This window comes from Euleptes europaea, chromosome 9 (assembly GCF_029931775.1).
Source record: "Euleptes europaea isolate rEulEur1 chromosome 9, rEulEur1.hap1, whole genome shotgun sequence".
Taxonomy (NCBI): Eukaryota; Metazoa; Chordata; class Lepidosauria; order Squamata; family Sphaerodactylidae; genus Euleptes; species Euleptes europaea.
The window spans coordinates 55,063,365-55,351,722 of NC_079320.1; the positions used below are offsets into that span (position 1 = coordinate 55,063,365).

Below are 288,358 nucleotides of genomic sequence, written 5' to 3' on the forward strand. Positions count from 1 at the left end.
TAGTTATCCAGATTGCAACAGACCCACTGGAATGTGGTATTCCTGATTCCCCTTCCTACCAACCAGTTCAGAAGGATACCATGATATTCAAAGCCACACTGTCTCCCAGCAAAGATTGTTCATCATGGACAGTCTGATGTGCACTCGCTGAATTGAATGCGTTAATTATGTCATTGCTTTGCATTGATTACAGATAAGAGTGCTTTGCAATGAATTTTGTAACATTATGTCTGTACTTGCACCTTTTAGTTCAATGTAGCACCAAGGTAATTGGAGATTGTACGATATATCAATCAAATAAGTGGTCTTTGAAAGCAAGAGTAAAGTAATCTGGGGTAGAATGAGGCAAGATATGTTATGCAAAATGAGATTTTAAAACAAATATTGTTCTTCTCTTGTTCTTGGATGGTGTACAAAGAAACGTCTTTCATGCCTATTGAATTCCACTCTCATGTACCATCAATGTGTTGCATTATTAGCACTGGGAAGCAAAACAAAAAGTTACTATAGTAATTGTTGAAAATAGTCACAAGTGGAAGGCCTTGTACTTCCAGACAGAAGTGAAAGAAGTGACATGCTGGGAGCATGGGGTGGAGATGGCAGCAGTGGGAAAGTCTAATCATGCAAGAAAACAGTGTAATCATGCAAATGGATAAAACCCGATTCACTCAGATCCAACCAACTCCCTGATCAATCAGCTTCCTGCTCATAATCCCAAGCAAGATGTAAACCATGTAAAGTACATCACATAGTACATGACTAGCTGCACTATGTGATGTACTTTACTGACGTCTGATTGCTCATACTTACCCTGTGTGGGAAGGAATGATGAATATGTAACAGCACTTTTGTATTAAGGACTGAAGAAAGATTTCCACTGCTGTGGATCTGAAACGGCCGTATCCATCGATGATTGTGGCTCTATATGAACTTTACACAAGGATTACAATATTAGCATTCATTTGGTACTCAGTTGAGACCTTTGGAACTTCTTCTATATATTTGTTTTACTCAGTTGAGACCTTTGGAAATTTCTCTACATTTTTTGTGTGAGCTGTACATATTGTATATAATTGTGTTGTATATATGTCACGTATATGGTCTATGTTTCACCTCAGTAGCTTATAAATATTTGCACTTTGTGTATATACAGTTTCAAGCACCACCATGAAGCAGCACTTTCTTCCCTATGAACCTGCCAAACACTGCAGAAATGTGTTTAAATGAAAAATAAATGTGTTTAAATGAAAAATAAATAAACGATTGAAGCTTTATTCAGGTGTAGGCTTTATTTGACTTCTAATATTCAAGTCACTGTGCTGCTAGCATGCTTAGTACTTCTGATTTTTTTCACGGACTACTGTTTTTAATCTTGATTTTATTGAGTGCCACTTAAGTGGAAAAGCAACTTACAAAATGCCTTTAAAAAAAGTGGAAAAGCAGCTTACACAATACTTAAAATAAAATAAACCCCGCCCAGATTAGGACTGTTTCCATGCATTGATTTACACAAGCATCTGCATCATTTGTGTGTTTTATTCAAAGGTTCGTGGTTGAATGTCTGAACTGCTTGTGCAGTGACATACACAGAGAAATCATAGCTGTGCCTGTGATGGTTCATCTGAGATGGATATTTCACGCATGCAAGTCACTGCTGGGTGTTGCAGTCAGCGACGGAGGAATATGCATGTATAAACTCATAATGAAGCTACAAAAAGTCTAGACAGATTTTTCCTTCCAGCCTTTTATTAAGTACTATTTTCCCTGTTCCCCACAATGTAGATAGTGGGCAGCCTTTAGGACCCCCAACAGGAAGAAAGGTGGCATAAAATGTTTTAAATGAAATAAATAAAAATAATGTCTGGTTTAACTTCAGTTTCATAATAGGCTTCACTATCCCCACCAACATCAGTTTGACTTTGACACTGACCAGTTGATGGCAACAGTCTATACCCTGGCTCCCTCCAAACTGACTTCACCATATAAACCAGCTCAAGACATGAAGCCATTCCAGGGAGCCTTCCCCCAGGAACCAGCCTTAGTAGGGGTTTGGCAGTAGGTACCTGAGAAAGAGCTTTTAATCTTTCTTTCTTTCTTTTCTTTTTTACTGTTCCTCTCACAGACTTTGGAACTCTCTCTTGTAGGAGATGAGAGAACTTGCTTCCCTAAAAACCTCATAGATGGGTTTGAAGACCTTCTTCTTCTTCTTTTTTTTTGAAGGTCATTGGGTTAGATTTATATTGGAGGTAACAAAGGCGGCATTATTGAGAAACTGGTTTTTATTAATTTTTAATTATTTTATTGATTGTTACTGTGTATTAACTGCATTTTATAGTGTTTGTCTCCTCTCTCAGACTTGATTACTTGTCTCAGACTTACAAACCCGTGTTGCCTCTTTCTATCTTTATTGCCCCCCTTCAGTTTTCCATCATCATTGTTAAGAGACTAACCATGCGATCCTGAAGAGGAAGGCAAAGCTCCACAAAAGCCAGCATGACCCCGTGCCAGCGTAGATGCCACCTTATCATGGAATAAAGTGGCACCTATGCCAGCGAGGGAGCAAACATGCCACTGGAATTGTGCCAGCCACTGCTGCCAGCACAGCCACACTGGGAGTGAAATCACAGAAGTGGTACCAGCAGTCAGCGTGGGGGGGGGGGGCGTTCCCAGGGCATTCCAGAGGGCGGAGCTGAATAACGTCAGCTTCCAAACTCCTTTTGTCCCAGGAACGCCCCTTCAAGCTTTGGTGTGGCTGCGCCACCTTTTTTGGTGGTACAGCCTCGCTTTTGGCAATGGGGCATCCCCCCCTTTCCATTTTTCTTTTTTATTAAATACCTTTATTTTTTCCACAGTGCCTGGGAAGCCTCTGAGGAGGAGGCATGGCTGCACACTCCCGGCCGCTGCGGATCCGCCCCCCTTCAGGAATGGGCAGAAAGATGCCTAATTCTTAAGTCTAAAAAGGTGCATCAGCCTGACTGGAGGGGCATCATGCCCCTTTTAGCAGACTGGACAGAGAAAGAAGGGGGTGTGAATGGTGGGCCCAGTGATAGAGCACACGCTTTGCATATAGCATTTCCTAGGTCTAATCTCCAGTTCAAGGATCTCAGGTAGCAGATCTGAGAAAGGTGTTTCTCTGATGGGAGTCTAGAGAGCAGTTGTCACAGTAGACAATACTGAGTTAGAAGAACCAATGGTCTTATGTGGGATAAGGCAGTTTTATTGTTCATGTCACAGTCCAAATGTGTTGGGGATATAGTCCATGTTTCTTTTTAAAAAGTGATGAGGCTTTTATTGATTGATTGACACACCTAATGGCTCAATTATTCATTAAAAATAACAGACAAATAAATGTTTGCAGCTGAGTTGCTCATAATGTATATCCCGGGTAGACAGAGATGAGTAATATTCTATTTTGGTCAAGAGAAAACAAATTATAAACTTTGCATCAAATAGGCAATATTATAGCAGTTCGTATATTTTCAGCTCACATTGCCAGTAAAGTGAGACTGAACACTTAGAAGCGGAAAAGTAAAAGACAGAAGTACCATTAAATCACTTGACGAAAATCATATTAATTGAATTACTGTCACCTTTAAATGTCAGCCCTTCTTAATACCTATAATTGGACTTAGTGAGTTCCCTTGAAGATGTCATAATTAAGCAGATTTTCTGATAAAGTACTATCCAATTAAGGTAAACAGTATTCTGCATCACCTTGAAAACTGAAGAAAGTCGCATAATTCAGACACTCATGGAACTTATGGCATGGGAATATACAAAACCTTGCAAGAATGTTCTTCTTTGGGCTTGCATGTAGTACCTTCTATCTGGGGCTTACAGACTTTTTTACCTAGTGGTTTTTATGGAGAATTAATTAGCTAACTTCAGATAGGAATCATTTGGCCTGAGCAAACAAAATGGCAAATCAACACTGTTTTTGAAGGCAGTCCATGAAGCACTACTGCTGTACATCCTCCAGTCGTTTCAATGAATGGACTTTGAGTCCATTAAAACAAAAATGTGATTTATAGTACCATTTTCTACAAGTAATGAAAGTGACATTGTTCTTATATTGCTCACATTTATTTTCCTAGAAAGAAAAAAAATACAGTGTGAGTGGGGGGGCACCATCATTCAGGTACTTGAGTAGCTATTTTGAAATGGAGGCAGTAAAAAGAAGAAATTGCATGCAGTTCTGTGAAAAGAACTGACACATATAACAGTGTCCACATATAACACTGTCCACTGTCCTATGCTAAATGCAAAATACAAGAAGGTAAAGAAAAGCAACCAGAAAATTCTGAGTGAGCCCCTGTCACGAAGTCCATAAAATCTTGCTGGGTGACCCTGGAGAAGTGATAAAATGGAAAAGAGGAGAACAATGATAAAAACTTTTTGAACCTAATGGAGGTGTGGGGCAGTTTTGCCCTTTGTGCCCATTTCCATATAGCTATTTCTGGAAGGATAAAGGTTGCCAGCTCCTGTTCAGGAAATTCCTGGATATTTGAGGAGGGAGGATCTGGGGAGAAGAGGGAGCCCAGTGGGGTGTATTGCCATAGAGTCCAACTTGTGAAGCTGTCATTTTCTCCAGGGGAACAGATCTCTGTAGTCTGGCAATCAGCTGTAATTCTGAGAGCACTCTCGGCCTCACCTGGAGGTTGGCAACTATATATGGAAAGCAGAATGGGAGCTGCGATAAGCAAATGAAGAGAACTTCACTGCAGGAAGGGCTGGAAACAGCAATGGGTTGGCAGGTAGTGTTACCCAGGAACTCTGAAATTTGGGGGTCCACAGTGCCCAGAGGTCCAAGAACCCTCCAAAACCACTTAAAATGGGACAGCTCTTTCCAAAATTTCACAGAACTCTGAGAAAAGCTGGAGTTTTTTCAGAGAATTTGCTAAAAAAAAACAAAAAAACGAGCCTGTTCCAAACTGAAAGGAGGAAAATATACCTATATCTTGTTATTTGGTGTTGAAATAGTATAGTAATTATGTTTTTGAAATAAAATGTCTTGAAATAAATATTTAAAAAATCACCCAGAACGCTTCCTTCAATGCTTAAGTTTTAACAGAATGCTTTACAAGACAGTCAACTGCAACTCTAGGGTGTTATTGATCTCCCCCACCCCCCAAAAAAAAAAATTCTTAATGTGATGTGAAGGAGTTACTTGCTATTTTTTTAACTCTTAGATCCCAAGCAACAAAAAGTACATCTCAATACACTTAACAGATCAGTTAATCCCATTCATAATTAGAACTTCACTGACTGAATACAATGTTAATTTGTAATTTAAGGAATACTGCAGGAATTTTGTTGTGTTCACACCATCTTCAAATAACTCTCATGAGAAGACAAGCTATATTCAGCACAAAGTTTAGAATGAGAAAGAACAAAGCTTTTCTGCACAGTCGACTTACCCTGATTTTCTTAGCAGTTGATCCACAAGCATTGGAATTGTTTGACCACAGTTCTGCACGTCTGCCCTTGATCTGCATTTTCACAATTGTAGTCAGTTTATTTTCTTCTGTGTGTGTCTTCAATAATCAAGATTTTCAAGGGCAGGTGCTGTGGTCATCTGTGGTGTCATTGGTGGTGTCATAGCACTCTCCTTTTTTTATTTGTGCATGCTTATGTTGATATATTGATATCATGACTACAATATTTTAAAAGGCACTAAAATATCGACAAAGATATATACTGCTGTAATTATGGGTGCCGCAGGTTCTCTGAATTCCCAGCTTTCTTTCTTTCTTTCTTTCTTTCTTTCTTTCTTTCTTTCTTTCTTTCTTTCTTTCTTTCTTTCTTTCTTTCTTTCTTTCTTTCTTTCTTTCTTTCTTTCTTTCTTTCTTTCTTGTAAGTCTCTGGCTCCTTTTCTTAGGGTACTTATGAGTAAAAGGCATCTCTCCATAAGAGAGCGGGCTAGGCTATTTTTTAATGGAAACAGGAAATTCAGAGAACCTACTTACCTGTCACTACAACAGGAGATTGAAAGAGCAATATTTTAGTGCCTTTTATACAAAAATGAAACCACCTGTCTTCATGCAGAGGGGAAGAGGGAGATGTTTTCACAACGGGGACAGTTTATTCATCAAAAAAGGTAGGCTAGAGGTGGGTAGGAGTGGGCAGGATAAACCCCACAGAAATATTACAAGGAAAATTGGCCTGTGGAAAAAAATTAGGGTTCTAACAAGGAGCTCACAAAGTTGTTTGTGGGGGTGTCCAAGTAGTAGGAGAAACCTGTCGCACTTTTCACAGACCTGTTGTAGTCCTTTATGAGGAAAAATTCCATAGTTTGGCATGGGATCAGACTTTCCCAGCCTCAGGATTGGCCCAAGAAATAAAGTTTGAATTTGATTGGGTATCTTGAAGGTAATTGCCCCCAAAATTTAGTGGGAAGAGTAGAAAATGACACCTGACATTCCAAGGTGAGGTCATTGATGGGTGTTTTTAGCACATTGACAAAGAACCAGGGGACTGAAATTAAGGTAAATGGTTCTTTTCATGGCCCATTCTGGGTGGATCGGATTGAACATTAGCTAGTTTGGAGGTGATATTTTCCCCATCAAGTAGAAATAGTTAATTCTGATGAAAATCTCCCTTAAAGCATGGGATATGATCATACTATGTATGCCTTGGAGATGGGGGGGTATGAAAATGCCTCGTCCTGCCTCTGTGCTAGAATGTGCTGTGGACATGGCAGGCAAGAAGAGCTCTCTGAAACTTATTCCAAGGATCCCCATTGCATTATATTTATTTATTTATTCAATTTCTAACCCGCCATTTCTTGACCAGGTCAGGCTCAAGGTGGCTAACCATAATAAAATTACATAATCATATTAAATGTCAGACATGATTAAAATACAATAACAGTTAACATCCTAATCTAACAGATGGTGCCAAGATGATGATCCCTTTTATCCTATGGGTGGACAACAGGGGCATGACAACATTAGGGGCACAAACTCCAAGTAGGCCTAGCAAGGGAGAGGCCAACTGTTATGTAAGGCTGTCTATATTGAGTTTACCAAACTGAAAATAAACCCCCAAAAAGGCATTTCGGCTTTATTCGGGCTTATTTTTGGCTGACTATTGAAACAGAGAATCAAGCCTAAGCCAGATAGCCTATTGTCGAAAACGCCAATAGTTATTCAGGTTTTTTGGTTTCAACTTTCCCAAGGCTTTTCTCTATGGGGATTTTCTTTTTAGGAGCTGGGGGGGGGGCATTTTTTGAGGTAAAGTTACCAAATTTTCAGAGTAGCTGCAAGGGACTCTGCTTGCATGGACCCTGAAACTTGGTAAAGTTTGAAACAGGGGGGTCCAACTTTATGGGTCTCCAAAGGGGTCGCCCCTTCCTCCATAGGAAAGCATTGTAAAGTCCTCTCCTCCATTTTATCCTCACAACACCACCACTAGGAGCTAGATCACAATGGATAGTCATGTTAGCCTTTCACTAGCAGTAGAAAAGAGCAAGAGTCCAGTAGCACCTTAAAGACTAGCAAAATTTCTGGCAGGGTATGAGCTTTCGTGAGCCACAGTTCACTTCTTCAGATACTAAGAGATATATTAGACTTACTGTCCCAAGGTCACTTAACAAACTTCCAAAGCAGAGTGAAGATTCAAACTTGAGTGTCCCAAAGCATAGTCTGACACTCTAACCACACCGGCTCCTCTTTTATTTACTTCAAAATGTTGGTTTTTTTCTCCTCCAGTTTATCCTCACAATAACAATAGGCTAAGAATATGCGACTGGCACAATGTCACCCAGTGAGCTTCCAGAGCAGTGAGAGGATTTGAACCTGGGCCTCCCAGATCCTAGTCTAACCACTACATTAAGTCTTTTCTTTCTTAGTTAAAAAACAGAGAAGAGAAGGAAGTCATCTATCGTTCAAAGAAGCTTATCTTTTTTATTGACCGTGCCCTAAATTTGTATTTGCAGTTTTCAATGTCAACAGAGTATTCAGCTTTCAATACAGCTGAGCTGCCATAAATTGTCTCCTTTAACAAATAGATTTCCCCCCCTTAGAGTGCAATAACAAAAATCTTGGGTCTATCAAGACTTGAAAACCTATAGTTTCTACAGTGAACTACTTAATTCCGGAATTTCACCACCACCCACCCACATGTTTTTGGGGTTTTCATGGCAAGAGACTAACAGGGGTGGTTTGCCAGTACCTTCCTCTGCACAGCAACCCTGGTATTCCCTGGTGGTCTGCCATCCAAACACTAACCAGGGCTGACCCTGCTTAGCTTCTGAGATCTGACGAGATCAGACTAGCCTGGGCCATCCAGGTCAGGGCACCCACCCACATACATATGTGTCAAATAGTGCCTTTTGCGTCACTCTCCTTCCAACTTTTACCAGTTTAGACTTCAAATATAGATTAAGTCTGCAGGGTCGCATATCACTTAGCAATCAGCAGAAAGGCTTTTCTGAAATTGAGACAAATCAAAGTATTCCATAGAGTTGCTCAAATCTCCTTCCAAAAAGCAAGGGGGTAGTCTACCCGGGTTCTCTTGTATGCATTCATGTTTCTAAGCATATAGTAGTAGAATATAAAATGAACCAGTCCTTTAGGGTCTGTCTTGCTATATTGTGTTCTGCTCAGCAGTTCACAGTGCCTCCGTTTTTTCCCCAGGATTTTACTGGGATCAAGACAAACCACAGACACCATCACCAGTACTACTACTATGAAGAAGGATGAGGGAGAGGTTTTTATATGCCTACTTTCTCTACCTTAAGGTGAATCAAACCGGCTTACAATCGCCTTCCCTTCCTCTCCCAACAATAAGCACCTTGTGAAGCAGGTGGGAATGAGAGAATTCTGAGAGAACTGTGACGAGCCCAAGGTCACCCAGCTGGCTTCATGTGTAGGAGTGGGGAAACCATCCTGGTTCTCCAGATTAGAGTCCACCACTCCTAAGCACTATACAGCACTGGCTTACAACTTAAATTAGTTTATTAAGCTCATGGATGTTATTTATACTGAGTCAAACCACTAGTTTATCAAGGTCAGTATTGTCAGTTCTGACAAGCAGTGGCTCTCCAGGGTCTCAGGCAGAGATCTTTTCACATCACCTACAACTTTTTAAACTGGAGATGCTGGAGATCGGCCTTGGGATCTTCTGCATGCAAAGGAGATGTCCTTCCATTAAGCCACAGCCCAACAATACTACATTAATTTAGAAATAGCAGCTGATCAAGACATCAGGGGGGGTGAACTGAAAGCTACCAAGTGGCCAGACATTCACTTCTGTGGCAGAGAACACAGGTTGTGTGTTCTCAGGGTTTTCAAAGAACCCTATCTGCCCCCCACCCCTCACAAGATGAGATAAATTGTAGTGCCTACCCAGAGCTCCACAGCTGTAGGGCTGCACAAAACAAAGAAAACAAAGGAAAACAAAGTTGATGTTTTTGATCACGATGCTTAGATAATGAGAATTTTCTGGTTCTGTGTCAGCAAATCTCATGCAAATCTTGAAAACTGGAAATGCTAATGACTAGATCTGAAAGCAGGAGCCCCGTGGCACAGAGTGTTAAGCTGCAGTACTGCAGTCAAAAGCTCCGCTCACGATCTGAATTCGATCCCGACGGAAGTCGGTTTCAGGTAGCCGGCTCAAGGTTGACTCAGCCTTCCATCCTTCCGAGGTCAGTGAAATGAGTACCCAGCTTGCTGGGGGTAAAGGGAAGATGACTGGGGAAGGCCCTGGCTAACCACCCTGCAAACAAAGTCTGCCTTGGAAACGTCGGGATGTGACGTCACCCCATGGGTCAGGAATGACCCAGTGCTTGCACAAGGGACCTTTACCTTTTTAGATCTGAAAGGCTGGCTCCCCATGCCAATCATGAATGCCACAATACTATGTGACCCACAGACAACATAGGGGTCTGTAAATACTCAGTGGACTCCCTAGGTATACAAAAAATATAATTTGGTAAATTAGGCAAAAGAACAAATGCTGAATGAATACTGAATGCTGGAAGCAGTTTAATAAAAAATTAAAGGGTAAGAAAGAAGAGAGGAAAGGAACCTGCTTGGACCACTGGGAGCATATAGAATCCTGAAGCTGGGGTGAGGATGGTAGATTTTGGGGATGAGACAATTTCCAGATTGTCCCCCTCCCCCTGCAATTCCTCTCAAGTCCACAAACTTGGTGGCCACAGACCAGTTGGTAGGACAGTGAAACTAAAGTATTTATAGATAAAGTGCAGGTTTCTGCATACACAAAGATTCGCCACATGTGCTATTTTTATGATAACAGCAGCTGAGAGCCAGTTAAAAGAATAAGGGGGAAAGGAGAAATTAACCTGTTCAAGCCCAGGAGATTTACCGAATCAATCTGAGGGATTTATTTTATTTTATTTTTTGGAAAAGTAAAGGATTTCCTGTAGGCATGAAGTTTAAACATATATAAAATATAAAATACAACATTTAAGTCATATCTACTTGGATGCAGCTGGATGAGGGTATCATTGATTTTTCTTCCCCTTAATTACAGGTGGCCTTGGTGAGAGGCTTACGGATAACACCAGCAGCTAGGAATCCCACACAACCATAAACAAGCTGAGTTTATAAAGCAGCAACTTACAATAAATTAGAGTAGGACTGCCCATTAACTCCTCATCGACAGAAAACTCCACAAAATCACTGCAAGGTGTGTTAGATTTTTTCAGGATACAGCTGAATGTATTAGTATCTGCCTTCCTCCCAGTAATATCTACTTAAGGGTCTACTTGATTTTTAGAGGAAAATGTGAAATTCAATTGAGTTAACTCTAGTCTGCTGATATGCTATCTGATTTTCAGATCCAATGTTTAACCAGTATAAAGATGCTCGCTCTCACACACAAACACACATTTACATGGATCAGGTCTCTTCTGCATATTGAGCTGCCCAGTGCAGAAGTCTTCCTCAGTAGCCTCCTAGAAATGTCATCCCCTTTTTTTGCACATGCTGCCACATAATCTGCTGCCAATCTTCATACAAATGGAAAAATCCAAAGGAGCCAGAATAACAGCTCATTCCTGAGCCTTTTGGCGGCTGGGACAGCATGGCCGCGGCACCTCCAAAGAGGTTCCCCAGCCTCCAAAAGGCTTAAAGCCTTTTTGAAGGTAAAATTTAGAAAATGAGGCATTTTCCTCCACTGAAAACAGCGAGGCAACCTGGCACAGCAACACTGTTGCTGGAGTGGGCGTTCCCGGCCTGAAAGGGGTCAGGAAGCTGCCTACTGGCACGTGGAATGCCCTGGGAACGTCCCCTGAGATGACAGTGCAGGGAATTGCACTATCGGGACACTATTGGGAGGCCAAGCCGGAATCCTAGGGCCATGCTGCCATGCCAGTGCAGGGAAGCTGGCATGAGCGCCCCAACACAGGTGTTCGTGTCTCTCTCAGCAGCGCAAGTGGCCCCAGAGCTGAGGAATGGGCTGCCCAAATCCTTTAGGGAGGCAAAGCCTCTCTTTATCTTGTGCATCATCTGAAGCGATTACTCAACCAGTAATCCCTGCGTAGGGTTGCCAGGTGGGTGGTTTTGGTGAGCGATTGCTTGCCAATCCATTCGGCTGCTTTAGAGCGGCAGCTGTGTGCACGCATGGCTGCGCATATGTGATAACATCACTTCGGGCTTTTCTTCCAGAAGTGCCGCATTGCCACGGTTGCTTTAGCACTCAACCCCCCAACCCCAACCCCCAACCCCCACCCCCACCCCACACACACATTTAAGGTTTAAATATTAAATCGGCCATGGCCATGGGTCACTCCCGGAAGTAAAAGCCCCGTCCCACCCCCTAAAACCTCCTGCCAATTAAGAGGGGGGACATGGCAACCCTATCCCCACACCCCCATTGTTTTCACATTCCTCTTGCAATTTATCAAGGCCTGGTTAGCACATTAACATGAAGGGACTGAACATTATGGAATAAAATGGCATGCTGGCAGAAATGTATTCAAATGAAAAAAATGGACTAATCGTCAATAAACCTTTCTGAAGTGATGGCCTCAGCTTATTAACAGCAGTCCCTTGATATTTATTTAATACAAGAATTGCTAATAAGAATCTGCATTGCTGTCTACAAATCCCTGTTGTATTTGAGTGGGATAAACAGATAATCAGTGTTGTCATCTTGCTGTTACAAGTTAGTCTTCGTGCTTGGCCTAGTTCACAATATGCCACAGACATGGCTCGGTTGTGTGTTGTTGTGGATTTTTTAAAATCCCTTTAAGCACAGCAAAAACTCTTTCCTAGCTGCACATACAAATCTGACATACTTTTCTTGGGCATCGCAGGAGCAATCCATCATGTGACATCATTAGACCTGGATTTATGCAAAAATTAGAGAATTATAGTTTAGGGCCTCCTATTATGAAGGGCCTTTTATTTAGTATAAAAATACTAGAAAATACAAAATTACCATTTTTGGCAATGCTGTGGGGCCACTTAAAGTTGACTTAGTTGAGGGTCTCAGCTGATTTTAATCTGGCCCTGCACATCATAAGGTGCATGCCAATGTCTCACAGATTTTGATAGCAGTGAGTGATCAGAGAGTATATCATCTGAAGTGTGAAGGGTTGATATGTAGGAAGAAAAAGTATTTCCCATCATATTCTTCATGGTTATACATTTGAACTCTAATGAACTTTCTTTCAGCAATCCTGAACATTTGAACCATTTTTCTTTTGCTTGAAATATATCTCCAGTTGTGCAAGGCAGTTCATAACAATTACCAAAACAATAAACAATTCATTAAAATCAATAAGCAAAGCAATTTAAGCAACAGTAACAAAAAATCTGCCATCTTTATTAGGGAAGCTCCAATACACACTGGTTCAGTTGATGTTCTGCTCCCCAGTTATGAGCGAAGAGTCGATATTTTGCTAGCGTGTCTGGCTTCTCACAAGCAGTTCAAATCTGTTCATTGGTTACTTTTCAGTGCAGTACAGTACTGGGCAATAGAAAAAACAAAATCCCATAATTAAGAGACAGACTGAAAAACAGGTCAGTCTGAAAAAATTTTGCCATGTGGTATGGGGAGGGGATGCTGTTTAAGGAACGCAAATGTACACGAATCCTAAATTCATCTAACTAGCTGTACAGTTCTTTCAATCTCAGATAAAAGATTTATAGGACCATTCCTGCAAAACCTTGCAAACTGTACTAAAAATACTAGAACTGTCACGTTGTATCTAAGTTTTTCCAAGTCTTCTAAAATAATCTGGAACACAGAAAAATATAATAGGCATGCAGATAAACCACTGTCCACATGTGAGATCTCATCTCTGCTAGATTAAAGAATATTTCATTAAAACACATTGTTAAATTGTGTCGTGGAATACTTTTCATAGTGCAATAATGAATTATCAATCAATTTGTATAATCCTTTGATGAATTAATCAACAATCTTGTTAGATTAATTGTCGGTAATATAAAAACTCTGATTCAATGTAAGCTTGCTACAGTAAGATCACTGATTATGTAATTTCAGTATTATGGTAAGAAATGAATGATATACCCCTGTTACCTTTCCTGATCTCTTTTTCCTTACATAATATTTTACTCAAAAATACCACTTGCAACATTGCTAATTAACAAAAAATACACTTGACTTAATGAGACTCTCTGTTACTCACTGCATTTTTAAAAACATAACCCACATAATTCATCCATGTAGTTTTTAATGATTGGGTGTTTACCATTAGCAGCAGCAAGTTTTTCATTTATTCTCCAAATTTCCCAGGCAGTGGGGAAGGCAGCTCCTAGCTGACCCATGCCAGGTACAGGGCCCAGCAGAGTTTGGCTGGTTCCTTTCTGCCCTTCTTTGTGGTGGTGGGGCCCTTTTATCCTCAGCAAGTAAAATAGCTGGGGCACCCTGTTTGGTCCAATTTGTTTGAAACCTGGGGGGTCTTCAGTGGACAGGAAGCACTAGCTCCCCAAAAACTCTTGTGTCATTTATTTGAAAAACAGCCACTCCATCCCCAGCCTAATAGGGAATAATGTCTGTGGTTCTGGGTGGCTCCTTCTCCCTCCTTTGTGGGGGAGAAGACTTTTTCGTCTGCAATAGGATGTCTGGTAAAGGAGCTTGTTTGGGGGCCTGTAGAATCATATTCCTTGGTCCTATTTGCTTGACACTTGGGGGTTCTGTAGATTAGATCGTGTTCAGTGCAAATTTGGTGTCATTACCTTTAAAAACAACTGCCATAGACCCTTGCATTGGTTTTCCTTTGAAAATAATGGACCCCAAAATCTGGAACCCCCAAAAAACCCACACATGGATTTGAAATCTGAACTTGTAAAAATTTCAACTCCTATCCCAAGGTTCTCTGTCGTATAGCTGGTGCATCGTCTTATTGTTACTCATAATTCTCTTAGGGTGCTTTCACACATGCTGAATAATGCACTTTCAATCCACTTTCAATGTACATTGCAGCTGAGTTTTACCATGTTAAATGGCAAAATCCACTTGCAAATGTTCGTTAAAGTGCTTTGAAAGTGCACAATTCAGCACGTGTGAAAGAGCCCTTCATGTTTACAACTGATCAAGTTATTTTTTCTCCTAAGGGGTTTGAGAATGTTGGTTTTGTAGTTTAAATTGAAATAAAGATGACTTTATATTCAACCAGACTGTAGTCTCTAGTTTTGATTTACAGCCAATCACGGCACAAGGATCAATCAAGTTCCATCTTTGAGAGAGGCCTGTTTAAAACAGTTTTTTTTTTACAAGGGCATCAATTTTTACAGCACACAGCCTATGGCTGCAATTCTTCTGTGATTGCTCTGTAACTCAGATGTCTGTCACGATAAATCCAGAGGGGCACTAGCACCTCCCTGTAAATAATGGGATAAAGGGAAAATGCTGTGAAAGGTACAAAAAAAGCCAATGCTGATTGAAAATACTCAAGCCCCGACCCATTACTTTAAAATTATACTTTACCTCAGAAATATCAAAGATAGAAGCAATGCTATAAGAATTCTTGATCTTAAATGACACCATTGCCATCTTGCAGAATTCACTCCCCAGATGTGGTGATGACCACTACTGGCTTTTTTAGAAGGGTTGAACAAATTCCAGGTGGTAGCCATGATGGTCTGTAGTAGTAAAACAAAATTTCAGTCCAGTAACACTTTAAAACCAACAAACATTTCCAGGGTCCACTGAGGGGTGAAGCTAGGGCCCTTGCCAGGGCCATTTTGCCTCCCAGTCTGCCCCTTGGTGCATTCAATGACCCAACACTGCTCATGAAGCTACTTTGGTTTGTGAAGTGAGTAGACTGCAAAGATAAGACTAGGTTGCTGGATATGTACTGATGAGAGAATTGTGAGTGGTTCGTAAACCAACATCAACATTAGTTTGATATAACCTCACCCTAGTTAGTAGAGTGGCCTATATTCAGATAGTTCTACTAAACACATGAACACATGAACACATGAAGCTGCCTTCTACTGAATCAGACCCTCGGTCCATCAAAGTCAGTATCGTCTAATCAGACCGGCAGCGGCTCTCCAGGGTCTCAGGCAGAGAGGTCTTTCACATCACCTACTTGCCTCATCCCTTTAACTGGAGATGCCAGGGATTGAACCTGGGACCTTGTGCATGCCAGGCAGATGCTCTTCCACTGAGCCACAGCCCCTCCCCGTTAAATAAACATTGTAAGTTTATTTAAACCATAGTTTCACAAGATGTTTGTATCAAGTCAATATAAATGTTGAGGTAGACACTACACAATGAAACTGTAGGGTATGCAGCCCTTTTTTTCTCTTATAACACTGATGCCAGAATAGGGTGGGGTTTACCAAAGTCTGCATATTCCTGTATAATAAAGAATTGAGATGGAAGCAATAGTTTGCTGTGCTGAAGTGTTTTGCATTGTGTTGTGAGAGGGAGTATTCTAATCAGACTGTCGGGAAACGGAATATCTGAGCATTTCAAAGGCTCATTAGCATTGGGAAGCAATCAATTTTTGTTAATTAACATCTACTCAGAAACTGAAGACTATGCATTTTACTACATTAATACTTCTCAGTAAACTTTTTGCACTGATTATGTGGAGGATGCCATGCATGTATGCATACATACTTGATATTAAGAATATAAGAAGATAACAAAAGCCCAACTGATCAGACCAGTTATCTGATGTTAACTACTGGCAATGGCATTCAGAGGTTTATTGCCTCTGAACATGAAGGTTCCCTTTAGTCACCATGGCTAGTAGCCACTAATAGACCTATACACCTTACATCTGAATAATCTCCTTTTAAAGCTATGCTCTGGCCATCACTACATCCTCTGACAGTGAATTCCACATTTTAATCACACTCTGTGTAAAGACATATTTCCTTTTGTCCATCCTGAATCTACTGCCCATCAGCTTTATTGGATGACCTTGAGTTCTAGCATTTTGTGAGAGGAAGAAAAAGTTCTCTTGGTCACCTCTCTCCACCCCATACATGATTTTATAAACCTCTATCAATAGACTATCAGGTCTTTTGGAGGGCAGTGTTTTAGTTTTGTGGCTTTCATCAAGATTGTAGCCATGACTGCGTATGACTATCATAGCCTTGAAAAGCTACCAAGCTTGAAAACACTTCAGTTGATAGGTAGGTGAAATGGTGGCATATTATTGCATTAAGCAGTTCTCAAGCAATGGAAAAGCTGTCAATGAGAAAATGAAATGATTTCTGATTGTGCATGCCGTAAAATTATGGTTCTGGCAGAAATGAGGAAAGTGTTTTCAGATTGACTGGTGATGTCCTTGCAAATGACAAGGCCATGATTATCAAGGCCAAAAAAATTTTTTAGCTTTAATAATCACATTTCTCTCAAACATCAGAATAAAGAATTGTTCACACATCAGAGTAAACAGTTATCTGGTGGACAAATCAGAAAGTTTAATCTGCTTCAGCATCTATAGAACTTTCGGCAGCCTAAAGCCACAGAGGCTATCCAGATTCATTCATCTTCTATACCATGTCAGGAGAAAACGTCAGTCATAATGATGCTAAAGTTACTAGATATAATTGGATTTGGCTATGTAGCCACCTTGCATTGGCTGGTTTTGGGGTTTAAGGAAACAATCATACTTTCATTCCATTGCTTTTTCTCCCAGGCACAGCTGGGAAGAGTAGATGGGTGGATCCAGGCAGCTTTTTACTCAATCAATCCAGGCTAGCTAGCCAAGCAAAAGCCACAGTGGTTGGCACAGCCAGGGTTAAAAACACCATGAGAAGCAACAGACTCTGCATGGGTAGGAAGCTATCCTCTGGAGGAAAAACAACAACTATTGGCTGAATTTTTTTCCATAGACTACAAAAGGACCTCTCTGTGAAGCAACACTGTGGCTCCTTAAGACCCAGCACATATGTGCTATGAACCAAGGCTGAGGGCCAAACTATACATTACATTTTTTGCCAAGTTGGGTCCAGGTTTCCTGAATCCAACTTGCTTTTCCTGCCATGTCACAGTTACTGCAGGGAAAGGCATTTAAAAAACCATCAGAGCCTGTGTTAGGGTTGCCAACCTCCAGATAATAGATGGAGATCTCCTGCTATTACAACTGATCTCCAGCTGTTAGAGAAAACAGCTCACCTGGAGAAAATGGCCGCTTTGGCAATTGGACTCTATGGCATTGAAGCCCCTCCCCTTCACCAAACCCCACTTTCCTCAGGCTCTTCCCCACAAAATCTCCCACCGGTGGTGAAGAGGGACCTGGCAACCCTAGCCTGTGTGAGTTTGGGATGATAGCACAGAGAAGGAAGGGCTGCTGCCTTCCCACCTGTGCAATTTTCCTGAGCCAAACTATTTAAAAAGGAGTGCTGTGGGAATGGGGGGGGGGCAGTCGAATTCAAATTCAAAAACCTTTATTGGCATATAAGATCGTTCCAGGTATTCCAGAGTTAGTCAAAATAACAAAACATCAATAGCAAAGTCTATCAATAGACATGAATGAAAAGGGGTATGCCGGAATATAGTGGATATATATATATATATATATATATATATATATATATATATATATATATATATATATATATATATATATAACGAGAGTCTACAAGTAACAGAAATAGCAGCTATTATCTTTTTTGTTTAGTTTTTATCATTAAAGTTTGCTTCAGAAACGTGGCTACTATTTCAGTAATTTCTGAATCATACCCATTCATTAAAAGTCTAAACAAGGAGTGGAGGGAAGAATTCCTATCCAGAATTAATGGCATTAAAAAATTAGTGCGTAGGTCCACTAGCATTTCACATTCCAATAAAATGTGATAGGTGGCGTCTATCTGGTTCAAGCCACAGCCACAAATTCTCTTTTCCAAAGGGGTACCACTAAATCTCCCGAATAAAACCGCCGATGGGAAGGCGTTTAGTCTAGCTAACATAAAAACCCTGCAGAGGGAGGGCTCACTTAAAAAATAAAAGTAACCCTGAAGCGATCCAAAATTGGGAGAACGACCCAATTTGGATGGAGAACAAGACAAAGGAGTTGTGGGCAGAATTGTTTGTCTTTCATGGTCAAGTAGTTTTTGCTTGATAACTAGGGGGGGCAGTCAATTGGCAAGTGGCTTTTCCTCCAGTGGTGTGCAAGTGCAGTCAGATTTCCTTGTGGTAAGCAGATGCTGGTTAGCAGGAGACACAAGCACAAGGTAAAGCCTTAGACCAGCAATGCAGGCAAGGACCCCTGGTCCTCTCATTTTTGTAGTTGCTACGAAGGCCAGGTGGTAGCAGTGGTTGAACCAAGAACAGGAGAGAAAAGCCCCTCTGGGTTTTGGGAAAGCCAGGTGGATAGCATGTGCCAGGCGGAGGCCTTGGATGACCATGGGTGCCCAGAAACCTCAGAGGGCAAGACAGAACAAGGCCTGCAGGTCAGAGTAGGGCTGTTCCACCACAAGGATATATATATATATATATATATATATATATATATATATATATATATATATATATATATATATATATATATATATATATATAAGATGCAGTGTGAGGCTTGTTTCAGATGTGCTCAGCAGCAGCTCTGTCTGAGAAAGGTTGTTTGTGAAATAAATAGCCTAAGGAGAAAGCCTTGTCCTGTAATATTAAAATCTTTGACTATTGTGTATAGTTTCCACACAGAATAGTGGAAGCCGCATTCTTCTATGGCAGTAAATTGGGAGACTGCAGCAAGGAGGGAAATCGGTGCAAATCACTTTCCCACCCTTTTGCCTCCTATGGAAAAACCTGATCCAAATGCTCTAGACTAGGGGTGTGCAATATATATATATATATATATATATATATATATATATATATATATATGAATTTTTTCAGGAAACACAGATATTCCTGAACCCCCATATTAAAAAAAAAATGGCTCCATTAGACCCAAATCTGAATTTTACCCCCCCATCTTCCCCTCCCCTCACTTACCTCCAGTCTGGCAGTGGGGTGACTGCCTCCGAGCCCCACGTGGGGCATAGAGGTGAAGGTGGCCAGCACAGAGCCTGGTGTGCAGTGGAGTTCTGTGCTCACCTGGCAGGCTAACAGGTATGTGAGGAAGAGGGGATAGGGAGAGGGAGGAAAAGGGAAGGAGGAGAGGGGATTCCCTCCCCGTGGGGGGGGGGCAAAGTGGCCCAAATCATGTACGCACAAAAAAATTCATCATAATCCAGGATCCACTTTTCAGCTCCCTTTAAACTTCTGCCATTTTTTTCAGGAGGAAAAAAAAAACCAAAATACTGATAACAATATAATAATTTATTATTATTAAATTATTATATTATTGTTATATTATTATAAATTCAATACTGATAACACACCTCCTTAGTCCAGACTAGTCTGATCTGGTCAGATCTTAGAAGGTAAGCAGAGTTGGTCCTGGTTAATATTTGGATGGGAGACCACCAAGAAAGTCCACTGTTGCTACACAGAAGCTGGCAATGGCAAACCACCTGTATTCGTCTCTTGCCTTGAAAACCCTATGGGATCATCATAAATTAGCTGCAGCCTCATGGCAATTTCCAACACCAGGATGGAAAGAGCATTTTGGATGTATGCCTATATTTTCAGGAAAGTTCCTTTATTGAAAAGACAATGTTCAAACAATGAGTGCAGGCAAATAATTAAGAATTTATCTCCACCAACCCACATTATATACTTTTACAATATATATATTCTAACCACCCATGCATTGCAGATGTGCTCCCTGCTTTTCATAACACCATTGGAGTTCAAGAAAGATTAAAACATGATTGCCCTGATCAGATTTTTATGAGGGAGGTCACTTTCCATAACCATTCAGTTAAGGAAAGCGATCTCTATATCACATTTTTTACTCCAGTCTTCCTCCATTGCCCTCATGGCAAACCTGTGAGGTAGATTGCTTTGAGAAAAATGGACTGGCTTAAGATCACCTAATTAGCTTCAAGGCAAATGATGATTGAACCTGCATCTGTCAGCTCCTAGCTCAAGTCTCTAACCACTAAGCACACAGGCTCCCAATGATCTTTACCTGGCAATAGAAAAACATTTTGACATTAGAAACATACTATGGTATGTATGTAGTAAGTTAAACCACCATTCAGTAACTTTTTGTGGGGAAATGTATGTATTTGTATATTTAGCTTCATATATCAGTTTGTTGGAAGCCCTAACACAGAAATATACTGCAGAGCATCTTCCACATTGAACTGATCTATTATCCTGCCAACACATTCCCTGATAATGGCAATTCGTGTGCTTTAAACTGTGATGATCTGAACATTAGCCAGACACATTATAAATATGTATGACAAGAAAGATCTCATGCCATTTGAAATTTTGTTTACATATCTTTCAAAACCAGACACTCAGTTAGCACTACATACTTTATATATGATCTGCATCGGTGCCAAAACAGTGCAGATTACAAAGAAAAGAAGGCATGGATAAGACAGCAGTGAAAAACAATTTTATTTATTTAATATCACCAATTATAACCTTATCTTTTACTCTTTGAAAGAGTAATTGCAAGATAAAATATTAACTTCTAAACAGAGTTATATCCTTCTGAGTCCATTGAAATCCATGGATACATATAGTTGTAACTTTATTGAGGATTGCACTATAACAACACAATTTATTCAGTTACTCCAGTCTAAGCCCAATTGAAAACAATGAGCTGGGGGGGTAATTATTCATAGGATTGTACTGTAAATGGACAAAAATTGCATTTCAAAATAACTGGATCAAAAATGGCAGGTTTGCTGAATTTACAGTCAACAAATAATCTTGCTGGTTTAAAATGACTTGCTTTTCTTTCCACATAAGCCTGAGGTGCTCACAGAACTGTGCACTCGATTTCCAAGTAGATATGAACCTGCTTGAAAACAGAGGTTTTCATTCAAATCACAGGCACAGGGTGCTTGACATTTCCAGTTAACTCACTGAAAACAGGTGTGTTTTTAATAATGTAAAGGATGAAAAAGTGAGAGTAGAGATGATAAAAATAACAGTATGGCCATTAACGCATGGCCAGGTTCTCATTTGTTTGTCCCTGTTCTGTCTCAAGCTTTGTATCCCACGTTCAAAAATTGAATGAATGGGGCGACAGTCCAGAGACAAACAAATGCCACCAAAAATGGCACCTTCCCCACCGGATAGAAGCTACTGCCCGGACCCAGCGGGGGTGGCAGCAGCAGTAGTGGCATCTTTTCCTCCCCCCACCCCATGCCTATTTCTCTCCCCCTCTCCCCCACCCACACCCTCCGCCTCCCCACAGCACCAGCTGGAGTTACCGGCCCTTATAGCCCACCTTCAATCAGCCTGCTGCTTGGAGCCCAACTGGCTCCTCTCTGTGCCCATGTTGCATGCTTCCAGCCTCCATCTGAGGTGGAGCAGTGGCTTCCTGTGCCCACGCCACACACAGCGTACAGAGTGGGCACAGGAAGCCACTGCCACTCTGCCTCAGATGGCGGCTGGAAGCATGCAGCGTAGGCACAGGAAAGAGCCACAGCCACTCCACCTCAGACAGTGAGGCTCCAGGGTGCAGCCTGATTGAAGGTGGGCTGTAAAGGCCTGTAACTCTGGCTGGTGCTGGTGGGAGGTGGGTATGGGGTGGGAGGAAAGGAGGAGAGAGAGAGTCAAGTGGTGGAGGGTGGGGGAAAGGAGCCGCCGCTGTTGCTGTTGGGGCCCGGAAGTCTCCTGGCAGGGAGTCAACCTGGGCGCCAATAACACACGGGTGAACTCCTTCCTCTGTTGCACGCCTTCCATTTAAGTTGCAACAACAGAGGATTAGGAAAACCCGAGATGTAGCAAAAGGGGGAGGGATGAACACATGTGTGTAATATAACAACACTGTGTATGTGTGTGTAAAGTGCCGGCAAGTTGCAACCAACTTACAGCAGCCCCAGCAAGGGGCTTTCAGGGCAAGTGAGAAGCAGAGGTGGTTTGCCATTGCCTTCCTCTGCAGAGACTTCCTTGGTGGACTCCATTCCAAGTAATGAGTCTGCTTAGCTTCCAAGAACTGATGATACTGGGCTATACCATGCGGCCTTCCCTCCTATAACAACACTAGGATTGTGCAAATATGAATGGTTTTATTGAATCACCACAAATTCTTCTGTGTTGTTGCCAATCAAATAGTTCATTCTTGCTGTCTTAACTACCACCATTTTGCTTCACTTCATTGTATTCTGTATCCTGGACAGTTGCTAACCAGTTGGAAAAACCAATTTTTACCTCTCACATAGAACTATTAATATATTTAAAACATTTATATGCCACCTCTTCACAGACCTCCTCAAGGTGACTTGCAACATAAAAGATAAAGTCATAGAACATAAAATCATTAACAACACTAAAAACCAGCCAATAACCCCAAAAGTATAAAAGCACATAAAACATTTAGCTGCCTAAACACTCATTGCAGTCCCCAAGCTACAAAGAGATTGTAAAAGCAATTAAAAATATTAAACCCCCAGTTAAAAGCCTAGCTACAAAAAACATGTTTTACCCAAGCACCTAAAAGAGACAAGGGTAGGCGCCAGGCAATTTTCAAGGGAGAAGGCATTTCACAGGCATTGGGGCCACTGCTGGAAAAGCCCTAGAGAGGCCAATTTTTACCAAAGGATGTTGTGAAACTTAGTTCATTTTCTGCATTCTGAACAGTGATCGAGAAAAGAAAATTGTCAGAAATTTAATGTTGTTGCTTTAAAAATAACTGCTTTCTTTCTTTAGAGTGGCAGGAATATTAAAGGAGAAGCAGAATATTAAAAGTCAACCACTAAGGTGACCTTTTAAAATAAGTGCATGTTGATCACTGTCTGGAGTTGTAATGAGCTGGTATGATTTTTGTCTATGATTTTAAAAATCTGATGATTCCTACATACTTCTTGAGAAATTACATAGCAAATTTTAAAGTTTAATCAACTACCAGGATAAATAAGCACAGGCTGTTAAGTATCTGGTGAAAAATTAAAAACCTATTTACAATAATTTGTATTTTTACTGAGCTTTATTGGCTTGTCTTGCAATGTCATAACAATGCTAATTGCCTCCTATGGGAATGTTAATAGGAAAAAATTATATAGAAGGCATCTCTGACATAAACAGGGATTTATGGGGATATCTTGAATAAACTAGCTTATTAAAATGCAACAAAAGGCCATTTTTGGCAGCCCCATAAAACATTGCATTCTCTATGGCGGATAGAGCACCTTGTCCTGGGAATGACTAAATCCTGCTTATTCAGTCTAGAGGTCATCCCTCTGAAATGATGTTATTGAAACTAAGAATGCACACATTTATAGAAGCAGGTGGAAGCTGTGATGATACAAAGAAAAATCCTGTAATGTTCTTTTTGCTTGTTGGCCAACGTTAGGGTACTTACTCAGGTCTTGCTCTTAGGTTCATACCACAGAGACAGGTGTGCTCAGAACATTATCTATTTATTAACAAGGAGATACAAATCCTGGAAAAGTTGATACATAGCAGTTGTCGTTGTAACACAGCAAGAGTTTAAAGCAGGGGTGTCAATATAAGGCCCGAGGGCCAGATGAGCCCCTTGAGAACTCTTATCCGGCCTGCAAGCCAGGCAAGGCAGCCATCTCCCCCCCACCATTCTTGATCTGGGCTGGCAAGGCCTGGCCTGGCCCAAGCAAGTGACATTTATGTCATATCCGGCCCTTGTAACAATTTAGTTCGACACCCCTGGTTTAAAGGGAAGATTAAGGTGGCAGTGAAGATCTGTGTTCATAACTCTCAACGTTAAAATTTTACAAAAACAGCTTCCGGGTCTGTTGAGGGAGAGAAAGAGAGAGTGAAAGAGATAGTATGAATTGGATCAGAGCCATCTGTTATGGCTATTGCATAGAGTCCATGCCACGTGGAAGTATTTTTAGAAGCGGCTTCACTGCTTCAGTAAAATAAACATAAAATAGCCCTTTCCTGATATATGCTAGCGGTCATTGCAGTTCAATGGCTCCAAAAGATCTAAGTTTTACATGGCAAGATATCTGGTGATTTAAATTTGGCACTGAAGGCTTCTGAGGGTGAGGACAGGTGCTATGTATCCAGTGGTGAAGAAGGTTGGGTAGCACTGTACTGCATTTAATTAGATAGATAGATAGATAGATAGATAGATAGATAGATAGATAGATAGATAGATAGATAGATAGATAGATAGATAGATAGATAGATAGATAGATAGATAGATAGATCGATAATTTATTTGTGGCACTTAGCCAGTCAAAACATGATAAAATGGAAAGCATGGACTAATAGATTCTTACTATCAAAGAATTACAGTCCGAGTCTTAAAACATTTTAAAAACATTTTAAAAAAGAATTACAGCTGGGACACATCTGTCAATTGCGCTGTTCTAAGGCGACAAATTTTCATTGCTGCTAAACAAAATTTCGCAACCTGAGATGCTCCTACACCCTTGTAGGAGCATCTCAAACTTTTCATCTGCCCTGTCAGGTCTCAATCTCAATAAGAGGGGCTCAATAAACTTCGAACAGGGTAATGTATAGAAATTGCAGTTCAAGAAGGCATGCTCAGCAGTTTCTAAGTCCCCTGATTTGCAGGGGCAGAATCTCTCTTCCCAGGGTGTCTTCATATATTTCCCCTCAAGCAAAGCAGATGGTAAGGCTGCACATCTGGCCAGGGTAAAGGCCCTTCTATAATTATTTATCTCTAAATAGTGGAGATAGGCTTCTGGTGCTAGGATGCATTTAGTATGGAGGGGTGCAGTGAATAGAGACGCCCTTGCTAGATCTGTTTCTCTCTCGATGTCTTTGATCCTTTGGGATATGTTACTGCATTTAATTCATACTTGCGTCTCGAGTGAAAAGTTCCAAAGAAACCAGCTGGTTGTGAGTCGCTTTGATTGGCTGGAGCTAGTCACAAACTCTTCCTCTGTCCATCACAATTCCCTTGAGAGGTTTTGAATAAAAGGGTCTACAGATAACAGTGAGGTTTCTCATAGAATTGTACAGAATGTTCTGCAATAGCTATTGAAGGCATTCTTGCCATGCATCTGAGTATACGTTTGACAAACATTTTCTGTATATGAAACATTAAATGACCTGTCAAAGTTTAGAAAAACGAGTGCTTTTGTTGTGAATTGAGGCGATGGATTCTGGTATGAGTTTGCATGAGTCAGATAAAAATTGCACAGAACAAATCAGACTGAGACTTTCTGTTTTAAAAGAGTCAAAAACCTTTACTTCTAATAGGATCGGGTAAACTGGGATACATAAAATAAGAAATCCTTTTCTACATTGTTAGTTACCTACAAACTTGCCAGATTTCTGCTGAAATCCCACCTACTGCCATGGGATTTATTCAGCCTTGATGAAAGTTAAATACCAGCTACATTTTAAAATGGTTAAACATCAACACAAACAAAATAACTCTTAGCTTTTCTGACAGAGACGAAACTTGCTTCCTATACCCAACAGCTTTGGGCATTTGGAGTCTTTTTTAGAACTGCAAACCATTTGCATTACTGCTTACATACAAAGCCAAGTTGCAGCTGAGATTCCACAATGAGGATCTATGCCTCTCTGAATGACACCTTCATATACCATAATAAATATAGCTATGTTATCCTTGAATACTTGGAGTAAACTATGCAGAATAGCTTAGACATGTCCTGAAGGAGCACAACAAAGGCATACTGTATAAAATCCTCCATATTTTCACGTTTGACCAGTAGCCTCTAAAGTACTGAAGGGCAAGTAATAAGGTCTTGATTGGTTTATCCTCAACATACAACTGGTGGTGCTGAACACTTCAACTCCAGCTGGTGCTATGTTGCTGTCAGGGATTGCTGGAATGCTTCCTAGAAAGATGTATGATGAAAATACCAAATGTACAACCTGTATGCTGAGATCAAAATGCCGTTTTACTGGTTTACTAACAAAAAAATGATTTTAACTAGGGAACCGCAGTGAAGTTGCAACTCTAACACTGCAATCCTAAACACAATCCACTGGATACAATCCTAATCAGATTTAAGGAATGAGATTATAAGTAGCCTGCTGAGGGCTACTCAATGGGAAAAGTGTTCTTAGAATTGCACCAGAAGGGGATGGATGCAGAATCCAGTAGGGGACATAAATAATGCAGTCTTCACTCGAGGGGTCCTTTTTCTCTCCTCTTTGCTGGGGCATCTACTAATGTAACTCTTCATCAGCTGTTCTGCTTGAGCAACTTGCTGAGTAGCCCTCTCCTGACTAGGCACCCCTTCAGATTCACAGTTGGGCTCTTGAGTTTAATACTCAGAAGCTGTTTCCTCCCTACATCCAGCATCTGCACAACAACCATATAATATGTCCCACACTTTTTCATTCCTGAAAAAACATACACCATGAAATAGCAAATTCACTTACCATGTCCCAGAAGCAACAGTACTGTTCTGTTAATCTGAACTATAACAAGAAGTAGTGACTAAGTATACCATGTATGTAGTCACCCTGGAAAAAAGGAAGTTTGCTATTAGCTTAATGAGGCCATAAGAGACAAGAGGAATAAACAATGGGAAAAATCCAAATCTGGTTTAATGAATGGGATTCTATGCAAAGGCATATCTTTGTTCTAATGGCAGAAAAGGGCCCATAGCATAAGGTATAAAGTTCCCACCTTTTCTAAGGACCTAAAGAGGACCAATAAACAGGGCTTAGAGAACCATGGCCATCCCCTAATGTTGTCTCCTAGCGCTGTTATTTAGGGCTTTGCTGCCTCTGGATATGGCAGTTCCCTTTAGTCATCTAACTAGAAGCCACTGATGGTTGACCTAACCTCCATAAATCCATGAATCTCCTTTAAAAATCATCTTTCCTTGTGGCATGCACTACATTCTCCGGCAGTAAATCCAACAATTCAATTGCTCATTGCATACAGAAATATTTCCTTTTATCTGTCTTGAATCTATTGCCATGTTCACTTGGTTCCCCTGTTCTGGTATTGTGGGAGAGGGGGGAAAGTTCTTTCTATCCACTTTGTCCACCCCATGCATAATTTCATAAATTTCTATCACATCCCTCCCTGCCTTCACTTTACTTACCACAAGAAGTCATGCAGTGAAAAAGTGCTGGCACTTCAGAATGGAAGATAATTTCTGCTTTAGTACTTGAACTGGCATTGGGTTCCAGTGTTATTATAAGTGGAGAGAGATTGTCCGTTCATGGTAGGAATGATCAGACACTTGATGCTAATAAATGTCTGCAATTCATAGCATCTGCCTTTAGGGATAACACTTGGCTAACTCAAATCCTTTAACCATTTTAAAATGTAGCTGGTATTTAAAATATGGGTTACTTACTGTCATCAAGGCTGAATAAGTCCCATGGCAGTCAGTGGGATTTCAGCAGCCAAACTGTAAAGGATTGCAGTTCTGACCAGTATGCATTGTAACTAGACCCCATGCTGCCATTGTTCACCATCACTTGTGTTTACCTAACCCCCATTTCTCTATTCCAACAGCTATTGTTATGTGAAGAGTAGTTATTCAAGTCTGGGAAAAGGGCATGTACACAGAAAGCAGAGAGAAAGAGACTGACTGACTGCTTCACACCTTCTGGCTTTATTACCTTGTTCACTTTTGGTAACAGGTCTGGAGGTTACAAGATTGCTGTAGATAATGGCAAAGAAGGTTATGTTTGCTTCAGTAACCTGTAAACAGTGAAAATTCTGGAGAAGAGAGTGTATTTTTGCTGGCTTGTTTTAAACAATAAAATGGAACTCTCCATTTGAAATCTTTTTCCCCTCAGGTACTGCAGGCTGCTGTATGAAACTATGCCTTTGTTGTATAGTTCATTAATATAACAAACATATTGCTTTCTGCGACGGAACCCTGTGTTGTTCTCACTAGGGCTATTGAAAATTTTTTTTGGTAAAATTCGGATTCGGCAAAATTCAGCCCGTTTTTATTCGGGAAATGCCGAAGTCCGAACTCCCCCACTTCGGGTCCGTGCAATTCGGCATGAGATCCGGAGTTCGGGGAAAATTCGGCCGAATAAAGCCATTAAAAACATAATAGTGCCTTTCCGTGGCTCCGGGGGGGCATTTTTTTGGGGTAGAGGTCCGAAACTTTCAGCGTAGCTTGAGGGGACCTGTCTTGCAAGAACCCCCAAGTTTTGTGAAGATTGGGTCAGGGGGGCTGAGATATGGGCCCCGAAAGGGGTCCCCCCTCCTTAATGTGCATCTCTGACAATGGGGGTTTGCAATTAGCAGAGCTTGCCACCCACTCCTGAAGCTCCCAGCCTCAACAAACAGCTGAGCTGGGGGGGTAAGGGCGGGGCAGGTGCAAAGAAGTTTGCAAACCATGCAAAGCAACATGTTTGCAACCATGCAAACCATGCAAAGCAACACGTGACGCCTGGGAGTTTGCAAACCATGGAAAGGGACAGAGGCACGCTAAAGGAGCAGGAGGGGGTGGAATTTCTCCTTTTGCATCGGACTCGGGACCAGGCAAATGCATTCTTTAAGTCACCATTTGAAAACCAGTTTTGAGCAAGCATCAAAATAGATCTAACCGATCTTATGAATGAGGGAAAACCTGAGGACACACAACTGAACCCCCCCTCAAACCAGGGAGAGAGAGACTCGAGGGGGAACACACACCCCAGGCAGAAAGGGCGAAAGCCCCCTTTGGCTCTCCCCACCCACAGAAACCGCTCCCTCCCCACACACACAGACTCTGCTTCCCCCCCATGCACACACACAGGAGAAAAATTATAGAGAAAAGCCCCAAAATGGGTCTTACTGTGGATGTCTTCTGTTCCATCTTCTTTGCACCTGCCCCACCCTTGCTCCCTGCAGCTCAGCTGTTTGTCAGGGCTGGGAGCTTTGGGCGTGGGTGGCAAGCTCTGCTAATTGCAAACCCCCATTGTCAGAGATGCACATTAAGAAGGGGAGACCCCTTCCGGGGCCCATATCTCAGCCCCCCCGACCCAATCTTTACAAAACTTGGGGGTTCTTGCAAGAAGGGTCCTCTGAAGCTATACTGAAAGTTTGGGGACTCTACCCCAAAAAATGCACCCCCTGCAGCCACGGAATGGCTCGAATGTGCACACGCACCCCCCCCCAAGGGGGATCTATCTCTCACACAAACAGATACTCTCTTTCTCTCCCGGGCCGCGCAGCAGCTAGGCTCATGCACTCAATTGAGACTGATTGGCCAGAAGAAGACCCAGCTTGGCCACCGATTGGCCGCAGGAGAATGCTGCTTACTGATGGTTATGCTGCTGCGCCGAACCCCAAATTTGCTGAATTTATTTGCCAAACACCCCGAACTCACTGAATTCGGCTCCCCGTTTTCCCGCCTTTTTGAGTTCGGTTCCATCCGAACTAAAAACCACCGAACCAGGGAAAATTTGGCTGTTTTTCGGTTCGGGACAAACCGAATCGACAGCCCTAGTTCTCACAAGTCTAATGTGGCATCAGATGCACACAACATTTTAATTTGTGGTTGTTCAATTACCTAGATTGATTATTTTAAACATAATATTAGTTCCATGCTTTGATGTGTGTTTTGTTCCTGCCTTGGCCCACTTTATTGGAGCAGAAAGCCCAGCATTTTATTTATTCATTTATACCTTACTCTCCACTGGGCACACATCAATATATGTAGATGAGTCTGTTCTATTGCACAGTACATTTTAACCAGCCAGAAACAGGATTCTACTTCCTGGGGATATTGAAAGAAAAACAAGAATAAGAAGCCATGTAGTTTCTTGGAAAGGACTCTATAACTCAGCCTTCCAGTGTAGTGTATTGGTTAAGAGCTGGGTTCGATTCCCCACTCCTCCACATGAGTGACAGATTCTAATCTGGTGAACCGGGTTGGTTTCCCCACTCCTACACATCCCGCTCTTGGGAGTCCCATCCCCCAGAAACAGGATTTGAGGGCACATTTCAGACTGTCATAGGAGGCAGGAGGTGAGAAAGTTGTATTTCATTAGCATATTTCCCTCCATCTGCAGAAATACTCTATGGGATCTAATCCCTAGGGTCCCAAGGCAGTAAAAAGTCAAAAACATTAGAAATTTAAAAATACATTTCATGTACAACAATTAAAAACAATTGCACAAAACACATAAAGGGGAATGAGCATCAGTGAGGGAACACGCAATAGTGTATCTTTAGCCACTGGTAGAAGACAATGATCTAGCAGGATAGACAAATTCCCCTGGAGAGGCAGTTCCTTAATTTTGGTGCCATGCCCAAAGGCACTTTGTCAGGTTGTTACCCATCAAGTATCAGATGTCATGAGCATGAAGCTGGGCCCCTGAAAATGACTTTAGTGGTTGGGAAGGTTCACCTGGCAACTGGCAGTCCTTAAGTTATGCTGGCCCCAAGCACTTTGAATTGAGCCCAGGCACAAACTGGGAACCAGTATAGGTGGAACAAGACTGGAGTGATATGGTCCCTATGATCCACTCCAGTCAGCATGCTTTTCACTAAAATGTGGGGGGAGTGTCAATGTTACACATACTTCTACAATCATAACTTCCCCTCCACTGCCTGATGTGGCACTGTAGTTTCTGTGTTACCTATTGCAGTGTACCTATGCCCCCTGATGTGGTGCACTAGGTTGATAACTGCACACGTCATATAAGGGAGACATATGTAATCCAGTATTACAACTAGAGTCAGTCTTATCAGATGTTTGAGTAATTGGTAATATAGTATACAACTATGGAACATAAGTTGCTGGTTATGCCTTTTATGGGATTACTTCTCCAATCCAGTGTGCTTGCAAAATATTTTATTTTTTGCAAAATATTTTATTTTTTGCATGTTTTTTTAACAATTTTGAAAGTAGATTCAGCTTTGCCATTGAATCAACTGTTGTAAGTGAAGGTTGCAGTATGTTGAAACTTCTAGTCTTTACTTTAGCAGTATAAAATTTGTCCAATTTGCAAAACTATGATCCACCACCTAAAATTATACAGTAAGGAATATGAAGTAGTTAAGTAGTTCATTTCTATTACATTTGCTATTGCAGTGTCTAGCAGTTTATCTGTTTCCCAGAAATATGAATAATAACCTACTATAAGAAAGTTACCATCTTTCTCCATCAAAGAAGTTCATTTCCACTTTTCTTTATGATTGTTTAGCAATGCTATATGTCATCAGTAGTTCCTTCTGTTCCTTCTGTTGTTTGGTCTCTGCACCTGCATCACAATTTCTTATATCATATTTGTATATCATATTTGGCCAGCATACCACATCTTACTCTGGCCTAGATAGCTAGGGTTGCCAACTTCCAGGTACTAGCTGGAGATTTCCTGCTATTACAACTGATCTCCAGCCATAAATTTGGGAATCACTATAATCTGTGTTTATCTGTGGTGAGTCCATTTTATTTGTTTATTTAAAACATTTGCACCCTGTCTATCCACCAAAACTGCCATTATACATCCTGACTTCTAAAAATGCTTCTTTTTAGAACCAGCTATTCTTCACAATAATCCAGTGACTTTTGCATAGCAGTGGCGTAAAACTTATTTTGAAGCGCATAAGATAATAAAATATATTTCTTGTAGTCATTAGATTTGCTGCACTGCAATGGTATTTTGAAACCTATGATAGACATGATGTGACTGTTGATATGGTTCTAATCTGGAATGTGAATAACTTCCAGTAATGAAAGTGAGCAACTGGAAACCAGTGATGTGCAATATGTGAGATGAGAAAATATTTGCTTCAATCATGGGAAGCTTTAGAATTTTTATCCACATTGCTGTGAGGGAAGCAGCGTGATCACAGGTGCATGGCTGAGTCTGAGTCAATCAAATTCAGCTTAAGTCTTTCCATTTTATTCCACGTTTTTTCAGTGCACTGACGCCACTTTTGTGAAATGCAAGAATACAAAAGCACAAAATAAAGGCAGGGAGTATAAAACTAAACAAATAGTGAGCGGCTGCAATATGGTTAAAGATTTATAGAATCCCCCAAAGGGAAATGTAGGAAGCATACAGACACTTGTAAATGGGTATCACACCAAAGCATCAGACTCTGAATTTTAAAAAAATCCCATTTTGAGATTTGTGAGTGATCTATGGTCACCATCTAGAGCTGACCATATCCTCATCATAGGCACCAATCCTAGCATTAAGGCCCTTAATCAGAGAAAAGAGAACATCAGGGGCAGACTGGGAGGGGCCCCATCCCCCAAAGGAAGGAGGGAGAGGCTGCCTTTCTGACCAGCAGGCCACATGCTTCTGCCACTGGGCTTGCTGGGCCAGGTGGGTGGATCATCAGCCCACCGAGGAAAGTCTTGGTGGTCATCATGCCCAGTCAACCCCTGATCAGGGCATAGCTATTCCAGCTGTCACAAAGTTGCTCCAAGCAGCTCAGGTGTTTAGACTCTCTTTCATGGTAGGCTGAGAAGGTAAATAAGTGTTAAATAGTATCAATTTCATATGAGTAGATTTGATTTATAATAGGTCAAATGGCAGGACTGAAATAATCACTGTAACTAGTAAATCCAGAGCTTGCAAGATAAAGCAGTTTAATCCTGCCTTGAGTCTACCTTTTTGTGTGCATGCAGGAACATAATATGAATTATAGTCAGGGAAATTAATTGACTTGGTAGGCCAAGTGTCCTGCAGGAGAATAATTTCATACAATCAGAGATGCAGTAGGATATCATTTCTCATAAACCTGCCAAGCCATATCTACAGGTTTATGAGAAAAGTGGGAATAAGAAATTGAGGATGATAGTCAGAGGAAGGGGGACTTTATCTTTAATGTCATGGTGTTCCAATGTCCACCTTGTGAGGAGCACCTCTCAGCTAAGGATGATCATCATTTGGCTGTTATGGAGAGGAGGTACAAAAAGCAAGCAATGCAATTTTGAGAATGACTATCATTTAAAGGATGCATTTGACTATGTAGGCTCAAAGAGAATGAGTTGCAAACTCTTCCATGCTTCCCACATCATTCATTATAATGACTAAAATAACAATGATATAATGCCTTATCTCTGGTAAATTAGATGATTTACTGAGTACTAAGTTAAACCTTAAGTCCATTGACTTCAATGGACTTAGAATATGGCAATTTTGAACTTGGCAAAAATAGCTGCAAGCTGCAATAACCAAATAGCTACTGGGTTGGTGCAGGAGTAAATCTTGTGCCCAAGTTGAAACCAAACTGTGCCCAAGTTGAAATTCACCAGAGAATGTGGGGGGGAATAATCAGGAACTAACCTTTATCCCTCCCTATGAATGCTTGGAAATTCTCCATATTTAAACTTCTCCCCATAATTTAGAGTTTTGATTACCTCGCCTTGTTTCCATAATGAGACCAATGCATTAGGAAATGCATAATGAGACCAATGCATTAGGAAATTCCCATTGTGTTGTTTTCACTTCTTACTTTTGTCCAGAACACTGCACATGTGCAGCTTGCCACAGGTTTCAGTGCCTTCAGTGTCTTTCCCCCCTCAGCATGTTTGCATTAAACAATCACTTCAAAAAATGTCATGGGACTGTATGTATGATTTATCAAGATTCTTTTTTTGTGTGAGATGTTTTACAAACATGCAAAAGTGTTTGTGTGCATCAGTCAAACACCACATAAAAGACTTAATGCAATCATATATATGATCACATCAAATTTGCACATGTGTAAACTAAGAGCAGAACTCAAGCTATACACCAAATGCAAGCTATTTTAGCCACTGAATGTAATTGGTTTGGAACATTGTAAATATATCTATATGAAACTAATTGTTCAATATAATGAAATATAAAAGCAAAGCAAAACTATAAAATTCTTCAAAACTGACTGTCTTCATTAGGGTTTTTCAAGTAATAGTACCAGAAATAGTAGATCAGTTCCCCCTAACTTTCCCCTCCAACATCTGTATGGATCAGGGACCAATAGTGTTGCCAGGTCTCTCTTCGCAAACAGCGGGAGGTTTTTGAGGTGGAGCCTGAGGAGGACGGGGTTTGGGGAGGGACTTCTATGCCATAGAGTCCAATTGCCAATGTGGCCATTTTCTCCAGGTGAACTGATCTGTATTGGCTGGAGATCAGTTGTAATTTCAGGAGATCTCTAGCTAATACCTGGAGATTCAATAACAAAGAAGTTAGCCTGCTGTAACGTATGATGCAACCAACAAACAGCAGTCTGAACCCCCAAAAAATGTGCTTACGCAATAACAAACAGAAAATATTTCATTGAAAAAGTAGAACAAATATACTAAAGAATAACAGAATTCAAAAGGCTTACAACATGCAAACCACAATAGTCACAATGATATAGGAAGTGTCCAAAGATAGAGTCCAAAAAAAAACTGCTTGAGACCAAGGAACAAGGTAAGTGTAGATCTCCCCAGAGTAAGGACACAATCAGCTGGACTCTCATTCAAGGTGCAATGACCTTCCAATGGACAGCGTGGTTCCTGTGAACCCTTCACTAGACAGGGATCCGGTACTCTCCTGTTTTGATGGAATCTTCATCAAGATTCAACATGGACTGCTACGTAGCTTGTTCACATGCTGAGTGGAACATAAAAGTTCTCTGTTGCTGCCTCTGCACTCTATGGGGGGCTCAGAGGCAGTAGCCTGCACAAAGCAGCAAGCTGGACTTGGCCCACCATGCAGTTCTGGGCCACCACCACATCTGGCCTCCACATGGGACTGGAAGCTCTGCATTGGCCACTGCCACCACCTCTGGGCGGCCACCGCAGCTAATTCACTATAGGTAAATGAGGGTTGGGGTAAGGGGATAAAATTCAGATTAGGGTCTAATGGACCTGTGGTTGTTTTTCAGGAATCTGGATATTCTTGATAAAGGGGTTCAGAAATATCCAGGTTTCCTGAAAAATGTCAGGTCCATTAGACCGAAATCTGAACTTTACCCCCCCAAAATTGTTGGCACCCCAGTTCAGATGTTTTCTGCTTACATTTTGTGCAGAATTCATAGCATCCTTGTCAAACATAATATGGAACTGCATAAGCACGTGCCAGAGCCTCCCCGCTTTCAAAGTTAATGAGGAAGTAGTCAAAGGAAAACCTATATTCCTTTATGCAACTTCTGATAAATGGCATATTGAAATGATCTGGTGATGCCATTATTGATCTGCAAGCTTATCTATCATGTTCACAATTCATTATATCATTAGGGAGAAAATAATACATTTATTCTTCAAATGGAATATAGCTCTTCAAGCAAGTCAAGCTGATGTGCCAAGATTTCACTCATACTCTTACTACAACAGACGTTAACTAGAAATAAAAAAGCTCTTGTCAGACATCATGCCAAGGAAGCTTATATGAGGTTGAGTGCAATGTCTAAATTCATAAACTGGGCCTTGAGATTGGACAACAAACCAAAAAATATGGTTTACAAGGGTTTGCAAACAATAGTTTGGGCTAAATACTGTTTGGAATAAAGTTGAATATGACAACCCAGCCACTATTTTATCTTTAGAGGCCACTGAGCTGAGCAGGTGGGAAATGAAAGTCAGAAAGCAGCTCTAAGCCACTGTTGTCTATACACTGGAAATGCAAATCATGATTTTGGTTCTAACTATGGTTAGTAAAAGCCATGGGTGGAGTGCTGTCTGAACTGAGGTAAGTAGGAAATGCTAAGGAAGGCAAGGCTGCAGCATCACATATCATCTCAGAGCCCTACAGACAGTTGCCATTACATATGTTATATACAAGGGGTCTCAGAAAAGATGCAAAACATTACACTGTAGTATGAATTATCTTGATCTTGGTTTCCAACAATATAGCCTTACACTTAAAGATCTTTTCTAGCTCCCTCATGGCTGCCCTTCCCAGTCTCAATCTCCTTCTAGTATTTGCCTGTCTGGCAACATACATTGGTCCAGCCTTACTCAACCAGTATGTAGGAATGACAACTTAGGTGGCGTAGCACACTGCTCAAGCATACATTTCCCATCTGTGCACGCAAACATACTTGATCTAGATGTTAGAATGAATAGTGAACTTCTGAACTAAAGTCATTTTGCCCAATAATGAGAGAGCTAATATCTATTTGGATTTCTCTCCAGCCAGGTAAATTACACCCACTTTCAGGATATTCATTAGGCAACTTATTATTCCACAATGGGAAGCATTTCCTCTGCATTATTCATGAGAAACAGGAAATCTTCTAGGCAACCACTGAAAGTGCACGATCACAGCTGTACTTAAAATTCTTTGTCTTTCCCCATTTCTGCTAGCTTAATACCCATGTATAATGTAAATATCTCTGGCTAAATCAGGTATTGCTATGCAGATGGGAAAATAAGTGGTTTATCTTACATTTGCTGAAGAGATGATAAAGACATTACTTCCTTGTTTGTATTTTAGTGGAGGTCTGTGTCTTTCTGATGAGCACATTGTTGACATAATGGAATAATCTATTTGATCTGCACTTCTGATTTTGTAAATCCCCAGCTTTCTCCATTGTTGATTTAAATTTACTTATCTTCACTCTTAATCAATTAGTGAGTAAAACTCAAGCAATATCTGCCAGTCATCTCCCCTTGTCTCTCCCTTTCAAGTATAACAGGTTCTTATTTCTTTATGTATTAGTGGCTAATAAAAATATGTATATCACCCAACATGAAAATGCTGTTATGGGAGACGTTCATGCCCAAGCCCCAACTCATAAAAAGCCACATACAGGTTGAGATCCCTCATCCAGAATGCTTGGGACCAGAAGTGTTCTGTATTTCAGATCTTTCTGTATTTTGGAATATTTACATATACATAATGAGATATCTTGGGGATGGGACCCAAGTCTAAACATGAAATTCATTTATGTTTTATATACACTTTATACACATAGCCTGAATGTAATTTTAAACTACATTTTTAATTGTTTTGTGTACACTCAACCATCAGAAAGCAAAGGTGAGAGAGGCTTGGCATGGTGCTGAGGGCCTGTGAGTAATGCCTGCATGTTGGCTCAAAACTACCATTTTTGGGGTCATTCTGATTTTTGGATGTCCAGTTAATGGATACTCAACGTGAATATAAAGAGCAGAAAGTGGCTGCTTTCAGCTGATGGTGTCACATAGGGAAAGCCTTGTCCATGGATTCCTTACAGCACTGATAATCTATTAGGCTGAGGGAGAGATGCTCTGGATTCATTGGTTGAAGGAAAGCAGTGTGCATATTGCACCTAGGTATACACTTCTTGAATGTAAGGATGTGTCACTGGCCACCAAGATCAAGTTAATTCATGCCATCATATTCCCTATTACTATGTATAGGTGTGAAAGCTGGACATTAGGGCTGTTGAATTAAAAAAAATTCGGTATAGTTCGGATTTGGCTGAATTCAGCCCATTTAGATTCGGGATATGACGAAGTCCGAACTCCCCCACTTCGGGTCCGTGCAATTCGGCGGGAATTCAAAGTTTGGGGAAAGAATTCAGCCGAATAAAGCCATTAAAAACACAACTGTGACTTTCCGTGGCTCTGGGGGGGTCATTTTTGGGGGTAGAGGTCCCAAACTTTCAGCGGAGCTTCAAAGGACCCTTCTTGCCAGACCCCCCAACTTTTGTAAAGATTGGGTCAGGGGGGGCTGAGATATGGCTCCCGAAAGGGGTCCCACCCACCCTTAATGTGCATCTCTGAGCAGAGCTTGCGGCCCATGCACAAAGCTCCCAGCCCCGACAAACAGCTGATGAGAGCAAGGGCGGGGCAAGTGCAAAGAAGTTTGCAAAGCAACACAACTGCAAAGCAACACTGCAAAGCAACACAACTGCAAAGCAACACCTTTGCAAACATGCAAAGCAACACCTGACACCTGGGAGTTTGCAAACCATGGAAAGGGACAGAGGGAGCTAGCTATGCATAATGAGCAGGAGGGTGTGGAATTTCCCCTTTTGCATGGGACTCGGGACCAGGCAAATGCATTCTTTAAGTCACCATTTGAAAACCAGTTTTAGCAAGCATCAAAATAGACCTAACCGTCGTATGAATGAGGGAAAACCTGAGGACATACAACTGAAGCCCCCCCTCAAACCAGGGAGAGAGAGACTCGAGGGGGCACACACCCCCAGGCAGAACGGGCGAAAGCCCCCTTTGGCTTCCCCCCACCCTCAGAAACTGCTCCCTCCCCACACACACACAGACTTTGCTTCCCCCCACACACACACACACACGAGAAAAAGTATAGATTAAAGCCCCCAAAGAGGTCTTACTGTGGCTGTCTTCTGTTCCATCAAGAGGGGCTGGGAGGAGGACTGGGTAATCCAAGACGATTCCATTTAAGCACGGGACGTTTTGCTCTGGAGATGCATATAGGATCGGGTGATCCATTCATCCCAATAGGGAAAAGGGAAAAGGGGAAAGCCCATATCTTGGGGGGCCCTGACCCAATGCTTACAAAACTTGGGGGGTCTCTTAAGAAAGCTTTTCTGAAGCTCCGCTGAAAGTTTGGGGTCTGTACCCCCAAAAATGCACCCCCTGCAGCCACAGAAAGAGAAAAGGGGGGAGACGATATTTCTGCCCCCACTGAACCCATCTTTACAAAACTTGGGGGGGTCTCTTAAGAAGGCTCGTCTGAAGATATCCTGAAGGTTTGGGGGCTGCACCCCCAAAAAAGCGCCCCCTGCAGTCACGGAAATGGAAAGGAGGGAGGGAAAAGGGGTGGAGCCCATATCTTGGGACCCCCTGACCCAAAGTCTACAAAACTTGGGGGGTCTCTTTACAAGGCTCGTCTAAAGCTCCGCTGAAAGTTTGGGGTCTGTACCCCCATAAATGCGCCCCCTGCAGCCATGGAAAGAGAAAAGGGGGGAGCCCATATCTCGGGACCTCCTGACCCAATGTTTACAAAACTTCAGGGGTCTCTTAAGAAGGCTTGTCTGAAGCTCCACTGAAAGTTTGGGGTCTGTACCCCCAAAAATGCGCCCCCTGCAGCCACAGAAAGGAGCAAATGTGCACAAGCACCCCCCACACACGAGGATTTCTCTCTCTCTCTCTCCCCGGCCGGGCCGCGCAGCAGCTGATTCCTCCAGTACTCAATCCTGACTGACTGGCCAGAAGGAGACCCAGCTTGGCCACCGATTGGCAGGGGGAGGAGAATGCTGCTTACTGACGCCCCGAATTTGCCAGATTTATTCGTGAACTCACGAACTCGCTGAATTCGGCTCCCCTGGTTTCCCGCCATTTTTGAGTTCGGTTCGTCCCAACTAAAAACTGCTGAATCAGGGAAAATTCGGCGGTTTTTGGGTTCGGGTCGAATTGAATCGACAGCCCTACTGGACATTGAAGAAAGCTGATAGGAAGAGAGTAGATTCCTTTGAAATGTGGTGTTGGAAGAGAGTGTTATGGATACCGTGGATGGCCAAAAAAAAAAACAAATCAGTGGGTTATAGATCAAATCAAGCCCGAACTGACCCTAGAAGCTAAAATGACTAAACTGAGGCTATCGTATTTTGGTCACATTATGAGAAGACAAGAGTCGCTGGAAAAGACAGTCATGCTAGGAAAAGTGGAGGGCAGCAGGAAAAGAGGAAGACCCAACAAGAGATGGATTGACTCAATAAAGGAAGCCACAGCCCTCAATTTGCAAGATCTGAGCAAGGCTGTCAAAGATTGGAGGACATTGGTTCATAGGGTCACCATGAGTTGGAAGCGACTTGACGGCACTTAACACACACACACTACTTCAACAGTTCATATTTGTAATACTCATGAAAAACTATTATCACTGTGGTGATCAAGAGCTGAGCTGAAGGGAGGCATGATCTTCTCTCCCTCCCAGCCCATTAAATTAGCATTGTAGGGCTGCGTAGACACATTGGTATGCTGGATCACACATATGAGCCCCCCAGCCATGTCAGGCTTTGTCTTAATAAACCTGCAAAAGGGGTCTAGCAGGTTCTCACTAGTCTTCTAGGCCATTTAAAAAATAACTTTAAGAGGGAAGATGTTACCTCTTTGGCATGGGTTTATATGGCTTACACAGACAGCTTCCTCAGTTGGACAAATTTGATAGCTTTGATCGATCCTGAGGATTAAAAGGCTGCTTTTAGAATTTTTCACAGTAAAATCTAGTTACCTTAATTTGGAGAAGTTGGATTTATACTGAATTTGATCTATTAATGTCAATGAAAATAGATCCTAGATTCTTGTAGTTCTTTTTAACTGGGATCCAAATCAAATAATTATTCTTGTCCTCTCAGTAACCGGTTCTGGCAGATCCCAATATCTATGCTACGACCATCTTCTCAGGAGCAGTTCAGGACTTTGTGGCCCATACAACTGACAGTTAAGGGGATTTTGAAATATATCAATGGCCTCACTTACTTAGCAGAATATATACTTGACTACATGCAAGAACTGTTATATCTTAGCTAGAGTTTGTAGTGATATTGTATTAGTAGGACAGATTGCCCAGGATTCTTTTCATCTCTCCATGGTTGGATGACCAATTAAAACATCCCACTTTCAGAAACCAGTGGTTCAGTTAATTGACAAAATGTTCTGTAAGATTTGCTTGTTGATATCAGACTTCCTATCACCAGCCTAGTGAATCAATGGAATGCAAATTTTGTTCAGCCTTTTGATACAGCTACACCTAGATGCCTTTTTAAGAGGTGATAGCCTATGAAGCCAACCTGAATTGCTCAGAACTCTGCGATATGAAATCACAAGGGAAATGTCTGAAGTGCAGATGACAGGAATCTGGGGTCACGTATGACTACGCACAGCTTAAAGCATATTTTTAAAATAATTTTTTATCTGCCTCTGTGTGTCTTGGCAGTGTCAGCAGCAGAGCTTCTTCATGTAGTTAAAGCTCTATCACACTTAACCATTCAGCAGAGGGAAGCTTACTCTGCGAGCAATTTGCTAAACATTTTACAGATACAATCATTCCCGTCCACTCACACTCCTGGGTAGATATGAGTCAGAAAGCAGTATCTGACTAAGAAATATTCCCTCTGTCCAACTATAGCAATATGATTCTGCACATGTCTGTAGACTTCTTCATAGTTTTGGATACAAATGACCATGTTAATTCAGTCCCCTTAAACAGCAGGCCTCTATTCCTATGTATTCTTATCACTCTGGCATGTACATGACTATATCAGTAGGAAAACTCTAATGTGTTACTGATATGAATGAAGTGGTTTATTGAAAGTCACTACTGCATAATATACCACAAAAGAAACTTGCAAACTGCTCACAGAATGATGCAGGAATACAAAAGGGAAAAACATGGATACAGAACCATCAGAAAGATGCACATGGCTACAGCAATATAAACAGATAAACAGGCAGGGCTTAAGCACGAGCAAATAAGAGAAAAGTCTAAATCAGTTCTAAACAGGTGGAATATACACTAGGTGATGGAGAAATGAACCATAAACCACTAAGCATTGTAAACATACTTGAAACAAAAGGTTGAAACAAACATGAGAGCAAACTTAATGCATATTAGCCTATCTAAATGTTAAACCATTAATTGCCACCCTACCACCTTTCTGTCCTTCTGTTTGTAGCTCAGTTTCCTATCAAACAAGCTGATTCAGTTTCATAGGTATCTATGCCAAGATCCAGGAAGGCTGAAGAGCAAGAATTCTCTCAGGCTTGGGGGACTCTAAGCCCCCAAACTCCTGAGATGGAGGAGGAAGAGAAGGGAGAGCAAGGTGATGACTGGCCTTTGGAGGCCTCAAAACATTCTCAAAACATTCTCAAAACAAGCAGAAAAGACTGCTTCTGGCCTAAAAAGAAAAGCTGCTACCAAGCTTGCCTTCTGCTTTGAGATTCCTTAAAGGTAGAGAAAAGCAGGGTATAAAAAGAAGAAGAGTTGGTTTTTATATGCCGACTTTCTCTACCACTTAAGGAAGATTCAAACCGGCTTAGAATCACCTTCCCTTCCCCTCCCCAAAACAGGCACCTTGTGAGGTAGGCGGAGCTGAGAGAGTTCAGAGAGAACTGTGACTAGCCTAAGGTCACCCAGCAGGCTTCATCTGTAGGAGTCGGGAAACCAACCCGGTTCTCCAGATTAGCATCTGCCGCTCTTGTGGAGGATTCACGTGAAGAAATCAAACCCGGTTCTCCAGATCAGAGTCCACTGCTCCAAACCACCGCTCTTAACCACTACACCAGCTCATCTTCTTCATTCTTGAGGGCTCAGAGAGTCAGGCAAGGCATCACTGGTATGTGGCTGTAAATTCAGCAGCCCTCTTATTGAGTGGGTGGGGGGCAATGGAGCAGCAGAAAGTCATCCTCTAGGCCAGTCACTCTCAGGATAAAATAGAAGGAACTATGTGCACGGCCATGAATTCCCCAGAGGAAGGATGGGATTTAAATATGAGGGGAAAGTAAAATGGGGAGAACTGTGACATATTTGGCTATCACAGCAAGCTTTTCAGCAGTTTAAGAAGTGACTTTTAAAAAATGCATTTAAAATGCTTTTTTTAAAGGCTTTTAAAAAGTGTTAGTGATCACAGAACTGACTTTTTGTCCTCATTTGCGAGGGAGGGGGTTGTTTTGACCATGCTGGATTTTATATCTGATTTGTTCTGTTATGATCTTACGTCAAGTGTTCAGTTGTATTTATAATTGTTGGTTTTACAGGTTATATTGATCATACACTATTTTGGATAGTATTTCTTCACACAACGCATAGTTAAATTGCGGAACTGCCTGCCCCAGGATGTGGTGATGGCTGCCAGCTTGGAGGGCTTTAAGAGGGGAGTGGACATACTCATGGACGAGAGGGCTATTCATGGCTACTAGTCAAAATGGATGCTAGTCATGATGCATGCCTATTCTCTCCAGGATCAGAGGAGCATGCTGAATATATTAGGTGCTGTGGAACACTGACAGGATGTTGCTGCTGCAGTCGTCTTGTTTGTGGGCTTCCTAAAGGCACCTGGTTGGCCACTGTGTGAACAGACTGATGAACTTGATGGAGCTTAGTCTGATCCAGCATGGCCTTTCTTCTGTTCTTATGGATGCCAAATGAATGTGGAATAGAAATTATTCATATGTAAATACATACATATATAAATCTGCTATCCCAGGAAATTAGACAATTCCAAAATGCCATCATTGGTGCTGTTGATAAATTACTAATACAGAAATTATCCAAGAATTCCTATCATTCCTATCATTAAAATTACTGAAGAAAGCAATAGTCATGTCAGCTTCATGACCGGGATTGATTTATTCCAATGAAGTGTTTTGTGAAATCCAATACCCAGTTCCTCAGGATAAAGAAAATCCATAACTCAAATGATTAAAAATATGATAAAGTCATTATTCTCAACAAACATATTGACTTGTGGCTTGAATAAAATGCATTACTTAAACAAACATCAGCTTTGTCCATTGTTTGCCAAAAAAGAAATATTATCAACAATATGATTGCATTCCTGTTCTTTTCCTTTTGCATTTTTTTCTTTCATTTATGGCATTGTACTCCACTTTACCTTGTATATTAGACATTATACATTAGATATCATTTGTACACTTTGTGAGGTTCCCTGTGCCCTGGGACAGGCTCCCTGCCTTCTGCCACCCTACTGGAGGAGAGTATGGGTCTCAGTTGCTTCAGATTTGGGAAGGGGAGGGGTCCTGACACCCTAATCCACCTCCTTCCCCCAGACTGGCTCTCTACTGCTCTCTCTCTCTTTCTCTGGTCTGCACAAAGCCAATTCTTCCTCCCCAGGTGCAGATTAGTTGTAATAGCTGGAGATCTCCAGCTCGTACCTGGAGGTAGAATCAATATAAAGTTAGCCTGTCGTTATGTAGGTAGTAGATAAAGAACAACAGAATAGCCAAACAACAAGTAATACGCAAGGGTGAGCGTTGTTATAAATATATCAAGAAAGTGCAGCAAGGTGCAAACACATGTAACAAGACAAAGCTTGTATACAAAATACAATTATATACGAAATACAAAAGTACAAAAATACGAAATGTCCAAGAAATATAATCTTTTCAGTTCACAGTGTGAATCTAATGGAGGTGCCTGCAAGGCTGTCCACTTTGTTTGCTATGTAGCATGAATTCTTGGACATAAAGAGCTGCTGCAGAGTTCGCTTGACCTGTATCAAGAGTGTAGGAATACAGGGATCCGGTAATCTTCCTGTTTCGATTATTAATCTTCCTCAGAATAGGACGTGGACTGCTCAGTAGCTAGTTCACACGTCAGAATGAGAGAAATTCTTTCATTCTGTGAACTAGCCACTGAGCAGTCCACGTCCTATTCTGAGGAAGATTAATAATCGAAACAGGAAGATTACCGGATCCCTGTATTCCTACACCCTTGATACAGGTCAAGGGAACTCTACAGCAGCTCTTTATGTCCAAGAACTCATGCTACATAAAACAAAGGTACCTGGAGGTTGGCAACCCTAATTCAGGCAGGTGGGGTCCTCTGGCCAGACTGCAGCTGGTCTCCTTGACCTGGACCTCACCAGGCCTGCCCTCGGCTTCTGAGGCTTTGCAGCAGTCATTGCCCACCCATGATGTCATCAATTGTCAAGGCTGCCATGACTGAGCCTTGCCTGTCATGGCTGTTGTCACCCACTCTGCCTGGCTCTCCCCAGCGTTGGCAGCCGGGCTGTGGCTCCCTGCCTGCAGCCTGGTGATCCTTGGGCCCTGGATCTCCCTGACAGGATGAATTGAGCATCCTTCCACCCTCAGCTCAGCTCAGCCCCAGCTGAGCTGAGTCAGGGGCCGGTCTCCAGCCCACGACAACACTGTTTGCAGGTAACTGAGTCAAAAACAGCAGTCAGTTTTAATAGCAATATTTCTATTGAATGTTGATGATGTGGTCAAAAAAATACAGCCGGTTTCAAAACAAACTTCCGTGGCAGTGGCTAGATTTGTTTCACTCCTTACCTCACCCTTTTGATGGCATTATCATCTCTATATGGATGTTTTAAATTGTTGCTACAGATGCTCATAGATCGTTTGTTTGATTGTTGATGGATATGATTACATTTTTGATATTTTGTAAATTGACCTATGAACTATGTTACTGAAGTGGCACATATTCGGAGAGACCTTAATGTCCCCTCTTTATAGCATAATTTACCATCTGTTTCTTCAAGGATCAGCCAGATATTTTAATTCCTTTCAATTTGAGGATTTTAAACAATCCTTAGGAATTTCTTCAACACCATTTCATCGATGGCAGCCAATAGCAGCTTTTCAATGAAAGGTTTGCCAGGAAATTGACCTCTTTCTGCTTCTAGAACTTCAGGAATTTTAAAAATAGTATTGTTTAATGGGGAGGAGTCTGAGTGAGTATAGGAAACAAAAATAAGACCTTGAAGAAGGCAGGAATCAATTTGAGAAAGGCTTTCCACCCAACTTAGAGAGCCATTGTGGTGTAGTGATTAGACTGTCAGAATAGGATCTGGCAGATCTAGGTTTGAATCCTCAGTGTGCCATGGATTCTTGCTGGCAGACCTTGGGGCAGTCATGCACTCTTAGCCTAAACTACCTCATGGGGTTGTTGTGAGGATAAAATAGGGCAGAGGAGAACTATGCCAGCAAATCTGGGTTCCCATGGGTGAGAAAGGCAATGTATGAATAAAATCAATACACAAGAGAAAGAGAAAGAAAGAGAATGTCCAGTCTATTCCTTTCATTGCATCCCTTCTCTGGGTCAAGCTAGATAAGACAGATATCATTGGTCACTCAGATTTTTTTAAAGGTCAGGGTAAAGAGGGTAGCAGTTTATTCCTTCTGTTCTTCGAGAGTCAGTGTGGTGCAGTGGTTAAGAGCAGCAGACTTTAATCTGGGAGAAGTGGGTTTGATTCCCCATTCCTCCACATGAAGCCTGCTGGGTGACCTTGGGCCAGTTCTCTCAGAACTCTCTCAGCCCATGCAGAGGCAGACAATGGCAAATCACCTCTGAACGTCACTTGCATTGAAAACCCTATGGGGTTGCCACAAGTCAGCTGGGACTTGATGGCACACAAAACATACACACACACATGTGTACATGGTTTAGCCTATCAAAACTGCCCTTTCTGTGCTGTTGTTACCTGTGGAGGGGGAGACATAAAGATCACTTACCTTCCAAAGTTAATTGAAGCATTGGGGGGGGGGGGTCAGCTTCTGTCCATAAAACCATACAGAACGGGAAGGATTACATCCCTTCCCCTTCCTGGTCTGAATTGCAGTTCATGTTCTTAACATTACCTTTTAAAAACCTGGAAAGATCGGATCATTGATCTTCAAGCATTTCATCTCTTTTGACCTTTATTTAGCTCCTCGTTATTTTATTTTTTACATTTTGTTGACATAAATCTTAAAATACAGATCACAATATGAGACAAGGTCAAGAAGATCATGTCTAAAAAGGAACATGTTCATGAATTTCATTCTCTTCACAGCCCTTCTAACTTTACATGATGTTAAAAGGCCATTCATCAAGTTGAGTTCTGTCAACATGCTGTCAGCATGAGAGACCCTCAGTACAACATCCCCGAAGAAGGAAGCAGATTATAGCATTTTTCATAAGTAGGAAATTACATTTATTGCACTACTTTTTGTCTCTGTACCTTGTTTTAAGAGGATGTGTTATGATATTCTCTGTGCAGTCTGTTTCTAGTGTTATTTAGCAAGTGTCTCTCCCCTTGTGGCTTGTAAGATAATCAGGACAGGATCTGCTTAGAGACCATCACCATAATAGATAGAGCCTCTGCTTAGAGAAGGGAGCCCCGTGGCGCCGAGTGGTAAGCCGCAGAACTGCAGTCAAAAGCTCTGCTCACGACCTGAGTTCGATCCCGACAGAAGTCGGTTTCAGGTAGTCAGCTCAAGGTTGGCTCAACCTTCCATCCTTCCAAGGTCGGTAAAATGAGTACCCAACTTTCTGGGGGTAAAGTATAGATGACTGGGAAAGGCAATGGCAAATCATCCCGTAAACATAGTCTGCCTAGTAAATGTCGGGATGTGATGTCACCCCATGGGTCAGGAATGACCCAGTGCTTGCACAGGGGACTACCTTTACCTGCTTAGAGACTCCTCTATATTCTTAGAGGTAATTGTTATTTTTATCTTGGTTCTGATTCAAGGTCATTCATTTTATTGTTTGTATAGATGTTATTTTATGACCAGCTATGATTTTATGATTTTAGTATGCTTATTACATGGAAGAATGATAGGAAAGCTGTTAGGCTTAGTAATAGGCCTGTGTTAGGTCTGTGTGGAGATGCTGTTGCCAATGAAGCAAATAGTGAATCTTTTACATATATTAAAGCTCCACATATATATTGTGGAGCTCCTTGTGGATGTGGAATATATGGACAGGGCTGATTAGATTTTATTGAATTTCTATTTTGATGTGCAATTAAATATGTTGGTATGCTTTCAATTAAATAACTACTGAGAACAGTGCTGGAAAGTAATACCTTGCATGGGATAATTAGAGTAATATTTGCTGAAATATGTAGTTAAAGGTCAATCTTAAAACTCTGTTCAATAAAATTAAAATTATTTTCAGTAAAAAAAGATGTGACTGCACTTGAAAAAATAATGAAATCAATTGGGAAAGTACCACACACTAGTAGGGAGTACGTGCACAGGGTAAAAACCACATGTCTAGAACCCAATACAAGTGGTGATTCTTTTTCTGTCTGGTTAGTATGCTCATACCCTAACCAGTAGGACATCCAGCTTTATTAGTATTAATTGTTTAACTGTGAGAGTCCTTACTGCTTAGGGGATCAGTGTTGTTGAATTGTATGTAAGTGGCTAGTGCTTTTGAATGTTTGTAAGTACACTCCTATTTCCAGATACTCCGATTCCCTTATCAGACAAATACAGCATGAACAATATCCATACCAAACTGAGGCCCAGTGCATTAAAAAAAAAACACATAGTAAAGCAAAGCATTCTGTGATTATGGATAAATGATTCCTAAAAGGACAAAAGCACCCTTGGCATCATCAAAAGCTTCATCAGTATGCACCAACAACCCACTTGTTCTTAGGTGGGAAAGAGTGACTGAACTTCTAGGGGCGTGAAATCAATGTTTGTAGCCTCTTCCCCCTCAGAAAAGGACATTCATGTTGATGAAATGTCAAGGCATTTACATGTTCACTGTGCGGAGTCAAACACATGACAGGGCTGATTTCCAATAAACATTGCATCTAGGCTAATACTCGATAGGAATACTATTGTGGTGAAGGTAACGCCCAACTACACTTTTTAATGCTTAAAGGTAAATGGATGCTAGAAATATAATGGCCTTATTGTTACAAGTTCAAATACAACAATCTGTGGATACTTTCGAAAATTCAAAGTGGTATTCCAATGACTGTAGGTCAATTCTGGACAGTTAACACTTTCGTCTCACGGCCAGCTTTACAGGCTTCCAAGCTGCCTTGTGCAATTACACGATGAATCAAGGTTGTGACCAAACTGATCCTTTGCTCTATTGAAATTCAGTAGCAGTGGAGTAGGTATGCACACACACAAAGACATGTTGCAGCTTAATGACTGAAGAATAAGAAGGGGCCGTGGCTCCGTGGTAGAGCATTTGCTTTGCACGCTTAAGGTCCCAGATTCAGTCCCGGTGAAAAGAATCAGGAAGAGAAACAGGTAATTGTTAATATAAAAGACCTCTAACTGATGGCAGCTGTAGTAGACAATACTGACCTTGATAGACTAGTCATCTGACTTGGAATAAGACAGCTGGATGTATGCAAGGTAAAATAAGAAGCTGCCATAAGAGGCAAAAAGGTGCTCATATTCAAGCCTCATTTGCTGTGTTATTTACTGCAAATTTGCCTATCAATTTTACATAATTTTATGTAATACATGAATTGTGTTACTATGATATTGTGGGTTTGTTATCATAGCAAAGTGGGGCAAGCGTATATATGGCATGATCCAGTCCACCACAGCTATAGCACCACCCACACATTGAGGATTCACCGAAGCTCATAGAGCATGGTTTCCTTCACCTGTGTGTATTGTCCATAACCACATCCAGCCATCCTTCTTACCCTTATACATAATACTTGTACTCCAGAGCAGGTAACTTGTACCAAAGGAAGGGCTTGATACAAATATGGAAATTGTGTTCAGATCTTCCTAACAGCCCGTTGAGCTGTATGTGCAAACAGACAGATGAAAAAAGGGGGAGCATTATGGGAATCCTGTGTACATGGGGGATTGGATCAGCTACATAGAATTTCATCTCTATTAGATGTCTCAGTAACTTCAAGGTCACTTTGAGCTCATTATGTACCTGCTCATAGTGTAATTGGCAGAGATTAAAACTAGCTGGCAATGGTATTATCAGCATGTTATGTCATTACCCAGTGATGATCATGAGGTGTTTAATATTTTATCATAGTCACTTGACATGCCTTATTTCTTCTGATGTTAGATCAAACAGTATGATCCAAAACTATTCCAAACAGTTCTACTAGTATATAACTGTCTACTAGAAGGAAACTAAACAGTTGTGGTAAGCAATAAAGCAATTATATGCAGAAACTTTGGACTGTTCTTCAGAGAATTCCAAACCCTAAACAACCTTTAATGCAGAAAGAATAATCAGAAAATTAAAAAGATAATTACCAGCACTCCTTTGAATAGGTCTTTGCTGGTAACATTTTCAATAAAACCTACTGGTCAGTATTCATATATTTAAGATTTCATATTCAAAATGTACATTTCATATTCATAGATTATGATTTGGGATTAATGTAGTATTTTGGTTAATAATAGGAGCACCGTGGCACAGAGTGGTAAACTGCAGTACTGCAGTCCAAGCTCTGTTCATGACCTGAGTTTGATCCCGATAGCCAGCTCAAGGTTGACTCAACCTTCCATCCTTCCAAGGTCAGTAAAATTAGTACCCTGCTTGCTGGGGGTAAAGTATAGACGACTGGGAAAGGCAATGGCAAACCACCTCATAAACACAGTCAGGCTAGTATACATCGGGATAATATTTCATCACCCATGGGTCAGTAATAACCCAGTCTTTTACTTTTTTTGTTAATAATAGATTATGAGAAATCTGTGTACATGAAGGGATTAGGCATTCAATTAAATAATTCATTTTTGTTTGGAAAAATGCAAAGAAGAATTTCCAAAGCAAACATTTTCCTTTTAATTACGATAAATATCTTTCTCCTCTTTCAAACAGGTGCCTCCTCTACTGCCATTAATGAATTTATTTATTTATTTAGAAAATGTATACCCCTCTGTTACCTGAACTGGACCTAGAGAAGGGGAAATTAGCTTTGAAAGGGTTCCAGAAAGGAATAACATGAACTCTTATAGGGATCTTAGTAGAGATACCCCAAAATAAAATTAGGAAGAAAGAGAACAAGATTGCGAACACACACACTTTATTGTATACAAAATAAAATAAATAAAAATGTAATGAACCTACACTATGCACTGGAGAACTGATTCCCTAAGCCTTCACACACACACTACCAAGATAGGGTAAGGATGAGAGAAGAGACAAGGAGAGGGAAGGGAGGGCGTTCAGATGGGCAGTGTGACTTGATCCAAGGTGAGTGAGAAGTAGCAGATCAGGGGGTCTGTGCCACAGAATCCCAAGGCAGCAGAGTATCAAGGAGAGAAAAGGATCATGCAAAGTCATTGCAGGGGTATCCATGTAGTGGAAAAACCTGACTCACTTTTCACTGACCTGGGCTAGTCCTTTTATGGGGGGAAATTCCCTAGCTCTACATCGGACTCCACTATCCCAGGGTTGGGATTGGTCCAACATATGAAGTTTGAATTTGACTGGACAGTCTGAAGGTAACTGCTGCAAAAATCTAACACGAAGATGAGCCCGAAAATACCTGACATTCCAAGGTAGGCCACTTGTTGGACAGTTTTAGCACATTGATATAGGACCGAGTGTGAATGATGGGTTTAAATGTCCTCTTGATGGCTCATCCTGGGTGGATTGGATGTTAGGCTGCCTTTACCAATGGCCAGATTGGATTAGTGATACTTAAGGGTTGACCATCTATGGTTCACATTGGTTCACATTGCCTTGATGAAGTATCCCATATTAGGCATGTCTTGGAGCTGGGGGAATGTAAATTCCAGTGACACCCTGCCTCAGTGATATAATTTACCTTGGTCATGACAAATGAGGTGTGTTTTTGAGACTCATTTTCGACATCCCCACTGTGCTTAGGCTTTCAAGGGGGTGCCCTGCCAAACAACTAATAAGAACATAAGAAAGGCCCTGCTGGATCAGACCAAGGCCCATCAAGTCCAGCAGTCTGTTCACACAGTGGCAAACCAGGTGCCTCTAGGAAGCCACTAACAACACTAAGAGGAGATTGGGGATCAAATTGGGGTGTCTCAACTGAGGAGAGGACAGGGGACTTACACCTCATTTCTGCCCCTACACGGGCCACCAAGGTGGCTAAAACATTAAAACATACATGAATATGCACCAGTAGATGTACTTGGGTTCCTGCTGCAATTGTTGCAGACCCATGCTTAGGTGTAAGCTTTTACTGTCCAACCTATTCAATGGAACAAACAATGTGGTATAGTGGTTAAGAATGGCAGATTCTGTTTTGAAGAACCAGGTTTAATTCCCCACTACTCCACATGAGTGGCTGATTCTAATTTGGTGAACCAGGTTTGTTTACCAACACCTCCACATGAAGCCTGCTGGGTGACCTTGGACTAGTCATTGTTCTCTCAGTACTCTCTCAGACTCACCTACCTCACAAGGTGTCTGTTGTAGGGAGGGGAAAGGAAGGTGATTGTAAGCTGCTTTGAGACTCCTTAGAGGTAGAGAAAAGCGGGTTATAAAAACCAAATGCTTCTTCTTCTTCAGTTAATGCACTCCATAAACTAAATGCTACAAAATCAGCCAGCACAAGGATAAACAAATCATAACTTCAAGACCAGCAAATGAGTGCTTTGTATAAGTGGCACCAGGACAACAACAGAAAATATCTCATTTCCCTTGCCTTATAGTGTTGCAGGCTGTTCAGCTACTGCAAGTATTTCAGTGAGGATGTGTTTATAATAGTTAATTAGGAACTTATTAAAGATTGGCAAACACTGTTCCTGCCTAGTTTGTGATCTGTTTTGGATATTTTTTGTGATCAGGCTCTTTCCCAAGTTCCATACCCAGAACACTTTTAAAATAATGCATCAATCTCTGGTATGATTATGGAAAAAAATCCAAAATATTACATGCATTGTGGCGTCTATTAAAGTGAACCAGAAAGCAGGACAGCACTTGTCTTTACAGAAATGGACAAAAGCACCTACCAGCAAAACTATAAACAGGGAAGGGGACAGAAAAATAGTCAATAAATGAGTTTATAAAATATAGCTACAGAATGTGATTCTTATAGTGCCGTGTTGGCGAACCCATGGCACGCGTGCCACTTCCGGCACGCGTAGCCCTCTCTGCTGGCACGCACGGTTCCTCCAAGCCGCTGGCCTTTCCGGCTCTGCCTCGCCCCGGGTGATCTCCAACCAATAGAGATCAGTTCCCCTTGAAAAAATTGCCACTTTGGCAATTGGACTCTATGGCACTGAAGTCCTTTCCCAAACCCCGCCCTCCTCAGGCACCACCCCAAAAACCTCCCACTCTTGGCGAAGAGGAACTTGGCAACCCTAGCCTCTCCCTCTGGGCCCCCTCTGGGGGTGGTATTCAGGTTAAATTGCCGCATTGGCACTCGACGATAAATATGTGGGTTTTCGGTTGCAGTTTGGGCACTCGGTCTCTAAAAGGTTTGCCATCACTGTTATAGTGCATTCCTAAGGAGAGTTACTCCAGTCTAAACCCATTTATATCAATGAGCTTAGACTGGAGTAACTATCCTTAGGAATGCACTGTTACTGTTATGAAATTCACAAATAGCAGGATCTGAAAAGTTATCATTTTTAACATGATTTGCAATGTGCTAGTTGAACTCCTTTGTTCACCTTAGTCATTTTAATCTACTTTTTCATGCCACATCAATGCTCATTTTGTATTCTCATAATGGCTTAGATCCACCTGTAATTTCTGTGAATGTAAGATTTTTCCATCCAGGCAGTACAATTTCCCTGTCCTTTTCTTCCTGCGGCAGCCACAAATACCCCTGAAATGCTGCTTCTGGAGGATTGGGGAACAGTATGCTGTGAGAGAGGAAAATCTATGAAAATTGCCCACCTTCCATCTGTGGAAATCCTCCATGGGATCCAAGTCAATGTTTTCTTTAAATCTCATTTATGAAAACTGAAATGTGACTTTAAAATATGCATGCACAAATGCACATGGGAAATGACGAACATTTGGGGAAAATATTGTACATATATTGTGATGTAGGCGTGATTAGTGCTAAATGAAAAAGCCTGAGCCCAGACAATCACCAAGCATGCCTTAGATAGGGATGTGCAACTGGGAAAACGTATTTTTAAGATTCAGATTTTGAGAAAAGCATAAATACCAGTATGTGTCCCCTGGTACTAGGGTTACCAGCCTCCAGGTAGTAGCTGGAGATCTGCTATTACAACTGATCTCCAGCTGATAGAGATCAGTTCACCTGGAGAAAATGGATGCTTTGACAATTGGACTCTATGGCATTGAAGTCCCTCCCCTCCCCAAACCCCCCCCTCCTCAGGCTCCACCCCAAAAACCTCCCGCTGGTGGCAAAGAGAAACCTGGCAACCCTACCTGGTACTATTTCAGGATTTCAGTTTGGGTTCTACTGGGATTCCAGAATTATTATTTAATAAGGTGCCCCAGCCATCCTACTTGCAATGCTGCAGAGTCCAGACTGGGAGGGGAAATGTTCCTGGAAAAAGGCCCTACCCCCACCAAAGCAGGGAGGGAGGGAGGGAGGGAGGGAGAGAGAAGGAACCAGCCAGACCCACAATTTTGCCAGGCCCCAAACTTGGCTTGCGTTAGCCAGGAGCCACCTTCCCTGGGCTGTGAGAGATGCCTCTCTGTCTCCACCCTCCTGTTGCCAGGGAAACCTGTTTAAAGGGGGGGACGACAGGCCTCCAATCCTTAAAATGCCACCTCCAGATATTCTTGAATATTTCCACAAGTGTACAAATCCTGAACACTGGTATTCCCAAGAATCCTGAATGCTCCAGATACCTGAATATACTGGGAAAATACAAATAAGGTATTTTGGGGGTACATATTCAGACAATATATATGTGAGCACATTTCCCTAGTTTTAGATACCAGCAATAGACTTTGCTGGGAAGAATGAAGTAGCCTCATAGGAACATGCAGGCAGAGGTCGACCTTCAAGTATGCGGGCCCTGGGTCATGAAGGGCTTTAAAGGCAAACACCAATGTCTTGAATCAGAAACTAATTGGCAGCTGCAGAATAGGAACAACGTGTTCCCCCTGGCTAACATTTGAGCTGCCACATTTTTCACCGGCTGCAGTTTCTTCATCATCTTCAAGGTCAGCCCAATGTAGCCTGAAAGTCACTGAAGCTTGGACCAGCATGACCAGATAAGGCATCTGCAAATCGAGAACCAGTAACTAACTTAATATAGCAGGGAAAAGGCATTTTTCGCCATAATGGAACCCATTTCTCCAGCAGGAGACTGAGCTGAAGCAACACTCTCAAGCTTTTGACAGTCTTTCAGTGAAAGTAGCACACCATTGATCATAGGAAGAACAATCTTGTGTAAAGCAGTGGCTTTGGAGTCACCGTCATATTAATGACTCTTGTGACTATATAGTGTTAATTCCCAACTCACCTACAACTGGTAAATGTAGAACTGTATGAGCAGCTCTGCTAATAACTCTGGAATAGATTTTCTTTCATTGATTCAGGTTTTGATAAAGTGTTTTCTGTTGCTCAGTTAACTGGAGCACGGAACAGAATACCATGCTGCAGCCATTATAGTCAGAAGTAATGTTCTATAATTTTACAGAACAAGAGTATCCAGAATGTGGCAGGAAGTATATACTTAATTAAGCCAAACTTGACAGATAAGCAAACATAGTGATGTATAAATTATATGCTGTGTGTATCCAGGCATTCATTAGTGTTTCTGAGAACCAGAAAATTTGCAGAACAATATCTTTGATGGAGTTTCCTGCTAGAATGCATTGCTTCCTAGCTATTTTGCAAAGCATCCGCAAATGCTTAACTATGCGCAAACACATATGCAATGTTAAATGCCAAAGAAGTTGTTTCATGTTGTGAATCAGAGAAAATGGACTTAATGATGTAATTTATGGGCTTGCAAAGCAACCCATGAGTATGGGGCTCATCATATATTTCTGTCAATTTGTGACTGATTAATGTATGTGACTAAGGGTAACCAGTATATTGTTACCAGTCTATTGGATCACTCTCATTGTGACATTTGGTCTATCAGCAGGGCCTTTAACAGATGTAGCAAAATATAATTGTGCTAATTTAGTTGAGCAAGTAAAGGCCAATATTATAGTGGGGGGGCGGGGGGTGGGAAGGAGAAAAGGAAGCAGGAAAAGGGGAGAGGCTAGGCGGGCTGCCAGAGAAGTGAAAGAGGAAATAGCGGGGAAGAGGATATGGGGAAAAATTAGATGTCCCCTGCAAGCCCTTGTGGGGCCCCCACTGGTTCAAGCATGTTTTAGGGAGCATGGTTGTGACTGTGCCTCAGTGGAAGAGCCTCTGCTTGGCATGGAGAGGGTCTCGTGTTCAATCTTTGGCACTTTCAGTTAGAAGAACCATGTAGTAGGTGATGCAAAAGGCCTCTCCCTGGATTCCCAGACAGTCACTACCAGTCTCTGTAGACAATGCTGAACTTGATGGACCAATGGTCTGATTCAGCATAAGGCAATGTCATGTATGTTCATGTGTATTTTTCACCACAAATAACTATGCTATGATGTAATAAAGCAAAAAGGCTTTGTGTATGTTAATAAGCAGGTTTCATTAAAGATTTAAATGCCATTGTCTTGCTGGATCAGATCAATCTAGTCTAGTAATCTGTCTGCAATGCTGGAGAGCCACAGGTTGTGAATTATATCTGTTGCTTGTGTTCCCAACATCTGATCTTCACGGTATCTTTGACTTCTGTGAAAGAAGAAGAAGAAGAAGAAGAAGAAGAAGAAGAAGAAGAAGAAGAAGAAGAAGAAGAAGAAGAGTTGGTTTTTATATGCCGACTTTCTCTGCCACTTAAGGGAGAATCAAACCGGCTTACAATCACCTTCCCTTCTCCTCCCCACAACAAACCTACCCTGTGAGGTGGGTGAGGCTGAGAGAGCATGACTTGCCCAAGGTCACCCAGCTGGCTTCGTGTGTAGGAGTGGGGAAACAAATCCAGTTCACCAGATTAGCCTCCACCGCTCATATGGAGGAGTGGGGAATCAAACCCGGTTCTCCAGATCAGACTCCACCACTCCAAACCACTGTTCTTAACCACTACACCACGCTGGCTGGTAAATATTATGCATAGATGACTTCAATATATATAGTAAAACTGGCTCTCAAGTAAAGTAAATAAACCCTGAAGAGATATTTGATTCCCCTTTCTCTGGACAGGTTACCTCAGCAGTTCAAGGTTGCTCTTTTCCCACACAGAGCTCCTTGCCACAAAACCTACACACACCAGTTAAGAATGGTGGGCCTTTAACAGGTTGCTAATTTGTCACACTAGCATAAGCTTTCTTGCCTAAGATGACCCCCAAACCCTAACTAAAAGCCAGATAAAATCCTGGCTAAGCTGAGACTTCTTTCCAGAGCCACGAAATCCCTGTCCAAAAGCGGGGGGAGGTTTTGCTTTACCCTTCTTAAACCGAGGATGGCTCACCCATCCAGTGGAGTTCTATGAGTTCTGATTAGCTGACAATCACTTGGATTTTCATGAAGCCAAAACCGCAATGATTGGTTGAGAGCCCTGGAGGAGAGGCGGGACTTTTAAAGACGATTGCCACAGGGGTAACCTGGTAGATATCATGAAAGGTCAGGTGCACCCCACTTACTTAGTCACCATTCAATATAGAATTCCTGTGTGTCCACATTGCTACCTAATTCTCTGCTGGGGTTTTTTTTTTCTTTCCCTGCCAAAATCCTGGGTTTTCAGGCACTTTAACTTCCTGCTGGGGTTTCCTCCACAAAGCTGTTATTACAGCTAATACTCTGTTAGAAACTACACAGCCCAAGTCTACAGATCAAAGGACAATACAAATGCTTGCACTGCTTGAATCAAAGCCTTAAAGAAAAGATGCCCTGGCAGCTGTCTCCAAATCCTAATACTGGAGCTAGCTGCACAGCACTGCCAATAGCATTTAAGATTATGCTCCTCTTGTGAGGTACTGTGGTTGATAGTTCTTTGTTTTATGGTACTTTGGTTTTTAAAAAAATATTGGCAGCCAGAAACATGACTTGAGTTGCTGTTGCAGACATACATTGCAATATTTTATAATAAATATTAGATAATGTATAATCATTGCCTTGATTTTGCAAAAGGATAAGCATTTCTGGTGAAATAGCTGTGACACCTATTCCCCAAACCTATAGGACAATATGATGGGCTGTGTGTTCATCAGTGAATTAAGCGCAGTTGGTAAAGGTCATGAAGTACAACAGAAACTCTCAGATTATTACACCCGAAATCACTAGCACCAAATCAGTACTCAGATCTGGCACTGCTATGCCACATAAGGAAGGTATTTGTGGGCTGGTGACTCTTTCTGTCAATCCACACCATGGACAGTTCTTCATTTACTGTTGAGACAGCTATTAAAGGCATTCTGTACAAGCATCACGTTAATAGATGCATCAAATGATGGGTATGCTGAGGCTAATTTTAGTTGCTTTAAGAATGTGCAAACATTCGACCCTTTTATATATTTATCAAATAGTGCAGAAAATGTGAAAACACAACAGCATAAACAAGGAATTTTGCAAATTGCCTAATCAATGTGAACAGTCTTCACATTTAATTAAAAATATGTGCAACTTGACAGTGAAAAAAGACATTTCATTCATTGTCTATATGCATTTTCTTCATTTCAGCACTATACCCATTCACAAATCAATGACTGAAATGCATACTCCAGCATCATTGGGTGGCTATGAGTATTTCTGTCCTTATGTTTTACAATTATTAGAGAAAGACAGACTATAAATGAAGTAAATGTTTTTTTTCACAGCACATTAACCAGACAATGTAGGCAGTTCTCTATTGATGTTGCTAATATGTATACAGTTTCCTCAACTTGTAATGAATCTGTACAATAGTTGGTATGAATATTTTCTATTCAAATCATACTATCCATGAAATAAAAGCTTCAAATTACACAAATCTTAAAACATGCAGTTTATCAGAACTTATTTCAAATGGATTCTAAGAGATCAATAGTATAGATGAATTTAATGTCTACTTAAATGAATGGGAGCTTTGATATTAATTGTACTCTATTTCACATCATATCGCATTTTCGAAATACCATGACATTTGCTCTGTGTTCTCAGACACCATTGCTCATTCTCCCAGCATCAGGCTTATGATGACATCTTCTGGCCATGGAGTATTAAAATTAACTGCAACAATAAATTGTATAGTTATACACTTTTTTTAAAACGGGTGATTGTTAAGTGTGTGAATTATAAAATTATTGAGCCAAAAAATACACAAAAATGGCAGTTTCTGGTTGCTACCATGATTTTCCAGAAAAGTAACATAAGCCTTGGATTCCTAGGCATTACAAAAAACACCCTGCTGAAAAATATGTGCTGTTTGTCATGTTCAGGTGATTATTGTCAGGCATCTTATTTTCCTTTCATTCAATGTGGTATAGTGGTTAAGAGTGGTGGTTTGGAGCGGTGGATTCTAATCTGGAGAACCGGGTTTGATTCCCCACTCCTCCACATGAGCAGTGGACGCTAATCTAGTGACCCGGGTTGGTTTCCCCACTCCTACACATATGGCCAGCTGGGTGACCTTGGGCTAGTCAGAGCTCTCTTAGAGCTCTCTCAGCCCCACCTACCCCACAGGGTGTATGTTGTGGGGAGGGGAAGGGAAGGAAATTGTAAGCCTGTTTGATTCTCCCTTAAGTGGTACAGAAAGTCGGCATATAACAACCAACTCTTGTTCTTCTTCTGGATTTCACAGGCAGTGGCTTCTCCCTTCCAATCAGATCCTTGCAAGGGATCAGGAGGTAAGTGCTTCTAGCCAATCACCTTTGGAGACAAACCCCAGAGAACGAATCTCCATGGAGCATTCTGTGATGATCTGTAAGTGCTCAGACTAGGGCTGTTGAATTTAAAAAAATTCGTTTTAATTCGGATTCGGGGCTATGGCCTTTTTTTTCCGGGGAACCCCGAACCCCGAATTCCCCTATATTGGTGTAGGTAGGAATTCAGGTTTAAATTCGGGATTCCCGAAAAATTCGGCCATTTAAAGCTATTTAAACACATTCGCTGCTTTCCGTGTCTCAGGGGGGCATCTTTTGAGCTAGAGGTCCCAGATTTTCAGGGTAGCTTGGAGGGACCCTCCTTGCAAGAACCCCCAGGTTTGGTGAAGATTGGGACAGGGGTTCCAGAGTTATGGGGTCTGGAAGGGGTCCCCCCATCCACCCATTGGAATGAATAGAAGCTGGTTTCACCCCTTACAAGAGGCTTGGATTTTAAAAGGACATTTTCCTGTGTGCTTGAAGCTGACTCAATCTGCATAATCGCAAGGAGATTGCCTAATTTGCATTTGTATATGTCTCCAGCTTACCCTCTGCAACTAGTTGTTGAGAAACTGCCTTCCAACTAGCTGAAGAAAGGCGAGGCAAACAGATCTCCCTGCAGTTTGAACACGCTGCAACTTTTAAATCACGAGAAGAGAGGACATGCCACGCCTAACTCTGGCCTATGCCAACTCCAGGCCACAGCAGGGATTAGAAAGCCAGAAGGCTTCTTCAGAGACCAGTGCCCACTGCCCAGCCCAGCCCACAGAAGTTCAAATCATGAATTGCCCTGGAGGGGAGCTTTTGTTTCAGAAAGCTCCCCTCCAGGGCAATTTATGATTTGAACTTCTGACCTGGCCAGCTGAAAGAACTTAACTCCCTGGTGTCAAAGAAAGCAGGAAGACGTGGGGGATTCCCCCAAACTCGCAGAATTTAATCAGCGTTTCCCCAAAGCTGCTTAGTTTGGCTTCGGGAATCTCTGGTGGTTTTTGCCTTCGGTTCATCCCAAACATGGAAGACACAAATCAAACTGGATTCGGCTGATTTCTAGTTCAGGATCAACCGAATCGACAGGCCTAGCTCAGACTACTCCATGTACTGTTCCAAATGTACATTAATAACTTTCTACTCAGGGCTCTTTGGCACCAGGAAAAAGGCTAGGGGACAAGCAAGAACCCCCACAACAGTGCCATCCCTCATCAGTAATGAGGCTTTTAAAACATGTTCTTAGAGCTGACATGTGACTTTGATCAAAGCAGCGAACTCAGAGATGACTCATAAAAACATCATGCAACTTAGCCCTCAAACTCCCATACCCCCAATCCAGATCCCCCACTAGGGCTATACAAAAAAAAATCTGATAAATTTCGGATTCAGGTTTATTGGACCCAATTTTCTTGGGGGGGGGGGGCGAAAAAAGCCAAATTCCCATACATAGGAATTCGGTTTTTTTTTCAAGTTTCCTGAAAAAATCGGGTCTAATAAAGCCTATGGGGCTTTCTGCAGCTCCTGGGGGGCATTTTTGCAGGTAGAGCCCCAAATTTTGCAGTGTAGCTGCAAGGGACTCTCCTTGCAACAATTCCGAAGTTTGGTGAATATTGGGTCAGGGGGTCCGATTTTATGGGGTCTGGAAGAGATCGCCCCCATACTCCTCCACAGAAAATAGTGAAGTGGCTGTATTTAGATTCTTTAGTGGGAACTTCGCTATGTATCTCAATGGAGGAGCTGGGCTTTAAAGAGATACACTTTATCTCTATGGAGGAGCCAGTGGCCAATACCATATCCCCCAATAGGAATCACAGAGAAGTGCACATGTGCCTAAAGGCTCCTGCTTTGGGGGGGGGTCTGTAAAATCAACCCCCTTTGTCCATTCTACTTGAAACATAGGAAGTCTTTAGGTTAGAGGAAGGACTATATGCTGCAAAGATTTTGTGCCATTATATTTAAAAACAGGTGTCCCAGACTCTCGATTCAATTGGCAAAAGTGTTAGACAAGGATGCATTTTATCAGTCACGTTGCCAAAACTTTGAACTCCCTCCCTGGGGAGATTCATCTGTCTCCCTCTTTCATTTGCTTCTGCTAGCAGGTGAAGACTTTTTCATTTTGTTTGATTGTGTAATGTTTGTGTTTACATGTTTATTGCATTGTTTAATATTTTACATGTATATATTAAATGAAGTTTTAATATTTTAATGCCTTGAAATTTGCTGTTTGGGGACCCCTGTTTGGGTGCAAAGGTGGCATAGAAATGTTTTAAATAAGATAGAACAAAATCTCTATCATTGTCTATGATCATTAATCCAGTCTTCCCCCCACATAATCCAGTCATCTGGTGCCCAACATCTCCCTGTTCTTCCATAGGACCATATTTGGGCATTTCTCACCTAACCCTGATCCACCTATGGGCATTTCTGCCTGACATTCTTGGCCCAATGCCAGCAGAGGTCCCAACCCCTTGCAAAATTTAGCCAATTGATGAAGCTCCCTGTTGGAGCCTGCTCAATTCAAGTATTAAAAAACTCAAAGGCCATTAACGCATTGGCAAGATGTCACCGGTTAATCTTTCTCTCATCTCACACTATTTTAATCTGGGATCATAAAAGTGAACGCACATCCGTCTCCCATCCCACACTATGTGCACCACCCGATGTTCCATGCGTTTGGGATATGGGATAGTGTGGGATATTCGGGGAGTGCTCCGTCACTACCGACGTCATTACACCACAGTCACAAGATTGTGCATGCTTGGCATCTTCCTTTTTTTCCCCTCCCCCCTAGAATGATATGCTGGTATACCAACGCAACTCACTTCAGGACATTAGTTTTTCTCCTGCCCTCCTGCTCTGCAGCAAAAAGCAGAGCTCTCCGGCCCGCAGCTCTGCTGTCTTCGTTTTTGAGGCGGCAGGAGGCTTGGAAGCTCAGGGCAGGCGTGGCTAGAGCGGGGAACGCTGAGTCCGCCGGCCAGTTGAGCGGCGGCTCGGCGGGAGCCACGAGAGGCGAGTGGACGCTTGGGCCGTCTCGTCAGGCTTACCGGCATCGCCCTCTCGCTTTCCTGGCCAGGGAGGGGCGGTTTTTTTTTTATAATAGTTTTTATTTATATATAATTAAGAGGGTACAGGAAGAAAAAAAAGGAAGGGGTAAATGTTATATTTATAAAAACAATACAGTGTTATAAAATGATTTCTAAAAAAAACTTAATTACAGAGTATCTTTAGTTTGTTGTACTTGTGTCAGGCTGATTTCTAATATCTAAAAATTCATATTCTGCTTTAATTTTTGGGTCATTTCTTATATGATTTGAAAGAACCTCCATTGATAAGTCGAATAGAAGTGGAGAGAGTGGACAGCCTTGTCTTGTACCTTTTGTGATACTAAATTCTGTCGGCAGGGAGGGGCGGTTTTGAGCCACTGAGGGGAGTGAGCCTGTGAGGGAGAGGCGTGGCCTTGGCGTGAGGCGTACACAGGGCCTGGTGTCAGCGGGTGGCTGATCTACTGGAGGAGCCCCCCTCCTCTCTTTGGTCCTCTAGTTATCCGGTTGCATCTGGCGGGGAATTTCACACACACACACCCTCTTTAGGGTGGCCAGGCGCTAATAATAAAAAAAAATCATTCCCGGTTGCGTTTGGCCGGGTGATTATCACACACACACACACGCTGGCAAGCACGCACACACACAGTCTTGGGCGGCAAGGACTAATGGAATATCGACCCGGAAGCTCACGCATGATGAAACAACCGGATTTATCTCGATTGTGATCTGTATTTCGGTGATAAGACAGGTCTTACCTACCAGGGGGTAGGTTCTCCTTGCTGCCTCCAGAATATTGTGTCCTCGGGCCATTGCTGGTTGGGGGGCTGCAGTGCTTAATACCCATAACCGCTGCAAGTGACCAGGCTACAAGTCATTTGTAGTGCAATCCTAAACTGAGTTGCACCCTTCTGAGCCCAATGACTTGACTAGAATTAGAAAGGTGTAACTATCCTAAGGAGGGAAGGCAGCATGGTATAGCCTGGTCTTGTCAGAACTCAGAAGCAGAGTCAATATTTGGAAGGGAGGCCACCAAGGAACACTCTGCAGAGGAAGGCAATGGCAAACCACCTCTGATTCTCATTTGCCTTGAAAGCCTCTTGCTGGGGTCGTCATAAATTGGCTGCGACTAGATGGCACTTTACACACACAATAAGGATTCCATTCTTGTCTTGGTAAGACTGTGTCATTTAAGGCTTCACATTCCTAAACTTAGATAATTTAAGGTTACCTGGTTAAGTGATACTTCACGCAATGGAAATTGAGCACTGTTATGTTTAACTTTATTTGACAGATCCTTAAACATGACTGGCAGAATGCAACAGAAAAGCTTTTCCTGCCATGGATATGCCCTGATGGAGAAGCATTCTCTATTAACTTTTTGTGATCCAGAAGTATTAGCTGAGTGATTTGAAGGGGGAGAGAATGGAAAGATTTGCTTTCAACATTTCAGCAAAGGTAGAAAATATAAAAGAACAACAGTGTAAAATATTTAAATCATGGTTTGAAGTCAGCACTGCAATAGCCCCACTGTGTGGAGATCTTTGGCTACTGCTCACTCTCAACAGTTATCAATGTTTAAAAAAAACATTCATACTTTGCACAAACCATCTTTTAACCAATGTACTGAAACTTTTTGCAATCCATGACCTTATGGCCTCAATGTTTACAAATGTGTTTACCTCTAGTTTACTTTGCTTGCTGAGTTGATAGCATCTCTGATGAAGTAGCTGCTCGTTCAACAAACCTTATGCCATGATAAATCTATTCAGGCAGCACAAAGATCTGGGCTGTTTTAAAACATATTGCTAAGATCATGGTTTACAAATAATTCATGCTAAATTAGGTCACTATTTCCTAAAACATTCTTGAAGTTCTTCATGGACTTTGCAGGGGCAAAAAACGGGCTACACAAGGGATGAGTCAAAACCTGAATTAACACTGCAAATGCTAAGCAAAGGCTTAAAGTCAGTGGGCTTAGAAGGGTGTGACTCTGCTTAGGTCCTGATCCAGATCAACCCACTGAATGGTGATGAATGGTTTGGTCAGACCAAGTTGGCTCCGATTACATGACCCCTACCTCAAAAGGGCCTCAACTATGGGACCCTAACAAAACCAGTCAAAGATAGAAAAATGGGAGAAAGCACAGAGCTGTGCACCTGAGCAAAGGTAAATAGCTGAAACCCGAAAAAGCTGTATATTCGGCTTTTTCAGGAATTGCCTATATGCGGTTTTGGTATTTGGTTCACCCAAACCCCGAATATTGCCGAAACGAATAATTTCGGCATTATTTTAAGTTTGGTATATCGATATGTACAACCCTAAAGTCACTTAAAAACTCAAATACATAGCCAACTATTTGATTACTGTGAAATTTCAATTACTAGCCAAAATGTATCCTTCAGCCATTATTCTTTTGGATAAAGCTATAGCATAAATATATACTACATACTACAAGTGGGGACCTACAAGGATCTGCAGGGGGCACCTCATTGTCCCCTAGCATCCCCACCTCACTATTTCCTCTTTCCCTTTCCTGGCAGTCCCACAGCCTCTTGCCTTTTCCTGCTTCCATCCCTCCTTCCCACCCACCAGCTAAAATACCTTTACCTGTTCCTTAGTCTTCAGATTTCCTTCCTTCCCTTTCCTATGAAAAAATCTGGCCAATTTGCACGCTGGCTGCCAGTGCAGGGCTGAGTTGCATGGTTGCTGCCAGCAAGGGGGTGAGTTGTGTGGTGGCTGATGTTGCCAGATCAAGTTGTGTTGTGTCTGCTGGCAATTGGTTGATTTGCACCATCTCTGCTGCCATTGGGCCAGCTGAGTTGGGCAGTGTGTGACACCGCTGCTGGGCTGGGCCAAGTTGCGTGGTTGCTGCTAGTATGGGCCCAGCCCAGTGTGATCATACTGCCATCAGGTCAGACCTGGTTATGCAGTGGCCATTGCTGGGCCCTATTATATAGGCAGTGAGTCTCCAGTGGTCTCCAGTCACTGCCAGGCCTGTCCTAGGGGACATGACAACAAATGTGGACATGGCCTTTTCCAGAGCTCCAAGTTACAGAAATCAAGGCTGAGAAGGAACAGCAATATTGGTGTGGTTACCTAGCAATTTTCCAACATGGCCTCTGATAGTTCAGTAGGCATTCTTTTCTTAAAGCTACAGGCATTGTTTCTATTATCTTGGAAGGTTTTCATCCCCAAATGTGTGTTGTTTGTTTGTTTTTAGATTTAGATTTTTCTGTGGTCCTGGGAATTGCATCACATTTGTGAAGAAATCTCTCTGGTCTGTACCTGGCTCCATTTTGTGGCTCTGTCTATGGTGTAGTTCAGATATAGATATATTGAAGTAAGGAATATTCTTCATGGCTTCCATTGCCCAGGACCCTTTACCTACTCACTGCTGCTTCATTTTTACCCACAGTAGGTTCAGAAATGGTCCTTTCTCCCACACTTCTTTTTAGTCCCCCCCCCCCTCCATTTTGCTAATCCTCACTCCTGGCCCTCATGTTTGACTTCATTCTAATCTTTTCATTTGCTTTAGCCTCTTTCTCAGTTGCTCTGGTGTCCTATACACTGATAGCTCTATAAGTCATTCAATGAAGTGTTACAGTTTAGCCTTCTTTAGCAAAACCTTCCTATGAAATTTCACTAGCTGTTTCTCTTGCCTACTAGGCAGAGTTTCCATAGAAATGCATGTGACTTCAGTAGATTCCTGCCTCTTCCTTTTAATTTTACTACAGTGGACCTAGCTTAATTCCACTTTTAAAAACATTTGAAACTCCCTCAACTTCATTATGGCTGTATACAGAAAAATTATAGGTGAAACAAATGAAGATATAGGATAGGCTCCAACCAGCTCTTTACTGGTTAGAATGGGAGGAAGAACAGTTTGCCCTTAATCATTAAAAAAAGTGTGTGCTGGGAATCATGGAACACACATGGACAAAACCCACATGGGACAGGGGTTATAATAAGGAGATCTGGGCAAGACTGAGTGAAAAAAGCTGGCTGGATCCAACCTATATTCATGAGTTAGCTGCCAAGCATACAGCTGTCTTCCCTCCTGTGCGTGCCTGCCTGCATGACTGTTTTCCTTGCACTTACGCCAGTACTGGAGGTTTCCCATCCTTCCTCCAATCTGCTCCACATTTGTTTGGATGACTGTTGAAGGCACCTGATAAGATGACATCACATTTTAAAATGTCCCCTTTTACACTCACACAACATGTCTAAATAGGCTACTTAAGAGAGATTTTTTCTCTCATTTGAGGTCTCACAAAGTCTGTCAGAAAAAGTTAGTAACCTTTTCATAGAATTATGATTGTCCCTCTGAACAGCAATACTTCCAGCTGATTAAACTATAATTAAAAATAGCCCTCAAAACCTGTTTTGGACTGACCATAGCATCTCTGGTTTTCTAGAAATCAGAGACAGAAGTGCAAGTTGATGGGATGAGGTATCCTGGATCCATTTCCTTTTTGGCCTTTCCTTCCCTCACCATGTTTCTACCACTTATTGTTTTTTCAGGACACATTTTCAGCTGCTTCTCTGCCCCACTTCCTTTAGCTAGCTTAGCCAGCTTTCTTGTCTGACCAGTGTACTTTTCTCTTTCTTCTTCCTACCAAAAATTAATCGCTCTTGGGCTGGTTTTCCACAGGCTCATCTCCCATGAACACAGCACTAGTGCTGTGTGCTCTCAGGGTGCTGCTTTTCCTTTCACTGCCTACTCTGCCACCATGTTGGTTCCATGCTCACTACCCTTTAGACTGGAATTCCACATTGGGAAGGACAGGGAAATCTTTCCTTCTGTGTCAATCTCCCCCTTCAAACTGAAACTCTTCATTTTATAAAGAAAAAAACCCAAAACCTTAAAAAAGGATTAAATTAAATATGTATTTCTGTCATTAGTTTCCCCACCATGTCAGAACACTAATTCTCCAGACAATGAAAATTTTAATTCTCCTCACAGAAATTTGACTCTGTGGATAAGCACTTCATTGTTAGAGCATACTTGTGATGGAAATTTTGGAAAGTTCTCATCAGTTGCTCTCTCAGGGCCAAAGAGATATGACCCAGGGGAAACTAAACAAATCCTCCCAGCATTTAAAGACAGCCAGTGTGATGTAGCGGTTAAAGTGTCAGACTAAGATCTGGTAGACTGAGGTTCATATCCCCACTCTGTTATGGAAACTTGCTGGGTGATCTTGGGCTACTCACACTGTCTCAGCCTAGCCTGTCTCACAAGGTTGTTAGGCTAAAATGGAGGAAAAGGGAATGGTATAAGCTACTTTGGGTCCTCATGGGGGAAAGAGGTAGGGTATAAATGAAAAATAGATGGACGGACAGACAGACAGACAGACAGACAGACAGACAGACAGACAGACAGACAGACAGACAGACAGACAGATAGATAGATAGATAGATAGATAGATAGATAGATAGATAGATAGATAGATAGATAGATAGATAGATAAAAACAATGCCAGTTGGAATCAAGGCAATATTTTACATTTTCTCTGCCCATGCCAGTCAAAACTCGCCCCGCACAGGCCATACCCTGAAAGAGGGAACAAATCTAAGACACCACTCTTTATATTCTTTTTTTCCTTCCAGGGGTAATTACGGCATGGGAAGGTATTGCTTTCAATCAGCACAGCCACTCAGGAAAGAAGGGTTAAATACATCCCCCTGGCCCCAGCCATGAAATGAATTTCTATTACCAGCAATCTCACGCATCTATCTGACAATTTATGAGACAAAGTTTAATAACTTATAAAAAGAAAGAAAATAGCTATTATATTAGGCAAACTGGAGATCAGTTCATAAAGCACACTAGGGGCAGAGTCAGTGCAGTTAGCTCAGCCCAATCAATTACATAATCCAGTATGACATTATTCTCCTAAATCCATACTTGAATGTGTGATCTATCTTGTGGCCACTAGATGTTGGTATTTTACAAGTTTGAACGTATCTCTCTCTCCCCCCCCCACCCCCGCCTCTTCTTTCTCCACTTTGTTCTGCTGTTCAGCCATTTTCCTATCACCGTTAAAATTCAAAAAAACAATCTCGCTCGATGGAGAGAGGAAGAATACCAAGCGCAAATCCATTCTTCAATAGCTTTATAACAGCCTTAGTCTTCACATTTTACACTGATTAAGCCCCCAAAGCAGCTGATATTATATTGAAGCATATGTGCAGTGTTTTAAATCCAGGCGGATACTGAAATACAACGTGGAATTACTCCTACTGCCTTTTTCAGAGAGCAAGCATAGAATTGGTTTGCAGGATAAAACATCGTCTGAATGATAATTAGAGCACAGAAGGACATGAGACTGGAAACAGCCTCACAGTTTATCACATCGATTGCAGAACACAATGCTGCAAAAGAGAGCGTCCATTTTAATTTTCTGTGCTTAGAGAAATAAACATTCTGTACATGGTATCAATAAGCAAGTATATGTTGTAGGTTGGTCATCATTTATTCCAACTACTATAAATACCCAGACTCTAATGAGCATGTTCTGTTGTCATTAACAGCTGCCGTAACAATGGATAGAAATGAAATTCAGGTTCTGAGGTATACATTTAATCCAGAGGCAAAAATGAAGAATGATTCACTAAAATCAATTATATTTTTGGCTCATTAATTTTAAAGGACATATTTAGCATATACTTAAAACACCCTTTCTGAGAGCCATTTTCACCAGGTTGAGGCCTCTGTGTATTAGCTTAGCATTCTTTTCTAGGGTAGAGGAGGTTGCGTAGGAGGGTGGATTTCCAATCTATTCAGACATTTAATTTAAGTTTGTGATTTTAAGGCCAATTTTGGCCAGTTTAGTATAGTGGTCAAAGTGATGGACTAGATCTGGGAGACCCAGGTTCAAATCTCCATTCTGGCTTGGAAGCTTGCTGGGTGACCTTGGGCCAGTCACATGCTCTCAGCCTAACCTACATCACAGATATTGTCGAAGGCTTTCACGGTCAGAGTTCATTGGTTCTTGTAGGTTCATTGGTTCTTGTAGGTTATCTGGGCTGTGTAACCGTGGTCCAAGACCACGGTTACACAGCCTGGATAACCTACAAGAATCTACATCACAGAGTTGTTGTGAGTATAAAATGGCGGGAAGAACAATAATATAAGTCACTTTATATCTCTATTGGGGAGAAAGGTAAGGTATAAATGAAATAAATTGCTTTGATCAAATGGCTTTGATCAAATTTGGAAGAGAGCAGTCTTTATTTTTGAACTGGACACTAAATATACAGAGGCATTAATATAGTGCCACACACAGTGAAAGTCATTTAACATATACATTTCATAGATCACAGTGGGTAACCGTGTTAGTCTGTAGCAGTAGAAAGGAGCAAGAGCCCAGTAGCACCTTAAAGACTAACACAATTTCTGACAGGGTAAGAACTTTCGTGAGTCATAGCTCACTTCTTCAGCTATTCGTTTCATGTTTGTTCTTAAACACAGTTATGTGGAAGCCACTAGAGAATCACAATGTTCAGCCAACTTCAAGAGTATTTTGTATTCAACCAAGCATTTTAATCCATTTGAGACAGGGCTAAGGTGAGGCAATTGATATTAGTACCAGAGAAAGGAAGCGGAAACAGACATTCAGTGGGGTATAGATGCCTGTGAGTTCCTCCTCAGTTGGAATGCAGGAATTAATATTGGTTACCAGCTGAAGTGAAACTGGACCAGAACAGAATACATTTCAGAACCTGGCCCACTCCCCAAATGTTTGTTAGTCTACTATAGCCAGAAGATGGTATAAACACCACCTAGTAGCCTAACATTAATTTTGGAGCAGCTGAGGTAGCCTCCTAGAGTAGATTTTCTACCGATGTTCTGTGACACAGTCTCAGATTCCTGGACTACTCTAGCCTAATCAGTTCCTGGCAGCCCCAGTCATTTGAAAATATGGTTTTGATACACTGTGTTTTTTCCTCAGGTGTTTTTTCGTTGGCTGTGTGCCCACGCCACATCTTTTCCTTCTTTTCTGCATGTGTTTTGCTCCCTCTAGTGGTCACTTCCATCTTTCATAGTTGTTTTCTATTTTTTTTTAATAAGACCTTGTGGTTGGAAAAAAACCCTGGAGAAACAGCTATGAAAGATTGAAGTGACCACTAGAGGAAGCAAAATATGTGCAGAAAGAAAAAAAAACTCTTGACATAGTGCAGGCACATAACTAACATAAATAACGCGTGCAGAAAAACCCTGTCTTTTATTATGCCAGATGCAAATTGCTGTGTGGTGTACTAGAAAAGTTCAGAGATGTTCTGGGACTGCATTAGCTCACATATTCTGAACTTATGGTGCATAAAGACAAGAACTAGGCCTCTTTGCAGATGCTGGAACTGATTCCACAGTCCATTAAAACTCTGTGCAGATGAACCGTTTGCTTCCATTCATCCCCAAAGAGGCATTTAGTTAGCATAGATCTGGCTATTGTTTGCTGGTTTGTCCAAAGAATAGTAAGGCATTTGGTTGTCTGGTTTCCCTCAGGAAAACACTTTTCGGATAAGATAATCAGAAATCAGAAATCAGGCTTTAAGTTTCAAGAAATCATGGCCAGCTTGAGGCCTCTGTATATTAGCTTAGCATTCTTTTCTAGGGTGTAAGAGGTTGTCTAGGAGGGTGGATTTCCAATCTATTCAGACATTTAACTTATGTTTGTGACTTTAAGACCAATTTTGGCCAGTTTAGTATAGCGGTTAAAGTGTTGGACTAGGATCTGGGAAACCCAGGTTCAAATCTCCATTCTGGCTTGGAAGCTTGCTGGGTGACTTTGGGCCAGTCACATGCTCTCAGCCTAACCTACATCACAGAGTTGTTGTGAGTATAAAATGGAGGGAAGAATAACAATACATCAGCCCATTCCTGAGGCGTGCCATGGGTGCGCCCAAAGCCCTTAGGAAGCCAACGAAGGCCTCTGCCGGTGCAGGGGCCCACAACACCGGCGCCCGGAAGGTGCACACCGGCGTGATTGGCCCCAGCTCTGGGGCCCGGATGCTGCCGCAGCCTCCCACCAACCTCCAGCCACTGGCATAGGCGGCAGCGGCGAGCCGGGAGGCGTTCCAGTGCCCCAGGAGGTGTTCCCAGGGCGTAACGGCACCCCAGGAGGCATTCCCGGGGTGTTCCAGTGCTGGCTGGAGGCGGGGCCGACGTTAGTCGGTCTCCTGAGCCGTTTCAGCTCAGGAACGCCCCCCTTTTTTTGCAGAGATACGCCAGCTTTTTGCTCATAGGGTTGCACCGGGCGGAGGTTTTGGCAGTGCTGAAACCTCCTTAGGAGGCAACGCCACTGGGTTGCCTCCTAAGCCCGGCACAGGCATTCCTCTCAGGAATGCACTGCAAGTCACTTTAAATCTCCATTGGGGAGAAAGGCAAGGAATAAATGAAATAAAGAAATATATTTTTAATTTGAGAGCCCAGTCAACAATAGTGATATGCAAATGAACATACGCTAATGTGATACTCTCCTATGCTTCTGTTTCACATAAGAAGAAAGGCAACTGGTCATGTCCCTAATAAGGTTGCCCAGATCCTCTTCATTTTCAGAGAGAACCTATTTGTTTGAAGTACCACAGCCACAATGAATGTTCTGGAACATACAGCACATGGACCTTGCAGTGATAGCACAAAGACTGGCAATCTTCTCTTTCTTCACAGCAGCCATTTCCAGCTCTGGGGAAGTTTTTGCCCAGGGCTGTAGTACCTGTATACAGTAATGATTATGTGGGTCAGGAAGCTGCAGTTGGGAGGAGGAAAGGGGCAACATCGCTCCATTCTTCCTCTTGCATGAACCCAACCTTCCTAGTCTCCACTGCAGCTTCCTGACCCTCATGGCAATTCTTCGCTGCAGGTGCCACAACCTGGTCCAGCCATACACTTCCCCAAGGTCAGAAATGGTTGCTTGGGGAAGGGAATGATGGGATGCCACTCCCTAGTTTTAGAAAACAAAATTGACTCCTCTTATTCTAGGACAGCACACTGTAGGAATGCCTCATTTCTGGGACTTCAGAGCCCTACTTAATTTATTGCATCTACAGTTTCAGAGAACATTGTAAATGTCTCCTGTGTCAGATTCCACATAGCCAAATATCACGAGGAACATTGCATGGCTATTATCAGTCTTACTGATGTCACTATGACCAAAAAAGCAAAAGCAAAAACATTTCTGCAAAGTATGATCCCAAAAAGAATGATGGGAAGTCTTTAGTGTTTACTTAGAAAGGAATATAGAAGGAGCAAGCAAATATATTTCAGAAAGATCTGAATGGGAATGGGAGTGTTTGGAAACATTAACTGATGATTAATTACTTTCCTTTTTGAGAAATGGTACTTGACTTTTCCATCTTGTATAAGCAGAAGCTTCAGGAAGGTGATGTATGATGCTTACATTTATACTAATTTGAAAAGCAACAGTTTATTCATTATAACACATAATATTTAACAGTAAATAGTGGAAGCTGCTGAAGTATGCCTGATGTGTTTTAGTTTTCCCTGTATGTGAAGTATGAAAATATGTTTCTGTGTTGTATCAGCTCAAATTTTTATAAATGTCTCTTTCTGTTTCTGAAATTTGCTCAGAATTGATTGAATTCTGGGAGAAAGATTTTAGTTTAGGTCCTAATAAATCTCAGTATATGTATACCTGTGCAGATCCAATCTCATGCACTAGTAATATTATTAACTTCAGTAAATCTTCCAAACAGTCACTGAGGGCAACCCCAAGGGGTCTACATTATGATATTACTCTCAAGATTATAGAAGTCTGAATGATAGTCAATAGATTATCACGCCGGCTCCAAATCCCTTTCGCCCCTTCCCCCGGTTAGGATTGGGCTGCCTATTGTAGGAGCTTAATACTGAATATTGTTTTCAGAACCACTGACTATTCGAATGTGTTAGACATTCCTAACTGAAGTATTGACTATTCCAGTTGGTAAATACATCCCAATCAAGTTTTTCCAGTTAATCATAATTTAGACAATTCCATTTGAAAATAAATAGCCAAGATTGTTATATCTGTTGTTGACAGTCAATGAGTGTGCTCTATACAGTAAATCCCCATCAACTTGAACTCCTTGCACTGGTAACACTTTCTTGGGTTTAAGTCAATAGCCCCAAGTGGAGCCAAATATGAACAATGCTGTCTACTGTATAGGGATCAACTTTGAAACTACTATCAAATGATATGCTGATCTCCTGGTAGGTATAGGTTGGATATGCCAATTTTACTCAACACCCAGAACACTCAGTTGGATGGCACTTAGACACAATGGCAGTGTCAGATAAATATTTCTTCAGGGCATAATCTACCCCCCCCCCAAAAAAAAAAGTATACCAAAAAATGGTTTTCCGTGTCTACCCTCCTGATTTGTATATCACAACTTCTATGTAAACTCATTAACAATCATATGTAAAACAAGAATGACTAATTGTTAATATACAAGTTATTGTACAAACCAAGGCACACCTCAAATACATATTGGGTTAGATTTCCAACATAATGTGAGAATCTATTCTTAACGATACTACAACAGACAGGATAGGTCTGAACTGGCATAGTTACAGAATTAACTATAATTATAGCTATAAGTGCTAAGACTACCTGCAGGACAGGGTTGGATTTTTTCTATTTCACTAGTTTGTTTTTTGTATGTTATTACATTAAGCATCTACTGTATGTATGTATGTGTGTATATGTGTGTGTGTGTGTGTGTGTGTGTGTGTGTGTATAATCTGATTTTTTTGTTTATTTGTCTGTCTTATTTGAAACTAAATGAAAATATATATTTTTAAAAAACTTCTATGTAAACCAAAGGGCCTTTTAATGACAAAGCGCTAGAGGAGAATTTCTTGGGCTGTAAAATTGAAGCTCAATATGCAATTCTACAGTTCAGCCAGGGCACTGGTAGAATGACACTTAGGATCAGGAAGCATATTGTCCAGATTTCTGGAACCCATCTGGCTCTTTGAGTCTCCAGCAGTCCTAACTGACCTAATCCAGCAATATGGGGAATATGGGATCTATTCTCCCAGAAGCTAGTGCTCCAGCACTGATAATGGTGTCTTCCCAAAACTCTGATCACCCAAGAAGCCAGTGTAAAGTATCAAATCCAACATGGAATGGGTTCCTAATGGTAAAACATCAATGTCAATATATTTAATCCTCTACATGGCCAAATCTGTGATAGGAGCCATGAACACACAAGACAGATCTTTCTACAAAGCTGAAAAAGCTTTGCAGAAAAATGTGTCAAATAATAGAAGCAGCACCTGTAGCTTTAAGAAACTCAGTGGTCACTGTGGCCATCGCTAGCCAACCACAACAGTGTTGTTAGCCTTCAAGCCTTAGATTCTGCTAGCAAATGGCAGGTTGAGAGGAAAGGGCCCTTTCCAGGGCTGTTTTGGCCTTTGAGGGAGAACGTATTTATGCCAGCCCTGTCAGCAACCACTGGGCAACCTGCTACCACCCAACTTGCGTTACTCACCCAGGCCTGGATGTTTGCTACTGTTCAACAGCAGCCACCTCACAGAAGTAGTGGTCAGAGTTTCAGACAAGGATCTGGGAGACCCAGGTCACCAGTCTGCCATGGAAACTCATTGGATGACCTTGGGCCAGTTGCACATTCTCAGCCTAACCTACCTCACAGGGTTGTTGTGAGGATAAAATGGAGGAGAGGAGAATGACGTGAACTGCTTTGGGTCCCCATTTTGGAGACGGGCAGGGTATAAATGAAATAAATAAATATAGCAGAACATGTGAGCAGATAAAAGGTAGATGGGTGGGTGGGAAGGAGAGAAAGATGCAGGGAAAGGTGAGGATATGCAGGTTGCCAGGAGGAGGGAAAGAGAAAATAGTGTGTGGTACATGGGGAAGTGAGGGGCCTTCTAAAAGTCCATGTGGGTTCCCTAACTCTCAACTGGGCCTGGCCCAGTGCTCAGCCCTGTGCAACTGGGCCATAGTTTTCCTTAGGCAGAAGCTACCAGGAGAGAACGAGGGAAAGTGGAAGGAGGGACAGATAAAGTAGGTTGGCTGGTGGGTGGGAAGGAGACAAGGAATCAGGAAAAGGGGACAGGCTACAGGTGCTTTTGAGGAAGGGGCTGGTAAAGGGGAGGAATGAGTCCTAGGGAGACACTAAGTTCTTGAACATTTCAATGGAAGTCCTTTTTTAAAAAATTCCCCTGACATAGGACTTCCAGACTCACAGGAAGCAAAGGATTTAATTTGTAAGCCACATCCAGTAGGTCTCTGGAGAGGTGGCATTTAAATGTTATAAATATAAACATGATTTTAGCACTGCATGTTAAATGTTAAAGGAAACTACTGACAGAAAAGAAAGGCTGTAGCCATAAAATGTTCAATCACAAAAAGAGCCGTGGCAGCTACCAAAAACTGAATAAAATGTGTCTGAGCACAATTTATCCACCCTAACACCTCTTTCTAATCCACTTGGAACTAAACTATTATTCATTTTTGTAAAAAAAAAAAAAAAAATTCAATTAAGAACAAGTGCTTTAACAAGCATATTACGCCACAATGCACCACAAAAGATTTCCAGCACACTGTCTCAGCGCCTCCTGTACATTGTAAGTTACAGCTTAACTATGGTCACTTTCACAAGAAGTGATTAATGAACTTATTTTTCTCCATTAAACAAGACATGTTATATTTCCCATTAAATTATTCAGGCATAAATTACAAATAGGTTGTTTTATTATGGTACTAATACAACTGGTTTTGTTCAGATAAGCCTTTCCCAAGTCAGGAAATTCGTTGCCAGTTTCAGGCAATTTTTACAGCTAGTTTTGTCTAATACGTTAAGGTAGGACATAAGCTATTAATCTTTGAGTAGCTTTGACTACATTTGCTTTAGAACAATATTTCTAAGAGAAAAGCAAAGTCTGAGTGCCCATCTTGTGCATGGGTGCGTGACATAAAATCAGGACAAATGAAGAACAGAAAGTGGCTTTCATAACAGATTTCAGTGTTTGACCAAGCATTTCTAGGACTTCCCAATGAGACAAACTGCCCAGGATGAATCCATGACTCTGTTATTTCTGGTCATTCTGCATCACATGGATCAACAGGGTATTTGATATGCTATAATATCTCCAAAAGGATCATAAAATGAAGTTTTTTTTAATAGAGTAGTATTTCTTATGATATTTTGCTTCCCTTATAAATGGACACATGGGGTTTTGTGGAGAACATAATTTTACATGTCAATTGCAGAGTGATAGATTTCAGAGGCAGTCATATGAACTTGACAATTAGATGCCCATGAATGTAACAGACCCCCCTCCCCAGGGGTGAACGATGGATTCTTGATTATATTAGTGAAAGGTGTGGGTTCAGCTTGCTCTCCTACTAGATGGCCATCTACAAAGCTATTGGGTTGAGGAAATCCAATCTAGAGGATGCTAAATGACAGGAACTAGTGTGCCTTAAGAAACCTGTAAATGTGATGGCCCAAACAGATTAACAGGAATATTGACCCCTGAATACACAATATGCAAAAATAAGTTGAATAAGCTATGAAACAACTATAGTGATTTCTAACTACTTCTGATACATTGCCATCCTTGTAAAATTACAATTAATTTTCTTGTAACTGCATAATCCTATGTAGAAACTGAACAAATTGGATAGACATTAGCAAAACCCAAGGTTGTGGAACACTTCTGTGCCCAATTACTTGTTCACTGTAGCAAATAAGAACATCTTCTCTTCTGAAAAATAGGGTTTATGTATGGTCCCAATAACTGTAACATCAATAATGTGTTATGGAGTCCCTTTGAACTAAGCTCTGTCGTCATATTGTTTGATTTCTGATGTAGACAATAGCTTTCAAAGAATCCATGACCAAGCCACAAAACAGTTTAAATTGCAGCCTGGTGTCTTGTTTTCTTTGATAGAAATAAAAATAATTAAAAGGAATTATATTAATTATCCTATTTTTAAAAAAATTAAATGAGTCTAAAGATGGAAAAACATGCCCGCTGTTTAGCTACTGCATAGAAAACAATTACCCAGTCACTGAGAGATGGAATGATATAACATGAGTATATACTATGTATATAATGGGCGAAAACGCAGCCGCCTTTATTCCCTGTTTCAGCCAGAATTCAGCCAGGATCAAATGCACTTTCGGCGAAGACGCATGCGTTCGATCCTGGCTGAATCCTGGCTGAAACAGGGAATATAGGTGTCTAAAGCGACCATGCGTTTTCGCCCAATGTGAGTTACTTCCAGATCCACATCCTTCCAGTATACCGTTTCTATACTCTGTTTTTGAGCTTACCAGAATGTGACAGTATACAGTGCTAAAGAAAAGTAAAGTTAGTGGAGTCTAATCATCATTGTTAAGTTTTCGAATGAGGTTGCATCCCTTTTAACATGCAGAAAAATAAGCCCACAGAATATCAAAGGGAGAAATAACTGCCAGAGCTCTGGTTTCAGTTTATTGAAATCTGCATGTTTGAATTCTAAGCATGTCCTGCCGCAGCAAGCCAAAAAAGTTTCACAGCTAGAATCTCAGCTGACAGCTGAGACGTCAGTTGGAAGAGACAGCTCTGAGAATAAGGAAGCTGGGTCCTAGCTAGCCCTCAGAAAGAAGGAAATAAAGCAAAGGAAGAAAAGGGACTCAAGATAGTTTCTTAATCAAGTGCACAAGCCCAACAACAAAAGCATGAAAGCATGCAGGCAGAACACAATCCCGAAAGCAGTTCCTGGGAATGCTGAAGATGCTCTGTCCTCTCCAGAGTTATGTAGGGGTGTGCATACTGGGACACTGTCCCAGACATTAAAACAAATGGCTTTGTTTGCTCAAGACAACTGGGTAATAGGGAAGTGGATCTTTTAAAGCTGAAAGGGGTTATGATGGATTCCTGGGAGAACAATTCCTATAAAATACCAGTTCAGAAAATACAAAAATAATAACTGACTGGCTGCAGTGATTCAACAAATCACTGATGTTTTTCATTAATAAGACATCCTTCAAAGAGGAAAAGAATGAAGCAAGGACAACTAATAAGTACACAAAGTACACAAGTGTATTTATTACATTTTTGCAAGCACTTGGGTCTACATTTCAAAAACGCCACCATCAAGCTGTTGGCACATTTATGTACAAAACAGATTAATTGTAATGCCTGCTACAAAGCATTCTTTGTGAAAATACAAACTCTAATACCAGAGAAAAGCCAAAAGCATCAACATCATTACATGAGTTTAGAAGACATTGTTTTAAAAATCATCACAGTTGTAAGACACATAACTGAAACACTACAATATAGAATCAAAAGAGGTTCATAATACCTTCTGCAGAATTGTAAATACTGGTACTGCACATATCAGAATTTGTGACCCCCGTAAGACAGTAAAGTGTAAAAAATAAAAAATAAAATCAAAATAATAAAACCCAAAAGTCCAAATCAACTAATACTACTTGATGCATAAACATGCCACAAGTAACTATAGTATTACCCTCTACTTACTACAAGAATCGTTAAAAATTACTGATGATGCATGACTAGTAATAGTACAAAGAAGAGTTTTACTCAAGAACTTTTATTAGAAATGCACTTACACTGAGAGAGAATTCACAATGGTCCAATAAGTGCACAAAACTAGCTAGGATTTTTTTTTAACACTGACAAAAATGTCTTGTCAGGATACATCACTTAAAAGACACTTTACAGCATTCTTGTAGCATTAGAAAGAGGCCAAAAATAAAAAACACACCAATTTTGGTCCAATAATACTGATTTTTTTCCTTTTTTTTGTAATTTTTTTTTGTTTTATTTGATACAGGTACTTCTTTCAGATTAACATGACCGACTTTTCCCTTAATATTTTCTTACTCAAAATAAAGGTTCAAATATATTACTAACACTTCCAAACAATAGCTCCAGTAGCAGCCATTAACCTCACTTTAACATAATACAGGTAAACCGGTTTGTGTGTAGGAAAGCTACAAAGCCAAGCTATTACATTTATGGAAGCCTCCTTAAATATATCACATACAGTATATGTATAGTTCATACAGGTGCAATCCACTTAAATTTTTTAAAGCAGGTAAAAATACTTCTGACTCTTAAAGATTGCTGTGTTATAGATATATCACTTTTGTAAATGTAGCTAAGCAGCAATTGGTCACATCAGCACAGGAACAGCTCCAGTTCAGCATACCGTTGTGGAATTACATGGCAATCATTCTGCAAGAAACCTACGCATAGCTCTATGGGATGTTTGTCTATACACTGCAACTCTTGAAAGATCACTGCGGTATTATATGTTTGGAAAAAAGACAAATGGCCATGCATTACAAGCATCACAATCTGCATGCTCACAAGATAAAACAGGAATAGCCACCAATGAAACCTTAAAAGAGAGAACACTCCGATAAGTACATCAAGAATCATACAATGTTAACAAAGATAAGAAGCACTTCTTTTTGTGTTTTTACCTACTCTTACAAATTTAGAAATTGCACCTTTGATTGTTGAAAATGTTCTCAGGACCCTCAGTCAAGATGCTCACTGGTCCACCTGGCATGATTTCCAAATCTGAAGGAATGTCAGCAGTGTGCCTCCTCAAGAAATTGTACGTGGTGTACAGTGGTCCCTTTGAAGTATACCTGTAGTTAAAGTACTTACCGAAATTGAAACTAAAAAGTATAAAAAGCTATTTTTCTCGTTTCAAAAACATATAAGAAACAATGCAAAAAGGTGTTATGCATAACACATACAAAGTGATTTAAAAAAATCAAACACATTTCAGTATTTGACAATAGTTAGTAATCTTGATGTAACAGAAAATAATTGGTTTAGGATTCAGGAAAGGCTGTTTCAGGAGCTTTGTAGTAGAGACTGGTCACACAAGCTATTAACTAATTAGGAAACCAAGTGCTGGACAACCAAGAATTGTACAGGGTGGTTTATGTGCCACCCAAACTATCTTTTGTGAGAAGCACTTTTCATTTTGTTTTAAAAATGGACAAATGGGTGGCCTTTAGTTAAACAACAAAGCATTCAATGGTAGAAAGGAAGAGAAGGTTTTTTCTTATGTGTATGCGTTGAGTCGCTCTTTAGAGCGGGTAGAATGAATATCGTGAAGCTCTTGTTCTTCCTTTGACTTAATATCCTCATACTTCTGCATTCTGCAAGCATCTTTCACATAGGCCCAGTTGGCAGATAGAACCATAAGGTAGTGAACCTGCAAGAGGGAGAGAGGCAAAGATGTCATGGTGTATTTATCATATCAGTCTGAAATTCTCTAGTAATCTCTGTCATTTCCAAGCTCTTTCCAGAATTTGTGACATCAATGGTCATCACTAGGCAGGTTGAAGATAGAATCTACTTAGTTCATTTTTATGTAGGTGGTCATGTTGGACTGCAGTAGAAGACCAAAATTCAAGGTCAATGGCACTTTGAAGACCAACAAGATTTCCAGGGTAAAAGCTTTTCAGAGTCAAACAAAATGTAGTTTGACTCTTGAAAGATTGTATCCTGGAAATCTTGTTGGTCTTTAAAGTGCTACTGGACTCAAATCTTGACCTTCCACTTCATTTTGTATTCACTTTTACAAGCATCTATTTTCTATCATTGCTGCATTTGCATGAACTCATGTAACAGTGTTTTTGATGCGATTCTTCTCTGCAATGGGGTCCTTCTTTTCCTTCGCTGGCTTCACTTTGCATATTCTGATATGTAATAATATTGGCTGTGGCAACCACTATTATTTTGTCACTGATAAATGTGCTGACATTTTATTTTTATTTTACTTTTGTCAATTTGTACCCCGCCCTTTCCCAACCCAAACTGGGCTCAGGGGGCTTCCAACACTATTCATCAGACAAAAGTTAAAACATAGGTTAAACCACAAAATTAAAACAACACGCAGAATTAAAAGAAGGCTGCCTAATTTCTACCTACTGTAATAAATATTTCCTAAAGGTGAGGAGAAAAACAAGCCAGTAGCATTTGTGGTCTATTAACTGTTGCTGCCTCAACCATATGCCTGGTGGAACATCTCTGTCTTACAGATCCTGCGGAACTAAGCTAGGTTCTTCAGGGCCAGGGTCTCATTAGATGGCTGGGGGCACCTTGGTCAGGGGCCCATAGAATTGGTCCAATTCACTTGAAACTGGGGGGGGGAATAATGGATGGGCAGCACTAACTCTGCTGTAATTTAGTGTTATTGGCTCAAAAAACAGCTGTCTAACCCCCCAGAAAAAATCCCCACAGGGAATAAAGGACCTGAATAATTTCAGAATCCTGAAAAAAACAGAATCTAGATACCAAACCAGTATTTGGGACCCAAGTAACGCAAAATACTGATAATACCAGAATTCAGATACCAATTTTTATTCTGGTGTACATCTCTATCTAGAATACATCTTATTTCATGAAGTGAAAAGGTTAATCATAAGCCATAAGGAAAAATCATTCTTACATACAGCCTGATTAGCCTTTTCCACAAAACGGCAGACAAGTGTAAGATCATGGAGCCCACTTTACAGAAGAAAGGTCACTCCTTTCCTTTGAAGTCAGTGGTTTGAGGTCTGCAGACTGTCTATTCCAGTTGGTACCAACTCATTGGACACCATCACTAAAGGACTCTTACATAATTGGATTTTACACTTTTGTGAGTAGCTTTGAGTGTTATGCCAAGACTCATTGGGCTTGACAGGGGGGAATCTCCCTTCAGGGAGGTTCTGAACACAGACATTCACAAAGTAGAAACTTCGTTTTATTTTCAGAAACTTCCCAAGTGTCTGAACTTCCCAAGTGTCTGAATTTGTCTCATATGAGAAATCTGACTCTTGTAAAGCTTGCATCACCATCCAGGAGATCTTTCTCCAGAACTGAATGCACACTGGTTATGTACACTATTATTGCTTTTTCCCGCAAGGAATCATTTTCCCCTCCTCAAGGAATCATTTGGATTGTAGGAAAATTGCAATGACCCAACCCATGAGAGACATGGCAGTGTTGCTAGAAAAATGTGATTGTCTTTCAGTCTAATCCTTCCCTTGAGCTCTGAGTGCTGTGTGGATTGGTTATGTGGGTGCCCTGGGATCCACTAGTCAGTGTTTGTGGCAAGCAGCACATCTCCCCATTCCTGTATCTGTACAATGTCTGTACAATGACTCCTGGTTCCTTATCTGTTGGTGATGGAAAGTAGATCTCTGCCCAGCCCATCTCTGGCCTCACCCTTTATAGTGCTGATGATGTAGGCATAGGAGTTTTCCTGCACTATGCCATGCCTTGGAATGCATAGTTACCTGGAGCCATATAAATCAGCTTGGGGGGTCAGATTTTGAGTATTTCTAGTAGCCGATACTTACATAAAAAGTATAGATGTATGTCCAGGGAGGGGGCTCAAAAGAGGAATGAAAATGGAAGAGCTTTCCAAAAATAAAAAAAATAAATAAAAACTTTCTGTTCAGCTCTAACTACGACTGGGTGTATAATGAGGTGAGCTGATGGACTCTGACACTGGATTTTGGGGCAGCAGCATCTGATGTTGCCTCTCCTCATTCTCATCAATGCAGCTGCCATAATCGCCATAATCTCTTCTATTACCTCACATCTCACCCAGGAGCTTCCAACACCCTTTCCCTCTTTGTTTACCAAGATACTTTAAACACAGCATGGCAAGCTGCTCATAACCAATACAGCTTTCTTTCTTTTTTTCTTTTTTAAAGAGTTTTATTGTTAGAAAGTGCAAAAAAACCCAGGAACATCAGAAATTAAGAATGAAAAAACCAATACATAGATTACATATACCAAAACAACAACAACGATAACAAAAATTACATAGACCAACGAAAAAGACCATTCTTGAACTTCATTTGCAAACCCCAATGTGAGCAATTGACCAATACAGCTTTCTGAACTCTCCCAATATACAAGGTGCTTGGGAAATGAGAAGAGCAGGACATCAGTGGTGGGTGGTCTGCATGACCAGCAAGAGACAGTGGCCAAGGGCAGTAGCCTCAGGCAGTGCCTCTTTCCAAGCCTCCACTGTGTGTGTGTGTGTAAAGTGTCGTCAAATTGCAGCCGAGTTATGGCGACCACTTATGAGGTTTTCAAGGCAAGAGACTAACAGAGGTGGTTTCCCAGGGCCTTCCTCTGCATAGCAACCCTGGTATTCCTTGGTGGTCTCCCATCCAAATACTAACCAGGGCTGACCCTGCTTAGCTTCTGAGATCTAATGAGATCAGACTAGCCAGGGCATCCAGGTCAGGGCAAAAAAGCCTCCACTAGCTCTAGCATAAATCATACAAATATAGCATAGCTCTTTATTTAGCTATTGTGCATTAATCCATGTGCCTCTGAAGAACCAGCCTTACTTAAATGCTGTAAAGCAGACATTATTTTTAAAGCCGTGCCTTTCAGTTGATAAACCCTTTATGTTCACTGTTAGCTGAAAGGGTGACTGTTTCTCTGTGCCAGGCTACCATTTCAGATCTGATACAAGAGTATACCTGGATAAATTAAGCAGTGAACATTTTATTTTATATTGCAGATTCTGATTTTGTCTCTGGGAAGGGTGTTTCTTTTTTTTTTTTTTTTCTTTTTTACTGACATAAAAAATTGCTTTTGGAAGAGCCAAGAATAAATTAATTGGTTGCTGACTATACTGAACAAAAACGCGGACACAGCACGTTCACACTTGAGCCACTTCAAGTATTAATTAACCCCTGTACAGGTCAGCAGAGGTAGCCAGATCAAGTGCACAGAACAAGCACAAAAGATTAATGGGTGTTCCAAAGCTCCTAGTTTAGACCAGCCAACCATATTGCTGTTTAAACAATACCTGATACATGTTTTGCAGCTTTGGGACAGCAAGGAAACTGTTTTTGACATGAGAATGCTGTAAAAACTTATTAGCATGGAAACTAACAAAAAAAGGAAGACAAGTTCAGATTTGTGGAAGAAGGCAAGAACTTTGTTGCCATCCTTCTGTAAGTGAAAGATAGTTCTTTCACTGTTGCTACAGGGGTTTAATGATACATTCCTAATTCATCAGTGGAAACCCCTCACAGGAAGTTGGATCCGGCTGTAATGGGTGTGTGCATGTGGATATTAAACTCTGGATACAAGCTGAGAGAATGGAGCATCATGGATTGGGGTTTATACTATGTGCCACCCATATGTGTTCAATTTCCAAATGCCAAAGCAGTACAAACTAAAGAATTCCATAATCTCATAATGGCATATTATAATTAAAAAATGACAGTAAAAACAAGTGGTACTTGGTGCCACTAGCAACACAGCTATTCTGGAGCTTATTTAAAAAAAACCCTGAATAATGTCATAAATACAGGAACAACCTACTTGATTGTTGGAACTACTGGTACCCAGGTTGGGAAAAAAGCTAAGAAACATCTGGTTACTGAATGTTCATCAAACGTTTCCCATATGTTTCAAAACTGTGCTCCATAACTTTTTTTAACCCCCTGCCCCCCAAAAAACTGTTAACTTTTTTGCAATGCTAAATTAATGCTAAATACTGCCTACATATAAAGAGAATAATTGCCCAATAAATTTTGAAGGACAGATGAATGAGAAGGGCCTGAGAGGACAGTAGCTTCCAATGGTCAGGGTTCAAGGAATTATGTGGCAAAGGATATTTTAATGGCATGACTGGAATCAATGATAAGGAATAAAGAATTTGGTCACCAGTCACTCTCTTCCACTGTTGAAATATTCCCTGGGGAGAATCAGGATGTGGCCTCACAGGTGGTAGATCATATAATCAAATTTTCCATTAAGACAGTTTTAGATGGGTAGCCACGTCAGTCTGTAGCAGCATTAAAAAAATCATGTCCAGTATCACCTTAGAGGCCAACTCAGTTTTCCAGAGAGTCACATACAATTTCTGAGTCAGAGCTCACTTCATCAGATACTTTGCCATATGTGATGAAGCGAGCTTTGATTCATGAAAGCTTAAACCCTGGAAATTTTTCTTGGTCTCCAAGGTGCTCCTGAACTCGAATTATAATTAATCATGTTCAAAAATGTATGATGGGTTTCTAGTATTTACAGATCAGGTGTTTCCTTTATTAGCATTTACAGGAATGCTAATAAAGAATTTCACATTGGTTGAATTAATCTAAATAGGACCCCAAAGGGCTTAAAATGAATACTGGGTTTCCTTTGCGGGGGAGGGGTTTTTTACTATCAGAACTAGTTAAGGTTATAGAAAAATGAGAAGTTGTTATAGGCAGGAGGAAAACTGATAACTAATTGTCATATGTGGTACAGAATAATCCAAAATCCAGGACCATGAATATCTCTAATAGTCAACCTGGCCCAATCTGGAGATACTAAAATCTGCTTACTAAAGCCATGCTGAGAGAAGAGAGATTTGTCTCCAAACTTGGGGGGGGGGGACCTCTCAGGTTTGCAGGAAAATCCCAAAGCATAATAAAAGAGGGAGCCAGCCCCCCCCTCCAAGAGTTGTCTGCACAAGTGCATCTGCCTTCAAATCAATCTTCTGGGGGTGGGGGCAGGGGAAGAGTACCAGGAACCTCCTCCACCCACCACAAACACCTTCAAACCCCTACCTCCACTGCTGCCTAGGGGGTGGGCAAGAAGCAGTGGGAGCCTCACACACACACACACACACACACATCCCAACATGGCAGCTACTGCCACTGCCACAGCTTGAGCCAAACAGCTGAGCAGGAAAGAATAGTGATGGGAGGGGACATGCAGGTGGACATCTAGGACAGTGGAGAGGGCAACGGATGGGCAGGCAGGCACAGCAGCAGGGAGGGGGTGACTGAGTGAGCCAAATCCCCTTTGCCACTGTGCCTTGAAGAGTAGACAAGGGGGAACGGGAGCATCTGCCACTCCAATATCCCCACTTTGCTGCTGACAAAGAAGGGGAAAAGGATAAAGAGAGGATGGGAAAGAAAAACAGTGTGTGAGAAAGAGTGACTGTGAGAAGAGGTGGGGGAGAGGGAATGAAGCATCCGCAGGGGGATGGGATGTCACATCCTGCAAGTTCCTTCCAGGTCCCTGTTTGCTATCTCTCATAAGAAAGGCATTTCAATAAAATATTGTGTTGATGGTATCTGACTGCTACTAAAATAAATCATATTTATCAGAAGATGTTAATGTGGGTCTCTAGATACAGGCTTTTCCCATTATTGATGGATATATCAAAAACCTTGAATGAAAGTATTAAACATAATAGCTGAGTTGACAGGATATCTATTTCCTATGGAAGATAACATAATTCTGCTCTGTTTTTTATATGATGTGGTTAGGCAGGCTAGTTGAAATTAGTGAGAAATATCCCAACAATTGCATTACTACAGATCAATGGAAAACTGAAACAGAATTGAAAGCTAAAATAATATGAAAAACTGAGAGATGTTACCCATTTTGATTGTATGTAGTCTTTGGCAAACCATTTTATACAAAATTGAGCTTGTGTGTAAATTATTCCAATGGACTTTATATCTTTTTTTAACATCATATTTATCTTTTAATAGATTATTAGCACTGTGGTTGTGGCTCAGTGGCAGAGGGCATGCTTTGCTTGCAGAAGTTTCTAGGTTCAATCAGCAATCCCAGTTAAAGGGTCTCAGGTAGCAGATGTTGTGAATGACCTTTCATTGCCTGAAAATCCTAGACTGCCACTGCCAGCCAATGCAGGACTAGATGGACTGACTGTCTGACTCAGTGTAAGGCATATTCACATAAACTGTATATTTACTTAATGCTTAAAAACAGATCCAAAAGGGGGGGATTTGATGTATCTATCATTTATTTATTTATATATCGGAACATTTCAACCACTCCTTTGCATACAGTTCAAGGCAGATTACGAAATATGAAACCAAATTTGCAATGGAGTTAAATGTACTGTTCTGTGATTTCCAGTCACTAGTATAGGTTGAGCATCCCGTATCTGAAAATCCGATATCCAAAATGATCCAAAATCCAAAATATTTTGAGTGCCCAGAAAGGGTGATAAAATGGCACGTGTGCAGGCCTGTTGTTCCAACAACAGGTTCCCCAAAATGCCCCAAATGCACAAAATTATTTAAAATATTGTATAAAATTACCTTCAGGCTATGTGTGTAAGGTGTATATAATACATTTATTTTGTGTTTAGACTTGGGTCCTATCCCCAAGATATCTCATTATGTATATGCAAATATTCCAAAATCCAAAAAAAATCAAAATCTGAAACACTTCTTCTCCCAAGCATTTTGGATAAGGGATACTCAACCTGTATAGTGGTGAGATTTTCAGGCTAGGATTGGGGTAGAATGTGATTATAATTCCCACTCTGCCATGAAACTCACTGCATGACCCAGGACAGTCATTTCTGTAGTGCTGTCAGAAGGTTAGGAATGGGAAGGTAAGTCCGACACCCAGAATTTCTTGTATGAAGGGAAAAAAGTGCAGAAGTTCCCATAAAATGGGGCATGCATGCACCACACACACACACACACACACACACACACAGAGAGAGAGAGAGAGAGAGAGAGAGAGAGAGAGAGAGAGAGAGAGAGAGAGAGAGAGAGAGAGAGTTATTCTTCTCCCTTTCTAAAATACACAGAATATGGATGGTACCATAAAACTCTGGAACATTCAGTTTTTATTATTACTTAATATCAGACACAAGCACAATGGTATTTAGAATTATTTGTTATGACTTGTTATGACTGTTTCTAAATCTTACCATAGCAATGACTGCTGCTCCAGCCCCAGCCAGCGACACAATAAACAAATGGAATGTCATGTTCAACTGCAAAAGGAACAAGGAAAGCAAGTTGCAAATTTAAAACACCCTAAAAACACCCTAAAATTTTAAAACACCCTAAAAAAAAGTACTATAAAGACCACAGTGCACAGTTCACCTTGTACAGTAATTCTTGCCTTGATGTTGCTGTTTGGAAGAACTAACCAATGTACTCACTATTGACATGTATAAGCAATTCCTGCCCTTACCTGGATGACTCCAGAACCAACGGGTTGGAATTAAATTAAAAGAGTTTCCGAAGAATTTTCTAATAGAGTGGTTCCTCAGTGGAACAGGCTTCCTCGGGAGGTGGTAAGCTCTCCTTCCATGGAGGTTTTTAAGAAGAGGTTAGATGGCCATCTGTCAGCAATGCTGATTCTGTGACCTTAGGCAGATGATGAGAGGGAAGGCATCTTGGCCACCTTCTGGTCACTAGGGGTGTGGAGTGGGGGAGGCAGTGGTGAATTTCCTGCATTGTGCAGGGGGTTGGACTTGATGACCCTGGTGGTCCCTTCCAACTCTATGATTCTATGATTCTATGACTCTGGCTAGCCTGAGCTTGTCAGATCTCAGAAAAGCAGGGTCAGTCCTGGCTAGTACTGGAGACCACTAAGGAAGACCAGGGTCGTTATGCACAGGAAGGCGATGGCAAACCCCCTCTGTTTAGTCTCTTGTCTTGAAAACCCTTCTAGGTTGCCATATGTTGGCTGCAACTTGATGGCACTTTAGACACACACAAGCAATTCCTAATCACTCTGCATTGAACTTGCAGACCAGTAAAAATTTGTAATGTTGCAATGTAAAACTCCCCATGTGCTTAGGACCATTCTTTTGTAGATTATAACTAAGGATTTCTCAAAGTATGTGATCCTTTCAGATAAGGTCATTTCAGAGGGTAGCCATATTGTGTGTGTAAAGTGCCGTCAAGTCGCAGCCGACTTATGGCGACCCCTTTTTGGGGTTTTCATGGAAAGAGACTAACAGAGGTGGTTTGCCAGTGCCTTCCTCTGCACAGCAACTCTGGTATACCTTGGTGGTCTCCTGTCCAAATACTAACCAGGGCCGACCCTGATTAGCTTCTGAGATCTAACAAGATCAGGCTAGCCTGGGCCATCCAGGTCAGGGCATAGCCATATTAGTCTGAGGTAAAAGGAGCAAGTTTTCTGGCCGCACAAGGCTCAACCTAGAGTCAAAAGGATGGCTAGAAGTGGCAAACTAGAATGAATGATTTTGATTTATGCCAGATTGCCTGCAGCTGGCCTGATCTTGGCCAGTCAGCTGTGTTGCTGTCATGTGACCACATACCTCTGCAGCTGACACGCATTCACAATGAAGCAACTTTCCAATGCCCAGGGGTCTTTGTGTTAATGAGATAGAATGCCAGCTCTGGGTTGGGAAATACCTGGAGATTTTTGGGACGAAGCCTAAAAAGGGTGGGGTTTGAGGAGGGAAGGAACTTCAATGCCATAGAGGCCAATTGCCAAAGGGGCCATTTTCTCCAGGTGAACTGATCTCTATCAGCTGGAGATCAGTGGTAATAGCAGGAGATCTCCAGCTGGTACCTGGAGGTTGGCAACCCATGTTATCCCTTATTTCTCTGCATCTCCCAGAAACAATACTCACAAGGGGGGCAGCCTGGGATGCAATAATGGTCGCACAAACCATGCCTGTCTCATCCTCCTGCAATCCTGACCTCAAATTCTGAAGCCCCAAGCATCTGGTTGGTTCTCTTGTGTGTAGAGCCACCCTGGTCTTCTATCTTTAAAATGTTGTGCCAGCAACACTTCAAACACTTTAATGGTACTTGTTGTAGGAATGCTATCAGCATTAATCAGTTAAATTACTCCCTTCACATGTAGGGTTGCCAACCTCCAGGTAGTAGCTGGAGATCCCCTGCTATTGCAACTGATTTCCAGCTGATAGAGATCAATTCACCTGGAGCAAATGGCCGCTTTGGCAATTGGACTCTATGGCATTGAAGTCCCTCCCCTCCCCAAACCCCCACCCTCCTCAGGCTCTACCCCAAAAATCTCCACGTATTTCCCAACCCAGGGCCGGCAACTCTATTCATGTGTCAATAAAATGAAAGTCCATTTCTTTTTATCTCCAATGGCAACACCTTTAGCACTTTTACTCACCTCAGTAGATTCACACATTCTGATGAAATTTTCAGATGTGGAACAAATCTTCTTATCTTCTCCAACTGTTACAATACCTGTAGCAGATAGAAAACCCAGTGGCCTTTCAAAATACATAGCACAAAATTGTTTAAATGAGTCAGATGGTTACAGCCAAATCAACTGGGATCTTGGGAGAACCATGAACAGATCTGCCCAGCATTTTACAATATAAATTGCAGCCCTGGGGACCCCAGTTTGGATTGGCGTTTAACCCTTTACCCTTGCATGGCTTTACCTTGAGATTATATCTCTCCCCTAGTTGTTATTAGTCCTAAAAGGGGGCAGGGAAAGATATTTTTATTATGCTTGGAAGATGCATTCCCTGACCTCCCAGAATCTTTTCAAATTTGAAAAGTTCCATAATTGTGAGGCAGCCACAAAGAAGTCCTCTTTGTGCGCTAACCAAACTGGCTATACAGTCAAAATTGTGCTATCCAGGCTAGCTTAAAAAATGCAGTGGAGCTACAATGGAAGATACATAGGGCCAAGGAATTAAGAGTTTGGCAAGTGGAAAACTGAATCAAGAAGTATGTTTAAAAGGCAACAGGGACAAAGACTGTGGGATGTGGACCAGTTAAAAATGAGAAGCCCAGATGGGTGTCATCAGCAGTAGCCAACCTACCACCACAGTGAGAACATTCAGCAAACTCCATCTGATACAGTAAAAAACATAGCATGCAATCCTAAACAGAGTTATGTCCTCCTAACACTACTGAAGTCAATGGGATTAGAAAGATGTGACTCTGCTTAGAATTTCACTGTTAGCGACTCCTCTCTTGTGTTTATCAGCTAAAATAGATATATATCTAATCCAGGGGCTGTTACTGTTATGTCCTCAAGCACCATCTTCTGCGCTGGCAGGGTTGATTCAAACACATCAGTTTTTAACTGCATGATAATTTACACTTATCAAAACTAGAAGCTACTCAGTATCTATAACAGTCATTCAAGCTTTTCAGTGACTGTTTTATTGGGGGAATTAAATCAACACATCTTGCAGATCTTTCACTTACCAAACTGACGGAGGTCCAAGCAGAGAGGTGCCCCATCCATTGCAGTGGTGTTTTTGCAAATAGTCCACAGGTTGAAGTACATGTAAACCGGCAGAGAGGTGAAAGCTGTAATTCCCAGCCAGGCGAGCATGAAGATGTACGTCAGCATGATGAACTGCAACAAATATGCCCAAAAACGAGAAACAGAAACCAGAGGAAGGTTTTAAAACTGACATCATTCAGAAAACTGCCATTTGAAAGAAAAAGAAATCAAAGATGTCACATTCTGAAATGTTACAAAGTCTCAGTGGTTTTATAAGTGAATAGTTCCCCATGTTTAACTTCTCAGCCGGTGCTAAGGCTAACCGTTCTTTTCAGGAAACAACAAAAGGATATATCACAATTGACTTAATGGAGTAAACCAGAGTGGATTAAAGTAGCTAGACTTTTGTGAAGGGGAAAAAAAGAAACTTGAAGGCAAATATACCTAAGATATACTCAAGTATCTTCGCTATTTATCCACCTACTGCAGATTTGCTACTTATAAATAAATAAATACAGTTGGAGGACCTGTAAAAACAGAGGGATTATGTGCGAAGTGAGAAAGAAAGGCCTTTGCCCCTCATCTCTCTGACTGCCTCCTATCCCACTAGTCTTTGGTTATGTCCCTTGTTCCTCAATGCCCCCTCTGACCCTCATCTTGACTTTCCTTTCTGTTCTGTTTCTCCACTTACTGTCTTCCCTGCCTTGCCCTGAAACTTGCCTTCATTTTCCTCCTTTCTCCTCACTCTGTCTCATTTCACCTCCTACCTCACACTCATTCCCTTAACCTTCCTTCCAGCCTCCCTCTCATACATCAACCCTGCTTTTCATTCTACCTCCTTAACTGCTTTTCATTCTACTTCTTCTTGCTGCCTGCCATCATGGTGAGCAGGAGAGCCCAGGCACGGCAGAAGCCATGCTCTCAACGCTCAGGATGAGGTGGCTGTCTTGTAGATTCTCCTGTTGCTCGGTAGCTCGCTTCCTTTAGAGAATTATTTGTGAGGGAGAACCAAAGTCAGCAGACGTGCACATTTCTGATGCCACTCTCCTCCTGCAGTGGTCCCTCTTAAACTCAAGGATAAAAGGAAGCAAGCTCCCATTCCTGGCTGATTAAAAACTCATGCTGGCATGCTACTGCAGGATTCATGTGTGTTACAGGGGTAATGTATTGTGAAGATACTTTAAAACGTTTTTAAAGCATATTTAGATCCAACTTAAACATATGAAACTGGTTTATATCAAGTCAGGCTCGTGGTTCATTTCCCTTGATGTCATCTACTCTGACCAGCAGTTCTTTGCTAACTTTAACCCCAAGATTATTTAATCAGCGATATCCAGGATCAAACCAGGGACCTTGGGCATGAAAAGCAGATGCCTTCCCAGTGTGGTGTAGTGGATAAGAGTGGTGGTTTGGAGCAATGGACTCTAATCTGGAGAACTGGGTTTGATTCCCCACTCCTCCACATGAGCGGCAGATGCTAATCCGGTGAACCAGGGTGGTTTTCCCACTTCTACACATGAAGCCAGCTTGGTAACCTTGGGCTAGTCACAGCTCTTTTAGAGCTCTCTCAGTCCCACCTACCTCACAGGGAGTCTGTTGTGGGGAGAGGAAGGGAAGGTGATTGTAAGCTGATTTGATTCTCCCTTAAGTGGTAGAGAAAGTCGGCATATAAAAACCAATTATTCTTCAGTACCACAAACCATTTCTACAGATTCACTCCTGCTCTATCTCTTCATTACTGTCTTTTTCCTGAACTAGCATTTCTGCACACTCAATCATGACTTTTCAAGTGGATGGAATGTATTTTGCTAGTTCTCCTACTCTTAAGCATTGTCTTGGTTAATACAGTGGATGACTTCCATATTAATCTTTCTATGATGTTTGTATTCTGAAGTTCCAAGGAATTCAGTACCATTCCATTGTAATCCTCACAACTTTGTGAGATAGGTTAGATAGAGAAATAGTAACTGGATCCAGAGTCACCTGGAGTTATTCATGGTTGAGCAGGCCTTTAGACCCAGGTGGTCCCTGTCCATATACATCCTCCTTTATTCCACCAACCATCATTTGATTTGTCTTTGCTTTAAACACAGTTCATCATGTATGAATTGAAAACTAATTATATTCATTAATTGTTCAAGACTTGCATGAATAGTATTTGAATTTGTCCTTAGAAGTTACCTTTTTATACAGATTTGGGCATGTATGAAAGCCATAAGGTTTCCTGATGTATACAGATGCACATTGAACATCTGCATATCTATTAAAAATAATGTGACTTGACCCAGTACATGGACTTTATTTATATTTACTCCAATTTTCAAATTCAAAAAAAGAGAGAGAAGGGTCTAGTCAAATAGCTGGAGAGGCATAATCATCTGTAAGCCAATTCAAAGAACTGTTTAATTCCTATGGCCTAGTGTGGTGAAGAAAATATGTTTGGATCCATGTAGAATAGAATTTATCAAACAATCTACCACAAGATGAAACATAGGGATACCAAAATACTGAACAAGGAAGAAGATCCGTGTAGTTTATCAAAATAATGGTGGCACTGAAGTTCATTTCCCCATAGTGAACAACTTCATATATTCATTTGTATGTAGGTTCCAGTATTCTTTGACTTATTACCCTGAATAATTCTTGTGTGTTTTCTTGTGTTGGAGGAGCCTCAAGCAGAGGCTTACCATAAAGACATCCCTTTTAAAGAAACGCCGTACGCTGAATAGGAAAATAGCAGCAGAATCAAACCAATCTGAATTCCTCAACGTTTTCTCAAAGAAGCAATCATGTGACAGAAGACTTTCCATCATCTGGTTTTAAAGATTAAGTAACATATCTTTTGGTGGGATCTTTCCAAAAATAAAAGTAAACAAGCTCTTGGGGGGGGGGGCAGAAGGCTGTTAGATTTAATCTGTGTCATTTTCTCTGGTTTTTGTTTTATGGTTCCCTGCTACCCCAGCATTACTTAAGCAGAAGAGACATCTCAGCCAACCTCAGGCACACACACTGAAATAATTACTTGGCAGCAGAGAGCCATTTAAAAATCTCAAACTGCAGACTAAAAATAAAAGGCTGGTCTTCAATTACTTTTGCAGGCTAAACGGTTGTGTGTGTTCAGCTTCTGAAGATGGTTCTGAGTCCTTGGAGATTCTACAACGAAAAGATTCTAAATGGCATTCAGTCCCAGAAAAATGTTAAGGACCAAAATGATTCCTAAAGTAGTTCTGAGTCCTTGGACATCCTGCAGTGAAAGGATTCTAAAAGACAGTCCATTCTACAAAATGTAAGGAACAAAAATATTTCCATTGTTGCATGTTTTTTAGACTAACTATGGATTCAGATGACATCGGGGGTTACTGCACTTTGTATTCCCAGCGATGTATTAAGAGTTTGAAAATGTTATAAAAAACATCGCTTTAAAAGGGTTTTTGGATACCACGGCTTATAAATGGTTGGAAGACATCTTCACAGCTAAAGGGGCCAAACAAAGTGCGAACAGTATTTTTTATAACTTTTTCAAACTCTTAATACATCTGTGGGAATACATAGAAAGTGTGAACAGTATTTTTTATAATATTTTCAAACTCTTAATACATCGCTGGGAATACAAGTGCGGTAACCCCCTAGGGGTCAGGTGGCTGCCACTGAAAAGCCCATCCATGTGATGTCTATAACCATATGGGGAAGCAGGGCTTATACACATGAGGAATGGCTACTGGCAATTACCTTCTATTACTGGCACCATACAACAAGCTCTTCAACAGCCCCTGCTTAGGTCTGTATCTGAATCATCATCTGACTTCATTCTAATCCTGAAATGAAGAGTCATCAGTTTCCACAGGATTTGAACCTGTGTCTCCTAGATTCTAGTCCAGCCCTCAAACAACTAAATCATGCTGGCTCTCTCTTTTAAAGGATCTGTTGCTGTTCCATTTTTTCAACATCTTTCCTGTAACCCACAGTGAAAGTGCATCTTAAATTTTACTTATTTTTTTAAAAAAAGATCTGTTCAATTGCTGAAGTCATGTGGAATGAAGCAACAGTGGTAGAATAAGGAAGGAAGCAGCGTGCCGCTCCTCTCATTGGACTAAGATTCTCATTATGTAGAACCAACAAGTGACACTTATTGAATCAACTATGACATCTCATACATTTATACTGAGAAAAGTATTAATTCCATTAATCATACTGTGAGCTTCATGCAGACAGAAACATCCAGAAATTCTTTCTATACAAGTAGAGGTACAGAAAACGGTATCAAAAGAGTCAGGTACAAGGCTGCATGGGATATTCTGCAATAATCAGACCATAACCCATAATTTACACTACCCTCCCAGCGTTCACTTTGCTAATCCCTCAATCTGCTGTTTGGATTAGGAGGGATCAGAATAGAAGTAGGCTAAATCCTTGTGTGGCTTTCAGGTAAATTGAACTGCTGTGTATATCATCCATGCCCCTAAGAAATATGGAAATTATACAGCAAGATTGTAGGGAGTTTTTAAAAGAATTAGATGTCTGCTGGGGGAGGAATATAACAAGACCCATGAAAACCGTAGAACTGCCTGGTCACATAAAGAATACTTCAGCAATAGTGTTTGGATGCATCTTGTATACTCCTAGACAGAAAACAAATGGAAGGTGATTCTTCACAGTTAGCATCCAGGTTTGCAGAACTATATTTGAGGGAAGAAATTCTAAGAACTTGATTTAAAATGCAATCCTATACAAGTTTGCTCAAAAGCAAGTTCTGTTCAGCAGAGGGTACTGTCTTGTAAATGAACATAAGGTTTCAGCCAGAATTGCCTTATCTATGGCAAGCCTATCAATAATAATCAGTATGCAGATCAAAGATTTTTATTTGGCTCAAACTAAGGCAAGCACAAAGAACAAACGTTTTGAGCCAAAGAAAACTCTCTCATTTACATTCTAACTGTTATTAGCTTTGTGCTGTGAACAGCAGTTATCATAGGAATTTTTCTTCTATTGAGTTCACTGAGACTTAATTTGTTCAACTCCTTCAAAATAAATTCAAAGAGAAAAAACACTGTGAAAATGCTAAATTAAAACTCATCAAGAAACTTCCTGCATTGTATTTTCCATAATTAGATGCTACCTAAGGGGGACCTGCAAGGACTTGCAGGAGGCATCTCATTCCCCCTCCCCCACTATTTCCTCTTAGTCTATCTCCCCTTTTCCTGCTTCCATCCCTCCTTCTAGGGCTGCCAATTTCCAGACAGAGCCTGGAGATCTCCTGAAATCACAAAGGATCTCCCAGCTGTGGAGATCAGTTCCCCTTAGAGTTGCCAGCTCCAAGTTGAGAAATTCCTGGAGATTTGGGGTGGAGCCTTGGAAGGGCGAGGTTTGGGGGAGGGAAGTGACTGCAGGGGAATTGACCTCTGTCATCGGGAGAAGAGTTGTAATTCTGGGTGAACTCCAGCCCCCGCAGAGGTTGGCATCCCTAGTTCCCCTGGAGAAAATGGCTGCTTTAGAAGGTACAGTCTATGACAGGCAATTATTTTGCTTAGGGGAGATTTACACTCCCAAATGTAATTTTTAAGGATTTCAGATTTTTCTGCAAAGCTGGGGGTTCCCCCAAGTTTGCAAGAAAATCTGTTTAGCATCGGTGTGGCCCCTATCTGCAGATTTAGATATCCGCAGATGGGGGCCACACATCACTATTAGATACGTAATTGATGATGATGCTACTTCTGCCCAGCCTATCTATCAACACTTGGTTCTGGTTCAGAATGGGTTAATTACTCATTTGATTGGCTCTTTCTATTTTACTGGCCTCTTGTTGTAACTTCTTCCCACTCTCCTCCTCTACACATACACCTGCTTGGATGGACACTCTGTGCATCTCACAAAGTGAGATCTGACTCATGAAAACTTATTCTAGGATAAATTTTGTTAGTCTTTGTTTAATTTTGCTACAACAGACTAAAGTGGCTACTCCTCTATAATAAAACTTCTATTCACCTTACCATGGCAAGCAATTGCATGTGATTGGTGGCAAAAAATGTAATTATGAGTGATGCTGTAAACTGTAATTAGGTCACCAATTACAAATGGCATCTAGGAACAATAAAAAAACTTATTATCAAGAATTTAAGCTGACTGGGAGGGGCCTTGTGGGATGAGGAGGAAGGCAGAGTGTTGTAGTCACAACTGTGCAATGTTCCCTTTCTGTGTATGTTATTATTCAACGCAATGTCCAGTCTAGGGTTGCCAACCTCCAAGTGGAGCCTGGAGATCTCCCAGAATTGCAACTGAACTCCAGACTAGAGAGCTCAGTTCCCCTGGAGAAAATGCCTACTTTAGAGGGTGGACATTATGGCATTATATCCCTCCTCTCCACAAACCTCACCCTTCCCAGGCTCCACTCCACTCACCAATCTCTAGGAATTCCCCAAACTGGAGTTGGCCACCCTAGTCGAGTCCTTTGTACCAAATTTACTAGCATACATGGTCCCTTTTCAAGGAGAAGTCAGCACTAGCAGGTTCAGCAGCATTGACAAGTACATTTGCAAAAAAGCTGAAGTCCGTTTCCCCAATCTGGGCAGTTTCATTGAGAATGGAGGTGTTCAAATAACCAGTTTCTGAACATGGGCCAAGAGAAGGTGCTGCCTCAGCTGTTGAGTCTGATGAAATGTTGACTAAGCAGGCCCCAAAGTGGTGCATAAGCTGAAAAGACGTCTCATTTTAAATTGTAAATGCCGTAATGATTTGAGGGCAAGAGGAATCAAAACAATTAAAAAATGAGTACTGCAAGCTAAGGGAATTCACATTATGATGAGCTCATTCCGTTCACACTTTTTGGCATCACTAGTCAAACATGTTTTCCTGTATATGTTCTAGTTCCAATTGAAAACAGACAAGCTGGCAATCTCGACACATATCCAGACACAAATCCGGCACCAACTTTACAAAGCCTTATTTTATGACTTTTTAAGAGGCAGTTTGGAATTTTTCTTTTATGTGAAGGAAGCAGACATTTTTAAGGGGCTAGATACATATCTGATGTGTTCCTGTGTTCATCTGACCCATACCCATTCCCTTCTTCATCTCTCCTGCCCACTCTCCTGCCCAATGGTAAGACCTGCTCAACAGCTGGCACATGCACAAGTGAGATAAATAGTTCGTCCATAGCATATTACTAGTGCTCTCCACTTCTCATTCTAAGGATACCTTTCAATTTATTTCTCATGTTCCTGATTTCTACTGCACAGATGAAGCAACTGTAGCAGGAGGTGCAATACATCCAAAGTCACAGCTTCTAAATTAGTTCATTCCTTCTTCTTGAAATACTCACGTACTTTTTGGTGCATTATTAATTAATGTCAATGTGATTGATTTCCCCTGGTTTGCTTTCCTGCCACTGATTGATTTTCAAGAGTAAGAAAATGAGAACAATGGGTGCAATGTACTATTAACAATGAATCAATACGTCACTGTGCAACCTATTGTATCATAGTATAGCAAAATGTGTACCCACAAACACTCACACAAAAATAACAGAAAGAAAATGATTGCTGAGAGCCAATCCAAAACCTTGCAGTATAATTAATTATTATTGGAGTTTTTTGTTCTTCTGAATCAGCTATCTAAAAGTTGCTATTACTCCAAGCCAAGTATATTTGCCTGTGATTGTTTCAGTGTTTTTGCAGTTTTGCAGGCTTTTGTGGAGAAAACTGTACCGCTATTTTCAATGTGGAACCAATCTGGGGCAGCAGTTTTTAAAGATAACGGCAACACATTCTCACAAAACACAGTCTGCCCTCTAATCTAGATCTGCTAAATTTCAAACAGAATGAACAAAGGGGTCCAGTTTTACCGACCCCCAAACTAGGTGCCTCTCAACGCAGGTGCACTTCTCTCCAATGGTTCTTATGGGGGGGGGAATAGCAGTCAGGCAACAGCCCAGCAGGAGAACACCAGCTGGCCATCAGCATTTAAAAAGAAAAAAACCTGTCCGCATCCATTTTGTTTCCCTACTTTTAAAATAAGTGACTGTCTGACACTTAATTTTCTTTCTTTCTCTGGAACACTCCGCATTTGCCACTCTTCCTCGTTTGGGTCTGTTGTTGGTTTCCTTTTGCAAATGAAGAAGGCTTCCTTTGCAGAAACTCTCCCCCCTGCCCAATCCTTACAATCTTTGAAAATTGTTCAAATTTTTCAAAACAAACAGGACATGTGCGTGTGTGACTGCATGTGATGACTCAATCATCTAAATACTATGAGGCACATATTAACACAGTGTGTCCATAGGGGTACTGTACTACTATATACAGGGCCTCCAGGTGCGTGCAGTTGTCTTATGATAAGGGCCTAGAACTGGGACACTCCATAGGATATGTGCAGGATGACTTAGATCTAGACAACAGAACATTTTTTGCTCTTGGAAGAGGGAACTGGAACAACTTCCCTTTGAAAATAATTATTTACTTTGTTCCAAGATTGTATTATATATTATACAAAGACAAACATATCCATAAACCACATATTGTAGCTTGCAATCAAGTTGACAATCCTTCTTTTTTTTCCAGATCCAAGTAGGGAGCATGAAGAAGTGGTTCATAAAGCCCAAAGGGAGCCACCACAGATGGCTGGTGGATTGCACCTGGCTTTGTAAATCACACTTAGTGCAGTCCTAAAATGTACTAATTCTCACTCTCTTTAGAGGTGCAATCCTAAATTAGAATTGGTCGCCCTGATGGATGACATACGATGGGAGATGGACAGGGGAAGTACGACCCTGTCAATTCTCCTGGATCTCTCAGTGACTTTTGATACCATTGATTATGGTGTCCTTCTGGACCACTTTTCAATACTGCAACTGGGAGGAACAGTTCTGTGGTGGTTCTGGTCTGACCTCAAGGGTAGGTTTCTGAGTGTAGTGCTGGGGGACTGCTGCTCTGCCTGTTGGCCTCTGGGGTTCACCAAGGTTCCTCTTGTCTCCCATGCTTTTCAACATCTCTGTAAAGCTGTGGGACAGGTCATACGGAAATTCAGGCTACGTTTCCACCAATATGCAAATAACATCAGCTCTATCTTGCCCAACCAGCAGACCCCAGTGAGGCTGTGAACAGGTGCCTGGAAGTCGTTTTGAAATGGATGAGGGCTAACAAGCCTAAACTTAATCCAGACAAAATGGAAGTGCTATCCCCTGGGTTATCCTCTTATCCCCTGGGAAATGGGTTGTTCCCTGTTCTGTATGGGGTTGCACTCCCCTTAAAGGAACAGGTTCATAGCTGTGGGGTTGTCCTAGATCCGGCCTTCTGTTGGATAAACAAATGGCAGCAGTGGCTGGGGAACCATTCGCCAGCTTTGGCTGGTTAGCCAGCTGTGGCCCTTCCTGCCCCTGTGGTTCATGTCCTGGTAACATGTAGATTAAATTACTGCAATGTGTTATATGTGGAGCTGCTCTTGAAGGCTGTTTGGAAGCTGCATTTGGTACAGAATGCTGTGGCTAGAGTGTTGACTGGAGTGGGTCATAGGGCCTTTCTCTCTAGTCTTGTTCCATCTTCAGTGGCTTCCAGTTTGCTTCTGGGCTCAATTCAAGGAGCTGGTATTGACCTTTAAAGCCTTATACCAGCCTGGGACCAAATATCTTAAGGACTACCTTCTCCCATATTGAAATAGAGTTGGAAGGATTCATACAGGCCATCTAGTCCAACCCCAAGCTCAATGAAGGATCAGCCTAAAGCATCCCTGACAAGTGTTCGTCCAGCCACTACTTGAAGACTGCCAGAGATGGAGAGCTCACCTCCTCCCTAGACAGCCGATTCCATACTGAACTACTCTTACTGTAAAAATAATTTTCCTAATATCCAGCAGTACCTTTCTGCCCCAAATTTAAACTCATTATTGCCTATCCTCTGCTGCCAACAGGAATAACTTCCTGCCCTCCTCTAAGTGACAGTTTTTCAAATACTTAAAGAAAGCAATCATGTCCCCCCTCAACCTCCTCTTCTCCATACTGAACATTCCCCAGAGCCTTTCCTTGTAGGGCTTGATCTCCAGACCCCTGATCATCCTTGTCTCTTTCTTCTGCACCTGCTCCATTTTGTCCACATCCTTTTTGAAGTGAGGCCTGCACACAGGACTCCAGGTGCTGCTTGACCAATGCAGTGTACAGTGGGACTATGACATCTTGCGATTTAGATGTTATGCCTCTGTTGATACACCCCAAGACGACATTAGCTTTTTTGCCAATGCTTCACACTGACTGCTCATAATTAGCTTACAATCCACCTATACCCCAAGATATTCTTCACACCCAGAAGTGTATCGTCCATCCATCCTTCGCATTTTTGTTACTCAGCCTCTATTAAAGGGACAGAACATTTTTCTCCAGTTACAGTGGATATAACACTAAAAATAGCTACCCTACTCAAGGGGCAATCATTAAAGCATCAAAGAACTGAGTATCCAAGAACTCCCCCCCCCCAAAAAAACCCTGAAATGGCAAGCAGATTGCTTACTCTATAGTTACGATTACTATACGGAGCAGTTGGGCCTACAATAGTGCAGTCTACTTATTATAAAACTAATTATTCATGAGAGCAGCATTACCAACCTAAATAATCAGAGTGATGAGCAGCCCACTGGTAAGACAAAAATAGGTTTGCCAGCTGTGAGCGAATGTTTAGAATTAGACATTCATCCTATGACCAATGGAGATTTCACTCAGATTACTAACTTTAAGAATCAGCAAGGAAATTTCCCTGGAAAGGGGGAAGTTCCAGATGGGCTTATTGGAGTAGTTTGTGTGCCTCCTCACAGCTTTGTTTCATATCCCTTGCTATCCTGGATTTTTCTCATCATTTCCCCAATGTTTCTCAAATCTCCTTTGCACCAACATTTCTTTTTGATATATATCAGAGGTGTGTGGGTGGGTCCCCTTCTGTAAGGCCTGGTCCCATCTTGACATGACTTTGCACAGGCGCCTAGGACAGAGGATTTTTTAAAAAAAACATTGAATAGTGGTGAGTAAACAGCAGTAGGGAGGTGGCCAGCAAAAGCAGCAGGCTGTTTGCTACAGCAAAGGGGGTGGACCTGGGAAGAACTCCGAGTTCCTCAGAGAGAGGGAAGAGGAGCAACTAGGAGAATAAGCAGGGTGGTGCCTCTTCCCAGTGGAGTCCCATTAAGATTTTTCCCAGCAGAGAGAAAGGGGCTTTTCCAGCAGTGGTGTGTGTGGGGGGTTGATGTCCCCCTCCCAGGGTGTAGATGAGGGCACCATCATCCCCTGTCCCAGCTGTGGAAAGGCAGCCTCACCCTTCCGAGTGGGATTCCTTGGGCGGAGCACAAAAGAACAGAGTCCAAATTGACGAAAAGTCTCCACCCCACAGAATGGCTGCCAACTTGGAAGGCTTTAACAAGGGAGTGGACATGTTCATGGAGGAGAGGGCTATTCATGGCTACTAGCAAAAATGGATACCAGTCATGCTGCATACCTATTCTCTCCAGGATCAGAGGAGCATGCCTATTATATTAGGTGCTGTGGAACACAGACAGGATGGTGCTGCTGCAGTCGTCTTGTTTGTGGGCTTCCTAGAAGCACCTGGTTGGCCACTGTGTGAACAGACTGCTGGACCTGATGGCCCTTGGTCTGATCCAGAATGGCTTTTCTTATGTTCTAATGTCTCTGAGGAGGCTAGCCCCTAGCAAAAACCTTTCACGTTCTCTCTCCCTTGCCTGTTCAGCAGTTTTCTTCTTTCCTATTGCTCTGCACAGCCTGGTGGCAGCTCAAAGTTTCTAGAATGGGGGATGGGACAGCAAGAGATCTGAGGCCCTATCCCATTACAGCAGGCTGAAGAGGAGATTGTGTGCCGCCGTTCAATAGTAAAGAAATTGCATTTGTGAATGTATGCAGGCTGACTTCAGAGAAAGCCCACTGCACACACTGGAACTTACATAAGTAATAATACACAGGATCAATACACCAAAGGGGGAGGAATTCCAGAGAGGGTAAGCCTTGCTCTCCCCCGCCCCTGCCAGGCCAAGAGAGTTTTTCATGGGGGAAGGTGAGAGAGGGGTATGGCAAAGGGGCAGACCCTCTCCATGGATGATTGCACATACACATTAAAAACATTTTTTAAAGGAAAATACAGTATCAATTTAGGGTCATGTGTAAAGGGAGCAGAAATGGAGAAACAGGAGAGCACAGGCTAAATCAGATACCTCACTGTTTAAAAAAACAGCACTGCAAGAATTTATCCCAGAACAAAGTTAGTAAGGGCAGTTAGGTCAGAACTATGTGTAAAAAAGAACACAGGGTTGCCACCAAAAATAGTAACCTCATGACCGGTATCTCCTTCCCATCTCTCCTGGATGAGCTCATGGGAAGATGTATGTGTACAGTAGATAAACAGTAGATCCATGGCAATTGTGTTCCCTAGTTACTCTTTGCATTATGCTCTGATCATCGTAAACATACTGTTCATATCCCAACTAGCACTCACAGAATACACACCCACACATATATATACACACTCATCTATTTATCTATCTACACACATATACATACAAACATACACACATTTGTATATTTGTATATTTAATGAGTTTTCAGTCATGGCACATTCACAGCCCAGTTATCAAGAAAAATGGTGGTACATGTTTGGTCTGTTAATGTCCCACATGATGTCAGTGTTCTTAAGTCACATACGATGCCTCTCTGCTCAGGGTTTGAGAGCATGAGATGGCATGGAGGACATACTAACTGGAAGACATTCAAGTATATTCTACATGTATTTGGAGACACCAGCACATACCATTTTATACACACAGCAGTTGCAGCCAAGCACTCATGAAAACTTACAATTTTTTCACAGACATCTGGGACAAATGTACATTCTGCCTGGACAACAGGGGCATATAAAGCACTGTATTTTAAAAAGTGAGTGAAACAGCATTAGAAGTACCATGGAATTCTACATAACTGGGTTCTGCTGCAGTAAGCAGGGCCTCCGAGAGGGTGGGAGGACTAGGGGAACAATATTCCTGGGCGCAAGTCAGCTGAAGGGTCCATGAAGCCAGTGGCATGCTGCATTCACATTACTTTTTTTTTTTTTTACTTCTAATGCAATTCTGCACTGCAGCCAATAGAGGCACAGGGAAGAAAGAGCACAGTAAACCACTGCTGGCCAGGCCTTCCTGTAATGTTTTCTATGAGGCTGAGGGAAACCCTTGCTGATAGGATTTTGCTAAACTCATCAGCCAAGCCAGCATTGGAGCAAGGCAAGACCAGCCAGCACAGCTCATAGCTGCTACAGCCATTGCCAGGATGCAGCTACCAAACAAGTTTATTATCTCCAGCAGTCTGTGGTTTACCTCTTCCTTTACTTCCACTTATCTCCATAGTTTTGTCTATACAGTCAGATCTTGCAAAGGGCCAGCCCTGCTAGCATGTTGTAGCAAAAAAAAAAAAAAATATTTGTTGCCTTTTCCTTGATGACCTGCCTTCATTCTTCTCTCCCCCATTCTTAATCCCCCCTTTGTTTTTCAGTCTTGGTCTCAACTCCTTCTCATCCATTCTGGTTGGCAACTTAGAATGCATTTAATAGTGGTATGCCAGGTAATTTCTGTTAATATAATGAACTGAAAGGCGAAGTTAATATTTCCCCATAATCCATCCAATTAGTAAAAAGGATGCTTCACCCCACACCCCACCCCCACACACACCCTGTACATGCATGATAATGGAATGTTAATCTGCCTTAGTGGTAATAGATGAGGAACAGAAAATAGAATTTAGCTTAGCTTCAATTGCAAATAGCACCAGGGTTGGAGATAACATGGGCCAGGATATTCCAATTCCTTTCATTTTTGCCCCTGGAACTCTCACTATTATCCTGAAGCCAGTGGCCAATTTTGAGATTCCTAGTTTTATTTTCTGATGAGTTATACCTGCCAAGATGGACAGATGGATGAACATGTGGATTCTTTTATTATTATAGATCAGCCAGCCTAATGATTTATTTTGTCATGATATTTTATTTGATTAGGATCATATGGGAGCCTAGATGGAATCTTTGTCTGGGAGCCCATGGTGGCTTCCAGCAGCCCTGGCATTAAATACTCTAGGAGGAATACCAAAATACAGAAACAAATCCAATACAAATGGTTCTGTGATTATCCCTAATAAGATTGTGATAATAAATAAATACATAAATAAATAGTGGACCAGGCCATGTAATTCAATGGGGCTTATTCCCAAAAAGTGCAATTAGGGCTGCAGTTTAATGAAATCTGTAGGAGTGAAAATTAACAGCACAATCTTGAGTGGGGGTGGGGGGTTAGGGAAACCCCATGAAACCGCTCCATGGGGGTTTCACAGGGCTGCACCACCAATTTTTCAGGCACAGTTGGTGCCTGTAAAAGGGGCATCCCTGGGGCAAAGGAACTTGGGGAATGCCTTGGGAATGCCCCCTTTGGTGCCGGCACAAGCCCGTGCACTGGAGAAATGCTGCCGTCTGAGCCTAGTGCTGCCGTGTTGCTCCCAGTAGTGCCAGTTCAGCCAGCAGAAGTGGCACTAATGCCAGCAAAGGGCTCCTATCCCCTTTTGCCCCCCCCTTGTGCATTACTCTGCCTGTATGGCTGTCTCATACCTTACTAATGGTGTCCTTACTAATGCCGAGAAGTAAATCTTTTTCCTTTCTCCCTAATGGAGGCTGCTGTGTAACTTGAAAGATGCACACATATATTCAAAGACATTGGGTAGCTCCAAAGCACTGCCACTGGAGTGAAGTTGGCATAATGGGATTTCCTGCCTTCCCCTCCTGCTGCAGTTGGCTGCACCCCACACAATCTGCTCTGGGTCAGGACAAGGAACATTTACAAACAATGCATGGGCAAAGTGGAGGGAGGGTAGCCTTTGCCAATTATCCTCTCTGCCAGTGGAAGTGCTATTGTGCTGGAAGAACTGTCTTTACTCTAGTGGAATGGCACCTTTGGAGCCAATCCAATGTCCCAAAGGAGAACAATTTCTTCTTTCGGATTTTTTAAAAAACAATAGTGTACAAGTGTTCTTTAAAAAAAAAAAGCTGATAATTTAGATCTTGTGAGAACTATTTCTGCGGGGGAAGGGGGGACGTAATGAATGACAGACACCAAAAAAGAACTTTGATTCTAATTGCAAAAAAAAAAATCTTTAAAAAGGAAATATAATTTAGAGATGACTATGCTCCTATAATTCAAAGCTTTGAATGAAATATAGCCCAAATGAAAAAAAAATCTTATTATACATTGCCTTTGAAAAGAAAGCAAAGCCGAACAATTAAAACATTAGCTATTTGGATCCCTGTTCATCAAGCTGTTGTGTAATATTCTCCAAAGCACCCAGAAAACAGGACTAAAACATATCAACTTATCACATTCAATTGATGTCAATATATCAAAGGAAGATAAATGTGACCTCTTCCAAGGCTATCTTGCACAGAGAGATTGCAATCATTAATCATCAAGAATGTCTGTGAACATATGTGAGTAACATAATAAATAACTCAGCACTAAAAGCAAAACAATTAACTAGGAAAACTAGGATCACACAAATTCACTGTCATTATATATAAAAAAATTAATGACAAGAGGATGGTCAGATACCAGCAGAGCCATCCAGTATTTATTTTGCAAATGGCTTTTGGAACAAACATACTGACATACGTACAGTTAAAAGTATGCTAATGAATGACAGAATCCTTGAAAAAAATAAATATGAAAAAATAATGAAGCATTTGGAAACCTAAAGAAGTAAAATTCATCTGGAACTTATCTGTGCTCCCAGCTAATACCTCGGGAAAGTTAAAGCACAGTTATCCATGAAAACTAAAAACTACAGACTCTGATTTGACTGTAAAAGATTGGCAAATGGCTATATACCAGCGGGAACATTTCGATGCTTGTATAAAAAAATATTTTTGCAGTACTACTTTTCAAAATTATTTCTTTATTTACTACTTCTTTATCCTGCCCATCCTCCAGGGAGCTCAGGGTGGCGTACATGATTCTCGTCACTCCTCTATTTTATTCTCACAACAACCTCGAGAAGTAGGCTAGCCAGATGGATGGATGGATGGATGGATGGATGGATGGATGGATGGATGGATGGATGGATGGATGGATGGATGGACGGATGGACGGATGGACAGACAGACAGACGACAGAAGGACAGATGGTCGGACGGATGGACGGATGGATGACTGGCTGATAGTGACTGGCCCAAGGTCACCTAGTCAGTTTCACGGTAAGTAGGAATTTGACCCTGGGTTTTCTCAGGTCCTAGTCCAACACTCCAACTGTTTCAGTACATTCATACAATTCATTGTCTCCAGTTCTGAAAAAAGGCAGGTTAGGATGTCTATCTGACCAAAAGTCTAGTAGTAATAAGATTTTGGAATTCACAAAGTTTAATATTATATGTCTAAGTACAGAGGTCTTTGTATGGTGTCTTTTAGATCTTTCAACAACATAACTGAGACTTGACAGCTCTAATTATTTTCATCATTACTTCATCTACAGAACAGCCACAAAATTTGGGCTAGACATACAGATGTTATGTTTCATTATATCTATCATCACAATTTGTAACAGTCCATGAACCATGAACAGGACTAATTCCCACTCATAATCCAAGAACAAACTCAGGGTTGGATTTTCTGCAACTACACCTTCATCATGCCTTCTGTTAGCTGGTGTTCTCATAGGTTACTAGTTCCTAAAAACTGCCAGCTAACTGTATTTCCCCAGTTTGTAGAAGTTTAATATTCTAAGATGCAAAAGTAGGTTTATTATACTTCTTTCCCCTTTCTTTCTTTGTTTTTGCCATCAAGTCACATCTGACTTATGGCGATCCCTGGTGGGGTTTTCAAGGCATAAAACATTCAGAGATGATTTGCCATCGCCTGCCTCCACATCATGTTCCCAGAATTCTTTGAAGGTCTCCCATCCAAGTTCTAACCAGGGCTGACCCTGCTTAGCTTCTGAGATCTGACAAGATCAGGCTAGCCTGGGCTATCTAGGTCAGGGATTATTATATATAGCCAAGAAGAAATAAAACAAGAACCCCCCTTTTTTTAAAAGAGCAGGAATGAGGGTGGCTTGTCTGTGCAGCTTGGACATATTTTCTTCTTGCCTTGTGTCCTTGTTCAGATTAAAGTGTCAGTGCCTACAAAAGCAGATGTGATTGTATATCTCTTCCAACACCACAGTAAAACTGCATACATTGCAAAACGTCCAAGGACAATTCCACAGAAAGAGACAAATGCGATACCCACACTTTATTTTTAGCACATATGCTTGAGTCCCTGTGGTCTTGGTACACATTTAAGTAACTGCTTCAAGAAAGCAACATGGTCTTAAGTAACAACTCAACTCACTGGAAAAAAAGAGAGAGAGATCAATGAGGATTTGGCCATTGTCTCGAAGGGACATTGATCACCTTCCTGATGCATACACATATACAAGGGTTTTTTTTGACTCACCTACAAAACCTTGATGGTGTATTTGTGTAATCCATATATTTAAGAAAAGGGCATACATTCCCCAGAGATACACTTTCTGTTTATAAAGACTTTCCAACTTAGTATGAATGCACTGAACGGGCTGAAATTAGCATAAGTAGTCAACACTATCATATTAACATACCCAGGCACTAACACATCTGCCACAGGTGGTGATTTTGAAATCCCCATAGAGATCCTTGATGGCTCCAGTTGTAAAGAACCCCTCTACCATCAGCAAAATGCCGTAGACAAAGAAGGCAGCTGCTACTCCGTAGATCACATACTTGAAGATGTCAATCCTGCATAAAAAGAGTGAAAGGTATTCAAATTAGCAAGGTATTAATGTTGATTCTGGACTCAGGGTTATGAACTATACATCCAATGAAATGCATGCACAAGAAATAAAGATGCCTTTCATGGAAAGTTATCCAAAGCATATCGTTTATCAGATTCAACAGAGTTCTGTACAGCTCATATGCCACACTTCTCCTCCCCACGCACACCACATTGTTATTCATTTAGAAAATGTTATGTTGCCTGTTGGAGGCAAATCACAATAAAACAAAATCAAAGAAACAGTAAAAACAATACAAACAAATTACATCAATAAAAACATATCAAGAAAACAATACAAGTCAATAATTGAAAAAATGCCGATAAAGTCAGCCAATAAAAGCAATGCAGGACATAAAAGCCCACAAAATGGAGCATCTGAAATGATACTGATAAAACAGTCCTCAGCATAGGAGTAGGCTATAAAACATCTAAAAAGATGGAACCCTTAAGTTAAAAGCCTGGGTAAAGAGAAATGTTTTGGCCTGCCCTGAAAGGAAAGGAAAGGAAAGGAAAGGAAAGGAAAGGAAAGGAAAGGAAAGGAAAGGAAAGGAAAGGAAAGGAGGCCCCAGGTGAGCACCAAGGGAGAGGACATTCCAAAGGCAAGGTGTCAGCACTAAAAAAGCCCGGCCTCTGGTCTCCAACCACCGTACTTCTGCAGGCCGGGCCCAGAGAGCAGGGCCTGAAAAACCAGATTTCAACTGGTGATTTGGACAATATGGGAGGAGGTGGTTCTTCAAGCACCCAGGGCTCAAACCATTTAGTGCCATATAGTTAAGAACCAGCACTTTGATTAGTGCCCAGAAAATAATCGACAGCCAATGCAGACCTTTCAGTGCAAGACTAATTTTAGCAAAATATGACACACCTTCAATTGCCAAGATATCTGGATAGATCAGTGGGAAACACACAGAAGACTCTTGCAATGCACTCATCCAGTTGACACGTCCTGTCAACTGTGTGACTATATTCTGTGTGACTATATTTCAGTGTGACTATATTCTTATCTCTCTGCGGAGGTGGGGTGGACAAGGAACTGTATTTTTGAAGTGTGAGAATCCTGTAGGCAACACTCATGTTCCTTATTGTTAACTGATTACTTGGGCCAGCAGAAAGAAAGCACAGGATCCAACCCATATTTTGCAAGGCTGCATTGGTAAATGAAACTTCTTCACATCCCAGAACTTTCCCAGGGATTCCAGGCTGACTTCAGCGTACTTTTTTGGGGAGTGAGTGAATCCTTAATTCAAGATGGCAACATGGCAAAGAGTCTTGGCTGATTGCTCTGTCACTTGCTTAGCTTGCCTGTCAATTTATAATGCAGTAAATGTTTCAGAGTACAAGCCTTTCTGCATGAGCCAAGCACACAAACAAGCACGTACCACACAGAACAAAGTCAACGCCACACTGCATTGCAGCAAGTTCACTATGTGTTTCTTCTGTACCAAATGAATGCTGTAATGCCAGAAGGAAAATGGAATCTGTCAGCGTGCTAGAAGCCCAATGGTGAGGGCACATGTTTACCATGCCTCCACAGGCACAGCTCTCTTTAAGGGTTATGGTGTTCATAACAGTGAGCTGTCATGAGCATACCAGCTGCATATCAATAGATCACACAAACACACTCTCAAGAAGCTGCCTCATACTGAGTCAGAACTGTGGTCTATCAAGGTCAGTATTGCCTAATGGAACGGGAAGCAGCTCTCCAGGGTAGCAGACAGAGGTCTTTCACATTATCTGCTTCCTGATTCAGGTAAGAGGATATGCCAGGGTTTGAACCTGGGACCTTCTAAATGTCAAGCAGACTACTGAGCTACAGCCTTACCCCAAACTGAGAAGGGCTGTTAGGAAGACTGATGTTAACGCTCCTTTGGTTTTTTGGTTTGTTTTTTTTTAGAATGCTATCTGATGGCATTTACATTCCTATCATCAGCTACTCAACTGTACAAAATTACTTATTAGAAGTGTTTGTTTTTGATATTTATTGCTGTTGATATTTTCCCAATAATATCATTGTACTGTTTCTATTGCATTAGGGCAATAGATACACGACTGCAGCCAAATTAACAAGCTATCTGTTTATTTAAAAACTGCTGCTTCTGCCTCTGTTGAGGTGTGTAGAATACATTTAAGGAAGCTGATGAAAGACACAGTTGTTTGATTCAGACATAACTCATAACCATGATTTCACCTATGGTTAGTTTGTGACACCAAGATTCAGCTAACAGGCAATCACTTAAATCTAGGCTTGTCTCAAAAGCTACTGGTTTCATATCCTTCTTTTGTTGTCTGGGATGGTATTGCCAGAGTATACTACAGGATTAAACCAGGATTCAGGTGGACCAAATTAACCACAGTTAGCAGAGTGGCCTAGATTCTATCATATAACCCAAAGTTAAAGCAAACCATGGTTTTGTACAATGTTTAAACTAAGTCAGTCCCCTCCCCGGCCCGGCCTTGGCAATAGTACTGACTGAGCCATTTCTAGTTTTACTATATCCTAAAGGATTAAAGGCTGAAGGAATCCTCAAGCTATTATATGTGATGGCTTAACTGTTGTACTCTCCAGTCAGAGGTATTAAAAATGAGAAATCAGACAGCATGAAATTAGAAAGTTTTCCATGAAAGCTGAATTACGTTGATTGAGAATGTACTATATTCTAAACAACGGATGCTTCATATTTCAAGAATATACGGATATTCTTCCACTTTTATAAAATTCTAGTTGCTAGTACGAAACAGTAACAACAGTGATTTGCCATACGTCTTCGGATTCTATGCAGTGAAATGCAAGAAAGAGATTACCAACGTTGAAACAACAGAACTGCTAAACTACACCCTACTTTTCTCTGAAATGATAAATCCATCTGGGCTGTATCACTTTAGACTACAAGTGATGACTCACATACCTGAATGCCATAGTATCGCCACCAACAAGTGCAGTCATAGAGAAAAGTAGCATGTCAGGAAGAAGTTTAGACTTCTACATCTTATTCTAATTTTCTCCATGCAGACTTTGCTTTTGTTGGGATTGTTTTGTATGAAGGAGCACTCAAGTTGTGCAAGCTAATACCTGCAGCCTGAAGTAGTATGTGATCCACCTGAGGTGGATGTTCCTGTTCCTCTCAATGCTCAAGTGGCTGAAAGCAAGTCAAAGCTTAACCTCAACAAGGAGATGACAGTGGTTGAGATGGCTGAGGCTTTAGGGAGTGCAAACCTCTCAACTTTTGACCAAGACCAATTCGCTTTGTTGCATTCAGTGAGGAATTTGGCAGTATGGTTGGATCCATCTCTTTTGCTCAAGAAGCAAGTCAGTGAAGAAGTCAAGAGTGTATTTTTCCCCTTTGTGCTTGGTTGGAAATTAAAGCTGACCAGGCTGCATTGATGCACTCCAAGGCAACCTTAAGACTACACTACAGCAATACACTTTATGTGGGGCTACCACTGGAGACTACTTGGAAACTTCAGCTGGTGCAAAATGCCATAAGGACCCAGTAAAAATATCCATATTACACCTGTTATGTGAGCATTGCACTGACCTATCTGTTTCTGAGCACAATTCAAGTTGTTCACTTTTACCTTTATAGCGCTTCATGGTCTGGGCCCTCTTAACTAAAATACCACCTCTCCCTATATACTCCCCAATGTTTACATCTAACCCACCCACCCAGCTTGGTTTGGTTTGGTTAATGCCAGCAGATTACTATCAATCTAAATGGTTCAAATTAATCAACCTTAAAGTCAAGAAAATGGGAATCATTGGAGTCTCTCTATATGTCTGATGAACAGCAAGCTTTCACGTTACTGAAACAAAAGATTCTAGACATTGAGTGGCAAAACTTGTCCTCATCAGCGCGCAGGGTCTGCTCCCCATTAAAGCTTGGTATTTATCCAACACTCGGAGCCCTACTTTTCCTATTTAACTTCCCTACAACTCTGATGGGCCTTCATGCTAGCACGCCTAAACATCTTTCCATCTGAAATCCTTTGCGGCAGATTCAAGAACATCCCTGTCTGTAGTCGAACTTGCCCATGTTAACAGAACTGACTGGAGACAACGACTCATGTGTTGCTCCATTATGTCTATTATGAATCTTTATGGGAAGTTCGTATTGAACTGCTGATAAAAGATATTTCATATCTCTCTGCAAAAGACAAAGGGGTTTTCCTTTTGGCTGACCGGTACTCTTGTACCACGGAGAAGGTAGCAAAGTGTCTTCTAGCTACCATGAGCATTCGAGGAACCAAGTGCAACTTACTTGATGGCTACCATGAATTAAATTCTATTTATTTGTTGTAAATTTTATGTATTGGCTATCCTTTTATACGATTGCTGTTGTAACCAATATGCCAATAAAGGTATTGATTGATTGATATCCCCCAATGACAGGTGTACTTAGCTAATCGAGACCTACTATTGGTTTCAGCCTGCAGGCAAGTTTGAAATACAGATGCCAACTCTGGGGCTTTTTTCTGCAGTAGCATCAGCATTGTGGAATGGCCTTCCTGAGGACAAGTAAGGCCCCAGCTTTTATTAATTTCTGTCACTGCTGCAAAGCTGAACTGTTTTAAAAGGGCTTTTAAAAGCATAACTATATCAATCGGTGTGGTCACAAAATTATTTTTAGTTTTCTTTTTTAAATTAATTGTCCTCATTTTAAAAATAATTTTATTGTTACCTGTCATCTTCAGAGCACCAACTTCAGATCTGGCATTTTAAATATAATTTTAAATGTGCATTTTAAAATATAACCGTTCTAAAACATGCAGAACACTGAACTCCTACTCAAAAAAATTTTGTGTCTTCTTACCAAAAAGAAAAAGAAAAAAGAAAGATACATAACTCCCTAAAAATAGGAAGAATCAGCATCAACTAAATTGTAATTGATAAGCTGAACTGAGAAAAAAACATTTATCATTATCTTTGAATTCTTCACATTTTAATTATGTTCCTTGCTTGACATTTCATATATAATTCGGACACAGAAAAGCTGAATAATAACTGTTAATGTCACTATCACCCAAAACAGTGTTCTAAGGTCCATGACCTTAGAAAGCTGTAGATCTGCTTAGGATTATACTCCTTATCACAAACTCATCAAGTTAATATTTACTTATTAGTTTATCTATTGAAATATTTCTGCCCCCTTCTAGGATTGCCAACTGTAGCTTAGGAAATTCCGGGAGATTTAGGGATGGCGTCTGGAGAGGGAGAGCAAAGTTTATGGAGGGAACTTAGCAGGGCAGTGTTGCCATAGAGCCCACCCTCTGAAACTGCCATTTCCTCCAGGGGAAACTTATCTCTGTAGAGGAGGCCAGCAGTAATTCCAGGAGAACTCCATTTCCCACCTGGATGTTGGCAACCCTAACCCCCACCTGTCCTCTTGGCTCATGTGGGATACAGTAAACTGGGATAGCTATCATTCAGAGGCATCATCTTAAATGCAGATATAACCCAATCTTTTAGCATCATCTACATCTGTCTCTTTGTTTAACTGCCTTCCTGAAATTATATCCCAGCCATGATGTCCACCATACCCGGATAAGAATTTTTAGACTTATTGCTGACTTTGTCTTGTTCATGTTCTCAGTGAGACCCAATTCTGCAAAGATCCTAAAGGATTCAAAGTTTCATAGAGGTACTGGATCTTTGTAGGGACAATTATTTCTAAAGGGAGCTCTTAAATTGTTACTTTTCTGGATTTATCCATGTAAAGCATATCTGAGATTAATACTAATTCCTTCGGGTAAAGATAACCTATAACTGTATTTCAGAAAGACAGACATTTCATGGCATCAGTGTATTTTGAATGAAAATCCTTGGGGAAGGTATAGGGCTCAGTGGTATAGCATAGGATTTGCATTCAGAAGGCCCAGGTCCAGTCCCTCGCTTGTCCAAAAGATGTCAGGTAGCAGGTATTGGGAAAGACGGTCTCTGTTTAAGACTTAAGGTTCCTACTCTGGGTTGGCAATTCTGGGGGAGGCAAGGTTTGGAGAAGGGAGGGACCTCAGTGGGGTATAATGCCATAGAGTCCACCCTCCAAAGCAGCCATTTTCTCAAGGGGAACTGACCTCTTTCATCTGGAGATCAGTTGTAATTTCTGGTCTCCTGGAGATCCTGGAGGTTGGCACCCCTACTAAGACCCCAGGCTAAATAGGTACTACTGAACTAATTGGATGAATGACCTGACTATAAAGCAACTTTATATAAAGCATATGTATCCATAAGCCCCATCTAATTTAATAACAAATATAGTTAGATTTATTTTGATTTAAAACTTACAAATAAACTTACAAATAAAGTTTTTAACTAATGAAACAGAACATAAGAATTTATGCAGTGCTGTGTTTATCATCAGCAGTTACACAACACAAAAATAATTTTAAAATATTTTAAGTTACAACTAAATTTTGCACACTGGTAAGTTAAGAACATAACAAAAGACCGACTGGATCAGACCAGTGATCTATCTAGTCCAGCATCCTCTTTCACAAAGAAGCCAACCAGTTGCCCTGGAGGGCCAAACAAACAGGGCATAGATGCTGAGGGCCTCCCTGTTGTGGCCCCCTAGCACTGGGTTTCAGAGATTTACTTCCTCTAAATATGAAGGTCCCTTTACTTACTACGGCCAGTAGCTTTCTATATAAATGCAAAGTTACTAGGGATTTACTAGAAACATTGAACTATTATCTAATGGATTCAGAAGAATTCCAAACAACCCTTTATATTCACTCTGCCAAGATGTATTGGGAGGGAGGAGGGGTTGGTATTTTTAGTTTCTTTTGTAGCAACAGTACAGAAGCGAAGTTGCGAAAGGTGAAGCAGGGACTTACATGGTAAAAACATCAATAGTGTCCCCAGCAGCTCTTGCCATGTCAAAATAGGTCTGAAGAATGTTGACAGTTCCCGAGAGTGCTTCATGACCACAGCCACAGAAGAGTGCGACTCCAGCATACAACAGGATGGTGGCGATCAATGAGGCATAGGGAATGCCCCCCAAGCACTTGATGCAGCACTCAAAGCACCCTGGACAAATGCAGAAAATGAGATCACGTTAACACATTAACATTTTTCCCTGTCCCAAAGCTAATCCGTGTTTTTTGTAGACACGGACACAATACATGCCCTTTTTGTAAACATGAGTCCGCAGGGTCTCTCTTAAGTATGAACAGGGTTCTGAACCTGGGGGGAAAATATTTAAAATATAAAAGATCATTTTGTTCCAGTCCTATGTGAATTATTAACACAGATTGATTCTTCTGATCTATATAATAATATTAAACATTGAGCACGAGCCAGTTCCACACTGTTTATGGTAAGACACTGAGAGTAGAACAAAATCAGAATATTTTTGTAGCCAAGGTAAACTGGACAAGAGTCGCTAGCTATTTGGTGTATACCGTATATACCTGTGTATAAGCCGACCCGCGTATAAGCCGAGGTGCCTAATTTCTCCCCAAAAATGGGGGAAAATTAGGCACCCGCGTATAAGCCGAGGGTCGGCTTATAACCCCTCCCCCCCGCAGGCTTACCTGGGCTCCCGGCGCAGGAGCAAGCAGCGCGGACCTGGCGGCGGCGGCGTCACAACCGGGTGAGGGCCGGGGCAGCCTCCCTGGAGCTGCAGAAGGCCGCCCCAGGCCGCTCTCGGCCGCTAGAAGCGGCGGCGCGGCCGGGCGAGGGCCGGGGCAGCCTCCCTGGAGCTGCAGAAGGCCGCCCCAGGCCGCTCTCGGCCGCTAGAAGCGGCGGCGCGGCCGGGCAAGGGCCGGGGCAGCCGCCCCAGGCCGCCCCAGGCCGCTCTCGGCCGCGAGAAGCGGCGGCGCGGCTGGGCGAGGGCCGGGGCAGCCGCCCAGGCCGCTCTCGGCTGCCAGAAGCGGCGGCGCGGCCGGGCGAGGGCCAGGGCAGCCGCCCCAGGCCGCCCCAGGCCGCTCTCGGCCGCCAGAAGCGGCGGCGTGGCCGGGCGAGGGCCGGGGCAGCCTCCCTGCAGCTGCAGGAGGCCGCCCCAGGCCGCTCTTGGCAGCCGGAAGCGGCGTGGGCCTGGCCGCGGCGGCAGTAAGTTCCCCCCTCCCTCCTCCCTCCTCCCCCACTCCTCCCCCCTCCCCTCCCCTCCCCGCGTATAAGCCGAGTTCGGCTTATACCCGAGTATATACGGTAAGTACAAAGTACGGATAGCCATGACTGCCAGTGGGAAGAGGCAGGTCCAGTTTAGGTGACCGCAATGCATAAGCCTTATCTACCCGAAAGAGCCTAGATGATCTCATCAGACTCTACAGAGGAACAAAACATGCACTACATGACCACTTAATGGCAGCATGTCACAATGTACATGAACCTACTTCTTTACTGGCTATCTATCAGTGGTGGCAGAAAGAAGAAGAAGAAAAAGAGTTGGTTTTTATATGCCGACTTTCTCTACCACTTAAGGCAGAATCAAACCGGCTTACAATCGCCTTCCTTCCCCTCCCCACAACAGACACCCTGTGAGGTGGGTGAGGCTGAGAGAGCATGACTTGCCCAAGGTCACCCAGCTGGCTTTGTGTGTAGGAATGGGGAAACAAATCCAGTTCACCAGATTAGCGTCCACCGCTCATGTGGAGGAATGGGGAATCAAACCCGGTTCTCCAGATCAGACTCCACCACTGCAAACCACCATTCTTAACCACTACACTACGCTGGCTCTCAGGAAGTGCAGTGTGTCACTTGACATATCATGTCGGATTCTTTTTTGCACTGTTTCAAATTTTTGTCGTTTTAGTCCTATTACATTGTTCTTAAATCTCTTATGCCATTTGATTACATTGTTTTACACCATGTAATCAGCCTTGAGTCTCAATCAAAAAGGTGACCTATCAATAAAGTAAGTAAATAAATAAATGCAGCAGAGCATGAAAATGAGGATTGCCCATTCTGTAATGTTCTTGGGTAAAGGAGGATTTAAAGGAGGATTCCTAGCAATCTTGTTTTGCACCTTTATAGACATATAAAAAGGGGGAAATAAGCAATGACAACTATATACTTCCAGATCTCACTGTGTGTTTCTTGCTAATTAAACCATCTACTACAATGTCAAGATCTCAATTCATAAAACCGGGTCTACTCATGTGAACGCTATGTCTAGAAATCACTCACACAGAGAGAGCAATATCTGCCTTAGATCCAATTAAAAGAATTGTACAGGATTGCTTAGTAGACACCAGCCATTCATCAGTCCCTCAATAAAAATGAGTTAGCCTGTACTTTCCATCTGTGAAACAGAACAATTACTATACATCATGAACTCCTGATGTCCATTCCCTGCCCATCCTATTTATGGCTCTCTTCCACACACCCTGCCCTGGCTCCTTACGCCGGCTGTCACATCGGTTCTTCAAGTAAGATTTACTGTAGTATCTGTGAGCTCCTGGAATTGACCCTGGAACACTAGGTCCAGACTACTCCGATGAGGTGGAACTGATGTTGTTTGAACTCTCCTAATGTTTTTAGCTGTGTCACATAATCTAGCTATAATGGACTAAGCATGTATGAGGATGCCATTTTGTTTTGTTTTGTTCATTTCTTATTATTTATTTCCTTTGTTAGTTTCCCCACTTCATTCATTTTGTTTACACTGTGTTATTTCCTCAGCATTTATGTACAAAAACAGGCATCATTTTTTTTCTCAGATTTAATTATTTTGACTGGGGAAAGGTGATGGAAGTTTCATCTTGTGACTTCAGTTTTATCATCTTGATGTTGTTCTCGTCTTCAGTTTCCGATCCTTCACATACTTCACCATGTATTTTAAAAGAACTAACTAACAACTTCACCCATCTCCAACCAACAAGTATAGCCATGCTTCCTTAACTTATTGCAACTACAGTATGTCCAGCGAGATGGTTAATGAGTCCAGGGATTTCTGTATTTGCTGAACTGATTCATATTTCTATCATTTGAACTCAATTTTGGATGAACATCAAAGCCACACTGAAAGCACCAGACTGGTAAGACCAGTGATCCATCTACTGCAGTCACTTGTTTTTGGCATCCACCAAATGGAAACTGCCTTACTCTCAGTACTTGAAAAAGAAAATGTCACACAGACATGATGGCCACAATCCAAAACACAGCAAAGAGCACATAATCCCATTGAAATCAATGAGTCTAAGCACACTATTTATAGCCAGTTACTGTCATTTTAGAACACTCCTAAGAAGGCAAGATGACTCCATGCTTTTAAATGTTATCAAATTCAGATGTCCAACTAATCTAACTTGAGTTTTTATACTTTGCATGCCTGCTTGGGTCACCAAATTACTTCAGAGGAAGTACACCAACTATAACTTAACACTTGGGGTGTTTCTTTCAATGTATAAATTACAGCACAGTGAACACATGAAAGAAGACTCTTTCTTTCTTGATGTTCTCCGAAAACAAAACTTGTGGCAAACTAAATAAAGGACACCTTTACTACTTCTGTGTCTCCCTGAAAACAGTGAAATAACAACCATGCCTGAGCTGGGCTCTCCGTTGCAAAACTCTCATAGGGTTGTAGGTTAATTATCAGAAATGTGATTTCAGTGCTCTGATGACCTGAGTTGAGATGAATTCTGCTAATTAAATGCCCAAAACAAATCAAACACACACATATCAAAACAGAACTTCAGTTGTTTGGAAGACTCCAGGCCAAAAATGAGGCACTTTCTCTTATCTCTGGTATCAGTTGTTAAGTGGCATTCTAATAAATGGAATACATTGCTTCTTAATAGTGTTTGCTTATTTGCAGGCATCTGTCACCATTATGAAGATGTAGGAATAAAATCTGAACTTTGAGTTTTGTCTCATATCCCTTAAAAATAAATGGGAGAGAATTTCGATAGCTTTATGGTATTATTATTCATTTATTGACAAAATGCATACCTGGGTTCAGATCTGCATTACTATTACATTAAGAACACTGAATTGTTCCACTCCCCCAATATTTACATTTAGATGCTCCTAAATGATGCAAATATGTTTCAGCTCATATTCTCTAACAGCTTGTATTTCCATGATACATCTAACTAGGGGCATGCAATCAGATTTATATAAAATGCTGAGTTATTAAAACAAACTATATTAGTAAACTATTCTGGAATTGTTTGTTTAAATCTGAGTTGCATATTTATTTCATTAGTTAGAGTTAGTTGCAACTGTATAAGGTTGTTGGAAACATGGGTTGCAAACTGAATTTAGTACAACATATGGGGTTTGAGAGGGTTGTATCTGGGTGGATTATATGTACAGGTAGAGAATCCCTTATCCAAAAATCCCATATCCGTAATACTCCAAAATCCATAACTTTTTTTGAGCTGACGGAGCCATGCATTACTTACTGTGTTTTTGCCAGTGGCTATGAGTTTTCCCGCCTTCTAAAGGCACGGGCTAGAAGCCCCTTAAAGGTGCAGGGCTTCACTCTCTGCATCAAGCTCCATCCCTTCCAGGCAACAGCAGTCCTTTATGGGACTTGCTCATGAGGAAGCCCATTCAGGCTTGCAGCCTTGGCAGGCCCAGCAATGTCCTTTTGCCCCTGCCCAGTTTCGGAAGCCCTTCTGAGTTGAAGGAGCCGCCTTTCCCCACAGCACTCAGGGTCTGTCCACTGCCATCCCCCCGTCGAGGATTGCTGCACCCCACCTAGCGGGCGATCCAAGCAGGCAGCAGATGATCAGGCTTGGGGGTTCACTGGGGTAGGGCACCCTGCTTCTGGGGCGCCAGCGGATCAAAAGCCACGGCATGTCACAGGCTCTGCTGGTGCTCCCCTAGCACAAGTGCCTTGTACATCCAAAATCGGGAAAAAAAATCCCTTATCAAAGCACTTCTGGTGCCAAGCATTTTGGATAAGGGATATTGTAATACATTAATAGGAGGAATATGGAATGTTCAATGACCCACTACTAAGCAAGGCCCATTTTTATTTAAATACTGATATGAGTACATGTATTAAAGTAATGTATTAAAGTAATACGAAGTTGGTCTCATTGAACAGCTTTCATTATCCACACTCAGGCCAGCCAGTTTACTATTCACTATTATAATCTGAGTTTCTATCTGGAAGTGAGCCTATCTCAGAGGTGCTTTACATGTGAAATCTTGCTCTGCATAGACATAATGAAAGACCTGTAGGACAGAATGTACTTGCAGGCATGAAATGAAAATTATGTATTTCAATTTTTAAAATGTAAATGTGATTGGTGGTATGAGGTTTTCCTGTGATCAGAGAATTATTCTTTTTATGCCATATTCTTATATCAATGAAATTCAATCATCCTTGGTCTTTATAGAGACTAGAAAGGAAGAACCTAGGCTTCTACATGTTCTGAGGTGAACTGCACCAGAGTTAGACTAATTTACACATTAGTGATCCACTGATATTTAGTTGCAAAAAATCATATATCTAGGGAGACATTTCAGATTCCTGGGTGAGGGGAAAAATTTTACTGAGGAAATTTTACTGAGGGGAGATATTCAGCAAGTTTTAAAGGCTGGCTTTTTGATTATTCAAAACTTAATGGCACTAAGCTATATAGTTTAGAGTAACGGTTGTGTGACGTTTATTACTTCCTTGCCTCGTAACCACCACAGTAATGTTATGAAGACAGACAAAACAGTTGCTCTTCTTAACACAAAACGAATCAGACCTCTGGCATGCATGCCTGGTAAGCAGGCCCATTTAAATGCTTATGGCTTAAGTAGGGTCAACAACCTCCAAGTGCAGCTTGGAGATCTCCCAGAATTACAACAGGTGACAGAGATCAGTTCCCCTGGAGAACATGGTTGCTTTGCAGGGTAGACTCTATGGTATTATGCCCCACAAAGGTCTGCCCCCAAACCCTGCCCTCTCTAGGCTTAAAGTTGCCAACCTCCAGGTACTAGCTGGAGATCTCCTGCTATTACAACTGATCTCCAGCCCATAGAGATCAGTTCACCTGGAGAAAATGGCTGCTTTGGCAATTGCACTTTATGGCATTGAAGTCCCTCCCCTCCCCAAAACCTGCCCTCCTCAGGCTCTGCACCTAAAATCTCCTGCCGGTGGCGAAGAGGGACCTGGCAGCCTTACCTAGGCTTCACCCCCAAAATCTCCAGGAATTTCTAAACCCAGAGCTGGCAACCCTAGCTATAAACATCCAATGTGAGGAACCAGTGAATTGACTAGAAATTGACTAGAACCTATGGAGACATCATATGTAAGGTTGCCAGGTCCCTCTTTGCAACCAGCGGGAGGTTTTTGGGGCGCAGCCTGAGGAGGGTGGGGACTTCAATGCCATAGAGTCCAGTTGCCAAAGTGGCCATTTTCTCCAGGTGAACTGATCTCTATCGGCTGGAGATCAGTTGTAATAGCAGGACATCTCCAGCTAGTACCTGGAGGTTGGCAACCCTAATCATATGCCATCTAAAACACCGCTTCCCTTGCCATGCCTTGATGGCACACCTGTCTGTTTGACTGTTGATTGTTTAAAAATATTACTCACCTTGTTAATATTGTTGGGAGCTGGGCAAGATCATTATGAATGGGTGCTTAGAGACTTGACAAAGAACGTAAATGTTTCTTGGTAGATGGGTTCCTGAATGTGCAATTTACTGAGGGGTGGGCTCTGAGGCCTGATTTAAGCAGCATGCTGGCGAGCAACAAGAACTTACCCATGTGATCTTGCCTACCACCCATCGTTTAATTTAAACTGTGCTGCCGTTTGAGCAATGTTGCTATGTATAGATAGAACAATGTCTGATCAGGTTACACACAAAGTAGCTGACAGCCCAGTTTCAACATGCAAGAAACAGTAATTTTGCAACTTGAATTTGGACAGAACAAGGCAGAGTTAGTGGAGTTGACTGAGTTCACCGAGGGGAAATAAGTGGTGGAGGAGGGGGCTCTCTCCAGAATTCACTGCCTCCGAAACAATGTCTGTTTGCTCCCAATATGTTCTACTTGAATATTCATAAATAAGGCAAACATTACAAAGACATCATGAATCTCAGGGCAGCTCATCCAAAGGAAACTTAAGCTGTTAGCATTGCCTCTGGAATTTCCTATCACTCATAGAAGCGGAGCCGATGTGACACTTTAATACTCATTAAATTACAGCTTCACTCCAATGAAACACAACTTTTAAAAAACGTCAACAGAAAAGAAGCAATTTAATTGTAAATATGAATGACCATACGTTTTCCACTAAAATAATTTATGCCCTTACGTTACTGTAGAGTTTTAAAAAATCAATACATTCCTCCCATTACCATAACATAGGAAATGGGTAGGTAGGAAGGATGCGGTCAGAAAGTTTGTGGGTTTCATCTGAAAACTTAAGAAATATGGTTGCGCTTATTTTCTTTTTTAAACTATCCTGCTTGAAATACATAAGCCTTGGTGCATTCTGTACATTACTTCCTGATATGAAAATTAATCTATACTCAAACTGACAAAGTTTGTTTGTAAATTCAGCTTGTTTTTAAAATATAGAATATGCCCAAAGCACACCAAGAGTAGAAATAAATTAATCAATATGCTCAACAATTAATTGCACTGCATATATTTCCTTAAACTGAGATTTCTCATTTATGGGGCATTAACAGTTATGAAAATGCACAGAAAATTGGGTTGTGATTAGCTTTTATATGTTTGCAGTACATTAAGTTTTATTGCAATTTAAATGACACATCATATTCCCACAGCTAATAAACATGCAAGATATGGACATATAGCAGTGTCTGCATGTAAAGTAGATTAGCCAGCCACACTGCAAACATATGCTATAGTCTTAAAAACATGCAAAAATGAGTTATTGGAATTTGGCCATCTGCCTCACTGAACCTATCCTATAGATAAAGGTGCCAAAAGGAAAGACTGAAATTATCTTTCCTTTGTGGAACAGTGATCTTATTGGAAGATCAGATAATAATTCTATCTGTGTTAATCTCAGGGTCACTTACAGTGCATTCCTAAAGAGAGTTGCTTCAGTCTAAACCCATTCATTTCAGTGGAGTAACTCGTTTTAGGAATGCACTGTTCCTCACTCAACATGTCAGAAACGAAGTGGTACAATCCTCAGTTTGGGACTGTACCACCTCAATATTTATGTCAAAAGGTGTTTTAAAAAGCCACACACACATTAAAAAAATATTGCCACATTTTAAAAATGCATCCGAATGCTGCTCTGACTTTTGATCTTAGACATTTTATACTGGCAGGGTGGATTTTCCAACATTTAAAACCAATTTACATGGCCAAACAAAGTAGACAGCAGTCTATTATCATTGTGAAAATGACTCAGCATGGAAAGTAGTGACGCCTCTGCATCTGTAGGACTATTACCTGCACCTCAGGTTGGGCACTGCAGTGCCATCTGGTGAGCAAAAACTCACCACATAGCCTTGTAAGACAGTTAGCCCATCAGCAAGACAACTATTTCTGAATGACTGGAAACAAAGAAATGGAATTTCTATACCCTTTCAACAATTAAAAGCACTATTTAAAAAAACCACCATCAATTCGTGAATAATACAGCAAAGTTCACTGTACACCTGGAAGATATTTCCAGCAAAATTATTCATCTTTCCAAAATAAATTTTACAAAGCATTGAAATATTTATGCATTGATTTTTGCCTTCAAAATAGGGCAGACTGTCTTTGAGTTTGCATTTCTCTGGGCAAACACACAGTAGAAACCAGGTGATTCCTCAGTAAGGGTTAGAAGAGGCTGGAAAAATCCATACTCATGGGAACATTGCTTTTGTGGGGGGGGGGAGAACAGAATGAACCGGTTATGACATTAATGAAAATTAGTATGAGCAATAAACTTTTCCATATCTGACAAGATTATTATTGGAGTTTCATCATTATTCCGGCTGGATAGCCGAACAGTTCATTAGAAAAACTGTTTCTATTGTGTATATGTTCCATGTTTGCAAAATGAGAGAAAATATAAAATGAAAGGGTCACTAAAGAGTCACTAAAGAGGAAGAGACTGTAAAAACAGGCTGCTCACCAGCAATGGATATCCCTCAAATAATTACCTGTGCAGTGAAATATATGTGGTTCTGCACGAGTGTTGAAGCAGCTCCAAAACATTCTGGAGCTCAAGACAAAAACAACACGGTGCCCAGATTCTGTCCCCCAACACACTTTTTTGCCTCTCTGTGCATGGGCCCAGGGGAGAGGTGAATGTTATCCTGCTCATTTCGTTCAAATCTTCTCTCGACTTCCCAATACAGAATTAAAAGACTGATTTTGCTACTACACACTTCTAGCTGATTCCCAGCTATTAGTAGATGTGCTCAGGAGCTTTCAGGGTGGCGTGATTGACAGCTTGCCTAATGAAGGCATAGTCTAAATGAGACAATTAACCATGTTCTCAGTTGTGAGGTGAGGTCTGGCATGAGTACTTTCCATATCTGTGGATTGCTGCTAAGGTTAATTTGTGTTGCAGGGTCTAAAGTTGTTGTTGTGTGTTTTTTTATTTCCTTGGCGCTCCAGAGGTTTTAAGTCATTACAAGGTGCCTAAACAAAGTTACAAATGAAAGGAGAACCATAAACACGCACGGTTAGATAGTCACCATTCTTTCGGATGTTCTGGAATCAGAACTCAATGGTGCAAGATACCAAAAGCCTCGTTTCCACCTCCCAACATCTCCCACAAATTTCCAGGAGGGACCTGGCAACCCTACCCCCACCCCAGGTAGCCTACTTGTTCTCTACAGGTTTTACAGTGTTTGAAGAAAGGCCACTGGGGTGGTACACAGATGAGACACACCTACAGAAAAACAAAAACTAAACGAAGCCCACTACAAACTCAACTCTTTTTTTTAAGGGACGAGAGAGATAAAAGTAATTGGGTTAAATCTTCAGAGAGCAGAATTGAGATGCTGACAGAACAGTGGTCAGAAGAAAACTGGCCATTCAGCCTCATCCTGGGGAAGGGATGCTTTGACTGAAGATCTAGAATGTTCTGGGGCTGTTTCTGCCCTGGCACAGAACCCCACATGTGAAACTGCACAGAGCCCATGAAGAAACTAATAAAGCATCTGTCCTTTTTCAGAGCAGTCGCTTCATGGATGACGATGACCACATGTTCAACTACAGTGAGGGACAATTTAACAGCAGAGGTTTAATCAAGCCCCGAATGGGCTACCACACATACACGGTGGGCTGTGTGGAGGCCGAGTACAGTCTCTCTCTCATCGGGCTTAAAATAAAAGCACAAGACACATGCAGGTTCCCCATCCCATACTGTGTTTTGCTGAAAGTTTCTGCATCTGCTTACATATATAACGTAAAGGGCCCTGTTGTGAAACAAGCAGAAGTTATGCAAAGCAGTTCTTGAGTCTCAGTACAGCAAGCTGTTAGTGCTTAAAACTCCTAAACACACACACACACACACCCTGTCACTTTACCAAACTGGTGAAGATCATTCAAAAAATAAGGGGCAATTAAGCAATGATTTTAGAAGTTACCTTTTCCATAGTTCTTTCAGCAATTTAGTTTGTTTCCTATTTAAGTAACTAGCTTTTTTACATAGCTGCATTCCTGATTCACGAATAGAACTGAAAATCCAGCTTCCATTCCATTATCTGAAAATACGCATCTGGCAATTTATGAGGAGTCCCTTTTTTCTCTTAGCAAAGGGCCTTTTGCACACACCAAATCCTCCTAGCAAAACACTATATGTGGAATGTGCCACCTCCAGCCTCATTTCCCTCATTTCTGCTCTCTACACAGATTTAGAGGGAAACAGTTACAAAGATCAATTCAAAATAATGAAATGCCAGTGAGAAAAATCCCCATCAATTCCATCAGTGCACGATGCTCCAGTAAGATATTGCAGATCCCAGTTATCTGTTTACAAAGCATTGTCCATCCATTCTTTGGAGGGAAACTGCATCTAGTATGATTTGGCAACTACCAATGAAAGTAAGTACAAAATAAAAATGTAAAATATGAAGCTGCCGTATAGAGAGTTGGTGCATGGGTCCGACTTGCTTGGCATCATTGGCTTTGATTGACAATTATTCCCCAGTTTCTCAGCCATAGAAAGGTTCATTTCTAACACTTGTTGCCTGAAATAGTTAAAGGGGAGATGCCAGGGACTGAACCTGAGCCTTTCTTCATGTGAGGCACGGGCTCCATGTTTGAGCCAGAGCCCTTTCCTAAACCACAGACCTACAAATACCACTGTTGTCAGCTCGGAGTACTAGCAGCTCTCCAAGATCACACACACACATACATGAACCTTTATTGGTATAATAACCATATTGGCAGATGCATTTGTACAGGCGTCTTAAAAGAAAAACAATTGTGTTCCATCATGAAATGAGAATCGGTTAAAATCAGTATATAACTAACATTAAAAAGGATCTCCTCATATTTCAAGCTAACAAAACCATCTGGACCCATTAATAACAAATACACGAATACATCTCTATGATCACCATTCTTGTCCTATACCATCATTCTCTCTCTCTCTTTGTCTTTATGACAATTGCAAGAAATTCAGCGACATGCTCGATGACTTCCGGGGATTTATCAAATAACAATTTGATACTCTTGTCTGCTGAATTTTTTGGAACTTGAAGGTGAGGATTAATCAGTTGTAAATGTTGTTGAATGAAAAATGGACAGCACAAGAGGATATGATGGATAGAGTCTGGTTCTTTAAGAAGACAACTACAAAACCTTTTCTCACATGGTACTTTCTTATATCTGCCACTAACCATAGCTGAAGGAAATATATTCAGCCTGGCCAACACGAAGGCCCTACACTGCTGGGGAAGAACTAAATTTGAAAAAGACTGGGCCATGACCTTCTGTGTGTGAGGCCAAAAGCACATGGTGAACAGGTCTTGTTCGCTCCAGCAACTATTGTTCAATATCCCAGATCCTCCATTGAATCACCTGGAGGATGTGGGTTTCTCCAGAGTTGGCCATGGCCTCCAAATCAAAACCTATGGAGTGGATTTTTTGTAAAATCAAATGTGACTCTCAGAGATCTTAGGCAGCGGTTTTTCCCGGCCCTGCTAACCAGAGGTCCTTTGTACATGGAGAGGTGGGGGGGATTTAACCTGAGATGTTCTGCACACACAGTTTGTGCTCTGCTCATCAACTATGTACTCTCTCCTTGAGTAACACACTGAAACAGTGGCAACCCTTGTAGTATTTGTTTTCTTTATGTCATTTTCTTTGCATTAAATGGTTAAACATAATGCTTGGGGGTACCTAAAGCATTACACAACAACTCATGTCATTTAGCCGTACAGAGAGTAAAGGAAGCAGCTAAATAGCTACATGGCATGGTGTCTTTAAACCATTGAAAGTGAACAAAGAAGCCACAGCTACTAGGGCAGCCTGGGAACTACAGCTACATTGGTAATTGCAGCAGCAAATCAGTAGCACTTACATCACATCAAACCATTTTTTTTGCTGGTAGCAGAGGAAATTCCTGCCTCCCAGCTCTTTTAGGATTCTCAGCTGGCACAAATTACCTACATGAAAGCTTAACTGGCTATTGTGAATTCATATAAAGGGACACATTTGTTAGGCTTTTGCATTATTATTTTTTCCAGTAGAAGAACATGGAATGGTATTCTGCTTTCTGATTCCAGAACGCATGAAACACCACTCATGAGTTCTAAAAAGATGGAGGCTAGATCAGAGAGGACGATTCTCAATGCAAATTCATGTTCACGTTAATTAATAACTACCATTTTAGAATCTCCCTCATAATATAAACTTCTCTGTAATGCTAATCTGGCCCTCAGGAATGGCCACCTAGCCCACTCCTCACCATTATCAGCAGGTATGAGTCACACTTGCCACCAAGGTAACTCAATAATTTGCACCGAGACACATCCTTCCCTTGCTGTTTCATCACTGGGATGAAGAGCTGGGATGAAGTCAGAAGAGCTGACTTATCCAATGGCAGCTTGGATTCTGACATTTCCACCAATGGGATCGCAAATCATAAAGGTCACCAATGAGCAGCAGGATCCTGCCCAATGACACTGAGGATCCTAATGCTGCACCAATTCCAGCCAATAGCTCTGCTTCCCTTATCCGAAATTCAGGTGCATAAAAGGAATTGCCAAGCCCTCCATCTTTGCTCGTTATTTCTGCTCCTGATCTACCTTCCACCAGTGTCACTGGAATTCCTTGTTCCACTTCCCTTCCTGAAAGGGAAGTGTCTCTACCCATTCCCAACTCTTAGCTTTGTCCCTCCCTGCTCCTGGCCAGCCAGCCCTGCAGCCTGCTGGTCTTCGACCACAGCATCTCCACCAGGCTTTTCCTTCTTATCCTGAAATAGGGTTGCCAGGTACTCCCTGGCAACTGGCAGGGGGTGGGGGAAACTCACCGGCAGCAAAATTAGGCATAGACCTCTGTCATCAATAATGCCGCAACATCACTTCCAGTGTGCACCAGAAGTTATGTCATCATGTTACCAGCGCCATGAAGACACTCTGGTATTTGGGCAAAATCTCTATGGTAGAAGCTGTTTTTTGCCCAAGCACCAGAGCATCCCCATGGTCATCGGCAACATGACATCACTTCCTGTGTGCGCTGAAAGTAATGTGTTGCTGGTGATGAGCCCTAGGCCTCAGTTTGCTGCTGGTAAGTCCCCCCACTGGCTGGCTGAATGGCACCGGTAGAAGGAGGCCCAAAGCGGGGGATCCCATGCCCCTGGTGGGAGGTCTGAGAAGCCTATCCTGAAAACCCTTCCTGCATCCTCTTTACTGCCTCCTTGCCAAAATTACATTTTCCATGTGGCATTTTCATGTGTCATACCTGAAATAGTCAAAACGCTGCCCAAATTCCAACACTTTCCATTTCCAATGTTTACTAGTAAAGGTGGGGTGTTTTTTTTGTTTTGTTTTGTTTTACCCTTTTTCATTTTTTAAACTAAGTCAGATTTCTGTGCAAACTCTGGGGTACCCGTAGCTTTACAGTACCTTACACAAAGCCTGGGCTAGCTCCATTGTGTGGATTTCGGCTTCCAGTTGTTATGAAAAATACTGACTTACCTGCATACACAAGCAACTGAAATGAAAATGGAATTTTAATGTTCTGAGTATAGTATAGTTTAGATTATGTAACTCCACACACTGCCAAGCAAAGCTGCATCAACTAATGTTTGAAGGAACGTACAGTAATACAAGGAGAGCCAGCGTGGTGTAGTGGTTAAGGTGTCGGACTAGGACCAGGGAAACCCAGGCCCAAATCCCCACTCATGCTGAGGAAGCTTGCTGGGTGACCTTGGGCCAATCACATACTCTCAGCCACGACCTTGGCTAGTATTTGGATAGGAGACCTCCAAAGAATACTAGAATTGTGATGTGGAGGCAGGCAATGGCAAACCACCTCTAAACATCTCTTGCCTTGAAAACCCTATGGGGTCTCTAAAAGTCAGCTGTAATATCCAGAATTTAAATTGAAAGCCTCTACTTAGGGATGCCAACCTCCAGGTGGTAGCTGAAGATCTTCTGGGGTTACAACTGATTTCCAGGCAACAGATATCAGTTCACCTGAAGAAAATGGCCACTTTAGAAGGTGGACTCTATGGCACTGAAGTCCCGCTCATCCCCAAACCCCATCCTCCTCAGGCTCCACCTCCAAAATATCCAGGTGTTTCCCAACCCAGAGCTGGCAACTCTACCTCTACGGAAACCATCTACAGTAGACCTTCCTACTGCTGCCCATCCTTCCAGAAGTTGTTCTGGGCAATGGAGCAGGGACAGAGAACACAGTAGAGCAGGGGGTCCCCAACGTTTTTGACTCTCCAGACACCTTTGGAATTTTGAGGCAGGGTGGTGGGTACCAGTACAAAACGGCTGCCACAGGAGGTAGAGCCAAGCACACATACCTTGTGCCAGAGGAGGCAGAGCCAAGCACACATACACATATTAGAGGAAGGGGGAATGGGGAATATAACCCCATCCCAAAACAGAGAAGAAGCCCAGGCGAGGCTAACACACACAGAGAAGAAGATAACTAGTGGAGGAAAGGGGGGATAAAATACACACACATACACACACACTGGGGAAGGGAGGATGAAACACAAACAATTGTTCTGCCTTCACAATTGCCTTGCCTGAAGCAAATGGCGGACACTTGGGGTGCCACACTGGGGAACCCTGCAGTAGAGAGTGCTGACATGGACTATTATGAGCCAGGCCTCACCTGTTTGGGCTCAGCTCATAATGAGTTATTGTTTTCCAAAACTCATTTCTGAAAAAATGACCATTCCCAGTATCAGTGATGCTAAGGTTTCAAGGTATCAATGACCTCAGTGATTCTTTCTTGTCCCTATGAGACCCTTCCATTTTTTGCTACTAAATTCCGAGGATATGTTTCCTTTATTGCTGTTAGGTCACCAATGAATCACAGCAGCTATCCCTAAAAGCACGATTGTCCTAACTGGAAACAGAGTTTTAAAAAGAGGAGGAGGGAAAAAAAATGGGAGAGGGCCTACAAAATGATGTAAATTAATTCATATGCATGCAAACCCCATTTCTGTAGCACAGAGTATTTCTTACACAGGAGCACAAAGGAGCAGACAACTAGCTGTAATGGTGTTTTAAATTATATAAACAAACATTGCATTTAAAAGCCCATTTTATCGCAGCACAGATATTCCCCAAGGCTGTCCTCTTTTGCCCTACCCACTGCAGAGAAGACCTACTGACGTGGTACAACTAATGTAAGGAAACACTGTCACTTTCAGAGAATGTGTACTCCAACATTTCTAAAAATGTGCCATCAAATCACAAGTCGCACGTACTGAAGACAACGTGATCTATCTTCTTAGTGGATTTGGATGCTCTGAACTAATGCTCTGGCCAGAGCAGTTACAACAGACGAAGGCACTCCAAAACTGGGAAAGACAAACAGGATAAAAGAAGCAGCCAAAGAATGAAAAGCAGCTCAGCTGCAAAGATTAAAGTAGATTGGAATACAGCCATGGTGGTCACCAGAGAGCACAGAGGGGACATTCATCCCCGCCCCCTGCAAACTATGCAATCACAGGTGCAGTTATTATGCTGATTAGGTGTGGCTTTTGTGATTACGTGTCGGATTCTACACACCCTTGAACTTTTTGTTGCGCTAGGATTGTCTTATGTAGGGTTGTCAGCTCTGGGTTGGGAAAGTCTCAGTTATATTGGTCTGGAGTCTGGGGAGGGAGGAGTTTGGGGAGAGACATCAGCAGGGTATAATGCCACAGAATCCATGCTCCAAGGCAGCCTTTCCTCCAGGGGAACTGATCTCTGTGGTCTGGAGAACACTGGTAATTCTGGGAGATATCCAGGTCCCACCTAGAGGATGGCAACTCTAGTCCTAAGATTCACATGCCTATTGCATCCAAAGTAGTCTGTGCCCCATGGTGGCTCCCTGATTGTGCAATGTGTTCCCAAGCACAACCACAGCCAAGGCAAAGTTCACAATAGTTTTCCAACAGGTTTTCCCTTCTCATGGCAAATAAGGCTGATGCTTTCTGTTTATTTACAGTGGTAAAATTTTTAGTTTTCCAGTTAGTGCAGGCATCTTAAGCATGAGTTAGATTTACCAATGCTGGCTTGGGAAATTCCTGGAGATTTTGGGGTGATAACTGCGGGAGGCTGAGTTTGAGAAGTGGAGGGAGCTCAGTGGGGATGGGATTCCATAGAGTCTGCCACCTGAAGCTACCATTTCCTCAATAGGAACTGATATCTGTAGTCTGGAGATCAATTGTAATTCCAGGAGAACTCCAGAACTCTGGTTTGTGGGCTTCCTAGAGGCACCTGGTTGGCCACTGTGTGAACAGACTGCTGGACTTGATGGACCTTGGTCTGATACAGCATGGCCTTTCTTATGTTATGTTAAGGCCCTGCCAAGAGGTTAGCTGCCCTAGCATGAGTGGAAGAGGTAGCAAGAGATTGTTCTGCCAGGGACAGTACAGAGGGAGCTCCCAACTCAGAGATAATGGTGTTGTGGCCAGAAGTGGCAATAGTATCTCCCATAATCTGTGCTAAAGACCAGGCCTAGGCAAGCAAGAAAGACAACAAGCACTGTTTAGGGTTGCCAGGTCCCTCCTGGCAACTGGTTGGTGGGTGCGGGGGGACTTACCAGTGGTGGGGGGAGGCCTAGGCTGGTGGTGCTTCCGGCAACATGGCAACATCACTTTTGGCACACACTGCAAGAGACGTCATCGTGTTGCCAAAGATGTGGGATGCTCTGTAATTTGGGCAAAAACTGTATGGTTGGCTCCTTTTTACCACAGCGTTTTTGCCCAAGTACCAGAGAGTTCTGCATTGCCAGCAACATGATGACATCACCTCCCCTGTGTTCCAGAAGTGACATCGCCATGTTGTCAGCGATGTTGCTGCGTGGCCAGCCTAGGCCTCCCCTGCTGCAGGTAGGCAATGGGGGGGGGGGCACTGGGCTGGGTACAGGGAAGCCCAGGGGGATACCTCACTCCTGTTGGGGCCTGGCAGTCCTAGCACTGTTACATCCTCGCTCTAGTCCAGCCATTGGGCCTAGGAGCTCTGCTAAAATTAGCTTGTTCTATCAAGAGGCTCACTTGCTTCATACGTGTCTGATTTGCATTATATTCATTTGGTAAACTGCCTCAGGCAGATTCTCTCACATAAATATGTTCTAAATAAGTAAATAATTCATTGTCGGTGTGGCAGGATCCCTCAGAGATGAACAGGCTCCAGACACAGGGAATATCACATGCACACGCAAGCACTTACATAAATGCATAAAGTAAGGTTGCGAGCTCTCGTGCACCTGGGAAATCCAGCAAACCCGTTTGTTGCCCTTTGGCACCTGAAAGGCCAGCAAGAGAAATGGGGGGGGGGGGAGGAATAGGAAGCATGCACACAAACTCCTCCCTTTTACTTCTCTGCCTCTTACATTCAATATTATTCCATACTCTTGGCTCTAATGGAAATAGCAGTACTGAGTGCATTTTTTCTAAATATGACTAGCCCAGGCTAGCCTGATCTTGTCAAATTTCGGAAGCTACGTAGGCTTGGCCCTGGTTAGTATTTTGATGGGAGATAGTGTTGCCAGCTTTGAGTTGGGAAATACCTAGAGATTTTTGGAGTGGAGCCTGAGGAGGGCGGGGTTTGGGGAGGGGAGGGACTTCAATGCCATAGAGTCCAATTGCCAAAGTGGCCATTTTCTCGAGGTGAACTGATCTCTATCAGCTGGAGATCAGTTGTAATAGCAGGAGATCTCCAGCTAGTACCTGGAGGTTGGCAACCCTAATGGGAGACCACCAAGAGATACCAGGGTTGCTATGCAGAGGAAGGCAATGGCAAACCACCTCCTAATGTCACTTACCTTGAAAACCGTACAGGGTCACCATAAGTCAGCTGGGACTTGATGGCACTTCACACACACACACACCACACAGTATAAAACTGTCATATTGGAAAAAATATGTTTCATTCATCTTCTCCAACACCTCTTTTAAAAACATTTTCTGTGGTAGGTGAATTGCAAACAGTGCTCCCTCTCTTCAAGAAATCACCTAATGCTTGATTGAGTTTTAGATGCCAAGTGAAGACATTTCTGTTCTCCTGGGCTTTGGGTGATAATTTTTCACTATGGAGGCCAGAACGTTTGGGTACTTTTCAAAATAGAAAATTTTCATTTTTACTTTGTTTTATGCACTGCCACTGATACTCTGATTAATCACTGCTACTGTTTTAGATTGTTACTCCTGCTAGTTATATTTGTGTTTTTCTTTGATGGCTGTACTACTGTTGTTGTTGTTGTTGTTTTTTAGCATTTTACTAGACATTTTATATTTTGATTGTTTATTCCTATACTGAAAATGTGTATATATAAAGCAGGGAGTGACAGACATACCGGCATACAGATGTAAAAGGTGAGGCTGCAAGCCTGGGAGAAGACTGTTACCCATCAGGCCTTGGGCAGGAGAAGCATTCCTAGACTCACTCTGTATAAACCATGGTGTTGCTCAGGTCAGATGCCAAACAGCTGTGTGGGAAGGCAACAGCTGTTCATCAGCTGTTTGGCATGCCCTGTTTTTATGTTATGTTGAGTAGGGTTTTATCCAATTTCCGTTCTCTGCAGCTGATTTGTACTAGGCCTCTGGAAATTCTAGCTACCCCCTTGAGAAAAGCAGAACAAATTATAGCATGACCAATTCAACAGTACCAATATTTGAAGACCTTTCATTCATATTTAACTCACTAAGCTTCTCTCAGCTGGCTTTTTAACTTGGTTAGGCTTCTACAGACCATCTAGAGAACAACCAGACCTATTTCATTTTCTGAAAACAGGTGACAAGATTTGGCAAGGCCCTCATGAGGAAAGAATAATATTGGATGCTAGAAGGCAATATCAAAAGATGTCTAACATTTCCTGACCAGGATGGCCCAGGCTAACCTGATCTCATCAGATCTCAGAAGCTAAACAGGGTCAGCCCTGATTAGTATTTATATGGGAGACCACCATGGAAGTCCAGGATCACTAGATAATAGGGTTGCCAACCTCCAGGTAGTAGCTGGAGATCACCTGCTATTACAACTGATCTCCAGCAGATAGAGATCAGTTCACCTGGAGAAAATGGCCACTTTGGCAATTGGACTCTATGGCATTGAAATCCTCCTCAGGCTCTGCCCTCAGGCTCCGCCCCCAAAACCTTTCTCTGGTGGTGAAGAGGGACCTGACAACCCTACTACACACTTCTGAATGTCCCTTGCCTTAAAAACCCTACGGAGTCACGATAAGTCAGCTGTGAATTGATGGCACTTTCCACCAACAACCATGGGTATTATTTACAAAACTTAATTTGCATAACTTGCTTGGAATTTCACTTTTTATAACATTATGGGGGAAACGAGAAAAGGATGTTTGAACTGATAACATCTCTATTGATCCACAACATAATGAACTTCTTAGAAGCAAGCAGCAAGCCACTTCAATTGATTGACCTAAGCATTCACCACAAACTACTGCTCAATGAATATTGTTGCCTTCTGGGACTCCAAGGATGCTCCAGACTTCATCAATTCCACAGGCAAGCACATTCAGCACTAGAGGTCAGTATGCTATGAGAAACCATCATAATAGACCTTTACTGATTGCTCTTCTAAGATTATTTTCAGGTCATCTTGGGAATATCTGCAATATAACTGCCTTGTAATTGCTGACCTATGGGTTAAGAAGTTGGCACACTATTCCATTGCCACTAACACATTGTATTAATGTATTCTTCATATTAAACACATATACCATAAATGTCCCTCACGTGGGAAAAGACAATCAAGTAAACATTATTTTTAATTAACACATTTTGCCGTATTATTGTACAAAATCTGCACACAATAGTTTTAAAAAGAAACTACAACAATAATTAGGAGTAATCCTATTAATTAAATATAAACCAGCGTGTTGCTGAAGACAATGGTTACTGAAGACGGTCATAACAATACTTCATCTTTCCCCACCTTTATCCTCACTTTACTTCCTTCTCACTTTGGAATATTTTTAGGGTTCTGTAGCATGGAGAGGGTTTTCTTGCAGTGGGCACAGATGTTTTTCTAGGAGGTTAGAAATATTCTGTTGGTGCTGAAAATTTGCCAGAGGTTTTCACAGCCTTGGCCCACTCTTTACCTTCAGTGATCTACCTTTATTCTCATGAGCAAAGTGTGGGGTGGAGAGATAATTTTCATTTGAAAGAAGTGGAGACCATAGTTGCTTGTTTAAGAAGTAACCATTTCACTTTTCGGATATAACGTGTTAGTACAAACATGGAGCTCAGAGTGTTTAGAAGGTCAAAAGCCTTTACAAAAAACACATTTAGAAGCCTGTCACATGCATACACACATTTCTCTGCATATTATGAACTGGCACTAAGGCTGGAATCCTGAAGTGAGGGAGTGAAGCTCCTTAGGAGCCTGCATGACCCTGCGCCGGTGTAACTGTTCCTTTAACCTGGAATAAGGGGCACTTACCCATCCCGGGGCAAACACTCTGGCGTCGGGGACCTGTGGAGCTGCCTGGCCCCCTCCGACAGCGCAGCCATGCCCACAAGGAATTTCCAGAAGGGAAAGTGCTCGCCGGCATGGAAGGGGGCATTCCAAGGGTTGGAGCTGACAGTCAACTTCCAAACCCCGTTTGCCCCGAGAATGCCCCCTTGAGCTGCAATGTTGCTACACCACCTTTTTGGGTGGGACAATGTCTCTTTGCTCTGTGGGGGCATTTTCATTTTTTAATTTTAAAAATGCTTCTTTCTTTCCTTTCAGCAGCAGGGAAGCCTTTGAGGAGGAGGTGCAGCTATGCCACTCATGGCCACTGAAACACTACCCCCCCCTCAGGAATGGGCTGCTCATGACTGCTTGTATGCACTGGTATAAAGAACTGTGCTTGTCCCCATGCAAAAGGCGCCCCACAGCCCTTGAAGCATCTCTTGGCTGTAAAGACCCTATCCCCCTAAGGCAGGAGTGGGGATCGTCAGGCCCGGGGGCCGTATAAGGCCTGCGAAGTCATTTGGTCTGGCCCTTCAAGGGTCCTGGCAGATCTCTAGCTCAGAAGGATCTAAGACTGGCGATCTGCCCCCTCCTGCAGACAGGAATAGCCTTTATTCAAGGCGGATGTGAGTTTGTTTTGCCGAGAAAAGGAACCTTCTTTCCCCCTTGCAGAAGAGTCATTAGCTATGGAGCTGCTAGGACCACCTAGAAACTGTGTTAACCCTTTCCCAACCGGGGCGTGGAGAAACGTGGATGCCTGCCTGCTTGCCCGCACGGGGCTGGGTCATCTGGGCAGCTGCCTGCTTGGGGCTTGGTCGGTACCCCCTCTCAACTTCTGCTTCTTTCCCCTCTAAGTCCTGCAAAAGACGTGTAGGGTGGGAAAGTGCTGGATCGGGGCATTATTGGACCGGGTTCCTTCACCTACAAGCCCCGAGAGGCTTGTCGCTCACTCCGTCTTGTGTTTGCTGCCCTGCCTGAATCTGTTGGGCCCAGCTGGAGACGGCAGAGCTCAAAAGCGAGTCGCTCTATGTGGCAGACACTTGGAGCCATCTCTGGTCATGCCTCTTGGCTAAATGTTTGACCAAATATAGCAGGCTAATTTTTAAGTTGATAATTTTGTATGGCCCGCAAATTATGTTATAAATATCCAAATGGCCCTTGGCGGAAAAAAGGTTCCCCTCCCCTGCCCTAAGGGTTTTAATCCATCATGTTCTGCCTACAATAAGATCCTGAATTTTAATTCCCACACATGCCATATAAATATATCAGACCGGTTTCATCACAAAATAAGGATCAGGAAGTAAGACTGCTTTTATGGTTCAGTTATATAATCCACTGTACAGTGCATTTGTTGCTCCTGGCACCACTTTGTTTAAACCATTCCTACTTCTATAGCTTCTCCTTTGGGCCAAGGAAAATGAAGGCTGCTGAACAACCTTAGTAGAGAAGCAAAGATTAGCATCATTAAAATACATGGAAATGCATTTTATCACACGAGCAAGCAGCTAATAAAATATTTACTACACTCCAGCCTATTACAATAATAATGGCACACTTCAGCCACATCTAAATTATTTGCCTTGCAGTTCTTTGCAAAGAGTGTGTTCAGTTTTCAGATACACCTTTGCTGGTAAGGAATACAACTTTAATAGATGCAATAAACTGCTGAAACTATCATTACTTTTACGTTATAAAATTTATGTAAATAATTCCGAGGCACATGCTTTCCAGAAATACTACCTTTGCAGCCTAAAAAGACAGCATATATATATTAAGCAAATGAATTCAAAGGACAATTGCTTGAATTTTTAAAATCTTTGAATTGCAATTTGACGATTCTTAAAGTATATTATTCCACAAAATTATAAAGGGACACCATCCTAATTTAGAAAGACAAAAAAGATTTAAAAGGTAAAAAGTAGTCCCCTATGCAAGCACCGGGTCATTACTGACCCATGGGGTGACATCACATCACAACGTCTTCTAGACAAGACTGTATTTATGGGGTGGTTTGCCATTGCTTTCCCCAGTCGTCTACACTTTACCCCCAACAAGCTGGGTACTCATTTTATCGACCTTGGAAGGATGGAAGGCTGAGTCAACCTTGAGCCGGCTACCTGAAACTGACTTCCATCATAATCGAACTCAGATCATGAGCAGAGCTCTGACTGCGGTACTGCAACTTACCACTCTGCGCCAAATTATGACAGAAATGGTTTTCCTGTATATTTTGAACATCTAACTTAAGCTACAATGACTACAGCCCTGTTCAGACATTACATTTTCTTGCTTCTCCTGCTTTGTGTACTGATCTTCTTATTATGTGTGGTTTCCATTTTGTGTGAATGGGGTCATGAATGTATTTTCAAATTCAGTATGCACAAATATATACCTGTAAAAAAACTGGGATTCTGTTTAAAAGTACTACAGCTGGAAAATATGCACCTTGCACTAGTCACACGAAATGTTGACTATGTGTATCGAGAGTAGGGTTGCCAACTTCCAGGTACTAGCTGGAGATCTCCTGCTATTACAACTCCAGCCGATAGAGATCAGTTAACCTGGATAAAATGGCAGCTTTGACCATTGGGACTCTATGGCATTGAAGTCCTTCACCTCTCCAAACGCTGCCCTCCTCAGGCTCTGCCCAAAAAACCTCCCACCAAGATAATGCTTAAGAATCAACAGCACTGTGTAGTTGTTTAAGTCTAGTCAAGGTGAAGAAACTGGAGCAAACAAGTAAAATAGTAAGTGTCGGCATTACTATATCTAGCCAGCTGAGCCAGAATACATGTACCACAGGGCTAGGGTGAGAGGCTGCCTGTCAGTGTACATGGACTGAAAAGCCTGCGTAGGAGTTATGAAAGGCAGACAAAACATGTCATTCTGCAGCAACTTATTTCCATGCATTTGCAATGTCATTTTCACAACATATTATGCTTCTTGACAGCTAAATACATTGGGTATGATAGAGCCAATTTAAATGCTTTTTCTTTCCACTGATCTAAAATGAGAATGATGCACATGCTTAAATGTCTCCGTTGACATTAAAGAATCTTAAGGAGCACAAAGCAGCCAAACGTAAGTACTTTTAAGATTGTTTTAATTACCAAAGTTAAACATGTACATAAATCTTTCTAATTTTAAAATTAATGTGATATAAAAATGCTGACTTTGGGCTGGATCATGTCCAGTATTTCTAATATTCTTATGTTCTTATCTAGCCATGGTGACTAAAGGGAACCTCCACATTCAGAGGCAGTAAATGTCTGATTACTAGTGCCAGGAGGTAACAGGGCTTCTGTGCCCAGTTGTCAGACCTCCAGAGGAACTGGCTGGCCATTGTGTGAGACAGGATGCTGGACTAGATGGATCACTGGTCTGATCCACCAGGTCTCTTCTCATGTTCTAAATGCCAATTAACCAGCACAAGTCATTATTGAAACAAATAAAAAAGTTTGCAGTTTTGTAACATTGCCACAAACAATTTTTAACATATATGAAGCCAATGACGTTTTTTATTGCTTTATCTGCCACCAAGGCTCTCTGCTGAACATCAAACATGATTGAACATCTCATTCGCCACTGATAAGTCTTTTACAGTTTGATCCTTGCCCTTGCGATGTACATTCTTTCTGGTATCACAGTGGTCAAGCAAATTCTTCCATGCATTGAAAATAATGATTTCCCCTTGGCCTTTCCTTTCAGAACTGACAGACAGCGCATATGTTCCAAACCTTGAATTTGATGCACTCATTTAATTAGAATGAGAAATCTTTCAATTAAGCCACTTACACACTCACAACAGCATCAAGACTTTATTTTGATCTTGTAAACTACGCTGACTCATGGGACTGCTCCAAAAGGATCTCATCCTAAATGAACTTACACAGAAAATTAAGTTCTAATTAAATGAAAGGGCATTAACAACCAAGAGTGTCTAGATTTTGGATTTCTCAGAGTTAGCTAGCAAGTCCTGAAAAAGAGAAGTCTATAATACATCTGTGCTGTCCTTCTTACAGATGTTGCCTCATGTAGGCAAACCCATGGGGCTCAATGGGGCACCATTTTGGCTTGCATCCTGTGTTTTTGAAGCCATACAACTATTTCTCTGAAATGCCTACCTCTGTTTGATTATTACAGACTGCTCTTAACATAAACTGTTCCTTGTTTACAATTTAATCTTGTATATATCCAGGACCAAGACTTTGAATCTCACTGTGAATCTCCCCTATGAAATCTCTCTGCTCCCAATGAAAGCTGAAATGTCATATCCTTGGATATAAATGTGGCATCTCTAGAACCTCAATCCGCCAAATCTTATACTTCTGACCTATTTTTCAAAGCTTAATTATCATAGCCTGTGGGGTAGTGACAGCTGATGCTTAAGGGTACCAGCTAGGGTTGCCAGGTCCCTCTTCACCACCAGTGGGAGGTTTTGGGGGCAGAGCCTGAGGAGGGGAGGGATTGGGGAGGGCTTTCAATGCCATAGAGTCCAATTGCCAAAGTGGCCATTTTTTCCAACTGACTCTATCAGCTGGAGATCAGTTGTAATAGCAGATCTCCAGCTATTATCTGGAGGCTAGAGACAAAAGCCAGCACGATGGCTCAAACTAATAACAGTGCACACACTTACATCACTATATACATATTTTTACTATGAATTTAAGCACTCCTGAAAGTTAATAACTCCTCAACCCATAGGTGCCTATAATACATGCACAAATTTGAATAAATCCATGAAATCAAACTGAATCAAACGCAAACTTATAGTACTAATGAGTTCATATAACAACCGGGTTTGTGCCTCAATGTGGAATCAAAAGGGGCACAGGTTCCCGGACAGAAGATGGCAAGAAGCTCCCAGACCGGAGATGGCAATTACGCGGAGCCAGTCTGTCACACGTTTCAAGAACCTTCTACAGCTTGTCCATCAATCAGTTCCTCTTGTTTCCAAAGAATTCCATACGATAATCATTATTTTTATTTTTATTATTACTATTATTACTATGAACTGATTATCATATGGAATTCTTTGGAACCAATGAAGATGTTTTCTGGAATATAGAACGAGTGGAAGATTTCTTTATTCAGTATTTGGACTTGGGTATTGTATTGGTTGCATTTTTGTACATTTTTTGTATGTTATTTTCCGGTGAGGTAACCAGTTTCCGTGGTTTCTTCTTTCATCTTAATAAGTCGTATTGAGTCACGACTGAGTACAAGTAAAGTGATTGTTATTACAACCAGTTGGTTATTTGGCATCTTTATTATACTTTTGAGCCTGTGCTGATATTTGTACTAAACCTCCAGGTAGTAGCTGGAGATCTCCTGCTATTACAACTGATCTCCAGCCGATAGAGATCAGTTCACCTGGAGAAAATGGCCGCTTTGGAAATTGGACTCTATGGCATTGCAGTCCCTCCTCCTCAGGCTCAGCCCCAAAACCTCCTGCTGGTGGTGAAGTGGGACCTGGCAACCCTAGTAATCCCACATTACAGGCATCAAAAGCTCACTGTGGATTTTATCATCTGAAAAGAAAAATGCACGCAGAAGGCAGCTCCTCCCTCCTGAAGGACTGATCCAATGTAAACAAGTCACTTTGCTTTTATTATGTAACATCACATTGTCTGGTAAGTGGCACTGAAAGGAAAGCATTTGTAAAATGGTAAAAAGCAGGCCTTAATTTAGCAGTTTCTTTGTCATAAAGATCCCTAAAGCTTTATAGTCTGCAATAATTGTGATGCCCAGCACTGGGGGTTTCCAAAACTGTTATCATTCCTACCAACTTCTACAATTACCCATCTGATGTTCAACCAGACAATCGATTATAGTGATCTGAGCCAATGAATTGCCACAAGGCAGCAACTGCAATTAGGACAAAGAGAAAGATCAATTTGTGGTCCCCGGGTCCTGTTTCTTCTCCTGGGGAAAACTAGCACTCTCCCGGCGGGCAACAAACACTTTGATGTATTTCTCTATTTGTATACCTTCTCTTCCTGTTCTAGTGCATTCCCTTAGAATCTGGAATTCAGTTGTGGGTAACATTTTTAAAAGCCAATAACCTGCAATGCATTCTGTTTGACAAAAAAATATTGTCTGGAACAGAAGACAAAAGGCAAGTTACGATATTAGGGCTGGAAGCCAAAGAGCACTTTCACCATGGCGGAACAGCTATTAAAATGAAAAGGATTTCTGTAATTACTTGAACAATCTTGACATTGTGGCTGCCCGAATTTTACTGAGCCTATTAAAAAAATTGGATTCTTTCCCCTCTGAGTAATTCAATGAAAGAGTTTTAATAGACTATAAATACGTCATTAAAAATTAACCTTTCTGATGTTGGCACATAAAAATAACGTCAAAATACAGCGTTACTGTTTTTTACACCGATGGTGAGGTATAACACACTTTAATAGAACATCAGGACATGGTGCAAACTGAACTGGATGTTAGAAAGGCTAAACTTGAGGTTGATAGAAGTCCTGCGTTATCTGTAACATGCAAGTTCCATCCTGAGTTGTTTCTCCCATCATTAGGTAACTTTTCCAATTCAGGATTGTCTTCAAGGAGTTTTCCTTAGACTACCAGTCATAAAGACTCTGGATGTCCTGAGATCTAAGCAGCTGATCTTGGCTTGGGGTTATCCTACATTATGCATACACGTACCATCATATACTCACACAATCATAACCTGTCTTCAAGCACTTAGACAACCCCCCCCTTTTTAGACACAATCACACACAAACACACAATTACTCTCACACTCCCACAAACTTTCCAGACTTTTAAGCATGGCCATGATAAGTTGTGGGTCAAGACCAGGGTAGCCTCTTGCCATGAGCATGTTTCAAATTCCCAGCAAAGTCGATGGTTGTTACAAACCTGTTCTTTCTCCCATTACTATGGAGAGAAGAGAACTTAATCAGCCTTTGTTCAGGAAAACAGAGGGAGGGAGAATACCTGAATTATTATCAATCTCAAGATTGCCACTTTGAGTCATAGTGAAGCTTGTTCCTCCTGTAATAATACTTACTTTTACAGTTGTTCCCTTGATAGAACTTTGAAAAGCACTTTTCATTTTCATTTGGGGGGGAGAATCATTAATCCATTCTAATCTTCTTCTTCTCTTCTGATTTTACCATTTCTGTTGCCCTGATGATCATCCATTGCCCTATTGCCACACAGCTGATATAAAATGTTAGACAATAAAATCTATGAAATCAGCATTTCAGATTCTCAGACTGGATATATATCATGTAAAAACAGGAACAAAATGCATGTCAAACCTTTTATTAGGACCCAATAAATTGTTTTGTGTCTATTTAGTTGGACCTAATAAAAGGCAGTACACAGATTTTGCTCTTGTTTTTTTTTTTATTTGGTGTGGCCCCATAAGGCCATTCACAATGTTTATCGTATCATGTAACGCCTGTGGAGAAAAGACTTTATGCCCCAATTTACTCTATTTTTTTTGCTGATATACAGAATAAGCAGTTCAGTGTCCAGTCCTTTAAATAATTTAATTTTCCACTATGTTAGTTCAAAAAGGTTCAAACAATTCCCATGCCTTGTAAAAATTTCAGAGAGGTTAACATAATATCAAGGAAGACTAACGTGAAGTGCTGCAGGACTGTCATTTCTCCTGATCTTGCTACCATCCAGATGAAGTGGGAAACAGAAGCCAGAGCAAAGAGATGAATGGAGAAGAACATCTAACACACACACACACACACACACACACAGAGAGAGAGAGAGAGAGAGAGAGAGAGAGAGAGAGAGAGAGAGAGAGAGAGAGAGAGAGAGAGAGAGAGAAAGAAAGAAAGAAAGAATGTGCCTCTGCAACTTCCAAACAGAGCCTGGGCTGCATTTTCATCAGCAATCATGAAAGGAGAGGATAGGGTTGCCAACCTCCAGGTACTCGCTGGAGATCTCCTGCTATTACAACTGATCTCCAGCCGATAGAGATCAATTCACCTGGAGAAAATGGCTGCTTTGCCCATTGGACTCTATGGTATTGAAGTCCCTCCCCTCCCCAAACCCCACCCTCCTCAGGCTCCACCCCAAAAACCTCCCGCTGGTGGCAAAGAAGGGCCTGGCAATCCTAGGAGAGGCAATCCTAGGAAAGATCAACATACCCTGCTACAGTACTCTGTTTTGCTTGGCCTTGACACCAGCCCTGCGAAGAAAGAAACAGCAACAGCTAGTCGTATCCTAAGCACAGGTGCATCGTTCCAAGCCTGTTTACTTCAGTCATCTTAGAAGTGTTGCCAGGTCCCCCCTGTTTAAGGCTGCAGACTTACAGGGCTAGGAAGAAGAGCTGAATTATTACACAAATCCTAGTGCCTCCTCCATCTTCCACCAAAGTGGATTTATCCTATTATTTTTATTGTGCATTGTTTTATTATAAACTGTACTGAAAGCAATTATGGCTGAAAGGCAGTCTATAAATACATCAAATCAAAAAAAAACTGCATACACTTTAGAAGCACATGGCCAGTATTTTTACAAGCACGCACAATGTAATAAAATTTACCAGTCTGCTAATAGGAAAATAGAGGATGAATGCAGATTTGCTTTGGGGCGAAATTATAAAATCCCTTCTCAATTAGCCATGCAGATGGCTTTGGTAGGAAGAAGAATTAACCTTCAATAGTACTAAAAGGTGAAGTTATTTTCAGGTAAAAGAAAAGAAAAAAGAGAAACCAGGGGGAAAAACAGGCAAATATTGATTGTGGTTGTGGATGCCCTTAGGGAAGGTCAGCTGGGGATTCTGTAGTTCCTTTCCCCTCTCCTGTAGCTATGTGGTAATACATGCATGACTGGGTCATTCACTCAACTGTGATCCATTCATAAATGCAGACGTTCATGCCAATCTTCTCCCAGTCCTCATAGGAACAAAGATAACTATCAGCCAACAAATAGATAATGAAACTGCATCCCACCACATATTTCAATGTGGATGTTTTTGCTTGTTGTTTTCTGCTCTCAGGAAGGGGTTAATGAAATGGAACCAAGGGGAGCTTTATCTATAATGAAGAAGCAAAGAAAGAGAAAATGTCAGTGAGTTGCACCTCAACCTTCATACTTCTGGAATAGCTCCTCCGGTAGAAGATATATGAGCTGTTTCCACAGGAGCTGGGCAAATGGAAATGTGCAAATTTCTCCTTCACACAAATTAAGAAAGACTTGTATCTTCTCTTTTGACATTTCTCCATTATATGCAAAGCTAAACTAACATCCGGTAATGGTGGGCCCAAGAACAAGCACTTCTTAGGGATATGTTCCAGTAGTAAAGTGAATGGCATAACATTAATTTCTTGCTTGTGGCTGGAACTAAGGGGAAAGGCTTGATGCCAGCCAGGTTGGCCCACAAAAACAAAGTGGGGATACAGAATTTAAGGTAGAAAAAATGATGCCTTAAATTTACAGAGGCCTCATACCTACTGTAGAACTTGATGGTGTTGGTGTGGACATTGGCAGCATTAAGAGTGAGAGCTAAACATACTACGATAGCACATATATAGCAAATTCCACATGACACTGTGTACAGCATAGTGCCCGTGGGTGCCATAGTGCCCGCCAACACTTTTTTCTGGCCGCCATTCTGTAGCAGCCATTTTGTTGCTGTGTCTACCATGCCGTGTTAGAATTCCAAATGTGCCTCCAGGCTCAAAATGTTTGGGGACCCCTGGTGTACTGTAACACTGATGTATATTGTTAATCATCAGTTATTGACCTTTTCCACCATTTTCAAAGGAAGTGCAATTGGGAAGTTTTTCTGTAATGGATCAATCAGGCCAGACATTAGTTCCTTCATGCCTCTGCATTCACAGTAGTGGATTCTCCAGCATGTGAGCCAGCCCTGTGTATGTCTGTTGTTGAAAATCTCAAACCATCCTAATATAAAGGGATCTTTTACATCCTTTATAAACCATCCTAATATAAAGGGATCCTAACCCCAACCCTAACCCTAATATAAATTTGTTCTGTAAATAGCTTGCTTAAATACTGATTACACTGTTCAGGGTATTGCACTTTTGACACTTCTGAAACATTGACCGAGCTGCTGTGATGGCCAAGGAATGTTCATAAATATTCTGAATGTTCAGGGAATGAAGCTTTCAAAATGTATGCAATCCTGCTCGAGAGAACAGGAAGGGTGAAAATTTAATAGAACGTCACACAGGCCCTAGGGAGTGGCAGAATGAACATTTATGGAACTAGCTTTGGGTTGCCAGTCCCTCTTTGCCACCGGCAGGAGGTTTTTGGGATGGAGCCTGAGGAAAGTGTGGTTTGGGGAGGGAAGGGGCTTCAATGCCATAGAGTCCAATTGTCAAAGCAGCCATTTTCTCCAGGTGAACTGATCTCTATCAGCTGGAGATTTAGTTGTAATAGCAGGCAAACTACAGTTAGTACCTGGAGCTGGAGGTTGACAACCTTAAACTAGCTGAACATGAAAAGGCCTTTGTAGGTATAGAAGCTAAGTGGTATACCTGAAGTAAAGGGGCAGAGATGACAACAGAATGAAAAAAAAGAACCTGAAGGAACTGTATGTGAAGAAATCTTGAGTTGCATTCAGGGGAAATTCTACCAGTTGTAGCTTCTATGGTCACTTCAGCATATCAATGAAGCAATTAGGTATGCTGTATTTTACTTACTGATAAGCCAGATGCAAGAGCTAAGCAATTGGTTGTCTACAGGCAGCTTCTAATAATAGTATTTATATGGTGTTCCTAATTTCTTAAAGTGCTGTGCACACATCTAAGGAATATAGTGATACCAACTCTGCAGGAGTCAGGCATATACAGGACTTTTTGTGGGAGGGCGGGGTTACAGCTATGGTAATATATAGCCTCTGCGTAACTACTTCCCTCAAAAGCATTTTTACATGAGAGTGTCTGTTGGCTTGACCTTCTCAATTCACACCAGTTTTCAATAGTTCTATGCAACTTTTTTTAAAAAATAAGATATATATTTATATATTTCAGGTAAAGGAACTTGAAGGTTATAAGGAAACTACACAGGTATTAAAGGCTAAAGATAATATTTTAGCCAAAGGCTTTCCAAGATATAATTAACATTTCTGGAAAAAAAAATAGATTGCAGTTGCTCTCAGCATGTGACTCAGTATGATGAACAGCATGAATTTTTTATCTCTTTTGATCACTGTGAAATATGACATCTCTTTTTCTTTACCCATTCCACCTTTATTTTCATCTCTCTCATTTAAAAAGTCAACCTGTGCTCTCTGTCTTAAAGGGACTAGAAAATTAATACTGGCCAGTGTCTTGTGTGTGAACAGAGGTTATTATAAAAATATAAATATCCAATTTGGATCTAAAAACTGTGTACTATACATGTTTACAGTTCTAAAATACAGTATTGTAATAGTATTTACAATTTCTGGTGCAGTATTCATTTTTCAAATATTGTTGAGCTTGTGCCAAATTTCTCAATATTTAAAAAGAAATGAAGAGTTATAAACTGTTATTTTAATGGCTCCATTTGTTAAGTCTAAGAAGTCAAAATTTATTGCTTATTTGAGGAACAATGCATACAAGAGCCACATATAACATGTATACTTGACTGGCAAAGCAAACTGCAATGTTCTGAACTTTTCTGGTGGAAAAAAAAACATGAGGAAAGAATTGGTTAATAAAAATCAAAAGCAGCAAACATATTTCAGAATCTTCAAGTCTGGTCCAAATGAGTCATCACCAGAAGGCTAGACTTTGCTCATAGACTATCTTTCTAATAACATCATGTAAGGATAAGAGTCCTCCTCTGCTATATTTGGAATTCTAAGAAAAGGAAGGGACATCCTTTCAGTACACATACAGGATACCACTTATAACGGAGAAAGTCAAGCTCATGAAGAGAGCTTGGACTCTCAAAAGCTTATACCCTGAAACTCTTGTTGGTCTCTTAGGTGGTTGACTTGAATCTGTTAAATAAATAAATATCTATTTCATAACAAACAACTCAACCCTACTTATCACCATCTCAAAATGTTTGTCCATCAGATGACTCACACAACAATAAAAGCACCGTATCACTGTAGTCTTGGCCCATCCACACTGTCTCCCAGTTTGTTTCCAGGCACAATTCAAGATGCTAGTATTGATCTCTAAAGCACTATAGTGTTTGGGTCCAAAATACCTTAAAGATCACGTATTCCTTTATGAACCTACCTGGCTACTATGGTCATCCTTTGGAGGACCAGCCTTGGGTGCCCCCACCTTCTGAGATTAGGCATGTGGCAATCCAGGAAAGGGCCTTCTTGGTCGTGACACCAAAACTCTGAAACTCTCTCTTCAGGAAAGTTTGTCTGTCCCCTTCTGCTGCCATCTTCCACCAGCAGGTGAAGACTTCTTTGTTTTGTTTAGCATTCCTTCAGTGATCCCTCCTTCGTGCCCAATGTTTTAATGTTGTCTTGATATCTTTGTATGTGTTTTAGTTCTGGTTTGGTTTTAAAGATGTGATGTTATTTTTTGGGGAGGGGAGTTTTAATGGTTTTAAAATGTTGTTTTATTTTTTATTTTTTCATCATCATCATTCCTTTATTGGCATAAAAACATAATACATGTTGTTTTATTATGCACGTTTTAATTTGTTAGTGGCTGTGGGTGCCCTTGTGAGAGCAGAAAGGCAGGATATAGATTTTATAAAATAAAATAAGAGAAAGAAAGTCTGGAACTGTAAATTAAAGTACAATAAAGCTATAGCACAAATATGAAATGGATGAGTATTTTAACTAGAAATGATGGGTAACTAAGAGAGAGCTGCGCTTTGCCCACAAAAATCTTTATTCTTAGAACCAATTTTCTGAATTACTTGAACTTGAAAAGATTGGAAATGAGCAGCCATTATATAATTCCCTTCACAAAAGGTTTTGGACAACACTATATAAACACAACTGCTAATCCAACTGCTAATCCATGTTTGAATGAAATGGATAGCCTATTCCTGAAAGGGTGTGTGTGAATCTGCTGTGGTCGGGGGGGGGGGGGGCGGCACAGCCACGCTGACTCCTCCAAGGCTTCCCGGCTGCCGTGGAGGGAAAAAAAGCCCTTTATACAAGTTTCAAAGTAAAAAAAAAGTGGAAAGGCCCCATACCAAACAGTGAGGCTGTGCCACTAAAAAAATGTGGCGCAGCCCCGCTGCTGCTCAAGCTAGCATTCCCAGGGTGAAAGGGCTGTGGAGGCTGCCTAAAGGCAGCTGCACCCCTGAGAACTTCCAGAAAAGCCCTGCCAGCGTGGCTGCGCTGATGGTGGGGGTTGGCGGTGCCTAGATGCCGCCATGTTTTCCCCTGCACTGGCGTAGATGCCACCTTAATCCATGATAAGGTGAAACCTATGCTGGCACGGGGTCACGCCCAGTGGCGTACCTACATTTTTGGGACTCTGAAGCTTGAACTGTTATAGGGGCCCTTTCGCAACCAGCAACGAGGCCTGGGTAACTGCTGTTATCTTCTTCAATGGGGTTGTTCTATGGCAGATGTATTGGTTCATTCTCTAACAGTGAGGTAGAAGGTCATCAGAGGGGGCTCGTTAGGATAAAGAGGTGAAAATCTGATTTTTGGTGTTAAAATGCACAGGCAAGACAAGTGCAGCCTGAATTGAGAATTCAGATGTCTTCTTATGGTTCCGATTGGCTCTAGCCTAAGGGCTAAACTATTAAGCCATGCACCAATGAAGGATTCAAGGATCCAGCTGCCAAAATGTAGGCTATGAATAGATTCGGGCAAGCTCAGCAAGCCCCTGAGAAAATTTTGAAATTTGACCAATAACAGGGACCTTTTGAGGCCATATGAAATGGGTATTAGAGCATATTCTAAGGTCAATATTAAGTGCTTCAGCCCATTGGCTTATGATTCTATCACTAAAATAGCTTTATTTTAATAACAAACACTTTAAAAACTCCACTGATTTTATTGAAAAATTCACTCATAAAAAAAATCTGGGATTAGGGGCCCTGAAGCTTAAGCTTCATTAGATTCATAGTAGATCCACCATTGGTCACGCCAGCTCCTAAGGAGCATCGTCCCTCTTTCAGAAATGTGCTCAAAGAGAATTTGTAAAAAGATAATTCATAAATTGGTATTTTCTGTGGAAACTCTGAAAATTTACTTTTATACATTTTAAAAATTTTTTAAAAGCTCTTGTTCCCTATAGCAATAGTATCACTCTTTTTGAATCTTTGAATCTGATTTAAATGAACTGTCTCTTGTAAAAACAGATTACTCACTCTCAGTTCACATACCCCGTATGTGAGAAGGGAAGTTTTGTAAACCTGATATGTTAAAACTTACAATTTTAGGTGAGTTGTAGAAAATATTTCAATATTACATATAATCTTTTCAGTGACCTTCACCCTTATTAAGTTGAACATTTATTTCCAGGCACTTAACACAATTTACCCAGAGCCATTCTAGTGAATATTATCTCTGAAAGACAACTGTCATTCATTTACAAGAACACCTGTCCAGTAAAAAGGCGGCCTTGTCACAATTATATACCTCTATAAAAATGGTCTTACATTGGTCTAATAAGAAATAAGAAATTTCAAAACAGTCTCCCAGCATACTCATCAACCCTCTAAATCAAACTATGTATTTTTTATTTAAATATATAAGCCACACTGTACCTAAAGCTCATAACAGTTCAATCACTTTAAAAAGATTGTTTTAAAAAATAAGCAACTATTGGAAGCCAGTTCAGAGATATCTTAGATGACTGAAATATTTAATCAAAAGTAAAGCTGAAAGCACCTCATTGGATCAACTACTGTATTTCTATCTTCAGGACAAGATCCCCAATACCTAAAGAAGCTCTGACAGGTGCCTATCAGCAGTTGCCAAGCCAAACCATCACAAGATGTGAAACAATGTCATGTTCCACATCTATCAATAATCTTTAACCAGATGACAAAGGTAAGCTCATGCAGAGTATAACAACCAGACTCTAAGATTAAGAAGGCATAGGTTTAGCTCTGTGCCAAGGCTGCATTCTTTTAGCCTGCAGGTGAGAACTTACAGGTGAGAAGATGCAGAAAAGAGCAACCAAAATGATTATGGGACTAGAGCAAGTGCCCTATGAGGAGCGGTTAAGACACTTGGGGCTGTTTAGCTTGGAAAGAAGGCGGCTGAGGGGAGACATGATAGAGGTCTATAAAATTATGCATGGTTTGGAGAGAGTGGACAGGGAGCAGCTTTTCTCCCTCTCCCATAATACTAGAACACGGGGTCATCTGCTGAAGCTGGAAGGTGAGAGATTCAAAACAGATAAAAGGAAGTATTTCTTCACACAACGCATAGTTAAATTGCGGAACTCCCTGCCCCAAAATGTGGTGATGGCTGCCAACTTGGAAGGCTTTAAGAGGGGAGTGCACATGTTCATGGAGGAAAGGGGTATTCATGGCTACTAGTTAAAATGGATACTAGTCATGATGCATCCCTATTCTCTTTAGGATCAGAAGAACACAGGCAGGATAATGCTGCTGCAGTTGTCTTGTTTGGGGGCTTCCTAGAGGCACCTGGTTGGCCACTGTGTGAACAGACTGCTGGACTTGATGGGCCTTGGTCTGATCCAGCAGGGCTTTTCTTATGTTCTTATGTTCTTACATGAGGGATTGCTCCCTTAGGAAAACAAATCCTTCACAAAGAAAACTACCATATCAGGGCTGTATAGTCCTTCTTCTTGACATTTAGTTGTCCATGTGCAGGAAATTTTTGTACTGAAAACCATACTTCAGGCAAGCACCCACTGACAATCTGAAGTGTACAGACCAAACATGTTTACTATCTCAGAGAGACGTAGGCCAAACTAAGGCATAGATAACAAATCTTGAAAACTCCTTCTATCTCTGATTTCTGCCATGGATTGTGCTAATCTCCAGAAAAAGAAGAAAACAAGGAGCAAATCTCAAGGAAACCTTATCTTAGCTTGTGTGAGTGACACCGTTCCAAAAGGAAAGAAAAACTTTGCTTTCTCTTCTTCTACTGTGGCATCTAAGGAGTGAGTCACAAATTACACCTGCAAATGGAGTCTGTGAGCTCAAGGAAGTGAATAAACCCAGCCTAGAGTACGTGCAGAAAGCCGAAGCCCAGGACTCTCACATCCTTCTGCCTTCCCTGATTTTGCATAATAAACAATCTGGCTCTCAAGAGAAATAATTTGCAAAGTGGCACAAAAAGTTCATTTACTTCAATTATAGTTTACTTTTCTCAAAGAGACTCAGGTTGGTAAGGCAGAGTTGCACACTGGACCAAGAAAACCAAAGTCAGTCCAGTTAGTAACTGTGTCAGCAGAACCTTAGAGGCTTATTATGATAATAGTGGACAGCCAGTCACAGTGTTTTAACTAGTTTAGTAACAAGTGCGGAACCCACAAGGACTTTGTGGGGGCTCTAATTTCCCTCTCCCCCACTATTTCCTTTTACCCTTCCCCAAAAGCCCTATAATTGCTCCTCCTTTCCTACTTTCTTCTCTCCTTCCCAACCACCAGCCAACCTTTTATCTGCTCCCCCTATCTTCAGCTTTCCCTCGTTCCCTTCCCTTGGTAGCCTTTACTTAGAAAAACTATGGCTGTTAACACATGGCCATTTATCCTGCAAAACTCCCTGGCTTGTGGCAAATCTAATGAGCCTACACGCACAGCCTGCGTGATTGACCACCCAATACTGGAACTTCCCTGGGTCTGCAAAGAGCTGGTTTGCAGCGACTTACATGTAAATGTAAAGACTGCTGCAACCGCGAGAGCTTCCCGGAGTGTTTATCATCCGGGTTGACTCCCTTGCCAGAAGAAGCCTGGCAGGCTTGACGGCGGCAACAGCACTCCCAAATCCCGAGGCCCCCTATCTCTCCCTCTCCCCCCTCCACCCAATGCCGGCTTCCTCTCACTGGCCACAGTAACCTCCGCTCCCACCAGCTTCCCCTCACCTCTCCCCGGGGACATCAGGTGGAGGAGATCAGAGTGGCGGCAGCTCCGGCCATTCACTCCGTTTCCCCATGTGTGCAGTTTTTTTGGGAAATTGTGCTATATCCGAGGGGCAAGTTAATCCACACATGCCCATGCGTTAATGGCCTATGGCTCAATACTGTGGTGCCAGCCACCAGGCAGGATCTAGTTGCATGTGGGAAACCAACAAGGACTTGTGGGGGGCACTTCTCTTTCCTCTGGATCCCTCTCTCCACGTATTTCCTTTTTCCAGCCTCTCGTCAACCCCCATAGCCTCACCTTTCCCAGCTTCCTTCTCTCCCCACCAACCTATCTTTTAACTGCCACCCATTGTTAGCCATATTTATTTTTTATTTACTTCATTTCTACCTCACTTTTCTCCCCAGTAGGGTCCCAAAGCAGATTACATCATTTGCCTCTCCTTTATTTTATCCTCACAATTCTATGCAGTAAATTAGGCTGAGAATGTGTAACTGTCCTAAGGTCATCAGTGAGCTTCCATGGCGGCATAATTATTTGAATCTAGGTCCCCCAGATTCTAGTCTGAAATGCTAATCACTACACCACACTGGCTTTCATGGGGTAGCTGCTGTTGAACTGTAGCAAGCAACTGAGCCTTGTTGCATCATGCAAGTTGTGTGGTAGCAGGTTGCCTGGCGGTTACTGCCAGTCCTGGCTCCAATGAATCCTCCCTCAAAGGCTGAAGAAGGCCCCTGAAAAGGGCTCTGCCGCTTCCTCCTGCCTTTTATTGACAAAAACCAAGATTTGAAGGATGTGTGGCTGCTTAGCAACGGCCACTGAGAACATCCGTTGCTGAAAGCAACATGCAATGCTTTTGTTATTTGGGGGGGGGGGGTTCAACCCCCAATGTATTTTTTTTTTTAAGATTTCAGATTTTGCTGGGACATTTTTCAGGTTTTCAGAAAGATCTGTCTTGTCTGTTCATGGCTCCATTTTCTCAATTTAATTTCACAGATTTGGCCATGTTTAGAATTAGACAGGTAGATTAAAACTGAATTGTCAAGCATGCCACTTCATACATATCCTGACCGAGACAGCAATTTTAGTTTTCAAAGGGAGTATGAATACAACAAAGAAAACATTACTGCTGTGCGCTGCATTTTGGTACAATTTACCTTTATAAGTTCCTGTTGGTCTTTGCAACCTCCAGTGCCCCAATTTGTCTCTTCCACTCCAGCAGAAAGAACATATTTTAGAAACCAAAGGCAGGTCTCATGGCTTGAAATTAGTCTGGACACACCATTTTGCCTTCATAAAAACAGGGACCAAAATCTGTCAATAGCAAATGGTCTATTTATAATGGTCAGAAATGTCAAACTATGAACAATCCATAATAATTATTTATGGAGAGAATTACCTCCCGTAAGGATACTTGAAGGGCCCAGCATTCCTTCTTTATTAAGCCAAAACCAACCCTGAAGACCCAGCAAAAGAGAAAAGACAACTTAAATCATTCTATATGAAAAGGGACTATGTTGCATTTGTATGTAATTCAGGTCCATCCAGCCCAGTAAGGTCTACTCTAGCTATCAGCAGCCTTCAAAGAGTCTCAGGCAGACCATTTTTCCCAGTCCTGCTACTTGAGATAGGAGCCCCGTGGTGCAGAGTGGTAAGCTGCAGTACTGCAGTCCCAAGCTCTGCTCATGACCTGAGATCAGTCCCGACGGAAGTTGGTTTCAGGTAGCCGGCTCAAGGTTGACACAGCCTTCCATCCTTCCGAGGTCGGTAAAATGAGCACCCAGCTTGCTGGGGGTGAAGGGAAGATGACTGAGGAAGGCCCTGGCAAACCACCCCGCGAACAAAGTCTGCCTAGTAAACGTCGGGATGTGACGTCACCCCATGGGTCAGGAATGACCCGGTGCTTGCACAGGGGGCCTTTACCTTTACTACTTGAAATCCCTGGAACACAAGACACTGAGGCATCAAAGCATGTGATCTACTGTGACCCCCTCCTTCAGTGTATTTCAGGGAAATCTGTCATTCTGTGGATCATGTGGATTCCTTCTGTTGCCACAGAACAGACATAATCTCTCGCACAGCACACAGCAGAGTTAGTTTTCAAATGAGCTGCAGCAGAGCTAATATAGGTACATGGTTTTATTGTCTAATAATACTACCGTCTGAATTTAGAACAGTGTAAGTTAGAGAAGCTTAGCAGGACATGGTTTCCATGGCAACTGAGCCACAGAGAAAGGTGCGGTTAACTGAGTATACATAAGCAAAAGAAACAGACAGCTTTCATTCACCAAAAATATTCAAAAATCATTTCTCTAATATCATTAAGCTCCAGAACATACATGTTACAATCAGACAAAAGGAGACTTATGTAGGAAAGTAAATTTTGGCTCAAATAGCCATAAAATTAATGAAAATGTAATGTAGGAGGGATGGGTGTAGGTGGGCTTTTAATATCAGTGGCACACATCATTTCTCCCACCATATTATGGGCATGCTGGGTATTAGTACCTCCAGATACTAGCTGGAGATCTCCTGCTATTACAACTGATCTCCAGCTGATATAGATCAGTTCACCTGGAGAAAATGGCCGCTTTGGCCATTGGACTCTAAGGCATTTAAGTCCCTCCCCTCCCCAAACCCCACCCTCCTCAGGTTCCACCCCAAAAACCTCCTACCGGTAGTGAAGAGGGACCTGGCAACCCTACTAGGTATGCAGAAATTTGCTAGGTCACCCAGACAATGTGAATTACTTTCTTTGGGAGCAGGCACCTGTGAACTGTTCTCTTCACATCCCCACAAAGGCTGTTCACTCAAGCAGAAGTAAATTCAGCACATGCAGGGTCTGCTGAGTTGGATTACTTCTTAAAACACAAACTTGTGAAGATGTGATGTCTACCAGCCGTGACAGCTAAAAATTCAAAGGAAGCATAGCTCCGATTACCAGATGCAGGTGACAAACAGTAAGGATTCGCTTCACAGGGGCACCTGGTTGAACCCTTGCATGGTTGTTTGACCTTGTAATGTTCTGCGAGGTTATTCTTATGTTATTGTTTGCTGGGTATAATAGCACACATGCACACATACTCTAGCATGAGCTTTCAATCAAGCAGTAGCAAAAATCCCTCACAGATTTCCATAAGCAGAGACACCTCCTTTTCCCCTTTCTGCCAAATAGGCAAAAGATGCCTAGGGAAGGAACTCTTAGTCCCTTTCCTTTTCAGCACTTCTTCATCATGGGATAAAATAGCAGGGGAAAGTAACAAAGGTGGTTGGCCACTACCGAAAACAGATTGCTTAGATGAGCTGACCCAGCCAAGCAGCTTTTCTTTTCTCTCTAAGCTGACCTCACCACCATCACAGAGTCATACAATATCATGTTACTACACTAACATATTGTCACTGAAAAGCGCAGAGCACAGCTCCATACTACAAGTAAAATATGTAAGAAGTATTCATCACAGACCAGTTATTTGATTCCAAAGACAGATAAAGACTGCAGAGAAGTAGCGGGGAGGGGAGGGAGAGTAATACTTAATCCTTTCTCATCCACTGCTCAAACTAAAAGTTTCTCCCCCTCCACACACACACACACACCACTCAACAAGCTTCAAAGAGTATTGTTGTGGGGAGAAGCTCGAAGGGACTTTCAGTGGCAAAGCACCCTTTTGCCCTAACACTAGCTGGTCCAAATCATCCCCTTCCCATACTTTTTTGAAGCAAGGGGGGAGGTCTAATAAATGTAAAGTGGAGCTCATAATGCTTGCGCAGACTGAAACCATTTATTTCAGCTACTGAAGAGATTTTTATATTTTCTAATCTATCGTCTTGCAGCGTACAACCAAAGAGGTGGGGGGAGGAACTAGCCTTTTTGTTAATGCATATGCAACTAATTGTGGCTAATGGCCCCTCTTTGAGCCATTTCACCATCTCAGCTGAAACTTGAGAAAGCCCTCCTCCTCTCCCCATATGCCTCTCCCAGTTCTCCGAGTCACAATGACCTCTATTAGCAAGATAGATCCTTCTCCCCTTTGTTTTAACGCTGGCCTTCACTCCTGCAAGGGAGCCCCTCAGTCACACGCTTTCTGCAAGCAGATGGCAGCCTCCATTCAGTATGCCCAGCCTGGCCACCTGCTGCTCTGCCCTTAATCACTGCGGCGCCTCCAATGATGCTGCCTTTCCTCTGTGTGTGCAATTACCCAACAAAATCACAGTGTTTTAAGACCAACACAATACTGCGACAGAAATTGGCCGAGGCTTCCTTGTGACTGAAATGCATTGGCTGGAATGAACTCTCATTTTATAGTCTCCTTAACATAAGTGTACTGTTAAGACTGCTGTAAAAAAAAATGTTGTTAAAGACATTACTGTCAGAAAGAGATGGCATATTCATTCACATGGTGTGCCCAACTCAAAGGCCTTTTATGTATGGCTTTTTCATTCGCCGTCACCCATCTGACGACGTCAGGTTTTTGTTTTGATTGCTTTTGATCATGCATGCCACTTCCAACTCTGTGTTTTGCCCGCGTTTTCAGGGACCTGTTTTATCACAAATTTGAACATGCGGGCAAAATGCGGGGAAAGGCAGGGGGCGAGCGAGGCGACCTCTGACGGTCAGAAACAGCATGCATAATCAAATCAAAGACCCGAAGTCATCAGAGGGGTGACCGCAAGGGCAACAGACATGCATAAAAGGCCTAGTGATCACTCTAGTGATGCCTCCTTCTGAAAAGGTACAGAGAGAGAAACATATCGACAGAGATTCTTGGTAGTTCAGAACATGTTTGGTTAGTTCGCATTTAACTGAGAAGGCAATGAACACTTTCCCATATTTGTTACACCACTGTATAAGTCAGTTGGGGGTACAGAAGTCTGCTTTCAGGTTACATATTAAAATTACATGAGTTTAGGGGAAATTATTTATTGGTGAACTCACTCAGTCTCAAATCATAACTGAGTGGCCAACTACCAGCACCCTAGGGAGCCAGCATGGTGTAGTGATTAAGAGCAGTGGTTTGAAGCAGCGGACTGCTTCCCCCCGCTCCTACACATGAAGCCAGCTGGGTGTCCTTGGGCTAGTCACAGCTCTCTTAGAGCTCTCTCAGCCCCACCTACCTGACAGGGTGTCTGTTGTGGAGAGGGAAAGGGAAGGTGATTATAAGTTGGTTTGATTCTTCCTTAAGTGGTAGAGAAAGTCAGCATATAAAAACTACCGTATTTTTCGCTCCATAAGACACACTTTTTTTCCTCCTCAAAAGTGAGGGGAAATGTCTGTGCGTCTTATGGAGTGAATGCCGGCTGGCCGCATGCGTGTCGGGATGGCACGAGCCGGCGTTTCCCGCCCCGACGGCCAGCTGGGAGGCAGGCGGGGCGCCCAGAGCCGGCTGGGCGCATGCGCCGGCTCGCGCCGTCCCGATGCGCACGCGCTCAGCCGGCTCTGTGCGGCCCTGCCCGCCTCCCAGCTGGCCATCCGATCGGGGAACGCCGGCTCGCGCCGTCCCAACGCGCACGCGCGGCTCTGTGCGGCCCCGCCCGCCTCCCAGCTGGCCATCAAGGCGGGGAACGCCGGCTCGCGCCGTCCCGACGCACATGCGCCCAGCCGGCATTCACTCCATAAGACAAGTTTTTAGAGGAGGAAAACAAGATTTTTTCTTGTTTTCCTCCTCTAAAATCTAGGTGCGTCTTATGGTCAGGTGCGTCCTATGGAGCGAAAAATACAGTAACTCTTCTTCTTCTTCCCCCAACGAAGACCCCAAAATGAAAGCTCACTTTTTATCTAGAATTCTAAGTTGTGTTAAGAGAGTCTGGACATATATAGAAAAGGTTTTTTTAAAAAACAAAAACCTGTAGTAAGCCAAGAAAAAGGTTGCTCTCTGTTTGGAAGTAAGCTTTTTTGAGGGGGGGCGGTATGTTGAGACAATCATTGATCCCAAAAGTCTGATTGAAGAATACATTCATTTCATGCTGAGGCTATGACTTTTTTATTTTTGGCTGCTCACTGTAGCTAAACAGAACAACAAAATCAGAACTAACTCTAATAGCGAATACATAGAAAGGAGAGCTTTGTGAAATGTGCAACCAGACATAAAATGTAGAGTTCCAAGGAGGAAAAACTGCAATTCCAAAAAGAATACATGACACTTCAAAACTCTGAGTCATGTAAAAGTTGTATTATGTTAGTTTTAATGTAACCCTCTTCTACTGTCAAACTTGCAAACTGAGGATTTTTTCCCAATTTAATGTATGTTTGAAATGTCACAGAATGTGCCTCCAAACAAAACAAAAAAAAGATGTGTACATACACAAGGAAAATGCACAGGTGTGTTGTAGCTGTGCATGCTATACGCACAATTTGCATACAACATTCCAATACTTTGATTTTTCTTTTAAAAAACAAAACAAAACAAAAAAGCTTGACAAAAAAATTGATATAAGCCACTGGCTTTTCAGTTGAATAGTTTCCCCAGAGTTTGGTTGGACAAGCTCAGGGATAGCACAGCTTTGTCTATTTTTATCCCTAATACTCTGCAAAGTCCCCAGCTTGTCTGCTATTCTACTGAACCTTAAAAATCACTCTAGTACTAGTGTACTTATGCATGGTAAAAAATAATCTCAAGCTAACAGCACATTCTGTGAGACACATTTTACATTGTGAGCCAATTTAGAACTTTTCAAGGAAATGACGTTTGACTCATATGAATGCCCTATGAGTAAGCCACATTTGTTTTTTGAGCCAAGTAATTGCAATTTTTTTAGCATCACCACAGAAAACAGTTAAGAGAAAAATCTCTCCTGAACAATACATCTTCAACCCGTGAAGTGTATATATTCCATAATAACCAAACTATCTTTAAATTAAAATACACAGCAAAAGTTAAGAAATACATTTTCAGTCTTAATTATTAATCATATCAGTAGTAATTTCCCCATTGTGGTTTCTAAAGAAATTTCACAGTTCTCAACCAGTAATCTCGCTGTCAGTAGATTGGGTAATGGTGTTCTGGAAATTAAAACACATAAAGCAAACTCTGATTATAACAGACAATAGACTTTGCATTCTCATTCCAGGTTCCGGCGTCCAGTAAGTGTTTCTGACATGCTAAAAATTTCTGTCAGTCAGAAATTCAGGACCTCAAGTCAGGAGTTCATAGAGCCTGTTAATATGAAATATAATATGATCGAGAACATAGGAAGGGTCCTGCTGGATCCATCTGGTCAAGGGTCCATCTGGTCAATTATCATTTTATCAACAATCAGAGCCAGATGCCTCCAGGAAATCTTCACCAGGGCATAAAGGCAACAGTCTGCCCCTGCTGTGCATCTCCAGCCTCTGGCATTCAGAAACAAGGAGGTTCCATTAAACTATCATGGTTAATAGCAGTTGACAGATCCATCTTCCAAGAAATTGTCTATATTTTAAAACTGTCTAAATTTTAAAGCTTAATTTTTAAATATAAATAAAAATATGTTTTAAATTTATATTTTAAAGCTACTGACCAATACTACTTCATATGGCAGAAAATTCCATAAGGTTTTGTATTTCATTTATTCTGCCCTGAACAAATTCTTTGGATGACAGTGATAGAGTGAGAGAAAAATGTGCCCACGTGCTCCAAATTTCTATGATGTTCTCAATTGGTTGTCTGTTTTTTTTCTGTACACAAAAGCCAAAATGCTTTATTCTTTCCTTGTAGCAAGGCATTCTAAGCCAATGAACATTTTAGTTGCTCCTCTCTGTATGCTTTCCATTGCTGTTATATCCTCTGAGATGGTGTGACTGGAACGATAAGCAGGGGATTGGACTAGATGGCCTGTATGGCCCCTTCCAACTCTATGATTCTAAAATATTCCTAATATAGAAGCATTGTGATAGTAGAGGAATTACTTCGGCGAGCACAGCAAGCCCCAAAAGCAATTTTGAAGAAAACTCCATGGAACTCTCCCTAGAGTTCCATGGGGCTACGCCTCCCTTTGTGCAGATGTAACTCAGCACATACAAAAGGGGGCATTCTCGGGCCAAAAGGGCTTCACCGAGAATCCCCCCTTTGACGCCAGCGCAAGCCCCGGCACCAGGAAAAGGCTGCTGCTGAGGCTGCCCCAGCGCCTGAGTATGACGTTGCTGTGCAGCTCCCCAGAGCCAGCGTAAGTGCCCCTGAGCCAGCCTTTGTGCCACTAGCACAAGTGGCGCTAATGCCAGTGCAGAGTAGGGCTGTCAATTCGGTTCATTCCAAACCAAAAAACAGCCGAATTTCCCCCAATTCGGCGGTTTTCAGTTCAGATGGAACTGATTTAAAAAAAAAAAAAAAAAGGCGGGGAAACAACAAGCCGAATTGGGTGAGTTCGGGGCGCGCCAAATAAATTCGGCAAATTCGGGGGCTCAGAATCAGCAACATAACCAACAGTTAGTAAGCAGCATTCTCCTGTGGCCAGTGGTGGCCAAGCTGGGTTTTTTTTACTATAGATAGTTGATGAGGTCAGAGCTTGCTGTGACCACCCAGGAAAGCACTCTTGGGATCATGCAAGATGTGAATGTTCAGTGGTGGTAAAATTGGTGAATTCAGCTCTTGGAATTAGTAGGAGGGAGACTAACCGCTCAATCCTAATGTGGAGGGGCAAAAAGAGATAGGAGCTGGCATTGATGGTCTCACTGCTCACCCCAATAATATTCCCGATAATATATGAATAAGCTAAGTAAAATCCTAACACAGATTTCTTGTGGACTTCAGTTTTTCCCCCTTCATTGCAGAAACATTCTTACTCTTTGCTTCCTGTTCCTCAACACATACAGATCTGTAAGACTTGTCCTGTTCTGTCACAGCTTCCAAATTTACTTAAGTACCTTTGCAGAGGGAATTTTTCAAAAAAAGGTTTTGGGGAAGTCCAAAGATATAATTCATACTAGATCATCCCTAATTGCTGACACTCTTAAAGAAAGAACTTCCCACAGCTACACTGATCCTCTGATAAGAACACTGATGTTAGTAGCAAGATGAATTTTTTATTTAAAAATTTGGGGATTCCACACACACACACACACACACACACACACACACAATACATAAAATGTGGAATTCTCAATTTTTTAAATAAATATAAATATTTAAACACACACACACACATATTCCTTCTCTTCAAAGACCTACTCAAGATGGCTCACAAAATAAAACAAGATAAAATCATGAAAATCACACATTTATTTTTTATGCTCTTAGCAATTGGTTTATCCCACCTTTCCTTGCTTAGCTTGCCAGACTCCGTGCTTTATTTTTATTTCCCTCAGTTGGGCATACCTATTTAAAGGAAGCCTTGTTGCCTTCTAAGGTTTTCTTGACATTATTTCCTATGGTTTCTGTGACATCACAAGCGAGCATTCTCTTGGACTTGTCTGGATGGCCTACATTTTCTTTGAGTCTGTAATCATAGCATCCAGAAGAGATTTGACCTTCCTTATTTTCCCCTTCAGCATCCTTTTAACTAACCTCCTGATTTTTGAGAAAAGCTACTTTCTCATTACATATAACTGCTGGAATTTCAAGAACAAACATTCTAATCAATGTACATTTTGAACTTGATACTGCTGTACTGTTCCTGAGCAGTTCAGTGATGCTTATATCTCACGTCACATCCAGGGCACCGCTCAAAGGTCACTACGTCTCTCATTGACTTTGTAACTGAGGCACAATCATTAATTACATCTAGAAATGTTGTCTTTGTCTGAACGTACTTTTCTCCAGTCAGGATACAGACAGCTGAATTAACTCTTTATCACACCATTTTCTCTTTTGGCTGATCTTTTTCACCAACATTAGAGCTTTGGTCAGGGCACAACCACATGTCCCCAGTATCACATTACTTTTTGGCATACTTGGTCTGGAGACCAAGTCCTATGAGGAAAGGTTGAAGGAGCTGGGTATGTTTAGCCTGAAAAGGAGAAGACTGAGAGGGGATATGATAACCATCTTCAAGTACTTGAAGGGCTGTCATGTAGAGGATGGTGCCGAGTTGTTTTCTGTTGCCCAAGAAGGTCAGACCAGAACCAACGGGTTGAAATTAAATCAGAAAAGTTTCCATCTCATTAGGAAGAATTTTCTAACAGTTAGAGTGGTTCCTCAGTGGAACAGGCTTCTTCGGGAGGTGGTAAGCTCTCCTTCCCTGGAAGTTTTTAAGCAGAAGCTAGATGGCCATCTTTCAGCAATGCTGATTCTATGAACTTAGGCAGTTCATGAGAGGGAGGGCATCTTCGCCATCTTCTGGGCACTGGGGGTGTGTCGGGAGGTAGTTGTGAATTTCCTGCATTGTGCAGGGGGTTGGACTAGATGACCCTGGTGATACCTTCCAACTCTATGATTCAATGATTCCACTGTAGTCCTGTAAACACTCTTCTGGGAGTAAGCCCCATTAAATAAAGTGATACCACTTCTCACATTACCTTATTAGCATATGCTGTCATCGGAACTTTCTGCTCCAGATATGAAACTGCCTTATACAGGATTAGATCATTGGTCCATAAAGCCCAGTATTGTCTACTCTAACTGACAGCAGCTCTCTGTCATTTCTGGCAGAGAACCTTCGCAATGTGGCAGTGTGAGATTCTGGAAACTGGGACCCTGTACATGGAAAGCTATGAGCTACGGTTGCCAAGTGCCTGGTGGTGGCAGGTAAAATCCCGCCAATCCACCGGGCTGTCCACCGACACCTGAGGGCCGGCAGGCAACGCGTGAATGTGCGCCCACGCAACGCGTCCATGTCCCTTTCGGTTTTACCTGGAAGTGACGTAGACACTCTAGCAGCCTCCGCCAAAACTCTATGGAAACCATAGAGTTTCAGCAGAGAATGATAGAGCGCCCACATCACTTCCGAATAAAACTGGAAGTGATGTTGGTGCGTTGCGCCACGTGCGCACGCACATCATGCCAGGCACATGGGTGCATTGTGCCAGGTGCACGCGTGCATCGCGCTCCAAAGAAAAGCTCCTACTGGTGGGTCTGCAAGACCTGGTAAGCCTACTATGAGCATTACCCATGAACGTAACAAACCGATATACGTTTTGAACCATCCTCCCCAACAAGTAAACTGAAGTTTAGTCATTGAAGAGGCTGTTCAATTAACATCTCTGTAACATTGCATTAAAGAGCTTTTTAGTCAGTGGAAAAATTTCATGCTAAAGGTGGAGTATGTCTTCTGCATAGCTTTTTAATACAATAATATGACATCTTTGCATCCACCGAAGTGAAGCCGAGCTGTACTCTACAGAAGTGAGTTTTCTTTTATTAGAAAAACAGAACTTTTGTTAAAGGGTACAGCCCTCAGGCACGCTTGTCGAATTATGGTAGCTAAGAAAAAAAGAATGACAGTACTAGCCATTTACTATTGTTACTTGACTCAACCTACCAGGAAATACTGCTGGGCTACATGCTGGAATGATCAGGAACTGCCCGAAAGCAGAGATTTGCACAGGTCCTGTTCATTTTACTAGGGCTTGCATAGAACTTTGCTGTGGATTATGTGTCCATTGCTTGCAGCACTTTGATCCTTTACAGGTGATCAGAATGTAGCTCCTCTTCTTCTACTTCAGGGAGCATCATGCAACACATGCAACACACAACACACACACGCGTTTGTTGGCATACCCAAAGGAAGAACATACATTAGGATAAATCCAAGTGCAAATAAATAAAATTGGATAAAACCATCCCAAATCAGCCATTCAGGAAAGCTTCACACCATTCACAATAGCTGGTTGCTAACTATAAGAACCTTGCAACTGATTCAATTACTTTGGAGGTTTTGTGTGGTCATAAGATAGGGTGTCATGCTTTTGCTCTGGATATAACTGCTGCTCTTTTGCAGTTTGGCAGTAATCATCCTAGAGGAATAATGTTGGTTTCCCCTTGTAAAGTACAAAAAACAGCTTTTTAAAAGATATTTCTACCCAACCGGGGGGGGGGGGTTTATAAAACCACAAATAGTAGCATTCTCTGGAAATATATGGAGAAGCTACAAGGAAAGGGCTGAGAAGAGGGAGAAGACAGAGAAAGGGTAGACAGGAGAGGAGACACTCATGAGCTAGGATCTGGGAGACATGAAAAAGGCGAAATTCCACACATTAATTTGAAATTACAGGCCCAGATCACAGGAGCAGTGATTGTAACAGTGTACAACATGATCCACAATATCAGATGGGAATGCAGTGCACAGGACAACGCTGCGAGCTTCAACCATACCCACGGATGGTCCATCATTCAATGCCTAGACAACTATGTACCAAAAATGCTAATGCTGTTCAGCCTGACTTGTTTAATGCTGATGGTGTCCAGGTAGCTCTGGGGATGATTCTTAACTACTAAAAGCATGTGGTTAACATTAAAGGAAGACACAAGTATACACCTATATCATCTTGGACAGAGTTTTCTGTCTTTGCAGGATAGGGAAATTCTGACTAACAGTGGTTGCATCTCACACAACAGAGGCAGGGAGACTGAATTCTGTTAGACTTCTTATACTGATTTCATATTTCTTTCAAAAAAAGGGGGGGTATTGTCGATTCCTGAGGAACGCCACTGTCAGTTGTAATAGGTAGAAAGGGGCTGCACTGATCACAGCTCTGACAGCGTATGAGACAGTTTGTATATCACAATACATGTGACAAGTGGGTGACATGTTCATTCTTGCATTGTCAAGTTAAATCAATTTCCCTCAAAATTAATGGAACATTGTAATATTGAGGGCACATCAAAGTTGCAATGACACGGTTAATTTACCTTTTTGCTAGTACTCTAAAGAAATGTATGCCTGGCCTCCTTGTTCCTTCTACTGATTCATACAAAAGATCATACTAGGCTCATGGTACTTTTATTTTGAAAACAGTCATTTATTGAAGTTTTCCATTACCCTGAAGAATTTTACTTCCTTCAAACTGTGTATTTGTGACCTAACAGGCTTGAGTAAGCAGCAAAACTTGGAAGGGTGTCGCGTTCATGATGGGCGGAAATGATCAGATGGTGTGCTTGGCTCAGCTTGGGACGAACCAAATGTTGGATAGACTTGCCCTAGACAAGTGTCTACATAGGGAGATTCCTGAATGTAAAATGGTTCTGGCTATTTTCAACAACAGCCAAGAGCCCATCAATTTGGAAAGGTAGGGGAGGTCAATTTCCAGCCATTTCTCCAACTCCACTCTCTGCTTCTCTTCCTTGCCACCAAGATTATTACCTTGGGTACAATATGAGGTAGAGGCTGATCTGCTTTTCCAAATTTTGCCTTGCCTCGTCATTTGACCTTTGGTTCTGCTGATTTTTCTTGTTATTTTTGGCTGTTTAATTTTGTTTTAAAATTATGCTTATTCTTTAGTCCATTCCTTCAGTCTAGAGAAAGTCCCCATATTATACAACTTCCCCCAACCCTCTTCCAATTCTGTGTCTCCTTTCTTCTTAACTCTTCGACAGCAAGGACTCCCCTCAGTTTGGTTCTCCCTCTCTTCAAAGTCTATCAGCCCTTAGGGTTGCCAGCTCAGGGTTGGGAAATACCTGGAGATTTTTGGGGTGGAGCCTAAAAAGAGTGGGATTTGGGGAGGGGAGGGATTTCAATGCCATAGAGTCCAATTGTCAAAGCTGCCATTTTCTCCAGGTGAGCTGGTCTCTATTGGCTGGAGATCAGTTGTAATAGCAGGAGATCTCTAGCTAGTACTTGGAGGTTGGCAACCCTAGTCATCCCCCTGTTACTAATCCCTGCACTGACTTTTTCACCCCATCTCTGTCTTTCTCTGTCCTCGTCTCCCTGCCAGTTCCTCCACCTCCTTTGCCTGCTTCTCACTTTGTTCTTCTTTCAGTTCCTAATAGCTTCAGCTCCCAAATCTTACATTAAAAAAATGTCTTTGTAGGGGTGCTGATGCTTGTGTTATAAAATTAAACACTATCACAGCTTTGGCCTGAAAACATTTCCTTTAATTCCATTTGATTGGTGAGGTAAAGCACCATGCATATGCTGTAAGACACTAGAACTCATGTTTCAAAGGCCTGTGACTTGGCATTAAAAACAAGTCTGGGAGCTGAGCCCTAGATGGATTGTATCTTCAGTGATAATCAAATGTCCCTATGTGGTTAGGAAGGCGAGGCCTCCTCTCTCTACATCTAGCACCAAAGCTCGAGTGCTTTGAAAAGTTGTGCCTTTTTGCACTACTTCTGTTGCCTACCCGGTGGCGGACCTACATTTTTGGGACCCTGAAGCCTGAACTGTTATGGGGGCCCCTTCGCAACCTGCAACAACAGGGTAACATCTAACAAGGTCCAAAGGGCCTTGCTGCCCTAGCAAGGACCTCAAGGCCCAACTGGCAGAGAACAGGGTGGTGGGGTGGAGTCCTTGAACATGGGCCATACACTGAGCCTCTTCCCACCAGAAACAAGGTCTGGGTAACTGCTGTTGTCTTCTTCAGTGGGGTTGTTCTACAGCAGATGTACTGGTTCATTCTCTAATAGAGAGGTAGAAGGTCATCAGAGGGGGCTCGTTAGGATAAAGAGGTGGAAATCTGATTTTTGGTGTTAAAATGCACAAGCGAGCGCAGCCTGAATTGAGAATTCAGATGTCTTTTTATGGTTTCGATTGGGTCTAGCCTAAGGACTGAGCTATAGAACTATTAAGCCATGCACCAGCGAAGGATCTGAGGATCCAGCTGCCAAAATGTAGGCTATGAATAGATTCTTGTAAACTCAGCGAGCCCATACAGCTGGGGGTTCGGGTCGCTGCAAGCCCCTGAGAAAATGTTGAAATTTGACCAATTACAGAGACATTTTGAGACCATATGAAATGGGTATTACAGCATATTCTAAGGTCAGTACTAAGCACAACACCTCATTGGTTTATGATTCTATCACTATTGTAGCCTTATTTTAATAACAAACTTTTAAAAACTCCATCAATTTGGTTGAAAAATTCGCTCATTAAAAATAAAAGTTGCTTCAGGGCCCCTCTGGGATTAGGGGCCCTGAAGCTTAAGATTCATTAGTTTCATAGTAGATCCACCGTTCTGCCTACCTGAAGTATGAAATAAGAATGCCACACATTTCACAACAAACTTGTTCAGCAGTTGAACTTGCCCTGTTCAACACTCACAATGAGGCAGTGAGCCAATTAGAGATACGTTCAGCTTGCATGGAGCAACTGGAACAGCTGCCTTTTTTTTTGCAGCTGTTTGTTGGTGAGAAAACAACTCATAGCTCATTGGGGACTCAGCTGGGAACTGGATTTTGATTTCTCCTCCTCCGAAAAATCAATATTCACTGAAGTTAAAGATCAGAAGTGATTGGCTTCTGGTTTTTTTTATTACAAAAGAGAGAGAGAAATAGATAATTTTCTCTAACGGGAAGGGACAGAAGCAACACTTTTGATCTATTACAAATGGGAGAGGAAAAAGAGATCGCTTCTCTCCTTTCGTCTGTAGCCCAAGTGATCCACCCCTTTTCTCTGCAGCCCAAGCTGACAACTTGGGGTGGGGAAAGAGAAACAGTCTGCTTCTTTCTCCCCAGCCTGAACTGTGAGCGTTGACTGCACAGAACAAATCAAACTGAACGTAGTGTGGCTCCTCCTTAGGATCCCAAGTGTTTAAGGGAGCAATCCTAAGTGAATTGTGTCAGAATTAAGTCACATTTTATTCAATAGGGACTACTTCCAGAAAACTGTTCTTAGGATTGCAGCCTAAGGCCATTTATGCATGGAATCCTTTGCCTTGGTTTTGCTGCTCTCTAGATGCACGTTTTCCCCATCTAAATTCTCAAAACTCTTCATGGGGGCTTATTTTTGAGTTTTGAGAATTCAAAAGGGGAAAATGTCCATCTATTGAGCTGTAAATCCAAGGCAAAACTGCCCGTGCATAAATGGCTTAAGACTACAATATGAAGCATACCTGGAAGCTCTAAAATGAATGGGCTAATCCTAAGTAAACTTTGTTAAGACTGGGCTGTACAGATGGAATTCTATGCCTACTTTCTTGGCTGTAAGTCAGGGTTTTGCTCTTAAGGAGGTATATACAGAATTGTGCCTAAATCGGCCATTAGGAGGACAGACCATTTTCATTCCAAAAAAGGTAAAGGTAAAGGTCCCCTGTGCAAGCACCGGGTCATTCCTGACCCATGGGGTCACGTCACATCCCAACGTTTACTAGGCAGACTTTGTTCACGGGGTGGTTTGCCAGTGCCTTCCCCAGTCATCTTCCCTTTACCCCCAGCAAGCTGGGTACTCATTTCACCGACCTCGGAAGGATGGAAGGCTGAGTCAACCTTGAGCCAGCTTCCTGAAACCGACTTCTGTCAGGATTGAACTCAGGTCGTGAGTAGAGCTTTTGACTGCAGTACTGCAGCTTACCACTCTGCTCCACTGGGCTCCTTTCATTCTAAACCGAAGCTAAATTGTGCCAGCTATGAGCTAATGTTGGGAACTACCCTGCTCCCTCCCCCCAATATTTGTAACTTGGAGTTCTCCATTGAAGAGCAGATATAAAGTCAACTACTGGTGGAACAGCAAAAACACAGTCAGTAGAATATAGCCACCTACTGTATCTCTTTTGAACATGCTTTAATGCACTTGCAGAGAAGAAAGGCTGAAAGACCAATAATTTCTTGTTTGTTTGTTTATTAGATTTATACCCTGCCCTTTCCTGACTACAGTCAGGCTCAGGGCAGCTACCAGCAGAAAACAATTCAATATAAATACATTTTATAACACTAAAAACCTTATACATGTTAAAATTCAAAAAGGCACCCTAATAATAATAATCAACAATGAGGGCTAATCAAATGGGGAGGGATGGAGACAAAGTGAACAACCAACAAACCAGCTAATACATAAGGAGGAATAAATAAACATAAAGGTAAGGGTAGGGAGGTCAGCTGTGATGTAACTGTTGCTGCCTCAACCATAGGCCTGGTGGAATAGCTCCTGGCACAGTCAAGGTAGTGTAACAAACTCATTGCATGGTTCCTTCTCAGTTTTACTTGCCAGTAGCGCACAAAAAATGGTAGAATTTATATAATAAGCATATAAATTCGATCTGCACAGTATGCAAATTAGACTGCCTGGATTTAGGGAAGTAGCCTTGGATATTGCAACTGATAAGAGAAAAGAAGGGCATGCTCTGAGTGATGAAGGGGCTACACCTGTCCCTGGTTATCCCAGTGGATTGGATGTAACCAGCTTTTCTACTAGTGAAAGGAAGAAGGGGTTCCCACTTAGTACCCAAAAACATTTCAATCAAACTAAATTGGTTTTCAGTTCACACATCTCTGTGGCTTCACACATTTCTATTATAGTAGGTAGAACCACCAATGTACATGGCGTGCATAGAGAATTGCAAGTTTTTAAAAGCACAATCACAAAGGTCTTCACTCTGAAGAGCTAACAGTCTGATTGTTGAGTGTGCTAAAAATGAAAAAGGTGAGTTAGGAGGGAAGGAACAAGAACAGAAAAGGCTGCATATAAGCAAATGCAGTTATACATACTTGGACTTAATTGCAGTTGGGATGAAGACTCAGGGGTTAAACGCAATGCTTCACAGAAGTGAGCTTTGAATTAAAACACAATTCTTTGATTGCAGTTATATGAGTCATATAATTTAGTTATTACCTAAAGCACAATGGTGATTGCTATGTTTAACTATACCTTTAAATAACTTAAACTACTGATATGTATGATTTTCATGGTGGTCTGATTTAAAAAAAAATATTACAAAACTAAAAAAAACCTTTTATCCTAAAACTAAAATAACTTAACTCACGTTACACTGAAGTTAAGAGGTATACAGGTCAGATACTACCTGCAGAAAGCATAGTTGCTTTTATGAGATCTCACAAAATGAATTTCCTTCTCTAGAAACAGTAATCTATGTAAACAGGAAGCTGCTAAAGAAGAAAACCACACACAGAACACCCAAGGACAAATACAGGGTACAAATAAAAAGCAAAAGACTCTGATCGGTACAGAACATTGTCAATCAACATGCAACGAAATCAATCTAAACATCACATGGTCAGCGTGTCCAACAATTCTCAGCTAACGTAGGCAGATCAAAAATATGGATGGCCAAGTACATCAAAATAAATCAATAAAGTGAATAGGGGGGAATAAATGTGGTGTTTGCTATTTTATTTCTGCTTCTGATTGAAAATGTTTTCAACTATTACTGTAAGCCACCTTGAACCGCAAGGAAAAGTGGGGTATAAATGTTCTAATAAATAGATATATCAAGAAGGTCTGGGGGTATTTTTTGTCAAAGGTTGAGTTTGAAGGCATTTATCCCCATTATGATTGTTAAATGAACTTGTCCTGTTTGTGACTACGCTGTAAACACAGGAATGGTCTGTCCAAGGATAGTAAAATGCTATTTGGATCCCTATTGGAAGAAAAGCAGGATATAATTGTTCAATAAATAAATTAAAGCACATGACTGCTTCAGAGGACGACACAGATACGTTATTCTTAGATTCCACTCAACATATTTTTTCATGTAAGTCCTTCCCAAGCTGTACTTTAGCTACAATAAACTTTCTCTGTGAATTCAAAATATGACTTTGTAAATGTATCTATACTTCTTCAGCTTGTAATGCTGACACCATCATGAGACGACAAGAGTCACTGGAAAAGACAATCATGCTAGGAAAAGTTGAGCAGGAAAAGAGGAAGACCCAACAAGAGATGGGCTGACTCAATAAAGGAAGCCACAGCCTTCAATTTGCAAGATCTGAGCAAGGCTGTCAAAGATAGGACATTTTGGAGGACTTTCATTCATAGGGTCGCCATGAGTCGGAAGCGACTTGATGGCACTTAACACACAATGCTGACACAAAGATTTGTTGTGTTAATCAGGGCCCCAAGGAATCCCAAGGCACTCAACAAGCTATCTGATAGCTCCGTTTGCTCCAAGAAGGAGCTATTTTCTATGCATGTCTCTTGATAAACACAGAAGCTCTGTGTATGCTGAAGTGCACTTAGGGACTGGATCTCGGTGGCAATCTTTAACATGAGACCTGACTGGTGCATTCACGTCTTGAAGATGCATACTAATGAAAATGGATTAGGTTATAACAATCTGGGTAGTACCACTATCGTGAAGTGAAGCAGAAAAGCACCCATATGTGCAACATAGTGAATAATTGTATTGAACAAACCAATGAATAGCTAGCTGTGGTCAGGAACAATTATGGGGCATCAGTATCCTAAAGCTCTGGAGAAGATAAATGGAATCAAAACAGGAACCACAGTGCAGAGGGGAGCAACATACAGATCTTCATTAGTTCCTACCATCAAACAAGTCATGAAGCTGCCTTCAAAGCAACCCTCAGAATGACGCATTGTCCAGTTGAGATGGCTGAGAACATACTACAGGATGAAGAGAATCAAGAAATTCATTCAAAAATAGGCAATACTTTAGATAATTTTTCTTTATAATAGAAATCTGAAGAGCCACTTAAGCATATTGGTGGTTAAATCAATAGTAAATCCAAACCTATAATAAGTCTAAAACCTTTAAGATGAGACAGGAAATGTGATAGCTCAGGAGGCAAGGAAAGGCAAAATCACATAAAACTCATTCTTGCACCTGAACACAACTTTTTTTTAAAAAAAGAGATAAATAAAAGTGTCCCGTTCATATGCCTACTATGAATGATGCTCAATGTGATTACCCAAAAACGGAGACTGGAAATTTACTGAACTGGCCCGCAAACATTGTAGTGATGAACTATTTCTCAGACCAGTACTCATGAAACTCGCCATGCCACAATTGCCCTTTGAGTTACTCACTGGGAGACAATATTCCTCCTAGTGCTCTTCCGTAAATTTTCATTTCATCAGCCTTCACTACAACTTCCCAAACACCACTTAGCGCTTCTTGCCACAACACAGAAATGAAAGGCAACAAACTGCTGTACTAGATAGACCTTGATATGATCTGTCAAAGCAGTTTTATTTTCTTATAAATCAAAGTAATGCCAATTTGTGTGGCTAACGTTTCTTTAAGGGAGGAACTAGGTTTACAATTTCTGGAAGCACAGCCATGGGTAAGGGCCTTCGGGCTTTGGCTTGGAATACTATTTGCCACAGAAGCTAATGGGTACCTCTATCTATTAACATCTGACTCCTATGCTACCCCATGGAGGAAATCAAGGGAGATTAGACTCCAACTGCTGGGTTTTAAAAGTAGTGATTTGGAGATATTGGAAAGATCAGCAGTGTGCTCTGCAGTGAATAAATGTCTGTATAACTTGGACTTTATCATTACCACAAAGAAGAATAAAAGTTGATTTTATACCTCATTTTTTCTCTACCTTTAAGGAGTCTTAAGTGGCTTACAATCGCCTTCCCTTCCCCTCCTCACAACAAACACCTTATGAGGTAGGTGAGGTTGAGAGAGAACTGTGACTAGCCCAAGGTCACCCAGTAGGCTTCATGCATAGGAGTGGGGAAACCAACCTGGTTCACCAGATTAGAGTTTGCTCTCTGCTGCTCATGTGGAGGAGCAGGGAATCAAACCCAGTCTTCCAGATTAGAGTACACTGCTCTTAAGCACTATGCCACACTGGTAGGGTATGCCCCCCTTTATACTTAGGATTGTCTTAACCAAAGGCACCATATTTGAAAATTTTAACTGTTTCTCAATATAGATCTTTTAAACTTGCAAAATTAAACTCTATCCCCTCTCAAGTAATGCAAGATCGAATGTAAAGGACTGCGTATTCTGACAGAACCATTTTTAGCTAATTTCCCCTGCTCTGGGTCCAGTTTGGGTTATTTATTTATTATTTAAACTTACTACCCACTTCTGGACAAATCAAAACTTTGGAGCGTAGCTTAATGGAATGTGCTACCTTTTGCAGTATTCAGGATATATAGATTACTCCTCTTTGGTGCGATTTGTGCGATAACAAGGGGCTGTCAACATCAGATAAGTTTAAGAAACTCTTGGCAAAAACAACAACATTGGCTGTAGCCATTTTTTGTGTTCATGTAATAAAATTCACAGGACCTCATGCATGGTAACTGGTTGGCTATTTAAATTATCTATTTTATTATTATTATTATTGTATCAAGTGTGACACTGCTCAAGGCCATGTAGGCGAAATGAGCAGTATCATTAAATAAAGTAATAAAGGAAAGCAGGAGGGGAAGGGGAAGAGGCAATTCATCAGTTGTTAAATCCTCCTTGGGCTGGATGTCAACTCCTATTCTAGTGTTTTTTTCCTGCTGTTACTATCCTGCCAGCAGGCATAGAACTATTATTTGCAGGAGTCCCCTTCTAAAAGTTGTGTCCTGCTATGGTGGTCCTTTCAGCTGCTGCTGGTGTATTTTCAGTGGTGGCCCCCAGGTAGAAAATTTAGGCACCAAGTGTGGGTTTGGGGGTGGGCAAACAGGCTTTGAACATAAATAAATTAAAAAAGTATACTCTCTAACCATGCTGAAGAGCTTCAAAGAAACACAAAGGTGAACCTTCATTAAGAATCTACAAAGATACTTAGCAGAAAGTTTGTTACATTCCTCAGCACTCTATCCCAATCCACTGAATGGAACTAGGCAGACTTGAACACTTTTTACAGAGGCCAAAACAGTGCTGTAACTCTGCCATCCCACACCAAAAGCTACTGTGGTTTCCTCTCGTTTCTACTTCTTTGGTGGAGGGAAAAACCTTCAGTTAGGCTGATTCTTTCCTGTCTCACTGTCCTACTTTCATATTGTATCACATAAAAGCAATTTTGCATGCACTTAAATGTGGTCACACATAGCGTTTCCATTACCCACGTTATACACTTAAAATTTAAACAGAAGATGGTTTCTATATTTTATCATACCTCTTGAATGATTTATTCATGTCTCATTTATGAATGCTCCATTTAATAGCACAATATAAATAAATCACTATAAGACAATGCATTCCAAAGGGACTTCAAATGAAGAATTTTGGTCTTGTATTTTCAAATTCTCCCACTCTTTTTTCAAAAATAATTTGATGATACAGCCTTTTTTGAACAGATTGTAAGTACCTATTATTCATTCTTCATGGGGGGGATGTCCTCAACCCTGCTCAGAGATTATTTTCATAAGAACTGGTTGGGGGAGAGGTGACTTACCTTCAGGAAGTTAATAGAAAAAAATATCATGATAAAATCTATGTAAAAAATAAAAGAAGGAAATTAATATGAGATCCTGTGTGACTGATCATCAGAGTACAACCACATGAGGGGGCAACTCCAGTTGAATCCAAATGGAACTGGAGAGTGGATCTATCCTATGAGGCAGATTAGTGAATCAGACTCAGTTAGACTAAGGAATCATACTTGTGAATAGGAAGGGTTGAATGACTTGTAGGGGGTGGGGGCTTCATGATGAGCACTGAGGGTAACCCTAAACATCCTGGGCTGAAATTCTGTCAACTGGTAACAATGCTAGTGCTGTAATTGCCTTCCAGAATAAGCAAGTTTCTAAGTGAAACAAAAGACAAGCTAAGCAGTTGTTTAAGAGGTGGGGGCCATGGGCATGGACCTGCAGCTTGATGTTGCAATATGACATCTACCACAACTACTCTGTAAAGACCAGAAGGTATATGGCTAATCCAGGCATAATCTTTTGTGCCTGGGACCTTGATGTGATGCTTCTGGGGACTGGTTCTTCAGTGCAGTGCACAGAGTCAGCTAGGCTAGCATACCTTACTGGAACCAGTCAAGCACTCCTCCTTAGATGCTGTCCTGCAGCAGAGGGTGAAATACTAACAGGTGTGGTCAAGGTCTATGGGGAATAAAAAATATCTTCAGAAGTCAGAGGAAGTCCAGAATACTTGGATGTATATGTCATAAACTAGTAGGTGTACAGCATGTTTAGTATCTGACAATTCCATATCAATAAACCATTCAGAGCAACATAAGTTCATAATGGTTTCTCAAGATCACTGTTTCCATACCATCTCAGGAACAGACTTTATTCTTCAGTGCACTCCAAGAGGGAAACAGCATTCAATCCTTGAGGACTGGATTACATTCTGAGGAAGAACTAAAATAGCAAATGTACAGCTTACCTAAACGATGACAAGTGAGGTGCATGTTAACCAAGCAGATTTCTTCCTCTCTCCCTGTCCTACTGCCCATATCTGAAAGGTGTAAACACCAAGTAGGCAGAAAAAAAATTAAGTATATGACGAATGCAATGAAATTAAATAAACATGGGAAATGTATGGTTTAATATGGGTCAGTTTCCTGAATCTGTGGAATGTTCTCCTTTTCAGAATGGCATGGAAGGGCCATTGCTGGCACAATGAGAAAGTTGCAGTCTATTTTACAAAATTATGAAAAGAAAAAGAAAAAAAACTGGACCAGCAATTTTCAGCCACTGGATTGTATACCAGAATCTAATTTGTGTCCAGTCTCAACCAGCTTCCTTCTTTAAATGCTCTGCCAGGCCCAAACCCTGTTTTTTCTCAGTTCTCCAAAATCACCCTTCTCCAATAGTAGGTAAACAAAATAAGGAAACAAAGTAAAACAAAATAGGGGAGGGGCTGTGGTAGAGCATCTTCTTGGCATGCAGAAGGTCCCAGGTTCCATCCCCAGCATCTCCAGTTAAAGGGACTAGGCAGGTAGGTGATGTGAAGGCCTGAGACCCTGGAGAGCCACTGCCGGTCTGAGTAGACAATACTGACTTTGATGGACTAAGGGTCTGATTCAGTATAAGGCAGCTTCATGTGTTCATGTGTTCAAAACTTCTTCAGGATAGTGGATGATGGCAAAGCCAGATTCATCCTCTCTGGCAACACAAATAGAACAGATGTAGCCTTTATATAAAAAGGGCCTTTCTATAAAACGATTCTTCCCTACCACAGGTTCAGGAATACTTTAAAAACAGCACAAGGCAAATATTTCGAAGTTGTTACACAGGAAATAATCCTATACTTCAGAACATAGATAACTATAGATTTAGGGGCAATTATAAGGGAATATTTCAGAAATGAAAATAATATAGTATTAGCTGGAGAACTGCAGCTAACCTGCAAATTGAAATGGACAGTTTTAATAGAGAGACCAGAGGCAAAACCAAAATTGATGCAACAAGTAGAATATGTGTAGACAATTTATAAATTTAAACCATACAGATCAAAACTCATTAAAATAATAAGGAAAATATAGGGATTCTAGAATTCATTTAACTCATCTTCTCCTACAAAATATAAGACAGTGATGTAATGCTATTTCTGTAGTCAGGGAACATTCTCTGTGCATGTTATTTAACCTAAAAATCAGAGCAGAAATGTCAGTCTTTTTTTTTAAAGCTATTATATGAGCTGTAATTAATGCACACAGCACTGATTAAGAATTGGACAGATTTTTTTTTACACTGGTTAATACCCATGTGTGACCAAATCAAATATTCATGTATTAAAGGATCCCGACCCTCCAACAGTTACACTATTCATAAAGAGGGTGGGGGAGACGACATTGAACAAAGCTGCTAACAAACAAATACTAAAGCCCACACAGACAATCAGTGAGGGAAAGTGGAATGGTTTACAAAGAAACTGTGAAAAACTGTGAAAAATTAAAACTGTGCACATGGTCTCATGCATCAAATCTCGAAAGTAATATATTGCATTGCCCCTATATGTGTGTGCCTGAGATACACACTTCTTATGGCCAGCTTCTTGAGGTTTGTGACTGAACTTTCAATCCAGGAACACCAGTAGTTGATTAATTTAATGTAAAGTGATGCATACCTATTCTCTCCAGGATCAGAGGAGCATGCCTATTATCTTGGGTGCTGTGGAACACAGGCAGGATGGTGCTGCTGCACTCGTCTTATTTGGGGGCTTCCTAGAGGCACCTGGTTGGCCACTGTGTGAACAGACTGCTGAACTTGATGGGCCTTGGTCTGATCCAGCAGGGCTTTTCTTATGTTCTTAAAGTGTGTAGCTATTATGTAAAGTGTTGTCCTTTTCATGATTCTGTCACACAAAAAAGGCAGAACCATATAAAGAACTTGAAAACATACTGAATGTGCAAAATTGTTGGACTCATATACAAACAGTTTGCTCTTTCTTCTTTTCAAGATTACATAACAATCTCTCCACAAAGCAACGTCCTTTGCCATCTCTCTTCCAGCTTTCTTTTTCCTATATTTGCTGCAGGTATGTAAGCTAGTAAGTAAGAAAGCACACACACACAAAAAAAAACATAATGGAAAACCTGTTGTAAAGACATAGTGAATAATTCCATTCTCGTGTCAAAATGCTGCTTTTTTGACAGATACCAGACTGATTCATGAATAGTAATGAATCAGACATCTGTCCACAACAGCAAAGGCTGAAACATCACTATTTTGCATATGGGGATCATAAACATATGGGGAGCTCATTCCTCAATCCCAGACACTGATGCAGTAATAAGTCAGTGCTGATACTAGAGCAAAATCAACAACTGCCCTCTTGGTTGTGGCCCCCACCTTATGGAATGGCCTGCCTGATGAAGTTAGAAGGCTTTCTGCAAACTATGCAAAACAGAGTTGTTCAAGAGGGCACTTTTACACCGATAATAGGGTTATACGGTAATGATATGGTTCAGAAAGATGGTTCAGCAAAGGAACAGGGACTATGGACTGTACTGCTGTGTACATTATGTATCGTCCATTGCTGTAAGTATGCTCCTTCTATGTAATTTCTGCATCATTTAACATGTCATATTGAAATGCTTATGCTTTGTTTCAGATGTTTCAGATTTCTGCAATCCAAACCCTATTGCATTGTTTATCGAATGTCCCATCCTGTTGATCGTATTGACTTATAACGTGTAATTGCCTTGGGAAAGGTGGAGTATCAAATAATGTAAAGAAATAAAGAAATAAACTATAGCTAGCTGGTATCTATCTTTGTCTTTGACAGCCTTGCTCAGGTCTTGCAAATTGAGGGCTGTGGATTCCTTTATTGAGTCAATCCATCTTGTTGGGTCTTCCTCTTTTCCTGCTGCCCTCAATTTTTCCTAGCATGACTGTCTTTTCTAGTGACTCTTGCCTTCTCATAAAGTGACCAAAATACGATAGCCTCAGTTTAGTCATTTTAGCTTCTAGGGACAGTTCAGGCTTGATTTGATCTATAACCCACTGATTTGTTTTGTTTTTTGGCAGTCCATGGTACCCGTAACACTCTCCTCCAACACCACATTTCAAAGGAGTCTACTTTCTTCCTGTCAGCTTTCTTCATTGTCCAGCTTTCACACCCATACATAGTAATAGGGAATACGATGGCATGAATTAACCTGTTTTACCTTGATTCATGCTTCTTACATTCTATGTTCCTATTATATGCAAGGCTGTCAAAGATAGGACTTTTGGGAGGACATTGATTCATAGGGTCGCCATGAGTCGGAAGTGACTTGACGGCACTTAACACACACACACAGCTGGTATCTATACTCTCTCAATAGAGAAAATAAAAGGTAAAAATGCTTCAAGGAGCCTGCCGGAACACATTTCCCTGATGTCACCCTGCTCTCATCCTTATGGAGAAAACAACAAGTAACACAGTATATACATCACTCTGTGCTATATGGAGGACTATGGCATGCTCACTAGGAGCCCTAAAATCTATCACATTCCTTGGATCTCTGCAGATGGGGGGCTGAATCCCCTTCTGAAAATACATTCCCTTTTGACAGGCAAACACGCGGAGAACGAAAGATGGCTTTTCCAACTATATCACTCAGACATCTCCACAGCTCATTTGGCAGAGGGAACCCTCACAGAAATCACCGGACCTCTACCAGACAAGGGTTAAGGCCCCAAAGAAGAGAAGAATGCCCCACAAAGCAGCTATTTGCAAGGCTAGGGTGATACAACATGAGAACACACAATAGAACAATCACTGAAGGCAATAATGTCATCCCTCCAATAGTTCACAAGGGGAAAGTACACGTGAGAAATAGATGTGAGTGGGTTCGAATCCTACCTAAGAAGGAAGATGGGAATAACATAAATCTCACCTTCTGAAGAGCATCTATACAGAAACAAAACAGAAAGAAAAGGCAGCAGTACTACCCACACCACATACACTGCAGGAGCATTCATTTAACCATACTGCCACTTGAGCACATAGAAAATGAAATCCCGTCTGAGCCATGGAAGTTTGGTGGTAGCAAGCCATCTTGTGGTGGCTGCCTCCTTGAACCCAATGAGTCCTCCCTCAAAGTCCAAAAACAACCCTTGAAAGGGCTTTCCCCTTCCTTTTCCTGACAGAACCTAAGATGTGAATACCATTGTGGCTGCCTAGTAACAGCCACTGAGGCCAGATGTTTCTTAAAGTTACTGGTATTCCTTTTATCATTTCGGGGGATTTTTAACCCATTACTACTGCTGTTGCTGCTGCTGCTACTATCATCATCACCATCATCATCGATTTCAGATTTTTTCTGCAAACCTCAAGTTTGCAGTAAGATTGATTTTATCTGTCCTTGGCTACAGTTTCTGGATTTAAATATCCACAGATGGGGCCAGGTTGAGAATGTAGATATATTGAATATGATGCCTCTCCAGAGACCTGATCCAAACAGCGTGAAACTAGAAGACTAAAACAAGATATGCAACTAAAGGCGAATAAACCCTGTTAAAGTCAAGCCAGGGCATAAAACAAACACTGAGCAGCTAAATTGATATTGATAAAACAATGTTTAGCTCCAAGGCAAACAATAAAACAGCTAAATATAATTAAAAACCTTGGTTAAAAGCTGGGGTAAAAAGAAATCTTTGGTGTGGTGGCTAAAGTGAAGTAAGGGAGGTTGAAGTGAGGCTCCAGGGGGAGGGCATTCCTAAGGCAAGGTGCCACCACTAAAAAAGTCCTATATCCAGTTGCCATCCAATTAACCTCTGCAGGCAAGGGCACATAAAGCATGGCTTGAGAAAAGGATCACAACTGCAGAGGTGGTCAATACAAGAGTAGGTAGTCCTTTAAATATCCCAATCCCAAGCTGTTTAGGGCCTTGAAGGTAACCACCAGCCCTTTGAATTGCACCTGGAAATAAATGGGCAGCCTGTGTAGATCATTTCACTACAAGGATGATATAACTGTAAATAGCCCCAGACAATATCTATGCCTTGTGGACAAACTGAAGCTTCCGAACAGTTTTCAAAGGCAGCTCGCTTTACTCCACTCTGGTTAGACCTCAACTAGAGTACTGTGTTCAGTTTTGGGCACCACAATTTAAAAAAGATGTAGACAAACTGGAACATGTCCAGAGGAGGGTAACAAAGATGGTGAGGGGTCTGGAGACCAAGTCCTATGAGGAAAGGTTGAAGGAGCTGGGTATGTTTAGCCTGAAGAGGAGAAGACTGAGAGGGGATATGATAACCATCTTCAAGTACTTGAGGGGCTGTCATATTGAGGATGGTGCCGAGTTGTTTTCTGTTGCCCAAGAAGGCCGGACCAGAACCAACGGGTTGAAATTAAATCAAAAGAGTTTCCGTCTAGACATTAGGAAGAATTTCTAACAGTTAGAGTGGTTCCTCAGTGGAACAGGCTTCCTCGGGAGGTGGTAAGCTCTCCTTCCCTAGAGGTTTTTAAGAAGAGGTTAGATGGCCATCTGTCAGCAATGCTGATTCTGTGACCTTAGGCAGATGATGAGAGGGAGGGCATCTTGGCCATCTTCTGGTCACTACGTGTGGGGGGGGGAGGTAGTTTTGAATTTCCTGCATTGTGCAGGGAATTGGACTTGATGACCCTGGTGGTCCCTTCCAACTCTATGATTCTATGAAGCATTTTACAGTAATCTAATCTGGATGTGACCAGAGCATGGATCATTATGGCCAAACCAGGTTTTTCAAGGAACAGCTGTAGCCAGTTTATCAGTGGAAGCTAAGCAAAAGGCACTACATTCCACAGAGGAAACCTGACTCTCCAACCATAGGTCAAGATTCAGCAGCAATCCTAAGCTATGAACAAACCTTCCTTCACAGGAAGTTTATCTCTCTCCAGGAGAGGCTGACTCCCATCCTGAGTAGCTTCTCCCAGCCACGGGTGCATGTATCTATGTACCAGCCCTCTGTAAATTCTTCATAACGCAACTTGTCTCTAGATTTCTGATTCACTGGTAACTAGCTGTATGTGTAATGAAGCTGATCTCTATTGTGACAAAGCATTTTTGGCATGTTTATTCCATAACTGGGGTTTTGAGTTGCACCAGAAATGGAAACAGAGCCATTTTGTTAGTTGTTTTTTTTCTTTTTACTGAATTTTGACATAATCAATTGATGTAATGTTCACTTTTTGTAATGACTCCCTCGTTATTTTTTTAGTTTCAAGGTTTTTAAAAAACGTACCCAGATATAAATATTTTGAGTTTTTTTCCCCTCTTTGTTTTCGTTAACAAAGTCTTATCATACAAAGAAAAATACAAAACAGAAGGGCAGTCTTGGAATTCTCTGCCTATATTCAACTACTGCAACATTTGTCTTTCTACCCCCTATTTTACTTCATTTGAGAACCACAGGCTACTGACTCCTCTCTGCGCATGTTTAATCGACCACTATGGTTGTCATGCCAACCAGCAAAGAGAATTCTAAGCCTACACTTGGTATTTCAATGCAGTGACCCAATTACTGTCTGTCAACAAACTCACTGGGACAACAGCAAGTGTAACACATTACTGAGAATAAATCCTAGAGACTGAACTATAAAATGTCTGGAACCAAAATCTTAGTTCTACAGGTCAACACTCTATAAACAGAGTTAGTGGTAATGCCGTTTAGTTTGTCAAATGTTCTGGTTGCTTTTACAGAGCATCCCCCACACCCACACATACAAACACACTCATACTAATTCTTGTCCAATGGCTCTCAAAAAAACAAATTGTCCCATAACTCAGATTTTGAAATGTCACACTTGGTAAATCCTTTCCCCCCCTTGAAATCGGGGAACATTTATCGACGTAAATTCTCCTCACAGCATACAAAAGCTAGAAGCAAAGGGTAAATGTTTTAATTTGACACAACATGGTTGTCGGTATTAGCTTTGCAGAAATAAAATCACGGACTCTTCCTAAGGGAGCCTGGGCAGTGTTTTTATTCTTGCTAATAGGGAACATTTGGTTGGAAGAAAAACAAAACTAGCATAATGGTTATACATAGAAACAGTTTGTTAACATTCCGATTCTTAACAAACATGGGTAAACGAGATTTTCCAAGCTGCAAGCAGTCTCTCCTTTCATTTAACAATCTTTTTTCCAGCATTCATGTTCATTCTTATTCTTTCCTTGTTAAAAATCTGCAGTAGATTATTCTGATATAAATAATTCAGGTGGAAAACATTATGCCGGAAAATGAACTCTACTTTGGCTAAATCCAGTCCCACAATCAAAACATACACGCCTCTCTCTCATACACACTTTTGAGGCAGAGCAGTATGAATTAAATGCTCTGACCATGGGCGAAAATGCACGGTCACTTTAGCCTCCTTTCTTCCCTGTCCCAGCCAGGATTCAGCCAGGATTCATTCATGCGTTCGATCCTGGCTGAATCCTGGCTGGAACAGGGAAAAAAGGAAGCTAAAGCGACCGTGCCTTTTAGCCCCATGACACCTGTGTGTGTATGTGTGTGTGTGAGAGAGAGAGAGAGCGACAGAGAGAGAACTAGAAGTGGGAAACAGGAAGCGTAGTGGAAGCTGGAAAGTGCCCAGCTCAAAAATCATCTCAGCCATGAACTCCCTTAATGTCTTTACACAACCCGGCTCTTAGCATCGGTCCTGCCACACACATACTTTTCCATCTGTAAAATGGAAATACTAACACTGACCAAAACTGCACGTTTATGGAGATAGTGTCAAGTTGTTTGACAATTCTAAAGCAATATGTGAAAAGCTTATTATTGTTTGATATTCCTTCCAGTCATGGATTCTCTGATGGCAAAGGCTGATTTGGGGGCGGGGCAGGGGTAGGGGAGAGATGAAGACCACGGCTTTAAACATGCAGCAAGGAAAGAGCCAGTGTTCTTCCCATGTTTATTTTATTGTTCCATCCATCTCCTCAATGAAAGCATTTCTTACCTCGGGATCACTCAGCCAGAAAATCAGCCAATTAACATTCTACAGAACTAGAAGTGGCTGGCTGAATTAAGTAGCCTTCTCTCTGTCTTTTCTTTCTGGCAAGGGAAAAATGGACTTCAAATTGCTTTGATTAAAACCCAGGCAAGAAATGTGTTATACCCCAGAAAACATAAGTTATAAGTCCAAGAACACAGCAATTTGCACAGAAGATAAACTAAAAACGTAGTAATTCAAAATAAATTCCTCTATATATTGTCGAAGGCTTTCACGGTCAGAGTTCAATGGTTCTTGTGGGTTATCCGGGCTGTGTAACCGTGGTCTTGGTATTTTCTTTCCTGACGTTTCGCCAGCAGCTGCGGCATGCGAAACACTTGGTGGGTTTAAACACCAAGAAAATACAACAGATGCTACGATCAGCAAAAGACAAAAGAGACCCCCTCACCTTTGCGGGAGTATATCGTATACCTTGCAGCTGTGGACAAGTTTACATCGGGACAACAAAACGCAGCACACAAACAAGGATAAAAGAACATGAAAGATACTGCAGACTGGGCCAACCTGAGAAATCAGCAGTGGCTGAACATGGGCTGACACAAACAGGACACAGGGTCTTATTCCAAGACACTAAAAGACTGGACAATTCTACCAACTATTTTGTCAGATTGCACAGAGAAGCCATTGAAATTCATAAACATCAGCACAACTTTAACAGAAAAGAAGAGAGTTTAAGAATGAATAAGGCTTGGCTTCCTGTCCTGAAAACCTCCAGACTAACAAAGACTACAGGCCACAATAGCCATGCAGATTAGCTTTGGATTTCACACATTAACAGATCACTTCAGGATACAATGGTTCCATATTAACATACCACACCCTCATTAGCACATTATCTTGATATTTACAGGATAATGATTAGCACATTACCTTTGATACTTTTTGCAGGACAATGGTTCAGCTCAACCCAACCCCTTTCTGACTATATATTACTCTTCCTACACACTTGACACTGAGAGACACTGTCCTTCAGTGTTACTCCTCTGAAGATGCCTGCCAAAGCTGCTGGCAAAATGTCAGGAAAGAAAATACCAAGACCACGGTTACACAACCTGGATAACCCACAAATTCCTCTATCCTCTGGAGTGCAGTTTATTGGTAGCAATGAAGGCAGCTGAACAAATAACAAGATGTAAAACAAAATTGCACAACACTAAAAATGAATGTGAAATTAAAGAATGCAAAGAATTAGAACATGGGGCTGTTGAAACACTATGTTAGAACAGCAACTATCATGAATGCAATGGAAATCCCGACTCAGGGCCTTCAAAGCAGGGGAATTAGGGGAACAAAATTCCAATAAATCCCATCAGACTGGGAGCGGAGAAATGCCCTAAGGGTGTTTCTTGAAGCCTCGTCCCAAATGACATGGGGGACCACTAAGTGGCTCACGTCCAAGTGGTATCCCAGCAGATCCTGAACTACTCCCAGCGGGACCGCTGGGAGGTTTGCCTCATAACAGGCCACATTGGGGCCGGCCTCTTTACCCGGATCCAGCCCTCATGCTACGCCATGCCTTTACATCTGTTTGAAGAAAATAAAGCTGTGGCCGTTGCCATTTTCCAAATTGGGTTTATGAGTATTTATTGTTAGAAATACAAAGGTTAAGTTGCTCACCCTCCAGATACTAACCCTAGGCAAGCAAAAGACAAAATCTGTCTGACGAGCAGATTCAGCCAATGCAGCTTCATCTAGCATGGATGGAGGGGCTGTGGCTCAGTAGTAGAGCACCTGTTTGGCATGCAGAAGGTCCCAGGTTCAATCCCTGTCATCTCCAGTTAAAGGGATTAGGCAGGTAGGTGATGTGAAAGACCTCTGCCTGAGACCCTGGAGAGCTGCTGCCGGTCTGAGTAGACAATACTGACTTTGATGGACCAAGGGTCTGGTTCAGGATGCGGAGTCAGCCACAAAATTATTGCCACAGAGCAGATCCTTGTACTATGGTGGAAGCTGCTGCCAAAGCAACATTCTAAAAAACCTGCACAGCCAATCAAATCTCTGATAGTCGATCAGAAGCTTTGCTGGGCAAAAGCCCTACCTGGCCTTACCCACTTCCTAAAAACTCTTGGCAGGCACCAGAAAAGGTGTTGTCGGGCACCATGGCACCCACGTGACCACGTTGGACACCCATGCTCTATCAGGAACAAAGGTTGTTTGTGCATGGTTATTATGTCCCTGGTTCGTCCCTCTCTTGTCTCACACTTCTATATCCCGAGACTGGAAAATCTTATGCATGGTGTTGCTTGTAGTTAAGAAAGTCCTGGACAGTCTCTTGAGCACAGCATAATCACAAGGAAAATCAGGAAGTACCTGAGTCCCCGCCCCTTTAAACACTGCATTGTCATTGGCAGTAGTGCTTACTCGGACAAAAACGTCACCCTGTCCCCTCCCCTTTTCCCTCTTCTCCCCCCACCGTGAGTGGCCATTTCACAACCCAAAATGAAGTAAATGGATGAAACTGCCCCTTCTTGAGTAGAAGCAAATATGATAATCCTCCATTATACGTTTCCTACTGCACAGAGTTAGTGACTGGATCATGTTTCCTTCAGTTTCCCAGTCTTTAGCTCTGCATTCCAAGGCCTTTCTCTACCATGTGCCCTGAAGCATATATCTGTACTTTCCCTAGGTCTTCTGTGAACTTTTCTTTCAGCTAAACCAACTTCCCTCAAAGCATCTCTGTTGGTTTCCAGCATTTTATGACTGACCTTTTCTCCTCTTACCAATAAGAATGTTCTGTGACATCATAACAGTTTGCCAGTGGCTCCAAGTGGCTCACCAACCAATGACAACTAATGTTTAATCAGTGTGTGTGAATGAGATTAAGCACTTGTAGAATCCAACCTGTAATGATCATTGTTTTTATAGATGAGATAAAGAAACAGAGATGCTGAACTATTTCTATATTATGATGTCCTGAAATAGCATATCTGATGAATAAACATAGAAATAAAAATAGATCATGATGGGTAGCCATGTTAGTTTGTCTGTAGCAGTAGAAAAGAGCAAGAGTCCAGTAGCACTTTAAACACTAACAAAATTTCTGGCAGGATATGAGTCCAGTAGCACCTTAAGGCTCAAACCCTGCCAGAAATTTGTCATGGGGAATATGCCAGAAATTTTGTTAGTCTTTAAGGTGCTACTGGACTCTTGCTCTTTTCTATTGCTATAGAAATAAATGTGATAGCAATTTCAAGTAGGGCTGTTGATTCGGTTCGGCCCGAACTGAAAAACAGCCGAATTTCCCCTGATTCTGTGGTTTTTAGTTCGGGACGAACCGAACTCAAAAATGGCGGGCAACAGGGGAGCCGAATTCAGCGAGTTCGGGAGTTCACGAATAAATCCGGCCAATTCGGGGCTGTCAGTAAGCAGCATAACCGTCAGTAAGCAGCATTCTCCTCCCCCGGCCAATTGGTGGCCAAGCTGGGTCTTCTTCTGGCCAATCAGTCAGGATTGAGTACTGGAGGAATCAGCTGATGTGCGGCCCGGCCGGGGAGAGAGAGAGAGAGGGAAATCTTTGTGTGTGTGTGTGGGGGGGGTGCTTGTGCACATTTGCTCCTTTCTGTGGCTGCAGGGAGCGTATTTTTTGGGGTACAGACACAAAACTTTCAGCAGAGATTCAGACAAGCCTTCTTAAGAGACCACCCAAGTTTTGTAAACATTGGGTCAGGGGGTCCCGAGATATGGGCTCCCCCCTTTTTTTCTTTCCATGGCTGCAGGGAGTGCATTTTTGGGGGTACAGACCCCAAACTTTCAGTGGCGCTTCAGATGAGCCTTCTTAAGATACCCCCCATGTTTTGTAAACAATGGGTCAGGGGGTCTCGAGATATGGGCTCCACCCCTTTTCCCTCCCCCTTTTCCATTTCCGTGGCTGCTGGGGGCGCTTTTTTGGGGATACAGCCCCCAAACTTTCAGCATAACTTCAGACAATCCTTCTTAAGATACCACCCAAGTTTTGTAAAGATGAGTTCAGTGGGGGCAGAAATATGGGCTCCCCCCTTTTCTCTTTCCGTGGCTGCAGGGGGCGCATTTTTGGGGGTGCCGATCCCAAACTTTGAGCGGAGCTTCAGACAAGCCTTCTTAAGAGACCACCCAAGTTTTGTAAACATTGGGTCAGGGGGTCCCGAGATATGGGCTTTCCCCTTTCCCCTTTTCCCTATTGGGATGAATGGTTCAGTATGCATCTCCAGAGCAAAACGTCCCGTGCCTAAATGGAATCGTCTTGGATTACCGAGTCCTCCCCAGCCCCTCCTGATGGAACAGAAGACAGCCACAGTAAGACCCCTTTGGGGGCTTTAATCTATAATTTTTCTCCTGTGTGTGTGTGGGGGGGAAGCAGAGTCTGTGTGTATGTGGGGAGGGAGCAGTTTCTGTGGGTGGGGGGGGAAGCCAAAGGGGGCTTTTGCCGGTTCTGCCTGGGGTGTGTGTTCCCCCTCGAATCTCTCTCTCCCTGGTTTGAGGGGGGGTTTCAGTTGTGTGTCTTCAGGTTTTCCCTCATTCATAAGAGCGGTTAGGTCTATTTGGATGCTTGCTCAAAACTTGTTTTCAAATGGTGACTTAAAGAATGCATTTGGAGTCCCATGCAAAAGGGGAAATTCCACCCCTCCTGCTCATTATGCATAGCTAGCTGCCTCTGTCTCTTTCCATGGTTTGCAAACTCCCAGGTGTCAGGTGTTGCTTTGCACAGTTGCAAAGGTGTTGCTTACAAGGTTGTGTTGCTTTTGCAGTCGTGTTGCTTGCAGTTGTGTTGCAATGCTTTGCAAACTTCTCAGCTGTTTGTCGGGGCTGGGAGCTTTGTGCGTGGGCGGCAAGCTCTGCTCAGAGATGCACATTAAGGGTGGGGGGACCCCTTTCGGGGCCCATATCTCAGCCCCCCCTGACCCAATCTTTACAAAACTTGGGGGGTCTTTCAAGAAGCGTCCTTTGAAGCTCCGCTCAAAGTTTGGGACCTCTACCCCCAAAAATGCCCCCACAGAGCCGCGGAAAGGCACGGTTGTGTTTTTAATGGCTTTATTCGGCCGAATTTTTTCCCCGAACTTTGAATTCCTGCCGAATTGCACGGACCCGAAGTGGGGGAGTTTGGACTTCGGCATATCACAAATCTAAACATGCCGAATTCAGCCGAATCCGAACTATACCGAATTTTTTTTAATTCAACAGCCCTAATTTCAAGTAGTAGGAAGTTATTTCTTTCCAACAGCGAAAGAAAATCTTTGTTGAAGGCAATGGGCTTAGAAGGGTGTAACTCTGCTTAGGACTGCACTGCTTGTGCTCATAGTCCAATAGTATCATCATCATCATTATTAAAGAAATACCATGCTCAGCACTGCCACCAGTGTGGATACAGGGCTAGCTGGTGAAGTTATAAAATTCAACACAAGGGGGGAGGTCAGTGTTCACAGTTCCATTATCCATCTTCTTTCTACAGCTGTTAATTTTTCAGAGATTTTTTTTGTCTCACCTCTCTCCATTGATAAAACGGTGCAGCTGTGTGTATCCCTTATCAAGCTATGTTATTAGTAATCATCTATTCGGCACTCTTAATCTGCAGTGTGCTTTACCATTTTGAGCTTGTCTCCATAGCAACCCTGTAAAACTGGTTACTGCTGAACATGGTTTACAGATGGGGGGGAATGAAGATTAAAAACAGATCACCAAATTAATTCATAGCTGAGACTGATTCCAAATCTAGGTCCAAGTAAAATCCTCTGTCCAATATCCCAAGGCAGTCTTCCTTCTACTACATGTCCAGCCAGCCAGCCAAAGGCATCTTCCCCTGAGCAACAATAGGTACATATTAAGCTGCCTTGTACTGTGTCAGAACACTGATCTGTACACCCCAGCATTGCCTATTCTGACTGGCAACAGCTCCCAAGAGTCTTGCAAAGAGAAGGGTCTACCCCAATACCTGCTACCAGAGATCCCTTTCTATGGAAAATTCAGAGCAGGAATTCAATAGAGATAAACATTCCCCTGCCCAGTGTTTCTATTCCAATCTAACCTGCAGCCCTCAATAGCTGCTTTTAAGCTAAAACGAAAACATAAGAAGATCCAAATGGAAAACTACGACCACCTCTTTGTTTGCAACCTATAATGGGTAGAGTGGAAAGGGGTTTATATGTAAATGGGTCCTGGCTGTAAATAAGGTGTTGAACTAAATGGCAAATAGTTTTATTCAAATTATCGGATCTCCTGTATGTATGTATTTGTGGCTATATGTTCCCAGTCAGTCTAGCATCGCACAGCCAATGGGATATCACAACATCATCATATACCAATCAGATTTTAGTATATGAGGCCATCAAAAAGTCAATTCACCATGAGGGTAATGTCTTGTGCACTGAGTTGGCAAACACTTGTAACCTTGTTCATGTAACCCCCCACCCCCATAAAATCACCAGGAGGGGGGAATATTTTTCTTAACCACTGAAAGCTTAAATCAAGAAGGTTCCTACCTTTCAGCCTAACCTTACGTGTACAAAAACAAATCACAGCATGTTGACAGTAAGTCATGAAGCAATTTAAAAATACAACACATTTATGAAAATCTTCAATAGTGTTGTTCCATTGGTGTATGAAATGACTTTGTTCTGCTAAGTCTTCTTCCAACAGACAAAAACTTCCATCAAAGTTTTTTCACAGAGGAATTCTTCCACCATCAGAAGACAATGGAATAGCTTATCTAACCCCACATAGGGCTTTGATACAGTTGCTAATGGATGGATGATCGATGTGCAATCTTTACAAGTAAAAATTAATGTGGGTGTGGAATATAGATGGCTGTGCAGTTGTTTCCAGCATAATCCACAAATTAGTTTTACTGAAACTAGTTATGGGATTCTAAAGGGACACAATTGGCTCAAATACGGCTACTTTGGCTCAACACGCTTGTGTGGTGGATTGTGCCTCTTCTATGCCCTTTCAAAACAGTACATATTTCCAGTTTGTTTTAACTTCAATCTTACTGAAAGGCTCTCTTATGGTTTGTGTAACTCCAACCCAAGTTCACATGAAGGCTGCAAGAAACCATCTGAAAAGCACTGCCAGGGGCTAGTTGTGTTCACAGAATGAGTTCAGAGGTTGCAGAAGCTTACTGCATCAGGATTAAGATACACAGCATTCCCAGGTCTCTTTTAATATTTATGAAGCCTTCACTGAATAGGCATTCAGACTAATTGCTTAATTCTTAGTGACAAAAGTCATTCAAGCAGCCTGATCAGTTGCAGGTTCAAGCGCTACTAAGATCAGCCGAAAAGATGGTCACAGCTCCGGCAGATGGCTCGGCTATAAACGACTTCTTCCCCTCCCACACATGGGGCTAGGAAAACATTGTCCACATCTAGCATGATCCCTCTCTGATATCAAGAACTGATTCAATGTCAATTAGCTGAAGTTTGAACTTCATCAGTTACAAAAATGTAGAGCATTAGTGTGCTGTTCAAGCAGAGAGGCTGTCCAAAGAAACAGCAGAATTAGGGTCCAAGCTACATGTTACATTTTGGAACCAGTTGGGTCCAGGTCCAGCCACACAGCTGCTACAAGGAGTGGCATTTTAAAAATCTGCCAGGGCCCAATCCAGCTCAGGATTGCAGCATTATTCTTCAAGCTTCTTAACATTCTGAGTTGCAAATAATTGCCTGTGGTTGGTACCCTTCACATTCAAAACTTTTCACTATCGCAGCAATAATGAACTTGCAGAGTAAACATTTTTTTTTAATCAGCAAATACATTTTATAAGGTGCTTTTGCCCAGCAAGGCTTCTGATTAGCCACTGGAGATTTGATTGGCTGTGCAAATTTTAAAAAGCATTTCTTCAGCATCAGCTGCCACCACAAAATACAGATCTTCACTGACTGTACATAAACTGTTTGTATGTAAGAAAATATTTTAAAGAATATGTTCATCCTAAAAGACATCTGATTAAACAGAGCTTCTGTATGAAATGTTAAAGAGTTTCTACTAAAGTTATGCTTGACCTCACCCCTTGACATTTTGTGGTTGGCTCCACCCCCTACAGCAGCCACCACCTGTGATTGCGCCCACCACCTGGGGACCCCTGGTTTAACCCATGGTGTTTTCTCCAGCTCTATTGCATTCTTGGTGTCACTCCTTTGTAAGCACTTTTCAGTCTGAGGTAAAGGGAAAACCCAGTGACTGGTTTTAGATGCATAAAACAGCAAAGTTTTATTCCCGGTCATTTTATTTTATTTATTTACTTCATTTATTCCCCGTCTTTCTCCATATGGGGACCCAACACGGCTTACATCCTTTTCCTCTCCTCCATTTTATCTTCACGACAGGTCGGTTAGGCTGAGAGTATTTATCTGGGCCAAGGTCACTCAGCAAACTTCCATAGCACAGTGGGGATTTATTAAAACCTGATTCTCAAAGATCCTAGTCCAACATTCTAACCACTATGCCACAATGGCTCTCTAAGTTGGATGGAAAACCTTTTTCAAATTGATTCCTACCTTCTTCCAGGTCTTATTTTTAATTCCCAAACTCACTCAGGTTCCCACCTATTAAAGAATACTATTCTTTAAATTCCTGAAATTCTGCAAGCAGAAAGAGACCAATTTCCTGGGGAACCTTGAGTCATAATAAAAACAGCAGCAAACAAACTCCATACTTTTTATGAAATTCCAGAAATATATTAAGAATTTTTCCTATTTGATTATTCCATGAATTCCATATATTTTGATAAAATGGAGTATAATTTCAAAACAAACTTAATTGAGGAAATAAAGTAAACAAATAAATAAATTGGTTCTTGTAGGTTATCCGGGCTGTGTGACCGTGGTCTTGGTATTTTCTTTCCTGACTTTTCGCCAGCAGCTGTGGCAGGCATCCTCTGAAGATGCCTGCCACAGCTGCTGGCGAAATGTCAGGAAAGAAAATACCAAGACCACGGTCACACAGCCCGGATAACCTACAAGAACCAATGAACTCTGACCGTGAAAGCCTTCGACAAAATAAATAAATCTTTATGTTAGACCAAATGATCTGCATCTGAATAAAGTGTTTATGATTCCTGTGTCAATAACATTTTGAATACTCTTTTACTGTAAACCTAGTCTCAGCCCATCAGGGCTTAGATAGAAGTAACTGCATAGGATTGAGTGGTGAGTCAGTCTTAATTTCTTACTCAGGCTGTAATCCTCTGCCTTATACTTCCAAGTAAACAAATCCCTTAGCATCATAAACAGCAGCATCCCAGCACCCTCAGGTGCAAACTGGCACAATTCAAATTGACACTTTCAGCATAGAGAATTATATCCCCTTCCCCTTGAAAATGCCACATATTTGTAAAAAGTCACCATAGATATTTAAAAAAATATTAGGTGTTTTTTTTTGTGGGGGGGACAGAAATTCAGCAATTGATTGGAGGGGAGAGATCTTGGAAGTTTTCTTTTTTATCTTAAAAAATCACCTGAAGTACACTAATGTTCTTACAGTAATGTTCATGTTCAATAGTTCTCAAGAGACCAACAACAGTTTTCTATTCAGAAGAGCGTGTTCCATTATAGTAGCTCTAACCAAGTGTGTCTTCTCCCATTTGTTGGGTTAATTTATTACTGGATTTATGATTCACGCCAATTTCTGGAAGCTTTACTTCACTATTGTCCATGAAACCCCTTTATTAGTTTTCACTCTACTGTAAGGAAAATTTTGGTGTGACAAACTGTATTATCTAAATGTTACTTTTTATCCAGACTAGCTTTATGAGATGTTAAGCATTCCTTCTATCATTCACTTTAATGACTGGATCATTAAATATTTCTAGTAACATCCAGGCCATTGTATAATTCATTGTCCCAGAAGGATGAGAAAACAGGCTTGTAAAATTATCTCTTTAGCAATAAAACCAAGCAATGATCTGCATTCCTTTGCCCTTGCCAAGTCATGAGAAAACTACAAGGACAAAGGTTGGGTGATTCTGAAGCACCAACGCTCACAAATATCTTCAGGAAATAAATACGCCTTCTTCTCAGCTTTATGTATGCCAGCATGAAGAAAAAGTGATACATTATTTACTTATTTAAAACATATTATGCCAAATTTACTTATTTAAAACATATTATGCCATAATCAGGGTCCACCAGGCAGAGAACATAAAAACATTTAAACAATTAACAAAATTTAAAATTATAAAATATTCAGTAAAAACACATAAACAAACAATTCCAGAACCAGGGAAGAAGCCCAATAATGGTTACTGGGGAGATGCCAAATGAAACAAAGTCTTCCCCCACTGGCAGAAGACATCAATAGAGGGAGACAGGCATATTTCCCCGGGTGTGTGTGTGTGTGTAAAGTTTTGAACGCCTTTTTCATGACTAAGAAAGCCCTTTCTTGGGTTCCCACCCATCTATTCTCAAATTGTGGGGGCAATTGAAGCAGTGCCTCCAAAGATGACCAGAGTGGGCAGGTTCATATGGGAGAAGCTGGTCCTTGAGGAATGTTAGTCCCAGCCATACAGGGCTTTAAAGGTCAATATCAGCACCTTGAATTGATCCCAAAGGCAAAATGGAAGCTAGTGCAGGTGGAACAAGACAGGGTGATATGGTCTTTACAACCCACTTCAATCAACACTTTGGCCACAGCATTCTGTACCAACTGTAGCTTCTGGACAGTCTTCAAGGGCAGCACCATGTAGAACACATTGGGGTAACCTCATCTAGATATTACTGGGGCATGCACCACAGTGGCAAAATCTTTTTTGCCTAAGGGGCAAAGCTGGTGAAAGGCATCTCTGGCCACCCCTGCCACATTTATGGAGACAGGCAAGATAGAAAACAATGAAGTTTACAACTGTGAGGGAAGAGATAGTAGCTTATGAGGGAAAAGGCCTTGTCAGTGGATATGTGGGCAGAGGTCATACATTGCCTACCTTAGAATGGATTCCAGTCTGCTGGTAGCATCATACATGTGGTAAGGTTACTTTATTATTTAAAAGGTTTTATATTGGTTAATTGCACAAGATTCAGAAAGCCACTTACCATCTAGCACAATGAGGTAGATAATGGGTACAAAGAGATATTTGCTGAAGAGGGAAGGGTTTGTGGCAATAACAGAAGGTGATAGGTTGGAAGAACAGGCAATACAGATGGTGCAGACAGTGCACAGCTGTTTAATGAAGGGGAAAACCACACTGCATCCAAACAAATAAAAAGGTTTGGACATAATATTCCAAATGCCCACAGCAGCTTTTTTGCTGTCTTCAATTTTTAATGACTGGACCAGATGGGGGCAAGATCTAGTCCCAGTGACCCATAAAAATAACACAGCTGACCTAAAAGCCTTGTTTGCTATTTGACTATAACCATTTTGTGGCCTTGACGAGCAAACAGTTTCATAAACTTATCACAAATTATGAAAGAATCACACATTCTTTCTTAACAAACACTACCACACATCATACCCAAACGCTTCCAGTAAAGTAGCAGAATAATCATTTCACATCCCTCTAAGGGTCAAATCTGATTTCATATGAGAGGCCAATGAACAGTCTCTTGGTTTTAAAAAACAAATAAATAGCTTCCTAAGAGGATGTCATTATGGGTGGAAGAATAGTCGGCGTTACTTAACCCTTTCCTCTCCATGTCTACTCAAAAATGTCCCAGCTGCTTTTCTACCTATGGAGGTTAATATTCCTATATCTTTTCTTTTACCAAGAGAAAAATATCTTGTGGAATGGAAAAAAGATATGTATGTATCAGGTGACTGTTTGGGCGTTACCCTAAATATGCTACTTAAGTAGCAAAATATGCTACTTAAGTAGCAAAAGTATTTCTATGATAATAGCACCTCATCTTTGGATCATTATGTTCCAGTTCTGAAAACCTGACAAAGTATCTTTGGGACAATACATACGTATAGCAGCATACCTGCAAGATTTTGGGAGCATGCCAGGGGTGCCCAAGTCACAACCAAGCAATGTTTCCTTAGTGGTTATGTAGGATTCGCCTGTTCAAAGCCAGCCATAACTTCTGAGTTGAGCCTTGATGGAAGCTGCACCTTAGAGCAGTTAAAGCACAAATGCTGCATGGTGACTGCTATGACTGCTAGTTCTCTGCTATCTGCAGAAGGTGTCTGGCTAAAACGTTGGGCATGCAGTGTAGCTCCTTATACTCTCTGTTCCCTTTACCTCTGCTTGTGTGCTGCTTCACAATGTGACCACAGACCACAACTAACGAGTAACAGATAAACCTTTGAAATAAAATGAAATAGGAAATCTAGTCGCCTAGGGTTGTATCCTATGGGCACTTTCCCACAAGTTTTCCTCCACCAAACTTTTCTTCATCAGAGGAAGCCTTTCCCCATCAGAAAATAGTCATGCGCTATTTGAAAAAGTCTTTTCTCTGTTGAAGGAAGATGAAGTGGGATATGGTCATAAGATTCAGCTAAGCAGAAGGAAGTCCTAGGATCCAACCCATTAATCCTTTTATTTTCAGTAGACGAATTTTTAGTACCACGTTTATCACTCTCGACAGGAACAGAATTAAGAACAAGAGCTAACCAGTCACTATTCCTTCTCAAGGAAGACTATTTGTAATAGTTATACTATTCTTCAGGAGAGTTTTACGATACTAGGTAGTGTTCACAGCAACCTTGCCTTACACGCTGTTACCAGAAGCTCTCAAAATGTTTCACTGGCATAAGCCCCAGCCACCATTCATTCCATTCAGTTGCTTCAGTGGACTCAAAAGATGGCATCCAAGCACATCACGTGCCGTTCTATAAAGGGCTATGAAGCAAAGGTTCCACATTTTCACAGCATTTAAACTATCAGGGTCTCCTTTACCAATGTCTCAACAAAGTACGGAATCTTATGGGACAAGTGATCAATGAAACAATTTGTTTGTTTCTATGAATGTGGCTTTCGAATCATCAAAGCACTCAAAGTGAAAGGATTTCTATACCAGATGACAGTTTATTGAATAAAACCTCTTTTATGTGGCAGCAGGCATCATGATGATCTACTTCCCCAGTGCAAAAAAGGATACTGCTCTTCTCTTCATAGTCTTACTCCACTGAGCAATATGTACACAAATTGAGATTTATTTCTTTTCACTTTGCGTTACAAATTCTAATGCAACAGCTTAAAAGAAGCTCTCTTTTTTTCCATTTACTGAAATGCCATATTAAAGAAAATCCACCAGTCATGCCTGAGGCTCAAGTCAGATTAAATGGGAAATATACTGGCGCGGAACATGCAGAACCAATTTAAGGTGGTTTGCACATGGCCCTAACGCATGTGAAGCAAGAGATGGGAGAAAATGTTGGGCTTGTGTTCCCTCTTCTGACACTCCCAGAACCTTTAATGTGATCCTAATAAGACCAGAAGTGGGCAGTACTGAAGTATCCATTTGCTACGAAAAAGTGACAGACGGGACCTGTGGCTACATAGATATTTAAATGCACAGGCTCCAATTCACATTGACAGCCGTCTGCATGATGGGAGAGGGCACATGAGCCTGAAGGGCACTCCCCTTGCCTAACCACATGTACAACTTGTACTCCAGCAACATTTGTGAATCAGTTCTAAAGCAACATCTAAACTGGGTACACGGCAAAAAAAAAAAAAAACCTGTACTCTGTGGTGTTGCAATTGAGCCAAATTGCTACTATTGTAGCTGGTCCATCACTCAAGCCCAATTTATTTCTATGGTGCTTGCACAAATTCAGTTCTTTTTGGACCATTCGCAGCTTGTCAACTTTATTTTTATAACAATTCAACAAAAAAAAATGTATGGAATGGTTACATGGCTGAATAAAGGACTGCTGCTTGCAACAGGGACAACAATTGTGATAAGACAGATTTAGTATCTAAGAGGGTTGGCTATTGAAGGAAAACAATAGGAATGTCACAGCACATATAGCAGAAACAACAGGGAAAATTGTAAAATGGTTACAGACCAGTGGGAGTATTAGTAATTTAGGTAGTGCTCAAGCATTGTGTAACAGGGGCTGAGGATTCCCGGGGTGCTTGGAGGACCGGAATCCGCAGCAGAACGTGTAAAGGACTGGGTTTCATATTTGTTCATGGGGGATGAACACAGATGCCGAGAGTGGCTTCAAAGTAACTCTTTTACTGGTGTTCAGGGATATACTCATCACCCTGGCACCAGGAGGAGGTGGTTGTCTTCACCACTCCTCACTTCCTCACTCCTTCTAGCTCCACCTTCTCCTGCCCACTCCAGGGTATGGCTGACCACTGTGTTTAAAGCCTGCCCTAGCATGCAGGCCTGCCCCCATGTTTCCAGCCCCCTGTCTTCTCAGGGCGGCCCACTAAGCTCCTCTCAAATTTAAAGATGCTGCCAAGGCCACCAGCCATCTTTGTCCCACACTGTAGGTATTTGACCACACCTTGCCTATGGGTGTGACTGGTGGAGCATCCACATCACAGAGGTTGCTTTGCCTGCTTCTTTCATCATGTCTTCCGCACAGGAGGTCTGGGTTGCTGTCCCCCCAAACCCAGTGCCACACATTGTCATAGACAGAATAGGAAGGACTCCTGTTGGTGGCTTCAGTTCTCTGCCACCTGCTTTCCCACAAACAACTTTGAAGTGGAGATATCTTTTCTCGCAGCTTGTGCAGGAAGGAGTATGTCCCTTGTAGCTTATATACACACATATATGTGAGTCTCAAGTAATGGGAAATGTTAGATTATCAGAACATTCACACAACGGCTGTGTGTGCTGTCAGTCCGGGGCGGGGATACAAGAGGGATTATGCTATCTAGCACCATACCTTAACCTCTGCTCATTTCTTGTGAATGGAGCATGTATGAATGCAGCGTGTGCATACAGGTTTTACAGAGTACACATCACACAAACACCTTACATTCATTGTAAGGTCTACAAGATCTGATGAACATGAATAGGGTGAAGCAAGCAGAATAGGGTTGCCAGGTGCCCGGTGGTGGCGGGTAACCCCCCGGCCATTTGCCCCTTTACCTGCTGACCAGCTGACGGTCGGCGGGCAAACATGCACACGCATACACGCCGCTGCAGGTCACTTCCGGTTTACAACCAGAAGTCCCGCCTCATGAGGGGCCTTATGCTACTCAAACTATGAGTTTGAGTGGCATAAGGCCTCTTGTGAGGCGGGACTTCCGGTTGTAAACAGGAAGTGACATGCACACGGGTCGGCGAATCCACGAGTTGCTGCATGATCCTGAAATGTGCCTTAAAATCTCCTGCCAGAGGAGAGGTAGGGCCTGGCAACCCTAAAGCAGAGCAATTTCACCCTCCCTTTCCACACATTGATTTGTTGTATGGGCAGACCTTATGTCATTTGCAGACAGGCCAAAAAACCTGTTTCGGAACGTCCATCACAGTACCAGCATTAATTTCAATTGAACACAATAACCCATAGAAAGGGATTCCTTGTACTAAGAGGAATGTTTCACCTAAAACTTACTGTTAGATTATCTGAAATATAACCATGTGTTGTTTCACAATGAATCTGTAGGGCTGTTAATAACAGCAGAATTTATCCCATCCCATCACCAAGACAACAGAAGTACTTTTTTTTTTTTTTTGCAGAAACATATGAGCAATGGTGAATATGAAAAAGAAAAATGGAGGCAGGGGGGTGCTAAGAAGACAACTCATGAGCAAACCAAATGGGGAGGAGGGGAAGACTCCTTTATGGATTTTGCCAAACACTGAATGCATAATGCAAAAATTATCGGAAGCATTCACACGGAAAATTGAGACAAATTAGGGGAACTGTGGGTCCCCTATGAAAAATTAATCTGGCCAGAGTACTTATGAAAACATTTGCCCACCTGCCACTGTAATGCATTCACATGTAGATTTAAAAGCATCATTCTCATTCTGTGTCTGTTGACTTGATTGCTTTAAGACTTGGGTCAGAAGACAGAACCAAGAATGGCACTGGAACAACCGGATAAATGTTAAACTATGAACATTCTGGATGCCATGACAACGAACCTGTGAACTGTGGAAGTTGTCCCACTTTAAACAAACCAGACTTTACAGATATTCAGCAGTAGCTTTGCAGCTCCAAGCATTAGCAGTTGCTGCTCTATTAAGTTTCGCAGTTATTGCCCCTCACCTCTAGGTATTTATGGTGTAGCTCAGAGCTGAGCTGCATGTCTACTTCCAAGCATTAGGTCTTATTACCCCTTTGTCAGTAGCACTGAACAGCTTGTAGTTCAACCTGCCAGCAGCTATATCTGGTGACTGAGTCATCTTGCAAAGAATTACTTCATGGGGTGGACTTACAGGCCCAGACGTGGATTCTGCTGAAAATTTCTGCTCACTGAAGAACGGCAGCCCAAAATACTGCTCTTGGGGGATGGGAGACTCCGGGAACAGTATGAGGTAGGAGATGGAGGTCCATAGAAGAACGGAGAATCAGTAAAAATCCCCCCACTTCCACTCATGTAAATACTCCATACCTAGGGTTGCTAGCTCCAGGTTGGGAAATACTTGGAGATTTTTGGGGCGGAACCTGAGAGGGGGCATAGTTTGGGGCAGGGAGGGTCTTCAATGCCATAGAGTCCAATTGCCAGAGTGGTCATTTTCTCCAGGGGAACTGATCTCTATAGGCCGGAGATCAGTTGTAATAGCAGATCTCCAGCTAGTACCTGGAGGTTGGCAACCCTATCCATATCCCCAGGGTTCTCGTCATTGTATAGTGTCTTGCCATCACTATGCACTAGAACAGGGACAGGCAACCCCCAGGACATGTGCCAAACAGCAGCACACCGGACCATTTTACTCAGTACAAAGGGCCAGTTCTCCACCAAAGGGACCAAGGCCCACCCCTGAGGAGCTGGTAGTACCAATAGGTCAGACTAAGTGCAGCCATTTTTTCTCTCCCCTGCCTTTTTGTTTGCCAGCAAATTAACATCTTAACAGGTAGACATCATGGGGTGGGGGGTGGCCTTCAGGCCAAGAAGACTCCCTACTCCTGTGCTCGATCTCTATGGAACTGACTCATCTGAATGCTGGTTCATGCGCCGCCGCCCCACACATACATGTTTGGCACCACTGTGAGCAGTATTAAGTATCACTCATACTATTTTTGTATCAAGTGATGTAAAGGCAAACAACAGGGTTGGATCCCAAGAGACACTTACACAACCAAGAAGGCACTTCCATTTACACAAGTGGAAAGCCCTCCCATTTCCATCACTTCCATCAGCACTGCCTCATATCACATACAATGTCATTCTGGAGGGCATCCAGACCCCCAGGAGAAATTTTTACTGGGGTTCAAGGAACTGCAGGAAGTAGGAGGCAGAATAAAAGCTCCATTGTACAAGCAAAACTCCATTTGTGCTTCTCTGGATCCAAACTAATATCACTCTGATGAAGTCAGTTCGCACACTTGTCACAGTCTGTAACAAACATGCGTGTGTGCATCAGATCTAAAGGACTTCAATGTGCAGTGGTTTTTGATGCTACTGCACTGCAAACATTTCAGTGCAAAAAAACCAGAGTTTCACTTACCTGTAACTGTTGTTCATCTGGTGGATCTTCTATGCAGGTTGGAGAACTGGAGGGAAGAGTGCTCCCTCCTCCTTGGGTCATGTGACCGTGGGCGGGGAGATTGCATGCCCCAAGGGGAGGGGGAGCACTCTCTTTTAGATTTTGCTAGAAGCTGACAAATCTTATCCGTGGCTGCCCTGCGCCTGCGTAGTCCCAATGTGGGACAGCATAGAAGCCACGCAGATGAACCTTGTTTGCTTAAAAGTGTGATGTCATCAGAGTCAAGCATTCACACTGGATTTCTTCCAATGAATGCTACACAGATTGCAGTATATGTTACCTGCAAAGCCTGATAAAGGAAAACACGGCCACACCCATTCCTGCCAATAGTATCAATACATTGTGACAAAAATAACGCCCAATAATTCAAAACTGTGCCTTGCATTCTACTTAAAAGCAGTTCTATATCATGCGTGTGAACACTGAATGTACCATATAGCCACCAACACCAATTTTCCAGCTTAAGTAGGAGATAAAAATAGAGCTATTTTTCTTCTCTCGCCTATGAAACATTTTAAAGAAAAGATACCGCTGACAGAAGGTTTGTGTTTTTTTATTCCTTCTGCTCCAAAAGTCCAGACACAACTGTGCCAATTATCCTCATTCTACAAATACCCAATGTTTTCTCTTTAAATTAATGATTCATTTGTATGAGTAACACAAGTACAACAATGCCTCCTTTACAGCACTATCCCAAAGGTTTTTATCTTTCTAAATCCATTGAAATCAATTGGCTTCGAAGAATATAACTCTGTTTAGGATTGCACTGTTGAAAAAATAATACAGATAGGAAATAATTCCTATACAAAACCAACATATAGATTTACATGCTCTAAATATCTTGTGTAATACAAAGGATCCATACAAAGCCCTCTGTTGGGATGGAGGCCAGGTGAGAGGCCACACCTGGACACCAATGTAACTCAGTACTGTGGATTCTGATTTGCAGGATCTTTACAGAAATTTCTATGACATTTTAAGATCCTTTTAACTGGAGATAGTTGAGAATGAATCAGGGACCTTAGGCACATAAAGTATATGTATTGTAATAGATGGAAGCAAAATTTCATATATTCCACTTACACTGCAGCAAAAATCCAAAGTAGGGGGTGGTATCCAGACAGCTTTTTAATTGAATTCCACCCAATTCCCTCTTTATTACAGCCTTTGCCTCCACATGAGCTTTTGTCCATGTAGGTCCCATAGAGTTGCCAACCTGCAGGTACTAGCTGGAGATCTCCTATTACAACTGATCTCCAGCTGATAGAGATCAGTTCCCCTGGAGAATATGGCCGCTTTGGCAATTGGACTCTATGGCATTGAAGTCCCTCCCCTCCCCAAACCTCGCCCTCCTCAGGCTCCGCCCCAAAAACCTCCCACCGATGGCGAAGAGGGAGCTGGCAACCCTAAGGTTCCATGATCCTCAGCACAGCCTTTTTGGTAGATAAAGGTGACCCCCATCCTTCCTTTTTCAGGAGTGGAAAAAACTGGTTGGATCCAGCTCAGGATTCTAAGCACAATTTGGTACAAGCTTGGGGCAAAAAAAGGATCAGTTTTAATACAATGTGCAGCTTTTTATCTTCCTCTCCAAATTTGGATTTGGAATGGAAAGATGCATCGTATAGTTTCCTGATTGCTTCACCTAGCCTTTTTTATCAGGTAAAGCAAATGTGGATGGCTACTGAGCAGAGAAGGTCTGGTGGGGAGGGAACAGTAACTGTGAACAGATTGAATATACAGTAACCTAAACGTAGTTAGGATGAAGTGGACCGGTGTAAGATAAGATTCCTTACGAACCTTTCCAACCACTACGGTCATCTTCGAAGGCCCTGCTTCAGGTGCCCCCACCCTCTGAGATTAGGCTGAGGCAACCCAGAAGAGGGCCTTCTCATATGGTCACAAAGCTCTGGAACTCTCTTCCCAGAAAATTTGTCTGTCCCCGCGTGCTGCCGTCTTCCACCAGCGGGTGAAGACTTTTTTTTGTTTTGTTTTGGATTCCCTCAAACATCCTTCCCATGTTTTATTATTTTGTATTTTGCATTTTAACTTTGCATTTTAACTCTGTTTTGTACATATTTTAATGATATTTTAATGATATGTGTTTGGAAGGGGAGTTGATTTTAATGGTTTTAAAATGTAATTTTTTCATGTATTTTTTAAAAAATTGTTAGCCTCCTTGGTGGCCCTTGTAAGGGCAGAAAGGCAGGATACATGTTTTGTAAATAAATAACTAATCACATGTTAGTTCCACTGGTGACTATAAGACTGAAGAAAATAATAATCACGTACTTCAGTTTAATAGACTGATGGACTGAGTGAATGAATTATTTGGTACAAAGACCAGCACAAGAATAAATACCTTACTAGAAATGTTACATGAAAAACTGTGGTTACAGATGTCAACCTTAGAATATGCCATTGTGCTATTTTAATATATTCCTTTTACCCAACCTCGGGTACCCAGCTTCTATTTTTAGGCTGGGTCTTATTCCCCTCTTTTTTCTTCCACTACATGAAAAACTAGCTACATAAATTATATTAAGACAAGCAAATATAATCAATTAAATTAATACAGAACTATGACAGATTCTACCAGCTGCACAAAATTTGGCCACTTTATCCATAATCCAAAGGTCATGGACCAAGAGGAAAAAGGAAATAAACGATTCCTCTGACCTACCTGGACATTTTTCAACAGTAGAAGTAATGAAATCATTTCTATCACTGAAATAAAAAGGGAAATGCAATAAAATGTGTCCAGCAGTTTCAACTTCCCCACCTGTACAAGGGCATATATATTCCTGCTATGGTACACAATGATCTCTCCCTTCCAAGAGTGCAGAGGGTAGGACATTAAATCAGACCAAACTAAAAGCTCTCCTAAATTTGGGGTAGGTTTATGGATTGTTATGGGATTGTCCTCTTCCTTTGAAACATCCCATATGGCTTTAGTTAGAAAGGAGTTTCATCGGTGTGACATGCTCTGGGGGTGGTGGTGAGAGTGGCTTAGGTGTGGTTACCCCCTTCCTCTTCCTAGATTTCCTTTACCAATCATATCCTTTGACCTACAGGTATCTGGTACCTTGACATGTTACCGTAGGCACAGCTATGGCTGGGATACAAAAAAACATTTTAGGCATGCTGAAGAGCTTACTCTAACCCAATGCATTTTTAAAAGATTGGCTTATTTGAATACCACATCCCAATAATATATGCTCTCAACCCTCTAATCCATACAGTTCCAAAAGTCATTTCCTGTACTGCTGTTGAAGGAACACTAGTCCTAAATTCACTGGGGCATGCAGAACTAATTATAACATTATTTGAATTTTGGCCTGTCCCCAGAATGGTATGATCTTATTTATGCGACATTCTTCTGCCTGCAAGCACAGGAGGTTAGACGACATTCTGTAGGTCTGGGATATTTTGGTTTTATTGTGACTTGTTTATTACAGATTGTGACACACTTTTCTCATTCACAAAGAGTGCCTACCACTCTCTCTCCCACAGGTTCAGGGTGACAGGTAGGTCAGGCCATTACACATCTACTCAGCCTTCTTCATTAATTGTCCCTCACTCAGACACTGCACAGAGTTATTGGGGTTGGGGACACTGTTCCATTCACATGCTGCCACCATTTATTCATATCCTAAAATATATAGAGACTGAGATCTTTAGTTAGAAAGGAGTTTCATCGGTGTGACATGTGGTATGTATGCAGCCCACAGGGTTAAACAAACAAGAAGTTAACTTTTATTTATGGTTTGAACATAACACTGTGGAAAGACAGGTAGAGGTTACAAAGTTTCTTTTCCATTTAACTTTTGAATTGTTTTCCTGTTCCTGCATTTGGGATCTTCACAATTTGACTTTTTTCAGTCAGCTTTAAACAGCTCTTCTCCGCAGCTTCACTCAGCCAGCTTCTCTCACTCTCAACTCCCTAACTGCTGCCTTCAACTCCCTTCATTGCTGTTTTCTACTGTCCCTCTCACTACCATTCCATCAGCTCCCACTGGCCGCACTTAGGGAGAGATGGAACCTAATCTGTCTTCACCCAGATGTTATTATGCTTGTGGCTTTTATGTATTGTGTTTTCCACCTTGAGTACACACCCACATGCAAACTCAAGAGGGAAAGTATATGTAGAAAGGTGGGAGAAACAGCTATTGTACTGTCTTATGGTCACCAGCTATTGCACTGTCTTACAGTTCTATTAATAGCATGTGCATTACATAGTCTCCTGTGTTTATAGCCTGTGCCAAATTGATATTTCTTTTAATATTTGCAGAAAAATCCCATTTCTATCTACTGTTACGCAATCAAGACCAAACAGGTTGAACAACAAAACAGGAGGGGTTTGAGCTTCTGTCTGCAAGTTAAAATGACAATGAATTGCATCACTGATAGATTTGCAACTCATTCGGACACGGATACTGTAACTCATATCGATTTTCTTACTTTGAAACAAGATGAAATTATGCAGAAAAAATACATTGTGCTTTAACACTATGGTACATACTGCACAGGTCATTTTTAAAGTGACCGTCTGATTCTTTGGTAGAATAGATAGGGGACACGCCATATTAGATCTTGAATCAATCCTTTTCTGTGTTAGATTTTGTATTAATCCATACTTTGATTACACTCTGCGCTACTGGAATGTTATGGGAAAGAATGCTGACAGGCAAGGAAGCTGGTGTAAAGGACAAGATGCATAGATAGAAGGCCTGTAGCGACAACAGAGATCTAAGGCATATTGTTTATGGAACATCACAAGGATGATAGTGGGTATCCAGAGGCTATGCTAGAAGATGACAATCTGACATCTATGCATATGAGTAAAACAACCAATGTATTGCCAGTCCACATTCCAGCACTGATTATACTAACTCAGGTGTCACTAGTACGTTTTTATTAAATGTCACGTACTGCTGTATGTCACGTGCAAGTCATAATGTTGTCTTACCACACACCAGCATAAAGGTATATAAGGGACATTATGCTCGTGTCAAATGCGCACTGTCTTAGCAACCCATTGAGTTGCTGGCAGTGGCCTATTATGCATAATAAATCTTTTTTTTCTTAACCGGTTTGTGTGTCTGGCTATTTGACTTGGGACAAAAGCACCAAGGCCCGAACCTTAACATAACCTACGGGTGGCGCTAACAGAATCCCATAATTAAACTATTTAAATTTAGTTTCACACTGAATGCTGTGATTGCATTCCTCTTTATTAAACTGATCCATCAATGGTATGAGGCAAATAGCTACTCATTGGTTTGTAAGACATAGAATGTTATTTTAATGCTATATTTTCATTTTTCTCAGAAGAAAATATATAAGGACATGTATCTTTAAAAACATGGGAGAAAAAAATGAACCTTAAGTAACTCCACAGGCTAAATCCTTTAAGGAGGACCGATAATCTCCGAGCATCACCTTCTGAAGACTGTTGTCCAAGAAGGAATGAAACCACCACAAAGCAGTATTTTCCAGGGAGAAAGACCAGAAGAGTACTATGATCATACACAAAAGCTGTTGAGACCCCCAGGAAAATTAGCAGGTTCACATTCACTGCACAAACGTCTGGCAAAGATTGCCAAATAGGACAACCAAAGCAGCCCCCAAACTAGATCTGATAACGAGTTTCATTCAAAGATCAAATAAAATTGACCTTCCACACTCTCAAGTAACTTGCCCAAAAAATCCAATCCAAAAATCAGACTACAATTTCTGTAGTTCAGATGGTTTCTTTATATAGAGATTGAGCACCATTTCCTTCAAAGCAGCAGGAACTTCTTCCAGCAACAGTGTTTACCATTATACTGATCAGGCTAGTATCTCATGGGTGATCCTAACCATTCAAGAAGGGTAAGTTTCAAGACAGCGAGTTGTGCCACAGGCCAAGTACCTTAACAGCATTCACTGTTAAATGAACTGAAATTAACCGATGCAACTGCAGCCAGCACTTTCAAAGGGAAGGAGGGATTGAAAATAAAGCAGATGTCCAGGAGCACCTTGAAAGCTAACAACATTTATTCCATCATCAGCTTTTGTGAGTCAAAACTCATTTCTTCAAATGCTATGAAAAGGAAATCATTTTTGAGATATCAGAAAAATCACAGGGAAGGAGGGGGGGAGAGAAAAAGGAGATTCAGACAGAATTCCCAATGAAGCATCCAAGCCCAAATAGGTATGAATGATTTTATTTGCAATGTTGTTGATGGTTCTACCAGGTAAGTTTGAGTCTCTTAAAAACCTGGAACAGTGCAAATGCAATGCTGGCGAAGTGGTAAGATTTCTGTTGCACCAATATACCATATAAAAGCCCTGATTTGGGCCTAAGCCATGTTCAATTATGAATTTCTGCAACCTGCACTGAATCCAGCGGCAGATCACCTCTCAAATACCTCATCAAAGTACCAAAGACCTGCCTTAATTCTCCAAAGGTGAAGAGGGTGTCTAGGAGTAATAGTGTCAATCATACCAATTCTCTATTCTAGAAATAAACCCAGTACTGACAAGAAAGCTCATCAAGTCAGCTGACAACTTGCCAAGATCATCCTGAAAAAGCCTTTGAGAGCAGGTCACTTGAATAAGTTTCTCACCCCAACAGAAGCTGGAGAAACCTGTTATTACAAAGCTCACAACAGACTTGGTGTTGGCATTCCCCCGCCCATAGATTTCCTTTCTCCATACCAGAGCAAAATATTAAGTGAAGTCTATGACCTGCGGCATGTGTAGGTCAGCAAATGCATCCTGATTTCTCTCACAGTGTCCATTAACACCAATCAGCGAGGACTAAGTGTGAATTTTGAATTCCCACAGAACATGAAACTGCCTCTATAAGCCCTGTTAGAAAGTCTTAGACAATGCAGTGAGCAGTAAACTAAGAGAATACCCAGTCTGTCTCTAGAGCCAATTACAGGCACATATATTCAATATAAACAGGTTGCCCATAAGAAAATCCTTATAGATCATGGTAACTCCACCTTTCTTGTTGAGACAGAAGGTGGATTACATTTTAATTGCCTGTGAAAAATTGAAGCAGTTTGCTTTTTCCTCCCCTTCATACTGTGTTGCTTATTGGATGTATTATACTGTCTTTATTGTATTATTCTTTATGTGTCCATTGCTTTATAATTCTGTAATCCACCTTCTGTCTCAACAAGAAAAGTGGAGCTACCATGATCCAGCTGGGTGACCTTGGGCTAGTCACAGCAATCTTAGAGCTCTCTCAACCCCACCTACCTCACAGGGTGCCTGTTTTCGGCAGGGGAAGGTGATTGTAAACTGGTTTGATTCTTCCTTAAGTGGTAGGGAAAGCCAGCATATAAAACCAACTCTTCTTCTCCTCCTCCTCCTCCTCTGCTAAATCTGGACCAAGGACTCATTTATTAAACAATTCAGGAAACTTTTATTTATTTGTTATATATTTATCCTACCTTTAATCCAAGGTCAATGTGGAATATATGGTTCTCCCCTCTTCCAATTTTATCCTCACATCAATGTTGTGAGAGAAGTTAGGCTGGTCCAAGGACCCACCCATGGAATTTCACTGAAATTCACATCTCCCCATGCCTAGACCAGCAACCTAAACACTATGCTGGCTCTCCACTGTACTCATTATCCTCAACAAGACTTCATGTTATAATAATCACTACTACAGTTGCTGAATCTAGTTTGGTAGAATTTACATATTTATCTTATACTCAATGTCGAAAATACAGAGACAGTCAACAAGTAAGAGTGTGTGTCTGGAAGCAACTAATCAAAATCTGAACTGAGCGTACCCTGTTAGTTAACCTCAGAAGGGTAACCAATGAAAACGAAAGCTCCTCTGACTTTCAGCTCCAAGCCGGCTAAACCAATTCTGGTTCTTGTTTGGCAATGTTAGAATATTTGCAGCTGCCTGCAGCTTTCACTTTCTATTTCCCTATGCTACCTTTAAGATTCTGTTTCTCTGGGACAGCAAGAAACGGGGGGGGGGTTAAATTTCCTTATATGGTACATTTCTGACAGGGCCTTATCCAACCACAACAGTTAATCCATGTTTGTGCTGCAAAGTATTTAGCTCTGACTGGTGTCTCTATGCACAATGTTTCCCACAATCACAGCACTGATTAGGGAAATTAGCTTTGGATGATTCTCCAGTTTAAGATGGGAGCCTTCCACGTCACTTGTAAAGCAGTGTTTGTGTTTCCCAAAAATGGAATATGCAGAGGAAGGATAACCCAGCATTTTATCTCCCTTACCTGTTTTTGGAAAGATTTAATTTTCTACAGCAAGTTCACTGACACGTTGACAAATACTGGCAAATAAGTAGTGTGGGCTGGACAAAAACACACTGAATTGAATGAACCTAGCACAATTCATTTGTGTGTGGGGAGGGTGGGGAAAGACGGAGGGATATCTCTATGGCTCCATTTGGCAGAGTTTACTGACCTATGAAATAAGGACTCTCCCTTCTGTCTACAGTTTCGAAGGAATGAACCCTTATGTGAAGGCTACAGCCACTGAGAATTTCTTTCCAATTGTTGAGGAGTGGGAGATTACATGTGAGAATGTGAGCTGCATCTAGGGTTGCCAACTCCAGGTTTGGAAATTCCTGGAGGTTTGGGGCAGTCTGGGAAGGGAGCTCAGCAGGGACGTGATGCCATAGAGTCCACCCTCTGAAGCTGCCATTTTCTCCAGGGTGATCAGTTGCAATTAGGGCTCTCGATTCGGTTCTATCCGAACTGAAAAACAGCCGAATTTCCCCCAATTTGGCGGTTTCTAGTTCAGAGAGAACCGAAATAAAAAAGGCGGGAAAACGACGATTCGTACAAATTCGGCAACCCCGAATCAGCATTCTCCCGCGGCCAATAGGTGGCCAAGCTGGGTCTTCTGGCCAATCAGTCGCGGATGAGTGCGTGAGCCTGGCCGCTGTTCGGCCCAGGGAGAAAAAGAGAGAGTGTCTGTGTGTTTGAGAGAGAGATCCCAGTGTGTGTGTGGGGGGGTGCGTGTGCGTGGTCCTGGGTTGCTGTGCGGCTCGAGGGGGGGAGAGAGAGGCCATTTATGCATGGGAGGTTTTGCTTTGGATTTGCCGCTCTCTAGATGCACATTTTCCCCATCCAAATTCTCAAAACTCAACAATAAGCTCCCATGCAGAGTTTTGAGAATCTGGATGGGGAAAATGTGCATCTAGAGAGCGGCAAATCCAAGGCAAAACCTCCTGTGCATAAATGGCCAGAGAGTGTGTGTGTGTGAGTCTGTATTCCTTCCATTGCTGCTGTTCCTGTGCTGCTCCTGTGCTGATTGTGATAGATCCTGAGCTGAGCTGACCTGCTGCTGCTTGCTGGAATCAGATTGGATTACTCATCCTGACCCCTGCTTCTGCTGGAAGAGAAGACATCCACAGTTTGACCCATTTTGGGGGTTTTCTCTATAACCTTTTCCCTGTGTGTGTGTGGGGGGGGGGAGATTCTGTGGGGGGGAAGCAAAAGAGGGGCTATTCTGCTGGGGGGGTTGATTTCCTTTGTGCTAGTGGTTTTTTTTGCTGTTTTCACTGGTTGCCACCTTTGCCTGGAGGTCAGTGTGGGTCGGTGAGTCTCTCTCTCTGGCTGCCCCGTTGTTCTTCTGGCTGCCCCGTTGTTCTCCTTCGTTTGGAATTTGCGTCTTCTTGTCATGGGGGGGGGTTCTGCTTGGGGGGGGTTGATTGCCTCTGTGTGCCGTGTCTGTGGAATCTGAGCTTTTTCCTTCTTTTGCACGATGGGGGGGGAGGGAACGGTGTGTAGCGGGCGTGCATGTGTGTATGCGCCAGTGGTGTCGTGTGCCGTACAATGCAGCATCCTGCTTATTCCCCCCCTCCCCAGCACCCCGCGGGTGTCCCTGCTCAGGATTTCTCCTTTCCCCTGACAGTGACAGCTCAGCCACATTGTCTCCTCCCTCAACCCCCCCCCCCCGGGTTTTTGTTGTTTTTGGGTGTCCCTGGGGCTGAGGAAGCGGTGACAGGAGGAAGCAAAATGTAGAGGAAAGGGCGGGCAGTCCTGATCCTCCGGCCTGCTTACTCGGATGTAAGAGCCGCAGTGGGGCTTTGCTCCCAAGGTAAAGCGGTGCGAATTGTAAACAACGCCGCCTTTTATCAGTCCACAACAATGGGAGGTTTGGCTTGGATTTACTCTCTCTAGATGCAGATTTTCCCCATCCAAATTCTCAAATCTCAACAATAAGCTCCCCTGCAGAGTTTTGAGAATTTGGCTGGGGAAAATGTGCATCTAGAGAGCAGCAAATCCAAAGCAAAACCTCCCATACATAAATAGCCAACGAGAATCAATGGGAGGTTTTGCCTTGGATTTGCCGGTCTCTAGATGCACATTAAGGATTGCAGGCTCCCGTTCATTCCAATGGGCGGATGGGGGGGACCCCTTCCAGACCCCATAACTCGGGTCCCCTGACCCAATCTTCACCAAACTTGGGGGTTCTGAAAGCTACCCTGAAAGTTTGGGACCTCTACCTCCAAAAATGCCTTCCCCAGAGCTGCGGAAAGGCGCAAATGTGTTTTTAATGGCTTTAAATGGCCAAATTTATTCGCAAACACCAAATTTCAAGCCAAATTCCCTGAATCCGAATAGGGGGAGTTCAGAATTTGGCTCTTCCTGAATAAAAATGGGCTGAATTCAGCCGAATCTGAATCGAACCGAATTTTTTTTTTCAACAGCCCTAGTTGCAATTCCAGAAAAACTCCAGGCTCTACCTGGGGTTGGCAGCCCAAGTTGTACCCAGCGTAGTTTTCTGCTCCTGAGCCCAAGGTGTTGGTTTGGTCCTTTAAAGCCCTACATGGCATGGAACTGGGGTATCTGAAGGAGTGTCTTTTTCCATGTTCCTTCCCAGAAATTAGGATCACATGAGCACATGAAGCTGCGTTATACTGAATCAGACCCTTGGTCCATCAAAGTCAGTATTGTCTACTCAGGCTGGCAGCGGCTCTCCAGGGTCTTTCACATCACCTACCTGCCTAGTCCCTTTAACTGGAGATGCCAGGGATTGAACCTGGGACCTTCTGCATGCCAAGCAGATGCTCTACCACTGAGCCACAGCCCCTCCCCAGGGAGGCCCCTCCCCAGCCTCTCACAGGGAGAGGCTCTACTGACCAGCCCACCAATCAAAGAAGCTCATCCAATGGGCGCACCAGAGAGGATCTTTTTCAGTGGCAGCCCCATGATTATGGAACAACTTCCCCAGTGGCCCCCTCACCTGGAATCCTCAGGAGGTAGTTGAAGACAGTTTCATTTAGGACTGCCTTTGACTAACTTCATTTTTGTTTTTTAATTGGCAGTCCTAATTGAGAATTTAAATTGTGGTCTTTTAGGGATTTTTATGCATAATTGTTGTTTAATTAACATTGTAAGCCACCTTGAGTTCTGCAAGGTGGAAAGGCAGCTAATAAATGTTTTAAATAAATTTCTGCAGACACCGATTTCCCCACTCCTTTAGGTGCACAAAACAGCTCCCAAAAAAACTGATTCTAAGGTATAGGGGACCACCAGGAATAGTTTATTGGAGGAAATCAACAGTCTCCCAGATAAGGGAGATTGGTAAAAATTGCCCCCATTGTGCCTGCAGAAATTTGTATGTAATCCAACCCTGTATGTCCTATTGAAACCAATGTAAAAATTTCCCAAATGTCACAACATGGGACAAATCAGTTCCTTTGGAGAAAATGGCTGCTTTGGAGGGTGGGCTCTAACGTGTTATACCCCGCTGAGGTTCCTCCCCTCCTGAAATCCTGCCTTCTCAAGTCTCCACCCCAAAACTCCAGTAAATTCCCAACCCAGAGCTGGCAACCCTAGCCACAATGCATGGCATAATAATATTTTAAAAATCTGAACACTTTTTTAACCCACAAAATGAAACCAAGTAAACAAAAGTTCTATTCCTATCAGAAAGGGAATGTTAACAATTCTATAAACATTTATTAACTGAAAATACATAACATATAGATCCCAGGCTTTGGTTCACATATGAAATACAATTCATAAATTGAAAAGTCAAGTAGTTGACATGATTGGAGGGTCTTACTGCTATGGAACTTCTAATTCACTCTGCATGATACATAATCCTTCTAACTGGCTAGGAAACATCGGTTGGAGACAGATAAAAGAAGAGCTCAGATAACATTTACTCAGTTCCTGAAGTATATTCTTAAACCTGAACTGAATGATGGCTAGAGTCTTGTTGCTTCCTCCTGCTCCTCCACCTACAATTTCAGAATGCTAATGCAGCATCCCACAGCCAAAGAAGGCAATGGCAGTAGAGGGCAAGAGAATACAATAGCAGCTGAGAGCAAATGGAACAGTGGGAAACAACAACACTCAGGAGCTCCAGCCAACATTAATTTGGTGGTATGTCTGGATGTTCTCATCGGAAGACAGGCTGCAAATATATTCTGAATGCTAATTTTAACTTATATCTACCTCCTGACCTGTCCTGGACATTTTATAGCTTTTAACAAATGAGTACTTCCTAGGGTGACCAGGCCTGGCCTAGCCACCAGCAGGAGACCAGGGGGTGGGGGGTGGGGGCAACTGTCAGCAATGGGTTAACATCACTTCTGGGGAAAACCCAGAACTTATGTCATGTCTCTCTAGAATTGCTGGAAACTCTATGGTAAAACCTTAGAGTTTTCAGCCATTCCTAGACATGTCTGATGTCACTTCCAGGTTTCCCCCAGAGTCAATGACAGTCCACCTGAAAGATTGCCAAAAGCTCTATGGTTTTACCACAAAGTTTCAGGTGATTCCTAGAGAAGTGTGATGGCCATTTTATTTTATTTTTCTCTTGCTGCTGCTTCAAGCAGGAAATGAGAGGTGATCCTCACTTCTGTCAAGGAACTGGCAACACTAATACTTCCCTGCTACAATATGCCGGATGTTTGTTTTCCATCACTGTTCTCATCTACTCCAGATCTGCATAATCACCCAAGTTAAACACTGCACCCCCACCAACTTTACAGAATTAAGTATCCTACATTGGCCTGCCTGCTTAAGGATGTAGAGACTGAAGGGTTGTCAAGCCCCGGATGATTTCCTTCTTCCAACAAGAGGAGCAGCCAGTTAGAAAGACTCTGGGGAACATCCCCATGCCCAAGAACTCCTGGAAAACAATCTCAGCTCTCTCTAGGATCCTCTCCCCTGTTGTTTTCAGGGAGCTTCAGGGCAACATGAATTGTTTTGTCACAGAACAACAGCTGTCTCTATACCACCAAGATTCTGAGGTGGAAAATCAGCCTCCATTGATGTTCTCCAGCTTAGTTTTCCCCCAAAGAGTTCTTAAGGATGAATGAAACTGGGCTGAACGAATACACACAGGTGCACATATTCTAAGTTCAATCCCCCTACCTAGAAATCCTTTGGCATTAAAGGAACATCCTCACTCTATCACCAATCTCAGCCTTAGAAAGAATGGTTATGGTGATACAATCCAAACCTAGTATGAAAAATGGTTGCTGGTCACCATTCAACTTAATCTTAATTTCATGGTTGAGCCAACGTGTTCTTTACAGTTAAACTGGGATCTAATTTCAGAATTCCATCTAGTAGCCAAATCTGTTCTTTGCTGTAGTTCATAAAAAGGACGGGTGGTGTGTTATCAAGAAAGGAAAGGGCCTCTATCATTGAGGTACAGCAATATAAACAAAGCACATTTGGTCAGATGGTGTGAAGAAGTTCCCAAACATCTGGATAATCAGTCATTCTGTTAAATTAAAACATCAAATATATATATCAAACACACAACACAGGCTGTACTAAAAGACCTGATCAATTATTATTATAAAATGCACTATATTTAAGTCACTAATGCAAGCAACACTATCATAGTCGGTAACTACACAATGTTCTTTTCTCCTTGGCATCCATACGTTAGATGCCTTTTGCAGAATTAACGTTAAACCATTATCATGCTGCAAAACATATCTGAATCATTTCCATTCTACAGGTGGGGGGGAAACACAGCCACACAATTCAAGCTAGAGTTTCTAATTGTAAGCCCCGTGTTTACTGGCTTATCCCACTGCAGCTTCTTCCACAGTTGAGGCCCCTCGAAATCAAAACAGTAAGGGTGAAGACTGTCAGAACCGGGAAATATTAGTAGGACAACAAAGGACTGTGGTTTGATTACTGGATTTCTGCCATAATTTAAAAATGAACTGTACTCTCGGATGAAGTGCAGACATGAGCAATGGCCCCTACACTGAATTTAGCAGAGACATCCTTGATATCACTATTCCAGGTGCACTACTTTGCACAGTCTACTGCATGCCAAAAAATAATTTCTGAGGAAATAAAATGGCACGCGTTGCACTAGCTGCATCATATCTGCAAGCTTCGTCAACATAAAACTAAACCGTTTCCATGATGGCTGCAAGCCATTTGCATTGCAGCGCTGAACAAGGGAAGCTCAAAGCATTCTGCTGGTGTAAGGAATGGAGGATGTGGTAGGCAGTGACAAAATTTATACTTCAATTGATTTTCAGAGAAGAGAAGAAGGGAGGAAACGGTTCCAGCCAAGATGGCAGCATGAGGGGAGAAAACACATTTGTATGATTGTGTCATGACTAACTGTTCAGGAACATTACGCAATGGAAAACAGCAGCAAGTGGAGTCAGACCACAAAAAGGCATACCATACAGGCTCAAGGAAACAGAAAATCATATACACAAACTGCTGTGCAAAAAACATTTCTGGGAAGAAACAGCACAAGGTTCTGGTCTTTTCCAATGCAAAGGACAGCCCTTACATCATTGTAAAGACTAGCTAGCTGATATGATTCCCACAGAGGCGTCATCCCGATTCAGAACACAAATTTCATTTTCTCACTCAGACTCTTCGATAAATGTTTATGCTTGAGGACAAAAACATTAACAGGTAATTTTTGGTTTTTTTTTTTTTTTTTTTTACAAAGACTGGACAAACATTTGTTTTGCTCCCCTACTCCCCAAGCAACGCCAGAGCAATGGTCCCTTGATAAAATGAAAATAAATGCTTGCGTTCGTGATCACAGCAGGGCTCCACTAAAGAGAAAAGGGCTCTTAACACATGGCATATTGTGCTTGGGAAAAGAATCTGTCATGTTAGCTGTTGCAATCACACTATTAATCAGACTATTTTGAGTGGCCATTGGCTATTCCAAATGCCCCTCATTTGAAAACGGACAGTCTCATATGTGCCAACCTGTTAATAGAATCCATTAACTGATATACATCACGTTGTTTTTATGAGGATGTTTGCAGGCTTTTCTTAAGGTGAGGCATTTGGAATCTCTTTCATTGATGATCAGGTGGGCACCCTTCCACTGAATTTTCTCTTAACAATAATAATCTTGTGCTATTTCACCACACGTGTGACAGAGGAGACCCTAAACAAACCTAAAATGATTACCTCAATTTGGCATGCCTCTGATTTTTATTACCATACATCAATGAAGATGATCAAGCTGCTCAAGCTTAAAGAATAAGCAATTACATATGCTTATATCTGGGACACTGCAAATACGCTTTCAAAAACATACTGTGTTTTGGACATTTGGGAAGAAAACGTGCCTCCATGTAAGAAATTACTTATAGAAATCAGAATTCTTTTTTTACATGTACATGCATATAAACGTATCTGTAGCCATTTGCACTACTCAGAGTTAGTAAACAATGTAAGGCTGTGTGCAGTCTAAATGGGTCACGTCTAATGAGAGAAGCATGACATCCCTACATGTTAACAAGCGGATTGAACTCAAATCTGAAACCTGGAACATGGAATCAAGTGAGACACCAGCTGTTTGTATGTAAATAATATATAACATTTCCATCAGCTCCCAAAGCCATCTTCAATTACTGAAAACTATTGGAATATCAATGATGTCTGCGCTGGCTCTATAAAATGTCCTCTTTCTTTAATAGGTCTAAATAATCCCAGAATGCACATAGCAACGCAAAAGCCACTGATGCGACAGTACAGGACTGTGGTGGAGAAGATGGGGAAAGGGGGACTTCAAAGAGTGCATAAAATGCCAGATTATCGCCTGTGCAAGACAGTCAGAATGGTGTGTCCTCTGAAAGGTGTCACACTCTTGACATGCCAGGTACATACAATGCTCACTAGAGAATATAGGTAAAATAATATATGGATACTGTTGATCGGCTGGGTTTCCTTCAGAAACACAAGAAGATGCACTGTGCATAACTGGAAAGAAAGGAAACGTCAACCCTGCAATCTTTCACCATTTACAATCATTCCCCCCCTCGTTATACATTATATTACAAGGCACTTCCAACAGACCGCAAGAGAAAGTGGGGGGAGAGAAAGAAATACGGGCAGCTCTACCAGAAATTTACAAAATATACTCAGTGTCTTTGTTTAGACTGGACACCCATTCAGAGGTGTAAATAATGGTCACTTTGTTAGATTTCTAAATGCAACTAGCTACAAATGTGTGTGAGTGGCTCTCGCATAGTTCACACCGGGCTCCCTTGACCCAGCTAGACAAGCGTGAAAACATGAAATAAATGAAGGTTAACAAAGACTGGTCTGGGAAACAGTTCACATCAAATGCTTGCAGCAGTGGTAGTGTTTTACATACGGAGCTGTGCTGTGAATTCCTTATGCCTAAAATATTTGCAAGCAATTTTGCAAATCTTCACAGCATAGCTTGTTGCAAGAAGCAAAATGACATTTAAGGGGGGGAAGTGGACAGAAAACCCACGTTTGCCATCACCGTGAGCATTTCCAGTGGCATGCAGAGACAGAGAGAGTAAAAAAGAGAGGCAAAGACCCACTGACAAAAAACCCCACACAAACAGGCAACTACTGTATCACAATACCTTTTTGTGTCTGTCCCTCTTCCATATTTTCTTCCATGGCTACCTTTCTTCGCTAGAAACTGCTGCACAGGTTTAATCAAAAGCCTCACGCCGATGGTGGGAAAACTGTGAATTTATTTTCCCCGGAAAGCTCCGAGAGCTTTAATGGTTTAATGCAGGTCCTCGGATCTCAGCTAAGGCTCCCCTCACTCTCCTTGCTTGCTTGGAGACAGGCTGTCAAGTGCAATTTCATTCAAATTACTCTTCCGTGAAGATTATCAATTTTTCTTCTCAAAGCTGTCCATTGTGTACCACTGTAAGCAGGTATTCAAAGGGAAAGCCTGTGATTTTTGGGGGGTGGGGGGAGAAATTTGGTAGGGGTCCCAGTAGCAGTATAACTGTGATTCCTACGGCTCGCTTTGCATATAAAACAGGGAGAAGAAATTGATGTTTGCACTGAAATCTGTGCTTTAAACTGGAAACAGGCTGAACTGCGAACAGATGGAGGGGTGTCTTCCTAACATGAAGCAGACCATGAACCCATAATTCCCCCTATTTGCTACCAAAGTGGGAAAGCCCAGATGCCTGTAGTTTTTAGATGCAGCAGTACTGCAATTCTTGTTTCCCCTTTTACACAGAATGCTAATATTTCATTTCATTAACAGTGCCCTGCTGTGCTTTTTTTAATTAGAAGAATTTTGAAGTAGACCAACAAAATTCAAAATCTGAGAAAGGATTCTGCAGTGTTTGTGTGTGTGTGTGTACATATTCACATACATATATATGTCAGACACACACAAAATAATCTCCCCTCCAAATCTGCTTTAAAAAAATCTTGGCCAAACAGTATGCAGATGTGAAAATATTAACACAATGTTGTACATTAAAATTCTCAGCATCATTTTGATGTAAAGATAGCACATATTTTAAATATTATTTTAAATATTAAGATCTTAGCTAAAATATTTCAAAACTTTCATTCTGCATAAAGATGTTTCAATGTCTTGTAGTGTACAAACTGTATGACAAGGTGGCCCCACTTCAATATGATGTAAGAAAAACAGTTGTGTCATGGATTGCTGACAAAAGGCAAAGGTTAAGTACCTCATGGGGGCATCTGCTTGTTTGGGGAGCTCTGCAGTCTGATTTGGAATGCAAACTGAATGAATTCTGCAGTCTGAAAATAAAATTTGCATTTGCTGAGCCATTGGGTGATACACAAGCTCCTTGGAATGCCAACATATAGAATGAATGGGGGTGGGTTAATGTTTATTTTATTAGATTTCCAGAAAACATTGATAACTGCCTAAGGAAAACATTTTGCAAATATTTTTAAGTTATCAAACTTATAAGTTATCCCAAATGGTATTTTAATCTAATGGTTTACACACTTTACCTATAAGAATAAGAGTGGCTACGTTAAGATGAAACAGCAAACTATGGCTTGTCATGATGAGAAGAAGAAGAGTTGGTTTTTATATGCCAATTTTCTCTACCACTTAAGGAAGACTCAAACCAGCTTACAATCACCTTCCGTTCCCCACAACAGACACCCTGTGAGGTGGGTAGGGCTGAGAGAGTGACTTGCCCAAGGTCACCCAGCTGGCTTTGTGTGTAGGAGTGGGAAAACAAATCCAGTTCACCAGATTAGCATCCACCGCTCATGTGGAGGAGTGGGGAATCAAACCCGGGTCTCCAGATCTGAGTCCACCTCTCCAAACCACTGCTCTTAACCACTACGCCACGCTTTGGAAATCCTCAGCTTGGACACCTCCCCTCGCACACCCCAAAGATTAAAGACTTGCTAGTTCTCAAGAAACTATATCTTCTTATTATGTCCAAACCACAACCTATGGTTTGTTTCTTGCCTACCTACTAAGATGCCAAACCATGGATTGATCCTGGTTTGGAATCCCGGTTTTCAGGCAAGAAACCATCCACAGTATGTGATTTGTATATAACAAACGACTATTTGTCTAAGACTGACTTGAGAAAGGGGGAAGGGGAGGGAAGAGTGAGAGCCTGAAGATGTTCCAAGCTCATTTTCATAACAACAAACCACGTTTTTGCATTATGTCTGAATGTAGCCAATGCTGATAGTTTTTGTAGCTTTACACAGCAGTAATAGGAGAAAGATTCGCTCACCAGGCTTTGTTTTTATATGACCATTCTATACTTTTTTTTATTTAAAACATTTTTATGCCACCTTTCCACCCAATCAGCATCCACAAGGTGAAAAACAATCAAACATTTAAAAAAAATTTAAACAATTTTAAATTCAGTCGAAATGGAAAAAAAATCTATTAAAAACACATAAATAAACAACACTAGAAGTAGGGTCAATGATCATTATTGGAGGTATGCCAGACAAAACAAGGAAGTCTATACCTGCTGGCAAAAGATACTGATAGAGGGAGACAGACAAATCTCCTTTGGGAGGGAGTTCCAAAGTTTTTGTGCCACGACAGAGAAGTCTTTTTCTCAGGTTGCCATTAGTCTAGCGTCAGATGGTGGGGACAACCAAAGCAGGGCCTTCAAGGATGATTGGGGTGAGCGGGTAGGTTTGTATGGGATATGGCGGTCCTTAAAGTATATTGTTCCCATGCCATACAGGGCTTTAAATATCAAAAACAACACCTTCAATAGAGCCTGGAAACAAACTGGAAGCCAGTGCTGCTGGAACAAGAGTGGAGTGATACGATCAGTACGACCCACTCCAATCAACATAAGAACATAAGAAAGGCCCTGCTGGATCAGACCAAGGCCCATCAAGTCCAGCAGTCTGTTCACACAGTGGCCAACCAGGTGCCTCTAGGAAGCACACAAGACGAGTGCAGCAGCACCATCCTGCCTGTGTTCCACCGCACCCAAAATTATAGGCATGCTCCTCTGATACTAGAGAGAATAGGTATGCAGCATGACTAGTATCCATTCTAACTAATAGCCATGAATACCCCTCTCCTCCATGAATATGTCCACTCCCCTCTTAAAGCACTCCAAGCTGGCAGCCATCGCCACATCCTGGGGCAGGGAGTTCCACAATTTAACTATGCGTTGTGTGAAAAAATACTTCCTTAACAAACAAAAAAAACCCTTCATCAACACTCTGTAGTATTCTGCACCAACTGCAGCTTCCAGACAGTCTTCAAGGGCAGTACCATGTAGAGCACATTGCTACAAACTAATCTAGATATTACCAGGGCATGCACCACAGTGGCAAGATCTCTTCTGCCCAGGAAGGACCACAGCTGGTTCACTTGCTGAAGCTGGCAACTCTAGGTATGACACATAACTGAAATCAGATACTAACATTAATGTTCACAAATCAGCACATCTGGTGCTTTAATCTGCCCCCACGGATGGCTAAAGAAGGGCATGTCCAATAATTAATCACTATGCATCAACCCACTCATTTACTTCATTTATCATCCACCTCTCTTGTTGAGACTCAAGGTGGATTACAGAATTATAAAAACAATGCAATACAGACCTTAAATAGCTCCCAAAAGTGTTGTTCTATACAATCATGCACCATTGTGGAGGCTAAGTAAAAAAGAACAAGTGGGATTGGCATAAAGTAGATTTTAGCTTTCCCCTTTTTCAGGACAAGAATGCAGCTAGAAGTACAAAGAGCAACAGCATGTTAACGCCAGATAATTTAGTTCAGGAACAGTCAGTGGTGGGCATATCAAACCAACATTCTCCAACCTGGGTCAGGTACCACCCATGAGGTTCTGTGTTACCAGCCCCCAATTTCTAGATTATAAACAACATGACATTATTTCTGCAAGTCACCTCACATAATACCTCAAAGCAGAATTCAACATCTAATGAGCTTTCTAAATGTACCCTGAAGATATGCTGCTGTATAGGAAAATGAATTTAGAGTCCTGCAAAAGAATATCACACACCATCATGTGTATGCGGGGGGTATTGTTTACCCTTTTCCCTTTCAACATGTCTCCTTCCCAAATCTTGGGCCTCTACCAATTTTATGGAATATCTCAGGAAGGTAATCTGACATCTGCACGGAGTGCATGGTAATCTAAGGATTGTGTCATCATCTTTAGGGTCTCAAATAGGAGGTTGCCTAATTTACTTAACCTTAATGCCAGCCGTGTGTGTCACTAATCCAGAATACGATTTTCGACAGTATGGATTACTTCAGAAGAAACACGCGAGAAGCTACAGGAGCAATAATGGAATTATTCCTTACCGTTTGCCCCAGTTTCTGGCAATTAAGGGGCCATGGAGTCTAGGAATGCACAGATGCAAACCTCTTTCTCCTAGGTAGAATTGAGCTCCATGAGTAAATCAGGTACACGATTCATAGACAGCTATTACTAGCAGAAATAGTATGCCTATAGTGATATACATGTTTCATCCATATAACCGTCATTAACAAACAGTGAAACTAGCTTACATTATCTATCTTGTTCATTATGCCTTTTAATAGGTTTCAACATCTGTGTGATTAATGCTTTTTCCATGCTTTCAAGCCAGCAGTACTTGGTCCACACCTCGCAAAGAGCTCACATTTGCAGTTACCATCAACCAAAAGAACCACATTACTTCCATTTGTCACGAGGCCCCCACCTCTGTGAGGCTTGCAGTTTACCCATTCTTCTGGTGGCACCTGTTTCAAGCTGGAAACCACCTGCCAGCCATAAGCCCCAACAGGCAAAGGACTAGCCCACTTCCCTGAAACATTGGGCGGGTGCCAGATTGGGGAACACTGGTCACATGAGTCTAGGGTTGCCAACCTCCAGGTACTAGATGGAGATCTCCTGCTATTACAACTGATCTTCAGCCAGTTCACCTGGCCGCTTTGGCAATTGGACTCTATGGCATTGAAGTCCCTCCACTCCCCAAACCCCACCCTCCTCAGGCTTCGCCCCTAAAACCTCCCACTGGAGGCAAAGAGGGATCTGGCAACCCTACATGAATCCCGGGTGGTATGCCAAAGATCCTCATGTGGCTCTCGAACCACTGAGTATCACTGTTTTAAGCTATTAAGATGATCTGCAAATTAGTTGCACAGCCCACCATTAGCACACCAGTGATCTGGCTGTGTACGGCAAAGATCCTTAAGGTAGATACTGCATGGCCCAATCGTCAGATTGCTAAAATGGAGTCCAAGATCTAGAGCAGGGGTGTCGAACTCAATTTTTACAGATTTATGGATTATTTTTAAAATGAAGGCAAACATGTAATGTGTGTCCTACAGATGAATAGCTCAAGTCCTGTGGCTTTTTTTGTATTAAGAAATGACATATTGCTTACAAGTATTGACTGAATAATTTGTTTACTAATAAATTTATACAAGCTGTGGCTTTTTTAAAAGCCCGATGGGTCAGAGAGAGGGGGAAGGAGGCTGGATGTTTCTGCCTCCCAGTTTTGTCATATATCACAAAACCAAGAAGCATATTCTTCAATTTCCTTAGAAATTATGGATGGGAAGGGAATGGGAAAGGTATGGTATTCTTCTTCATCCTCTGGAAGAGCTTGTCAGGTCCCTATGTATGCAAAGCATGCATGGTGCATCGGTTGCAAATGCATGCATGATTAATTATATTCTGCAACAGATTGGAGCAGAACAGATTGCAACAGATTGGAGTTGAAATCTGGAAAGTATTGACAGTATATTTTAAAGTGCTACCGAAAACTAAAAGAGCCCTGTGGCGGAGAGTGTTAAGCTGCAGTATTGCGGTCTGCTCACGACCTGAGTTCGATCTTGATGATAGTTGGTTTCAGGTAGCTGGCTCAAAGTTGACTCAGCCTTCCATCCTTCCAAGGTTGGTAAAATGAGAATCCAGCTTGTTGAGGGTAAAGGGTAGATGACTGGGGAAGGAAATGGCAAACCACCCCATAAACATAATCTGCCTAGTAAAGATTGTGATATAACATCACCCCATGGCTCAGCAATGACCTGGTGCTTGCACAGGAAGCACCTTTACCTTTTACTTTACAGAAAACTAAATCCAAGGCAAACATGGAAAACATATTTTAATGTATGTATCGTACACTGGATCATACCACTTAAGAGAATCTGACTTACTTTCTCTCTGGCAAATAAGAGTGTCAACAGTTAGGCAACCTCCCATTTAGGAAGAGAGTTACTGAAAACTTGGCCTGTGCAGTGTTCAATTATTTAGTTCACTGAACTTTCCAGCACAGCCTAATTCTTGTCTGATCTGAGCCGCAACCATTTCATCTTCATCCCCATACTGATCCCAGCCAGATATTCTGCAGAGCAATCAACCATGCTAGTAGCCCTGATGAAAAAAAGTGTCACAGAACTGACATAGTGACACTCATCTGTAATCAGTGTACAGAACTTGTTACTGTGTGCCAAATCTGTTTGCACACATCATTATTTTGAGTTAGGACATGCAGCCAATAAATCTAGTTTCCCTGTCTTTCTCATTAAAGGCCTTTTGGATATTTTGTTCACGCTTCACCATTAAAACTTCAAAGACATTTAGTTATCTATGTTCCAGTTTTATAACCTCCAACTTTGTTTTGTCTGGAATCTGCAGACAATTATTATTTTCATTTTGGCTTACCAGAAACCAAGAAGACCCAAGCTCGTTTTCAGGAAATGTTTCCTGCAACCTTGGTTGGATCATTTAAAAAAGAAGAAGAATTTTAAAGTCTATTCATGTCGCAGATCTACTCTATTATAATCTTTAAAATGTATTTTTAAAAAAAGCCAAACTAAAACTGTGAGAACATTAAGTTGCTCCATCTTCTGGTGAAACTATTTTCTCCATTTCTATCCCAACTTTCTACCAAGAGGGCTTACCTTTAAATAAATAAAAAATAAAAAGAAACAAATAAATTTAAAAAGCATCAAAGGAAATACACAATGTCACATTGTGAAATTAGAACTCATCAAGAAACTGGATACTATTATTATGTCATCTGGGCTTAAACGGAAACTTGGATTTCCTTACTCACTATTATCTCTAATAGTTCTACAGGAGCAAGTTTTTAGAAATTGCATTTAGCTATTTTTAATATATTTTATAAGACTATAACTTTGTATCAACATAAATTTTCACTCAGACTACTTCTCCCTGTGTCTGCATTGCAACCCTGGACTTTCTTGATAGTCTTACATCCAGGTACTAACCAGGAGTGACCCTGCTTAGCTTCTGAGATCTGATGTGATTGAGCTAACCTGGGTCATCCAGGTCAGTGCAAATGTTTATGCCATCCCTGGCCCTGGCAACTATCTACCCCTCCCTTCAGAAATGGGCTGAAAATCGTGAACCAAAGAAGGGTGGGGGCTGGACTCGGAGGCTATGTGGGGGCAGATGTGTATGCTCTTCAAAAAGCTAATAGGGATTGTATCATGCCAACTGATACTAAAATACATTCTTAATTCAACTCCCGACATTAATACTACCAACAAAGAAGAAAATTCTAAAATATTAGTATCACAGATCTATATAAATTCTTTGATCTAGAAGAAATGGTAGCCTTCATGTAGTGCCAGATTATTTTAATCAGATGTTTTCTGAGGGCAGTACCAATAAAAGGCAAAACATTGTTTATGGTTTGGTTGTTAAGAAAGCATTGCCAAAACAGTTGATAGATGAAATTAAAGACACATGTGTGAGAAAGATATCAAAAAGCCAGACCATATCCAGATTGTTACAAATATGCTTAATCTCTAAACAAAATACTATATTTGAACCTACCTGAAACTGATACATTCTATATAAGCAGAAATGTTTGTTTTGACCCTGTGCTGAATTACAGTAGGTGCTGAATTACAATAGCTACAATTACAATACTGCATAAAAGGTTACTTCCCTGTGCAACAACATGAACACTTATAAACGCAGGAAGCTGTCTTATACCAAAGGAGACCACTGGTCTATGAAGATCAGTACTGTCTACTCTGTAGTAGTAGCTCTCCAAGGTCTTTCATGAAACATACCACCTGATCCTTTTAACAAGGATTGCACATGGGACTTTTTGCATGCAAACTGATGCTCTACCTCTGGGCCATGGCTTATCCATCCTTCATTTCTTGTATATCTCCATGAAGAAGCATAGTGTGGTGTGAAACACACTGGAGTCCACAGGTAAAACAGGTTTCGCTCCACACCAAATTACTTTGACCATTTATGCATGGGAAGTTTGTTTGGGGTTTGATGCTCTCTGTATCCACACTTTTCTCATCTGAGTTCTTAAAACTATATGCATGGCAGCTTACTGCCCCAAAGAAATCCCGAGTCTAATCCTACAGTAATGTGCCCATGCATATTTCCTCTGCAAAAAATGCAAAGCTGCTGAAACCACCCCCCTTAAATCAGTACAGGCAAAAGTCCCTCCCCCCCACCGCAACTGCTGCTTTGTAATTGGCTGTAGTGCATTTTTTTGAAATACATCACCAGTCACCAACCCAGCAGTGGGATTCTCTCATTTGATCTGAATAACATGGGTTTTACTTCCAAGTAGACTGCTTACTTCTCCAACACCATCATGAAGATTGCAATCCTCCAGCCACCCCCATCTGTTTGTTTGTTTGTTTTTGGAGTGGAAGTGCTATTTTAGTGGGGAAATGATAAATAAATAAATACAAATGAAGAGAAAGGCAGCTGAGGGAAAGATCTGGTGCTCCCTGCTCCCTGCATAAGGCTGCAAGTCCTACAAACACTTTCCTGGGAGTAAGCCCCATTGAATGACATGGGGCTTACTTCCAGGTAGACCACTTATTTCTCCAACACCATCATGAGGATTGCAATTTTCCAGCTACCCCACCTGTTTTTTTGTGTGAAATTGCTATTTTAGCAACAACAACAAAAAGATAAATAAATAAATAAAAATGAAGAGAAAAACAGCCAAGGAAAAGATCCGGTGCCAGAGGAGGAGTGGGAGGGGGAAATGAGAATGGAGGCATGGGGGGCATAAACCCGACTTTAGATATATGCACAGAAATCTCATCTCTTTGCACAGAGTTGAGCTCAGGGCAGACGTAAAAGTCACGCTATAACAGCATCGGGAAAATGTGGGGAAAGCACAAGGTGAGTGCAAAGTGACTCTGAAGGTCGGGAAAATCATCCTTCACTCCAACAAAGCCCCGAAGCAGCCCGGCAGAGAACGTGAGGCAAAGTACCCATGCATAAATGTCCTGTATATCTTTATTGGATTTTTTCTTAGCCTTTTCTTATTCCATATTAGTAATGTCGCCTGGGAAATATTTTCAACAGCAAAACATTTACAATGGGTAAGGGATACCATTTAGGGAAACTGATACAATGGGAATCAGGTGGAATTCATTTGTTTATTTTATTTATTGGCAAAAATGCAGCCTCCTGTATCACTGCTAGGTGGGAGAGCTAGTATTCCACCTTATTTTAGTGTGACACTCCTGATTTCAAATGCCACTGTAAAATAATATAATGGGAGACAGAAGGGTCTGGCAAGGACCATGTGGACCAACAACTATGTCCATAATCTATAGTCCCATTATCACAATACAACCCGGGATAGCAGCCTGCATGCATTCTTCAACAGTTCTTGTAAAAAAGTTTGCAATGGTAAATTTTTATTTTAAATTAAAGTTGTGTGCTTTCAAAAAATGCATAACATTTGCAAAATTATATGCATTATAGATTGACCTCTTTCATATCCATAAAGGTTCTAGGGGCAGCCCGGATTTCTCCTCTCTCTGGGTCTAAGCCTAGAAACCACATCATACAGACAGTTCTTCAGTATCACTTTTTGGCTTATCCTTCCAAATGGAATCCTTCCCATCTTTTTCACTAGGGGACAAGTAAAGGTTTTTAAGTGAGTACAAAAGAGGAAGCTAAGGCAACATGGTATAAAGATCAGCACACACAAAAGGCTGGCAGCCGAGCTGGTCCCAGGAGGGCTAAGAAGATTTACAAACCAACACGGTCCATAAAAGTTAGACAATTTTGAAAGTCACCATTAGAGGGTTGTGATTACAAACCTTTCGATGTAGAGAAACTGTAAAAAAAAAAATCAAACTGCATTCACAGCAATTTGCTACCCATACTTTTATACATTCTGGTAGTGCTGAAAGGGCAGTTTGTCCCTGTTTTTGAACTAGGATGCTAAATGACAGTTGAAAGGTGTAGAGATGCAGTTCTGGCTTCATTTTCTCTGTTGTAAAGTAATCCACACAAGGGGGGAAAGGGGGCGTGGATCTAACTGATTTGTTCAGCCTTGCTCACCACATTTCTACAATAATGGTATGTACTAAAACTTCTGTTCTAAGGTTAGGGAATCTATAGCCAAACTCAGCAGATTAGCGCAATCTCAGTTAACCTTATGCAATGAGTTATCTTATGCATTTTTTTCTTTTAAAAAAAGTCTGAATGGAATTGTGAAAGGCCATTCTGAAAGTACTACAATCTACAAGCATGTTACCCTCCCTATTCTTAAAGCCTGGGCAGACAGCTAGAAAGCTATAACTAAATATGTATTCCTTTATCGGACAGAGACTATATAAAACAACAGTTTATAAAATGCAGAGAGGCTATTCATTCAATGGATGTAATAACCCTTTAAAAAAATCTTTATTTATTTACCGCCTTTGAAAGAATCAAAATGGTGTAACAGTAGATTTATAATACATTAGTTTAAAGTAGCTGGAGATGGAGAAAAGCCAAAAATAGCAGTTAGCAAGGTACTTTTTGGGAGCTATCCAAGCTCAGTTCCCTTTATAAACTTGAATTAGAAATCTCTTGGCACAATGTGATTAAAAGAGCTTCCTAATCTGCAAAATCAAATCACATAAATGGATTTCAGATCAGTTTTCAGATGGTAAAACCTCTCTTTTTATACACAGAGAATAAGTAAGCAATGGGTAAAAACAGTATATCACGACAAATTGGTTTTCCTAACTTGTCAGTTCTAACCTAAATCTACAGAGAACTGTAATACTTGTTAAAATATCTTCTCTTTGTTCCCAGCTACCAGTCGTGAGCACTTTGCTAGATAAGACTGTAAAACCACAACTAAAATACTGTAGTCCAAATAGAGGCCTTTCCTTAATCCCTGGACTAACTAATAATTTTTAAAAGGCTACATTACTCAGGTGCACTTATAATAATGGTTTCTTAGAGGCATTAAAATATAGGAAGCAGTATTAGCCAGTATTCAAATACATGGTATTTACTGAAAGCAGTGAATTTGTAATGAAGGATCAGAAGAATTTGAGAAGGAAAGAACTTTTTTCTTTTTAAGTTTGGAAACATGGGATGTACCATTCCAGATCAGCCAATGGAGCAATCAAATTCTCCAGTGCATGTCAAGGCAAAATAATCATGCCCTTGTCATTCAACACAACTCTGCTCCTACTACTAGGAGCTGTTAAACTGGGCAGATGAGTTTCACAAAATTATACTGCCCCTTGAAAGGTAAAAGGTACAGGTAGTCCCCTGTGCAAGCACTGGGTCATTCCTGACCCATGGGGTGATGTCACATCCTGACGTTTACTAGGCAGACTTTGTTTATGGGGTGGTTTGCCAGTGCCTTCCCCAGTCATCTTCCGTTTACCCCCAGCAAGCTGGGTACTCAGTTTACCGACCTCAGAAGGATGGAAGGCTGAGTCAACCTTGAGCCGGCTACCTGAAACTGACTTCCATTGGGATCGAACTCAGGTTGTGAGCAGAGCTTGGACTGCAGTACTGCAGCTTACCACTCTGCACCATGGGGCTCCTTGAAAAGCACCTCCTATTTTCACTACATTTTCAAGGATGCTCAAAAGGGCAACAAGTATGTGTACAGTGAACACAAACTAGTCTCCAAGCCCAACACTGGTTTGTCAAGCTACCGCAATGAAACTGCCACAGCCCAGCACGGCCACTGTCTAGATGCATATTTAGAAGAGGATTGGTTTTAGAAGAATATGCATCTGAGTGTGCATGTTATTCTGTAATGAGCATTGAAAAGCACATATCTGTGGAGAACTATGGGACTCATGAATGAATTCACATTCCAGTGTCAATTATGGTGTGACTCCAGCTGGATCAAAAGAGAAGGCAATGTGGTTTGTTTGCCCTCTCCGAGGTTACTATGTAGCCACCTCTGGTTGGCTCAGGAGCTCTGAAAAAACAGAACTCAATTGCTGTGGAAATGGTCAGCACAATGGAACTCTGTTCTGCCAGATGAAGCTTATACAGGGAAATGCATAGGGACTTTACAATATAATAAAGCTGCCCCATTCACCATTTTGAGTGATTTTGAGCCAGTCACGTACTTGCAGCCTAACTTACCTCACAGGGTTGTTGTGAGGATAAAAAGGAGAAGAGAAAAAGAATGTAAGCTTCTTTGAATCCCACTATGGAGAAAGGTGGAGTATAAGAGAAGTAAATAAATAATAAATAAAGCCGAAGATTGGAGGAAGATAAAAGATAGGTTGATGAATGGCTGAGAAGGAGACAGGGAAAGGGGAGGGGATATGGGGGCTGCAAGGAGGAGGGAAATAGGAAAGAATGTGGGGAGAAGGATACAGGGGAAAGTGAGGAGTCACCACACAAATCCTTGAAGGTCCCCTACCATGCAAGTGGATGTGGCTCAGAGCCTGGCAACACACAACCAGGCCACAGTTTTCCTAGGCAGAAGCTTCTGGAGTGGGAGAGAGAAAGCTCAAGGCAGAGGGACAGATAAAGGTAGGCTGGTGGTTGGGTGGGAAGGAGTTAAAGAGACAAGGAAGCAGGAAAAGCTGAGCGACTATGAGGGATTTCAGGAAAGGGAAAGAGGAAATAGTGGAGGAGTGGGAAATGAAATGCCTCCCGCAAGTCCCTGCAGGCCGACCTGAGATCGGCCTGATGTCTCTTCGTCGACCATCTGCCTGGGGGCATTTTTTTCAAAGGGCACTAGAATATGTTTATATTGATATTCCACTGTAACAATAGGTGTAGCCGATTCTCTGAATTCTCCGCTTTAATTTAAAAAGTAAGTCTCTAGCCTCTTCCCTTGCAGAGATACAAGGAAAAAGGCATATCTCTGCAAGGGAAAGGTCTAGAGACTTTTTAAAAAAAATGAAAATTGGGGACTCGGAGAACCTGCTACACCTAAAGTTATAATAGTATATTGATATAACAATATTCTAGAGCCAATTTTATAAAAAAATTGTAAAAGCCCTGGAGGCCCAGAGGAAGGAGTGGCCACCTCTGGGGTACTGGGGCAAGGGAACTGTGGGGGAAACTGCCATGTGGAAGCCCACTGCTGCTGTGCTTGATCTGAAGCCACACCAGCAATAGGGAAAGCAACGGGCTGTGTAGAAGCCACCTCAGTTTCATTTATTCCAATCAAAAGAACCCAAGAAACCATGCAAGAATCCTTTTACACAAGAGGTAGGTTTGGTCTTCTAATAATGATGACCAACTCTAGGTCTAATTTCTGAACGATTTGTCCTTAGGTTCATTATCCACAGTTGGGGGGGGGGGGAAGCTTCATATGACCCTTGTGTGCCCTGATGAGTGTCACATTCAATCTTTATTTTACAGCTTTAAGTGATAAATCCTCAGCTCAGCTCAGCTAGAAACTGCCCAAGTAAACGAATTTCACATGGGGAACCTACGTTGCATGAAATCAACATTACAGTTTCCCTTTCTCTTTATCACCTAAGCCAACTGCCTCCATTCCTAATATTTTTTCCTATTTATCAAGGGCAATTCCCATTTTACATATCTATAAACAGATTCATGCTCTAGAAAGCTCGGGCATGTATTCTGTAATGTACATGTGACTGGACCAAAAACAAATTATGTCAAAATGTGCATATTGGAAGTAGATGCAAATATTCAAATCCCACCGATCCAACCAAAGAAAACAACAGCAACAAAAACAGAGCATGACACTGTTCCTATGAAATTTATATAATCATATATGTAAGAGTGCAGCCAGTGGACCACTAAGTTTTAAAATCTCATGGAATTCAGTATTTATTCTGATGCAGTCTGTTTATTATGGACCTCAGTATTCTGTAAATACAAACCACGTTGCTCCAAGTTCTAAAGAGAATGTAAGCATACACAGTAGCTTTGTGATGTTAGCACTGGCAAAAAAGCTAGGCGCCCTGACCTGGCTAGCCCAATCTTGTCAGATCTTAGAAGTCTAAGTAGGGTCAGCCCTAGCCAGTATTTGGATGGGAGACCACCACGAAATTCCAGGGTCGTGAGGTGAAGGCAGCCAATAGCAAACATCTCTGAACATCTCTCGCCTTGAAAATCCTACCAGGTCACCATAAATCAGTTGTTACTTGACACTCAAAAACAGTGAGGAAGACAGTGAGCTTTTCATAACAGAACAGTTCAGTTTCACAAGTAACATTTTCATGGTCCACTTTTTACGGTTGTTCATACGGACACTAAAAATGTTCAGATGCTCTGAACTGCACGTAGGGCAACTAAATATACAAATTAATCTGTTCTACTACCCTTCGGTCCTTCAGTAGCCCCCACACATTCAGCAGCTAGTACAGGGGAGAACAATGATGGCTTAGAAATATCTGAGGGCAACCAAAAGTGAAACTCTTCAACAGTTTGACTGAATGGTTTCAATCTCACACAAGCTGCCAGGCTTGTAGGTGTGGTATTCTTCCATGCCTGAATTTTTAAGTGGCCAAAGAGCTGACAGGCAGGGAAAGGTATTCCAGAGCTAGGCTAAGTCCGAGAGTTTTATTTATAAGAGTTTGATTTATAAGCAGCAGCAAAGAGCTACAATTCTACATCAATGGCTTCCACGTAGGAACTGAGGATTTTAAAGTAGTTCTGAAACCTCTGCCCATCCTGGTGCATCAGTGAAAGCCTAGAAGTACTTACATCAGAATATATCTTCTAGAGTTGAGCTTGGGTAACAGAGGAGTTATGCTGCTACGTACACACCATGACCTGAGGGAAGCTTCAGTCTGGGTTCACCGGAGTTGTTCCTAGAGTTCAAGGAGGGATCTTGGCAGTTCAAAGAGCATGGGAGGAGTCAAAATATTGCCCTCAGAAAAGATATTGTCATCCCTGCACTCAGCAGGGCACTGATAGTGCCAAAGATCAATATGCCTCAGGCAAAAATAGTGAAGTGTCCTTTTCAGAGTAACTACAAGGAAGGTAGGGTTGCCAAGTGCCTGGTGATGACGGGTAAAATCCCACCAATCCACCGGGCTGCTAACAGATCAATAACATTAACATGTTATTGATGTTGATTAATTGATCATTAATGGCCATTACTGGCTAGTTTTGATGTATTGTTTGTACTGGTTTAAACTATTTATTGGCAGTCCCCTTAAAAGAAAAACTGCCAAGAGATCAGTATTTATGCCAAATAAATAAAAATCAGATTACTGTTTTTAACATTTTACAGACAGGGAGTATGAGAGAGCATAAGATTCCCAAGGTCGTAGCAGCAGTTTGAGATAGAAATACAGGATTTAACCCGAGGTTACCAAGATCCAAGTGCAACTGCGTATGCACTGGAACATGTTGAGAAAGCCACAGTGGGATCGAGTGACTAAAACGTGGTGTTTCTAGTGCTGTTCTTTATACACCCAAGAACTTAGGGTTGCCAGGTCCCTCTTTGCCACCGGTGGGAGGTTTTGGGGGCGGAGCCTGAGAAGGGCGGGGTTTGGGGAGGGGGGACTTCAATGCCATAGAGTCCAATTGCCAAAGCGACCATTTTTTCCAGGCGAACTGATCTCTATCGGCTGCAGGTCAGTTGTAATAGCAGGAGATCTCCAGCTACTACCTGGAGGTTACCACCTCAAAAAGAAGAACCTAGGTTGTTAGAATGATAGTGTTATAGCCAAAACAACCTATTATAATGTAAATCAAGTTGTTTTCAGAATCACAATTTTTTTCCAACTTTTATATAGTGCTCTTCTGGCTGAATAAGAAGGTAAGTTCTTGTAAGGTTGCCAACCTCCAGGTAGCCCTGGAGGTTGGGAACTGAGTTTTTCTCCTCCCTAGGTTTATCCAGGAGGGTAATAACAATAGAACTTATAATTTAGATTGTGCAACTTGATTTACATTATAATAGGTTGTTTTTGCTATAACACTACCTGGAGGTTGGCAACCTTACAAGAACTTACCTTCTCATTCAGCCAGAACAGCACTATATAAAAGTTGGAAAAAAATTGTGATTCTGAAAACAATCTTAGCTCCATACTACATGTTACATGTACCATGTAAAGGTCATGGGGACTTGCAGCCATACAGCGTCTGTGAGTTCCCTGGGGCAAATCAATTTAGAAGAGTTGCAGGGGCCCAATTTAGATTGGAATCATGGACCAGTAGGAGGAAGGACTCCTGTCTTCCCCCACATCTTTTTTTTCTTAATGCAAAACAACCCCAGGGACGTTATTTGCCACATGGGGGGAGGGGGAGTTTGAGTCAGGAAATCAGCATGGGGGGCAGGATCCCCTCCACTCCCTGTGCCATGGTACCAATCTAAACAGGCCCCCTGCAGCTCATCTACATTGAGTCCCTCGGGGAATTAGCAACTGGCGATCAAGTGGTAGATGTAACATGTAGTTTGGCCCTTAATGAAAAGTATTCCCTATCCCAGTTCTATGCTATTTAAAGCAATGCTGTAAATTAGAACATATCCATCCAAAGAACGGAAGCAAAGAATTTAGCTTTCCAAACTCATAACTATTGAAACAATGTATGTATATGGGCAAACATGCATGGTCACTTTAGCCGCCTTTATTCCGTTTCAGCCAGGATTCAGCCAGGATTGAATGCATGTTCAGCGAAACGCATGCGTTTGATCCTGGCTGAATCCTGGCTGAAACAGGGAATAAAGGAGGCTAAGGGCGAAAACACAAGGTCGCTTTAGCCTCCTTTATTCCCTGTTTCAGCCAGGATTCAGCCAGGATTCAGCCAGTTTTGCCGAATGTTCATTCAATCCTGGCTGAATCCTGGCTGAAACAGGGAATAAAGGAGGCTAAAGTGACCATGCATTTTCGCCCTATGACAGCATTAAGTGCAACAGACAATATTCTAGCTAATAACATGGCATCAGATTATTTTTCAGCGCTTCTACTTTAGAAATACTTCTTCCTTCCTTTGACAGACTGGGGAGCTCTGAGGATACCTGTGGTGCATGCTGATGCAGAATGCCAAAATCCCGTATTACCCACGATTTACTAAAAATAAGCTATGTGATTTAAAAAAAAAAAAACACTTGCCTACATGGTCATCTCCTATTCCCAGTGATCTTTGTGTATTAGACATAACAGAGCCAAATCGGGAGTTTCTTGCTGCAAGGCTGTGATGACTTATCTTACATAACAATACGTGTTTGAAGTGTCTAGAGAGGACAGATAAAAAAAAAAGAGAGTTCTGTGTGGATTTCCACCCATCAGCAATACAACTCCCTATTTAGCATTTCCGTGAAAGATTGCATGGTTCAGTCGTACCTGATTTTACTGGCACCGGTGAAGTTTAAATTAAAAAAAAAAATACATTTTCCTGTAAAACTGCATTGTCTTTTTCTCCACCCTGAAGGAAAACATTGTCATGTGACCAGTTATACTGGTGATGCATTAAGATTAATCCCCCCCATCCTTAAGAAGCAATCAACAAATCCTAACAGACGTGAGATAGAAACAAGGGGGTGATAAGGGAAGCAGTTCTGTTCTTCTTGAAGTGCAAGGATGCTGTCTAAAAGGAGGCTGCACTGAGCGCCTCTACCAGGCTTATATAAAAAGCAAAGCACAGCAGATCAACCTACTTGAAAATCTCCATTGCCATGACAACAGAAGCACAGTGTTAAAGGGACAGTGCGCCATTTCCAAATCTATTTGTCAAAACACCACATCTACTCTTTGTAGACAACGACGTATAAAAAATACTTTTCCTGGTATAGTCTTAATGATACATTCCACAAAACAGGCCAGGATCCACTGTATGTTTTTATACAAAAAGACAGGATATCATCAACAGCGCAACCTATAATATGAACAGTGAAGAAATACTGTCACGGTTCTAAATGGGTTAATATATTTACTGTGTGTGGGAAAAGTGAGCACTTGGAAATTATATATATATATATATATATATATATATATATATATATATATATATATATATATATATATATATATATATATGCTGGATACCTAAAGACAAAAAAAATCTAATGTCTGACTGCTATTTACTGTTATTTAACGTGTTGAAACAATTTGTGCTAATTTTTGTTTTGCTGCAGGTGCATAATAGACACCAATTTTAACACATACAGGTATGCATGTTTATACATACAAATACATGCAATACTTCATAGTTACATTTATATCCTGTTTTTCTTTCACTGTGGAACTCTACATGGGGGTATGGAGGTTTTTGTGCACTAAATTCAGCAAGGTTGCCTGTACCACGCGCCCTCCACCCCAATCACAGGACCATATGAATGTTTGAGAAAAAGTTCATATAAGAAAGCACATGCAATCCACATACATGTGAAACACTTTCCCCCCCAATTCCTCTGCTGTGACTCATTTTTTCCATAAATTGACCTTCGCATTACACAGCCCCACTAGCCATTCACACAGAACTTGAATTTTTTTCTTGAAGTGGTTCACCATCTTTTATTATGCCTGCTCCTGCCCTAGGATTGCCAGGTCCCTCTTTGCTACAGGCAGAAGGTTTGGGGGGCGGAGCCTGAGGAGGGCAGGGTTTGGGGAGGGGAGGGACTTCAATGCCATAGAGTCCAATTGCCAAAGCGGCCATTTTCTCCAGGTGAACTGATCTCTATCAGCTGGAGATCAGCTGTAACAGCAGGAGATCTCCAGCTAGTACCTGGAGGTTGGCAAATCTATCTTGCCCCAATCTTGAAAAGTGCCTTGCTAATGATTCAAGTACAAAAGAGAACAGATCCAAAAGGTGCAGTTCAGAGTTTATTATGAACCCATCCTGAAACTTTTTGAATACCAAGATCTTCCTCAAGGAAGAATAATTCCTTCAAGATAAAACAACACACTTTCTGAGCTTACAGAAGCTGTTCACTGTGCTCTGTTCACAAATTCTAACTAGAATACTCTTCTGTATTTTCACATTGATTTCTGAGCACACTCGACTAAATAAAAACTGACTTCTAAACTGACGGAGAAGCTGAACTGCACTACATGATTGTAAGAAGAAAGCTGAGATGGAAACAAGTGAGCTCTTAATAGGGTTGCCAGGTTCCATCTTGCAACCGGCGGGAGATTTAAGGAGGCGGGGTTGGGGGTGGCACCAGTGTCATCTGCTCAAAAACGTCACTTACACTGTAAGCGGAAGGGCAGGCATGAGGCTTTCCCTGCCCCCTCCTGTTCCTATCTTAAGTTTCCCCAGCCACTTTCCCCCATGGTTTCTCGCAAATAGCGCTACTCACAAGAAACCGCAGGGAAAAGCCGAACAGCTAGCAGTGGTAGGGTAAAACCGGCTGGTTGGAAACTTACAGTGTAACTGGAACTGTCAGCATGAGGCTTTCCCTGCCTCCTCCTGTTCCTATTTTAAGTTTCCAACCAGCCAGTTTCACTCCCCCTGCCCTACCAACGTTCAGCTGTTTGGCGAAGGTGGGGCTTTCTTTTTTGCTTTGCCTCGGCGGCTTCCCTGGCCCCCAGCGTGCGAGCTTTCTTTGCCACCCTCTGCCCTGTGTCTCAGGTAGCTTTCCTCCCCGCTGTTTCTCGAGAGTAGCACTACTCACTACTTATGAGTAGCACTGCTCACAAGAAATCATGGGGGGAAAGCAGCCGGAGAGGAAAGCTGCCTGAGAAACCTGGGACACCTGACAGAGCTCAGCAAAGAAAGCTTGCACGCTTGGGCGCCAGGGAAGCTGTGGAGATGCTGCAGAGCACAAAAGAAATACCCACGCCCCTGCCAAACAGCTGAGTGGCGGTAGGGCCGGGGGAGCGAAAAGAGCTGGTTGGAAACTTAAGCTAGGAACAGGAGGAGGCAGGGAAAGCCTCACGCCGGCAGTTCCAAACATAAGAACATAAGAAAAGCCCTACTGGATCAGACCAAGGCCCATCAAGTCCAGCAGTCTGTTCACACAGTGGCCAACCAGGGGCCTCTAGGAAGTTCCAGTTACACTGTAAGTGAAGTCATCATGTAGATGACGCTGGTCACTCCCCCTCTCTTCCCCTACTTACTTCCGCCTGTCGACCAGCTGAGAGTCAGCGGGCAACAGCAGTAATGGGCGGTAGATTGCCCGCCATAAGCGGGCAGTTGGCAACCCTAGCTCTTAAGGTCTTGTTAGAAGAAACCCAAGCAGGAAGCTGCATTGTTGCCAACAATTTAAAACAACTCTCGGGGGAGGAAACCACTTACTAGATTTATCACCAGGTGCTCTGTAATGTAGGTAACTGGAATGAGCAAAAAAGGGGAGGGGAGGCAAGCAAGATACAAGGATGACTGGTAAGCAATGGACAGGCAGAAATGGCGAATGGCGAATGGTGACTCAGCTAGAAAGGAAGAAAACAAAGGCCTAAACTGATGTGGCCAGTTCAGCTCCACTGTAATAACAAGGGGGTCAATATTCTGCTAATCTTGTGATCTTTGGAACTTGCAGGTTCACCTGGGAATGCATGCCATGAAGTTTTACAGATTCCTATTGGATCTTCTCTCGGTCTGCCAGAAAGTACTCCAGCACCTTCGACAGCAGTTGCAGCAGTCTACTGATTGGTGACCCATCACTACTACCCCATGAAACACTCACTGTACATTTTGCTGGGCTCATCTTGTATGATATATATAAAAGCGGATATATATGAGAACGCTGAAGCAGTCTATCAACATTATTCGCTGTCACCTCTTACACCAAGAATAACTGTTAAGTAGATGTTGATACTATTGCTCCCCAAGGGTTTTGTTTTCCTAGGTCAGTGGTTGGCAAACCACGGCTCTCTGGCCGCTTGAGTGTGGCTCTGCCCGTCCGGGTGGCACTGCTTCGCTCCTCCCCTGCCTCTGCCCCACAGTCGCTTATTATAGCCATCCGTCCTCATCCCACCCCCCCTTCCCCTCCTAGGCTCCACCCCCCGAGCCCACATAAGGGCGAGAGAGGCTTGCATCAGCCTCCTCCACCCTCCCAGCCCAGTTGCTCCAATCTCCCCGGCCCCGCCCCGGGCGCGCTCGCCCACCTGCATCTCAGCTGGTTGTCGGGGCTTTGAAGAGGCCGCAGTAGAACACCGCGTACCAGCTGGTTCTCTCCCTGCTCTTGGGTGGCTGCGTGGTCACTGGCCGGGCTGTCTTCGGGGGTTCTGCTCTTCCCCCCACTGGAGATCCTGCTGGGAAAGGGTAGGTGGTAGCTGGTGGCCCCCTCCAGTCCCCGGCGGGGTTGTCCCACCCTTCCCGCTGCACCGGCTGCGGCGCAGAGGTTTGGAGTGGACTCTCCCTGTCGTACCCCTCCTCCTCCTCCCCCCTTTCCCTCCCCTCACAGCACAGACGGGTTTTGAACGCGGCGCTCGAGGGCCAGTGGCGCCAAGGCGGGCGGTGGCAGCCAATCAGCGGGCGTGATTTTTTGCGCTGGTTTTGGCTGGCGGAGGAGGCGGAGGCGCTGAGGAGGGGCGGCCGGGTGGATGGTAGGACAGCCAGGGAGGGAAGGAAGGAAGGAGCCCAGGAGGCGGCAGCGAGGAGGAAAAGGAGGAGGCCGAGAGGCGAGCGCGGGAGGCCGAGGCGGCCGGGATGCACCAGGGTGGCCGCTGAGAGGTCAGTGGGGGTCGGGGGAGGCCATGGGGCCCGGGGGAACCAAGCCAGGTTTGATTCATTTGTACTCTCTTTTTGGAATTTGTACTCTCTACATGCACATTTTCCCCATCCAGATTCTCAAAACTCTGCATGGGGGGTTATTGGCCATTTATGAATGGGAGGTTTTGCCTTGGATTTGCCACTCAGATGCACATTTTCCCCATCCAGATTCTCAAAACTCAACAATAAGCCCCCCTGCAGAGTTTTGAGAATGCAGATGGGGAAAATGTACACCTAGAGAGCGGCAAATCCAAGGCAAAACCTCCCGTGCATGAATGGTTGTTAAAAGGTGTTTGGGCTCTCAAAAGAAATCTCAGTCATTGTACTGTTGATATTTGGCTCTGTTGACTAATGAGTTTGTCGACCACTGTCCCAGGTAAACAATTATTTCATAAACCAATAAATAATTTCATAAAACATACAAAGCATACAAAAACATAAAACATACCCCCAAAAAAAACCATTTAAAAGGAAATGGTTACACGAGGAATGAAGCTCTGTGTGGAGCCTGAATTGTCCATCTCCTACTACTGAACACACTTCCCTGATTGGCTGGCCCAGCTTTCCCAAAGGGCTGTCAAAACATGTTGAGATAGTGAGCTTGGCTCTAAAGTGGAATTTTATGTAACTTTTAAAAAACCATAAATAATATATAATGCTGGAAGATTTTGGTCTACGGCTTTGTCGGCTGGTTGCTGCCACGCAGAACATTAGTATGTCAAACTATATGGCTTTCTTCTATCCATAAAGTCATCTGTTCATTTCATTGTACTCACCAACTTTCTATTCTAGGTTGTTATCTATATATCTGATTCTCACATGTGCCCCCTGCCTGCAGATACTTAAATCTGCAGATAGGGGGCACACTTCCTCCCAACAGGTTTTTCTGCAGACTCGGGAGACCCCCTGGGTCTGCAGAAAAAGCAGAAAAGTAAAACAAAACAAAAAAACACCAGGGGGGTTAAATTCCCTCAATTTTTTTAAAAAAAGTGTTGTCTACACATGCACATATATTGAACACCATTGGGGTGAGGATGCCGGCAGCCATTTGGGCCCAGCGCACCAGAGGAGGATGCTGGCAGCCAGTCCAGAGTCTGCTGAGAGATGGATTGTGGGGGCAGAAAGTGTCAACAGGCGAGCACAGAGCCACTTAGGGCTCACCCCACCAAGGTACGGACTGTGCGAGGGTGGGGAGAGGCAGAGGTAGCCTTGGCAGGTGAGCCCAGATTAACTTCGGACTCACCTCACTGAGATTGGGACTGTGGGGAAGGGGTGGTAACCTTGGCAGGCTCAGCAAAGGAGGGGGAATGGGATTCCCCCAAAACGTTTCGTGCCCCCCCAGGAATTGAGGTGAGTGGAGTAGGGGAGAGGAGCATGGGGGGGAGTAAATGGAGTGCCAAGGGTGGGGGCTGAGTAGGGAGAGGAGCATAGGTAGAGGTGAGAGGAGTGCCAAGGATAGGGGGTAGGTGAGCAGAGCTGCAAAGGCAGGAGTGATTAGAGTGCCAAGGATGGGGGCAGGAAGGGATATACCCTCTCCGCAAGTTTCTTGCAAGTCCCCACTTGTTCTTTCTTCTAATTCTGAAGGTCAAGAAAATAGGAAAGGCCATTGATGCCAACAGTTATTTGTTAACTAACAACTTTCACTCACACTGAGGATGCAATTTTTTTAAAAAAAAATTACTTCATTTATATCCCACCTTTCTCCCTAGTCAGGAACCCAAAGCAGTTTACATCATTTTCCTCTCTTCCATTTTATCCTCACAACAACCTTGTAAGGTAAGTTAGGCTGAGAGACCGTGACTGGCCCCAGGTCTCCCAGCGAGCTTCCATGGCATGAGTGGGGATTTGAACGAGTCTGACACCGTTAAACTTTACACTACACTGCCTCTCAGTTCCATGCACATTAACTAGAAATAAATCCCAACGAACCCATTCCTTCCCAATGATTATGTAGAATACTACTTTTTGTGTTAGCCATGGTTAAAAACTTGTCACACTTGGATTAAAACATCAAGTGGACTAAACCTGCCTCATATCAAAATTCTATTCAGCCAACAGTTGGATTATGGAACTAATCCCTTCCCCCCACCTCTTATTCTCATGATAACAGCAGTGTTCTCTTCTTGCTGACTAATGGTGCTAGCAATGGTAGAAAAGTCTCTACATTTCAGGGAAGCTTCTTGCTTTCTGGAATCCCTTCTTGAGAACCTTTAGTCACATGATGAGCTCATGAAGTCATGCTAACTTTTCCTTTCCATTGAACCCCTCGGTCCTGGAAAAGCCCTGACAGCCTTTAGCCTCCACGATCCCTTAGTTCTAGAGGGAAACAAATTCTTCAATAATTTTTGCAACTCCTACATGTTTCGTGCGTAGCTTCGTCAGGGGGAATCTTTCCGATTCTTTATAGTGATGCCCTCGTGCATGCATTAAAGCAAAAGTCTATGACCCCGTAGTTACATGAGACAAGTTTCAGACTGTTTCGTTCCTGATTTGGAAGTCTGAAAATTCCAAATATAAAATTCGGATATCATTTTTAATTTATTTTAAAGTACCTTACCTATCCAATGCATCACATAAGCCAAAATGTCTCCTAAATTTTCATATATATGTGTGTGATCTCCCTCTATAATGACTGCCAATTCAGTTGTTTCAGAAAGATTATACAAGAACACACACCATTCTCCTATTCAGTGGATTATTCAATCTAGAGACTCAGAATTTCTAATGTATCTCTTCCCCTCTAAAGGGAAGCCACACTTAATACAGATACATTAGTTAGGACACAGACTGGAGCCTTTACCATGGTGGCCATTTCTATTATTTATAAAGCTGCTTGGGAAGATCTATCTTATGCCATGTACGATTTACTCACGCCCATATACCTCCTGCGTGTGAACCAAAGCAGTGAGCACAAAGGAAGTTTGTCCTTGAAAGCTCATATCAGCACCGACGGTCATAGCCTAAGCAACAAAAACTTCAACATTCATAGGTTTAAAATAAATATTTGAGCCACAATCCAGAACTAAAGACTCAATGAGAACATGGAATTTGAATGCCCTGCTTTACTATCATACCTTAAGAGGACTATGGTTTTTATGAGACAGCAATTATACAGTAAGTATATATATATATTTAAAAAGCCCAGGTGTAACTTTGTACATCGCCATATGTTCATGTTTGCTGTCATCTGTCCCTAAGAGCCATTTTCCTAGATTTGCCATAAATGTCTTATTACTATAGGTTTTAGGATTGGGGAGAGGTGGCGATCAGAGAGATGCTATAGGAAACAGATGGAACGTCTAATTTGAGATATCTCACCAGAAAAAAGGTGCAAGGCTGACAGGATAAGGGAGGGGAGGCACATACTCTCCAACTGTGAAAACACTAATTATATTGGTCAGAGTCTAAGTCCTTCTGAATGCCGGGTTGATTTTTCCCTTGGTTTCTAACACATCTTTCTTTGCACCATATGAACTGATATTACCAAGTGAAAATTACGTTTTAATTTCTGGCTAGCAAGTATTTCCCAATTTGACACTGCTGCAATTTCCCCATTAATTAAATGTTTGTATAGGTTAGCAACAGTAAAGGGTCTGAAATTCCAAAACATGGGCTTTGAGAATAAACTGGCTAATTAAAACAATATCCTCTACACAAGAACTGTATGCTTTCATTTTCATACTTAAGGAACACCTGGTTTTAAAATAAGCTTCGTGAACTGTAAGGTGCTTAAAAAACGAATAGCGCCAGCCGTTTATAAGACTCTGCTGAATGTTGATTTTCAACCCAAAATGCATATTTATCAAGGGTGAACAAATCCCTCCTCCCAAAATCTTCCCCCAAGAACATTTACATTTCTTCATGACTGGTTATTAACAGTATCCCCCCCAATCATCTAACACAACTCAAGGCAATTTTTTTCCTCATTCTTCTTTTTCCTTTACTATGTGATTCCAACCTAGGGTTGCCAGTTCCGGGCTGGGAAATACCTGGAGATTTGGGGGGTGGAGCCTGAGGACGGCAAGGTTTGGGGAGGGAAGGGACTTCATTACCATAGAGTCCAATTGCCAAAGAGGCCATTTTCTCCAGGGGAACTGATTGCTGTCACCTGCAGATAAGCTGTAATAGCGGGAGATCTCCAGCCACCACCTGGAGGTTGGCAATCCTATCTCAACCTATCAGGGATTGTGTAGTGAAAATGGTGAAACTGGCATTATGTAACAAGCTATGGAAATAGCTCTGAGAGTAAATTAAGAGTGAAATGTATGCTTTGGGGATTGGTCACATGTGTAATCATGGCCAATTGGATCACTGGTTATTGTCACTGTGGATATCATTTCATCACCAACATGGTTTTTCAAGGCTGCAACATTTTTTTGCATGAAATGGTCTTATTCAGCCCTGTTTTGTATACATAACTGCCTAAGAAAATGAAATATGGAACAAGTCACGTCACCATTTGATAGGTTTGCCTCCATTTGTGGGTATTGCAAAGGTGATCATGCATAATGGGCAACATTTTTTATGCAGCCGAGTGAGCAGGAAACAGTTGCAGTTATTAAATGAGAAACATGGCCACATAAGCCAGCTGTTACAGTCAGCTCACACTTTAAGTGATAGCCAACCAATGGTTGGCTTATTAACCCCTAACTGAGTTTCTACCTAATATGGTAAAACCCAATGATCTTACTACATGATGTGTGTGTGATTTTGCCGTCAAGTCACAGCTGATTTATAGCAATCCCATAGAGTTTTCAAGGCAAGAGATGTTCAGAGGTGGTTTGTCATGTTTTTGTTCTGGCCTTCTGGAGCACCAGAAAAAAACACGGCACCCTCCTCTATATGACAGCCCCTCAAGTACTTGACCAGGGTTATCCTATCCCTTCTCGGTCTTCTCCTCTTCAGGCTAAACATACCCAGCTCCTTCAGCCTTTAGCTCAAACAGCGGTCTAGACAACTTTACAGAGAGTTAACCAAACACCTTGTGCACTCATCGAATTCTACATGTATGCCTGTGTGTATACTCTGTGGAAGCCATAGATTTCACCCAGACAGATCACTCTTTAGATGAGTTACCCTAAAGCATCATTTAATTTTGACCTATTACACTGAGGGGATCTGTGCTGTCAGCGACAGACCAAGAAAGGGATCTTGGGGGTGGTAGTGGATAGCTCAATGAAGATGGTCAACCTCGTGTGCGGCTGCTGTAAAAAAGGCAAAATCCATGCTGACCATAATTAGACGAGGAATAGAGAATAAAACTGCCGGTATCCTACTGTCCTTGTACAAATCTATGGTGAGACCACACTTGGAATACTGTGTGCAGTTCTGGTCACACCTAAAAAAGGATATTACAGAGCTTGAGAAGGTGAAGAAAAAGAGCAACCAAAATGATTAGGGGACTAGAACAACTGTCCTATGGAGAGCGGTTAGGATGCTTAGGGCTGTTTTAGCTTGGAAAGAAGGCGGCTAAGGGGAGACAGGTTAGAGGTCTATAAAATTATGCATGGTTTGGAGAGAGTGGAGAGGGAGAAGTTCTGTTCTGATTACTTGCATTTGGAGGGGCTGGGGGAGGGTCTGCTGTATAAGCACTCCTGTGCCCTACGAGCCAGAACTAGCCCTATCAAATTCTTAACTGCGGGTCAGGTGGTAGGAAAGGGTAACGTTTCCTCCGTTTGTATAGACATCACCAGCCCCCTTGCTTTCTTTCACTCAACAGAACTCATGGCGGTAAGACCGGTTAAAAAGCACAACCCAGCCCCGCTCCTTACAGAGTTTATGAAACCTTCTATTCTCTCTCTCTCCCTCTCTTGGCATTCGTTTTTGCATCTTTAAAAACTTTAAAAAGCATCCTTCTTTGGGCTGTCTGCTTGCTTGCCTGCCTGACACTTCTCTATCTCTAGAGCTCTGAAAACGTTTTGCCCTCCTGGGCTAAAAACAGTTCTTTTTTTCGGCAGGGGGGAGGGTTAGTGGATTCACAGCCATTCTTTTACTGGGGAACCATGTGGCTGTTTAAAATGAATAAGGCTTTGCCTGTAGGACGACTGTCTGCTGTTTACAGTCTTTTCTAAAAAAATAATAATAATAATAGCTTGGCTATAATCTATGTGAGTCTGCAGCCTATCTGCCTGCCTGCTTCTCTGTCTCTAGAGCTCTGTAAGCTTTTTGCCCTCCGGGGCTAAAAACAGTTCTTTTTTTCTGGTGTGGAGCTGGGATAAGTTTCAGCCCTTGTAAAACACGCTTTTGCATAAGCACGCTCTGTGCCCCCCCCCCCTCAGCCTATTTCTCTGTCTGGGGGGCTGGAAACGGCAAGAGGGTTTTGCAGAGGAAAAAAGCCTCACTTTTAAAAAACCAGGACTTTAGGCCCCCTATTCTGTAAGGGGGGCTCTGAAACACGCTCTTGCATAAAACAGCCGCTCTCCATAGTAAAAAAAAAACACTTGTTTTGGGTAGGGAATCTCCAGCCCCGAAGTTGGTATGCATAACATAGGTTCATGAACCACCCCGCAGGCTGGAGGATGAACTGCGTTCCAAAAAATACACTGGGAATCACACCACCACCACCTGCCTGTCAGCAGCTGCAACCCTCCTCCCCCACAAACACGCTGCCCGCGGCCCCGGCCCCTCACAGTCTCTCTATGCACACCCCACCCTCTGCAATTTTTGACACCTTTGACACCTCTCCTGAGATAAGAGGGTGTATACACTCCTACTCACACATTGGCTTTGGTCCGCAAGGTCTTGTTATATTTTGACAAAGTAGTCCAGAATTACTGCTCTTTTCCTGCAAAGGTACACATACCAACCCCTTTTTGTCATCAGCAGTAGCTGAACTCAGAGTACCTAAGTATGTCGTAATTTATTATCAAAACATGCCAAAGAATTAAAATGGAATGAGAAATTAAAAGTAGATCTTTATGGAGAGATTAGCATCTGAAAATGTGATCAGCTTTCATACTTTGTTTTTACTATAACCATGACTTCTTTGCAACCTTACCAAGGCTGGCTCTAGAATCTGTCAGCTGTGTCATGACTCCACAAACTAACGTCTGAAGTATACGCATAGAGCTTTTGTCTCACCACTTGATAACTGTTCCGGATCCACATACTACGAGGGATTAGAAAGAAGGGCTTTCATGACTTAATTTTAAAACAAGAAGAGTCAGGCCAAAGGCAACCAATGTGGAAAAAGAAGTTGCCTTTGTCTCAGCATCTCTTGTTTTTAAAATCATTTATTGCTATAAACTGGAGTATGAGTATTATTTCTAATTTCCAAATGGGAAAGAATCCACTATGACCATTACCTTATGGCTGCATAAATGAAGGATGGGGTGTGGGACAGTATCTTGTAATAATTAGGCACTAGATCATTTCCCACCATGCCACAGATGTGTAATAATATATCATACCAAGCACAGCAAACCCAAGATTTTGTGCTGTTCTCCTGGGGGTATCTGATATGTAAGGATACTGTTTACTTGTTTACTTGTAGGGCAGCTGCTGCCCTGTGAAAACATTGGTATCTGCAGCCACCAACTTCCATACTCAGTAGTTATACTGGTGGTGGGAGGGTTGAGGAGGGAGGATGTAGCATTATGAGAGAACATTTTTAATGCAGTCTTGCATGCCTACTTGAAGCGCCAAAGGGTTTCCTCTAGGAATTGCCAGAAACCCCATGGTAAAACCACAGATTTTCTGATGATTCCTAGAGCTATCCTTTGTCACTTACAGTAAGAATTTTCCTCCCACTGCCACTCTGAGTAGTGACAGGCAATAGGATCTAGGCTAGGCAGCCCTAATACCCAGCATTGCCATATTTCCAAACTTCTCAATGTGGTAGCAATGCTGGCCTTATTACTTAGTTCACTGCCTCTCTTGCAGCTACAACCACTTAGTGAACTGTTATGAAGCAGCTACTGCACCTTTACTGATCTGGTCTTTACTGATTTGCTCACTAGGATTACCAACCTCCAAGTGGGGCCTGGAGTTCTCCCACAATCATAACTGATCTCCAGACTACAGAGGTCTGTTCCCCCAGAGGAAACAGCAGCACAGGAGGGTAGACTCTGGCATTCTCCTGAGCTCCCCACTGCAAACACTGCCTTCTCTAAGTACCACCCTTTCAGTATGAGCAATAGCTACTTATTCTTTGGTTCTTGCAGTTCCAGTTTTTTTTAAAAACTGCTATTGCACTTTACACTATTTCTACCATTAGCCATTAATCCTGGTAACATGGTAAAATAGCACTGATTGGCACCAACTGAAAAAAATGCAGATCTACACCTTTCTTAACATCAGTAAAAAGTGGGGAGAAGTAGATTTAGGATGATAATGAGCAGAGACTAGAAGCACACAAAGATAGCTAAATGGTAAGTCTCAATTCTAACAGAATGTTTTCCCTTTTACTATTTGCTTTTTTAAAAATTGGAGGTGATGGCAGATGAGGAAGGGACAGCTGCTGCAAAAAAAGTATCATAATTGGTGACCTAATAATGCTTCTCCTGTTTAGTGATGTCAGCAGAAATATACCTCTATACTTTGTTTTCATTCGAAACTGTTTAGCTAATTAAATCTGCAGGAATTTCACAAGCCAGAGTTGGTAACCCTACTGCTCACCCTGAAAGAAATAGCACAAAGCTAGTACTTTTCATGAGGATGACCTAGATTATCTATACTGTACAGTCAGCTTCTTGACAATACACTCAAATCTGGAGCATGATATTAAAGCCTTCTAGCATACGTTACATTATTATAATCAAAGATGATGTTACATACATTTGCAACTCTAAAAAGGCCATCGAATGTCTTTCTTGACTCAGAAATTAGTCTTTAGCAATTTATGAGCCATAACTGTGTTTCTTCACACCTGTCTATCTATGAGACCCCCAAACACAACTTTTTTTGCATGAACCTGGGGTAGATTTTCTATTATAATGAAATTAATGGCTGCTATTGCCACATAAAGCAATAGGATAGCAAGAATGTAAATATTGTGCGCTCTAATTTCATTTTTAAATTGGGAGAAGAAACAGCTGGCATAGATTAGTGCCTTCAACCATTCTAGGGGCACAAAGATTTAGCAGAAAGAGAAGGGAGAACTGTATGATTATTAAAGACACAAGTCACCAAGTACCGCTGCTGTATAAAAACACCTATATAAGTTCTATTAATATTTATTTATTTATTATTTCCATTTGTTACCCCACTCTTCCCGGCCAAAGCCAGGCTCAGAGCGGCTTACAGAAAATTAAGGTTGCCAACCTCCAGGTACTTGCTGGAGATTTCCTGCTATTACAACTGATCTCCAGCTGATAGAGATCAGTTCACCTGGAGAAAATGGCCGCTTTGGCCATTGGACTCTATGGCATTGAAGTCCCTCCCCCCCCAAACCCCGTCCTCCTCAGGCTCCACCCAAAAAACCTCCTGCCGGTGGCGAAGAGGGTCCTGGCAAGCCCACCTATTAACATGATGGTAGGCTGAGAAGCAGCAGAGGTTGGTGGATTGCCCTCAGAAGCATTTCTCAGTAATGAAAAATGCAGAATCATTCCAAATAGCAATAACATTTGTCAAGAGCTGTTCAACCAGCTCTTGTTATAAGCATAGTGAATCAGCAGCCTAGCTCAGTGAATACTAAATTGAGCTCTAACAAACTGCAGCAGTCACCCTACGCCATCAGAAGAATTTTAAGGCATTGACAACTTAAGCAGCCTGAATAGAGAGAATATGGTCAGGGAGGCACCAGATCACCAGTGATAAAAACTAATTGATCAGCATCTTCTTTACTGCAGAGTCATATGAACCACCCACAAAGGGACTGCTCTCCATAAGCACCATGCAAACAAAGAAATAGAGAAAAAGTCCCATCATTATGGCACTATATTCTAGTGTTGCCAACTTCTACTCTTTCCAAAAACTGTAAAAGGAAAGAAGAAGAGACCTAAAGGACCTTTGAAGGCTGCTGGGTTGTCCACTAGTGACACAGTGAAAAGCACTCCTTGCTGATATCTGCAATAAACTATGGTTAAAGGCAGAAATATGGGCCAAACCATTTTTTTCCCCAGGTCATTTCAGAAACCAGCCATCTATTTAAGAGGACAAGAGAGTGAGACTGATAACAAGTTATATGCTTTGCAGTTGGGGTTGCCAGCCTCCAGATGGGGCCTGGAGATCCCTTGGAATTATGACTGATCTCCAGAGGACATAGATTAGTTTCCCTGGAGAAAATGGCTGCTTTGGAGAGTAAACCTTATGGCATTATACTCCGCTGAGGTTCCTTCCCCCTCCCTCTCCAAACCCTGCCCTCCCAAGGTTCCACCCCCATACCTCCGCCAATGATCTAACTTGGAGGTGGCAATTCTGTTTGCAGTACATTGAAAGGAGGTGTGGTATAAGTCACAGCAGCCAACATCTAGGGACTCAAGACACAGATAGGCAGATGGGGGATAAGAAAAACACCATAGAGTGACTACAGGAAAGCAGAGCTTTATGCTGTTTACCAGAAATCTAGTGTTGATTGGAGTTGACTGCCCAAAACCTCCACCCATGATGCTTGGGATGACTGAGATCCATCATGAGGTTTTGCAAGATGCTAGATTAAGCCCAGCTGTAAGTGCCTGCAGGATTCTGGCCTTGGTGACAGCTGTATGCACTCACCTCTACAAATAGCCTCAGTCCTGTCTGGAAAATTGTGGGGTTAACAGCTTGCCATTGCCTGCCTTGATTCTGGCCTGCCTGTGGGTAAAGAGCAATCAGGATATCCCCTTCCTAGAATTCTGCCTTGTCATGTACTGTGCCCATTCATTTCTCTAGTTCTCAAAACAGGACAGAGACTAATTCTCATTGAGTTATAAGTCTTTGTCTAGTAGAGGTTTACCTGGTTGAATGCTCCTGGGGTTTGTTTTGTTTAAAAAAAAAATCCCTGCACATAGAAACTAGCATGTCAAGTAGAAGGCAAGACAGCAGCTAACCAACTTCAACCATATATTTGGTTTTCAGGGTAAAATGATTTTTTGCATATATGTCCATTCACTCACGTCAGTCCTCCATCTGCAGTCTTATATAATGCCGATCTGACATAGGTTTACCATTTAAGTGACTATTAGATCTATATTTTCACATCATTCTTTCACTAGTTCTCTTTGGCCTCATTAAAATGCCTGCAGAGAAGATCTATCTCTTTCATATGGGCTACTTAGCTGAAGCATGGAAGACATATTGTTTGGTCTATTGAAAAAATATATCACAGAATGTATGTAAAGCATTTCAAATCCTTGAAACATATTAGAATTTATATTATTCTATAAACAGGTCTGAGGCTCTTGATTATAAATATATCTAATTAATACAGCCCTAAATACCAAATTAACTGTTGCCCCCCAGCTGATAATTAAAACGTATACATGTCAAGCCCCAATCTGTGGAGTCCCCAATATACCATTATTAATTACCAAGGCTGTTATAGAAATTGATAAATTTTTGATAAGCATTAGAGTTTAATATTCATCTCATATAAATTAATTAGTGTCTGTGTCCTGTTTAATTTGTGGTAAAGGCCTAAAGTAGTTTCATATCATTATTCCACATTAACAGAAACACTCCCTTTCAAGTCCTGAAGTTGTTGATTGATGCATCTTTTTCTGAAAGATTTTGTAATCACTTATCGTTCATATATAAAATAATATGTTTACGGAATAAAATATTGCTACCTTTAATAATTTATTACCTTTGACTTTAGGAATTAAGTGACAGGAGTAACATTTAACTAAGCGTAACTGCAAGAGACTCCGTTATCTATCAAAATGAGCATTGGTAGCTTCTTAGTGTGGAACCAAAATGACCATTCCAGTTTGGAGAAACTAATTTTTGGAGCATCTGACAGAAGACCTAGAAAAGGTAAAAGGAAGAAGATTGTTCACTCAACCTTTCTATGCGCACAACCTATTAGTTCAACTCACAATTTCTGTCTTTCCCCTTTTGACTAATGGCTTGATATTCTAAACTATCCCGGAATACATGAAACAGCTTAACACTGAGGCAGGCTACTGGTCTATCAAGGTGAGTATTGTCTGCTGTGACTAGCAGCAACTTTCTATGGCCTCACATTTCCAACTACCTGATCCTTTCAACTGGAGATGTTGAAGGCTGACATTGGGACACATTCACCCACTTCCTGCATCCAAGGAAGTCTGGGAGCCCAAACAAGCATCTGTCCCAATCCATCTCCTGACTCTTAAAGCCCAATGAGGGGATATCTACAATTGTTAAGAAATATTAGTTTTTTTACATGAAGGATAGACTGATCCGCAGTAATCAGACAGTAAGCTTGTAACATTATCTAAATTTTCTTTTTTTTACATCACCCTGAAATAGGAGTAATTATGTTGCCTATGAAAAGAAGCACTATAAAGAGATAAATAGAGTTGCCAATCACTAATGGGGGGGGGGGGAATCCAAAATCACATAGGATTGTGGTTGTAAATATATTAAGACACTGTGGATGGCAATCCAAAACATATGTAATGCAGGCATTTACTTGTCCAATTCAAAGAGTTCCAATGAAGAGCTCGGTCTCACTAAGTGATTTCCTTGACTGGCAGCTAGTAAAGATGTCTGCCAAGCTATCATTTAAATTTAAAGATAGCCTAGAGGGCTAAATAGATGAAATAAGATATGATCAAAGGCAGGAAGAGTGGAGAAAGGAGTAATTAGACTCAGACCACAAACTGCAGTCTCATTCAAATAAATGTGAGAAGGTAATCTAGATGAGCATAGCAATAACTTTGCAATCTAAGCAGCTCAAGTATAACCCTTTCAGCAGAACTCTTTTAGTTCTACTTAATCAACCTCTTTCTCTCTCCCTCTCTCTCTGACTGGGCTAGGAAAGCACATTAGAAAACGGTTCTGCCTTAAGAGCCAACGGGATCAGGATTGGCCCAGAATAATAAACCAAGTTTCAGATGTCAGATTTCCCTTCAAAGTCACATTCTGCTACCCAGGAAAAAGTAATTAGCTTTTAAACTTCACAGTACAGTGAAAGACAATTGCACAAAGTTAATCCTTTCTGCTATGTCATTCAGTTCGTTGGGTTTTTTTACAAGTAGTAATATGATAAGAGTGATTGATTAAGCATTAATAAAGAATACAAGCAAGTGAGGAACTAAATGGGCACTCATTCATATCAAAGAGATTGGTAAAACTGGGATCTTACTGGTCAACTCTTCAGTAGGAAAGAGCAACCAGTGGACAAATCGAATGTATGCTCCCATTCTATAGCTAATTGGTGGGATTCAAACTTTGTGTATCAGGGTATGTAATACTTGCCACTGTGTATGGAAAAGCCAGCATAGTTTAGAGGTTAAGGTGTCAGACTAGGGCCTGGGAAGCCCAGGTTCAAATCCCCACTTGCGCCATGGAAGCCTGCTGGGTGACCTTGGGGCAGTCACACGCTCTCAGCCCTGACCGGGGCTAGTATTAAGATGGGAGGCCTCTAAGGAATACCAGTGGCGTGAGGCATAGGCTGGCAATGGCAAACCACCTCCGAAACGTCTCCTGCCTTGAAAACCCTATAGGGTTGCCGTAAGTCTGCTGTGATTTCATGGCACTTTCCACCACTGGCAAAGCCTGGAAAATAAGATATTATTGAAACTGCCTAGAAACATGCCTTGTCATAAGTCAAAACCTTATACGTAGCTTATTACTCCTCATGTGCTTTCAAGATGCAACCTGTGGGAAAGCTCTACTAAAGAACGTTTCCACCCCAGTGTTGTACAATGGAAGTTAAGATAAATTGTGATCATTCATTTATTCACCCAGCATCTCTGCCTTGTGAATAGCTCTTCACTGGAGAAAAAGCTGTTGTGCTAGGAAACAGATACACATTTATTTTCTTTAAAGAATATTTGTGAGTGCTTTTAATATTCTCATTTTGCAAGCTGCCATCTGTTTCACTCTAATCCAGCTACATAAGACGACCAGTGTATGTTCCTGAAAAGGGTAAGGCCCTCAGGCTCAGTAGCCCAGTTGCTAGAGTTCCAGTCATGTGAGAGTGAGTTGGCCATATGCCAAGATAGAGAACACACTGCCTGTTAGGGGAAGGAAATTATAGGTCACATAGTTTAAAGGAATACAACTCTGACAGGATAACATTAAGTAACAAAGTCATTTTAGTAAGCACTGGGTTTGGTGCAAATAGATATTAAAAAGAGAGAGAGATTCAATGTATATTGCGACGGAAAATCAGCAATAAAATCAATTCCCAGGAGAACAATAAGCGTAACTCACTTGCATGGAGATTTCCTGAAGATTTTAGGCTCAAGAGCAGTAGCACAGGACTCTTAGAACGGTTTTACACATCACAAACAAGCTTTCTGCAATCCAGGGGAAATACAGTTTTGCAAATGGCAAATGGATAAAGTGGCAAACACGCTGGGGTCTGGGAGCGACAGAGCTTTGCTGGCCCCCACCTAGGGTTGCCTGGACCCTCTTCGCCACCGGCGGGAGGTTTGTGGGGTGGAGCCCAAGGAGGGCGGGGTTTGGGGAGGGGAGGGACTTCAATGCTATAGAGTCCAATTGCCAAAGCAGACATTTCTTTCAAGTGAACTGATCCCTATCAGCTGGAGGTCAGTTGTAATGGCAGGACATCTCCAGCGAGCACTTGGAGGTTGGCACTTGGCAACCCTGTATCCTATTACTGAGAAGAAACACAGGGGTACTCTTGCTCACTAGTATACAAATGTTAATTCTTTTGAGATAAAATGTTCCCCATTTTTCATTTCGAAGACTACATCTTATTCTACACGAGTTTTCAAGGGCAAGAAATGCAAAGTCAGTGGTTAGGAACTTTTAACAAGAGTGCAGGGAAGCACTGAGGAGAAAATTTGTTTTTATTCCAGGGATCAAAGGGTTACAATAATTAATAAAACAGGCTCACTCTTAGGTTGGCTAGAAAACAGATTGTTCTTTCATCAGGCCCATTTGTCTCCATTTATTGTAGCTTTGGGGTGGGCAAAGGAATTGTTTGTTTTTTAAGGAGAGAGAGAGAGAGACTGGTGCTTGAAAAGGTAGCATAAAAGAGACAGCAAAGAAAATAAACCTACCCCCTTAGTCAAAGGCAGCTCTTGTATCCACTGATTCTTGGCTGTGCAAATACCTTCAGTACTGAATAAGTGACAAGAATAATAAGTTTCAACGCTTCCGCTGGAAAAATAAAGCGTTTGTGTGGACTGTAATAGCTTTCCTGGGATCTTTTGGTTTGTTTGTTGCCGGGTTTTGTTTTTTACTTTAAAAACAGTATAGTAACCTACATCAAAGGCTATGCCTCAAAATGAATGTTGATACCTTTTTCCTTGTGGACTGCCATATGGTAATGCTTTCCGTAACGGTATTTCATTGCAAGTGAATTATGTCCCTGGGGTAGAATACTAATGCTAAGAACATGGCAAACATTACACCTTTCAGGTCATTTGCATGAATAATTAGCTGACTTGTAAAAATAATGCAATAATTTCTTACGAGATTATCTATTTCATTACAAAATTCTTCTAAAAAACACAGTAAAGCAGCCCTGCTTAGTGTACACATCTGCTCTTTTGCTTCAAGTAATGGAATTATAGCCTCTTAACCACTTTAACTCCTAGCTGTGAATTTGGCTAAACAGAACTGATATTAAAACATGCTTTCATGCTGGTGATGCTGCATTGCCTCAATAAATAATAATAATAAATATATATAAACTACAGAAACCTGGAAAGAGACTAGCACGGATGAATAGTTATCAACATGGCTACGCATGGACTTTTAGGCAACCAGTTCTCATTCCAGGCCCAAGTAAGTTCCCTTACACAGATGAAACTCAGCATAGTCAGTCCCATGCCTTTGCTAAACTTTTCATCAGACTTGGAAAATAAGCACTTCTCTGGGCCATTGTTGCAAGCAACAATATCTTACGGGGGACAATTCTTCTCTCTATGCAACTCCGTCGCCTTAGAAACTTTGACCTCCAACAGATTAAAACAGTTTTGGCTGAGGTAGACCCTGTCTTCTCTTTTGTTGCAAGTTGAGCAAAAGGTTGAGCTGTCTCAACTATCCCCAAATAGAGGATCACACACCAAAACATCAAGGGCAACGTGGCTGGAGAAAATTTTGGCAAACTGTTTGGTTCAAGGCGGATGGATAGAAATTAAATAACAATGACAGGAAAAAAATTGCTGCAGGAGGTGTCTTGTGCACTTTCTGGGTCACAATGATGTTTCTCCCCGTGATCTTCTATCCAGGGCCATCCAGAGGAAACAACCCAATGAATTTCTGTGGATTACTCATAAATAATACAATCAGAATTTGGCTACTAATGGATAGGCCTCCTCCCAATGTGTCCTCTAGTACTAATATTCTGAAGTTTACCGTGTTGGAATGTACAAGTTTGAACTCAAACCCTTGGTCTATTGAAGTCAGTAGTGTCTAAAGAGGAAGACCCAACAAGAGATGGATTGACTCAATAAAGGAAGCCACAGCCTTCAATTTGCAAGATCTGAGCAAGGCTGTCAAAGATAGGACATTTTAGAGGACTTTCATTCATAGGGTCGCCATGAGTCGGAAGCGACTTGACGGCACTTAACACACACACACACACAGTGTCTAATCAAACTGGCAGTGGCTCTCCAGGATCTCAAGTAAAGGTCTTCCACGTCACCTATTATGATTTATTTTACTAATCTTATATCCCACCCTCCCCAGCAAAGCCAGGCTCAAGGCGGCTCATACATCATTGATCCCAACAAAACAATCAAATTACCATAAAATTACAATACAATCATCTTAAAACAGCACTTTTGAGTAAAAACCGGCCCCATGGGCATAATAAATAAAAGCATCAACAATAAATGTATAGGATGGTGCTCCCACTATAGCATAAAAGCCACAGCAGTAGGCTTGCCAGGTCCCTCTTCATGGCGGGAGGTTTTTGGGGTGGAGACTGAGGAGGGCGGGGTTGATGGAGGGGAGGGACTTAGAGTCCAATTGCCATAGAGTCCAATTGCAAAAGCGGCTATTTTCTCCTGATCTCTATTGGCTGGAGATCAGTTGTAGTAGCAGGAGATCTTCAGCAATACTTGGAGGTTGGCAACTTCGAGCCTTTTTAAACTGGAGATGCAGGGGACCGACCTCCTGTATGCCAAGCAGATGCTGTATCTCCAAGTCACATCCCCATTCTTTAGTAACCGTGGCTACCATTAATTGACCTACCCTCCATTAAATCTGCCTAATCCCCTTCTAACACCATCATTCCATCCACTAACAACATATCCCACAATTTAAGTACTCCTTGAGTGAACAAGTACTTCCTTTAGTCTGTCCTGGATCTATTGCCCATCAGTTTAACTGGTTCCCCCAAGTTCTAGTATTATGAAAGAGAAAGAAAAGGTTCTCTCTATCCTCTTTCTGTACAAAAGATATAATTTTATGAACTTCTATCAAGTCTCCCTTAGTCTTTTTTTCCAAACTGAAAAGCTCCAAACTTTCCTCATAGGAAAAGTGCTTCAACTCCTTAATCATCTTGATTGCCTCTTCTGCACTTTTTCCAGCTCAGCAATAGCTTTCTGGAAGTACAGTAACCGGAACTGTACCTAATATTCCAAAAGTAGCCACATCATAGATCCATATGAGGGCATTACAATAGTCACTGATTTATTTCCAATCTCTTCTTTAATAATGCCTACCATACAGTTTGCTTTTTTCACTGATGCACACTATGCTAATATTTTCATTGATCTATCCACTACAGCCCCAAAATCTCTTACCCCCACCCCAGTCATTATCAGTTCAAACCCCATCAGCATATATTTAAAGCTTGAAGGGTCTTTTTGCTCCGATGTGCAGTAGCTTGCATTTGCCTGCAGTGAACTTCATTTGCCATGTTGTTGCCCACTCACACTGTTTGGAGACACTCTCTTGGAGCTCTTTACAATCCACTTTGGTTTTCACCAACAACATTGCTAGCATCCATAAACTTGACCACTACATTACTGATCCCCAATTCCAGATCACTTATCAACAAATTAAATAGCACTGGCCCTGATACCATTCCTTGTGAGACTCCACAGTTTGCTTTCTTCCACTGTGAGAACTGTCCATTTACTACTACTTTCAGTTCTTTGTTGTGTAATTTCTACTCCATAAGAGTAGCTATTGGCCCCAATGGTGGAACTTTTATAGAATTATAATTAATGTTATATTTCATTTTAAAGGCAGTGTACTTCAAGAAAGCTGGATGCAAGATAGATACTATATTAAAATGTACTGTTATTTAATATGTAATAAAGCAGTTTAAAAAGAACTGTTATATAATTATTACAGAATCATTACTGCTGTGTATGCCCTGGTAGCATCTATATTAGATTACAGCAATGTGTTCTACATAGGGCTGCCCTTGAAGACAGTACAACGCTATAGTGGGTACAGAATGCTTTCAGGCAAAGACATGCTGATTTCTCTCAGCAGCCTTTGTTCCTCTGTATCTTTAATAATAGCTGCTATTAATTTACCCAGAAAAGACATTAACCCAATGGTTAGAAAATCAACAACTGAGTTTTTAAAGAAACCTGTGTGTATACCATCCAGTTGTCTATTGCTTGAGAGTATTGGGAGCTGTTGGTCACCCAAAGAAATGGATTGCACAATGCATCAGTGTGGCTTCCTGGGTCAATAGAGAACTGTGGTATCTACTAGCTGCACAATTATGCATACTAAACACATGAACATATGAAGCTGCCTTCTACTGAATCAGACCCTTGGTCCATCAAAGTCAGTATTGTCTACTCAGACCGGCAGCAGCTCTCCAGGGTCTCAGGCAGGGGTCTTTCATATCACCTACTTGCTGAGTCCCTTTAACTGGAGATGCCGGAGATTGAACCGGGGACTTTCTGCACACCAAACAGATGCTCTACCACTGAGCCACATAATCAAGTGCTGATACCATGCACATTCAATACCGTTTACTCCTTAGCAAACTGAAAAGGCAACACTTACATCAGTGGGTTGATTTTTGCAATGATGTGGATGTAACCTCTCTATGAGGGGGGGAATTAAAAATTGAGTTGTCTACTTAAAATGCTAACTGTGATCCAAGTGGAATCCCAGCTGCAAAGCACTGTCATTATTCTGAAGCCTCAAGGCTGGGAAAATCATCCCTTTGGATCATTGTCAAAATATTCCATTAACAGTCAAAAATGCAAATGACACTTTTTAATTAGGCATCCTATTATCAGCTAAGAAAGCATAGCATGAAGTCTTGTAGATGTATTCATATTTCTTTATAATTTGAATCATATTATTAAAATGAGAAAATATTTCCTTGTAAGACCTAACATGCTTAATATTATTTCAATAATAAATGGCTTGTGTTTCTCAGACATCGCCCCCAGATTACTGCCTCACCATTAGGGGTCTTTGGGCAAACACTTCATTGTTTTAATTACAAATTAAGAGGATAAACAAAACTTCTCCTGATTAATCTCAACGGATCGCTTTTGAAATTTCAGTTTTTGCGTCCTGTCTATGTTCGCTTCGAAGCTAAGAGGTCCAGATAACATGGAAATGGTGTTGGTGGATCTGCCATGGGAATTGTATTTGACTTGCCAAGAATGTTCTCCCCACTTTAAGATCAAGTTTTCTGCATGGGGCTGCTTCTGGATTCTGCACTGCTTTTGGATGCATCTGCAGCTCAAACTACCTTTTCCCAACTTCAGTAGTTTTTCCAGCTGCATCCAGCCACTCCTGGAAAGGAATGATCTTAATAATTATCCATGTTCTTGTAACATCCACATTCAATTACCATAATATGTTGTACATAGACTGCCTTGGAAGAGTCTTCAGACACTTCAGCTAGTTAATCAGTACTTGTCATAAATAGCAGGCTATTTATTTACTTCATTTATACCCAGTCATTCTGCCCTGTGGGGACCTAAAATGGTTTACATTGTTCTCCTCACAACAACCCTGTAAAGTAAGTTAAGATGTGGTAATATGGTGATGACTTCCAACTTAGAAGGCTTTAAGAGGGGAGTGGACATGTTCATGGAAGAGAGGGGTATTCAGGTTTCTTTAGATCAGTCTGTTTCAACATCTAATGCTCACAGAAGCTACTGCTGTACCCTTGCAACTAATATAGAGGTATTCAGTTTCTGAACATGGAAATTCCATTTAACCCCCATGGCTAATAACCACTGATGGACCAAGGATCCATACAATTATCTAGTCCCCTTTTAAAAATACCTAAGCTAGTAATCATCACTACATCACATTTTAGCAAGTTCCAAGGTTAATTAAGCACTACATGAAGATGTATTTCATTTGCTGTCTTGAATCTACTGCTGACCAACTTCACTGGGTACCTCCAAGTTCTAGAGTTTTTGAAGGGAAACCCTCCACCTAGACTTTCTATGAACTATACATAATGTTGTACGTTAAACAATGCAGATATCACCTAGTAGGATCATACATACAGCAAAAGCCAGTACATACTACACAAAGTAGTATAGTCCACAGTGCCATCCTTTTACCAAACCACTTTGAGGATCACACTGCTTATTTCCCTCCACTGTGAGGCCATTTACTCTTACTGTCAGCTTCCCGCTACATAGCAAGTTACAAATTAATAAAAGAGCCTGTCCTCATATCCCATGACTCCTAAGTTTACCTAGGAGCCATTCATGAGGGACCTTATCAAATGTGTTTTTGGGAATCGCTCTTTTGTGTCACTCTTGTCAACACTTCCGAAGAGCTCTGAAAGGTTGGTGAGATAGGACTTCCCTTGACAGAAGTCATGCTTTCTCAGTCAGGCATGATTCCTCACTTCTCCACATGAGCGGCGGACTCTAATCTGGTGAACTGGGTTGGTTTCCCCACTCCTACACATGAAGCCAGCTGGGTGAATTTGGGCTGGTTACAGCTGTCTTAGAGCTCTCTCAGCCCCACCTACTTCACAAAATGCCTGTTGTGGAGAGGGGAAGGGAAGATGATTGTAAGCTGGTTTGATTCTTCCTTAAGTGGTAGAGAAAGTCGGCATATGAAAACCAATTCTTCTTCTTCTTCTTCTTCTTCTTCTTCGCTGGAGACACCAGAGATTTAGTTACATGCAAAGCATGTGCTCTAAACCCCAAGCACAGCCACTTCCACCACCCTTTCTTCTCTTTAGTTGGGCATTTTTATTTTTTGCCGAGTCACATCTGACTTATGGCAACCCCTGGTGGGGTTTTCAAGGCAAGAAATGTTCAGAGGTGGTTTGCCATTGCCTGTCTCTGAGTCATAACCCTGATATTCCTTGAAGGTCTCCCATCCAAATACTTGCTGACTCTGCTTAGCTTCTGAGATAAGATCAGGCTAGCCTTGGCTATCCAAGTCAGAGCATATACCTATTGAAATAAGTGCAGAATGATTTTGCAAGAGTGCATCAAAAGGCCCTCTTCAAACAATAATGTAACATTCTCAAACATGGCTTCTCAGAAAGAATTTCCCCATATCAGAGATTTTAAACATCAATATGTCTCAGAGTAATTTTATTTTCATTAAAACTTCACAGATTAAATATGATGTGTGAATACATCACTTCAGGATCTGAGGTAATAAAATGCCAAAGAACAAGCTACAAGCTGTTTGTGACCGAAGATACTCAAAGAATTAATTTTATGCTGGCATATAGTGTACTGTAATTAGAAATGGCTCTCTGCATTGTGATTAAGCTAGTAACTATGGTAACCAAAGCTGAAGAAAACGAGTAAAAGAAGACAAGCTGAATGAGCTAATGAAAATCCTCTATTAATCTGTATAAATATAAGCAGATATAGAATTTCAACTTCGTAAAATTATGGACATTACTTCTTATTTTTGTATTATTAATTGTTTGAAGAAGAAAATGCATTATTCCTGCAAGGGGCTATTAAGTTAACAGTTTCCATTTTTGAATCAAAAGATATCAGCCCGTACAATGTATGCTTCAAAAATACAGTGCTGCACCTTTATTAAATATGTGGAATCTGGCGTTACGCACAGTTCTCTACATGTTCATGGGTAGAATAAACATAATGTCAAAGTACCACTTCAAATTCATCATATAAGCTGACTTGCTGTTTCCCCATAAGAAGTTAAATACACACTTACTAGAACAAGTAACTGGGATTCCCCCCCCCCCAAAAAATGTGGGAATTAAGTGGAATTTTTCATTGAGAAAATACATTTTTGTTTCCAACCACATTAACAATGTACATGAATGACACCATGCTATTATTCCGGTTTTAAGTAAGATATTTATTAGTTAACATTAAAATAATATTAACTATACTAGGATCAAAAAAGTTGGATTTAAGAGAAGAGTTAAGCTACTTCCAAATTCACCCATGACCTGTAATGCACAGAAATTGTAAATAACGGCACAGCTTTGAGAAAGCAATAACCACAATGTTACATTTACAGTCCATTCCTAAGGGGGGGGCGGTTACACCGGCTCCTATGGGCATTAGCCTCCCCCCCCCTCAGGATTGCATGGTTACCACTTGGGCTCCATGCAAGCATACGTAACTTACCTTTCAGCAAAACGCTGGTCTTAGGGGGGACATGCCTAGACAGAAAATGAACAGGCATACCTTCCCAAATCACTTCCTATATATACATCTAATGATTTTCTGATTGATTCATATTTACAATGCAAAGTGCTTCAATAGATCAACACCAAGCGTTTAAAAAAAAAAAAAGTCCCGCAAGAAAATTAACAAGGTTCAGCTTCTTTGGTCACTTGTTATTCATAACTAATGGTTTTTAGCCTGACACATTTCTAAAAGGCTTCGCTCATTGGAGCAGGGTCTTCTGCAGGTGCCAACTTGCAAATGGGCAAAATCAACAACTGCCCATACCCATGCCTTCTCCGATGTGGCCCCCATCTTCTGGAACGGCCTGCCTGAGGAAGTCAGGAAGGCTCCCACTTTCCTGGCTTTCCGCAAACTATGCAAAACTGAATGATTCAAGAGAGCTTTTCTATGCAGGCAATAAAGTTGCACAACATTACTTGGAAAAATTACTAGGGACTGTTATCTATACTACTGCGTATAGCTTGCTAAAACTAGGATCATTCTATGGAATTTTGCATCATGTAACGTGTCATGTTAATACTTATGCTTTGCTTCAGTTCTGTTTTTAGGCTTTGGGTTGGTTCTACAATCCTAATCCTGTTGCATTGTTTATTGAATATTGCATCCATTGATTATATTGACTCTGTGTAATCTCCCTTGAGTCCAAGAGAGAAAGGGGGACTATAAATAATGCAAATAAATAAATAAAATGTATACCCTGAGACAGAAACTACACAGTTTGCCAAATCTTAGGAAGAGTATTGAATATTTTCCCTATGTTATGCCTGCATAGACTTTTATACATCTGTGTATTTGTACAAAAATCATGATGTGGGTACTCTTGTCAAGAGAATTTAGGGGACTTGTATACCAATTTCTATCATAAGATGCTCACAATGACCCCCCCCCCCAAGAAAAACTGTACCAAATACAGAGAGACATCTAGGAATTACTGTTTCCAATTTACTTTTCTAGCATTCCAATGTTTTACATTTAAATTATATGTACATCTTTTCCACTTTATTAAAAATCATTCTAATAAAAATAAAATACAAAAACATATCTCAGATAGTTGCATATGAGACTGCATGCCACTCTCAAAGGGCGAAAACGCATGGTCGCTTTAGCCTCCTTTAATCCCTGTTTCAGCCAGGATTCAGCCAGGATCGAACGCACATTCGGCGAAATGCAAGAGTTCGATCCTAGCTGAATCCTGGCTGAAACAGGGATTAAAGGAGGCTAAAGCGACCATGCGTTTTCGCCCAAAAACAGCCACCAGAGGGAGCTACCAAGCAATCCACTTACAGACTATCCAATATTCTATTACTTGAATATGCACATAGAGGACCAGATCCACAGGGTTACAACAGCCTTCAACGATAACAAAACCAAGTTGCAATATGTATTTTGCTGAATTGATATAAAAATCCATTACAGTTTGTAAAAGAAAAAAAAGCCTTTTGTTTCTCTGAAGGAAGGTTCATCATAAGAATATAGAGCATCAGTACTGGCTGAGGCCAGTTTAAGTCCATTTAGACCAGAATCTCTTACAGCTGCCATTTTCAAGCGCTTCAAATTAAATTGCCAGTTTCAGCCAATTTCAGAGGAGGGGCTGTGGCTCAGTGGCAGAGCAACTGCTTGGCATGCAGAAGGTCCCAGGCTCAATCCCCGGCATCTCCTGTTAAAGGGACTAGGCAAGTAGGTGATGTGAAAGACCCCTGCCTGAGACCCTGGAGAGCCGCTGCCAGTCTGAGGAGACAATACTGACTTTGATGGACCAAGGGTCTGATTCAGTATAAGGCAGCTTCATGTGTTCAGATTAAAAGCTCTAACAGAGCACTCTTTGCACAATGCCTATTCGTGCTCATCCCACTTGTGACCTTCCTAAACATGCAAACAGCATATGTCATTCACAAGCAGAGCTGGTATTGTACAGTGGTCACAGTGCTAGATTAGAATATAGGAAGTCCAAGTTCGAATCACCACTCTGCCATGGAAGTTTGCCAGCTGACCTTGTGCCCGTCACACACACTCAGCCTAACCTACCTTACAGGGTTGTTGTGAGGAGAAAATGGGAGAGAGGAGAAGCACAGGAACCACTTTGGGTCCCCATTAGGGAGAAAGGTGGGATATGAATGAAATAATAAATAATACGGTGGCAGGTCCACCAAGGAGATAACATTTGTAAGAGTCACTAGAGCCGCAGATTTAACGCAATGTTTCCATGCCAGCACTAGCTGCAAAATAACTTTCAGACATTGTGGGCTCCACCTGGGGGTGTTCTCAAGCCTATCCATTTCTAGCAACTTATATGGCCAGGCAGAACTCATTCCATCTCTGAGAAAAATGCAGAACCTCTTTTGGGGATAAGGAACCTTCGTGCATTACAGTCTTTGAGTCCAAAATAGAACCAGCATGGTGTCGTGGTCAAATTAGGATAAGGGAAATCCAGATTCTCTGCTGTGGAAGATTGCTGGGTGACCTTGGGCCAGTCATGCACTTTCAGCCTAACCTCACAGGGTTGTTGGGAGGATAAAATGGAGGAATGCAGATCAATGCGACAATGGGAACAAGATTACAAAAATATCCCAGAACCAACAGCAACTCAACTTCAGAGTTTGACTCTGATTGGAGATAATGGGCGAAAACGCATGGTCACTTTAGCCTCCTTTATTCCCTGTTTCAGCCAGGATTCAGCCAGGATCAAACGCACGTTCAGTGAAAGGCATGCGTTTGATCCTGGCTGAATCCTGGCTGAAACAGGGAATAAAGGAGACTAAAGCAACCATGCATTTTCGCCCAATGTGTACCACACACTTCCTGTTTCTCAACATCAGCATCTTGACTGAAATAGAGCATTCACATCTCTCACATCCACAGTACCCTCGCCATTGGGAGCTTGAGTATATCGGGGAGGGGGTTTCAGATAGAGATGTGTAGGACAAAGAAAGCATACAAGCATCAAGCGCAGGATACAAGCAATGGGGAATCCACAGATAGGGACAAAAACTCTCTTTTCCCCTATTTTTAAAAAAAGGCTGACAGGCACCAAGCTGCTATAGTTACCAAGCATCAAACTGCCGAATAGTTTAATTTTTTACTGAATTGGATAGAGATCTGCAATGGTTTTAAATTAAATGTCTACAACCATTTTTACTATATATGTTCTTAAATGGGAGTGGGTGTTGTTTTTTTACGCAACAAGAGTTTGCAATGCATAACAGTACATAAAGGCACGCTGCCCTCTACTGGATGGAATGGTTATGAAATATTGTCGCTTCATCATTTCAGCCCATGGCGTCATCTTCTAGATACATTTTAAAAAGCAAATGTAGGGGAAACAGATTGCACTTGCTTTCCTTCCACCTCACACCATCACAAAACCCAGTCACTGTTAACAACCCTTGTTAGTGTCTCACTTGTTCAATTTGTATACATCTTTATATCACTGACATGCTCAAGGTAGCCCACAAAATCCCATCGCACAAAACAGTTCAGTACAAAGTCGCAGTGAACACATCAAATCATCTTCAAGATGATTCTTGGTGGAAACTTGGAAAGCTGGATTTGGCCATTCACTTGACAACTGTCAGTTAAGGGCTGAAGGTGACAGCAGCTGTGAAGAAAAATGGGGGGGGGTTAACCCTTTCCATTACAGTTGGTGGTCTTCTGCAGCAAATGCAGCCACAGAAAACCACTGCCTTCCACTAATGCTCAGAAGTCTTAGAAAAGTAAATGCCCCCAATTTATCTATTAAAATATTTCTATACTGCTTTTTTATCCTACATTTAAAGTAGTATCCATATATACAGAGAGTATCATAAACACTAAAACCAGCACCAACAGATCATCAGGCTATCAGCATGACCACACGTCAATTTCCAAAGGCCCTTTGAAAGACTGGCATCGCCCCTATTATTCACCAGAGATGGCACATTCCACTCTTCCCAAGACAGCCCAGTCCAAGGACTGAAAAATCCAAAGCATGAGCTGAAAACATCCTAACCTCTGGGGATTGTAAGCGGTCCCTGTTGTGACAAGCAATGCATTCTTAACAGCTCATACCAAGAGAGGTGGTCCAGCAACTAAGTGGGTTTCTGGCCACCAAGGTAAAAACTAGCACTCTGATTTGTATTTGGAAACAAACCAGCAGCCTATTTAGGTGGTTTCAGGATTTCAGTGATATGGCAACATTTGCTAGCTCCCAACAGCAACTGGGCAGGTGGTTTTTGTACTAACTGAAGTTTCCAAGTTGTCTTCAAAAGCAGTCCTAATTATTAGTGTTCTCCCTGGACTGCAGTAAAGCAACCATGAACAACCTTAGGTTGCGATCCTAGGCACACTTACTTGAGAGTAAGCCCCAATTGATTCAATGGGATTTACTTATAAGTAAGCGTGCTAAGAGTGCTCCGTGGCACAGAGTGGTAAGCTGCAGCACTGCAGTCAAAGCTCTGCTCAGGACCTGAGCTCGATCCCTATGGAAGTCTGGTTCAGGTAGCCGGGTCAAGGTTGACTCAGCCTTCCATCCTTCCAAGGTCGGCAAGCTTGCTGGGGGTAAAATGTAGACGACAGGGGAAGGCAATGGCAAACCATCCCGTAAACACAGCCTGCTTAGTAAATGTTGTGATGTGACACCACCCCATGGGTCAGTAATGACCTGGTGTTTGCACAGGGGGATTTACCTTTACCTTTTAAGCATGCAAAGGATTGCAATATCGATCTAACAGACTTCATATTGGCTTTATGAGTCAGCTTCACCAGTTGTTGTTTTTTATTTTGTATCTCACAAGGACATTAAAATAATCCCTAAGAATCCTGTAGGAACTATTCTTCTTCCACTGAGCTATTGACTCCTATGCTTCAACTAACAGTGCATTCCTAAGGAGAGTTACTCCAGTCTAAGCCCATTCATTTCGAGAATACATTGTTGCAACATAACCCATCAAAACTACCCAGTGGTGCAGTCTGTGGTGTACAATTCTGTGGTTCAGCAGCAGGCTACATTGTGGTGAAGGTAACAGAAATTTGCTCTTCATTCCAGATGCAATGGATAAACTGTTTTGCAAATGGTTTGATTTGATTTGCATGTAAATTTAGTTCCTATTCATAAATGCTGCGGTTTAAACAGACCAGTGTGGTTATTTCAAAAGCTTTATTAATCTAAGCAATCTTACAAGACCTTGACAGACTACATAAAGCATATCTTTGGAGCTATTAAAATACCAGCTGCGGGCTTTACTATTGTGTTTACTGCACACTAGGTAGTATCAAACCTCCTTAAAAGCAAATCAAGGGGAGGAAAAGTATTACCCTTCTTTAAAACTGTTAATTTTTCTAACTGCTGTTAATAATGGGTTCACATTTGTTTCAATCAAGTACTTAATAAGAACAATATGCATGCAGAATCACATTTTTTTCTACAGCAAAGTGAACTTTTAAAATTTCATTTTGAATATTTTTTCCACAATCTGGAATAATGTTTTCCACAATTATTCATTTTGAATAATTTTTCCACAATCCCAGGTACTTCTACATTTTATTGGTCTGTATAACCCGGCACTAATTTCTACACAACTATAGACACCTAGAACTCAGGAACTGATGTTAATGGTATACGTTTTTGAATAAAAATAACCTTATTTATTCTAAATCCTAACTACATATCACATAAACTAACTGCTGCCATTTAACTTTCAAACATCTGAGGGTTTTGACAATGTTTTTAAATTTAAGGATGTTTTTAAGTTTTAGGGATAAATTTCCCCTTTCACAAAAGCTTTCAGAGTGAATGGTTGAAACTGACATTTTGACTGTTGTGACAGACACATTCAGGACTGGTTCCCAGACAAGTGATCCTCACTGCACAAGTTATACCTCAGAACAGAAAAATAAATTATGAAGAGGACTGAATATCTAAAAAGGGATCAAGGACGATTCAGTGCTATATGAAGTCATATTGATGCAATAGAGACAGCAGGCAAAATAGGAAAGCTTGTGAAAGCTACACTGCACAGGTTCTCCCCTCCGATCGCCATGTGAAATCAAGAGGTGGAGGAGCACACTGTAACAATCACAAGGTGCTAATTGCCTAAACCAAGGATCCCCAATGTTGTGCCCATGGGTGCCATGGTGCCCCACTAAGGTTGCCAACCTCCAGGTACTAGCTGGAGATCTCCTGCTATTACACCTGATCTCCAGCCGATAGAGATAAGTTCACCTGGAGAAAATGGCTGCTTTGGCAATTGGACTCTATGGCATTTAAGTCCCTATCCTCCCCAAACCCCACCCTCCTCAGGCTCTGCCCCAAAAACCTCCTGCCGGTTGTGAAGAGGGACCTTGCAACCCTACGCCCTACTGGTACCTTTCCTGGTGCCTGCTAAGTGTTCTTAGAAAATGGGCAGGACTAGGTGGGAGTTTTGCCCAGCATGGCTTTTGAATGGCCACTGGCAATCTGATCAGCTGTGAAATTTTTGAAAACATTTCTTCAGTAGCAGCTGTTCCTGCAACATGAGGATCTTCACTGTGTGACTGAAGGAAAGCTAGGGTTGCCAACCTCCGAGCGGCAGCTGAACATCTCCCGCTATTACAACTGAACTCCAGGTGACAGATCAGTTCTCCTGGAGAAAATGGCTGCTTTGGAAGATGGACTCTGGCATTATATAGCACTGAAGTCCCTCCCCTCCCTAAACCCCACCCTCCTCAGGATCCCAAAATCTCCAAGTATTTCCCAACACAGAGCTGGCAAACGTAAGGTAAGCTGCAGCAGCAGCTGGATGGATGGTTCCGCCTCCTGTAGCATCCGTTTTGTTGCTGAATCCACCACATGTGTAAGAACTCCAAAGGAGGCCCACAGGCTGAAAAAGGTTGCAGGCCCCTGCCCTAAACAATCCATTCTACACACAGGATTGGGATTTCTCACAGAAAATGCCAGCACTACTAAGAACAAAAACAACATAGCGTTAGTCCTTTGCAATTCTATACTGAGTTACAACCTTCTAAGTCCGTTGAAGTCAAAGGGTTTAGAAGAGTGAACTCCGTTTAGGATTGCTCTTCCACTAGTTCCTGTTGCATTGCATTGCGTTGGAGAAGGTCCTTGGAAGAATTGTGGCCTAAAAAAACCTGGATGTGTGAAATTGACTGGACGTTTTTGACACTTTAACCATCACAGAAAGATCTTTACTGGCTACACATTCACTTCTAAGCTCGATTTTTACCTTTAAAACTCTTCACAACCTGGCACCTATACTACTAGAAGGATTCATGCTATTTCATTTGCAGGGACGAATTAAAGGAATAACCTTCCAGGGAAAGTACTGATGGTACCTCCTGGGACTGGTTTTTGTTGTTTTTCCTGTACAACATGTAAGACTTTTTTTTGTAAAGCCTTTGACAATTAATGGGTTTCAGGTTCTTCCCTGAGCATTGTAGTTCTGTGGGCTGGTTTGCCTATTGTTTTAATTATTATTACACTTGAACGGTTTTATGTGCCATTCAGTCTGAGCTGTTCTGAATCTGGGGGAAGATAAGGTATAACTTCTGAAATGTTATTTTTTATTATTTATGTATGTTATTTCTAGTTTGGGAAGAAAAAAGAGGGGATATTGGGCCTTCATCAGTGGTTAATTAAAACACATGTTAAGCCTGCACACATTTTCAGAAATAAATAAATAAATACATATACAAACAGTTCAAACCCAACCAGGCATGTGTATAGGTTGTAAAATCTACTACCAATTACTCAAACATCTGGTCAGATTGGTTCTAGTTGTAATACTAGAAATGTAGAAATGTCTCTCATATACTATGTGTGCAGGTATCAACCTAGTAGAGCACACCATCAAGATTTTAAAGGGTTTAAAAATTAAGATTGTTGTATGGAAATCTGATATTTTTTTTGTAATACTGTATGGCACAACTTACATTTTCTATGTCCATCTTCAGCCACGGCAATAATGACACATTATTTTAACAAGCGTGAACTACACTGTAACATTTATATTACCTGTCCAATGGTACTTGGGAGCAGATCCTAGTCATTATGTTAATCTTCTTCTCTGAAGAGTTAAATACCAAGCTAAGCACAGGCATTACATTTAGTACATAACTCTTAGTCCTGAGACAACATATTTTAATAACCACCAGAGATCTTGCTGAGTCACAATTTTAACACATGGCTGCCAATTTTCAGTGCTGAAAGTTCTTAATGAATTATATCTTCTTGGAGGAAATCTTGGATACTATTGCAACAAATAATTAAAGTTTGTGTGTGTGAAGTGCCGTCAAGTCGCAGCCAACTTATGGCAACCCAGCAGGGTTTTCAAGGCAAGCGACTAACAAAGGTGGTTTGCCATTGCCTTCCTCTGCATAACGACCCTGGTATTCCTTGGTGGTCTCCCATCCAAATACTTGCTACGGCTGATCCTGCTTAGCTTCTGAGATCTGACAAGAAATGTTTAGATACATAAACCTCTCATTTAAAAACAGATCCACGCACTTATACACTTCACTACAACACTTTTTACAGACAAAACATGTATTTGATATAAATTCAGCCTGTGATCTTAAAAAAATAACAGAAAAGGTTCTATTTGGTGCTGGTGGTGCCAAGACACAGGAATTCTCTCCCTAGGCATGTTCATTTGCACCTTTGTTAAAAATTTTGGTGCCAGGCAAAGTCCATCCTCCCAGGCTTTTCATACCATTTCAGATACTTTTTTGGGATCTTTTGTTTTGCTGCTTTTTTAGCCTACAATTGATAGTGCTGTTTCTTATTGCTGCCTTACATTTCTGTGTGTATGTGTATAATCTGCCTTGCAGGCTTTATGCTGAAGGATACAATAATCTAAATATACACGTACAATTAAGATTTTAATTGCCTGTATACAAACATATACATCACACCCCAGCATTAGAAGAGCCATAGAAGAAGAATGCAGGAGAGACAGCAATTAGAGGCTGATGGGAGACCTTGCATTAAATACTAGACAGATTCTAGTTGACTGTGTACTAGTAGTTGACATGAAAAGCTATTAAAGCTTTAGAGTTAGTGTACCTAGCATCAGAAGATAACACTGTTGCTACGGTAACTCTAGTAATAATAATATTGCTACACTAAAATGAACAAGCTGTTGGATTTCAGATAGTTGTGGAATATGTCCCATCTTCAGACTTCACATTGAATATCATGATGAAAAGGAACTGCATTTTGGTTTCAATGTTATTTCCAGGCATACATGAAATTACAAAGTTAGAAGTGATGCATGGGTCTTGTTAATATACTTTCCAGACCCACACCTAAACCAACCCCAGCAAATGCATTCTGATTTTTTTTTAATCTGCTGAAAGCAAACGGGACTTACCATGAAGTCCTCTTCTGTTTTGTATGACGATAACAGGCAGGAAAGAGTCAAACCCCCTTCCAACTCAGTAGATAGGGCCAATTGGTCTTCCTCTGACTCAAGAGGCAAGGCCAATTGGTCTTTTATAACCCTTTGGAGAAAAGGCCCTTCCAGATCTTGGGTAGTTAAATAAACATGTGAACTCAGTGCTATAGTGGGTAAACCAGTACAACAAACAAACAAATCTGGTTTAAGGACTATTCCCTGACCTGGAATGCACAGACAGCATAAAAGGAACACCACAGAATACTTTGCACTAGATGGCTAGGGGCACTGTAGAAATGCAAGCCTTCCCCTGCCCCTCCTGGCTGAGATTTGGCTGCTATTTCAGTACTAGACAGAAGGGAACTTCATGGTAAGCCCAACTTTCATCTCTCATTTAATGCAAAGACAGCAGGCAGAAAAGGGATGTGAAATAGCTGGCTCATATCCTGGACGTTTTAAGACAGGTAAGACTTCCTCCCCCTTCACAGACTTTTTTCAGACAACCTGCTGCACAATTCTCTTGTCCAAAGTAATTTCAGAAGAAATTAAATAATAAGTTCTGTAGGGTCAAAAGCAGAGGGCGATGACCAGGCCACCGCTGTACAAACGTCTTCAAAGGGAGCACTGGTGTGATGCACCAATAAATGAACGTGCTAAAGCCCACAATATTGGCAGGGGTTACACTGTGATGCCACATGGAGGTGATAAACTTAACACCTTCTAGACAAGGGTGATGCACTCCTTCAGCCATCTGCTGATGATCATGATGGATCAATACCCTCAATGGCCTTGGACTCCCTACATATTGGGGGGGGGGGGGACAGGATTGCTGGTTGATGCATAAGCTCCATTCTCTTAACTGATTCCTTCAGTGCCCTTCTAATATATGCAATCCATGGTACTTGAGGTGAGATGGACTGGGGGATATGTCACGGAGAACACTTTCCTGGAATCTGTGGAATGTTGCGTACCTTCAAGATGAAGAACAGATCTTTTCTAAGCAATGTTCTAAGGAATGAAAGTTACATAACTCCTACCATATCAAAAAAAGTGCCAGCCTCTCCACTCCCCTTGCTTGCCACCAGGAACACCACCTTCCAAGTCTTAGCTGAATCACATGAATACATTTGAAAAGTGGTTTTCTTAGCACTCTGAGGAATAACAGCTATTCCCATGAAGAGAAATGATGGACAGTAGGCAGCTGAATTAGCACTATTCCCTTGAAATCTCATAATACACAGGTAACTGGAGACAGGAATGCCTCAAAGATGTTGTCCAGCACCAAAACCTGCCTCCACAGGTATCTGACCAGAGTCCCTGCTCTAATCCCATCCAGTGAAAACTTCATATCTCTATTACTGAAACCAGTGAACAGGATTTCTGTTTGCATTTGCACCATGTTTCCAAGTGGTCTCACACAGATCATGTTAGTCAAAGGTCCGGCTGAGGGCTATTAGTCTTGCATACAATGCCACTGAATCTCAAAGCAGTTTGCTGGGGGCCAGTCCAGGTCTAGATGCAAAATGAGGGTGCAAAACAGACTGCGGGCCAGCAAGCACCATGACTCCTGGGTCTTGAGGTATGCCAGTCTAGGAACTGCAGCCTGCTATGTCAGATGAGAGCCATCCAGACCAGGATCAGAACGAGCAGGAAATATAACAATCCCTGAGGCCAGGAAGCTGTGAGTAATTCATAGGTGGTTGGTTTAGGACCCTGGAGAAAAATTTGTCATTCTTTATATATTTTTAAATACAGCCCCCTTAGCAGTCTGCTCCATCTTGCTGTGATTTAGAGAAAAACTTCCTAGAGAAGATTTTGCTCTTTCTCGTATAGATACTGTACGATGAGCCACAGTCAAGTAAGCCAATTTTGTCTGAACAGTCATGTGGCTGGCCTTCTGCCTCTTCCCTTTACCTTCTCAAGTGACTAACATTCTGTCTTTTCCCTTGTACCAACAGACTGAGAAAATGAGCTGGGGCAATCCTGCCTGAATTACAGAGAGGGGCTGAGAACCCCACACAGGGTGAATGATTCATCTACAAGGCTAACATCTTACTTAAAAGTTCAACACTCATGCTTTTCTCTTTTCCTACAACACAAATCTGAAAATCCTTCATTTGAGGATGGAAGACAAATGTCTTTTGCACTTGCAGGACTGGTACCAATTCCGCTTGCTCAACTTGGCCAAGGCATTCTTTGACAATTACAACCACTGATTCAGTCTATTAGATCAGGATAAAAGACTTGCCTCAGTGAAGGGCAGAGGTAAAGATCAGTACCTCAGATGTGCAGGTCTGCCTCCCCCATACATATATAAAAAGGGCATTGGGATTCAATGGCACTCACCAGTGTGTTTCCTGGTACACACTTGCTTTTAATCTTACGGATAAAATCCAAAAAAGTGTTGAATGGGATGGGGGAAAGGGGGAACTTCCGATTATTTCCTACCATCTGGCTACTAGTGAAGAGCTGAGCTCATCCCAGGCAGTCAGCTCACAGCCTTGGTTTGGCCATACACACACACTTTCTTATGCTTCTGTGCTTAGCAACTTCCTCCTGTGGCCGTTCTCTGGAAACTGAAACCAAACCAGGAGACATCATTTTTGTTTCTGTAGGGACCATCAACTTGGATCTGCTGCCTCCATTGAAGGATCCTCAGCTTGGAACTTCCAGACATTTGGGGAACCTCCCCACAATTTGTGATTTGCCTTAGGTCACATGGTAGGTATTTTGTGAGCGGCCCTGCCCCCACGACAGCCATTTTGTGGTGGTGCTTACAATCCTGTCTTATTGGGACTAGATCTTCCAACAGCCCCTGACGTTGACTCTGAACTAAGAAATGGTTGCCTTTTTGTGAGGTAAGAAAGCAGAGGTCTGCGAGAACTGAAGCCAGGAACAGTCCAATGAGTAGGGTTGCCAGGTCCTTTTCGCCACCAGTGGGAGGTTATTGTGGCAGAGCCTGAGGAGGGTGGGGTTTGGGGAGGGACTTCAATGCCATAGAGTCCAATTGCCAAAGTGGCCGTTTTCTCCAGGTGGACTGATCTCTATCGGCTGGAGTTCAGTTGTAATAGCAGGAGATCTCCAGCTAGTACCTGGAGATTGGCAACCTTACCTATGGAAGCTGGAGCCTAACTTGCACTGAAGCTCAAGGTAGAAACTTCGTTTAATAAATTACTGTCAGTAGAGCTCTGGAACGAAGGGCCTGGAACCTGAAAAGAATTCCTGCTCCTTAACTGGCAAGTTCATAAGGCCTAGTTAAAGACTCACACTGGAAATGTAGCTATTATTTTCCCACCCATGAACAAAAGTAACTAGATGCAAGAAAACACATGACTCTTCCATCTATAAATATTTTCGGAAAGGGATTGTTTTTGTGAGGACAGTTTACGATCCTGTTGCTTCATTGCAGAGCCAAACAACCTGTATGTTCCCAAACATACTCCTCTTATTCTAGAGGTACAGATGCCTCATCCGCCTTTTCATTGCGGGTCACCCTAACACAAACAAATCTTTCTCTTACACAAACACGCACACAGGCAGTAAAAGGAATGTATTTTAAAATGGCAAGATTAAAGGCAAATGACAGCATTCTGATATAAGAGGTGCAATGCACACCGTTAAAAGTTCCTGATGAAAACTGGGGACACACACACATCCCTATCGAGCTAAATTCCTTCACTACCAAAATGCTATGTGGTGTCAGTAATGAAAGATGCTTCTAAAGTCCAATATACATGTAAGTGCCTTTTGTTCAAAATATGCTACATGCCACCTTCTAACTAGAGAGGTGGGAGGCAGCTGGATTATTACCTTTAAATTAGTGATAGTGGAAAGTTAACATTTCTAAGCAAACAGAATGGAGCATGCAAGAACTTGGCCAGAATGTACAAGGTAGCTTGCAGTGCCATCCTAAACAGAGTTACAACTTTCTGAAGTCAATGGGCTTAGAAGGGAGTAATTCTGTTTAAGATGGCACTGTTACACAGGAGCAACGCAGGATGGGAACAACAGCCCTTCATCTACCTTCCTGTGACCAATCCATTAAAATTGCGCTTTCGCAGTGACCACAGGTAGTTCAAATTGCTCTTGGAAAGTACTGCTTATTCCAGAACATAGATCCAGTTAATATTTGGCCCCAGATATTTCTATTGTACAAGGGAATGAAAATATTTGTGCCAGCTTCTCAACAGAAGTTCAGCTACAGGTACTGAGGCTTTTCTCAGCACGGAGATAAAATGATCAATAAAGCTTCACCTGCTAAAAGTTTCTACTACACACAGCTACCCTGCCGGGGGTAATCCTAGTACAAATCTTAGTTGCCAATCCTAGTACAAACTAGTAGCAAGAGATTCATTGTGCAATCCTGGTAAAACATTTCATTCACATTCCACAGAATCACAAGAGTTCTCCCAAAACAAGTCATGTGCCATCTATCAAGGGGGAAAACCCATCCTTTCATCACCCTGACTTTAATTAAGCCAGCAACAGCTGTTCAAGGGTAATGATTTTAAGTATGCCCCCATAACCCCAAACAGGAGAGCCTCTTCTTGACTGTGTGACACACAGATGTGGTGTGCTTGCATGAAAAGTTCCGTGGTGTTGAGCTCCAACAAGCACACGTCCTTTGAAGGCCATAAGGTGATGAATGGAATCAGGTGCAAGAAGAAGAGTTGGTTTTTATATGCCGACTTTCTCTACCACTTAAGGAAGAATCAAATTGGCTTACAATCACCTTCCTTTCCCCACAACAGACACCCTGTGAGGTAGGTGAGGCTGAGAGAGTGTGATTAGCCCAAGGTCACCCAGCTGGCTTCATGTGTAGGAGTGGAGAAACAAATCCAGTTCACCAGATAGGGCTCCAGCACCTTTGTGCAGGGCAGGTGCAGCTTATCACCTTGTCGCCTTATGGTAGAGGGGAGAAGAGCTGTTCTATCCCAAACACCTTCTTCTTCTACTAGGCACAAGAGATTGTCCTCTATTTCATGGGGGGGGGGAGGAAGGGGGTCACTGTCATAACAAGCTAAGCGGCAAAGAAAACATTCACAAGCCAGTCTGTGAAACTCTACTGTAACGGTTCCAGGGGGGCTTGCCATGTTCTAGAATGCAAACCAGGAAGCCTGACCCTTCCTCAGGTATATTCCTTCAGGAGGCTGAAGTTGGTTCCCAGTTCCTTATTCGCATCTCCTAGTCCCTGAATGACATCGAGGGCAATTTAGAAGCTCTGTACCCCAAATAGGGCTGCCAACCTCCAGGTACTAGCTGGAGATCTCCCGCTATTACAACTGATCTCCAGCTGACCGAGCCCAGTTCACCTGGAGAAAAGGGCCACTTTGGCAATTGGACTCTACGGCATAAAAATCCCTCCCCAAACCCCGCCCTCCTCAGGCTCCGCCCCCAACGCCTGGCAACCCTAACCCCAAAACAGACCTGGGAAGAAACTGGGAACCAAGTTCAGCCTCTTTATCCTGTCCATGGGGATGGATGGATGGGAGTCCCCCCTTCTAAGAGGATCCCCCGACCCAACTCAAACTATGAAGCGAGATGTAGAAAAGGGCAAGAATCCAGTAGCACCTTAAAGACGAACACAAATATTTTCTGGCAGGGTGTGAGCTTTCGTGAGCCACAGCTCACTTCTTCAGCGAGATGGAGGAGGAGGAGGAGGAGAGGCGCGGGTTCTGCCAGCCGGCGGCAACGGGCCAAGTCGGAGCCAACTCCGCTCCGAGTTGCCCCGGGACGCAGCCCCCGCGGCCGCAAACTCACCCATGGCACGGGGCGTCCGTCCACCGCCCCGGGAGGCTGCTCCTGCGAGGCCGGCAGCGCTTCTCGACGACCCTCCGGCGCCCTCCTCCCCGGAGCTCCCGGCCCCTCGGAGGCGGGCCCCCGATCCCCCCCTCCTCCTCCTCCTCCTCCTCCTCCTGCCGCTGGACGCCCGCGCTTGGCCCCCGCGCCGCTGGCCAGGGCCAAAGTCCGACTGCGGCGCGCGCCGAGCGCTAATAGCCCACCGGCAGAGGGGGGGATCTGGAGCATGGGCCGAGTGCCTTTTCTTCGCCGCCGCCGGACTCACAGCAACTAACGGGGACCGGCGTCAGAAGAACTCGAGAAGAGCCCTGCTGGGTCCCACCGAGGCCCATCCAGTCCAGCAGGCTGTTCACACGGGGCGTACTAAAACTTGGAACAGCGCTTGCCCGTAGACGAGACCTGACTGCCCATCGAGAATGCACGCTTGCCAATAGGGAACACTGAGTCCACGGCCCACAATAGCCAAAAAGACTACAGTCCACAATAGCCATGCGGATTAGCTTTGGATTCCACACATTCACAGATCACTTCAGGACACAATGGTGCCACATTGACATACCACACCCTCATTAGCACATTATCTGGATACTTACAGGACAATGATTAGCAAGTTACCTTTGATACTTTTTGCAGGACAATGGTTCAGCTCAAACCCAACACCCTTCTGACTATATATTACTCTTCCTACACCCTTGACACTGAGAGACACTGTCCTTCAGTGTTACTCCTCTGAAGATGCCGGCCACAGCTGCTGGCGAAACGTCAGGAAAGAAAATACCAAGACCACGGTCACACAGCCCGGATACAAGAACCACTGAGTCCACGCTTGCCAATAGAGAATAATGGAACCACGCTTCCCAATACAGCAAGTGTGGTCTCACTGTTCCCTACTGGCAAGCGTGCTCTCAGTGTTCCCAATGAGCAAGCATGCATTCTCTACGGGCAGTCATGTATTGTCTATGAGCAAGCGCTGTTACTAGTTTTAGTATGTCCCCCCCCCTTAGGAAGCCCACAAACAAGACAACTGCAGCAGCATTCTCCCGCCTGTGTTCCAAAGCACCTAATATAATCGGCATGCTCCTCTGATCCTGGAGAGAATAGGTATGCATCATGCCTTGTTGGCCACCTCTGCTCACCCCCCCCCCCGCACCCCCGGGCTAGTAACTTATCGCAAAATCATTTTCTCACCCTGTTTGTTCAAAACAAAACGTGTGTTCTGGGGTCATGCCTGACTGGAAGCCACGACTTGTACTCTTGAATCCTGCACCTGGAACCACCTGCCAAGTGGCAGAAAGCAGGAAACGGGTACCACTTTTCCCAGCACGACTGTATAATGTTGCAGAAAATCATGCCTACTGAATTTCTGCCTCTCCTGCAGCAGTTCCAGCACATTTTTATCCAAGAAATGTTGCTACTCTGAGATCATGTTCCTGCTCTCCCCTTGTATTCGCACAACTTTGTAAAACAGCTTAGGCCCAGAGGGAGTGACTGGCCTAAGGTGACTCAGTGAGCTTCGTGGTTGAGCCAGCTATTAAAAGCACAAAGCCTCTGTCCATTGGGGGAGGGGGGAACCATCCCTGGTTTTGACCTGGCGTTTCATCTCAGATGCCTAGAAGCATGCTGTGGTTAGTTTTCTGCTGAAGACGAGGAATTCTGGACAGAGGGGATTTTTAAAAATTAATTTACCAACTGGACCTTATTCATGGTCACTAGGTAAGCTCCACTGATTTAAATGGGACATAAAAATACACATAAGACTGTTGCCTACTTATTCTAGTACAGCTCTCTCATTTACAGTGCAATCCTAAGCAGAGCTAAAGCCTTCTGAATCCATTGAAGTCAATTATATTAGAAGGGTGTAACTCTGTTTAAGATTGCATCCTAAGAGAATGTCTGGGGCTAAGTGCTAGTGACCTCTGTTTGAAACTCAGTTCTGCATTAATAGTTGGCTATTACATTAAGGGCTTAAATCATATTGTGTCAGGAAGATTCCTAGTTTCATTTTATATTTCGGGCTCTGGGGATTGGAATTATGCTGTACCTCTTGTGTTCTGTATTGACTGAATGTCCTATATCCACTTATTTATGATACATGCCTAGCCACAAAACATTTTTAAAGCTTCCAAAGATGCTACAACTCCTCTACTGTTACAAACCTGTACATTTTTTTTATCAGAAAGCATTGGACTCATTGGGATTTTCTACCAAGTAAATTCCTTATAAACAGGAATGGATTGTGCTATTAGTAGCTTAACCTGTTTCAGAACTGCTATGTGAGGATGTTTAATTTAATGTTAAACCCTAATGTTTAATTTAAATGCATAACCCTATCTATATTAATAATGTGTGGTTTTATTTATTCAGTTGAAAGCAATCACTATCCAAGAGACATATAAAGAAAACAAAGCATGAGAACGGAAAAAAAATACAAGTTGTAGAACTTTTTCAAACATGGTAGTAGTGAAAAAAATCAGTGGCAACATATGCTTTTCTCAGTTATTTGTTTTATAACCTGGTTTACATGGTGTGTGCATACATTTTGAAAATTACCCAAAAAAATGACCAGAAAAGCAAATTCAGGGTTTACAGATTTGGTTCTTGAGAGCCAGTGAAGTGGTTAGAGTGTCAGACCAGGATCTGGGAGACCCAGGTTCGAATCCCCACTCTGTCATGGAAGCTTGCTTGGAACAGAGACTTTCACGTGTGTGATATTATATCCAGGGATAATAACATGTTCCCCTGTGGGTTTGTGAATGTTGTGATTTCTTATGTCTGATTTGTGCTCATTGATTCTCTCGTGCAGAGATTGACATATTTGTCCCAATGTAGGTAGTAAATGGCCATTGTTGGCACATCATGGTGTAGATTAAATTGGATGGTGTGCAAGTGGATGAGCTCAGGATGGTGTAGCTGATGTCATTCGGTCCTGCAACAGTGCAGTCTTTCTCTGTTTACCCAAAAGTAAATTCAGCTCTATCCAATGGCGTTTATGCCCACTTAAACATGTGCAGGATTGCAACTTTAAAAAATGCTGCTTCTGTACTTTATGCATAAACTTTAAACAACAACACTGGCTATTTTTTCCCCAACTAACTGTTATTCTCTAAAATGGATAGTAGTTAGTTTAGACAGGAGTTTTATGCTCATGATGGATCAGCAGGCTCAGAAAGTCCATTGCTACTATTATAAATCATTGATGGGTAGCGATATTTTCCTTCATAGTATTTTCACCTTATCCAATCATTTTGCTATCCTATGACCGTATATTTAAGAACTAATGAAACTCCTGTGATTTATGCTGGGTAAGCTTGAACATGCTTTAAAACGCATCAACATTAAAATGATATCTGGCCCAGTCTCTGTGCAGTTAAACTAGCTGTCTAATGCACAAAGTAAAAATACAGTCTTGCGCTGTGTCAGGTAGAGCTAGTAACAGCCTGCTGATTCAGTGTTTAACTTTACTTCTGGAGGAGTTATTAATGTGCTTGCTAAACCATTGCTAGTGCTAAATTATGTATCTAGGTTATGTCCTGATTCAATTGTCCCTTCATCTGGGAGATGGATAAAGAATTCTAATCCATTTCAGAAATTTGCGAGGAAAGCCAACTTGATCAGATCCTTTACTATTTAAAGCAGTCAAACCAATAGCTAACCTAAGATTATCAGAACCTTGCCTACCTTGTATAAATCCTACCTGGTCTACATGTTGTAACAGCCTTTTGAAGTCTGTTAGCAAGAATGGCAGTTGTCATTTTAGCATCTATGTTCATCAAAGAATTGGGTCAAAAATTTGCACATTGAATTTGGTCTTTGCCAGGTTTGGAATCATGGTAATATAAGCATCATAGAGTGACAATGGCAATTAGCCAGACTCAAAAATCTCATTATACATTTGATATAATTTTGGGATTTAAAAAATCTGAAAAGGTTTTATACTATTCAATAGGAGATTTTGCCAGTATTCATATTCATTATCACTGCCTTAATTTCATCAATACACAAAGGCTCAGCAAGAAACTGTTGTAACATCTACACATAGAAGATCAAGGTGAGGAAAACACGCTTCTAAGTCTTTCTCCAGTCATGAACTAACTAGCTGGCCTTGGACAGATACAACACTTAGCTTGATCCCCAGGTCTTTAATATGGTGATAATACTGGCCAATCTTACCAAATCAAAGCTCTGAGGACTTAGAAATAGCACTATATAAAGGCTAAGTGTTATTAGTGACCAATGTATAAATATAGTTTAATGTTAGGAATTTATATCCTGCGCAGAGTGGTAAACTGCAGTATTGCAGTCCAAGCTCTGCTCACAACCTGAGTTCAATCCCTGACGGAAGTTGGTTTCAGGTAGCCAGCTCAAGGTTGACTCAGCCTTGCATCATCATCATCATCATCATCATCATCATCATCATCATTATTATTATTATTACAAAGTAAATAATGCACATTACTCAAAACACTGCAGAAACTTCCGACATAGTTCTCCCTATTATTACGGGAATTGTTTAATTATAGGAATAGCCAAAGACAACAGAGTACCTAAAAATGAGGATTCAAGTACGCATGGATTCTTTATTTGCTGTGGGATTTAAGTTCAAACTAAATATGATTTAAGAAGTCAAATGAATCTATTCATGGGTAGACAGGATTATTTTTTAAAACAGAAAATAGAGTATAGGTGAGGGAAGATACTCTGCCACATCTCACTCCTGAACACATAATTATTTGTAGTATTAAGGTGTTTTTTCACCCAAATTATTTCCTTACTACAACCCACATGGCTTGGGTCCATGATTCCCAGCAAAGCTCCCGGTTCCCTCCCTTATTCAGCAGTGGAAATGCTGACTAGAGCCTTCTTGTGATCTGGAAGTAAAACTTTCATAAAAATCTTACTCACATACTGCATCAGCTCCCAGCAGAGGTCACTCAAATCACAGGAATATAATGGAATCCAGTATGTTGATTTATACTTTTTGACCACATCACCATTTATGCCAAACCAAACTTTAATTTAATGCTGATTCATAGAATCATATTTATTTGTTGAGATATTTATACCCTTGTTGCTCAAGGCAGCTTACAATTCCAAATTAAAACCATACAGAATACAATACAACCCATTTACCCCCTCCAAAAGAAACACTTGCCACTCAAATCCTGTTAAAAACCCTAGCAAATAAAATAGGCTTACACCTTCTAAAAGCTTCTAAGCACAGTATGCCCCTCAGGGAGCCCTTTTCCCAAGGTGGGAGTCACTAGTGAAAGGGATCAGGATCTGGTAGATGCTATGTAGGTAACCTTAAGTGGGAGAACCAGAAAGTGGTGACCTAGGGCAGTGGTTCTCAACCTGGGGCCATATGCCCCCCCAGGGGGGGCAGGATATTCCAAGGGGGCCACAGGTGAAAATTGCGTAAATGGTGGGGGCATGGCATGAGACTAGGGGGCCACAGAGGGAAGTGAGAAGTGAAGAAAACAGAAATACATGAAAACCTAACACATGACTTTCTTCATTGCACTTCTATGCATCATTTGCAAGTGTGGATTTTTGCTGTAATCTTGCTGTAATCTTGTGCAACGGTGGAAGAGGCTTTGTTCTCCCTTGTATGTAAACATTGTTGTTTATTAGTGTGTAGTATTCCCTTTTTGTGGGGTATTTTTTGTAAATTTCAGTTTCCCAATAAGAACTGCATGTGTGCATTTTGTGTGGCTCTTTATCCTTCATTGTTCCTTGGCTATTTACAAACGAAACATTTAAATAGTTACTTTTCTGGTAGGACAGGGGGGTGGGTCACAGGAAGGAAACAAGATCAGAAAAAGGTTGGGAACCACTGACTAGGGGACCATAACTAGGAAGACATATGGGAGGGACACACCTTCAGATACAGTGCATTCCAAAGGAGAGTTACTCCAGCCTAAACCCATTCATTTCAATGGGCTTAGACTGCAGTAACTCTCCTTAGGAATGCACTGGAAGAGTTTCAAAGGTTATAACCAGCACCTTGAATTGAACTCGGACTCAAACTGGCAGCTAACATAGCTATTTTGAAATATGCGAGATGTGCTCCCATCGGTTAGCCCCTTGGGCTGCTGAACAAATTGAACGCAACCTGGAAACTACAAGAGAAGTCCCCTGTAGAGCATGTTACAGTACTCCAACAACAGGTTACAAAAGCATTGAAAAGTTGGTTGAGTCTAAGAAAGTTGACAAGCCAAATACAGTTGATGGAAAGAACTTGGAGTTGAAAGGGGCCTTATAGGCTAATGTTTCCCAATCTGAAAGTTGCAAAGCCTGTGAAAGTGTGCCCAAGGCTTTTGCAGCTTTATTTCTGCATGCCCTGTTTTTCTAGTGAGTTACGATACCAAGTAAATTTGAACTTATGGATCACCATACAAAAAAAATTGGGAACGACTGTTATTGCACAGTGTTGCAATCTAAAACTAGAACACCCCAATAGAAGACTGTCTCGCTCTGCTTGAAAGTCTCTAGAGAGATTCACAGAATAAATAGTGAAGATGGTACCATGCAGTACAGCATACTGTAAACTCACTCCGCGTGTGATCCCAGCCCATGTGCATATGGCTAAATTTCTGTGATCCTTCCACTCCTTTTTTTTGAGCTGAATGCACTTATTTCACATATGTGAAAGGATTGTTTGCACAGATGGGCGCACATTATTTTCCTATGTACACTTGTGTGAACTACATCCTTCACAGAAGAAACCCAGAGGATCATTATTGCCAATGTTCATCTCTCTGTAGCTGCTTCAACCAGCTACAGTAGAATATTTCTTCTATTAGATGAAGCTGGGGTGGAGATGCCTTTTGTCTTTTTTAGTTTTCCAAAGGTGACAATGCTGAAGGGAAGAAAGAATTCAAGGGCCAGAATTTATACCTAGTTGTGATTCACCCAGCAAGTTTTCTGGCAGAATGGTGATCAGAGCCTGAATTTCCCACATCCTAGTTCAATATTCTGATCACTACCACTGGTTAGTGGCAAGAGTATTGCTGAAGCCCATATCTTTTCTGCGCCTTGCCACTAACTTGGAAACATCAGGTAACATGGGAAGAACCTGCAATGCAGCTCCTTTCCATGCCATCACAGGGATGGCAGTGGGGTGGGAAAGAGCTAATGGCACCAGCTCTTCCAACATGCATTGGCATCACTAGAACACGTTGGTAAGGTCAGATGCTGCTGAGGTAATATTAGAAAGGGTCTGAGGAAATAATCCTTCACCTTGACATCCTAGCTTTCCATGTGAAGGGTGTTTCTAACAAGGGTGAGTTCTCAGATCTGCAGCTGCCCACTTGCATTCTGATGGTACAACTGTAGTGCTTTATTCCCCCCCCCCCAATTGTTTGAATTGAACCCTAGGCATATCTTTGTCATTTCCATTAACAATATCCTAGATCCATAAAATACATGTGTTATAATTGCAAAACTCAGAGATATCTGTATTCTGAAATATGCTATTGCCTACTCTGTGTGCAAGGCAAAGCAGATGCCTGGATAGCCCCAGGCTAGCCTTATCTCGTCAGATCTCAGCTGCTAAACAGCATTAGCCCTGGTTAGTATTATGAGCAACCTCCAAGGAATACCAAGGGGCGTGATGAAGAGGCAGGCGATGGCAAACTACTTCCGAATGTCTCTCACCTTGAAAACCCTACAGGGTCACCATAAGTCACTTGTGACTTGATGGCACAAATATATATATGTATAAGTATGTATACCTGGAGATGGAGTTACAAACATGAGCTGCGTTCGAGTCCAGTGGCATCTTAGAGACCAAGAAAATTTTTGAGGTATAAGCCATTGGATTTGTTTTAGCACTGATTGCAGCATCGTTAACTGTCATTTATTTGTTCCATGAGCCAGCGTGGTATAGTGGTTAAGAGCGGTGGTTTGGAGAGCGTACTCTGATCTGGAGAACAGGGTTCGATTCCCCACTCCTCCACATGAGCGGCAGAGGCTAATCTGGTAAACCGGATTTGTTTCCCCACTCCGCCACAGGAAGCCAGTTGGGTGACCTTGGGCTAGTCACAGCTCTGTTAGAGCTCTCTCAGCCCCACCTACCTCACAGGGTGTCTGTTGTGGGGAAGGGAAGGTGATTGTAAGCCGGTTTGAGTCTCCCTTAAGTGGTAGAGAAAGTCGACATATAAAACCCAACTCTTCTTCTTCTTCCTTCCAGGCACCAAGGCCAAGGCAATTGACCCTGACCATGGTCCCCACCTAGGGTTGCCAGGTCCTTCTTTGCCACCTGCGGGAGGTTTGTGGGGGCGGGGCCTGAGGAGGGTGTGGTTTGGGAGGGGAGGGACTTCAATGCCATAGAATCCAATTGCCAAAGCAGCCATTTTCTCCAGGGGAACTGATCTCTATCGCCTGGAGATCAGTTGTAACAGCAGGAGGTCTCCTGCTATTACCTGGAGGTTAGAGCAACCCAAATAAACACCTCTGCGCTGATACCTAAGGTAAGGAAGATAGTGCAGGAATCACTGGCAATAACAGCTAACAACACTGACAATGCTAGTGAAATGACAAGGTGTATTTGTGCATTAAAGGATAGCAAGAGGACTAAAAATATTTACAAATATATACAAAGATAATTTCAATAGTCTTGCGGTATCCCACTGGGAACAGTTTACCTAGTAGATACATCTGTACAACTATGTATTTGATACAAGGAATCCTGTATTGGAATTAATTTATTGAAGTCTACATAGTTGCTCTTTCATCCTGAATGGGAGAAAAAGAATCACATTTGAATGTACTTGCGTGCATGCACTGAAAAATTACACTGAACGGAACTGAAGAAGAAAAAAGAAACGATCGTCTTCCTATTCATCTTCAATCAAGAAAAGTCTTTACCACATTGCCATTGCAGCAGTTTTTGGAACTTTGTACCTGTGGGGACTATTGAAATTACCTTTGCATATATTTGTAAATATTTTGTTAGTCCTCTTGCTATCCTTTAATGCCCAAATACACCTTGTCATTTCACTAGCATTGTCAGTGTTGTCAGCTGTTATTGCCAGAGATTCCTGCACTACCTGGAGGTTGGCAACCCTATCCC

At 41.9% G+C, this 288,358-nt stretch overlaps 1 protein-coding gene across 2 annotated transcripts; it reads right to left on the minus strand.

The window, feature by feature from the left end:
* Positions 1-78,611: 78,611 nt before the first annotated feature.
* On the minus strand, positions 78,612-220,298 carry GPM6A (glycoprotein M6A). Of its 2 annotated transcripts, XM_056855974.1 has the most exons (8): positions 219,802-220,298; positions 177,379-177,450; positions 116,244-116,436; positions 109,219-109,375; positions 91,548-91,701; positions 90,493-90,569; positions 88,295-88,360; positions 78,612-80,797 (listed from the first exon to the last, which is right to left on the minus strand). In XM_056855974.1, the coding sequence occupies exons 1-8, from the start codon at positions 219,836-219,838 to the stop codon at positions 80,645-80,647; spliced, it is 909 nt and encodes a 302-aa protein (XP_056711952.1). In that variant the 5' UTR covers positions 219,839-220,298; the 3' UTR covers positions 78,612-80,644. The 2 variants fall into 2 exon arrangements, with proteins under 2 accessions (XP_056711952.1, XP_056711953.1); XM_056855975.1 differs by lacking the exon at positions 177,379-177,450 and having other exon boundaries at positions 219,802-220,293.
* Between the last annotated feature and the right edge of the window lie 68,060 nt (positions 220,299-288,358).

Excerpts from the sequence above, each read along its gene's own strand:
- GPM6A (XM_056855974.1), bottom strand. The coding sequence starts at position 219,838 with ATGGAAGAAAATATGGAAGAGGGACAGACACAAAAAG. Across the intron at positions 177,451-219,801 it reads AGAGGGACAGACACAAAAAG|ATATGGGCAGTAGGACAGGG; the intron begins GTATTGTGATAC and ends TACACCTTTCAG. Across the intron at positions 90,570-91,547 it reads CTTGGACCTCCGTCAGTTTG|GTATTGTAACAGTTGGAGAA; the intron begins GTAAGTGAAAGA and ends TATCTGCTACAG.